Source organism: Dasypus novemcinctus, chromosome 2 (assembly GCF_030445035.2).
Source record: "Dasypus novemcinctus isolate mDasNov1 chromosome 2, mDasNov1.1.hap2, whole genome shotgun sequence".
Lineage (NCBI taxonomy): Eukaryota > Metazoa > Chordata > Mammalia > Cingulata > Dasypodidae > Dasypus > Dasypus novemcinctus.
The window spans coordinates 41,652,588-41,940,945 of NC_080674.1; the positions used below are offsets into that span (position 1 = coordinate 41,652,588).

General features: G+C 40.8%; 1 protein-coding gene, 3 long non-coding RNA genes and 1 other non-coding gene across 14 annotated transcripts; 1 reads left to right on the forward strand and 4 right to left on the reverse strand.

Annotated features, from left to right (window-relative positions):
- Positions 1 to 5,565: 5,565 nt before the first annotated feature.
- LIFR (LIF receptor subunit alpha) lies at positions 5,566 to 126,069 on the reverse strand. 9 transcript variants are annotated; one of them, XM_058308053.2, is made up of 23 exons: positions 125,775 to 126,068; positions 100,757 to 100,883; positions 100,414 to 100,548; positions 91,724 to 91,790; positions 60,978 to 61,138; positions 58,650 to 58,764; positions 54,199 to 54,338; positions 47,666 to 47,829; positions 43,914 to 44,088; positions 41,844 to 42,098; positions 38,336 to 38,465; positions 37,731 to 37,900; positions 34,392 to 34,537; positions 33,054 to 33,216; positions 31,077 to 31,147; positions 26,497 to 26,710; positions 23,863 to 24,042; positions 19,847 to 19,948; positions 19,059 to 19,226; positions 16,233 to 16,394; positions 15,316 to 15,409; positions 13,376 to 13,454; positions 5,566 to 12,548 (listed from the first exon to the last, which is right to left on the reverse strand). In XM_058308053.2, exons 4-23 carry the CDS (start codon positions 91,729 to 91,731, stop codon positions 11,925 to 11,927), a joined length of 3,321 nt encoding a protein of 1,106 aa, XP_058164036.1. In that variant the 5' UTR covers positions 91,732 to 91,790; positions 100,414 to 100,548; positions 100,757 to 100,883; positions 125,775 to 126,068; the 3' UTR covers positions 5,566 to 11,924. The 9 variants fall into 9 exon arrangements, with proteins under 9 accessions (XP_058164036.1, XP_058164039.1, XP_058164034.1 ...); XM_058308056.2 differs by lacking the exon at positions 100,414 to 100,548 and having other exon boundaries at positions 33,054 to 33,213; positions 125,775 to 126,069; XM_058308051.2 differs by lacking the exon at positions 100,414 to 100,548.
- A 7,217-nt stretch (positions 126,070 to 133,286) lies between these two features.
- Positions 133,287 to 138,785, reverse strand: LOC101412394 (uncharacterized). The gene is made up of 3 exons (XR_187869.3): positions 138,526 to 138,785; positions 137,336 to 137,550; positions 133,287 to 137,152 (listed from the first exon to the last, which is right to left on the reverse strand). It is a non-coding gene; the product is annotated as an uncharacterized lncRNA (long non-coding RNA).
- A 32,453-nt stretch (positions 138,786 to 171,238) lies between these two features.
- LOC111761403 (uncharacterized) lies at positions 171,239 to 197,421 on the forward strand. Of its 2 annotated transcripts, XR_009188224.2 has the most exons (5): positions 171,239 to 171,638; positions 176,888 to 176,981; positions 190,576 to 190,649; positions 193,807 to 194,015; positions 196,380 to 197,421. It is a non-coding gene; the product is annotated as an uncharacterized lncRNA (long non-coding RNA). The 2 variants fall into 2 exon arrangements; XR_002794780.3 differs by having other exon boundaries at positions 193,807 to 197,421.
- LOC111761424 (small nucleolar RNA SNORA32) lies at positions 189,399 to 189,520 on the reverse strand. The gene has a single exon (XR_002794793.1). It is a non-coding gene; the product is annotated as a small nucleolar RNA SNORA32 (small nucleolar RNA).
- Positions 197,422 to 234,351: 36,930 nt separating the features above from the next.
- On the reverse strand, positions 234,352 to 272,950 carry LOC111761412 (uncharacterized). Its single transcript, XR_002794786.3, has 3 exons — positions 272,682 to 272,950; positions 242,421 to 242,616; positions 234,352 to 234,481 (listed from the first exon to the last, which is right to left on the reverse strand). It is a non-coding gene; the product is annotated as an uncharacterized lncRNA (long non-coding RNA).
- Positions 272,951 to 288,358: the final 15,408 nt, after the last annotated feature.

Below are 288,358 nucleotides of genomic sequence, written 5' to 3' on the forward strand. Positions count from 1 at the left end.
ACACACATCTACATTTATATAGGAGAAATGTCCTAAAGGACAAAAAGTAAAGTGTTAAAACTAATTAACACTACACAATAAGATTGTGTGATTTTTTTTTCTTTTTATCTACTTTCCAATTTTTCTCCCATTAACCTGTTTTGAATATGTATTGTTTTGTCTACTCATATCACCCCTCTTCTTTTAGGGGCCTGGGCCTCTTCCAACTCTAAATACGTGGCTCTTATGAAAGTGGCCATTGAATCAAACTTTTGCCCTGGTTACCTGATTGGGTCAGGGATGGGCATATGATACAAGCCAGGCCAATTACAGCCCTCACTAGTTGCTGGCAAGAAAGGGCTTCCCCTCCTCTCTAATAATAAGGCTAGAAGCTTAGAGGAACCTAGTCCCATGATCCCACTACTTGGGGACAACTGGGGTGAGAGAAGAAAGTTTTGTATTTAGAGAAGAGGGTGTGTGTGTGTGTGTGTGTGTGTGTGTTTAAGGGAGAAAGAGAAAGCAAAAAACTGGGGTTTAAGTCCTTGGATCCAGTTGTCCTGAGGCCAATTCCATCCTTGCCCTGGCTATGGTTAGATTACATGAGTCAACAAATGTCCCTTTTCACTTTAGTTAATGTAAATTGAGTACCTATCATTTGCAACTAAAAGTGCCAGTGGTTATAGTTAGTTCCCACTCTGCCCTGTTCTTTAGTTTCCAGTTATGCTTCATTAGAGAAATATATGGAAGAAAGGCAGCCTACTGGGGTGGTAAAAGTCTGGGCTAGGAGTCACACACTGATGGGCTGTGTGACAAGGCACTTAACCATACCTACTTTAATTTCCTTATATAATAAAGAGGAGTTGGATCATCCTATGATTCTGGCAATGCATCAGGGAGTCCATTATACAGCAATGGGCAATGTACAGGTATGATTCTATGAATGTACTGGGAAACCAATATCTGTGCTTTTGGGGAATAGATGGTGGGGTGGAGCATTAGAGGAGGAAGAGCCCTAAAATTGGAATCCAGAAAGTTGCCTTCGAACCCGTTTTATCACTTATGAATTGAATGACCTGGGAACAGTCTTTGAGCCTCAGTCTCCCCATCCATTCAATGGGCAGAATCTTACTTGCCTTTCCTACCTCCTCCATCTGCTATGAGTGACTTATGTACTGCGAAGCTCCGTACAAACCAAAGCACTTTTTCTTTCTCTTTCTGGATGAGACAGTGCCCACGGTTGGAAGACAGCAGAAGAGTACTGAGGGGGAACGGTTCACTGGGGTGCCGGTTGCTCTGATTCAGTGAGCTCTAGCACTGGGCATCACCTGGTAGAATCAAGACAGGAAGAGGAAACAAAGAAAGGGAGGGTAGGGTAGAGAGGAACTTCAGGATTTCTTTAGCCTGGAAGAACATAATCATCATACTTCCTCAACCACAGTTATACCTCTACATCAAGCCAACCAAGTGTGCAGAAATAGCAATTATGAAATACCTGTTAAAACATGAAGTTACCAGAGGATCCCTATGATCAAGTGGGAATGCACAGTTATAAAAAAAGCAGGTCTTCTTCCTTTCTACCATTAAGAGGAAGCTTCCAAATATTACCCTCAGGTCAGCTGGAAGAAGAATCTGTCTCAGAACTCTTTCAAGTTTTCTTTCAGTGGATTAGCAAATATTCCTATGGGTTGATGACCAACAATGATTGAGTATGTGATTTCAAAAATACGTGTCCTAACCTAACAATATACTCTTTTGAGGGAATCCATTTAACTGATCTTGCAGGATCATAAAAAAGAGTAACTCTGAGGGCCCAATCCCTGGAACATTCCACCTATCGCTGACCACTGCCTGGCCAGTTTCCTCCTCAGGAAATAAGTCTGGCCCCAGAAGCAACATTGATAAGATTGCCCCTGCTCTTTTAACTTCCCTCCCACTAAATGACCAACATCATATTCAGGCTCTCAGTCTTGGGTCAGTTAATAAACCACCATGTTGTACTTCTGATCTAAAGAAAACCATGACAGTGTCTGCCAAATCAGGATACTTTTCCTCCATCGCAAAGGGCTTCTGTGAACGATGAAGACAAACAGGGCTGCTCTTCTATGTCTTAGCAACATTCTCATCTACAATAATCAGACACCAAATAGCATTTACATTTTGATTTATTATGAGAAGCAATCTTAGAGATTCTAGGGTTGGGAAAAGGCTACTCTTCCCTGACATTCATCTGGTCATTACATATTTATCGAACACTTACTAAGCACCATTAGGCACTGGTAACAGAGTCCAGTTGAGGAGACGGTCAGAGGCAAGTGCCCCCACAGACTGCTTGGTGCTGATGGGGTAAGTATAGGGTGCTTTGGGTGGCCAGAAGAGGGGCTATGTGACCTGGCTTGGTGGGTGGGTGGTGGGGGTCATGGAAGGAAGTGATGGCTGGTATGAGTTACGAGGGAGAAATAGGAATATCCCTAAGTCAACTCCTGTGTGTTGGGGGTGTGTGAAGCAACTCTTGAAGCAACACATGCAGGGGACCATGGATAGGAGAGAGCATAGTGATTTCTAGTAAGAGATGAGACCTCTTAGAGAAGTGGGAAGCAGATGACTGCAAGGGGCAAGGCTTTGTGGTATGTTGGAAATCACAATCACATATTTTAATAACTCTCTAGGCTCAGCTACAATTCTTTGGGAAATCATGGGGGTTTTCCGAGAGACCAAATATCCACGTGAGCCACACCTGAGATTCATGGAAGTGACATCACCGCCATTGGCATAATGCTCATATTTCTTCAAAGGGGCTGCCAATTGGGTTGACAGTCTCATGGCCAGATGTCTGAAGGACAGTAGAAACCTGGGAGAAAGAAAGGAGGGAGGGACAAGGGAGAGAGACAGAGAGTGGCAGGAGATGCCAGCAGGACTGAGAAACAGGGGGTGAGACAAGGACACAAAGAGCCTGGAAGGAGAGAGGAGAGACTTTTAGAATACAACGTTTGTCTCACCAAGTAATATCAAAGGTTAAATTTTTTTTGTCTCATACACAAGAGTGTTATTAGTAAATCCGTGACTTACATTAAGGCTAAGCAGGGGAGAAATATATACAGAGGTGATTTTGGACAACATCCAGGTTTCAGCTGCTCCAAGTCTGGTGCTGTGGCCAGCAGTGGAGTATTAATAAAACCTCAGAGTAGCTATCCGAAAACCTTTGATCTCAGTGACTGTAATAAACTCACCAAAAATGAGAAGAGAAAAGCAGGATTAAAGACCAATAGACTTAGCTTTATAAGGGAAGGGGCTTAGGGAAAAAATTGAGACTGGTATCCACAAGCTACAGGAGAACCTATTGTTACTTATGTTCATGAGTCTTGTGGTGGACTGGTCTCCTTCCTGGTGGAGGAGGAGACTACCAGGGCTTAGGGACCTACAAAATCGGTGCCTGAGAGAGGGGGGCAAGGCTTGTCTCCTAGAGAAGCAGCTCTGTAATCTGGGAAAGGGAGCGGGGCCAGGAAGACATCAGTTGGTCATACAAGCTGTCATTTGAAAGGATACAGAAAATCTAACCCAGAAAGCATGAAAATAAATTTTAATGTGTAGAGGAGGTGGGGGTAGGAGTAGACATGGATAGGAGAAGGTTCTTACCTGGCTACTGTCACTTGAGTTAAAGACCATTTATTCCCTCTCTGCTGTGGTCAAAGAGATGAGAGGGTGAAGGCAAATTTCCTTCTAGGGAAAACAAAGGGCAACTGCATTCAACAAATACAAGAACGGAGCATGGTGGGAAGGAGCCACGTTAAGCCAGCATAGGAAACACGGAAGTTTGAGGATTCCCATCTTTCCATAGGTGGAGACTATTCCACAGGGGGATCATCTTTCTGTAAAAATAACATATTTCTAATATTCAAGAAAGCAGAGTAAGCCACTGGTTTTTTAAAAGGCATAACTACTTAAAGAATATCTATCAAGCACCTACGACGTGGCAGGAATGGCTCCTGCTGTCTCTGCATCAAAAGGTGCTTGCTCACATTCCTCTCATGTCACCCTAGAGGTGATGTGAGTGTCAGTCTTGATGAACCCGGCTGTTGAGAACAGGTGGACCCTTCCTAATCCCAAATTGCCCGACTACCAGTGCAGGCAGCTCCCAACCTTCACAACTGAACCTAGGGTTGAATTTTCTCAATGACCATTTGTCACTTCTTTTCCACGTCGGCTGACGTGCGCTTTCACACTTCTTCCTCAGGCAAGTTGCTGCCTTGCATGGAGCTGCAGAGCCCTGGTTCCAATCCCAGAGTCACCCCTTACTATCTGGGTGACCTTGGAGAAGTTACTCACCCGTAGGAGTGATGAAGTTGGCTGGGGGTAAGAGACTAACATATGAGCTGAAACTTTAAATTCTCTCTCACCTTTCAAACTTGTAGATAATTATGAGCGCCTTGATGCACTGCAGTTCAACTCATTTTCACATTATTTCCACTTGTCTTTTTTTTAATAAAAATCTTCCTCAAAAATGTTCCTGTCTTTTTAATCTGAGACTAATCATTTTGGAATAAAATCATATCCAATTTAATATCAAATCAGTTCAAGACATCTCATTACTTCAACGTACCTAATGCAGCATAATGCAACGTAAAAAAATACTTTCAATTCAACCTTCACTCCAGAAGGGAAATGAATCTATGAGCCATTCACAACAAAGCCATCTATAGCTCTTTTGTAAACACCTTGAGCTTGTAAGCTAACATTTTAGTGTGATGTTGAATACTACACATTTGTAAAAAAAAAAAATTATTCATACATCTCTATTTTTCTTTCCCCTAATAACTACATCATTCCTTTTTTTCTCCTTCTTGTTTGACCTTTTGAAAGTTCTTGGGCTTTATGGTTACTAGGGATGTTGGCTCAAGAATTCACCATCTGGGAAACAAGTTATGTATTGAGAACTCCCCAATGCACAGAAAGTACATATGAGATTTCTAGCACTTAAATACTAACATGTGTTTCACAATTAATTTTAAATTGTCCTACAGTTCCTTCGTGTTAAATTCAGTTCCATTCATGTTCTGGTCGTCACTCCGGGTAAGCCTAGGGTACATGTGACTAAAGACTAATTTCTTCTTTTACAAGTTTCTATTTAAGATCATTCTGTACTTTAAAAATACTGAGGCTTTGCTGAAGCGATGACTGTATTTCCAAATTCAGTAACTTGAAGGATAATTTTGATATATTTCAGAATTTACAGAAAGTGTAGGCTATTTTCAGAGGAAATTAAAAACCTTATTTTAATGGCCAGTATTCATTTATTTAGCATTTATATTTTAAAGCAGGATTCTCACTATTTGATTACTTTTATACTAACTTCTGTGGTAAGTAGACTACAGATTTAATTGAGCAGATAAAAAAAAATACCAATGACATAGCAATATATTCAAACACTAAAATTTTAGCTACTGCCCTACATGGCAGCTTCGTAACCCTTGTAATTCTTATAATAAAATCCCCCAAACTAACCACAACAAAGAAACAGGAGACACTTTTCCTAAGTGCTTAAAACAGAAGGAAAAAACCCACAAACAATAATGCCCAAATCTGTCAGTGTAAGATGTAAGAAAATATATTTATTTTTCATGACAATACTATGGTAAAATTGTTAAATACATGCATGTTTTAAAAACAGACATAAGTAACATGGTTAGCGTTAACAGCCAAGCATACTAGTTTTACATCTATGGTGTCTTATACAGGTTACTTATAGTCTATATTCTTGCTATAGCCATGTTTTCCAAAAGATATGGAAACTAAAGTATGCAATTATACGATGACAAAAAATGTCCAAATTTTCCATTCTAACTGCAAAAAAATCTCCAAACTTTCACAAGGTAGAAAATACCTCCATTGTCATCTCTGTAAGTAAAGTTGTTTTATTCTGTATTAAACTTGGATTTCTGTGGATCAGACTGAATCACACAAATATACTTCACTATTTACTTACAAATATTTAAGAATTTCTTTATAAGATTTTTAGGAATATGGTTTTAGGAACAGCACATCATAGACATTCTGGTTAGAAAAAAATTCTGTAGTGGTAACATTTCAAGAAATTTTAAAAGGAGGTTTTGGATTTGTAATTTTCCCTATTTTCTTTCAGTTACATTTATACACAATTGACCCAACAAAAATTAGTTAACAGTTGCAAGTAACGACAAAAAACTGAAAAAAAATTTTAAACATAGAACAACCCCTTTAAAAAAAAAACATTCTACAAACAACCTTATAAAAGACAAAACTTATATCTGTTCACAGTATGTGTATTTTGTAAACAGTAATTCACTATAACATAATTTCTCAAAGTGAAAAACGGGAATTTCCTAGTGTTATCAGGACCTCTGACTTACGGCAAGCTAATGGGAAAGAAGAAAAGAGACATTCTTACTAGGAAAGTTAATTTAATTTTGTACATGGTATATACCTTTAAAAATGTACTACTGCAAATTAGGATGTCTTTCTAGCCAGGCCTATCATGTTCAAGCAATTCTTAATTGAAATGTATGTAAGAAAAAAAGCCCTGTTACTTTTTGAGAAAAAGCAAACAGGATAACACAATACCTACCTCTCCACAAAAATGAACTATACGTATAGAGTTTCTTTTTGTGTGTTGCCTTCAACGAAATAGTTCTCAATGATACATTTGTTCCTAAACATTATGCTAGAATGAAAACATTAAATAGGAGAACCCACTATATTATGATGCATTAAAAATAATCATTATACTTTGGAAATAAGGAGGCAAGGTATTTAGAATCAAACTGGGAAAATAATATTTGAAAAAATAACTTTATAAAAACCACCAATGTTCTTTTCTATGATCAATTGCAAAAATACTAACATTAAACCTCACAGTTAACTTGTCCATGTTTTAATGGAAATTTTAACACCATCCAGAAATCTTGATCTTTTATAATCAAAAGATACTAAAGAATAATACTAAGTTCAGAAATTGAAAGCTACTCATTTAAAAAGAAATAATTCTAAAGGGAAGTGCATTTTTAATAAAGAAATCCAATAAATTTCAGTGAATACTCCATCCAGGTGTACAAAGTATTTTAAAAGGCTTAGGAAGCAGCATGAGGTCTGTGTTGTTAATTTTTTTTTTTTTTTTAAAGTTATGACTGGTTATGGTAACGGCAATCTTAAAAGATAAGTAAATGTAATAAATATCAGTTTCCTTATCAATTCAACATTAATTTTTTCCCTTCAGTCACATGTCTTAGTTTTAGGCAAATGAGTTAAAATAAAAAGTAAAGAAAATTACTACTGCTTTATATTTGAGACCAAATCAAACTCTCTGAAACTTTAACATATATAGTAAATATATATCAATTGAGTGCTGTTCTTAGCCCTCTACACCCGCATCTAAAATAGTTTGTACTATAATTAGCATGAATATGATCAAGACAAAGGCACTAATGGAAAGGGAGTCAAAATCTAACCACCCTACTGAATAAGAAGTTTATTAACAGTCCTAATATATAATCCATGGAGGTATAAAGAAACCAAATTCAAACCAAGCAATCCTTAATGATACTCTAAGGCTATGCCTAAAAGATGTATTTCTGGTAAGTTTGCCACAAATAATTTTCTTCTGTCAAGAAATTTCCTTCTGGACATAAAAGATAAGACAGGCATGAGATCATGAAACTTTGTCAGAACAAGAAATACGAGTTTAAAATAAATGCTTTAAGGAAATATTTTATCAAGAGAACAAGTTCTTCTGTTAATCAATTTAACCCAAACATCCAATGTATTGTTTGCTTGCCAAAACACAAGCTGGTTGTTACAAACATGTCCCAAGTTGTTTCCCCATCAAATAAAAAGAAACTGGGGACACTTAAAATGAGAGAATATTAAGGTATCTAGTGATGTTTATGAATGAGTCTTTCCTAAGTTTTTATTGAAAGTTTGGAACCACTTCAATAGATCTGAATCTTTGAACCAGGTGTCTCAGGCTTACACAAGCTAGATCTTGATATATACCACCCTTCAGGAAAACCCTGTTGAACCTGCACCCTCAGAGATGGGACTCTGTCAATAAAAAATAATTAACTGAACTTCCATAATGTGCACAGTCTTTGGAACTAAGATCATACATTTGCCCTTGAGTGATGCTCAATTTTACACTTTCAACGTTTCATCAGATTATGTGCCTGAGTGGTACATGAACTTGAGATAACATTTTCTGAATATTTACAACATGTTTTAATTTCAAAATATCATAAAATTGATTTCAAAAATTTTTGGAAGAAAATGTTCCCTAGTTTCCTTTGCTAACACATCTAATTATTCAAATCCAGAGAGGACTATAATGTTCTTTAAATATGGATAGTATGAAAAACATTAAAAAATTACAGGACTAATGTCCAAGAAGAATACAAAAAGAATAAAGCACGCAGTTTCAAGAATGTGACTTCTTGCCAAAGTTTCTGAAAGTGCAATAATACTAGCTATTCTAAATGCAATCCTTCAGATCCATGAACCATGAAAGTAATGCTGGTACGGCAAATGAGGCTGATATTTCCTCCCTTAAAATTTTCAATGAATGGCTGCTTCTGTTTCTAAGCTGCAGGAACAAAGCACCTCTATCACTTAAGCACATAAACATACGAGTTAACAATCCAGATATTCTGGGCTACCCACTCAATTCAGGATTCTATACAAATTCAATAAATGGAGATGATTGAATTTGTATGTGGGCACAAATCCATGCAATACATAATGTACACAGTCATTTAATGTCAAAAACCTAGGTAAGTCTTCTCAGAATATTGTTATACTAAATATTGATGGCCACTCACAAAAGAAATGCAGTTGCAATGACCACCAGAATATCCATTCCTCACAAAGGAAGCTTGGTTTGAAATTTGGCTGAAATACGTCCGAGATGTGAAAGTGTGTCCTACGTATCCATTCAACAGACATTGTGGAAACATGATTCTAATTTAGACCTTTAGAGTCTTCTAACCAATGTCCGGCTTTAGTTGAGCAAAGCGGGGCCTTTTCAATTATTTTCCCAGTGAGGGAGGGCTGGAGAGAACACTGGTAGCCTCCATGTGCCCTTCCTCAGGGGAGGAGTAGCTGATGTGATTGGACGTAGCATGGCCAGTACTAGCCCACCTTCCCCAGGCAGCAGGGCCCGTGCCCGGAGGAGCAGCACACACGGCCAGTGTCACCAGTGCCACAAACCACCAGATAGGAGAGAAAAGGTTTTCCTCCCGCCCTCCTCTCTGGGTGGAGGGCACAGGTGGGGTGGGGTGGGTAAGTAATAATCCTGGATGTGCAAGGTGGGCCTGGCTGTGTTCAATTCTCTGGGGAAAGAGGAAGAAACCTGCTTTGCCCAATGGCCTAAGCCTTATTCTTCCAAACACAGGGAGTTCTAAGAAGCTTGCCCAGATGAGCAGGGCATGACTGCTCCTCATTAGTGATCCTTGTGTGTGTGTTGGAACCCTAGAGGCAGGGGAGCGGTGGGTGGCTCGGAACCTTTTTCATCCAGGAAAAGGAGTGAAGCCCTTGAGAGCCCCCGGAGGTTTCCGCCATTTGCCAAAAAAACAAGTATTATACCTTTAGGTTAGAGGGGGCACTGGGTTCAGTCGGCCCCAGCTAAAATGTACATATACGGATGAGGAAGACGAACTATCCCTTCTGGCCTTCTCCCATCATCTCAGTTTAGTTTGGATCAGGGGTTCTTAACAAGGGGCCAATAAGCTTGATTTTAAATAAAACAACAACAACATATTATTCTTGTGGGGAAGTGTTAGTGCGGGTGTGATATATTTATCTGATAATATACAGTATAGTGTGGACTTAGTAAGGGGTCCGTGGTTTTCACCTGACTGGCAAAGGGGTCCATGGAACCAAAAAGGTTAAGAACCCCCTGGTTTAGATTGAGTAAACTTTTATCTTGACACTCTTTTTCTGGAGAGATGAAGCATGGGATTGGTAAGTTTCTATGGGGGACTGGAGGCTTGAGTTGAGGGCCAGGAGGAATAGGTAATGACAAAATTTGACAGGAGAGAAAGGATCCTCAGATACCGCAGGGAAGGCAGCCCCAGGTCTAGGTGTTTGGAATGAGCACTAAGGGAAGGAGGCAAAGAGGGTACAAGGAAGACAAGAGAAAAACTGTTTAGGGATGGCTCTCATTTGATATATTTCATTGGTGAAAACTTCTAAGAGCTGTTTTGTAGTTTTAAATGTATTATGTTTACATAATTAATTGTATTTCATTCCACATATCCATAAATCATGAAACCCAGGAATTCTGCTAAATCCTAGCACTTAAAATCAGGATTCATAAATAGAGTACCCAAATAGATTTTGTCACTTTGTCATTATGTGGCTGCTTTTCTACATGGTTTTTTAAAGATACATCATGAGCTAGAAAGAAAATAACTGAACCATCACTTGCAAATACACTACCAAACATTACATTAGATGATACAAAAAAGAACACACATCTTATTCAGATATCTGAAATCTTCAAGTACTCTTGCCTTAAGTATCAAAAGAGGAAACACATAGGCAACCTGAGGGCAGGGGAACTGCATGACACTTTCTAGGTTTTCATTATGCTTTTCCAAGAAACACATTACTTATACTAGACATTACTTCTGAAAAACAAGGATGGGGAGAGGCTGCTGTGCGGAGAGCACACAACTCTGTAGAGTTGATAAAGCAACAGCTGTGCCTGGGATGCAGGGATGCCCGTGAATTCAAATCGGCTTTATGACATTTAATATAAAAGAGCCCTTGAATAATTATTTCCCTAAGAAGCATTATAGCTGAGAACTTGATCAGCTGGCACTCACGATCATTAAGACGGGACGAACTGCTAAGACACACAATCAGGAGGGACACATGCCACCAAGTTTCAAAGGGCCGCACTGCCTGGGTGACTGAGGCCCAAAGGCTCAGTCTTCTCTTGAGGGACTGAAACCAATCAGAAATACATGGATCGCTAATGCCGCTAGATATTGCTTAGTAGTCTCAAACGGTAATTGGCGGAATCAGAGGCTCCTGAATGATATTGAAGAGTGTATACACTTTGCTCATATAGTTGTAAAACTGACACTGTCACAAAATAAAATGGACTTTTGTTTTTTTCAAACTTAAATCTACAGTCTTAGAAATTTAAATTTTAAATATCAGGGGAAACCAACTGCAAGAAGAGAGGCCACAGCATAAAAGCTAAAAAATAATGGCAAGGTTTAAAAAACCTACCAAAGCAGGATTTAGAGCTAGGCTGTCAGTGCCACACTTGTTTTCCAAGTTTGTACCCCTGAGTCAACTCTTTGATAACCATATACAGTAGGCACAGAAATCAGCATACTTTCTCAAACAAAACACTAAATAGTTGTTGTTACATTAAAACTTAAATTGATTTTTGCAAATGCTGTGGATAGAGAAGTATGATCCTAAATGTTTTAAAATCTGTGCTTAATTTTCATCTAGAACGGAGGAAAAGGCTGGCAAACAAACATTAGCTGTCAATCTGATGTTTTTCTCCCTGGCCTGCAAATCTGAGCAGAATTCAACAAAGTATACATGTGAGAAAACCATTAGACACAGAAGAGAAAACAGTCGCTGTGGGAATTGCTTTGCCTGAACTAGACAGTATTAGTCCTGAAATGCTTCTTCTTATAGGTAGAGTGCGTGAGGATTCTTTGGCTCAAATCACAAATCACTCCAAATCTTGAGTCTTGTGGACTAAATTTCTGCATTTCCCTCCTCTGGCTTTTCGACCAGATTAAAACCACAGTAACACTTTTATTGTAACTTGCATGTCCTGAAGTTCACCTCACCAACGGTACTTCACAGGATCCCTCCAAAGATGCCCAGTGCTGACCCAGAAACACTAGCAAGAAGAGCTCATTGAGATGGCAGGTGGGCACGCCGGGGCGACAGTGCTAATCGTTGGGTTTGTTCTGAAAAAGGTTTGTAAAGGACCACCCTCCTCCAGTAGATTTAGGAGAGTCTTCGTCTTTAGGAGGAATCAAAAATTGCCGGGAATTAATGGAGCATGGACTTCCAAAAGAGACAATTTCACTGTTGCTGTCTGTGGATCTAGGAGAGTCTGGAGATACTAAATTCCAAGTATTTACGTTTGCCTGAGGTCTGTAACCTGCAGTTTTATCGAAGTCATCTTCTGCAGTGATATCTTCTACAGTAGGAGGAATAGAGAGGTGCATTTGTGGCTTATAGCCTGCCCCCCCGACAGAGTCATTTTCCTGGTCGTCCTCTGGTTTTGCTTGAGGCTGATACATTGACTGAATATCAATATAAATGACTTGAGAAGTTCCTCCAGCTTCATCCACTACTGGATTGGTTATTTCTTCCTCAATGATTGGTGGGCAATAGGACACAACCACATGGTTTTCCGGCTCAGCATCGGAGCTCTCTTCTGGACACTCTGCTACTGGGGAGATTATCTCTGTATCTTCTATTTTAGGAACTGCTGATTGAGTTTCCAGAACCTCAACACTGTTTGGGGTGCAAGGATTCATTTCCAGTGTTTTAAGAGTTCTGTTTCCCTAGAAATAAATTAAAAGGCACTGATTAAGGATGGCATTAACAGCTGTTGCAGTGTTCCCTCTACAAAAAGGGACGTTATCTTCTTTCACACCTCTACTATTCTGTAGTGCATATTAACACAGTCATTTTTTTTCCCATAACAATATTTCCCCTCCTATTAACAGTACTGGAGGCGGCGGACTTGGCCCAGTGGTTAGGGCATCCATCTACCACATGGGAGGTCTGCGGTTCAAACCCCGGGCCTCCTTGACCCGTGTGGAGCTGGCCCATGCGCAGTGCTGATGCGCGCAAGGAGTGCCGTGCCACGCAGGGGTGTCCCCCGCGTAGGGGAGCCCCACGTGCAAGGAGTGCGCCCCATAAGGAGAGCCGCCCAGCGCGCAAGAAAGTGCAGCCTGCCCAGGAATGGTGTCGCACACACGGAGAGCTGACACAACAAGATGACACAACGAAAAGAAACACAGATTCCGGTGCTGCTGACAACAATAGAAGTGGACAAAGAAGAAGACTCAGCAAAAAGACACAGAGAACAGACAACCAGGGTGGGGGGGGGGGAAGGGGAGAGAAATAATAAATAAATAAATAAATAAATAAATAAATAAATAAATAAATAAATCTTTAAAAAAAAAAAACAGTACTGGAAAAAAGGGAGCATGGTATAAACAATTTAGAATGAATAGTTTAATAAATTCAGCAGAGGTAAAAGCACTGTTATCTTCTCAATATATTTTACTTAGGATGGCATTTACACACTAAAAACTTTTCCCAAAAGACTAGAAAACACAAAGCCAGTACTTCAAAGATAAGTGTTAAGAAAATAAAGGATTACCTCACAGACACTCTTCTGAAACTGTAATGCTTTACAATTTTCTGGATTTGGAATATCAGGGTAGAAGGTTTCTTTAATCCTTTAAATAAAGAATGTTTAAGTTCAATAATTATAAGATTATCAATTAGATAATAAATAACAAGAAATCAACAGGCTTATTTTGATTTTTCATGTGAATATTTTAGGTAACAAACATCTGAGATAAAAATGGAAGATCTTCAGTGTATGATCATTCAGTAGAGATTTCTATATAATGAACTGGGAGAATTCAATTTGAAAACTATAAACAGTACCTCTATTTCTAAAACTGTAATATCCTATGAATCTCATTGACTATGGAAAGCAATGAGTTGAATGTTGGATTTAAATGACAATTGTGCTATCAAGTCAAAAGTAAAATAAAGGTATTGCTCTTACAACCAAAATTTTCATCCTGCCAGCTGTATTAAGCGTGACTGATTGTTTAATTAGGGAACATAGTTGCACTATGCCGTTCTCTACAGCATATGATAGGACCGAGACTATTAGCAAGGAGTCACTGTGGTGTTACATGACTGCTTCACCCACAGGATTAAAGAAAATGAGTAATAAAGGCGATAACCACCTGTCACAAGTACTACACAAAGTACTATAAAGAAAGCCTATTAATCTTGAGCACAAACTAAATGCAATAAAGAACGAGGTTTTCTCAGTGTCATATTTTTGTATTTATAGCTTTCTCCAGGAGATCAAGCTTTTTCCAATATCAGGGCCTTCACAGAAGCTACTATTATCTGAAATTTCTACAGGAAAAATAACTTTGTTCGTGCGAGTCTGAAAGGCTCTAACTCCTAAACTCCTTCCCTTTTTTGTCTGTTTCTGGTACTGAAATCGATGTTTTGAAGACTATGATTTTGGTACTAAGAAGATGGTTATCAAAATAGTCCATTTTACATGTCCAAAACTTATTACTATCTTGGTTTATAAACCAGGATTGCTAGAATACATTCTCTTTTTATAATGAATGATGGTTTTTTTTTTTTAACTAGACAAGATATATGTTAACACAATAATCATGCATTAAATACGGGATTCCCATATACCACCCACCACCAACACTTTGCACTGGTGTTGGAACATCTGTTACAACTGATAAGACCAGCGCCTGCTGGTTGACCAGCTGACCACAGCCCTCTCTAGCTGGCATGGTCACACTCAGAATGGAGCCCCTGCTGACCTCAACTCACCTACTCACTTTCTTGCTTCATCCAGCCACATAGTCCTTTTTCACTTTCTCCAGGAGATCAAGCTTTTTCCAATATCATGCCTTCACAGAACCTATTCCCTCTGCTTGGAACATTTTTTTCCCCGTCTTCCCACCTTCAAGACTCTACTCTAATGTTACTCTTATGCCACAGTCACGGATACTGGTCCCCTCTGCCCTGCTCAGGGTGCCCAGTCCCCTTCCTCCCTGGCTCACCCACACTTTGCAGGCATATGCTTACTGGGTGATTATGGCCTCAATGACTTTATAAGGACCAGGCTCATTTTATTCACCATGATTTCCCCATTCACTCATATCTGCTGAATAAATGAGTAAATGACCAGATTTTCTAAGCAGGTCACTAGGACAAATGAGATCCTAATCATTAAATAAGATTTAATCTCACAAACAGCTAATGCTGTATTAATGCCTGTAAATATTTTTTTCTGTAGAAATGGTATTACTTTAAATTATCACTAAAAATACTAGGGGAAAATTTTACTCTATTCATTTTTAAACCTTTATATATTTTGTCATGTCTTTTGCCTAACATTAAATTCAACGTTAGGTATGAGTAGGACAAATATTTTTTAATTAACCAGTTACAACCAAAAGGATACATGTATTTGTCAACACACAAACTCAATAATCATGACCTTAAGAACAAAGTAGCAAGAAAAAATGCAGGTACCATTACCATTCTCGTTTCCGATAGCAAAGGATACTAGTCACCACTCCAACAATGACAGCCACGGCCACTGGGATGAGAATGGCAATGATTAATCCCACCGCTGAAAAGAGAAAGGTGCAAGTATTAAAACCATCATTTTTAGTAAGAAGCATAGAATCATAATGCTTATTATTAGAAGATATTTAGGTCGGTAGGTTAAATATATAAAAATAAGGCTTCTAACTGCTCCAGGGACACTAAAAAACATTAAAATGAAATCTTAAAGTACTGTAATAATCTTCATACTAACACATCCTCGAGAGCAGGGTTTCTCAATCTGGGCGCTACTGACATTTTAGGCCAGATAATTCTCATTGTGGAGCACTGCCCTGGGCCTTGCAGGATGTTTAACAGCATCTCCAGCTTCTCCTCCAGACATTGCCAAAATCATGCCCAGATGAGAACCACTGCTTTGGAGAACCAGATCCTCCTGCTCTTTAAGAGCAGTGCCTGAACTCTAGCTCGGGGGCACAGGAAAAGGCTGTAATCAAATTTAAGTTCTTTGCTGTTGAAAGACAGTCAGAGCCACCACTCTTCTTGCCTCAACTTTCTGTCTCATGTATCACAGAAGACTTGAGACAAAAAATTTAAAACTGGTTAGCCGTTATATAAATTCAGCAATCTAGAGCCTAAGACTTCAGAGGTATCCTTGAAAAATGAATTTGTCAGGTACTGATTAGGAAATATGAAGAAATATTTCAAATAAGTGACAAGAATAAACACGAAGTATTCTCATGGCTTTTTTAACACTGCTCCCAGCACGATAAAATGCAACAAAACCTGAAATTTAAATAAAAACACCACCGGGTTCCTATATAGACCCAAGTGGTGAGAAACGCTGCGTTTAAGTATGGAAAGCGACTCCACAGGAGAATTTAACTCACAGTTTTCCTTTGTCACCACGAACATGCTCTTCTCTGGGCCCACCCCGCCATCCGTGTAGGCCCGCAGCACCAGATGGTAGCTGGTTTTACCCTGAAGATCAGCGATTCTCAGGGTCTTCTGCGATAAGTCAGTGATATTCTTGACCTTGATGTCGGAGCGACCTATTTTTCAAGTGAAGAGGACGATGATTACTGATCTCTAGGACGCTTTAAACACATACCTCCTCACACCTGCCAGACCCACAGCCCCTCTGAGGTGAGCCTGGCTGCCGGCCACCCCCGGCGCCAAGGACTCTGCAGCCAGCCAGGGACGAGGCCAAACTCTGCCTCTGCCAGTTCCTAGCTAAGTGACCGGGACCCATTGTTTAAACAGCTGTGAACTTCAGCTCCTTTAACCAGGAACCAGAACCGTACCACCTTCCTCACAGGACTGCGCGAGGACTCGGTACGCATTTTCTAGAACGACAGCTGGTATACGGTGGGCTAGCGATAAAAGTCACTTCTCTCTCCTTTCCTAAGGGCATGAGACCCACGACCACTGAAGCCCTGGGGGCAGGGGACACTGTCACTCAGGCTGATCCCGCCTGTGAGTCAGAACAAGAGACTTCAGGGAGCAAGAGCACAAATCCACAGAGATGACTTCCAACCACGTAAGAAAATACTCAGGGCCAGGTGAGCTCTCGCCTGACAGACTGGTGAGGCAGCTTTCGGGTTACTTCAAAAGGAAATGTGAAGAGTTTTAAAAACTAGTCTTTTTAAAAACGATAACCAAAATAATGCAAGATGAGAGTTTAAAAAATTAAGTACTACTGAATGGCTATTAACAAAAAGTAGCCACCTTCCAGGCCCTGGGGAACCCCTCTGAAACCCTTTTATCAGTTTCTTTGGGTATTTGCCTCTGTATTTCAAAATAACAAGCTTTAGTTGTTAGTTCTTGCTTTTTCCATTGTAGACATTATCTACTCAGGTCTATTAGGGTGGATGAAGATGGAGAGCTCTTACACTATCACTCTCCTCTCCCCCACATCACTCAAATAGGAAAACCAAAACACTCGCTTAAATGGACATTCAGTGTTTACCTGAATGTGGTCATAGAAATATGAATCACTGCAAAGACCAACTGTTTGGAATGATGTTTCCTTTCTTGAATAAAGCTGTTTTCCCTGGGGTTAGTGATTGCCTTTTTTTCCCCTTTCATTTGCTTGATTTTCTATATAATCTCAATTCTTACCACATCCTCCAGTGAATATTCAACACATCTTCCCACATGGTTGAACACAACAAAATCCCAGGGCGGTGCTGCCCATAACCTCACTCCCGCTGCCCGCCAGCACACTTCCCCTCACAGGCTTCCCCCCTCCGCCCACCTTCGAGGCTGCTGCCACCAGAACGCCCACCCCACTCTCGTGCGCAGCTCCTCGGCCTGGCCTCACTGCTTTCCTCATTTTGACGCACTCCTCCAGAAGCTTCCTGAGCGAGGATGTCTGGGGGAAGTAAATGTTTACAAGCCTACTTCTCTAGAACGTCTTCATTCTCCCCTCAAATTGGCTGAGTGACTGGCAGAGCACAGAATTTTAGATTAAAAATAATTTCTACTCGGTATCATAAAGCCATTGCTCCGATATTGTCTAGTATCCAGTGTGTTGCTGAGAAGTCTGCTGCCATTTTCATTCCCGAGACCCCCTTGTACATGCCCTTTCTTTTCTGAAAGATTTTTAGGGGTTTTCCTATATACATTAGGAGCTCTGGAACTTCCTGGTGGCATACCTGGGTGTGGATCAATTTTCTATTCAGTTTACTGTGTGTTTTCATTCTACACACTGAAGTCCTTTAGTTCTGGGAAATTTTCTTATGCAATTTCTGTGATAATTTCCTTCCCTCCAACATACTCTGTTCTCTCCTTATAGAATTTGATATTCAGGGTTTCCCTCATCTACAGGAAACTCTGAAGATTCACAAAACGCAGAAATGAGTGATTTGGGTGAGGCACATAAATTTAATGACACTGATTTGGGGGAGTGACTTTACTAATGCCCACATAGCATCTTGATGCAACTTTGCCGCTTTCCATTTAGCAGACAGGCATTAAATAATTAAAACTATTTCTTTATGAAGAAAGGTTATCAAGGGAAAGGAATCTTTCAAGTTGATAATATGATAAGCTTGTGTCATGCATCTATGAACAACAAACATAGGACTCCTGACAGAAATAGAATTTGGGGAAAAGTCAGAAGTCTGCACAAACATTTCTGTATTTGTAAATTTGAGAGTTCTTTAAGGTATGTGGACATACATTTACCAACTGTCAGGGGCTGACTACACTTTTTAAACTCTAATAGATATGCATATTCCCAATTAAGTCAGTTTGTTACAGCTAATAAAACAATATCATAATTATGCTCTTAACTGTAATTCAGTTTACATCAGTTCACTGTTTGTGTTGCACATGAAGTCATTCTTTTGATTCCTGAGTTTTTCTCCTCCACTACTGTAAGCACAAGATTTTTTTAAGTAACCTTCATATGATGCTATTTATGGATAAAGATGCAAACCTGGTAAGTGATGGTCTCTGTTCAGTGGGACTAATAATGAAAGGCTTTCTGAAATTTTCAGAAAGATCACACATGCCATTTATCTCATGATAAAATTTTAAAACTCTTACATTCATGAGACGACTGTATTCTCATTTTCCCATTTCTCAGAGAGTTTTGGAAACCAGTATTAAATTACTCAGCAGTACTTCCTTTCCTTTTTTTCTTTCTTATCCTCGTTCAGTTAATGAGGAACTTCAAAGTAAGATTATTCTAGTATTAATCATTTACTTACCTGATTCCAAATCTCTCATCTTAGATGTGCCTCTCTCTCCTTTTTCAAAGTAAAACAAATATCCTCTTAGAAAGCCCCTAAGCTCTTCTACAGGAATATCTTGCCATTTTACTAATATTGAATCTGCAGAAGTATCTTCAACAGTAAAATTTGGTGCAACAATTGGAGCTGTAAAAGAAAAAGTCAATTGTTAAAAGGTATTTTAATGATACAGAGTAAGATATTAATGCTTAAGGAGATTTCTAACCTCAAAAAAATTGCTAAGCTTTGAATTAAAACTTTATTATATACTTAATCATAAACTTTGAGATATTATCACAAACACTTTTGCAGTGAAACAACTAATAACCACAGGCAAAAAAAACTTCATAAAAACTAAAGCAGAATTTACAATATACCTTTTAGATAAAACACTTCTCTAGGGAAGCAACCTATGTGATATCTTTAAGTGGCTATTAAAACAGAGTTCACTTGCATTTCCCCTTTATTGACAGTACTGAATAAGTTAATAGTTTAGAAATTTATAAAACTGCAAATTAAATATTTTTGATGCTGAAGTCAAGACTTGATTTTACTAATAACAGTAAAATTGTTGAATATAAGAATTAAATACAATAATCAAATAATTTTAAATTTACCACATAAATTATTTTTCTTCCTTGCACTAAACATCTCAACTTAATCTAGTTTTAGAACCAAATCTTACTACTTTCCTTGATTTGTAATTTCTCATGTTACCCTGAAATCTAAAAAAACAAAAAAACAAAAAACTTACCAATTTTACTTACCCAGTTCTTCTATATATCCAATTATGGAACGTAATAATTGATATCCCTGATTTCTGCACCCATATAGGAAAAAATGATATCTTACACCAGGTTGAAACTGATCTACGGGATGAACACAATCAGAAAACTTTTGTAAACTCATATTGCCATGAAAATCTATTTTAGAAATATCAAAGTTACAATGGCTTACTCTGAAATTTTCAAAGCTAATTTTAAACATATGCTATAGAATTATAAAAATAAATTACAACTATATTTTCAAAATTGGTAAATATTCAGAGTGAAAACTGACTAAAAAACTAAAAAGTTCAAACAAATTATCTTCTATTGTGGTGAAAAAGTTTAGTATTATAAAATGACATCACCTTGATGGGGAAAAAAAGAGGTCAGTCCTTAACATTTTGTTGCTTAAAATCAAAGATGACTTCTTTGCAGATCTGACGCAGAGTCAATTTACTAACCCATCACAGGTCAGGCCTTGGTGAACCCTGCACCTAAGGAGTGTTATTTCTGGTTGGAAGGAAACCAGTGCTGCCTCCCTTGCTCCGAGGAGCGGAACACTATGAAAAGCATTGCCCCATGGGTCTCTTTAGCCCTCAAAGGAACCAATATCTGGGGGTTGTATCTGCTTTATCTGTCTCTCTGACTCTGCTCAGTTGTGCATGAGGGCAATCCTTCTGCCAGCCTCCAGACTCTTTTTTAGAAACTCGTAGCCATATAAACTCATTTCTCCTTTCCATTTCCCCCTTACTTTAGGTCAAACAGCATTTTAAAGTCATGGTATTTTATGTAGACATGGATATTCTGCTGATCCGCATTGAACCTTCCGTATAAGGTCATTTTCCAGTTGCATCATCAGTTGGTAGTTGATAGTGGTCCCTCGTTGCCAGGGAGGCTCATCCCCGGGTGTCATGTCCCACGCTGGGGGGAAGGCATTGCATTAACTACCAGGGCAGATGGCCCCTCTTTGGAAATGGTGTTTATGTGTGATGAATCTGGACTCAGATGGGATCTCCCTTCATAAGACTTTCATGCTAATGTGCTGGAGGTGCAGTTAATGTTGGGGTTTAAGATATATTTAGGGGATTTGAATCTCTGGACTGACAATGTGATAGCCAGATCCTGAGCCTCAACAGACTCCAGCACCTACAATCTGATTTATTGGACTTACCACACTCAGCTAAGATGGACGTGAAGAAGGACAACCACCACACCATGGAGCCTAGAGTGATTACAACTGAAAATGGGAGGATTGCATCCAGCATCCAGGTGGAATCTGAGCCTCCTCTTGACATAAAGGTGCAATGGACACAACCAATCCAATGTCCACATAGAAGAGGTGGCATTGGATTGGGAAAAGTGGACATAATGGACAAAGGGTATGGGGAAAGGCAGGAAGAGATGAGAGGTGGAGGCGTCTTCGGGACATGGAGCTGCCCTGGATGGTGCTTCAGAGGTAATCACCGGACATTGTAAATCCTCACAGGGCCTACATGATGGAATAGAGGAGAGTATGGGCCATGATGTGAACCAATGTATATGAGGTGCAGAGGTGCCCAAAGATGTACTTACCAAATCCAATGGATGTGTCATGATGATGGGAACGAGTGTTGTTGGGGGGGGGGAGAGGGGGGTGGGGGGGTGGGGTTGAATGGGACCTCACATATATATTTTTAATGTAATATTATTACAAAGTCAATAAAAAATAAAAAAATTAAAAAAAAAAAAAAAAAAAAAAAGAAAAGCATTGCCATTTAGTGCCCTTGGGGGGTGTTAGCCAGCAAGACATGCATGGTAAGTATGTGAATTTCAATTAAAAAAAGTCCCTTCTAAATGCCTCCTCAATGCAACGCGATACAATGTGGCACATTGGGAGCACAGAGACGAGCACTCAAGGTCTCTGGTATGGAGAAGTTAAGTTGGCAGAGTGGTGGGGAAGGCAGATACTCAAGAGGAGCCATCACATGGGGCTACAGGCATCACATGCTGTGGAACCTTGGATGAGGGACCAAATGAGTTAAGAAAATCAGGAAAAAGCCACCATGACGGGACATCTACACAGGACAATGAAGAGCAATTAGGACCTCACAAGTGGCATTCTAGGAAAAAAGAGAACGCTCTAAACTCATACCAGAGAAAAACGAACTGGATAGACTCTTCTCAATTTTAACTTTTTTCCTTGTAGTATTTTTCTTATATGTTTGCTCTCTGCTAGCAAGCGCTAAGTAAATACTAACGGAAAAAACCTCAGCCAGTGGTGTGTAGCTTTGTAATGTTTTCTTTGGAGACAGGTGTGTTTGTGGTTCTGAGTTTATGCTGTGTGTCTATCAGTAAACCTGTACCAGGTTTTGTATTAAAATTACATGTATAGGGTTCTACCACCTTAAAACAACAAAAGCAAGAGCCTGATGGGTTAGAGCATCGGAATGTGTGCTGAGGTCATAAAAGGGAAGACAACTGAATGAAGAGATGGCTGGATGACAGAGGAGTAAGACAAGTACCTACTGTCCTCCATGTGCTCTTCGAAAACCTCAGCAACCAACAACAGGCAAAAACCCAGCCCCTTGAAGCTTTGACTAGCTTTGCTTCTGGAATCTGTTGCTCTCACAGACTAGTCTGTGACCTTGGGCAAGTTACCCTGAGCCTTTGTTTGCTCAACCACTGTCAGGCCTTTGCTTGATCTGCCTCCGCATGGAAGGTTCTTCCCCCTCAATTGCACAGGGCTAGCTTCTCACCCTGCAGGTGTCAGCCTGAATTTATCAGAGCCCTTGATAATCTAAGGAAACCACTCTCCACCTCCACTCTACCCTATTTCAGCCCATCCCGTTATTCTCCAAGCCCAGGTGAGAAAGGACAGAAAAAGGGACTGGCATTTACACAGTGCACAAGAGGTAGGTAAGGCTCAGCTACATGGGAAAGCAGTGGGTGGTAGGTCACAGGTGGCACTCTGGGAAGTGAGTATCCTGGAAGGAGAGTGCCAAGGGAACAGTTCAATAAGACTATCATGGCTCTGACCCATCCTACATGCAGAGTTTGGCTGTATTCCAAGCAAAACTGGAAAACAATCTGAACCCATGTGTGATAATCTAATGAACAGTACTCATCCTCACCATTTGACAGTGGAAAAAGTAAATGAGTCGGGCTTGTTTCCCATGCAAGGAGCAATCTGCAGGCTGCTCCCAACCCTGCACTTCACTCACACAAGAGGAGAACCATATGGAGAATGATGTCAAGAAGCATCAGGTTCCAGAAACCCAGGAGTTGGAGGCACGATGCACTCACTTCTATTCAGAAGGAATGATGACACTGGAAAGAGGGCTATGATTCCAAAGGAGGGTGCTGATTGAGTCTGTGGATTACCAAGCACTTCTTGGGGGCTAAATTTTTGCAGATTGCATCCTATCAAGGACAGCTCATCTTTCAAGGTTCAAAGGCCCATGAGCAGCCAGCTACCCAGAACACAAGGTCCCCCACCCATACTGACGCCTCCTTGTCCTCCAGCAGGGCAAGTGGTACACGTGCAAGTCCTTCATGAAAAGTCTCTCCCTCACCTCAGCAAGCTGGTTCCTGGGATTATCAAAGGCAAAAGAAGGACGAGTGAGACTTGTGCTGTTTAGAGTTTTGAAGTCTTCTATTTCATTAGCATTTTCCCTTGTTTTTCATGATTTTTTGATGAAGTTTTTCTTGCTACCTAACTTTCTGCTTAGTAAATGTTCCATTTGTACCCATTTCACGATTTGGTATTTGAATTGTTTTCAAGTTTTCATATTTACAAATAATGTTTGTGATGACCATTCTTACATGTGAATCTGAGTTGCCCTCCAATTATTTCTTAGAATAAATGCCTAGACATGGAATTTCTAGATACCCTTCACGTACACACTGCAGCAAACCGACCTTAAGAGAGCTGAACAGGTCCACATGTGCACCAGGGAAGGAGAATCATTTCATTCACCCCTGCTCTTTTTCAAAACAGTTTTTAAGAACTTTAATCGAGAGACATTAATTCATCTTACCGGACTCTATTAAAGCTTCAGTGCTGTTTGAAGGAACCTTTTTCCAGTCCATAAGGCATGGTTCTGACCGAGATGAGTTACACCATTTAATAACATAGTCACAAGTCATGTTGGGATCGTAATTCCAAGTGAGAAAAATCCCATTTCTGATCCCAACAGTCTGCTCTATTTTGAGGTCATCTTCAACAAGAAAGAAAGATATTTTACTGGCATTAAAAACAGTAATATAAGGCAAACCTCATTAAAATACGCAAGGTTTATAAAAATTACTTCACTGTACAGAAAAGAGATAAACATTTAGCAAAGAGTAAAAACGTTCCTCTGTTCTTTCTGTTTAACTAGCAATCACCTATACACATAAATAACACATCTTTTTTTTTTTTTTACTCAAAGGTCACTTTTCCAGCAGCTGAAAAAAAGTCATGGAAAAAACACCCACAATCAGGGAGTGACGAATGGGGCCAGGTTAGGGAGATTAAGAGAAGGACAGAGCTGAGGGGACTGGAGGGGACGGTGCCTGGTGATGGAGAGTGGGGGGGGGGCAGGAAGCTGGTGAAGGGTACGCGGCCCTTCCCTCCCTACACACTGTGCTGTGTGTGCAAGAGCAGGCGGGGGCTTCTGCCTGTGACCCTGCGCTGGCCCAGGCACGCAATGGAGGCACGTGATGAAGGAGCTGAACAAAGAGGGAAACTGCTACCCTAGAGGGGGTCCAGGTGGGGAGGGGGAAGACCTGTGCAAAAGCAGCAAAACACCAGGAAGGGAAGGATGGTGTGGCCATAGCGTCTTCTGCCTAAAAGACTGGGTGCAATTCAAAAGGCGGCGAGCAGGGGGGAGGGGAGAGGGGAGAGGGGGCTGTGCGGGGGGGTTGGTTTTCCATCCTGCGGGCTCCCAGCTCTTGGCCTAGGTGAGGAGTGAGGCCCGAGGTCGGCGGTAAGGCACTGCGGTGGGGTTCTGGCTGTGCGGCCAACAGAGTGGGAAATTCCCCACAGGAGCAGGGTAGAAGTAATTTCTAGAGCCGACTTTTATTTAAAGGTTCAGGAAATTAGGGGTTACCACAGAAGTGTTCTGAGAAAATTTCACATTCATAAAGCAAACACTACTGAGCACAGGACAGCAACTTGGCTTAGAGTGCAGAAGACTTTGGACATGACAGCTTTTTGGCTCCGTGTGATCAGAAGCGCACACTGTGAACCTGTACTGAGCTGTAGGACTCCCACTCGGGAAATCCTCAAGAACAATGGTTTGTTCTGAAAGCGGATGACTAGGCCATTGTTGGTTCTGTGAATGACTACCTTCTGAAAGATACACGGAAAAGGCAGGATTATAGTTCTTGAATTAAAAGATGGCATAGCTATTGCCAATCATTGTGAAAGCAGTGAAAGGGAATCTAAATCAGGAGGTAATCTTCTTATGCATGTCCACACAGTTGATGCTTTTTTTGGCCAGGCCCAAATAAATAGGGATTCGCCTGCTTTGTTCTAACCCCCTCCCTGCCTCTGAGCACTGCTGCCCTGGGACCTCTCCTGGTAGTGGCTGCCATTGGTGCTCCTTGTCTGTCTCTCTGAAAAGTACCAGGTTTTTCCAATTTCTTCCTCCTCATTCCCCTACAGCCAACTGAGACAGAAGACCCTCTAAGTAACAAACCATAAGAAACTGCTTCAAGCAAGGGTTGGAAAGACAGATACTCAGAGGACACTAACGAGGCGAATGTTTCTTCCTCTATGAGTGGGTGGTGATAGAAATATGCTCCTGTCTTGGGGCAGGAAGGCAAAGCAGGGACACCAGGGAATGACCTGGAGGAAGAGAAGAGGTCATTTAAAACTCACAACCCGAAAGGCGCTAAGCAGAGGCTAAGGGGAGATGTCCGTACTGGTGTTCTCCAAACTTCAAGGAAGGCATTAAATCATTTTATAATGTACACCAGAATCTTTGTAAGTTTCTACTGAAGATTTCATTTAGACTGTAGGAAGAGTTTCTTATCAATAAAGGATTGCTAATAATAAAGAATTTCTTATCAAGAAAGCTGATCAAAAAAAGTCTTTTATTTTTGAGCAGATGTGGCTCAAGCAGTTGAGTGCCCACCTCCCACATGGGAGGTCCTGGGTTCGGTTCCCAGTGCCTCCCACAAAAAAACCAACAAACAAATGAAAAAAACCAACTCAGGGGAGTTGATATGGCTCAGTGGTTAAGTGCTATCTTCCCACAAACAAGGTCTGGGGTTTAATCCTGGCCCTGGAAGCTCAAAAAAAAAGTCTTTTTTCCTGGCTGATAGTATTGCAAAAGCAGCTAATGGACTTAGCAGCAACTCTAAAGCTCTTGCAGCAATATGTGAACTTGACATTTGAATAAACTGCTAAAATGTTTCCTCCTAGGAGCAATATCTACCACCCTAACTCATCAGGCAATAGTGTAACTGGCACAGTAGTGATCCAACCCTCAGCGCAGATGTTTTGAGTCAATGCTAATGACTGCTGTCTCTGAATGGTATTAGACCGGGATCTGCTTATTGCTCCTTACATATCAGCAGCAGCAGAGGACAGAAGAATACTGGCGTTAGATGAGAGCAACCACACCCTTCAAAACTGTTCGCTTTAATTTGTTCTTCATATGTCCTAGATTATCTTCAGTACTCACCATTTGGAATTTCCATACTAGCTATTTTTGAAGGTGGAGATAAGCCAACAGAATTTTTTGCCACCACACTGATGATGTAATCATTTTTACTGAGTTGTATTTCTGCCTTGTGTTGAGGATCAGGGATCTCAGAAAGGGACTGTGTTTCCTCATCTGATGAACATGAGATATTATAGGAAAGTATTTTTCCATTAGCTTCATTAATGGGTAAAGGCTATGAAAAAAGAAAAAGCAAATTCTCTCATAAAAAGCTGTAGGAAGCGACTGTAAATCAGCAAGACTAGGAAGTCCAATCTGGACATGACAGTAACATAACAAGTTAACATTAGGCAAGATGAAGCTATTAATAGACATAGGTTTAAAATCTGCTGTGACCTAGATAAACCAGGTAACTGGTGCTGAACAAGCTGCCTTTGCTCAAAGTAAGAACACACAGGAATAAAAAAATTAAAAGAATTATAACAGAAAAATTACCTTCCCACTTCTCAGAAGCTGAAAAATAATAGGTGATCAGAATTGTTCTACTCAAAAACAAACAAAGCAAATGTAATGGCAATATTACAGTTATTGTTTTCTCATTTTAAAGTGGTATATGCCCATTAAAGAAAATTTGGAAAATATGCAAAAATTCAAAGAAAACAAGTAAAAATCTCGCATAGTTCCATCTTTTAAATATGGCATGGCAGTTTGATATTATTTATGAATTCCAAAGAGAGATTATGTTTGTAAACCAGGCTGCTGCTTGATTGTATTAGATTCAGCTGAGATGTTGGATTAATTTATGTTAAGATTAGGGTTCTGACTCAACCACCTCATTAGAGGGCAACTCGTTTTGAGTCCCCGTACCCCCTTTATGAGCTATATATAAGGTCACTCACTCAGGGAGAAGAAGGAAGTAGATACACAGAAAAAGATACAGCAGAGGAGAGAACTTGGTTTTGATGCTAGAATCCCAGGGAGAGTTGAGCCAGTCGCTTGATAGTTTACAGCTGACCTTGTGAAGGGAAGAGAGCAGCTGAGCCCAGAAAGAAACAAGCGCTGGGAATAGAGATGAACCTTACGACAGCCTACAGCTGAGACTGGAAGAAACTGGACCCATGAACCCTGTAGAGGGAAGAGGAAGGCTGAACCCTCACAGATGTAGCCCGCCATCTTGTGTCAACACATGGGCGAGAAAGTACCTCTTATGGTACCTTGAGTTGGATTCTTTAAGGCCTTGTGACTGTAAGCTTCTACCCCAAATAAATACACCTTATAAAAGCCAGCAGAGTTCTAGTATTTGGCCCCCTTTGGCTGATTAATACATATAATTACTCTTACATCTTAATACTCCCTTCAAGTTGCCTTTCTAGGTTTTAATTAAAACACTTTTAAGCTTTTGACACAATTTTATATTTTTTCCCTTTTTTGTATTACCCACTTGTCCTTGTTAATACACTTATAAGCATTTTAATGTCTATAATTCATGTCACTTTTACCAGTTTATTTAAATGTTCCTTAAATAAAGGAAACTTAAGTTGTTTCCAATTTTTCACAATACTAAAATAATATTCTGATGAACCTTTGGGTGTCATTTTTTTTTTCTTTTTCATAGTTAAGATGATTTTTAATATAGATTTCCAAAAGCGGACTTAAAGGAGTGGCCCACCATACAGCCGATGTAATTAACAGCACTGGATTATATGTCTGAGTGTGGCTAAATGAGGAAATACTAGGTTGTATATAAGTTACAAGAATAACATTTTTAAAAAACCACTGTAGGCACAGCACAGTGAACCTTAAACTACAGACTATAGTTAATAGTACAATTATAATAATATTGTTTCATCAGTTGTAACAAAGGCACCACACTAATGCTGAGTGTTAATACCAGGGAAAACTGCATGGGTGAGGGGATATATGGGAACTCTATATTTTTTGTATGCTATTTCTATAAATCTTTAACTCCTCAAACATTATTTAAAAAAGAACACCCTCATTTATATGGCAACATATGGGACCCTCTGATCTAGACCGACTTTAATATTAACACTCTTCTGAAAACACTGCTTGTGGAGATTAAGTTCATGTGTCAACTTGCAGGTGATGGTGTCCAGCTGATTGGTCAAGCAAGCACTGGGCTGTTACTGTGAGGACATTTCCTGGATTTAAATTATCAGCAAGCTGATTGCATCAACGGCTGATTATATCTACAATCAGCTAAGGAGACTGCCTTCCACAATGACAGGAATCTCATCAATCAGTTGAAGGCCTTGAAAGGGGAAGTGATTATTTCAGCAGTCAGAAGGAAAAATTGCCCATTTCTACTTCAGCCAGCCAGCTTCTCCTGAGGAATTCACTGAAAACCTTTTCCTGAGGAATTCACTGAAAACCAGCCTGCAGCCTACCCACAGTCACTTTTCATTTTAAAAATCTCATAATATTTACTTTATATACTTATATACATATTTACATTACACACACACACATCTGTTAATTCTGTTTCCCTAATACACCGCTCCAGCAAAGGTCTCTGACAACTCCTGGCCTAGTCCAGTGGGCATGTTTTATTGCTAAGACACTGGACTGTGTTTGATTCATGGGACCACTCACTCCTTAAATGTCCCCCTCCCTTGGTTTCTGCAATATTATTTTATTCTAGTCTTCCTGCTCCACTGACGGTCTCAATCGTCTCTACTAGATCTGCTTCCTTAGCTAGTCCTTTACATGCTGCTACTCACCTAGGAGCCCAGCCTTGGCACTCTTCACCCTACATGTTAACGCACAGTGATCCCATTCACATGCTACTCAAAGCCATGTCTTTAAGCTCTGACTCTCCCTGAGGTCCAGAGCCTTACAGCCAACCATTTACTGGACTAAGGATATCCCAGTGGCACCTGTGTAAAAATCTCAACACAGGCACATTGATGTTTACAACTGCCAAGGTGGAAGGAACCCAAGTGTCCATCAACCGATGAATGGATAAACAAAATGTGGTATGTACATGTAATAGAATAATATTCAGCTGCAAAAAGGAACGAAGTTCTGATGCATGTGACAACATGGATGAAGCTTGGAGACATCATCTTGAGTGAATAAGCCAGATACAAAAGAACAAATATTCTATGACCTCACTAATATGAAATAGAATATGCAAATTCATAAGAGTCAGAATTAGAATACAGGTTACCTGGGGCTGGGGTTGATGTGAGGAATGGGGTGTGAATACCTAATTGACACAGTTTCTGTTTGAGGTGGTGCAAAAGTTTTGGTAATGGATGGCTGCGACCAGAGCACATTATGAATGTAATTAACACCACTGATTTGCATCCTTGAAAGTGATTAAAATGGGAAATTCAGGGCTCTATATATGTTACCTGAATAAAAATTACAAAAACAACAACCAGAGAAGTGTAAAACAAAGAGTAAACTCTAATATTATGGACTATAGTTAATAGTATAATTAGGGTAATATTGTTCAATTATAAAGACACCATACTAATGTAAAATGTTAATAGGGAAAACTATGTGTGTGGGGGAGAGAATATATGGGAAGTCTGTACTTTCTGTACTATTTTTCTGTTAACCTTCAACTACTCTAATTAAAAAACAAAAACACCTCAATGTGTCCAATACAACACAGTTTTTCACCTAATCATGCTCTTTCTTGGTGAATGGTGAATGGCATCATCATAAACCTAGTCACTGAAGTTAGAATGTGAACCACTTCATTAACCAAGGGTTAAACATTCATTTCGTTGGAACAGCATTCCAAACTTCCACTACACTGAAGTGATTTATACAATCATTGCCATATAGCCAGTAAATTTTCTAATCATGAGTAAAAGAGGATGTGACAGTCATATATAACCAAAGCGAAAACATTTATAACTGAACTTACACATACACTTCCCTTTACTCAGTTGTACTGAAATCATTTTTTTGTAAAAATAAATTCTTTTACTTTCAATAATAAAATTCACTATTTAAAAGAATCCAATTACAACTGTCCCTACAGAATCTGATATAAAAAACAACTGTTCATGTGTTTTTGGTGTTCATAAAACAGATACTTAAAAGTAAAGTTTTAAAAGTTTACTTTAGAAGAGAAAAACTGATAAAGTGTAATGCAATTCATATTTTATTTTAAATATTTTACCAAACCACATAACTTTCTAACTGGCATAGCATAATGCAATCTATTCAAAGGAAACAAATCACATATGAAATACATAAAAAAGTAGTTTCCTAATTATAGAAGAAAAGATGTTAACAAAAACATTTAGGATTCTAACTTGTAGTTTCTGGTTGTGTTTCTGACTAAAGTGAAGGAGATGTAATTCATCCCATCTTCAGGTCCCTTCAGACCCTGTAAAATCAAACTAATGACTGCTCGGATCTAAGACAGACAATCCTAAGTTACAACACCTGGTGAATCAGGACGGGTTTGGGGGATTTTAGGAGCCAGGTTAGATTCTCAGCAATACTTTGAATTAAGCCAATGTGGAAAATCCTGGCTCCTCCATCACCAAAGTACCACATGTAAATCAGGTAGTTTAGCATAATAGCTATTGCATTTGGGGAAAGCATCAGATAGTTACCTTCCAATAGATTATCAAATTCTTTCCATCAGAACTCCACTCTCTCCAAGTATCTGGTCCCTTTGATGGAACTACGAAGGAGATTTTAAAGTTAGTATTTGAAGATGCTTACCATGTGGTAGTTAATAAAATCAACAATTGGTGGTGCTTGAAAGTTTTCTCTAGGGTTTCTGGAATTCGCAATACAAATGTGAAGCTGTTCCATTGCTTCCACTTAGAAAATGGAGCCAAGGGAAGAGCTGAGCTCTCTCACCTTCTGGAAACCCCAAGGCCCTGAGAAAGGGTTAAAATCACCCTCCAAGGCCCTACGGGATCTGGCCCTCGTCCTTCTCTCAAACCTCCGACCCTCTCCTGGCTTCAGGCCAGTGCCCCGCACTGGCTTCCTGGCTGGTCCTCAGGAGCCAAGGACACCGCCTTGGGCTCTCTGCATTATCTGTGCCCCTGCCTAGGATGCTCTTCCCCCAGACAAACCCTGAGGCTTGCTTTCCTGGCTCCCTTTCTATGCTTTATTTTTCGTTCTGTGGCACTCATCACCACCTGACATACAATTAATTACATATTTCAATTTATTTTAAATTTTCTAAATTCCGTGGGCAGAGGTCTCTTTTGGCTGCTATATCCCCCCAAGACTAGAACTATTCCTGCCACCTAATGGGTGCTCAATAAGTATTTGTTAAGTGAATTAATGCTGCCTTATCCTCTTGGCAACAATAGCTCATCAGCCGAAGGCAAAAGCTCCTGTGGCTGCCAGTCTCCGAAGGGCCCGGGATCCCTGCCCCTCCCACAGTCCCAGGGTCGGCCTGCCTGACCAGCAGGGTACGGCAGGCGTGAGGGCGTCACTCCTGAAGCCAGGTCTACATAAAAGACATGGCGGCCTTTGCCTTCATCTCTCTCTGCACACGTGCTCTGGGAGGGGCCGGCTGCCAGGTGAGAAGCAGCTCAGGCAGTCCTGAGGCCCCCAAGGTGAGAACTGAGGCCACGTAAGGAAACCCCTTTGAGGACGGTTCCTCTTGCCTGCATTCACCTCCTCACTGCAACCCCACAAGAGGCGGAGAGCCAGAGCCTCCACGCTGCCTCTCCAATTTCGGCCTCAGAGAAACTATGAGATAATAAGTGTTAGCTGGTTTCAGTCACTCAGTTTTAGGGTAATTTGTTCTGTAGTAACATATAATTAATAAACTCCTTCTCTGGTCTCATGCATAGGATTCATTTTTGAAGATCCAGATAATTCTTACACGTAGAGCAAAGCTCCCCTCATACCTCTATCCTTCATGTGGAAAGGATTAACAGTTATCATTTTTTGTTTGTTATGTTGCTTGCTAACTTATTTTGCAAGTTCTTTTTTGTCCTGGATTATGTAAAGCTTTGGCTATTTTATAGGATGATTCCTGAAAACTATCCCTGTATCTAAGTTTTGTGTGTGTGTCTTTTTTTTTTTAAAGCTGAAATCTGTTTATTCTAGGATAGATTTGAATCCCATTCTGTCTTTGGAAATTATCATACTTGGAAAACCAGTTACCTGGTTTTATACCTGTTTTAACCTAGATGTACTATGGAAAGTGAAGTTCAAGATTTTTTTTCAGCCTCATCCATTTCTCAGTCTAAGTTCCAAATTAGAATTTTAATAAATTTTATTGATAATTGTTTTCAATTAAAAGGCAATCTTATTGAATTATTAAAATTCCAGGAAACTGAGAAAATATTGGGAGAAAAATCACCCTATCACCTTAAGTTTGGTTTCCTATGCATCTTTTAGTATAGCCACAATCTTTTAGTAGCCTAGTACTTTCACAGAACATGTGCTAAGCATTCCCAAATCTTTAAAAACCATCATTTAAGATGCATAATATTTTATTAGCAGATGTTACACAATTTACCCAAGCATTCCTCTGCTCTTAGACCCTTTCAAGATACTTTCTTAAAAAAAAAGTTGTAAAACTTCAGAATGTATAGCCATAAATCACTTAGTTAACTTACTGGCTTCTGTGGTTAAATGCTGTTTTCCATTGCTCCATTTGCTCCATTTCCAGAAAGTTTCAGTAGAACAACGAACGCGAAAAATATATGTAGTGTATGGACTTAACTTGCCCACAGTGACGAGATAAACCGAATTTTCTACTCCTTTGATTGTGACATTCTGCTATTAAAAAACAAATAAATGCATATTGATATGTACATTTTTGTACATATGCATACACACACACATTTTAAAATAAGACTGCTCCCAAATTTGTGTTAATATAAATCGACTGAATGCCCATGAATTCAAATATAAGAATAGTTCATATGCTATATTTTAATTCTTATATAAATTTCAAGTCAGTGAAATTATGCCCTGTAATAGCGATAAACAAAATTGGGATGTCTTTTTTAATCCAAAATTGGATCTGAGTAATAACGGTCAAATTATGCAACGGGGATCAAATAATTTTGATAATCACTCAATGGCCAATGGTGATGCAATAAACCTTAAAATAACTTAGTAATATGAGATGCTCGTGAGAATTACATACATTATTAAGATGATATTTGGAAGCTTCTTGGAGGCAGGTATCATCTTTTAAGCATCTTTTTTTATATGTTACTTAGAACACTTAAAATGGTGTGAAACATCAAGTAAATATTTAACAAATACTTATTTAATTAATTGGACGAAGTTAAAATGAAGCAATGCTAAGAAATTTTGAGGGCTTGCATGTCTCGGGAAAGGCTCTGAATGCCCCATTATTTATTACAAAGAAGCTTTTCGGGTTATATTTCACGGGTTTTGATTGATTTCCTAGAAATCATCTGTAAATTTCCAAATGAATATTCAAATACAGTATCATTTATTTTGGAGTTAGCACAAATTTCCAAATGGTGCAGTATAAGAGTCAACTTAAATATTTAAAGTGTATTAAAAAGCCATGTTTTGACTTATAATTACCAATTATAATTACAACTTGCTACCAGTGCTGCACTCAGGGGCTTTAAAAATCACTTCAACTCTCTGGTACTGCTTGGTTCATTAACTGCTGTTAAAGGTTACAGCAAAAGCTACTCATTTATTCACAAATTTATTGAGTACCAGTTACATGCCAGGTATTATACTAGATCTGGGAATATTCTGAGTATGAAAAGTGAAACTTATGTTCTATATTATCCAGTATTATTATAACTTTTTGTAAATGCTAAGTACAATGCCGTTACTACAGTGACATATAATGCCTTGGTTCTTTATAAATCACTATGATAAAGAGTTTGATTTACTTGATTCTTGTTGAAAATTATTTTACCCAAAATAACCTCAAAGGAAGTTTCCAGAATAATACTCACCAATTCTTCCATTGAATTAGTTTTAGTAATTTCAATTTGACACAAAAGATTAATTTTTGCAAAGTTGCCTGGTAAATGCCAAGAAAGTGTAACAGCTGTTGAATTAGTATCCTTCACTTTGAATGAAGTAGGAGTACGAGGATAAACTGTAAGTATAATTATTAATAATGAGTTATTTAAAAGATGTATTTCAAGGTGAAAAACTATTTTATAATATGACAAAACAGAATAAAAGAAAACACAGAACAAAAGAAGTATCATATTATCAATATTCTACCCAGTATTTGTGAACACTTCAATTTACTGCCCACATCATAATGATACTTTTAAAGAACCCACCATGCTCAAAGTTCTTCAGTTGGTGCTAGGAATACTACCAGGTATCAAGATCAGTTTCTGCCTTGAAGGAACTTCCAATTTATGTGGGGAATGACAAACAAAAAGAAAGAAAATTAAAGAGAGTGTATATGCTACATACAATGTAAATGAGTAGAACAGATATCACTGGTACAGAAATTCAAATGTAAAAGTGGTGGAGAAAGGTTTATGGTGAAATCAAGACTTAGATGAGCTTTGAAAGAAGGCTCAGACAAAAGACAAAAGAAAGCTCAAAAACTGGCAAAACAGAGGCAGAAGAGCACTTCAGGCTAGGGTCTTGGGAAAAACAAAAGGTACAGTGAAGCAAACTGCACATTTCAGGTGACAATCTGTGCCAACCTGAGTGTGAGAAATAATCGTGTGGGGAGGTAAGGTTGAAATGGCAGAGAGCAGACAAGTACATACAAACACTACAGCTCGAGTATAAGATGTAGCCATGTTGACCTTGGGAAAAACCAGGAAATGACAGAGATGACAGGAAGGATTGATAAATGTGACATTTATGAGTAAGGCAATAAGATCATCTACTATTTCCTTGCAGGCTGTACTGTAGAGTGCCTGGTTTAAGGCCCCTGGTATCAGTGCCACAGCGCCCGGCACAGAGTTAGTCTTCATGGGATGACCATAAGCATGAATGCCAAAGAGATGGAGTACATCTTATTTCTACTGAGTTATATCTTAACAGACTTGGTAAAAATTTGTAAATCAGCAATAAAAAGAATAAACTATTGATACATGTTTGAATGGAGCTCAAGGACAATAGCCATACTGAAAAATGCCAGCCTCAAAAGGTTACATACTGTATGATTCCATTTATAAAACATTCTTGAATGACCACTTTACAGAAATAAAGAAGAGATGAGTGGTTGCCCAGGGATAAAGACACCAGGGCAGGGGGGGAGCTGGAAGGAGGGTGCTAAAAGGATAGCATGGGGAAGTTCCTTTGTGGTGATGGAATAGTCTATATTATGACTGTGGCAACAGTTAAGCAAATTTATACCCAGGATCAAACTTAGTAGAACTACAAATACACATTGTGGTGGACTGAACTGTGTGCCCCAGTTTGGACATGTATTTGGTCTTGGTCCATAATATAGAGAGTGTGTCCATTCTAAATAGGATCTCTTGAAAATGTTACTTCAGTTAAGGTGTGGACCCACTGAATCAGGTTAGGTTTTAATCTTGATTACTGGAGTCCTTTAAAAGCAGAATGAAATTCAGACAGAGAGAGAAGAGAGAATGCCACAGGAAGAAGCCAGAAATCAACAAAACCCAGAGGAGAAAAGAGAAGACACTGCCATGTGCCCTGGCAGGTGACAGAAAAGCCAAGAACCAAGGGTTTCCAACAGCAAGCCCCAAACACCTGAGTCTTTGGGGAGAAAGCATCATCTTGCTGATACTTTGCTTTTAGAATTCTCCTAGCCTCAAAACCATGAGCCAACAAATTCTTGTTATTTACGCCAACCCACAGTATGGTATTTATTTTAGCAATTGGCAAATTAAGACACACACATACACACCACACACTCACAAATACAAATGAATGCACTAAGTAGGTTGGTTAGGCTTATGTTAACTTGGTCAAGTAATGGTGCCCAGCTGTTTGGTCAAGCAAATGCTGGCATAATTGTACTGTGAGGACATTTCACGGACTTAAATCATCAGTAAGTTGTTGCATCAATAGCTGATTACATTTGTAATCAGCCGAGGAGATTGCCTTCAACAATGAGAGAAGTCACATCCAATCAGTGGAGGGCCTTGAAAGAGGAAGTGATTACTTCAGCAGTTAGAAGACAGAATCTCCATCTCTACTTCAGCCAACCAGCTTCTCCTGGTAATTCATCAGAAACTTTCATGGCAGTTCCCAGTTTGCAGTCTGCCCTACAGAATTTGGACTTGCACATTCCGACAGCTGTCATATGACAATTTTATAAAATCTCATACTGTTTACAGATATCTCCTGTCAGTTCTGTTTCCCTAGAGAACCCTAACACAGCTTTGGTACCAAGAGTAAATCTGTTTTAGTCTGTTAAAAGCTGCCGAAAGCAATATACCAGAAATGGTTTGGCTTTTACAGCGGGTTTACTGGCTTGCATGCTTACAGTTCCCAGGCTGAGTAAAGTGTCTAATTCAAGACATCATCAGGGGGTTGTGCTCTCCCTGAAGATGGCTGTGGGCAATGCTGGACTCCTCTGCACATGGTGGCGTCTGCCAGTCTCTCTCTGACTTCTCCTCCAGGCTCTGCTGCTTTCACCTTCTGGCTGCTTCATCTGTGGCTTTCTCTCTCAGCTTCTGTGGGTTCCTCTCTGAGTTCCAGGCTCTTTTCTCTTTGTTTCTCTGAATTCATCCCATTTATAAGCAACTCCAGTAAGAGGATCAAGATCTAACCTGGGTCATGCCTTACCAATGTAATCTAAATCGAAGACCCTTAACTGAACTAAACTAATCAAAGGGCCCCTCCTATAATGGGGTTCACACTCACAGTAATGGATCAGCTCAAAGTTCAAGATCTTTTATTTGGGCCCAAAAAATCCTCTACCCACCACATTGAGTAAGGTAGCAGTCTAACAGCATTGCAACAGTGTCAAATTTCTGGTTTGGATACTATGCTAACAAAAGAAAAAAATGTTATCTCTGGGGAAAGCTGGGTCAAGGATTCCTGGGACTGTAATGTACTATTTTTTGCTATCTGTGAGCTTAAAATTATTTCAAAATAAAAATTTAAAAATTTCAGAAATTAAAAACTATTAGGCAAAGATACTTCCAGGTTCTATGTAAATGACTAATTTAAATTTTTAATTTTCAATAAAATGGCAAAATTTGAAATTATATATTTTAATGATTTCAATACAATGTACACAATTAATATTAATATCTATAAAGAAAATAATCAGTGAAATTAATCCATAAAGGCACTTTTCATTAATCTCAAGATGGACAATGGTTTATGTAGAAGCTTACCTTTTTTGGTTATGTTAACTAAAATTGTTGATTCTGATCGACCAATGGGATTATAAGCATTCAAAGTAAAATTATATATTTCTTGATCTGGAATCATATGAAAGAATAACTGGTAGCTTTCATTTATTGAATCTTCAACTCTTTTAAATTTAACATTTTTTCCTGAAAAACTGAATGAAAAGAGCAATAAAGAATATGTAAAAATTTTTAAAATGGAAAGAGCTAAATATTGCAGGAAAAAAATGTATGAGTAAATTTCTAATAATTTTTTTAAAAGTATATAATTCTAATTACAGACGTATTTCATGCTCATGAAAGAAATTGCATGAGATAGAAAATAAGTAAAAGAAAATAAAAATTACCCATAAGCCCACTAGCCAGAAACAGTCTGTTTTTATTTTAAAGTTCTTCCTTCAAAAGGAGCCAGGAAGTCAAGACTGCATGTGCTTGAACTGCAGTATTTACAATATATATAGTTTTATTCAGCATACTTGGTTTTATAGCTTGCTCATGATATAAATGAAACTAGAGCATTTCCCTATGTAATTTAACACCCTTCCAATGTACGCCTCAGGAAATTTTACATCCTTTCCTGATTACACTACCTTTCATATAGAGAGTAATCTGTACTGCGTGGGCCCACCAATTCTGTTGATCTTCCTGGATCCCATGTGCATATAATCTCTTTTAAGTCACGTGTTTCACAATTCAGGTTTTGAGGAATATCAGGTGGATCTAACAGGAAAAAAGAAAAAAAAATGTAGTTACTTATGATTACATTATTTTCACTGAAAATGTGATGTTTTAAAAAGGTAATGAACATTTTGCACAATTTCCTGAAAAAGTGAAATAATTTACAGTTTACATTTTATTTTGGAACACTGAAATTATCTCTCTTTTAATGACATTTTTGTTAGAGTTCACTTTATATTAGAAATGATTAATTAAAACATACATATTAGTTCATCTGGAAACTTCTCCTACTCAAAGAAACCTGTGTCCAATAAGTGAATTCAAAAAAAGCTACTGGTTAAAAATATTATCAGCTATCATCTACATACTATGATTTGAAAACTAGTACTAAATCATACTAGAAGTCAATATAAGTCATGTTAAAAGTCTCAGAGATTTTTTAAAAGTTGAGGATTATTATTCACAAAGTAATTCTTGATAAAATTTTACATTTCTATATATGCAAACCAACTAATGCTTTTTTGTTACTTTTGCTCTTCATTGAAATTGTTCACCCTGGCTCTCTGCTACCATCTGATACTACTTATTACAGAAATTAAAATTTTGCAATCATTTTTAAACAAACATATACAGAAACTGGTAATTCCCTGTACTCATACTTACTCAAACTATTTTTCACTGAAAAGTTTAAGTTTTTAAACAACTGTTTTGAACAATTTAGTAAAATAATTTCAGTTTAAAAAAAAAATAAAATTTTTAAACAGACTTTAGTGTATCAACCACGACATAAGAGAATTTCACATACCTTCCCCAGAAATAGAAATAAAACCTTTCAATGATATTTCAGATAGTTAAGAGTAGTGGGTCTGTATATGAAAGTTCAACAATTTGACAAGTAAATTTAAACTGACAAATTTATTCTGGAAAATATTTTAAATCTAAGGCCAAACTATTCGTCACTTTATTAAAATCACATACCAAAATTTTTGAGTGCATTTAAAATGATTAAGATTTGGCATAAATATTAAGGTGAAACATTTAAAATCCAAATAAAAGTGCAAACTAGAGAGAAGTGGGAAGAAAGACAGAAGGGGAAAAAAAGACAGCACTTGAAATGTAATGGACTTCCTTTTCAAAGATATTAACTTACACAAGAATCAACTGAAGCTAGGTATAAGTTAGGTATAAATCAATTATATTTTACATATCAGTAAATAGGAAATGAAATTTAAAAATCAAAGCTGTTTCCAATCACAGCAGATACATTAAACACCTAGGAATAAATTTACCAAAGAGATGTAAGGCTCCACGCCTCTGAGAGAAATTAAAGAAAGCCTAAATAAATGGAGGCATATACCATGTTCATGGTGGAACACTCAGCGTTGTAAAAATGAAAATTCTCTCAAACTGATCTACAGATATAATGTAATCCCAACCAAATATCCCAGCAGGCAGTGACAGTGTGTGTGCGCAAGTGTATGTGCGTGTGTGCAGGGTAAAACTGACAAGCTGATTTTCACCAAATGGTAGGTTAACAGGACAGCCATATGGGAAAGAAAATGAATCCTGATCTCTACCTCACTTCATAACCTGCTCTTTTAAGCCTAAGGAGCTAAGACCTTCTGAAGGGAAATGCTGCTGCTGCTCCGAGGTGATAAATACTGAACAATATTTCAACCTCCAAATGCTAAAAATGAAGGTTAAATGATGAATTCAGTAGGTTTTAGTGCCATGATAAAAGATAAGGTCATGGTTGGAAAGAACAGAAATAGAAACAGTGCATATTCTCATCTTTCTAGTTTTAATTTTGTCTTTCATACATTTCAGTGGATACTTCCTCTCTGGCTATTGCTTACCAAGCAACAACACCATGTATACCAATGGCTCTCAGCTTCGCTTCTGTGGTCATTGTGAGAAATGCTACAAGTGTTTCCCTAAAATTCTATTAAGAAAGAGAATTTTGTTTTCTAAAATGTAAATGCACACATAACCTCACTCTGACTTGCATTCCAAAATGCATTACTGAGCAGGCAAAAAGAGAGCCGAGCTACAGCTGTCAAGCTGAGGACGGCACCTAATCCTGGTATCCCGTTGGGAGTGTGTCCGCTTTGGAGGGTAATTCATCATGCGTTACCACAGATGGAAAGAAGGGTTGAGAGCCGCTGACCTAGGCCACAGCTGAGAATCGTGAGAAAGCAAAAGAAAAATCACTAAGCAATCCAAAGAAACATCATGCACTTTATTCATGAAACCCGAAGACCAAACTCGAAGCCTCTTAATTCAGAATGCAGGGAAGAAGAGACACTCTCCTGGAGGCAAAGGAGCTGGTGACACCACACCAGGAGACAGGAAAACTATACAATTTAGACCTGAAATTGCTGAGAACATAATAACTTTTAGACATTCAACACAAGCCATGAGGTAGGGTAGTCCACCACAACAATCTTTGGAAATAACATGGAATTTCAGAACTGCAGAAGTGACCGTGTTCATAAAGGTGCCCCTGAATAATGGAAAATCGCTATACACAGAACACAGTGAGAGAGTGAGTCTTCCTCTTCTCCTGTCCTCCAGCCTCCCTGTTCTCCTCAAACATATTATCCTAAAAGCCAGGGAACGGGAGTGGGTGTAGCTTGGTGGTTGAGCACCTGCTTCCCGTGTATGAGGTCCTGGGTTCAATCTCTGGTACCTCCCAAAAAGATTTTTAAAATTTAAAAAAATTTAAAAAATCAAACTCCAGAAATGTATATATGTTGTATCACTGAAAGATTTTGTATAAAACTGTCATAACTTGTTTAATTCATGTACTTTAAAAAAAAAAAAAAAGGTATACTTTAGCTAGCTGGGAAATTAATTCATATGAGATAATTCCTAGTTTAACAATGTAGGATTAAGAAATATGATTATATTTCAACTATCCTTGAGTCAACTAAGCTGTTTACTAAGAATTTCCCAACTAAAAAATAGCAGCTGAATGCCAACTCTTATTACGAAACCCAACCAGTTATGTAGGAAACAAGCTAAGGACTCATCTTAAGCCAAGCAAAAATTCTGATGCCTTTCAATTTCATTTATATTAAGCAACAAAGAAATAAGGAAGATACAGAATCACCCCTCATAAAAAGAATTAAGGCTTTCATGTAGGACCAAAATGAATCAGGTTAACAGTAACTCTCTCTTTAACATCATATACTCATGTGTCAGAGGGATTGAGAGGTGACAGCTAAGAGGTGTGGAGTTTTTCTGTTTGGAGCAATGAAATTATTCTAAAATTGTTCTTGGAAATAATTGCATAACGATGTGATTATTCCAAAACCCACTGGTATGGACTGTATGCTTTATTAATATATATCAATAAAACTGATTTAAGAAATGTATTAATAAAAATTATTTTTCCTTAAAAAAATATTATATACTCACATCCTGCGAAAATAACTGCTCCAACAATGTCTGTTTCTGTTGTGAATATCACATTGGTTCCACTACTTGCAGAAGCTGAGATATTATGGATACTTATTGCAACATTTTTTCCATCAAGATGGATAAGGGGACACATTTTATTGCCAATCTGTGCTGATACCACTTGTTCTTGAGTTACACAACAAAATGTTATATTTGAACCTACAAGTATCACTTTGTCTTGAGGAAAAACCTTAGTACGAGAACCAGGAGACCCTAGAAAGAAATACAAGAATTAGAAATACTTTATAAGTATTTTATCATAAAATAGTCTCCATAATGGACTTTTTTTTCTTACGATGCTTCTGTATAATAGCCCACTAGCTACAAAACATTTTGTTAGGGGCATTGGAAGGATGGTGGCCCAAACATGAGGTATGTTTCCCAGAAGTTCCCCAGAGCCAGACACATACAAGAAATAAAAGTGTATGTGGTTTTATTTACTTATCACTGGGTGGTGATAGTGGGTCAGAAAGGAGAGAAATCATAGGTCAGTGGCTAAGGCCATAGGTTAACGTCTAAGAAGTCTGGAGGTTCATATTAAATGAGTTTATATACACAAACAAAAAAACCCATACCAAATAAGCAAAAAAAGACAAAACACCATTCATTAAATGATTCCATTCCCTTGAAATCATTCTAAGTATTTAGGGCTGACTTCTTCCTTTCCATCTGCCTAAATATATTTCAAATCCTCCACATAGTAAGAAGCACTTTTCTTCTGTCCCATTGCTCTACAGGTTAAAGCCATACTATTTCATTTTTTCTCAACAGTCGATCCTTTAAATTACCTCAATTCTCCTTTCTAACCCATTCTCTCTTTAACCTACTTCAGTCTGGCTTCTACCGCCCAGCATTCTGCTAAAACGGCTCACCATCTAGTGGTCGCTTCTCAGCAATTGCTCTCCTTGACCTCTACAGCATCTGGTGAGCTGCCCAAAGCCTTCCTTCGTCCTCCCTGGGGTTCCATGTCACTGCCCTTTCCTGGGCTGCTCTAACCTAACCTGGGCTACTCTTGTCTTTGCTGGCCTCTCACCCTTAGCCATACACGCTTCGCAGGCTGTGTCGCTGGTTCCCATTTGCCTTTCCCTGAATTGTGTTAACCTCCAGGAGTCCAAAACTATCACACCACATGTACGTTGATGAAACACCTATCTTCAGCCCCAAATACTCACCTGGATGCCAAACTGCCTAGGAGACACTGCCACCCAGATGATTCATAGGCATCACAAACTTAACATACAATAAGTGAAGTACTGCTTTCCCACCTAACTTGTTCATAGATCTTCCGTCTCAGTGAAGGCATCACCAGCTACCCAGCTGCCCACCTGTTACTTTTGTCTCTGTTTCTCTCTCACCAAATGCAGCCAGTCACCAATACTAATTCTGTCTCTTCAGTGTCTTCATACCTTTCCTCCTATTCCATTTCTAAAAACCAAGCATCCTAGTTAACCCCTCCTGTCTTTTGCTCAGCTGGAACAAGATTCTCCTTGTGTATCTACCTGCTTCTAGTGCCTCCTTCGTCCAATCCACCTCTCTATATTGACCTCAGAGCAATCCCTCTACAATAATGACCAGCCTTTTTCCGTAAGGACTTCATTTTATTGTCAAAATGTCCCAGGCTCGCTCCCACCCTGCCAACGTCCCACCGGCACGAGTTTTATTCAAGCGACAGATGACCTGTGGGACGCTTGCCGACAGCCCTATTCCTGCAACAGCTCAGCAGCCACTAGGGGTCTGCGCTGTGGTCCAGAAATCAGGGATCGTTTTAGAAAAAACTGCTCTTATTACCACCTACATACACTTGCACATTTTTCCTCAGTGCTTACTATAGCACTTTTCAAACCTGGTTTCAAAACCCAGATTTCAAACTTCTTGACTCCACTCTCCAGGGAAGGAGGCCTGGAAGCCCCCTCCAGGTGACTGCCATGCAGCCAACCGGGATTCCGAGGATGCAAAGCTTAAACTAACCCTGCCTCCTGAGAAAGACTAATCCATCTGAAACAAAAAGTCTTTAAATCAAAAGCTCACAGGACATGTTCTTCACCGGGCTCCAATCACTCCACTCTTTGCGACCAGAGAAATGAAGATCATCGATGTAGCACCTAATTCTCACATAGTGAGGGGCACACTCCAAGGGCATGTCCGAGGTCCAGCTCCAGTGATGAACTGTATCTTCACCATTCAGAGTTGTGTTGTGGGTCACCTAAAAATGTACACAACCATGAAATTCTATTTCTAAGTACTGACACATTCTCTTTTCCTTTCAGATTAAAAAAACAGACAATACACAATCATCAAACAAGTGAGTTAAAGGTTGACAACTGATTTAAATCTTAAAAATAAAATACATCCCTCTATATATAGCAATCCAGCTGCTACAGACAGTAGAGTAGCTACAAAAGCAAGTTGCTACTAGAAGATCCGTTTCCACCAAAATGAGGCGATAGGAGGAAGACAGGGGATTCAGGAAAAGAGGATCCGTCACAAGAAAGGGATCCTCTGGATGATGATGGAGACCCCTTGAACCACGGCTTCCTAAGAGAAGTGCTAAAAGCACGGAGGCTTGTCTTGAATGGGTATCAATCCCTCTCCCTTAGGGGTGGCAGGGAGGAGTGGAGGCTGTGGAGACCCCATGACCTCGGCCCCCAAGCAGCCTCACTGATGTGCCGTGATTTGTGCTAGACAAATACTGCCAGTATTTATGTGGGTCTTTATGTGAAAAAGGCCGGGAAGCAAGTCAGAAGGCCCACATAGAGATTTAATTCATGGAGATAAAACTGAAAACTGAACATTCTGAGAGGACAGTTACAAAAACTGAAAAGAATTTAGAATTGAATTAATGCCACAGACAAAACTCAAAAAACAAGACAATACTAGTTGCTGGACCAAAATAAGGAAAAGTAATCGTAGCACATACTACTTGTGAACAGTGTTTCCATACTGGCCTCTCAAAGTTTATAACCTAATTCTATTCCCACACTGGGAACGTAAGAGAGCGCGGGAGTGTGTGCAGGCTGGGGTGGGTGGAGTGAAAGGTGGCTAAACAGTGCGCATCTTCCATTGTGGGACGTTAATAAGGGTACTGCTCAAAACTGAAAAAGAAAATCAAGAAATAGCAACGTGAGCATGTTATTTGGAGAAATGGAGGTAAATAAAAGAAATCCATTACAGGAGTTCAAAATGGTTGTTGCAGTGGACAGGAAAGTGGGAGTATGGAGCAGAGAGACACAGAAAGAGGGTTCCAACACAGCTTGGCTTTGGGGCCCGCATGTGCCAGGCTGTGCGCAGTGCACGGCGGAGCAGGCGAGTGCCTGAGAAACAAAGCACTCATGCGGTGTGTTCCTGATCTTCAAATGACGATGAAATGATTGAGTCCTATGATACACAGCAATGACTTAAAATACTGATATTGATAATACATGATTATAAATAAAAATGTCAAATTTTACTACGGACCTGAATCGTTTTCCCTTTTTTATTTCACGTTTTAAAATTAATTTGTTCTTTCTCTATTTTCCTTGCCTTTCGCTATACTTTCCCTTCAATGACTATACTTCCCTTAAGTAGGAAATCACTACCCAGCCCTCGCTGATTTGTCAGTTGTCTGGTGGCAAGGAGTTCTGTGATCTTAGAGTACTATTTCACTTCATTTCAATTCACTTATTTCACTTCACTCACTTTCAAGGAATACCTCTCTTATTTCAGAATCCTGAAGACAGTTTGTTTTTAAAGCCACCTATTCCCCAAAGTAGTAGTAATAATCAATATTTGTTTAGCAGTGTCATAGATATCGTATCATTTACTTTTCAGACCCTAGAGCAAGTATTATCACCATTTTACAAAGGAGGAAAAGGATATTTTGAAAAGTCACCCTGAGCCAGGAAGCGGTGGCCCAGAATACAAAATGTTACGCAGTAAAAAAAGTTAAGCAATACAATTTTAAACAATTGTTTTAATACAACAATGATACCGCTACATTAAAGCTACTGAAGAATTAGATTCACAGCTAAGAACTGCCACTAAAATTCAAGAAGAGAGAGAGCTTTTAGGCTTTTTACCAAAAGGGGTAGGATTCAACCTGGGTTTTAAAGTGTGGGTTCAATGTGCACAGGTGAAGAGGCAGGGGAAGGGTATGTTAGATGAAAACATATACACTTATAAATTATAATGGTTAAGAGAGCAGGGTCTCTGGAACCAAACTGCCCAGGTACAAATCTTGGTTCTGTCACTAAATGTCTCTGTGAATTTATAAAATGGGGATGATACATCACCCTCACAGGACTGTTGTGAGGAAAAGGATTAACATATATAAAGCATTGAGAACATTCTCAGGGTCACGGAAAGCATTAGATATGTGCTAACTTCAATTACGACTATTGTTGTTTCAGGAATATACAGATAGCCAAAAAAGAAAATTAAGGATCTGCAAAATACAGAGTAACCCTACTTATGATTTAACTATCTCACATATGCATTTAGGTGGATAAACTGTCAAATTGTGAGATAGCATTCTAATTCTTAAATCTATAAATATTTCAAATCCATTAAGGAAAAAGAGAGTAAAAGGCTAAAGGCAGAATTAGTATGACCAGCTGTGAAAATTTATCATTACTATCTCTAATTACCCTCTTAGATTAAGAGCGAACTAAAAGTGGGTCATAAGGAAACTATTTTGAAGCAGGATAAAAAACAACAGGAAAAAAATTTATGTATTAAATATTAGAATGGTATTTAAGATCCTGATAAATTCACGCCTGCAGATTAAAAATTTCTCAATTGTTATGTGGCTACATATGTTTCAAAACATTTACTTTTAAGTTTATAATATTAGATTAAAAACAGAAGACTAAATTATATACTTTTCTACATTTATGTAAAAACATGCATATAAAAAAGGAATAACAAACTATGTTCAACTGGTAGAATCACAGGCTAATCCTCCCTGAATTTTCTAAACTTCCTATAATGGTTATACATTATTTTAATAATTACCAAACAATTTTTTAATCATAACATGGTTTTTAATGAACCCTGAAAGAACTTATGATCTACTTTGTAATAATCTAAAAGTTCACTCAAACAAACTTTCAAATCTTTTTTAAAACTTCTTCAAGCCACACACAAAAGGACAAATACTATATGACTACACTGCTACGAATTAATTATACTGTGCAAATTCGTGGGGTTGATCAAGGTCACCAGAAAACAGAATCAGGAAAGCTGAGGGTTAATCTGTGAGGTAAAAAATTTGTTCGTAAATCTTTGTAAATGAATAGAAATGGTGAAAGTACGTCATGCTGTTTGTGACTAGCAGAGCTATTATATGCGATATGACAGGAGAAAGGCTAAGATCATGTATATTACTAGAAGGAAAGCTAAAAAACCTAACATGGGACTGTGTAACATAGTGAAACTTCATGTAAAATATGAATATGGGTGATATTGCATATATAAGTTAGTTTTTACAAAATATAAATACAAGTAAACTAGAGAGATGGAAACAGAATAGCAGCTATGTACAGCAGGGGAAGCATAGAGAGACTGAGGGGTGATGAGTTTTTGTTGTCTTTTTTAAAAATTATTATTACTGGAATAATGAAAATTCTCTAAAAATGACTAAAGTGATGAATGTACAACTATGTGATTATACTGAATACCAGTGACTATATACTTTGTATGGACTTAAGCTTTATTAATATATATCAATAAAACTGATTTGTTTTTCCAAAAATTGCTTCTTTAATGTCCTAGAAAAAAATAATATTTTAGTTCAAACTTACTAATTTTACAAGTTCCATACTCTTTTTACGTAGAATTTTAATTTCCCAGATGACATTTGAGTGATGTGGAAAACGAGATCCCTTGTCATTCCACTTTAGGTGTAATGTAGATGTTGGAAAATCAGCAGACAAATTCAAGATCTCTGGAGTGTCTGGAATTAAGGCTTTAAAAAAGGAAACAAAAGATAGAACTTGGTAAAAGTAAGGAATAGTTTTCCTAATGTAAATCCATTAATCAACTATTTAGACTCTATTCTTTCTTGATCAAAAATAAATAATCAATGGGAAGCAGATGTGGCTCAAGCGGGTGGGTATCTGCCCACCACATGGGAGGTCCTGGATTGGGTTCTTGGTGCCTCCTAAAGAGGATGGGCAAGACAGTGGGCTGACACATCAGACTGGCATGGAGAGGCAATGCAACAAGAAAACATATCTCTGCTGGGTGGTGTCTAGCCATTGCCTGGGGTCCTGAACCCTAGAAGTTTCTTTCCAGGTCATTTCTGCCTGTCCACTAGCTATTTTTCTGGAAGAGAAGAGAGACCTCTGTCTTGCTAGTCTGCCATCTTCCCAGAAGAAACACTGTAAAGTAATCAAAGCCATTTGAGTTCACATGATTTCAATAAAAACAATAATAATGAAAAAAACAACAACAAGAAAACACAATGAGGACAATGAAAGACAAGCAGGGAATGGATGTGACTCAAACAACTGGGTACCTCCCTCCCACATGAGAGGTCCTGGGCTCAGTTCCCCATGCCTCCTAAAAAGACAATGAGCAGACATAAGTGCAAACAACGGAGGGAGTGGGGTGAGAAATAAACAAATCTTTTTAAAAATTTATTTGTACCATTACCTTCTTAAAAAAAATAATCATATTAATAAATAATCCAGAATTAAAAGCCAAATTTAAATTGGTCAATTACTAAAAAAAGAACAGATGTATTTATTTGCAAAGGCAGCTCCCAATGATTAATGAGTCAAACTGGAAAAACCATCAGTTGGCTGTTTCAGATTCATAATACATCTTTTAAAACAAATGGCAACTGGGTTCCTTAGAAAATTTTAGTATTGTCTGGTGTGAACTCCAGGATCTATAAGTAGGAAATATCAAAGTAAAAGAGCTTTCTTTTGGATGGCTGTCAGGTCAGGACCCCCAAAATGACAAAATGTGGAAAGCTCGCTTTGGAAATGCTTTCCATTGGCCCCTTCTGCAGTCTTCTCCCTCTTCTCCCAGTGGAGGAGCCCTTCATGCTGGAGGATGTCACTCACAAGGACTCCTACGAGCTATTACTGGAAAGAGATGTCATGAATCAGCAGCAGCACTTCGGGCGTGGCTAAGGTGCTGAGTTGGAAAGCCAATGGGTTACTGTGCATCAGTGGCAAGATACAAGAAGCATTTCAGAGGTGCCTTTAGCAGTGGTGTGCAGCACAGTTTGCAGGGGACTGAGCTGAGACAAAGCGCTCAATTAGGGGGCCACTGGAGAAATCCTGGCCAGAGTCACAAGGATTTGGACTGTGATGGCATAACTGGAAAAGAAAGGACAAAGTCCAATGGCTGCTTCAAAGAAATGATTGGATTTTCAAATGGATTCGTTATAAAGATAAAGGAAAATGTCCAAGACTTCTCTCAAGTTTCCAGCCCAGAAAGCAGCAAGAAAAGCAGAAGGACTTAGGAACCACTGGGAAGAGACGCAGAAGACGAGCTGAGCTGTGGCTGAGCAAGTGTCAGGGGCAGAAGAGATGATATCACGGAGGGTTCTGCAGTCGGCTGAGGAATGGTAGGAGGTTAGAGCTGCGCATAAGGACTCAAGAGGAACTCGCTGAGTGTAGCTGAAAAAATGAACACGACCGCACAGAGATGAAAAAGCAAAAGGCTCTTCTGGAGGCTGCCAACAGTTACACCTTCAAGGAAACAGAGACACCAGCCAAGAATCCTGCAAGGGAATAAGATAAAAGCAGAAGGAAAACCAGAGAAAATCCAGAATCACTGAGACCAAAATAAATGGGTTGGTATCTGGGCCAAATAAAACAAAGGAAGACAGAGAAAAGACCAGGTACTATCAATATTTGAGAAGGCCGTTTGGGAAAACAGTGGGCTCGGGAGCTGAATTACAAAATGGAAAGAAAAAACTATGCTCAAGGATCTGGAAATCTAATAGGATGAAACTGGTAAACTAAAAATGGGTAGCAGAAAGAAGTAAAGGTATTCCTGAAAATCTTCAAGTTGCCCCATCGATAAGTGATGGGTAGATTGGTAAAAAGTGTGGATCAATGGAAAATGAAGATGAACTTGTTCAGTTTTATGAAACATGGGCTTTCTGGCATGAGGGGCACAGAACCTTGAGACTTTCTTGTATATCGCTTCCACAATTAGAGTAGGGTGAAGGCAAGTCAAAAGTTAATCCAAAGACATAGCCTCTCTGACCTCATTTCTTTCCTGGTCCTTCTCCAAGAAGTTCAAGGACCAATTAAATAAGCCATGGCAACACAAAAATACAGGGTGTACAGAGATATGGCAGTCAAATTTGCAAATAACAAAAACTAATATATATTAGTTAGTCTTGGAACTTACAAATAAATGCGTTTACTAGATTAACTAAAATTTGCTGACCACAGTGCCCTACATTGGATTTATACAAACATGATTAGGGTTGTAAAGGAAAGAGAACGTGTGGATTTAAAGTCTAAACTATATAACAAAGTCAACAATCACACAAGGACAAACATTGTCCTATATAAGGACAGTGGAGGATACTTGATAGGAGATTTTAGGTGGGAAACTGCTTTTCAAAAAGGAAAAGTACAGACCAATAAGGAGCAAGAAGTTTAAAAAGTTTAACCAGGAGAGAGAAAGTTCAAGGTGCCAGTGTGACTAAACAGAGTAAGAGGCTTCTAAGAACATGGTTCTTCTTTAGAATGTTTCAAGATGTCACGGTGATGTAATAACTTAAAGATTATGAAATACGGGAGTACTTTACTAAGGCAACACTCATCTATTAAAATCCTTCCCTCCCTGAAAAGTTCACATAATTTAAATTTTATCTAAACAGCAGTGGGCTACTGTTCAAAATGCAAGGCAAACCTAATATTTCAAGCCAAGGATAGTAATAGCTACAATTACAAATGGAAGAATTAAAAAAACACTTTTTCAGGAAGCGGATTTGGCTCAACTGATAGGGCGTCTGCCTACCACATGGGAGGTCCAGGGTTCAAACCCAGAGCCTACTGACCAATGTGATGAGCTGGCCCACGCACAGTGCTGATAGGCACAAGGAGTGCCGTGCCACACAGGGGTGTCCCCCACATAGGGGAGCCCCATGTGCAAGGAGTGCACCCCATAAGGAGAGCTGCCCTGTGCAAAAAAAGTGCAGCCTGCCCAGGAGTAGTGCCACACACATGGAGAACTGATGCAGCAAGATGACACAACTAAAAGAGACAGATTCCTGGTGCCGCTGACAAGAATACAAGTAGACACAGAAGAACACACAGCTAATGGACACAGAGAGGAGACAACTGGGGGCAGGGGAGGATGGGGAAATAAATAAAAATTAAAAATTAAATTTTTTTTTTTAACATTTTGCTTTTTTTTTTTTTTTTAAATTTAATTCCCCTCCCCTCCCCCGGTTGTCTGTTTTCTGTGTCTTTTTGCTGCGTCTTGTTTCTTTGTCCACTTCTGTTTGTCATCAGTGGCACGAAAGTGTGGGCGGCGCCATTCCTGGGCAGGCTGCACTTTCTTTTGCGCTGGGCGGCTCTCCTTACGGGTGCACTCCTTGCACGTGGGGCTCCCCTACACGGGGGACACCCCTGTGTGGCAGGGCACTCCTTTTGCACATCAGCACTGTGCATGGGCCAGCTCCACATGGGTCAAGGAGGCCCGGGGTCTGAACCGCGGACCTCCCATGTGGTAGACGGACGCCCTAACCACTGGGCCAAAGTTTGTTTCCCGAAAAGAAATTTAAAAAAAAAGACTTTTTCCCCTTCCTTTTTTTCATAATATAAATGGGACATTTTCCCTAAGCATCCAAGCCTTGTCATCTGCATTTCTTTCCAGCAAACATAGACACTTGACAAGACAATGTTTAACTTGCTTCCTAGAAACTCAGAACTGTTCAGCTAGGGGGGAAAAATTTACCCAAGTTTTGCTCATTCATTTTTTAAAGCCAGAAAATCTTTACTCATAACCTTTATGCCCTTTCTTCCCGAGAACATAAGAAGATCAGGATCTTTCCCAGTCTTTTATAGGGTCCACATTAGGTATTCTGCCTCAGAGAGATCCAAATTTTCAGTTTATTTTAAGAAACTTAGACATTAAAAGTCTCACATAAGACTTACATGTGTATTTGCCCTTGCTAGGTAGAAACTTACTATATATGTATGTTAAATATCTTGATGCTTTATATGTATATTTTTGAAAGCATCTTCAACTCTGGGGAAAAAACTTAATTTCTCATACTTTTATTTAGTAGCAAACTGCCAAATGGCCCAAGTCTTCTAATCCACAGTGATATCACCATTTAAAATTATCTCTTGTGCCGAGTAGGCGCTCAGCACTGAGGCAACTACCTCTCTTATATTTACCTAATTTGTTTTCAATTTTCTTACACCAATACTGTTATTCTAATCGTGATCAAGCCCATTATTATTTTTAAATAGTACTAATTATTCAGATGATATACAGAAACAACGAACAGTTTACTGACTGAGTCACTGAGAGTCTGTCTCAATTTGCCTTTTTAATTCTATTTGACACTATCATCTTAAAGTAGTCATCTCCCCAGACAAGAACTTTGGATACCCCCGAAACAATCAGCACAAACTGTTCTTCAAAGAATCCTGGGGATTTTTAAAATCTGGAATAAAATTAAAGTTAGAGTCTTCATACCTTGCTACAAAATAACTCCAGATGGATTAGAGATTCAAATCAAGCATGATAGCAAAACCAAAAACTCATAAAGAAAAATGCCAAGAAATTTTATTATATAAAAATGAAACTTTTGGTATGAAAAATGCCACAAAGTTAAAAAAAATTATAAACGCAGAAAAGTATTTGTAGCAAATATGACAGAGCTGGCAACCATAATAGAGAGTTCTCTTGTGAATTAATGAGGAAAAGATGAGTAACACAAAAGAAAAATTACAAGAGGCACAAATAGCTCAAAACACAATACAAATGAATTTTTTAAAAATAGTAACAGAAGAACAATAACACAATGATATAATCTGGGGGCTACTGGATTGGAAAAGTAAAAATGAAAGATGGGTAAAGCCCAACACTGGCAAGGATACGGCAAAGCAAGTACTCTAATACGCTGTTTGTGGAAATGCAAATGGGTACAAAGTTCTGGAGAACAATTTGGCAAAAGTCTTTAAAAACAGGGAATGCCTTTAATGCAGCAATATGAGTGAAAATCTAAATGTCAATAATAGCTGGCTTAGAGCAACCATGGTACCGCCATTCAACAAAATACTATACAACCATGAAAATTAATGTAGATTTATATAGATACAACTTGAAACTATTCCTATGATATGTCTTCTGTTGGGCAACACAAACTATTATGAACCCTATTTATATGTATATGCATAGAAAACATATTTGTGTTAAAAGTATTTCTCTACAGGTGCTAGGATCATAGCTGATCTACTTTCTTTGTAATTCTTATTTGACCATTTTGCAGCGAACGTACAACTTTTACTGGCAAAAAGAAAATTTCTCAAAATCAAAGGTGATGATTTAAATAAAATTCATATGTGCCCAATTAATGTATCCTAAATTTCTCAAAGTTTGCCATAAATTGGGCTGATCATAATCCCCTAAATCATTATAAATAAAATATTCTGACACGGATCAAGAGTACTAGAGTTTTTAAGGTCTTGCTGTTTAGCAAAATCTTCACCTCTACTAGCCTGGATTTACTTGGTGCTTTCAATCTATTTGTAGCATTTGTCCCAGGCATCCAATCAAGAAATCTGTAATCAGTGCTTGCGACATGCACAACACCGCGCGAGGTGCTAGGAATGGAAGACAGAGTCCCTGCCCTCTTGGAACCTATATTCTTGGGGAGGAGACAGAGGGTAAACACCAGTTACACAGTAAATGATTAATACTGTTGTGATGTAAGTTTTTACAAGGGAGAAGTACAGGCTGCCTAGGGATATGGTATGCTAAAAAAGGAAGGGGATCCCCACTGGAGGGGGTTCAAAGAATACCCAAGAGCAGGGGTATCTGAGAAACTCCAACAGGTACCCAGGAATCAAAGAGGCAAAGGGAGTGAAGGGAAGAGAATCAAACGGAGGGGAGAACTTGAACTCTGTGATATCTGGATGCATCACCCAGAAGACACGCCTGCTGCTTCCTGATCTTGGCAATGTGCGACAATTCATGGGAAGGTTGCTCGGTAAAGGAAAGTATTAGTATAACAACTCAAAGTCCAAGAAGGGTGACTTTCTGCCAATTACAAAGCACCAGCATACTAGCAAGAGCACTGTCCTGAGCTATTTTAAACTCAATTTTCTCTGAAGCAAATACTTACAAATGTTTTTTTCATTTAGTATAAATTTACTCATAGAACTTCGAGGATCATGTAGACGACGTACTGTTATTTCATGATCACCGGGTGAAAGAGCAAGGATTTTAGTATTTGTTTCTTCCAATTGATTACAAGAACGGGACCTGCAGTAAAAGAAAGAGCATTTTAATATAGCAGATAAAATTAACAGAACAGTTTTCATAAAAACTTAATAATAAAGATACCGGAAATACTTCATGTGCTTTTTAACACAAAAAACATGTTACTCTGAATTGCATTTTAAGGCTGAATCCAATCCGACGTTTCAAAATATATTTATGCAGGGAAGCAGACTTGGCCGTAGTGGTTAGGGTGTCCGTCTACCACATGGGAGGTCCGCGGTTCAAACCCCGGGCCTCCTTGACCCGTGTGGAGCTGGCCCATGTACAGCGCTGATGCGCGCAAGGAGTGCCATGCCACGCAAGTGTGTCCCCTGCGTAGGGGAGCCCCACGTACAAGGAGTGCGCCCCGTCAGGAGAGCCGCCCAGTGCAAAAGAAAGTGCAGCCTGCCTAAGAATGGTGGCACCCACACGGAGAGCTGACACAACAAGATGACACAACAAAAAGAAACACAGATTCCCGTGCCACTGGCAACAGAAGTGGACAAAGAAACAAGACGCAGCAAATAGACACAGAAAACAGACAACGGGGGGGGGGGAATAAATAAATAAATCTTTAAAAAATATATAAATAAAATAAAAACAAAATATATTTATGCAATTTATTAGAATGAAATGTTATCTGTTCTTATGAGGCAAATGCAAGTTTTCCTTTATGAGGCAGCACATGAGCAAGGCCTTATCTAAATGATGTGTAGCACAGGTTCTACTGTGGTTATTCAATAAACACGCAGCTCACCAACTCTCCCCCTAAATTTTGCAGGCACTGTTCTGAAGGGTAGCATCAATCACAACATTTCATCATCACAGAAATCCGAAACCAGTAGTGATATCATTAACAAACTCAAAGCACATTTGAGTAACTATTTACTGAGCAGTTAATGAACACACTTATAAAAGGAGACTATTAACATATGGATTCCAGTCATCCTGGAAGTGCACTGAATATACATCTTTAGCATCCTGCTGCTCCTAAGTGTGGTCCAAGGATCAGCAATGGTAACGCTACCGGGAGCTTGTGAGAAATGTAGACTCTCAGCCACTGACATCTCCACACCCCACTAAGACCCCCTGAATAAGAATCTGCCTTTTACCAGGTGCTGGGTGAGCCCACTGCTGGCGAAGCAGAGCCGCAGGCGTCACAAATGAGGACAACAGGGCCAGAGCAGTTCCCTTCCTCTTGAGGAGAGGAACAGTACTTCTTAATCTCGCTCTCTTTTGTTCTTTTTAAACAATAAATAGGGAAGTCACGATTATTTCAACTGTACTGGGAGCTTAAAAAAACCCTTCTCCCAATTAAAATATGAATGTGTAATAGAATACGGGCCCAGCAAGGAGGAGAAACTTGAGGGTGGGGCTGATGGGCAGGAGAGGCTTCTCCCAAGAAGCAACATCAGAGCAGGGTCTGCAGTGACAGCCCCCAAGGTTCCTGACAGGTGCATGCTGGGAACCTTATCAGAGCTCACAAAAACCATTGAGGTCTGTATGACCCCCATTTTACAGCTGGGGAAAGAGACGTACAGACCTTGGGAGGTTATGCAACCTGCACACACAAAAACGAAATGCATGGGTAAGTCGTAGGAGAGGCCCCTGAACCCGGTCCATCCAACCAACCAAAGGCACGTGCTCCTGTGACAGGCCAGCCAAGGGCAAAGAAAGGTATTTCAGGAAGGGGCACATGAGATGTGAGAGCAGCACACAGAGCACAGGATGGCAGGGGCCGTGTGCACAGCAGAGCCAGCAGAAGGTCTTTCTTTCCTCCCGCTGACACACCCACTGCTGCGACACAGCCAACGGAAGTGCCCTCGGAGCAGGGGACCGTCCAAGCCCCAGTGGGCTGTGGATGGCTAACTGTGCAACTCATGCACATTTTGCATTCTGTTACCTAGCACCTTCTGCTGGCGTATGTGCTAAGAGCAGGACTTCGGGACAGAGCTCAGAGCTGGGTCACAAGCTGGGAAGAACAAGCATTGAGGACACAGAAGGCTCAGGACGGCTGTACGGCATGAGAAGCATAGGCGGACTGAGGCCGGAACCCTGGGAAGCAGCAGGATTTAAGATATTTAGGATGAGGAAGAGAAGCCACGGAAAAAGACTGAGATGGAGCTATAGGAGAGGCTGAAAAACTCACATCCCAGAAACAAACAAACAAAAGAGATGGGCGGCATCGTGAGACTGAAAGCAGAGAGGTTCACAGTTAAGTTTCAGCAACACAGCGGAGGGAAAAAGAACCAGGCTGTACTACAAGGCAGTGTAAGTAAACACAGACGATTCAAGAAACTTGGGGTTTTAGCAAATTTATCAAAATCCCACCCCGACCTCCCTTCTAAGCGTTGCCGCCGGCTCTGCCCTTCCCACTCGGCGCACTTCCAGGGTGGGCCATGCTGCGGTTCCTTACTCAATGGTGGCGCTCAGTGGGTGCTGACGGGAGAAATGAAACTGGCGACTTGTGGCTCCTTCAGTTGTGCCCTCGACTCTTCCGCTTCTCTGCCCGGGCTCAAGCTTTACTCTGCAAACTTCCCCATCAGCTCTGCTTTCAAAATGCTTCCAGTTCCCCACGATCTCTTAACGACAGTGGTATTCTTCCTCTGCGGTTTCATGGCCCTTTGTATCTCTGCTGAGCACTTTTCATGCTCCTTTAATTATTTATTCACATAGACTTTTAACTTCCCTTGAACATTTTAATTCCAGCAAAGGGACGTTCCGTGCCCCCTGCGCACCAGCACACCCCTTTTCCTGCACAACTGCACCTCTCTGGACCTCCACACCGTCTACGCTTCCTGCTCCCTCAGCCCTTCACAGATCATTTCTGTCACCACTGAACACGCAGTAGTGTTAAAAATTTTCTGTCGCGAATTCATTGGGAGTCAGAACTAACTTCCTCTCTTTGTGGCCTGTGGTAGTCATTAGTGCTATTTGCCAAATTTCCCAGGTTGTCCCACTCTGGACTCATGCAAGGCCTCACATCCCTGCCACTCTGAGGCAAGGCCCGGCAATGTGAATGTATTTGTACAGAAAAATCTGAGTGAAAGTCACTCCCGTGCACTCGTAATAGCCAGTGCACCCTGTAATACCCTGGAGAGTAGCTCAGGCCCTAAGGGAGAAACAGGGCGGAGATCTCAGGTAACCCACGATAGACACAGAACACAAGCAGGAAATGAGCCACCAAGACTGGAGGGTTGTTCGTTTCTGCAACACAACTACACTCAGCCTGACTGACAAATGATCCTAATGCTCAGAATAATGTTCAATAAATACATAATACACGGAATGGGATGTTCTCAAAAAGAAAAGTATCTACTTGTATCTAAATAAACATGTATGTTGGTTAATGTCAGGACCACAGATCAGCAAACTGGGACTCGGAGCAGTCATGCTGCACAGCGACACCAACGTTGCTGAGCAACTTGGTGCCCTCCTGGGATTAGCGAGAAGCAATGGGAATTGTGCTGGCATACAGGTATCCCAAAGGCATCAACTCTAGGCTTGGGAACCTCTAGCTCATGCCAAGATTACTTGAGAGGGTGAGGTCATGTCACAGTCTGTCACCAGCTCCCATTCTCCATTTCCCTCTTTTCTGTAACAATATGAAGTCAGCGTTTACCTAGGTGCATTGTTACCCCCCTGGGAGAACACTCTTCCCAGGCTCTCGTGCTACCAGGTTTAGCCATGTGCCTAAATTGTGGCCAATGAGCTGTAAGCAGAGGTGTTGAGGTAAACTTCTTGGGAATCTCCTTAAAGAAAATTACCCTTCTTTATCCTTCTTGCTTTCTGGAATGCAGACATGATGGCCGTACCTCAAGCAGTCATCTTGGAACATGAACTCACGGGCTAAGGATGGCAGAGCAGCATCTGAAAAGGAACCCATGTCCCTGGGGGCCACAGAGAGCCAACCCAGCTCTGCACTACCTCGCTCCGGACTTTTTATGTCACAGTAAATGCCTGTCTGTTAAGCAGCTATTACTGGCACTTTCCATTATGCACAAACTCCCATTATGCACAAACTTAACCAGGTAGACACTGCTTCGGGACAGACCTATAAAACTTCCCCATAGCAGAGCAGGCCCCACAGCACATTAGTGGTGTGTTCCATACTTGCTATTCCTATAACAAAAAGATTCAAAGTTTTGGCTGGGAGAAGGTGGGTGTTTTTTTCTTGTCTTCACCTTAACTGATGTAAGATTCAAAAAAATTTAGGAAATTTCATAAAATAAATGTCCAGAATAAATTTTATATTCTAACATTAAAGATAAAGAACCTCTGATTGCAGTTGTGACAATCAAATATTTCTATTACCTGTTTTTAATGCAAACTTCATAAACAGCGTCATGACCTGCTCCTGAGGGTGGTTTCCAGGAACAGTCCCACACTTTTAAGTTGTTAGTTGTACATTTCAAATCATGAGGAGTCCCTGGAGGAGAAAGGACACACGGACAACACAGGGCACACTTAATAATTTAACTGCATTGTAAAAGGGCAAGGTGAACCATTTTCAGTTCAAGTTCAAGCGTATGTATCTGCAAGGGTTCGTGTCCTTTGTGCAGAGACGAACCTGCAGTCACGGGAGGAATGGAGGATTGGTTTTATATATTTTTGCAGTTTTGGTTAAAAGTGGATGATAAATGGATAAAAGTGGGGCAAATTGCTAGACCACTTGGGGTCTAGGCTTCTTCCACCAAAAATTTCACTTCTGGGCAACTAAAAGAAATATAAAAACAGGGGAAGTGATTGAATGTGCAATGATGGGGACCAAGAGAGGAGGATCCGGGGGGATTTTTAATACCCTTTAATCTCCAAGAGTCCCATTTGGAAAAAAAAAAAAACAACTACATGCCTTTCACACCCACAAATAAAGCTTCTGAAAACCTTTAGCCACCACTGCATTTCTGCCTACTGCCAGACCGCTCCCTACACAGAAATCCCATAATCCATCTTTAGATTTTCATGAAGCATATTAAATTTGAACAGTAATGAACTTACTTAAGTTTAAATTTATATATAGTATGTGTATGTGCCTAAACAACTGAAAAATAACAATTCAGAATATTATAATCCTAATAACACTTATTTGCATCTAAAAATGACATCATATCACAGAATACATAGGTACTAGACAATTAAAAATGTCACCTTAAGAGGAGGGTTTGGAAGAACTATGGATGCTTAATGTATGTAAAAGTTTTAATTAACTTGACTGTAAAAGTGTGGAGATGGATAGAGTTGATAGTAAGAAATTACATAGTGAGTGCAAATGTTTTACAAATGGGATTGTGGCTGAAAAAGGTAGTCTGGGGAAGTAAATGTCAATAGAAAGAAAGATAAAGAATAATCTACGGACTGAATAACACAGTGAACCCCCTAGGCAGTTGGTTAAATGCAAGAGAGTCCTTCTGTGAGCTAGAGCAGATGTCCATCACTATTGCAGGGTGATGGGAATATGGAGAAGCATGGGAAAACTACAATTGGTGTGACCTATAGACTGTGGTTAACAGCAATACTATATTCTTGCATCAATGCCAAAGCTGTACTGTGTTGATAATGAGGTATATGGAAAAAGTCTGCCAAATGTGTGCTATGGACCATGATTGGTGGTAATAGTCTGAATATTGTCTCATAATCTGTAACAAATATTCCACCAGGATGTGGAGTTCTATGGGAAATCTGCAACAATCTGTATGATTATTTTGCAAGTTCACAATATCTGTAACAAAAATATATTTTAAAAAAATAGTACGGGTTGGGGAAAAAATACACCAAATGTAAGATAAGGACTATAGTTGGTAGTAATATTTTGATGATGCTCTTGCATAATTTGTAACAAATGTTTTATAACAATGCAAAGAGTTGGTGGAGGGGTGATATATGAGACCCCTGTGTGCTGTTTTGTATGTTTATTTTTAAAGTTCACAATCTTTACTATACACTTATTGTTTATGTGTGTTCATGTATGAATGACATACTTCAATTAAAAAAAAATTTTTTAATGTCACCTTAAAAAGAAAATGAAAATAAAGAAATAAGGAGGTATGAGAGAACAGGAGGGAGGAGGCCAGAGAGAGGGAGAGGGAAAAAAAAGGAACTGTAGGGTAAAGAAGGTGTTTTGCCTCAGACTCTGAATATCTCTATGTAAAGTTCTCTGAAAAAGGTTTATTTTCCTTTAAATTTTATGTATGGTTACAGTTTTAGTTACTTGAAGTAATAAATTATAAACCTATATAAGGAAGAAAATAGAAACATTAAACTAGAAAGCAGTAGTAGTAATAATAAAGTTTTCAGACTTGGGGGAAAGAGAAGATCTGATTATAAAAAATAAAGGGATAGGAGGACTATCATGTTCTTTATGGACATAAGCTAGGTAGCATCTACACAAATATTCTTATAATATAATTAGGATAACTAACATATAATGAAGAAGATTTTAGATTTATGTGGGGAAGAACATATAGATCTATCTTGAAGGGCCTTTTTATAAGAAACCAACGGGACATAGAAAAAGGATTACAAAGAAATGGATCTTCACCACCAAACACCTGAAGGGCTCAATAAAGAGAACAAGATTACTTCATAATCAAAATGACGATAAACCCGCCAACAATTCACTCTCAGTGATTCTGCTGCACTTACCCTTCTTCTGGCTATTTACTTGATGCATTAGATACAGAAGAGTAAATGACAATAATAGCCACTGGAAACTTGAACTAGTCCTCATTCTTCTACAGCCCACTGGCTGGGGCGGTCGTCTCCAACGTGAGTAAACATCCATGGTCAGGGCAGTGCAGTCAGTCCTAGACAGAGAGAGGAATTTCATGATATTCAAACTGCTCCAGAGAAATGCTGTTATACTGTGCAAAGAAACACTGGAAACAAAGAGTGATAGATACTGAAATATGCAATAATAAACACAGCTTTTCCTTCAGGTATCCATTATAGGGTCATTTTTCAAATTTATTTATCAAATGTATCAGCTCTCCACTCCAATACTACTAAATTATAATAACACAGTATATATCACTGGGGTTTTGGCAGACAATCTGAAGTGGACTGACTAGTGTGGACTGACATTTTAAAATTTTATTTGGCATATAGATGAATTTTCACAATCACTTTCTATTTACAATAAGTAATACTGGTTTTCTTGTCATTTACCTTGTGATATAAAGTTTCTATTTAATACAAATTGGAAAGTAAACTGTTTATATAATGGTTATTAATAGTATAAGGGGTGAGCGGATGTGGCTCAAGTGGTTGAGTGCCGGCTTCCCACATAGGAGGCCCCAGGTTCGGTCCCCGGTGCCTCCTAAAAACAAACAAACAAAAAAAACCAATCAAACAAACAAACAAAAAAAACCCAGGGGAGCCGATGTGGCTCAGTGGTTGAGTGCCCATATCCCACAGACGAGGTCCAGAGTTCAATCCCCAGCCCCTAAAAAAAAAATAATATAAGGGGTTTGCAGATATGACAAAAATATGGACAATGCCAGACAAACAGCTGAAGTTTAACAAACACTAGAAGTTAGGGGTGGGAAAAGGACCACTGAGAGGAAGACTTCAACACAGTTCTACTGAAAACCAAAACCAAATACAAGAGCAATGAGTGAATCTGGTGGGTGGTCGGGAGCAGCTGCAACAGAGAAAAGCACTGTTTTGCTGAATGGATCCCGGGAGACACTTGTCAGCAAATATTTAGAGACCGCCTGCTGAGTACCAAGTCCTCATCCAGTCACTGGAGGCACAGCTCTGAGCAAGACCAGGTCCCCGCCCTCAAGATGCTCAGGTTCTAGTTCAGAGAGACAAGGACATCAATGAATAAGGCAGTTTCCGATGCCTGTAGGCACTGGAACACTAGAAGTCAAGGAGCCTGAGAGCAGCGTCTGGGTTAAAGTCGGTCAGGAGGTGTTGGCCATGATAAGATCTGGGGAGAGGGCTTTCCAAACAGCAGCTCCAGCACATACAAAGGCCCCAAGACGGGGACAAGTTTACCAAGCTCAAAGGGCAGCAAGACAGTGTGGCTAGAGGACAGTAAATGCAGAAAATGCGACAGAGAGGTGGGCTGGTGAGATGACGCCTGGGGCCTCGTGGCCGTGCCAAGGATGTGGAATTGAATGTGGCTTATATGAGTCACCACTGGAGTGTTTTCATTTTTATTTTTATTTTAAAGATTTATTTTTATTTTTTTCTCTCCTCCCCCCCCCACCAGTTGTCTGTTCTCTGTGTCTATTTGCTACGTGTTCTTTGTCTGCTTCTGTCGTCAGCGGCACGGGAATCTGTGTCTCTTTTTGTTGAGTCATCTTGCTGTGTCACCTTTCCATGTGGGCGGTGCCATTCTTGGGCAGGCTGCACTTACTTTCACACTGGGCGGCTCTCCTTACGGGACACACTCCTTACGCGTGGAGCTCCCCTATGCAGGGGACACCCCTGTGTGGCAGGGCACTCCTTGCGCGAGTCAGCACTGCGCATGGGCCAGCTCCACACGGGTCAAGGAAGCCTGGGGTTTGAACCACCGACCTCCCATGTGGTAGACGGAGTCCCTATCCACTGGGCCAAGTCCGCTTTCCACCACTGGAGTGTTTTAATCAGGGGTCAGATGCATCGTCTGATGTGCATTGCAGGAAGATTTCTCTGGCTGCTGCATGAAGGTGGGGAGGCCTAGGGTTCTAAGAGTGGAGGCGGGGAGCCCTACTCAGATGCAGGACCTGTTTTGGAGATCGACAGGCAGTACTACACGGCAGTTAAGAATACAGACTAGGTTTGAATCCTAGCTTTGCCATTCACTGTGTGACCCCGGACACACACTATCACATATCGTGGGACCTTAACCTCTCTGTGCCTCAATTTACTCATGTGGAAAGCGAGGACAATAACTGTATTTTAGACAAGAAAATGCAAGTAAAGCACTTGGGATAGTGCCAAGTGCTGTAGGTGTGTTTTGTGTGTACTGCAAGGAACAGAGAGAAGAGAGCAACAAGGATGACTACTAGATTTGGCGGCTGAAGAGTGATGGTTAGATGGATGGTGGTTCCATTAAATCCTCTGTGGGTGCATGGAGAAGCAGGAAGTGAGATACAAGGGATGACATTAAAGTATTTCAAGATCCGTTCACAGAAGTCAACCTTGACATGATCCCACTCCCCAATCCAAACAGTATTCTCCTTGCAGAAGTTGAAAGAATTACCTGAGGAGAATCAGGGCAGCTAACATAAACACAGGTGCCAAAGAGGAAAGCCTTCGACATTCTGACATCCAGGGGTTCCCCAGAGTAATAATATTTCCACCCACTCTTCTCAGAGTGAAGCTTAACAGATGACGAGTCCTTCCAATGCCCTGAAAATTCCTGTCAGAATTCTATTATCTCAGGCTTATGTTGGAACAGATAGCAAGGATCACAAAACATTTGAAGAAAGCCTAAATATTAAAGAGAAGTCAAGGATAAACAGGACAACTAAGAGGAAAATAAATATTATACAATCAGAAGAAAGAGCTAATTAGGAAACAGGAAAAAAAGTTATCTAAGCAGTAACCTTGGCGAGAGCAAGCATGGCACAGATGTGAAATAACAGGAGGATATGCTGAAAAAGGAATAATGAGAAACAGCTCTTAGAAATTAAACACATTGACTGATATTTTAAAAGTCCTAAAGAATGAGGGATAAAACTGAACAGTCTTTCAGAAAAAAGAACAAAAGACAAAACTGGAAAATGTGAGAAAAGATATGAGAAATAAAGACTTGATAAACTAACAGAAATCCAACCTCTAAATAACAAGAGCCCAACATGGGAATTAAAAAACAAAAGCAAAAAACCATTCTTTTTAGTGAAATCTAATGGCAAAATCTCTTCTTGGCTATTATGAGCACTGTCAAAAACCCAGGAACTGAATCCAAAGAAGCTTAAATAATTATAACCAAAACAGACAGAAGGTACAAGCACACATTTCAAGTGTGTTCAATTATTTTCTGGATGAATGAGTAACTTTCTAGTCAATTCCAGTGATATCCAACCTTCTTATTAGAACGAAAGTTTATTCACAAAATGTCTAAAATGCTAGTTGCTAAAATTATAGAACCAAATAGCTTAGATCGTAACAAGTGAATAAAGGAGACCAAGCATGACCTCAAAAACCCAAGTACTTTACCAAATGCAATGGATGTGTCATGATGATGGGAGTGAGTGTTGCTGGGGGGGGGCGGAGGGGTGCGGTAGGGGTGGTGGGGTCGAATGGGACCTCATATTTTTTTAATGTAATATTTTTACAAAATCAATAAAAAAAAATCATAAAAAATCATAAAAAAATAAAAAAAAAAAGAGTAGTTCCTGATAGGAGCAAGGACCCATAAATAATTGTTAAATAAATGACAGGAATCAGTTAAAAAAAAAATTAAAAGATAATCTACATAATGACAGAAAATATATGAAAGCATGTAAAAAAAAAAAAAAACCCAAGTACTGACTAAAAGAATCACAAACCCTAATCACTGAGTGGTTAAACATTATCTTGAAATGAAACCTTCTCTCACTACAAGTTTACAGTTATTCTAGAAAAGAGATGGGTGCCCTACTGCCACGACAGGGAAAAGTGGCAAGAGGGGGACGAAGGCAGCCAAGCAAGTGCCCGGACCAGGTGTCTGCTGGGAGACTAGACTCTAATTCTGGCTCCACTACTAATTAGCGGAGTGATTGAGGGCACATCGCGTAATCCCTCCCAGCTTCAGCCTCAAGCGCTGCAGCACAGAGGCAAGTTCGGGTTCCCTGTAAGAAACTTCCCAAAGTGAGGCTGTCCTGTTCCATTCCTGCCGGCAGGCAGCAAGAGTGCTTACAGCAGCTCCCCGCGCCCAGTGAGGCTGGGGGCACCCGCGGCAGCCGCTGGTCAAGGACTCCACTCGGGCGGTCAGTGGGCAGTGGCCTGGACGCTTAGGGATGAAAGAACCAAAGGCGGTAGTCACCAAAGCCTGCTTAACTGGACACGAGCAGGATAATAAAGGAGACTTTCTTTTGTCATAACATCAAAAAGTTTTGAGCAAGTCGTTTAAGCAATAGTATGTTAAGCTGATAATAAATCCAACTTCGCTACCAAGCAAAAACTTTCGGATGGATTTATCTAAAGGCCAGAACAATACGCAGAGCCTTCCGTTGTATTTTCAGGAAGAAAAACACGCTGGTGAAATTTTTCTCCACTCCCTTCTGACAGAAACATTTCAGAATTTACTGTGTTTTCACCAAGGCCTGATTCCTTAGAAGAGAACGAATTCTCAAGAGGCTTTCAGAAGCTAATTTTCAAAATCAGGGTAGCTGTCTCTTGGCACAGCAGCACATGCAAATGCAAATACCTAGCAGTGGGAGGGGGTCGTGGGGTGGTGGGCAGGTAACAAATGCAGAAATCAGGCAGGCAAAAGAACAGGGCCATGGCAGGCAGGAGCCCACTTGCTACTCTACAGCGGGCAGCAACTGGCCCAGTTTTGCCAAATTTTCTTATTTTCCAAAATATGCGAGAAATCTGGCGTTTGATGTCAAATACCCATATGTGCAAATGTAACCAAACAATTCTTATTTCTTAAACACTCTCAAGGCCAAAGAAAATATACTACACACTGTATCTTGCCTGACAGGCACCAGTTTAATCCTACATAATATAAATATTTTAAAAGATTCAAAAATGAAAATGTCAATAAACTCTAGAAGAAAACTCATTATGCAGAATCAATTTATGACACTGGTGAATGCAAAGGAAAAAAGCTATCTTTTGTTTGCTTCTGCTTCTTTACATATCCCCTGCCTTCAATCTTCAGACATTATCAAGTCCAGGCAGTGCCAAGACTGGGGCATGACATGGCCCAGCTCCCAACAACAGAAGCACAGGGATGTTTCCTCAGCTTTAAATTACTCTTATGAAAATGGAGTGTGACAGTTTGAAGTTTCATATGACTTCCAGAAAAGATCGCGTTCTTAAACCAATCCATTCCTGTGGGTGTAGGACTCTTTGATTGCATCAGATCAGCTAAAGGACCTTGATTAGATCACTTTTGATTAGATCACCTTAGGGGCCTTTGCTTGGACAACATCAGCGAGGTGTGACCTATGCTGGGTCTCTACCCTCTTGCCGGGCCTTATGTAAATTGAGAACTGAAAGCAGAAACACACAGAGAAAGACAGCTGCCATTTTCACCCTGCCATGTGATAGAGGACTCCAGGATCCACTACAGCTGAGGGAATCGCCAAAAGGAATACTGAGTGGCTGAAAGAGAGGCCAGAAGGCAGAATCAGTGGAGCACAGAGGCACGGAAAGAATTTCTGACCACAACATTGAGAAGAGGGCAAGGATTAGAAAGTGCAACACAAAAAAGAAACAACAAAACCCAGGCACCTAACTGCACTGGCTAAGACATGGACCTGTTCTGCTTTTGAGTAAAAGTTTCTTTATTCCCTTCAGACAACAACTCTCGGGTTTAGGCCCTCATCTACCTCAACTATCTCACCAGACCATTGCCACAGGCCTGTCATCAAGACCCTACCGCCCACACTCCCCTCCATCCTTTATGTGGCCACAGTTAACTTCCTGAGACCATGTCTCATCAGGCCACTCCTCTGCTTAACGCCCCATTGGTGCCCCAGGCCGCCACTCCAAACCTTCAGCTTTAGCTGGGCTTCAGTCCTTCCAACTCCGATCACAATCTTCCCCTCTGGCCTTACATCGAGTCCCTGTGCCCACCCGACCACAATCCAGGTCACACTAGAATTGATAGTTTTTTCATGACTTCTTATATTTGCACATATTTTTCCTTATGTCTGGAATTCTCTCTGCACCTCTTTGGCCAACCCCTCCCCACTCCCCACCCCCCTACCACATTCATCTGGGAAACTCCTAGGAGGAGGTACAAGATGCTTATCACCACCTCTGGATAACTTCTGAGAGCTAGATGTTCCCCTTCTTTTGCTCTCACATTTTCATTACATCTCTAATGCAAGGGTTGCATAAACTACAGCGTGGGGGCCCACTGCCCAACTTTGTAAGTAAAGTTTTATTAGAACACAGCCACACCCAATTATTTACACATTGTCTATGGCTGCTTTTGCACTATGTTAGAGCTGAGTAATTGCAAACAGAGACTGCATGGTTTGCAAGCCTGAAATATTTACTGCCTGGCCCTTTAAAGAAATATTTTGCTGATCCTGCTTGCTTTAATCATCTGCCAACTTTTTAATTCCTCCAACAAACTGACATCCTTGATAGCAAAATCCTGTAATTCCAGTGTCTAAGCAGGGGGTTTGGTGATTGCTGGGTTAGAACAAAAGTACTGCCCCAAAATCAATGAAATGAAGTAGCAGTATCCAATCAAGGCTTGAGAGGCTACATAGTACCTAACAAATAGCACACATCCCATTAGTAACTGTGACTTGTAAAGAATGAAATTTTTTTTCCTTTAAATTTGTATGTATTATTTTTTCAAACTGCTATTAAAGTATTAGATCAAAAATACTTGGTAATCGTTTGGATCTAACTATTTCATTTAAAAAAATGTTAGGGGCATTGTGAAAAACATTAATAAAACATTACAGACACGTGAAACGAGAAAGTTTGGGACCCCGCATTAGGGGACAGCTGAACTGCTTAGGGATTCCAGTCACCATATCATACTTTAATCTGCATTCTGCATCCAAAACATTATTGAAATGTAACTTTTACTGTAAGAACATATCTCTATTGCAGAATATGAATTCTCCCTATCCCTCCCCCCCCACCCCCCCCAAAAAAAACCACCGCAGTTATTTTTTGGTCTGTGATTCAGATAGAATATTCTTGTCAAGTATTTCATTTCTTTGCATTTCCTGGGATTTTTTTTAATACACTATCTTCCAGATTTTTCATGTTTCAGGCCTCTTATATTCCTCTTTGTCAGTTATAGTCATCTTCATTGCACTACGGACTTCCCTGTTAATTTCAAAAGCCTGTTCATCATCAACTTCACCAGGCCAAAACAAATTTGAATACTTTGAAATCCTTCCAAGGGCCCCTACACTGCTTCAACATAAAGTTCCAGTTAGGTCTGGCAGACAAAGTGTTTCAAGACTGCCACCAATCATCCTACCCTCCACTACAGCAGAACCAACTACTTGCAGTTCCTCAAACACCACATGCTTCCACTGGTCTCAGGGCCACCCCACAAACCACAGCCTCTGTGGACGCCCCTTGCAGTGTCCCCACACTGCCAATTCTTCCCATCCTCAGGGCTCCGTTCTAAGAAGCCTGCCTTCTCTGACGGTCCATGCTGGTCCTCACTGCCATCCCTCCAGCCCCCACTATCTGTCCTCACCATGGGTTTAGTGAGGGTAGCATCTGGTTACTCATTTCTCACCCCAACTAGAAGGTAAGAGTGCCTGGCACTTACCAGCCTTCAATAAATATTAAGTGTCTATTGAAAAAATGAACCCGTCTCTGCCTTCTATTACAAGGGTAAAACACTCTACTATTCTAGTAAAGAAATAACCCAAAGAACACTTTTCCTTGGTCAAAACATGCCAAGAGACCTTTAATATGCAGGAGAGCATGCCACAAGGTTACCTCCAAGAAGACTCAGGAATATCTCTGTTTCTGATACCCGCTTCCCTGTACAATCACCAACACAAAGAACAATCTTTGTTTAAAAAGAATCACTTCCAATTGCTGGGCTAAAATGGCATTTTCTTGATTATGCAGTTAAAATATCCTTTTGTGTGTTTATTGGTAATTTGCCATGCTTTATTTATAAACTGCTTGTTCGATCTTTTGACCATTTTTTTCTAAACAGGATTCATCTTTTCCTTACTACTGGATAAGAAGGAAATTTTACAACATGAATGCTAGGTCTATTATATATATATACATATTTCAAATTTATTTCCCAGTTTGTTCTCTGTTCTTTTAGTTTCCAGTGAAGTTTTTGTTTGACTTTCACAGAGTCAGATAGCTTGATTTTGTCGTTTATGGTTTCTGACTTTTATAACACATGAAAAATGGTTTTCTCCATGCCCGGATTTTACCAAGTGCACACCAGGTTTACTTTCAAGTACATTCAGGGCTTTTAACATTGTAAGCTTTAATTCATACAGAATTAATTTTGACGCACAACATGAGTCAGGGACCCAGCTTTTTTCCTCCCACTAAATAGTTAACACTTTTTCCAACATCATTTATTAAAGAATCCATTCCCTCCCTCACTGCCTGCAGATGCCATTAAGACACCATTTCTTCTCAGCCTCCTCGGTGGGCCTCCCTTTGCCCATTGCCCTCTCACCCTACATTCCCTCACTAAGCAATACTATTGATTCTCGTGGTTTTAACCATCACTTATATGCTAATGACTTCCAAATCTGTATTCCCAGTATCAGCCTCTTTCCAGTTACAGATTAACCATCTCCTGGACAAGCTGTCTAAAAAACTTCATTCAAAATGAGGCCATTTCAGGAATTGCAAAATATATATATATATTTTAAAGATTTATTTTTATTTATTTCTCTCCCCTTCCTCCCCCCCTCCAGTTGTCTGCTCTCTGTGTCCATTTGCTGTGTGTTCTTCTGTGTCCGCTTGCATTCTTGTCAGTGGCACCGGAAAACTGTGTCTCTTTGTTGTGTCATCTTGCTGCATCAGCTCTCTGTGTGTGTAGCGCCACTCCTGGGCAGGTTGCACTTTTCTCGCATAGGGCGGCTCTCCTTACAGGGCGCACTCCTTGCGCGTGGGGCTCCCCTACGTGGGGGACACCCCTGCGTGGCATGGCACTCCTTGCGCGCATCAGCACTGCGCGTGGGCCAGCTCATCACACAGGTCAGGAGGCCCTGGGTTTGAACCCTGGACTCCTATGTGGTAGGCGGACGCTCTATCAATTGAGCCAAATCCGCTTCCCAAAATATTTTGATGCTACATATCTACCTGGATATGTCACAGATTCCTCAAAAACTCCACAAGTACAAAATCAAGCTCATTCCTCCCCTCTAAAGCCGATTTCTTGGGCCCAGCAGTAGTGGCCATGGCATCGCTTTCCGGGTCACCCACAGCAGCTACCTTTGACTCCTTCTTCAACCCTCCACCTATTTGCCAGTTCTACCTCCAAAACAAGGCTTGAACTTTTCCCTTCTCCTCTATTTCCATTTCTTCTGCTCTGGCTCAGGCCCTTATCACCTCCTGCACCAGTTATTAAATCACTACCGAATCAGCCTTCAGGCCTCCACGGGGCCCTTGCCTAATCCATCTTCCACATTGAGTAAAACCTAAATCTCTAACCCTCATCTTCTTTCAAGCTCCTGGCCAGTCGTCACAAGACATTCCCACCAACAGTTCAAAGGTTCCATGCCCAAAATCAGATTCAAATACCTCTTTTCATAAATCCTCTTCCTCCTCCACTTCCCTGCCTAGGGCTTCTTGGCCTCATGGCTTGGCTTCACACAGGTCATCACATCACATCCAAGCAGAGGTGGCTGCTCTCCTGATGCTCCCAGTGCACTTTACTTTCCACTTGGGGCATTTATCATATCACACCAGGCATTATGGAGATCACTCTCTTCTTTCCCCCCACCTTCTTTTCCCATTAATCCTAAGCTCCCTGGCAGCATATATTTATCTCTGTAACACTCTTCTATCTAAGAGGTCTTTTTATACCACTGTATATTCAAATTTTCATGAACCAAACAAGTCCACCCAAAGAGAGTCTTTTCAGGCCATCCAGTTGTTCCTTTAAATTCTGAAGAGAAAGTTGACACATGCCAGCAGTATGCTTTTGGATGTACCTATCTGCTATAGAAGAATTATGAATAAAAAGACAATATTGGCTCAATTGCTAGAGTTTTTTTTAAACATATGGAATAAAATGGCCTCTAAAGCTCTTTCTAGTATGGCCAGATGGGAAGTTACTGATGTGCACTGCCTTTGAAAAACTGGGCCTTAATTTATACATAAAAAACAAAGCTGTGTCCGTATCTCTCTTCTACCTAAAGTCATCTTTATTAATCTATATTATATTAAAATTTAGTTCATAAGTATTACCTTTATAATAATTACCTTTATATTATTTGTCCATTTTTTTAAAATTTAATTATTTGTCTTTTTTTTAAAAAGACACATAGATCACAGGAAATGTTACATTAAAAAATATAAGAGATTCCCATATACCCCACACCCCATACCCCCCTATTCCTCCCACATCAATATCCTCTTTCATCATTGTGGCACATTCACTGCATCTGGTGAATGTATTTTGGAGCACTGTTACACAGCATGGATTATAGTTTACATTGTAGTTTATACTCTCTCCCAGTCCATTCAGTGGGTTATGGCAAGGTATATAAAGTCCTGCATCTGCCCCTGCAATATCATTTAGGCCAATTCCAAGTTCTGAAAATGCCCCCATATCACACCTCTTTTACCCTCTCCCTGCCCTCAGCAACTCCCGTGGACACATCAATGATACAATTTCTTCCACTGCTGGAGTCACAATAAATCTGTAGTAGAATACCAGTAAATCCACTCTAATCCATATTTTATTCTTCCATCCTGTGGACCATGGGATGGTGATGTACACTCCCTCTAAATTGAGAGGGGGTTTAGATTCCACATGGCTGATGAATGCAATTCTCCTGTTTGCAGTTGTAGACTCTTGGTTCCCTGGTGTGGTGGTTGACCATCTTCACCTCCCTGTTAGCTGACCTGGGTGAGTCCAACAAACTGAACAGTAGGAGTTGCAACTCTGCTGAGGCTCAGGGCCCAACTGGCACATAGCCAGTCCAGAGATTCATGTCTCCTGGGTATACAGCAATCCCAGCTCAACCACAGGTTCAGAAAAAGTGTTATGTCCATTTTTAAAAGTTACATGTTTATAACTATTTGCTACAATATTTTGAAGTTTGGTATAAAGGCCATGAACTGTATGAAAAAGACAAAACAATCACTATCTATTCAGTATTGTTGCTTTTACATTTCCAGAATAAGCTGTTGGTGCCAGGATGGTAACTGCTTGAAAGCTGCAGGAGCTCTATTCCAATGCATTTCATATATTTTTAGAAGCCAAATAAATGCAGGTCTTTATTTAGTATACTAATTATATTCAACCAGCAGATATACAAAGGCAATAAAGTATATACAAAGTTTGCAGTCACACATGGTGTTAGCCCTAAATGTATTTCTCAATCTGTCTTTATCAACCTTAGGAGGATTTGAATTCCTGTAGCTTTTAACAGAAAATCACTAAGGACAAATAAATATGCTTTTAGTATTGCTTTGCTCATGTACAAAATTTTTTTTAAAGCTGTAATTTGTATTATACATAATTATTCAAGTTTTTTGGCTTCCACTTAAAAATGTATATTTTTTGATTATCATGAGCTATAAAACAAAGGATCAATATCTGATACTCTCCCAAATAATAACATTTCAGAATTCATTGGGGCAAAAATAAATAAATAAAAAATAAAGCCCTTTCTAAATTCTAAGCAGGGGGAAATATTTAATTATGTAAGAGTTTTGTATGCTTAAAATGCTGCATTTTAGCTAATTCTACCATGATGATATAGAATTCATAGATACTACTTTCGGATATCAAGAAGCATTTATGTATTGTTTATTAGGCAGCAGGCACTGTGCGAAGCTCGTTACACGCAATACTGTATTAATCCCCATAACAACACTCTGATGGTCAGTATCGTTATGTCCATTTTAAGAAACTAGGAAACTGAAGTATAGGGAAGTTTTTTAAACTTGCTTGAGGTCATACAGTTACTAAGCAGCAGAACTGGGATTTCCATCCAGGTCTCACGACAAACCTCAGCTCTAGACCATTACACTGAACTATAAAATGTGGAACAGGACACTCACTGGACCAGGCGTCAGGAGTCCGGACTCTAGTCCTTATTCCACCATCAAAGTGATAGCAGGTACACGCCCACGGGCAAATCACCTAAATCTCATGTCTCAGCTCTACAATGACACAACTGTGACCCCGCTATGACCCTGAGCCTACTTTTTCTACTTTAAATGTCATAAGAGTTTTATAGTTCTTTCCTTTGTTAGGACACCTTGCTGGTCTCCTCTATGAACCAGCAGATCAGAGAATGTGATGAGGAATGCAGCTCTCCCCACACCCTGCCCAGTATAACATTGTTATCAGGGGTGGGAAACTCTACCTGCTTTACTAAGTACTTCTAAAAGCTTTACTAAGTACTTCCAATAATCACGTCATGACAAAGATCAGTCTATGTTCAGGGAACAAAACAGAAAATATCTTGTTATTCTTGTTCTTCCAACTGTATTTATTTTTATTTTTTTATTTTTTTTAATTTCACTCCCCTTCCATCCCCAACCCCACCCCCCCCCACCCCCCATTGTCTGCTCTCTGTATCCATTCACTGTATATTCTTCTGTGACTGCTTCTATCTTTATCAGAGGCACGGGGAATCTGTGTTTCTTTTTGTTGCATCATCTTGCTGTGTCAGCTCTCCGTGTGGGCGGCGCCATTCCTGGGCAGGCTGCACTTTCTTTCACACTGGGCGGCTCTCCTTATGGGGTGCACTCCTTGTGCGTGGGGCTCCCCTATGCGGGGGACACCCCTGTGTGGCACGGCACTCCTTGCACGCATCAGCACTGCACATGGGCCAGCTCCACACGGGTCAAGGAGGCCCGGGGTTTGAACCGTGGACCTCTCATGTGGTAGGCAGACACCCTATCCATTGGGCCAAGTCCGCTTCCCATAAGTACTTTCTACTGGTTAGTTCTTAACTCAGCAGGTGCAAACTCGCCTACTATAAGAGCCAGCCAGTGGAGCTGTCACGTGATAAATAAGGAGGGGGCACCAAGGTAAGAAGCCTCTAGTGAGCTCCTTATGTCTAGGTTGTGACCACACTGAAATACAGGTTCACTGTAGTCACAGATATTCTATTAGGTTGGTGCAAAAGGAATTGCAGTTTCAGACAGTGAATTTTAAATCATTATAACTAGGCTCAAGCACATCTTTATTAATCAAAATAGGAACCTTTACAATCAATACATTTTTGCCAATGAGAAATAAGTTTGCTTATCCCGGTAAGGAAAAAAATCAGTGCTATGGGATTCAACGAACTCTTGGACTGCATTTTCTACATCCTGCTGGTCATGGAAGCGATTTCCCTGCAAAGAGTTGCTGAGATGCTTGAAGTAGTCAGTTGGCAAGCGGTCAGGTGAATATATGATGGATGAGCCAAAACTTCATAGCCCAATTTGTTCAACTTTTGAACTGTTGGTTGTGTGATGTGCGGTCGGGTGTTGTCGTGGAGATCTGGGCCCTTTCTGTTGACCAATACTGGCTGTAGGCATTGCAGTTCTCAGTGCATCTCATCGTTTGTTGAGCATATTTCTCAGGTATAATGGTTTCACTGGGATTCAGAAAGCTGTAGTGGATCAGACCAGCAGCTGACCACCAAACAGTGACCATGACCTTTTTGGGGTGCAAGTCTGGCTTTGGGAAGTGCTTTGGAGCTTCTTGGTTCAACCATTGAGCTGGTTGTCGCCAGTCATTGCATAAAATCTACTTTTCATCACACGTCATCACACATCACAATCCAATCTAGAAACGGTTCGTTGTTGTTATAGAATAAGATGACACTCCAAAATGACGATTCTTTTGATTTTCGGTCAGCTCATGAGACACCCACTTATCAAGCTTTTTCACCTTTCCAATTTGCTTCAAATGCCAAAAGTCCATAGAAGGGTCAATAGAATGGTCGATGTTGAGTTCTTTGGCAACTTCTTGTGTAGTTTAAGAGGATCAGCTGTGATGACTGCTCTCAATTGGTCATTGTCAACTTCCAATAACCGGTACTATGCTCTTCATCTTCAAGGCTCTCGTCTCCTTGAAAAACTTCCTGAACCACCACTGCACTATACGTTCCTTAGCAGTTCCTGGCCAAATGCATTGTTGATGTTGCAAGTTCTCTCTGCTGCTTTACAACCCATTTTGAACTCAAATAAAATCACTTGAAGTTGTTATTTGTTTAACATCATTTCCACAGTCTAAAATAAATACAAAATAAACAGCAAGTAATAAGTCATTGGCAAAAAAACATAAAGCAAGAAATACACATTAAAATGATGCATAACATAACCACATTTAAGAACGTATGCCAATATCAAACAGCAAATTTCAACAATGCAAGAACTGCAATTACTTTTGCACCAACCTAACAGTTTTTCAGAAAGGGCCGGAAACCCAGGGTTTTTGTTTTTCTTTTTTAATGTGACATCTTATTTTTAAATGCTGGCAACTATTTCCAAACTATGTGGGCTAAACAAAACACATGCACAGGCCAATACAGTTCTTAGGGCGCCAGTTAACAACATGTCTCAAAACGTATCGGCATTAAAAAATTCTTGTCTTCCTATTCAAATAACCTTAAAATATGAACTGTTTTAAGACTTAAAATTTTCAAAGTGCAGAGTATTGAGCAAAAATCAAAAAAGCTATCCTTCTCTAAAATAATTTAAATGGCTTTTTGATTCTTTATGGCCTTACTTAATTCCAGAGCTCAAAATCCTAAGCATGGGAAGCGGACTTGGCCCATTGGTTAAGGCGTCCATCTACCACATGGGAGGTCCAAGGTTCAAACCCCGGGCCTCCCTGACCTGTGTGGAGCAGGCCCATGCGCAGTGCTGATGCGCGTAAGGAGTGCCGTGCCACACAGCGGTGTCCCCCACGTAGGGGAGCCCCACATGCAAGGAGAGCGCCCCGGAAGGAGAGTCACCCAGCACGGAACAAAGTTCAGCCTGCCCAAGAATGGTGCCGCACACACGGAGAGCTGACGCAACAAGATGATGCAACAAAAAGAAACACAGATTCCCATGCCGCTGACAACAACAGAAGCGGACAAAAAGTACACACAGCAAATGGACACAGAGAAAAGACAACTGGGGGAGTGAGGAGAAGGGGAGAGAAATAAATTAAAAAAAAATCCTAAGCATCTCTTAGAATAGAAATGATGTTAAAAAAAAAAAAAAAAAAGAAGAACTAAAATAAAATCTTTAGCTTCAGACCACAATCTCCAGTGTCTTCCAAAGATATGAAACTTCCGTATTTTACCTTAGGTTCTATCTAGGAGTAAACAGAATATAGAATGAAAAACATAAAAGAACCTGAGATAATCAATATTTGACAAAACCATTTCAGAAAGTCAGGAAAGCAGATTCAAAAACCAGAGATGTGTGGATTTGACACTGACCCTGGAAAAGATGATAGAATGTGTTTTAGGAAGGGGATCCTAGCAAAGCACCATAGTCCAATCCATGTCAGCCTCACTTCACACCCTCCCCTGACAAGGAAAACTGGGAAAACGTGTCAGAAATAGACACAATGTGTACTGGTTTAAACAGGATCTTTCCAAATACCTGAAAGAAGTATAATGGCAAAATGAAGAAATAAAGCTTGTACAGAAAAGAAAGTGAGGGGTTCTTTAACCCTGTGACCAGCACAGGATGGTAATTAATGTGCCATGTCAATCTGGACAAAGGTTACAGGCAGATGTGACAGAGTTCTACTGCTGCTGACATTCTCATTAATGACTTAGACCAAGATATAGGAATTAACATTCCTCAAATCTGTAGAAGAAAAAAAGCTGGCAGAAGAGAAAATATACAGGATGCAATTAAGAAGAGTCTAAAAGTGATGAACATATGAAACAAGTTAAGAGCGCAATATAAGAAATAAATTCAAAATATTAATCCAGTAAGAAATTTAGCATGGATAACTGCAGGATTCAAAATGAAATGATGACAATGATACAACAAACAGTAAATGAACAAACTTGGGTTAGAGGAGATATGATTTAAGAAGAACATGCAAGAAAAACAAAGAATAGTTAGCAAAGTGGGTCAACAATGTAATGGCAGGGTGGGGGATGATATTGCTAGAGTACTAGTAGTAACAGCCTCTTAAGAGGTTTTTCCTGCCCTCTGTAGCTGACAGAATACACCTGGTATACTATACTTAGTTCTAAGCGGAACCATTTGAAGGCTATAAATAAACCTGAACTTGTTCAGGAATGTGACAAGGATCATCTAGAAAGTCAAAACCACATCATGTGAGGAACAAGTAAGATAAATGAGGAGGCTGGAATCATGAGAAAAGATGGGGGTCTGTGGATAAATAGCCACTCCAAATATTTAAAATAAGGAGGACGAAGCAGACATAGTTCCATAAGTACCTTTTACATTTTGTTTTACAATTTAGGGAACCATTTCACATACATTATTCCAAGAAACTGTAATAGGACCAGCACACAAAAGCTAAAGTTCAGTGTAGGGAAGACTCTTCAAAAAATTTAATATGAAATTAAGCTGCTTCAGAAAGTGAACAGACGAGAGATGTGACCTCTAGAGTAGAGGGGACAAGATGATCCAGTGTGGCAAGGAAAGACAACGGCAGACTTTGTTATTTCATCTTTTAAAAATTCTATTTGCATATGCAACATATAAGGGAATTTTTTTTAATGGAAGGGAAAAGGTGGAAGAACATTCAGTAGATCAATAAGTTATTTTCCTATGAATTCGTAAGATCTAAAGTCATTCCTCACAAACGAGCATCGTTGGTGGTTTCTTACGCCTCCTCCCTTTGAAGAAGGGCTCTGATTCCAGGTTTCAGTACAAACTCCCAGAAAACTCCAGGAACCTTCAGGAACAGATCTTCAGGATCACCTGATACAATCTACTTTAGAGATCAGGAACCTGAGGCCCCACATGAGTCAACTCATTTCCTTCTCACTTTATCAGACACCCAATATCTAAATTCCTGGCTGCAATTAAAAGTGGTGGATTAATTTTTGGTCTGAAATATAAGTAAATAATCCAACATTAAGGTATGGTTAATAAGAAACATAAGCCATTATTGTTGGTTTTACTTGCTACCCAAATTATTAAAAAGTTTTACTTCAGTATAAATCTTATTCTAACTATTCTTATCCCACTCCCCATAGGTGCAAGCTACTCCCTATTTTATAATGCCACCAAACTAAGCTCAGAGAAGGCAGGTATCTCACTCATCCCTGTATCTCCTGGATCCCAGCACAAGCCTGACACCTATTAAACATTAAAAAAATATTGGCTGAAAAGATTTTTTCTATGAGGAAAAAAAAAGTGCAATACACTTAGTATAGAGTACAGACAAAGAGATAAAAGAGCCTAGATTGTGATGAATACCTCCAGAAGAAATAAAAGTATTCAACTCACACATTAAGAAATGGACCATAAACATGCAAGGGATGTGAACACAATTCAACTACAAATTAGGAAACGTTAGTAAGAATGATACTAGGTACTACTGAAGACAATGTGGAGAAACTGGAACACAACCTGTGGCTGTACACAGCAAGTAGAGGGCAGCTGGCAACAATGCTAACCTTTACGGAGCACTTGCTCTGTGCCACAGAGGCTCTGAGCATCCTATGTGCATTTTCACAACCCTCTGAGGCCTATTACTGTTAACATGTTACACAGAGACACAAAATGATCTGCCCAAAGTCACATAGCTCATAAGGAGCAAAGCCAGGATTTGACCCAGGCTTGCAATTGCGATTGTTATTATTTCTTTCAAATCAAAAGCCTCTGAATCAAAGACAAGGATGATGATGAACCAAGGTTGCAAACACTGATCAAGAGCTTACTGTGTGTGAGGTACAATGCCTAGCGCTTCACATGCAAATAATGCCAATTCTGTGAGATTTTCCTAAAATGCCATTCACTGAATGCAATCTGTCCTTTAGAGGAAAAGAAATAATGTCTGTCAATTTTGGAATGATTAAGTTGCTACTTCCACCTATGTTCTAGCCCACTTCTCCCTCCCTCTCAATCTTATTCATTTAAATAAACTCTATAGACTAGAAATTCTTAAATTTATTCTACTGACTCTGACTTCTCCCCAGACATATATCCAACTTTCTGCTTGACTTGTCCCCAGATGTGTGTACAACTTTTCACTGCAAGTCTAATAGGCATCTCAAACTTAACACACCCCAAAGAGATCTGTGATTCACAACCACTCTAAACCTGTTCCGTCCCCTAGTTCTTCACTCTCTCAAAAAATGGCACCCTATTTGCTCAAGCTAAAAATCGAACAGCCATCCCTTTTTTTCCCCATCGCCTCTGCCCTCTCCTCAAGCCCTATCAGCCAACCTTCAACTACATTCTGAGACCAAACACTGTTCCTCATCCCCACTTCCATCCCCCAAATCAAGCGTACTGGCCTCTCTAAATGGTACGGTTATTCCATACTCGCTCCCAAATCTGCATAAAGCAGCCAGAGTAACCTTTCAAAAACAGTCATCAGGTCATATCGCTTCCCACCTGAAAACTGTCCAATAGATTTTTGCTATAAACAAACTCTCCACTCCTTATCATGACCTACAAGGTTCTACATAGTAAGGTACTATGTACCCCTTCCACACCTATCATATATACGTCTCTCTTTCATTCCCTGGGTTCCAGGCACTGTAGGCTTTTTCTATTCCTCAGACACACCAAACTTGGTTCCACCTCAGGCCCTTTGAACTTGTGATCCCTACAGCATGGTACCTTCTCCCCTAACTCTTCAGATGGTTGGGTCCTGCTCATCATTCAAGTCTGAGCTCAACCCTCACCTCACTTCCACAGAAAGCTCTCTCCTCATAACCTGTACAGAGCGACAGGCCTCTGCCGCCCTATCCCCAAAACCCCAATCCTGCAACACAACCCACATCTCACTCACTCTTCATCACAGTGTCCTATTTTATTTCCTTCATAGTACTCATCAATATCTGGAGTTATCTTCTTATCACATAATTCCTTGTTTATTGTCTATATTTCCCCAGTTGGAAGGTAAGTTCTTTGCACTCATGGAACTTCTCTCTTTTGTTCACCACTATATCCCTGACCTAGAAAAACTACCTGGCACACAAGCATGCAGTAAATGTTTGTTGAATAAATAGAATGCATGGACGAACTAATAAGCTGAATATAATGCACCACAGAAGATTATTAAAGCTAAATTTTTAAAATCATGGTATAATAAAGTATTACAGTCCAATCCAAAAATGGTTTAACATATATGAAGCTGCAGTCATAAATACATGTATACATGTTCATAGAACTTAATCTAGAAAGATGTACAAAAGAATGTTATTAGCAGTGCTCTCTGAGTGGTGAAATTCAACAAAAATTTGTCTTATCCTTTTTAGTCTCTGAATTTTCTTAAGTTTTGTAAAATAAGCACTCATAATTTTTAAAAAGTTATTTCCATTAAAAAAAATAAGCCAATATAAAAATAAAGATTTTCACAAAGAAATTACAGCAGCTAAAAAAATGATATTTTATTGCCTAGTACTCAAATAAATGCAGAAAGAATCATATAAAATGTATCAAAAGTCTTACAAACATTGAGTTGTTTAGACTCAGTAAACCAATGCTATGGAAAAAATCTGAAACTTCTTGGAAAGGAAAAAAACAGCTTTCTGTCCCAAAATATTTACCACATCTTTAATTATGAATTAGAAAAAGTTGAAAGAAATGCCAATGTCCAAAATTCGGGTGCAGCTATAGAATGGAGTATTACACAACCATCAATAGAATCTTTATTAATAGGAGGAAGTAGTTCTTATAATGTCAAAGAAAAATAAGGAACAAACCTGCACATCCAGTTTGAGCTTATCTAAGCAAAAAGAAAACTGAGGGGAAAGACTGGCAGGAAATGTTATATATCACGGTTTAAAAACTGGTAACTTGCAGGTTGTGCCTTTCGGTGTGTTTTATATGCGTAAAAAAACGACAACAACATGTGAATTATCTGCTAATATTCCAAAACAGAGCATTTAAAATAAAAATTGAGAAGCCATGGAACACCCCTTCCATGTTCTTTGGGGCAACAAGCAGCTGCAGGTAAGAGCAGTCACCCCTTTAGACAGCTCATGCCCTCGAGAGCTTTCCAGAGTTCCCACTTTTCCTGACTGCTCCCCTAAACTGACAAATTTTACTTACCGTTAACCTTCCAGCTTGTCACTGTTGTTTATCTTGCAGTACAGTTAGGAAGAAAGTGAAATATTTCCCATATCCACGTCGCAAGCAAGCTCTGTGACCTGCACTGTCTCCACAGCATTTGAGTGTTCGATTACAGCTGGACAGCACTTGGAATGCGTGAGTATAGCACACCCAGCACTGACTATTTGAAAGGGAGCTGAAAAGTTCCAAACCTGAGTCGGTTGTAATTTTATTGAAGCTGGCATTTGGGAAAGGGTGAGTTGGCTAAGTTCTAAGTTCAGCCAACAGCTCAAGGTCTGCAAGGCAATCACCACGGTTTGGTTACTCTTTACTTGCTCTTGCAGACTCAGTACATCTCCTTAGAGAGATAAAGAGTGTTTCTTTGTGAAACATGACTCTCTATTTCCCATGAAACAAGACAGTTAACTGCTGCTCCTGGTGGGGGGAGGAGGAGTAAAGTAGGAAAAATCGTGGGATAAAAAATAAAATGTTGACTTGACAGTGGCTCCAACCTGTAACATGACTTAATATTCTACACATGAACCCAAAAAAAGTGACTTGTGAAATAGTCACCTTTTATTAGGCTGTATGAGGGAAATAAAATGGAAGATTAGTGTTTGTCATGAAGGTTCCAGAACATATCTTTCATGACTATTGAGAGTCGACTTTCTATCAGAATACGTGCAACTGTCGTCAACCTAAAAGTTTTTCCCTACATAAGGGATGAATTAGAAAATCAATGTGGTTTTACATATTGTCAAATGGAAACATTGTGGTTTTAAATTGCACAATTTATTGTTCTTGCCCCTGGGTAGGATCATGTGCTATAATTTCTCAAGTGGAGTATACACAAATTCCACACATCCTAAATTTATCAGCAGGAATCCATCCTCAATAATTTTACAAAAGATAATTACAAAAAGCTGTGGAGTCTGACTTAAGGTAATGGAAGATTTTCCATCTCAGAAGCTGTATCGTAGTAATTTGGAGACTATTAGCATAGGGAATTTTTACATATACATAACACAAATCATCTCTAAATCGTCAGTGAAGGTCAACAAGGTGAAATTACCTAGTCTGTTCCGCAGTTTGTTGAATAAGGAGGAGGGAATGTTTATGCTCATTGAAAAATAACATTGCAATAAAGTTTCCTTCAAAGCTGCAGGAGAGGAAGTGTTACCTGTGCTAAGAGTTTACTGAGTGGACCTCCTGGCAGAGGCCCTGCACTGGCCTCTTTTCTTATGTCCTTCCAGGGCTGGAATTTGTCTAGCCCAGACACCACTGCACACCTGATGCCAACACCATGCTTGGGAAAGAAAAGGCGCTTCATGGTGACTGAATGGACAAACTACATTCATTCGAACGACAAGGAAAAAGGGGATGCGACCTGGCCTTTGAGAACCTACCATACAGTACTAGTCAAGACAACAACAGAAGGAAAAAAATGCCTTAGATTCAAAATAAAATGAACTGGCAACAGAAAGCATTTCAGTTTTAAAGTAAATGAAACCACAACAAAATATTTCCCCGTGATCAGAAGCAATGAAACATTTTGTCAGAAGGCCCTGAAATGCTTTTCACAAGCTTAATACAGTTTGTAAAACAAAAATTATTTGGCTTAGAAATCCTGTATTGATAGGAAAGAATACTGATTGGCCTTAATCATCATTTCAAATCAGTGAAGTCCACATTTATCAAAAACTTACCACCTGTAGGCACTATGAGCTGGATTACATTATTATTCCCATTTTACATATAAGGAAACAGACACAGGCCTTGCCCAAGTTCACACGACAAGTAAATGGAAAATGGGATCTGAGCCCACTCCCTTTACTACATGACATGCTATATGTAGGAAACTCAGGAAAGTTCAAAGAATAACAGTCACCTGGAATTTCACCACACAAAGATAAATCTTACCACCCATTTGGCATATGATCTTCCAGGCATTTTTCTAAACAATATATAGAAAATTTGAAGCATATATCAATACACACACATGCGCAATCACCCTCTTTAAAAAAACAAAGTAAAACAAAACTCTATGGTCCATTTACACGTAATGTTTTGCAGTCTGCTTTTTCAGTTCATATATTCTTAGTATCTTCCAATAAATATCCCCTACATCACTGCTAATAAACAAAGGATATTACTTGAGATGGAGATACCACAATCTGACTACTGTCCCTATTACTGAACAATTAAGTTGTTTCTAGCTTATAACTATTATAAACAACACTGCAAAAATCATTCTTGCAAACTGGAGAGTTTATTTTGCATGTATGTTTTTTGTGGAGGTCACCAGAATCTAGAGATTGAGGGTCTTTTTCCCCCCAAACCTCAGAGAGCCCTGACTACTCCTGATTTTGATTCATCCCACTAAGTGGACTTCCCACTGAGTGCAGAATCTCTGTGTGCGGGGAGACCTATTACCGACAGAAGTATGGTGTGCACATGGCACTGCGGAGGCGAGAACCTCTGTTCTGTTTTTTTTTTCTCCCCTAAGTTTAAATTAATTCCTAGTGGTGGAAATGCCTGACTAAGGGACATGGCACATTTTTGAGGCTTTCAATGAGTAATACAAAATTGCCCTCCTGGAAAGTTGTTACAATTCAAACAGCCATCAGCAGCATTTGAAAGTGACAATCCCCCAAACCCTCGCTTTTAAACATTTAAATTCCTTTATGTCCCCAAAATGTTCTAAAAATGGTGGAACTATGTGATAAAAACACATCAAGAAACACAGCCAACAATTCTGGACTTTAAAGTATATATGCTTTCAAATATAAAACTAATGACCTCAGATACCAGCAGAGCGAACTGACCAGAATGACAGCCAGAAGAATCGCATGAAACCAGGTTCCAAAAGGTGCCAATCTAGCAAGTGAAACACTGCCCATTCACTTGTCTCTCTGGCTACTAGAAGGCTTAGTATTTGGGTTTTAAGAGCAACACACTTTTTTTGTTTTAAACTCATTAAATTTTATTAATACTATCTTATAGCTAATATGGTAATCCGAAGTTCTCAAATTATTTTAGATATTCATTTATTCACAAATATCTGAGCGCCGACTATGGGCTGGGCACTGTCCTAATGCTGGGGACACAGCAGTTAACCCCACGAAGTCCCTGCCCTCAAGGAGATGCCATTCTAGAGAGGTGCTCAGAATGCTGTACTTAAGGTTCAGTAAATCATGGGGACAGTATCAGCTCTGGAACTACTGGACCGTTAAACTCTAACACCTCTGGGTCTCAGTTTCTTTATCTGTAAACTTAAGAAGTTGGCAATTCTATCCTTCCTTTGGTTTTGTTTGAATGCTTAAGCAGACTCATGAAAGCTTTGCATTTTAAGCTCTATATAACAAACTAATTTGCTAGTTCTTCCATGAAATCAGAACCAGGCTCTCCCAGAAAACCAATTTTACATCTACAGTAAAACTTTGGCAATCCAAGTGCCTTCAAGGAATAAAGGGAGGACAATGTTCCAGTTAGATGAGGATTTATGCTCCCAACTTGGTTTCTTTTTGAAGAGGTTTCGAAAACGTTTTGTCTCTAACTTAGTCCTGCGCTATAAATACTCAAGCATGAAACATGAACTCGTTGGTATGGCCATGGGTCTCCAAGCCTGCTGTTGGGGAATAGCTGATGTTCGGGCTTTAACAGGGCACCCTCGTGCCATGTGGGCCTGCAGCAATGAAGTCCTAGTGATGGATGCTCACCTCTCTCCAGTTTACCCCTAGGCCCAATTCATCACGCACACTCAATTTGCTTGTCTACATAAAATCTTTAACTCGAGGTCTCATTAACATTTCTAATATGAAAAATGGGAACCATTGCTTCTGTTACCACTTGTTATTTTCTACCAGATGTTCCTGCCACAACCACTTCAGTTGTTCTTGGATCCAGGGTATTCTTGGAGAAGCCTGATTTTTGTAATATATAAATCATCGTAAGGGGCCTCAATATTCAAAGGCACCTTCTATGGAAGAGCCATGCAAACACTTTCAAGAAGTACTATCATCTACTTGTGGGCTTTCAGGACACTTAATAAAACAGATGCATATTGTCAACTACAGGCATATATTGTGATTCCTCTGTGCCTGCCTTATAAACCAGATGAATGAGTAATGGCCAAGATTTTCTCACCTCTGTGCAAAAGTATATGAATAATTCACCTACCAGTTTTCACTCGATTTCCAACATAGAACTAAAACAGTATCTGATGAACACAATCTTTGGTCATGAGCAATTTCAGCAGCAGCATACTACTTACTACTAAGGATGTAGATATTGCAACTCTAGACAATGTAGGGCAAATCTGGGATCCTTCCATTTCCATAGTTCACAAAAGAAAATGTAAAGGAATTGGTAAAAGGGCTTTAACTCAAGCATCTAACCCTCTAAATTTATCACAACCAGTTGCATACTCTTGCTTTTTTGCCTAAAGGGCTTCCAGAAACTGCAAGTATCAGGCCAAAGGAACAAAGGCACTTGACTTAAGATTTAGGAATCATAGAGTCCATCCTTGATCTATTTTTTTGCACCAGAACTTACAAAAGAAAGTTGGAAGGCAAAACTATCTCACACAGAGACAACTTATTACATTCAGGTATCAACCAATTAGGGAAATTTTTTAAAATTTTATATTCATTTTGTAATAAGAGCCTAAAAGTCACAGCCAAGGAAAAGATAACAGATTCTTATTAGATGTCATTACAATTGCTTGGTACAAAAGCCATTTCCCAAACTTTCAATTAACATAAAGAAACTCATATTTAAAAAACAGATTAGAAGTTAGGAAGAGGAAATACCACAAACTTCTGATATTCCCTAAAATAGAACATGCATGCATTCTTTACGTGAGAATAAAATACCTTGATAAAGCACATATATTTTATTTGTTCATTAGTCTGTCATCTGCTCAAAAGGATTTAAATATTCAATATGCACAAGAGGCATCTTGAAAACTTTACACTTACACAAATGGCTAATCCACTGGAATCAAAGATGAAACTGCAGGCTAAATTTCTCAGAAATCACTGTAATTCACTGAACCAGGCAGCTTTTTAAGGTTTCATATGTTAATTTCAGGGGACAACAATCAAACACAAATGAGTCAAAGCAATGATTTGAGAGACTGTGTTAACAGTACAACATATTCGTTCATGTCAAGGACCAGAACTAAGGTGAAAAGCTCAAATAAAAGACTCCTGAATCTATTCTACTCAAATCAGGCAAGGTTGTTTCTTAAAAACTGTAATTATTCATTTACTCACTAAACACGCACTGCCCACTCTGTGACCTAGGCTGTACCTGGTCTCAGGGATGGAATGGAGAACAAGCAGACCTGTTTCCGCCCATGGGTGCCTCCAGCCAGTGGGGGAGTCTCAGCGATCAAGGCCTCTTCTTTTCCACTTAGGTGTAAATGCTGCTTGACGTATGCAAACAGCCAGGGCTCCCACCACCATGCTCGCTTTCTCCTGCCGCTCTCGGGGTCCCTTTGTCATAAATTCCAAGCGTATCAGCATCCCTCAGCAACTCAGGCATGCCAGGCTCCACCCCATTTCAGGGACTTTGCACTGGCTACTCCCTCTGCCTAAGAGGCTCTTCCTCCAGATCTCTGAAACACCGGCATCTGTCACTCAACTCTCAGCTCCCACCTCTGCAACTGAGGGAAACGTCCCTAGTCACTCTATCTAAAGCAGGGGTCCCCACCCCGTCTCTCTCTACCATTGCAACATTATTTTACTACTGGTCCAATATTTATCACTACCTGATGTCGTCGCTGATTTTTGTCCATCTCCCTCACTAAAAAGTGAACTCCACTTTTTTTGGTCCATCTCCCCCCCTTAATGAGACAGCACAGTCTCCCTGCCTTGGGGGCTGCTATATTATGATTCCCCAGAAAGCTGCCTGGCATATAACAGATACTCAATAGATAAATAAGAACAAATATTGAGAACATTGGTAGTTTTGAACCACAGTGAAAAGTACCAAATAAAAGTAAAAGAGAACATCTTAAATGCTAAAAGTTTGATCAGTTTTAAAAATATGAATGGATTTTTAAAAAAATCATAACTTAAAGTAGTCTAAAATCACCCTCAAAAGTAAGCACAATGCAAAAACAAAGCTAATAAATCTCAATATTGGCTAAAGCTCAAACATTATGATGTATTAATCTCAATTTCTAGCATTAACATCACTTCTACAATTTACTGTTTCAAAGCACTCTAAGAGGCTCCAATTTTTAATGGGAAAAAAAAAGCAAAGGCCAAATATTTTTTTCAAGCTCTCCCTAAAGATTTATGAGTAACCCTCTCCCACACTGCAAAAATTGTAACCATATTATAGCAATATTAAAATATATGATCCTGGTGATAATGTGTGGAAGGCAGAGATTTTAGTGACTCATGACTAAAGAGTGTTTTGAAACCCAAACTGTTCTCACCTTCTGTTTAATCAAAGATATGACACTTCTCTCCATGTACAAAAATACTTAAACTCTTAAGAATGTTTCTTGCATATTATTCTTGAAAATTTCTATCTGCTCCTTTACTTCTTTTGTTGCAACAAAGAGCTCAGCTGTTAATCAGGAAACATAACTTTAGCTACTGATCATCAAGGCTTAAGCTTTCAGCAAAAACACTAAAGATCCTAATGGATCACGATGAAGTTATATAAAGGCAAAAGGTGTACCCTGGAACGCAGGGACATTTGTTTCCTGGACTGTAAAGTCTAGAAGTGAGTTACTACTGCCTCTGGGCCTTTGGGAATAACTCAAATCCACTTAAAAACCTCAAAAGCTAATGTTTTACAATTGTTTTAAAGCAAAATATTAGAAACAACTACATACATATCAATGGAGAAGATGTTAAATTATGGTCCATCCTTAATGGACTACTCAACAGCTGTTAAAGAATGAGAAAGCTCTCTTATGTACTGATACAGTTTAGTATTCTGTGGGGGGAAAAGCATGGAGCAGAACAGGGTATACAACATGTTCTCACTGGTGGAAAAAACAACACAAAAGAACATATACAAAATATTTAGATGAGTAGAGGCAGGAACTGGAAGGATGCGTACCAGGAGCTAGTAACCCTGGTTCCTGGGAAGGGGAACCACGTGCTGTGCAACATGGTGAGAGAGAGTATACTTTCCACCTGACACCTTTTTCTAGCTACTGAATCTTCTACAGTGTGCAAGTATTGCCTACCCCACACATTAATACTATAAATTTTAACACAAGAATTTATACTATAACCAACCTATTATTCAAGGACAACGGAAAAGAAGCAAAAATCTCAAAATTCACAAAAGTTTTGTTCTCTTCAAGAGCTACAATTCCTGATTCTCATTTCCCAGCAGAAAATCCAAGACCCGACTAAAAAGAGAGGTGTGCTTGTGATCTCACCTATTACAAAAGCCAATAATCCTCAATTCAATTCTAGGAAGGGAAATTGCTGCTGGGCTCACCTTAAAAACATACCTCATATTTGAACTGAGCTTGTAACTACCTACTGAAACCTCCAGATCAACAGTTTCTGGCTATAAAACAGAGTCAATGTAAGAAATGTGAGAGGGCAGTCTCATGTACTTAGGTTCCTTTCCACTCCAAGGCTTAGACAAGGAACCCTCTGATATTAGTGAAATATGATTTCAGGTTTGTGGCAAAATAATCATTTAAGGACAGGGGCAAGCATCATTTGCACTGAATAAATGCCTTATTTTTTCATTTATGTGTATGGGGGAGGTGGGTGCTTTAAATTCAATTTAGCCACCATTTTTAGATCCCTGGCTAAATGATACTAAGTCACAATAATTTTACTCCAAGCAAATGTTTTTGTCTGTTTCGTTTTTTTTATTAGACAACCCTTAATCTGAAGAGGAACAAATCAGAAGGCAAACTTTAAACTGAAATCTTTCTGTTAAAGTGTCTCTTAACACATTAAAAGAAATGCAAAATCTTCCAGACAAACGCCATTCAATAACAGTACACAAGTTACATCACTATTTGACTGTATTAAACACACACAGAAACACAAAGACACCCAACTGCAAATAAAAGAGCTCATAAAGTTTTGGTAGCTGAAGCTGGGGACCAAAATCACGTTATTCAAGCCTGCACGTTAGTTTCCAACACTTGTGCAGTTTTCTGTCGGTCAGGATTCATGATTATAGTTTTGTGCTTTTATACAACACATCCTGGGCCATCTTAAATGAAGCCTAACCTTGATCGCCAACAATTTAACTTTGACTTTAGCCAGTACAGCGCCCTCAGATATAGGCACATAAAAACACAGGGAAGTCAAGGGTACTATAAATACAGAAGGTACTTAAAGTTAATTTAGTGACGATTTGGAGCACAGGGACGCCAAATCACTTGGATGATCACTCCGCCACGGGGAAAGAAGGAAAAGTAAAGCTTCTTCGCATTGCCCAGGTAACCTCTAGCCTCAGAACTTACACCCTGCGTGGTGCAGAAGTTCGCTGCGGGGGCGTCGGCGCCGACCAGGACCAGAGGGTGGCCAAGGGCGCGCAGCGAGACGCGACAAGAAGCCGCCCTCGGGGTCGCCCACGTCGGGCGCTGCCCCCCACGCCACCCCCACCCGCGCCGCCGGGCGCTCGCGGCGACGCGCCCCCGGGACCAGGCTCCAGGGCTCCGCGGCTCCCGATTCCCGCGCCGCGCGCCCACCCGCTAGCCCGGGCTACTCACGGGCCGCTCCCGCGCCGCTATCTCGCCATCCCCGGCCGTGGGTTCCGCCGCCTCGGCCGCGGCCCGGGGGCTGCCCCGAGTCCGCAGCCGCTCCGGAGCTGGAGGCGAGGGGGAGCCGGACAGGGCACGACCCGCCGCCGCCGCCGTCTCGCCTCGCGGGTCCCAGCCCTGAGCTGCTCGAGGCGGCCACGGGCGAAAGGCGCGTCGCTCCTCTCTGCGAGCCCGGAGCCGCCGCCACTCGCCCGGAGGCAACGGTAACCGCCAGGGCCACGGCCACGGCAACTGGAGAGCGGCTCCTAAAGGGACTGCGGCGCGCGGGGGCGGTGCCTGCACGCCACTCAGCTGGGGGCGCCGCGGCCCCGGATCCGCCCCTAGCCCCGCCCCTCCCCGCCCCAAGGCCTGCGCCCCGCGCGCCCCCGCCGGAAGCCGCACGCGCGCCCCCGCCGCCTCCCCACTGCTCGGCGGCGCGCGCTCTGGACTCGCCCGCGGGGCCGCTCCGGGCTGTCGGAGGAGCTCGGGCGCGCGCGGGACCCGGGCGCAGTGGGTGGTGCTTCCGCAGAGACTCGCGTCCAGAGGCCAATCTCGCAAGGTCACGGAAGAACCCGGGAGCGCGAAGCTGCCAAGCTCGTGCAAACCCTCGCGAAAGGCCTGCTCGGCGGCCCTGCGGGGAGGCGAGCGGCGTCCAAAAAGCTGTCCGTGCGCATCGCAAACAATGCATAGAGAAGGGCATAACCGGGAGCCGTGTTTCGCCGCTTTATAAACAATACGTCAAAAGCAGCTTCTGCACCTTGGGCTGCTGCGGGGGTGTGGGGGAGGCGATGGCTTGGATTTTATGAGTTACCTAAAATGTCCCTAGGGTCCCGGGCGCTGAAGCTCAGACCACCTTCCTCGTCCAAGGCACAGCGTTCCTTCAAACGGAGAGGACCCGCGGAGCATTCTGAGAATATCCTGGAGCCATCTGGTCTTGCCTCCCAGGGGTAGTGGGTTTATTTGTGCGGAGAAGAAAAGGATCCCTTAATGGGGTGAGATTTTTCCTCAGTGCATTGTTCCCATTTCCGCAGTTTCACTTGGCCTCGGTGTTCTTCCAGAGTAATGCACTAAATGAAATTAGCTGGAGAGCGTCTGATGGCGCAGAATCATGGTTTGAAGATGTTTACGCTCTATTCCGGACGCGATTGATAATGTTCTATTCGACACAATTAATTTTGCAAAGTTCACAAATATGCCAGATAGAGCCCCGGCACGCAGAGCCGCAGGACGCTGCAGACACACCTTGGAACGGAAACCGGCTTGTTTTATCTGGGATTTATATGATGCGTGAAAAACAAGGCCAACATGTTTATTTTAGAGACCTTTTGATAAATTCCAAAGGAATTTCTAAATTGGCGAAATGAGGCTCATTTCCTGAAATTATTTTCCCTTATTAGTAAAAACACCTTATGTGTATTAATTGAAAGGTGGTTTTCCTAGGCGAAAATATGTTTCACCACAAGAGCATATTTTGAACACAAAACTGAATGCTTCTTATTCCTAAAACCTTCATGGAAAACATGCTTTATTATGTATGCCTGAAACCCGGTTTAGGTTGTACAACGCAGCTTTTTGTTCTCCCCACTCTTGAATCCTAGATGATTTGAGAAATTCATTATCCATTTTGGAGAATCTTGTCACTTACTTTTCCATTAGGTACAGTGTCCAGCACCCATAATACTCTTAGGGGCCCACGAAGATGCTCTAATTTCCTTTAAATTCAAAAGGGAAAAAATGAACATATAGTCTAGGAGAATATTTTAACGTGTGATACTACTATATAATACCAATAATACTTGTCGTTATATATATATATATATATATATATATATATATATATATATATATGTATATATATATTTCATTTTTGGGAGGGGTCCAATGAAGCAAACTGCCTAGGGCCAAAGAAAAACATATTGCTAGTCTGTTGCCTGAGGTTGAAAAATTCCCTTTCCATGACAAAAGTTTAAATTGTAAACATACTACATGACACGCTAACGTGTGTATCTGTAATACACTGTACATATAGAGAAATACTTGGGATAATACTAATGGTGAACATCTATTGGATGGCTGCCATTTGTCTGGTACTGTGCATGACCTCATGTAATCTTCACCTACCTGTGAAATTGGTACTATTTTTATACCCAGGGGCTGAAGCTAATTTTGTGGGCCTTGAAATGTATACAATTTGGGTGGTCCTCTTTAAGAAAAAGAAAATGAAACAAATGCAACATGCCCAGGCTGTTCCAGTAAATGGGAGGGCAAGTCTCAGCTATCTTTTTTTCTATGTAAAAAAACACATGGCCATGTGAACATATTGCTAGGGTTCCTGCCCAGGGCTTTGACTGGGTCCTGGAAAACGGCTTTGAAATTTTTGCTTTATTAGCTTCACAAAAAACCTGCTTCCAATGTATATTCACTTTACAGCAGGGGTCCTTAACCCTTTTTTCCCACGGACCCCTTTGCCAGTCAGGTGAAAACCTTGGACCCCTTCTTAGAATGTAGCAGGAGATAGTTTTATGACACTCAACATTAGCATGTCTTTAATTTAAATTTTAGGATTATTCAGAAGTAGGTTTTACAACTTTCCGTAGTTTCAATACCTGATAACCTAACACAGTGCAACATCTGTTCAAACAGTCATTTTCAGCAAACAGAAATTCGAGTTTTCCCATGGCATCATAAAACCATCCTTACCAACTTTTTTTCAGGCACTTACCCACTGCACTCAGAAATACAGCAAAATAAAAATTACACTAGGTATATACTATACTGTGTATCATTTAATCAGTATATAACACCCACACCAACATGTCCCCACAAGAATAATGTTTTTTTGAATTTTCAGTTCAAGCTCACAGACACCCTGAAATCTTTCCATGGACCCCCTGGACCCTGTTAAGAATGCTGGCTTTACAGTTAAGGCTTAAATTCTACGTCGCGTCATATAGCTCACGCTGTACTAACGGTATGGTTTGAAGAATTGTGGAATTTGAAGAATTTGAAGAATTTATCATGAGAAATAAGGGATTTCCTATTTCTGTAACAAAGCAAGAGCCTTAACAATACATTAGAAATATTCTGATTATGACCAGGCCATAAGTCAGTTTGGGCACTTGACATGGTCTTGCTGTTTATGCTGATAAGAGTAAATTTTTATTATCTACTGTATAAAAATATGAATTAGTCACTATGGCTTCTTAAAGAAATTTTGGCTTAATTTCAATGCCATGGGTTGACACTATATTTATTTCCCCTGACATAGGCCAGGCCATGTTAAATATTATTTTATGTAATTTACTTTTTTTTTTGCTATTTCATGAGATGTTGCAAAATAAATATAAGAATAAGAATTTGTTTTGTTCGATGCTTATATTGTATACTACAAGAGCCTGAAATATAGATCTCAATAAATATTTGTCGAACAAAAAGATGGAAAAGAAAAGATCACATAATTAGAAGTAGAAGTGTAGATTATGTGTGTAACAAGGTAGAATCAAATGGGAATGAAGCAGCAAAATGTTGAATGCTTGCTAGATAAGCAGAATTGGCTTCTTAGCTAATTATTTTGTATTCAAAATTTGTGCTCTTCTTTCCAGCTATTGGCTATATTTCCTGCTTTTGTTTTGTAAGAGAGATTTCATTTGAAATGCTTAAATATAAGCATTACATTATTAGCATTTCAAATTTAAAAAGTCAAACATTGTGAATGTAATTAGCAGCCCTGAATTATATATTGGAATGCAGTTAAAAGGGAAAATTTAGGCATATAGATTACTAGAATAAAAATTAAAAAAAAAAACAACAACTGTACAACATAAGCTGTAAACTCTATTATTAATGATGGGCTATGTGGTTAATAGTACACTTATAAAAATGTACATTCATAAATTGTAACAAACGTAGTACACTAATGCAAGGTGTTAAAAATAGGGGGTTATATGGGAACTGCATTTTATGGATGAGTTTTCTGCAAACCTACAACTTCTGTAATAAAATTTTTTTTAATTAAACAAAAATCATAATCATACTTATAATGAAAGTTCTGGAAATGAAAGGCTTTGTTCTTTGACAGGACCAATCTCTCATAAAAACAGCAACCTTGAGATAATGGGGGTTTGTTATTAAATTACCTATGTCTTGGCCCTTAAACAGGCTTCTCATGAAGTGTGGGTTTATATGTACAGTGTTTATCAATCAGTAGGACAAGCTATGGCTTCATTCCTGGAAGAAATTTTGGAACCCAATAAAAATCTGCAAATTAAGCATAGTTATTAGCCAGTGAAAGGTTGAAATGAGTGAAACTGTTCTTCATTTCAAGCCTAATTGAAATGAGTGAAACTGTTCTTCATTTCAAGCCTAACTGATAAATGTAGATTTAAATTGGTTTATTTTAGAGCACAGTTTTGGACAAGATTCAACACTTTAATTAAATCACTGTAATAAGAAGACGTATGAGAGTAATCAGCGAATTTTCTCTAGATGATATGTTCTTTACCCAATTATGGTTTGAAATACTATTTGAAGGGCATGAAAAAATGTGATAAACAGCATAAAAATAGGGTGGCAGGTTGAGACTATTTTTGTGAATTCCAAAAAAGAGAAGAATTATGTTTGTAAACTACTCTGTTCTCTGGGTAAGATGCCCTTTGATTGTGTTAGATTCGGTGAGGTGCTTCTGGTTATGTTTACCTGATAAAATCAATTTAGGACTTCTGATTGGGCTACATCAGTAAGATGTAGCTTGGGTTGAGTCCCCACCCCTTTGGTGGGCATGTGTAAACAGACACACACATGGAAGAGGAGAGAACTTGGTCATTTTGTCCTGCCATGTGGCAGAAAGGAGAAGGCTCAAGTGCTTAAGCCCCAGGAAGAGAGATGAGCCATTTGCCTGATAGTTTGCAGCTGAAGAGAACAGAGCAGCTGAGCAGCTGAGAAACCAGCCCTGTGCCAGCCTACAGCTGAGATTGGAAGAAGCTGGGCCTGGGCCCTCGGAGCCTCAAAAGGAAGAAAGAAGTAGAGACCAGGCAGAGACTGCCCATCACCTTGCTTCAATACGTGGCAACAGACTTTGGGTGAGAAAGTCTTACGGTATCTTGAATTGGAATCTTTAGGGATATTTTTACCCCCAAAAAATACCCTTTATAAAAGCCAACAGATTTCTGATACTTTGCATCAGCACACCTTTGGCTGACTAATATAGATGGTATCTGCCTAGGATTCTGTTTAGAGTATTCTCTTTCAGATAAGATGCCTGCAGAGGTGTAAGGTAAAATAGTTTTTATACAAATCAATTTTATTAATATATATTAATAAAGCGTACAATCGGTGGTATTTGGTATAATCACATAGTTGTGCATTTATCACTTCAATCATTATTGGAGCATTTTTCATTATTTTAATAATAATATTAATAAACAAAAAACAGACAAAAAAACAAGAAAATTCTTCATCTCTCAATCTCTCTGTTTCCCCTGCCATGTATAGTTGCTATTTCTGATTATTCTTACATATTTATTTTTAAGCAGTTTTATTGAGATATATTCACATACCATACAATCTATTCAAAGTGTATGATCAGTGGCTTTTAGGTATAATCACAATGTTGTGCATTCATCACCATGAAATAATTTAGGACAATTTCGTTACTCCAAAAAGAAAAGCCCCACCCTTTAGCAGTTACCTCTCAATCATTCTATCCTTTCCTAGCCTTACATAATCACAAATCTAATTTCATCTTTATAAATTGGTTTATATTTACATTTTATAGAAATGGAATCATACAATATGTAGTACTTTGTGTCTGGTTTCTTTCACTTAGCATAATGAATGGTTTTTTTTGGTCTGATATTAACATCCTGTAGTATTAACCTATATTAGTTCTGTTTCAAAGAAAAACAGTCATATCTATGCAATTTTGCCTGTATTCATATTTCACATGAGGTATTACTATGCTATACATTTCCATGTTATTTTTTAGCTTTCCTTTTAGTAATATGCATAGCATTAGACTTTCCATTTAAACTACTGTCATACCCATATAGTAATACTGCTGGTTACAAACATTATGTTGTGCTTTTACCTTTTCTATTCATTTCCAAAAATTAACACATATCAGTTTTACCAATTCTGCACAAGTTAACCCTCAGCTTTCCATTTTCTACCCTCATTCTATTTTCTGGTGACCCATATTTATGTTATTAATTCCATGAGATTACACAGTATGTTTAGTTCATATTAGTGCAATCATACAGAATTTTTTCTTTTGTGTCTGGCTTGCTTCACTCCACATAATGTCCTCCAGGTTCATCCATGTTTTCATATGCTTTGTGACTTCATTTCTTCTTACAGCTGTATAATATTCTATCATGTGTATATACCACAATTTGTTTATCCATTCATCAGTTGATGGACACCTTGATTGTTCCCATCTTTTGGCAATCATGAATAACACTGCAAATGAACATCAGTGTGCAGATGTCTGTTCGTGTCACTGCTCAGTTCTTCTGGGTGTATACTTAATAATGGTTTTGCCCGGTCACATGGGAGTTCTATAATCAACTTCTTTAGGAACTGCCAAACAATCCTCCACAGTGGCTGTGCTACTTACATTCCCATCAACAGTGAATAAGCGTTCCTATCTCTCCACATACTCTCCAACACTTTAAATTAGAGTTCTCTGTCTTTTTAACAGTGGCTATTCTAATAGGTTTGAAATGATGTATCATTGTAGTTTTTATTTGCATTTTCCTAATCACTAGTGATATTGAACACTTTTTCATGTTGTTGTTTTTTTGCCATTTATACTTCTTCTTTGGACACATGTCTATTCAAGTCTTGCCCATTTTTAAATCAGGTTGTCTTTTTTATTGTTCGGTTATAGTATCTATTTATATATCATGGATATTCAGCCTTTAGCATATATGTGATATCCAAATATTTTTTTCCCATTGAGTCAACTGCCCTTTCACCCTTTTGATAAAGTCCTCTGAGGTATAAAAGTATATAATTTTGAGGAGGCCCCATTTATCTATCTTTTTCTTTGGTTGCTTGTGCCTTGGGTGTAAGGTCCAAGAAAACATCACCTACCACAAAGTCTTTAAGATATTTCCCTACATTTTTTTTCTAGTAGGTTTATGCTCCTGGCTTTTATATTTAGGTCTGTGATCCATTTTGAGTTAATTATTGTACAGGAATGAAACAGAGGTCTTCTTTCATTCTTTTGGTTATGGATATCTAGTTCTCCCAGAACTGTTTGTTGAAAAGACTGTTTTTGTCCTGTTAACATGGCTTTGGTAGGTTTGTGAAAAACCAGTTGGCCATAGAGGTGAGGGTTTATTTCTGGACTCTCAATTCTCTACCACTGACTGATGTGTCTATCTTTATGCCAATACCATGATGTTTTGACCACTGTACTTTGTATATATTTCAGTGTCAGGCAGTGAAATTCTTCCCATATTGCTCTTCTGTTTTAGAATGCTTTTATCTATTCAGGTGCACCTTCCCTTCCAATTAATTTGGTAACTGCCTTTTTTATTTTTGTAAAGAAGGCTGTTGAAATTTTGATTGGTATTGAATTGAATCTGTAAATCAGTTTTGGTAGTATTAACATCTTCACGATATTTAGTCTTCCAATCTATGAACACAGAATGTCTTTCTGTTTGTTTAGGTCTTCACTGATTTCTTTTAGCAATTTTTTAAAAAGTACCAGAGATTGAACCCAGGATCTCATACATGGGGAACATGGGAAGCAGGTGTTCTACCACTGAGCTATACCACTCCCCTAGCATTGTTTGTTGTTTTCTGCATATAGGTCCTATACTTCTTTGGTTAGATTAATTCCTAGGTATTTGAGTCTTTTTGTTGCTTTTGTAAATAGAATTTCCCCCTGGTTTTTTCCTCAGGTTGTTCATTACTAGTGTTCAGAAACATTACTGATTTTTGTGTGCTGATTTGTATCCTGCCACTTTGCTGAACTAGTTTATTAGCTCAATGAGTTTTGTCATAGACATTGCAGAATTTTCTAAACATAGAATCATGTCATCGGTGAATAGTGAGAGTTTTACTTCCTCTTCCTATTTGGATGCCTTTTATTATTTTGTTGTTATTGTTTCTTGTCTAATTCCTCTAGCTAGAACTTCTAGCACAATGTAGAATAACAATGGTAACAGTGGGTGTCCTTGTCTTGTTCCTGATCTTAGAGGGAAAGCTTTCAGTCGTTTCCTAGTGAGTATATACTGAGTTTGGGTGCAACGTTCTGTATATGTCTGTTAGGTCTAGCCTGTTTATCATATTGTTCAACTTCTTTGTTTCCTTTTTGATCTTCTGTCTAGTTTTATGTAATGATGTGAGTGGTGTGTTGAAGTCTCCAACTATTATTGTAGAGCTGTCTATTTCTCCCTTCAGTTTTGCCAGAGTTTGCCTCATGTATTTGGCGCACCCTAGTTAGGTACATAGATATTGATGACTGTTATTTCTTCCTGTTGGATTGTCCATTTTGTTACTATATAATGGCATTCTGTATGTCTTCTAACTTGCTTGTATTTAAATTCTGTTTTGTCTGATATTAGCATAGCTACTCATGCTTTTTTTCAGTTACTGTTTGCATGAAGTATCTTTTTCAACTTTTACTTTCAGCTGGTTTGTATCCCTGGACCTAAAGTGAGTCTCTTGTAGGCAGCACATGAATGGCTCATGTATTTTTATCCATTCTCTCAGTTTATATAATTTGATTGGGGAACTTAATCCATTCACATTGAATGATATTACTGTAAATGCAATATTTGCTTCCACCGTTCTATTCTTTTCATATGTCATAGCTTATTTTCATCTGTCTTTTTACTCTTTTGGTTATCCTTTCTGCTATTCTTGTCTACTATACTCTCCTCCAAGCCTCTCTCTTCTGTCTTCTTCTTTCAGGCTGTAAGTCTCCCTTTAATATTTCCTGCAAAGGTATTTTTTTTAAATGAACTCTCTAAGTTTCTGTTCATTTGTGAATATTTTAAACTCACCTTCATATTTGAAGGACAGTTTTGCTGGATAAAAATTCTCGACTGGAATTTTTTTTTTTTTTCCAGTATCCTAATTGTATCATACCACTTTCTTCTTGCCTCCATAGTTTCTGAAGAGAAATCTGTGCTAAGTCTTACTGGGCGTCCCTGATATGTGATGATTTGCCTCTCCCTTGCTGCTCTTAGAATTTTCTCTTTATCTTTGATGTCTGACATTCTGACTAGTATGTATCTTGGAGTAGGTCTATTCACATTTATTCTGATTAGGCTATGCTGTGCTTCTTGGACATGTAAGTTCATTTCTTTCATGAGAGTTGGGAAATTTTCAACTATTATTTCCCAAAATAGTCTGTCTGCCCTTTTTTCTTTCTCTTCTCCTTCCCGAACTCCCATGACATGTATGTTGTTGCACTTCATGTTGTCATTCAACTCCCCAAGCCCCTGCTCAATTTTCTTCATTATTTTCTCCCTCTATTCTCTCTTCAGTTTCAGCTGTTCTGTCCTCTGTATCACTTGTTCTTTTGTCTTTCATTTCGAATCTGCTGTTGCATGTCTCTAAAGTGTTTTTTATCTCACCTGTTGTGTCTTTTCTTCTCACGAGCTCTGTTTACTTTTCTATGCAGGTTTTTAAATTCTTCTTTGTGTTTGCTCAGTGTCTTCTTGATGTCCTTTATCTCTTTAGCCATATTATCTTTCAATTCATTAATTTGATTTTGGAATTTGTGTGCATCTCGGTGATTGGTTATCTTAAATCCTGTGTCACTTCTGGGGCTTTGATATATTCCTTTTCTTGGGCCATTTCTTCCATTTTATTAGTATGGCTTGTAATTTTTGGCTGATGTATAGGTATTTGTTTAGGATGGTGAGTTTACTCAGATGCTCAATTTCTCTCTCTTTTATAGAGATTTAGTGGCATGAGGCTGCATGTTACTGCTGCTCTTTGAGTCTTGGTTCAGCCTGTTGTGGGTCTTTAAGATTATCCCTGTTGTTCTCAAATCTGGGCCCTGGGTTGTAGACCCAGGGTTGTAGACCTGCTTCCAAGGACCTTGGGGAGGGTGGCTCTACAGGCCGGAACAAGACTCTTTCTTATTTAGTTTTAATTTCCTCACATGCACTTCCTTGGTCTGCCAGAAGATAGCGCTCTTCAGCAACCCTCCCAGTTCAAAGCCTGGTCTGAGTGTGTTGCAATGGGAACAGGATCAGTGAGATAGAGGATCCTGCCCGGAGGCTGAGCCTAGCAATTCAAAGTGTCTCAGAGGCAGTTCTCTAACCTTTACTGGCAGCCCCCTCCCTTTCCAAGGTAGGGAATAATTGCACTCACCTCTGGTCCTCAGCAACCAGTTCACGTCAGTAGAAAGGGCATTTAAGAGGGTCAGCTCTTCAGTCCCTTTGCAGTTCCCAAAGGTAATCAATGGTGCGCCCTCCACTTCCTTCCCCCACCCCAGGCTTGGGAGGGCTTGTGGGAAACAGGAGACCAAATTTGTGGGTCAAAAGCTGCGTCTGCCTTGGACTGTGTCCCTCTCCCTCCCCTTCCCTGGGGAGGTGGATCCCTAGGGGCCCCCTTTGTAGCCACTGGCCCCAAGGCCTGAGAATTCAAAAGCATCTATAAAGCATCTATAGGGTGGAGAGGGTGCCGGCAGCTGCAGCTGCAGTTTTTAACTCACAGTTTTGCTGTCACGGTTCTTTTTCTTCGCCCCTCTCTCTTCTGGGTGGTGTCCAGACTTCCCCTGGTGTCCTAAACCCTAGAAGATTATTTTCCAGGCCGTTTCTGTGTGTCCTCTAGCTATTTTTCTGGGAGAAAAGAGAGTCCTGTGTCATTCTAGTCCGCCATCTTCCCGGAAGTCATGGAGATAAAGTATTTTGGTAAATTGTATATCCCTAACATGGCCTCAACAGGATTAAGTCTTGTTTGTATTTTGTTTATTTATAATGTACCTTCTCCCAAAATGGACTTAAGGTGGTTTCCAATGAAAGACAAATTGGGGAGGGGAGGGAAGAGGAGGGGAGGTTCAAATGTCTTAAGTTAGGAAGGACGCTACTCAGCAGTAGTTTGGGCCACATTTCGGGGCAAGCAGAGCCAATATATTTTCTCTGGTGAACAGCTTTGAAATTACTTAAGTTATAAGTAAGTAGCAGGGTTCTCACACAGTTATTTTTTAATACTGGCCTTGAGTGTAAGCCAAGGACATAGTATCAAATCTTAGTTTTCACAGTTTCCTTCTCTATAAAAAGGGGTTATTAACAGTACCTACGTCACAGGGTTGTGGGGAGGACAAAATGAGTTAATTTCTATAAAATCACTGTATATCACTGTAATCACTATAAAATTAGCTCCTAGTGCTAAATCTGCTATTGTTTTCCTCAGTCAGAGCATGTATATGTATTTTTTCCTCCCCTGGTATATTTTTTCCTCCCCTGTCTCTTATTATTAACCACTTCAAATCTCACTTGGAAGAATGCATGGTATATATATTTGGCACAAAGTAAGCTTTCAGTAAATATTAATTGTCATTATTACCATGCTTGCTATTTCTACTACCCCTTTCCCCCCAAAAAATCTCTCAAAAGCAAATATATGGGCCTACGTTGGAGGTTGGGTGGTAATAGGTAGTTACAACACTGCTGTACTTAGAGGTAAAGTTTAGAGGATTATGAGGCATAAGTAGGCATCCCTGAGATCCCACAAAATAATCTTTGTTCCCTTTTATTCTCTTTTATTGTCTGCCTGTCATCTCCTGTCCTCTATGACTTCACTTAATTACTTGCTCTGATTTGAGGAACACTGAGGAAAGCCCTGTGCCCCAGTTAGACTAACACTTAGTTATCTCCCTGGTCTTGGAGACTTGTAACTGTCAAGAATCTCCAGTCTTCAAGAATCTTATATTTGTTCTACTCTCCTCACTCCATTAAAGCTAACACCCAGAGCCAGTAAGCTAAGGCTGGGGGCGTGGAGTAGCAGGAGTGCGGAGAGAGAGGCTGAAAGAAGGGATGGGCACCCTGCAGCCATCCAGGATGGAGGAATAAAATATGGATTAGAGTGGACTTATTGATATTCTACTATAGAACTGTTGTGACTAGTAATGGAAGAAACTGTGGCATTGATCTGGAGAAAGTAGCCAAGGTAGTTGCTGAGGGCAGGGAGAGGAAAGAAGAGATGTGATGTGGAGGCATTTTCGGGGCTTGGTAGTTGCCCTAAATGATATTGCAGGGACAGATGCTGGACATTATATATCCTGCCATAGCCCACAGAATGTACTGGGGGAGAGTGTTAACTGCAATGTAAACTATAAGCCATGTGGTACAGCAGAGCTCCAAAATGCACTCACCAAATGCAATGGATGTGCCACACTGACGAAAGAAGTTGTTGATGTGGGAGGAGTGGGGGTGTGTGTGGTGTGGCATACGTGGGAACCTCTTACGTTTTTTGATGTAACATTTTTCAGGATCTATTTATCTTCAAATAAATACAATTTTAAAAAGGGGGAGCAGGGATGGGACACCACTGGCACATCCTTTCTTTCTGGAGGGAGCCCACCCTGCTCCCTCGCCGGCCCCCCCATTTGATCCCAATGAACTCTCCTCTGAATGCAGCCTGCACAGCAAGTCCCTGCTCGTCCTCTCACGCAGTTATCTTTTTGTCTCTCCCCTGCCTCTCCCATTCTCTTCTGCAGATGTCTCCACCCACACCTCACTTCTGTCACCTGGTCTGCATCTCTATATCTTTTACTTCCTCCTTTTGCCCTACCGACCACTCTCTCCTGTAACCTGCTTTTCTCTTTCTTCTCCCTGTATTCTTTATCTGATGTCCAGAGTCATATATGGATGAAGCAAGACATTAAAATTGATGTTGCCTTATTTCTTACGGTCCAGCATAGACCCAGAATCCTGTGCTAATATTCTCAGTTGAGCTAATGGGTCCCACAAAAGAGCAATTTTCTCCATTCTCAGTGGTGATATTAAGTCCGTTATTTAATTTATTCCTACAGCTACTGCACTCAGTGTGTTGCCAGCGGCATCTTGTGCAGATGGAGGAAGAAGCCAAAAGATTAAGGGATTGAGCTGAGGTCAAGTGAGAGGTAGCAGAGCAGTTGGAAATAGGACCTAAATTCCTTAAACCCTTGAAAATAGTATTCTAACTAATGAACTTAATCCACAGCCCTCAGGATTCTATGCAAGACCCAAAATCTAAAACGATAAGAGAGTGAATTTTTGTTTCCAGCTTCTGATTGTTAAGAATTTTCAGCGGTTACACATTTGCCAACAGGTTTAATTTAAGATCTCCAAGACATTGGGTAGCTGAAAATACCAGGTCAGTTTAATAATTAATTTAAATAACAGAAATGTCTCGAGGGTTTCCAGGTACCTGATCTGTTGCACTGCCTGGGTCTCATATTGGGGAAAAAAGTGGCTACCGCTATGGCAGCTTTGGCTGACCGGGAAGCTTCTGTTGACAGTTTCCCCGCTGGAACTTAATGTAATACTACCCTCAGGGGACAGCTTGCAGCTCTGAAATTCTATGACTTGTCCAAGACGTCTTGGTTTTCTGGCGATTTTGTGTAATTACGGAAGCCACCTAGATAGCGATAACAGTGAGATTCAAACCAGACAGTCTGGCTCCACGGCTATGTACTGTGCTGTACTGTGTTCCACTGTCGGTGCTGGCTGCTGAAACTTTCCTTCCACTTCCAGTTTCAAGAGCTTCCCGGGGATCTTGTATACAACCTGCTATTGTAGGAGAGGCTTTGACAACGTTTGACTTTAACAGAGCACTGTGCCAAGGTTCTTCCCAACCCCCGGGACATGCTCTAAATAAATCTCTCTCATTCCTTAGTCTAATTTTCTCCTCCCCCCATCTTTACTGGGTAGAATCTAATCTTTATCTCCTACATTCCTGTTTCAGATTTTATTGCTCATTGAAATAGATGGCTTGCTGTTCCTTTGGGGGATAGGGGTTCTGCTTTATGATATTAGGATATGTCTCTGTAGGACTTGACTGGCCCCACCTTCCCAGCTTGGTCTACCCTGAGACCCCGTGATCAAATATTCATGCCACCATTGCCTCTGTGGGGTCACTGGTTCCTCCAAAGCCCCCGATAGCCAGGAGCATCCCCCTTAGAGAGTGTTCTTTTTGCTTATGACTTACAACGTCTTTAGCTTTCAAACAGATTAGTAAGAAGTTTGTTAAAATGATGTTCAGTCGTCGAACCCTGGATTTTAAATGCATTCGTCTATCTTTAGGAAATTTTTCTCTAGAGCAAAAGCATATCATTATTCCATTAATATAGTTTTCAACTGGACAGTTCCCAGTGAAGATTCCTTTCCTGCAGTGGCATCCAAACTAGGTTAGGCAAAAAGGGAGGAGTCAAGATCAGGGAAAAGCACAGTGGCTCCTCCCGGGCTATGTAGATTTGTGACGGGGCCAAGGTGAGCTGGGCAGGCAATACCTTCACATTTCTCAAAAGAGATGAGATGAGATGATGCGTATGAGGAAGCATGAGGTGAAATAAAAACGTACTTCAGGGGAGAGTGGGGGGTGGGGGGGGGTGGGGTTGAATGGGACCTCATATTTTTTGAATGTAATATTTTTTAAAAAAATGTATTAAATAAAAAAAATGAAAAAAAAACAACGTACTTCAGTCATTATTATGAAGTTTGTTAATTCAAAACGTACTTCAGTCATTATTATGAACTTTGTTAATTCAATAATCAAGAAATGTTTATTGAGCACCTTTTACATTGCAAGTGCCAAGGATACAGCAGTAATCCAGACCAACAAACCCTTAAGCTTGCAAAGCTTAAAGCCCTTTCAAAACATGGTCAGAATTTACTTTACCAGTTTGTGTTGAAAAAAAACTTTCAAATTCTTGTTTTCTCTTGTTCTGTTTTCCTTTCCTTTTTTTTTTTTTGTTGTTCCTATCCCAGCACTAGATGAAACTACATGAAGTTTTAGACCTAAATGCTTAAAACCTTGACATTTAATTTTTCAGAGACCCATAGTTAATTACAAGTCATACAAATTAAAAATGAATGTATAATATTCAGCCTAAAAGATGTAGGAAATATTTTCTCTTTGACTTTAAACTCCTTTCAGTGACTAAAAGTCCAAACAAAAGAGGCAGACATATCAATTGATTTAAAATAGTTTCTTCATTTTGGGTATTGTCTAATTGTTCTTCAAGGGAGAGGGAACCATGAAGAATTTTCTTTCCCCAGCCACTGCCACAGCAGTAAGTCTGCATAGTTTGTTTGCTCTTAGATTTTGTTTGTCTTGCCTCGAGGTTGATGGCTGTGGACTGATCAGGGTGGTGGCTGCTAAAGGGTGGCTGTGGCAATTTCTTAAAATAAGACGACGAAGAAGTTAGCCTCTTTAGTGGACTCTTGCTTTCACTTGAACCCTTAGAGGCCCCTGTAAGGTTATTAACTGGCCTAATTTCCATATTGTGTGTCGAGGAAGAGGGAGGCCTGAGGAGAAGGAGAGACGGGATCGGCCAGTCCATGGAGCAGTCAGAACACACCGCTATTTATCCATTAAGTTTACCTCCTTCTATGGGTGCGGTTCCTGGAGCCCCAAAACAGTTACAATAGCAACATCAAAGGCCACAGATCACTATAGCAGATACAGTAATAATGAAAAAGTTTGAAGTATTGCGAGAATTACCAAGATGCAACACAGAGACACGAGACGAGCACACGGTGTTGGAAAAATGGCTCTGATAGACTTAACTCCACTCAAGGTTGCCACAAACTTTGTAAACAATGCATTATCCACATAGCGCAATAAAGCAAAGCACAGTAAAACAAGGTCTGCCTGTGTATCCTATCCTATCACAGCATGTAATTAACATAATATATACAGTGTAGAGGACACTGCCGAACATTCACTCTCCCTCCTCTTAGTAACAATATCCTGATGGTCCTTTGGAGAGCCGCTCCCCTCCCCCTTCCTCAGCTCCTGAATTCTGGTGGGCCTGTCCCCTTCCCCTTGGTTTTAGAAATGTGCATATGACTAGTGGTGTGCTTATAAGTGTTTAAACAAGCAACTTTTCAGAGTAAAATAGCCTTGATTTGTAGTTTTTGTCCATTTCCATGGTGTAAATACTCCCACCACGACCAATTCCAAGCTATGGATGTGAAGTTACTGCACGCAGAATTAAGGAAGGATGTACACAGTCAGCTCCCGGGAGCCTCCGGCACACCCTTTCAGATAGAGATACGACCCCACCTGGGCCAATTCATCTGTTTATCCCTCTGTGCATATGGCAAGCCTGACCCGTTCCTTAGGCCTGATTCCTTAACTTTTGGGAGAACATAGTGGAAGAGATACTGCCTTTCTGCTGGCTTTGCTAGTGGGAAAGAACCTGAAACAAGTTCTGGTGAAGGTGTTTGCCACGTGGTCTATCTGGAAAGAGCCAGGCAAAAGGAGAACTACCGCAGGGGAGAGCAGAGTGGAGAGGTAGAGAGAGACCAAGTCCTGGTATCATCGTTTGCATCCCTGGATGCAGTCCAGCCTCAACCTCTGGTCTTTGCAATAACATGAGCCAATAAATCCCTTTTCCTTTGTTTGATTGTTGATTGTTCTTTTAGTAAACCTGTTTTGGGTTTTGTTCTACTGGAAGAATATGACCATGCTATTTTTCCCAAATAGTCCCTCATTGGACTAATATTCTCCAGTGTAACTTGTTAACTGCTGTTCTAGCTCATTCTCCACCATACACTCTGCAGGGTACTGACTAATCTGAGGGACTTCCACCTCTTGGTCTTTACATCATTTCAAAACCTGAATTGATAATTCTCTGCTAAACGTCTGATATGACTATTCTAAATGCTCTTCAGACTCAACATATCCAAAATTGACATTATGGTTTCTGCTGAGAATCCCCTTCTCTTATGTCCCTGATTTCCATTAACTCGTGCACTTGTTATGTACCAGACCAGGAATACAACAGCGAAGAAGACAAGTTCTTGACTTCATGGAGCACTCATTCGAGAGGGGGAAACTGACAATGAACACATAAACAAATGATATCATTCATACATGAACATACATAAACAGTAAGTGTATAGTAGAAGTTGTGACCTTACAAAACAAATATGCATATCATCATACAGGACTCCCACACATCTCCCCATCACCCATACCTTGCATTGTTGTGAAACATGTTATAAACTATGAAAGAGCATCATCAAAATAATACTAACTATAGTGCCTATCTTACATTTGGTGTATTTTTCCCCAATCCACCAGATGATTAACACCCTATATTATTATTAAATATTTGTTATAGTTCATTAGAGAACATTCTCATGTTTGTTCTGTTAACCAGTCCGTCTTCCACCACAGGTATCTCTATATTATACAGTCCCATGCTTTGCACAGTCCATTCAAAGTGTACACTCAGTGACTCTCATTTTCATCACAGAGTTGTGCTGTCATCCCCTCAGTCAATTTTAGAATAATTTCGTTACTCCAAAAGGAAATACCCCATACCCCTTTATATCCCTGTATTGTTGTCTCTTAGAATTGAAGTATCTTCTTTGCCATTGCTGCAAAAATTCTACAATATTACTGTTAACTATCGTCCATAAGTTATATTAGTTGTAATTTTCCTGTGTATCAGCATTTTCTTAACATTTTTTAAAATAAGAGAATTCTTATATTTATACTGTTAATCACAATCTTCATCCACTGAAATCATTGTTATACATTCCCTAAGTTACTCTCTAGCTTCCTTTTAATTGACATTTATATCCACAGATTCCCCTTTCAGATAAGAGGGTTTGTGCAGGGATCTCTCTGACCTGTGATGAAAGTACATATGAGGGTCAAGAAGAGAAGCAGGGAGACCATGGAGAGTTCTATTACTATGGCCCAACAGGCTTGGACCACCATCCATCTAGGTACCCTGGGTGAGCATCATCTCTGACTTTTCCTTCTTCACTTGCTGCATTTCTGCATTGATGCCAAACTGTGGGTTTTGTTTCTACAATGCATCTTTCAACCATTGGAAGCCGGTTGAGTTTCCCAGGATACAATCTCTAAGACAGAAAATAGTGTGGAGGATGTTTATTTGGGAGTGCTTGTGGCATAACCACTTTTGGAAGGGAAGGAAGGGAAACAGGATTGGGTTGAGAAAGAAATTCAACAGCAATGCCAGGAATTCTAAAACTCAGATGACCCTTCAGAGCTGTCCTAACCTGCAGTAAGAGGTAGAGGGCATTATCCCTCCCACAGTGATGAGTCATGGGATGTTAGCCACCCCAAGGAGAGAGCATGGCCTTGGGTGAAGAGGGTTGACAGCCAGGGACTCTCTGTGGCAGCAGCCCTAGCAACGTGGATAATAGGCCTTTATTCCTGCGGGCGGTAGGGTGGGGGCATCTGGGCACTGTATCATAGCATCCACCACCATTCCTGTTTTCATTCATCATAAAACTGCCCTGATTTAACTTCTCATTCCTCCTGCCTAGACTACAGCCCACTGTGCTATCTCCAGAATTAAATTCCAAAGTAAAAGTCAAGCCATTCCATATCGCCTACAGAATAACATCCAGTCTCCTTAGCTTAACATTCAGAATCTTCTAAGAGCCAAACATCCTTTCCCTACTGCAGGTCTTGCAATCCGGGCAGACCAGACTATTTGGCATACCCTAAAAACCCACCATTGCCTGATCCTGAAAGGCAATCCTCCCACATCTGTGTCTATCAAAATCCCACTCTACAAGGCTAGCTCAGATTCTCTGAATGTCCACAGAAACTCTAGCACAGTATTTGTTTCATCGTGCCTACAGTGAGTTGCTTCTTTGTAATCTTGGTCAGAGCAGCAGTGAGGTCCTCATCGTTTTATCCCCCTCAGTCCCCAACAACATTTAGCATGCTGAGCTCCCAATAAACATTGGTCAACATGGTCTGTTTCAGCTTTATCCGATGGCTAGATGATATCCTGAGATGGCATAGAGGAGAGTGGTTAAGAGAAGGCACTCTGGATCCATATTACCTTGGTATAAATTTGGCTCCACCATTTACTAGGTCCATAGCCCTGGGCAAATTAGTTAAATTTTTTATGCCTCAATTTACCCATCTGTAATGTGAGGCTAGTAATAGCTTCTACTTCATAGGGTTGTTATCAAGATTAAATGAATTAATATAAGTAGCACTCAGAACAGTGCCTGGCAATTAATAACACATAAGTGTTGGCTCATCATGACCACTGTAGAAGAGACTGCTGCTTGCACTAATATTCATAATCTTTTGTAGGAAAATCTATTCATAGAGCTCTTGTTTTCCTCTTATGAGTATTCCTTTAATGAGTGAGGAAGTTCATTCTTGCAAAACATTCCGGAATTCTGTGTTTTCCTGGGGCCCTTTCAATCTGGACTCAGACCTAGTTTTTTAATGAAATTATGTTCTGCTCCAATGTTGGAAGGAAAAAAAACAAGCACAAAGCATCACATTTGTAAGTCAATGAATTTACAGACACTTTTGAACAGAAAGGGACCTTGGAGATCATCTAGTCCAGAAGACAAGAAAACAAGGAGATTAAATGACTCTCCTAAATCACACAAACTTGTCCAGTTTATTAAAGGACAAAATTACGCCATATCATTACCCAAGCATTGCATAAAGATGCTATTTGTTTTCAGTATTCAGACAAAAGTAGATCTAACTTGCTAGATCTTGACCAAGCAAAATAAATTATTTCTAAGACTTATTGTTTCATTTAAAATTTCTTCTAAATTTGGCACAATTACTACTGGTCTCCTGAGGACAAACAGTTACCATAATTATTTAATAAGTTATCTATCCATTCATTTATTCAAAAGATATTTATGGAGTGTCTGTTATGTACTGAACTAAAACTTGGGAATTTTAAGTATGAATACGCTCTAGTGCTTTCTGACTGGCCCTCATCTGTGGCATCCGTATCCCTGCCGGGTAGTCCAATCTAAAGCAACTTCAGAACATGCTTTCAGGCTAGGAATTGATCTTCATCAGCCAAAGGCAAAATACTGTTAGTCAACAAGTCAGTGATCAGATTTAGAGCAAAGTTGCCATGCAATATCAGTGGCCATTCTCTGAGAGTATTTCTCTAAACTCAAACAAATAATATGTCCTGGTCTATTCTTTTTCTCTCTTTTCCCACTGATCAAGCTTCCATAAAAGCTAGAGTCAAAAACGATGGTATTACAGGTTCTAGTTCATAGCATCACACAGATGTTATTATGTTACTATGGAGGGTTACTAATTATTAGGGGGGAAAAATCCCTTAGTCAAATAAACTTAGGAAATTCTGGGTTAACATTAAGAAGGCTTATTTTAGTGTACCTCCTTTTCTGAAACTTTAATATGCTAATATGCATCATAAATCTCTGTGGGGTATAAAGTATTTGACCTAAGTCATACTAACTTGACTGCAGAATCCTTTGTTTACAGTGCATTGCCCTTGAATATTTCGAAACCCAAAGTTATTCAGTAAGTTTCCATAGCTCACCATCCATCAAATAGTGCTTTTTAATAACAATTTTTAAAAATTCTCCCTGCTATAATTTAGCCCAACTAAATGGTCTTATGGAAAAAAAATGACTTCAACCCTTCTGCATAAGGATCTTGTCTTTACCTGAAAATGACTGTTAAACCATGCCTCAGCATGTGTGGTACCATATACTTGTTCAGAGCTCGTGACTGACAACTCTAACTAAAGGCACCCTTTCCATGTGGGTCTAAAAGAGCTTCAGAATCCTTCTCTGCACCATGGTTTTCGGAAGCAGTTTCTAATGCATGAAATTTGGCCTGGCAGATTGAAATGAATTTGCCATGATTGTTGACCCTTTTCAAGGCACGTACCATGTGCTAGTCATTTTGCAAGGGCTTTTATTTAGCATGTTATTTCATCTCCATTTTAATTGCCATCACACTGGCCTAAGTCACCCGCATTTCTCACCTAGCCTATCTTGATCACCTCTAACCAACCCTATCCCTTCCCTCTGCATTAAGAAAACAATCCCAAATACTTATATCGTCCACAAGGCCCTGCCCACCTCTCTGACCTCTGCTCTTACCATTCTCCTGTGCTCTGGCCACACTGATCCACTGCCCAGTTTGCAGTTTTGGAAGCTCAGCCTTAGTTTCCTGGATAGGAATGAAACCCTAGAGAATCGGGTCATACTAATCAACTTGCAAGAGGTTTATGTACAATGCTGACTTATTTTCTTAAAATGAGAAATGGAGTAATCAACTCAACCAGATGTTGCCGTTGGTTTGGTTGTGATCTCTTTATGGAGACTACAGAGAGTGGTCATTGAGAGCTGGTGGGCTTGGAATCAGACTGCTTGAGTGTTAATCCTGTCTCTGTGCTTAATAACTGGGTGTTCTCAGGCAAGTATATCCATGTGCCTTTCGGGGTCTATTTCCCCGCCAGTAAAATGGAGATAATAATAAAACCTACCTGGTCAGGGTGTTGCAATGAGGATTAAATGACAGAATGCACCTGTTACATTCTGCTTAGAATAGAAGTTGATGCATAGGAAGCAGTCAACAAATATTAGCTAATGTTCCTAGAATGGAACTCTACTTATGGACTTAAGTGACTATCAGAGCAAAGGGAATTAAATGATCCTAAACAGAATTTTATTTTGTAAGTTGCATTAACCTGGTAAGTTGCTATTTATGTATTCATCCCCTTAATAGTTATTCACACTGAAATAATTTAAAACATTACCATGTTCACCTGTTAGCCCCTCATATAATGTAAATGAATTCATGGGTGTTATTGAAATGCAAATTCACACATCAAGCTATATGTTTGCACTTGCCTGATTTTGTCACCACCCTCACTCCATTCCCCAGCACTCTCCTCACCTCCAGTTTAAAATGCTTAAAAGGGGAAGCGGACTTGGCCCAATGGATAGGGCGTTCACCTACCACATGGGAGGTCCAAGGTTCAAACCTCCTTGACCCATGTGGAGCTGGCCCATGCACAGTGCTGATGCACACAAGGAGTGCCGTGCCACGCTGGGGTGTCCCCTGCTTAGGGGAGCCCCACACACAAGGAGTGCACCCCAGAAGGAGAGCCGCCCAGCGCGAAAGAAAAGTGCAGCCTGCCCAAGAATGGCGCTGCACACACTGAGAGCTGACACAAGATGATGCAACAAAAAGAAACACAGATTCCCAGTGCTGCTGATAAGGATAGAAACGATCACAGAAGAACACATAGCAAATGGACACAGAGAGCAGACAACTGGGGGGGTGGGGGGGGAAGGGGAGAGAAATAAATTAAAAAAATAAATCTTAAATAAAATAAAATAAAATGCTTAAAAGTCAACTAAGTCCCATATGAGTTGCTGAAGGCAGGGAGAGGGAAAAAGAGGTGTGATGTGGGGGCATTTTTGGGACTTGGCGTTGTCCTGAATGATATTGCAGGGACAGATGCAGGACATTATATATCCTGTCATAACCTACCAAATGGACTGAACCGAATGGACTGAATGGACAGAGTATAAACTACAACATAAACTATAATCCATGCTGTGTAGCAGTGCTCCAAAATGTACTCATGAAATGCAATGAATGTACCACACTAATGAAAGAAGTTGTAGATGTGGGAAGAGTGGGGGTTGTGGTGAGTGTGGCATATGGGAGCCTCTTATATTTTTTAATGTAACATTTTGTGTGATCTATGTATCTTAAAAAAAAAAGTCAATTAAGGTGAAGTCCATCATTTAGAGACCCTGGCTGGGCCTCCCATCTCTCCCCTTTGCACTCTCTGTTTCAACTGCACTAACTGCTTTCTTTTCCTCATTGCACAGGCCAAGATTTTTCTCTCCTTGGGCTTCTCTTGTGCTCCTCCACCTGCCTGGAATTTGTCACTTTCAGCTCTTGGCGTGGCTCACATCTCCTCTGAGGAGCCTCTCCTGACTCCTTGGATTAGGTTAGAGTCCCTGAAAACACTTCTGTGCAGTACTTACCACACTATAATTAAATTATTTACTGTGTTCCTTCCTGGGGAGATGTCTGAGGACAAGGAGCCTTCTTTTTGTTTCACCACTGAACCCCCAGAACACTGCAACAGTTAGGTATTCCACCAATATTTGTTAAATGAGTGAATTGTTTTCTGCAATGCAGAACCAAGATTTTGCGCTGTCAAGAGACTCATCCAGGTCACGCAGTCACATTGGGCAATGCAGGATTCAAAATTCAGGTCTTTCTGACTTCTAACCATGCACTTTGCTACATGCTCTGCTGCCCCCTGATTTCTATGAGCTGTTTGCCTGTCTATGCACTGAGTCCTCCTTGACACGAACTGTGCTGCACTCTACTTAGCTTCCTCATGGTCCTTCATGCTTTTATCCTGAGCTCCGGACTTTTTCTCTCATCCTTGAGCCTATCCAAACCTTCCCTATTGTAAGTATCTGAATAGTTTTAGTGCTAGTTTCAGTTTACCAGGCTGTTATGACAAATATCACACAATGGGTTGGCTTAAACATCAGGAATTTGTTGGCTCATGGTTCTGAGGCTGCAGGAAGTCCAAAATCAAGATATCGGCAAGGCTTGCTTTCCCCAGGCTAGAATTCTAGTGCTGGACACTAGTACTAGCTTCTTCCAGCAGGGAAGCTGGAATCCCTGCTTCCTGACACTTGGCGAGGGGCTCTCCTTTTTCTTCGAGGTTCCCACTGACTTGGCTTCTAGCTCCTCCCTGTGGCTTTCTCTCACTCTGGCTTCTGGTTTCTTTCTCTTTATTACGCCTCCAGTAACCTAAATTAAGACCCAACCTCATTCAGTTGGGCCACACCCTAATTAAAAATAACATCTTCAAGGGATCCAATTTACAATGGATTCACACCCACAGGAATGTAGATTAAAAGTAAAATCATGTCTAAATTAGGGTACATAATTTAATCCACCACATGCACTAGCTATAGTATACTACATTTCATCTTATTAAAATTTCAGGAAGTGGGTGTGGCTCAAGCAGTTGAGTGCCTGCTTCCTACTTGGGAGGTCCCAGGTTAGGTTCCCGGTGACTTCCGGAAAAAAACAACAACAAGTAAAGCAAACATAAAAACAACAACTCAGGGAAGCCAGTGTGGCTCAGGGGTTGAGTGTCGGCTTCACACATACAAGGTCCCAGATTCAATCCCCAGCTCCTGGTACCTCAAAAAAACAAAACAAAAAAACAAAAGCAACTTCATTTCTCTCCTATGACCCAGCAGCTCTGCTCCTATTTACATACCCATCAGAAATGTGTACCTGCACTCACCAAAAGGCATGCACTAAAATTTTCATAACAGCACTGTTTATAATAACCCAAAACTGGAAACTACGCAAATGCACATACAAGTAGAATGAATAAATGGCCTCATATTCACATAATGGCATATTGTATAACATTGAGAATAGTCTACAACTTGATACAGTATGGATGAATCTCACGTACATAATATTAAAGGAAATAAGTCAAGTGGTGCTGTATGATTCCATTTGTAAAAAGTTCAAAAACTGGCAAAACTGATTTATGGTGTTAAAAGTTGAGATTGTATCTGTTCTTGGGAAATTAGTAAATGGAAGGGGAAGATAGGGGCTTTCAGTTTCTCAGTAATAATGTTTGGTTCCTTGATTTGGGTGGTAGTTACATAAAAGTGTTAGTGAGAATCCATCAATATGTACATTAAGGATATATACACTTTTCTTTACGTATATTATACTTTAATAAAAAGTTTTAAAATAATAAATTTTGACAACTTCAATTTACAGAGACAGGCTTAAAATTGAATCCCACTGTCTGGTGTGCTGGTCCCCTTATTTGCCAAGATGGGAGCTTTCTAGGCATGGAAAGAGCCCATTCTGAATGGTGTGAAGTCTCTATTGCGATGAATATAAGGAACACAGAACTGCCTGTCATAGATCGTCAGGGGGAAATCGATCTACTAGTAGCTGTGCTCAGCAAATGAAGTTTTAAATGTGGTGTGGTCTTGGACGTAAACATATTCACATAGTCTATTGATCCAGATAACACGCCGGATTCTCTGTCTCTTGCATCTCATCTCCTCTTTCAGCAGGACCTAGTGAGCCCCACCCATGGGGCTTAAAGCCTCAACCTTGCTCCAGGTTCTGGAATCCTGTCCTCTCCCTGGTATGTTCTTCCTCAAGATATATACATGTGGCTCACTCTCTCACCTTCTTCAAAGATTTGCCCAAATATCACTTTCTTATTGAGGTTTGCTCTGGCCACCCTATTTAAAAGTTTATTTCTCAATACTTCCTACCTCTTGATCTTGATTTTTTCTCTGGAGCACATATTAACCTCAAAAGTACTATAATATCTGTTTGTTTGTTGTCTGTCTCCCATATGAAAACGGGGACAAGGATTTTATTTTCTTCATGGCTCTGTCCCCAGTGCCCAATGGTATGGTAGGTGCTGAATAAAAATATGTCGAATGAATGAATAAATGATCTCTACAGCCCAGTCCAGTGTCCAACATGTATGTAGGAGGCAATCAAAGAGTATCAGTTTCCTTTCCCCACTCTTCTGTGACTAAGCCAATTGCTTCAGGATTTAATCACTGTGCTTCTTCTGTCTCACTGCATGCCTTTTAGCCCCCACTTCCAAAGAATTAGGGCTCCATCCCTTTACCCCAAGTGGTACCATGACTTTGGTTGACCATCACTCTTGATTCTGACAACCTCACTCCTTCCCACTATTCCATGGTCATTCTTGGCCTACCTGCCAGGGCATTCACTTGCCCATGCCTTACCTAACCTTCCTAGTGCAGATCGCCTGTCTGGACTGCCACCTCTGATACTCCAGGTGCTGTGACCCTCTGTCACCACTCCGCCCTTCCCCCACTGGACTTGCATATGACCCTCATTCCTCCCCTCCTGACAATGACATCCCCACTCCACCACTTTCCCAGAAGCAGAGATGGGTCTGATCTCATGTTTTAACATGACTTACTTACCCACATCCCCAACTACACAACTTCTGTCAAAACCTTGGAAAAGTCAAGTGCAATCACATCTCCCTTTTCTCTGTTCATCTACAAAGAAACCTGAAGTTGGGGCAGGACTACCTTCCCATGAAAGGCTTGCCTGAATTTTCTTGCTTCCACTTGACTGTAATGTGAGCCAGCACTTGGAGTCATAGAAACACAACACCGTTCAATAAGCAAACAACTGGAAATGCCAAGAGTCAACATGCGGCGAGAGCCTCCAATGAAAGAAGGCTTGGAGTCTGGGTTGGTCATCATTATTACTGCGATAAAGTGGTATTAGACAGTTTCTCTGGCAGGCATCACAATAGTATCATCAGAGACTTATCTGGATACAGTAGTTAGTTGCCTGTGATAAGAAAGGATCAAATAACCAAACGTACAAACTTTCTACCTCAGATTTGTTTATATGCTGGAATGGGGAGGTGCTCTGGGCAAAATCCAGTTACACACCAAGCACACACTTGTAAAAATTGGTTATGCAACCCTCTGGCATCTAAATTTTTTAACCAGAAATAGGTCTCTGGGTACAATCCAAACTGCTCGCATAAACAAAAACAATTGATTGAACCCTAATGCATTTGTCTGAGATAAAATGGAGGCTCATCTATCAAACTGTCAGTGGAATCCATGATTTAAACTGCCACCGAAGACACTGATATTTGAAGTTAAAAGAATTCATGGACAATTCAAGGTATTCAAAGATACCAGCTGAAAAGACTATTATGAGTTGGTTTCTGGACATCTAGCCAACTCATTCTCATGCTGGCTCTTTCCATTTTGACCTCTAACAGTTATTCTACAAGTTACCAAGGGAAGGGTCTGGCGCAGATAAGCCGTCCTTGCCCTTGACCTTTTCTGTTGCTGAGTGCTATGAGGGATGGCAGCCATTTATCACCCTCACAATGGCCATTAGACTGGGATTGGTTTGGGGCAAGGGGTTGGGGTCAAAAGAATATAGCTTTCTAGTTGGTCCTATAATGTATTCCACAATGGTCTGAAAATCATAAATATACTTGTTACCATATCAGCCCTGCCTAGGAGCAAATGTCAAGTGAGAGAAGGCAGAAATTGCTCAATCTGTATGATCATACAAGCCGTAAATGTGTTAAATGTAGGTGGGCTAAACATTGGAGCTGTTTCTCTGCATAATCAGATGTTGAAATTTTGAGTGTCAAAAGTATCGACAACAGCTGGAGAGTTTAATCATCCTCCTAAATAAATTTCATTTTATTAGTTGGGCTCCACTCCACATTTTGAACATGAGCAAATAAAAGTAGCTGTCATGTTTTGAGAAAAATTTAAAAAGAAGTCATGTTCTAAAATAATCCCATCTTTGGAATTTCCCAAGTTTCTAGTAAAATACCCAAATATCTAGATCTTGGCAAAATTTCACGCTGTGTCAGGGATGACTCTGCAGTGCTTCAGTGAATGGTGGCATAATGCAAAACATGTTTATCCTGTACTGCACAATATTAATGAACATCAGACACTTGCTGTGTATAAGGCAGCATGCTAATGCAACATACAAAAAGTAGTAGATAGGGAGTCTTTATGCCAGAGGGAGCAAACAGGGCAAGCTGCTTATCTCTGTGATATTTTGAGAATTCTTTGTAGCAATTGGCTTTGATTCTGGCCTTTAATAATTGGCTTAAAGAAATAAGAGGTTGCCAGAAGTTTTCTCCTTATCCTTTACACATCTACAGAAAGCCTGGCTTCCACACGCTCTAAATAACTATGAATTCAAATCAAGGTTGATAAGCATGTAGGTTCAGCCCACCTGGTGTAAAGATTTTGTTAGGAGACAAACTTGAAGTTGAAAACACAGGTTTCCTATGTCATCAATTAGACATAACTGAAATCCTCTCTGACAGTTTCCCAAAAACGAATAGACATCTTTTGAGAGTTCCAAAGATTCTGGAATAACATTACTTGCTTTACTCATTTTAGAGAAAATCCCCTTTGGAAAAATTAAATCCAGCATGTGAGCTCCCTTCCCAGTTAGAGTGTAGATACAAAGTAAAAAAATCCTTATCACATTGAATTTTCCCTCTCCAGGCCCCATTACCCTCTTTCTGTTGGGAACAGTGCCCTAATTTTTCTTTGGAGAATATTTGTGATTCAGGTGGCTCTAACCTCCTCCTTGTCTCCAGAGACGGGAACGTGGCCCACCTTGGCCAAACAGAGCATCTCTGGCCACAGTGATTAGGTGCAAGAGTGGGTGTGACCCAAGCCAGACCAAAATGAAATCCAGATTGGGAACTTTTACAGAAATTGCTGGGAAAGACGCACTCTATCCAGTGAGGTCACTAAATTGATGATGGCTGTTTCCTTCCTCCATGACACTAGCATGGGGGAAAGCAGAGCTGAAAGATGGAAAGAAATCAGTTTTTGAAGCCATCTTTTAAGCATTTAAATTCAGCTCTAAGTGAAGCCCTGATTTCAGTGGGTACCCTGCACTATGCCTACCCTATGGTCATCCTCTACCCACCTGCCAGGACATCCACCTGCTTGCACCTTGCCAAGCATCCCTGGTACAAATCATCTGCCTAGACAGGCCCTTTTCCTGACCTCAGACTCTCCAAATAGACCTTGCCTGCCTGGTCTTCCTCGCATTCCATTCCGCACAGCAACCTTGTCCCGCCCCTCTTTCCCACAGTATACCCACTCCCCAGTACCTTTTCATAGGTACGTCTGGTCTCCAGTTCTAACGTGCCCTGCCTACTCCACCAGTTCCTACACTTCATTTTCTTAATACCATGGGCATGTTAGTTCTATGATCAATTTTGGTTTATATTAGGCCATTTGAGTTAGGTTTCTGTCACTTGCAACCGAAATAGCCCTTGGTCTTCATCGGTATAATCTTTAGAGCAGATTGAATTTTTCAAAGAGCCAAGAATCACACAGAGCCAGTTTTATTATTATTTTTTAAATAGTACAGGCATCCAAGCAACAAAACACCATTTAATGCTTAAAATGAGGAGTGACTAAAACGTAATGTAACTGGTTTCATAAATGCCTCTAGCAATTCAAAAGAGGAGCTGCCCATGATGTCTCCTTAAATTGAAATGATATTTATTTAAATGCATGTTATCACGTAACTGTTAATAATCCAGTTAGCACCCTTTCCGAGGGTGAGACTGACAGACCACCTGCATTAGTAAGACCTGGGCAGGCTCGTTTAAAATTCAGATTTCTTGGACCCATCTCACGTCCCTTGAATCAGACTCTGGGATTTGGACCCTGTAATGTTCAGTTTTGATAACTTGTGATTTCTAGGCACATTAGAGTTTGGACACCATTGTTTTGTCCCCTTTCATACATTTTTTTTTTTCAGTTCACCCTCAAGTGTTACTGTTCTAAATTAAGTAATAATTTTAAGAACATTTTACTATTCATAAGATCGAGACTAAATGAGTGCACCTGTAAAGAGCAATAAAGGTTCAAGAATTTTTAGGATGTATTAGTCAGCTTAGGCTAACTTAGCTGTGGTGACAAGTGACCCAAAATATTAATGAATTACAACTTCAAAGATATATTTCTTATGCATTTACATGTCCATCAGAGGACACTCCAGGACTCCAGGCCTTTGGAGCTATCTCTGCCTGGGACATTACTAGTCTGGTAGCAGAGGGTGTGAAAAGAATAGGTGGACCACATGCTAGCTCTTAAACTGTGTGCTTAGAAGTCACACTATTACTTGGAGACACATTTCAAAGTAGGTTACATGACCACTCCTGTGTTTGGTGGAGAGAAGAAGAATAGTCCTTTTATAGAAAAAGGATATCACAGGGAGGGGCAGGCACCTCAGAGAGGGGCAGCAAACATTTTCAACAGAAATGTAATCTACGACATAGGACATTTGATAAAGTAGGTCAAGTGTCCTTGAAAAATAAGGGGGGACTCAATGGTTAGATAAGTTTGGGAACTGCTACATACTATGTGGATATCTGGAGCTAAACAATGTAAGCCAGCATATTAGAGGGTCTAAGAAGTCCTGTGATAGAAATAAAAGTAACATAGTTAACCCCATGTTTCCCAAGTTTTGTTTCCATGGAACTTTAAAAAACAAACAAACCACGTGATTGTATCTCCACAATTTGAGATGCATTGGCCAAGGAAGTCATTCATCATATAGGTAAAGTAATATTTTCTTCTATTACAAAGCATGCATATAGGACATTCCAACTAGAATATTTTGCACAATAAATTATGTGTGATTTCAAGCCATTACATATGTAAAAACAAGTTCTGTTATTCTACTACGTTATCAAAAAACCTGGGGAAGTCTATGCAAATATCTTTGATACTACTCTAAGTAATTATAGGCTGTTGAAATTTAATAGTGTTACTGGAGAGCACCTAAGAAGTGGATCTAATAAGCCGGTTGTTCCAGGTATGGGAGTGTTCCAGAAGAGATTTAACTTTTAATTCTTTCTCATTACCATGTCTGGAATTACCCAATTCCTGTAAATTGAAGCAATGCATACTTTTTTTCCTACCATTTATGGGAACCAGCTATTTTTAAAAGTTCAAAAGCAGTTTTGTAATCATAAATAAGCATAAAAGTTCTCTACTCTATGAAAGTCATGATTGGGAAAGCTAGTTTTTTTAACTTTTTTCCCTACCTCTACCCAACTCTTCCCTTGCCCCTCAACTGTGGTATTTTGATGTACAATTTTCAAACCGCTATTTAAGTAGAGCTGCTCTCTATGAGGATCTTTCTTGTTTCCCAAAGTCATTGTGGCTGGAATGTGTCACACACAGAGCAAGGTCACCCCCTGATTCTTCCAGTTCTAAGTCAACCTACCCAGATCTGTCTCTACCCCACATTGCTCCTGAATTCAGTTTTATATTCTAATTGCTAACAGGTTATTTCCACATCTGCCTCAGAATTAACGTATCCCCAGCAAAACTCTTCATTCTCCTCCCCAAACCTGTTCTTCTTGTATTCCTGTTTCTGTTCATTGTTTCACCACCTGTGGCAGTTTGTTATAGTTATGAATTCCAAAAATAGATATTGGATTATGTTTGTAATTTGGTCTGTACCTGGGCGTGATTAAGTTATGACTAAGGCTTTGATTGGGCACGTCATAAGGGTGGATCATCACCCTTAGTGGGTGGGGACTCACCATAAAAGGCATGGCAAAGGACACAGTCGAGGGTTTTTGATGTTGGAGTTTTGATGTTGGAGTTTGATGCTGAAGCCTTAAGCTGGAGACCCAGGAAGTAAGCACACAGAAGAAGTAGAAGCAAGGCCCAGGAAGGAAGGAGCCCAGGAAGCCTGAACCCTTGAAGACGTCAGCAGCCATCTTGCTCCAATACATGAAAATAGACTTTGGTGAGGGAAGTAACTTACACTTTATGGCCTGGTATCTGTAAGCTCCTACCCCAAATAAACACCCTTTATAAAAACGAACCAATTTCTGTCTGACTAATATACCACCTATGAAACCAACTAAGCCCAAAACAAAAACAAAAACAAAAACAGAGCATTATCTTTCGTTCCTCCGTTTCTTTTACCCATAATCCCCAACCCATGACTATATTCAGCCCATGCAACTTCAGAAATATAGACTTGAGAACATCTTCTCTATCTCCATGCATGACCTTAGTTCAAATGTTGATGATCATTTCCAGGCTTCTGAAAGTGTGGTGTTGTGGTAAAGAGTATGGACTCTGGCACCAGACTGATGCTACCACTTTCTATAGAGTGATCTATCCAGTTTATTTACCCTCTCTGTGCCTCAGTTTCATCATCTGTAGCATAAGGATTATTACAGTACCTTTGGTGGTTTGAAACTATACGTACCCCAGAAAATCATGTTCTTAAAACTAATCTATTTCTGTTGGTGTAGACCCATTGTAAGTAGGATCTTTGATTGTGAAGGTCGTCCTGGCCCACAGGACACTAACGGGGGCTCGAGTACCAGTCAGGGAGGAATGTTATGGGACAAGAGACACGAAGGACGACAGCCAGACAGAGTTCAGATCAAGCTGCAAGCTGCAAAATTTTATTGAAGGGGCTGAGCATATATACTCTAGGGAAGGGGGGGTGGCGGGTAAGGATAGGTGGCGATCTGGGATTGGCAGCTGCTGTTGCTGGGGGAAGTGGCAGAGGTAAGGTGATTGGTTCTGGCTGTTGCTGGGGGAAATGGCAGAAGTAAGGTTAGGAGGCAATTACTGATTGATGGTCACACTGACTGCCTGAGGCGTTGGCTGGGCGGTAACTGCGAGAAAGGGCGAGAACCTTCTTCCGTGAAGAAGGCTGAGTGTACTGTAGACCGTCACTGTATCAGCTCTGGCAGCCATTATGTGCTCTCTGATATTGCTGAAGGCAAGTGCTGTCTTAAGCGTCCCCAACATCTCCTCCCTTTTTCTTTAAAAGGGTTTGGAGGAAGAGTGCTCGTTGAGCATTCTTTTGGCTTTAACCTGCCGGGGGAAGTAGAGGCCTCGTTCCCCATGCCGTTTGTGGCTCTGTTTTTCTGGGGAGGGGATTTTGGACTAGGACTCGCACTGAGTGAATCTTGCTTTTGCGCAGAGCGAACCCCTATGCTAATGAGGCATGCTTCTCAAGGAGCTGGAAAATGGCCTTTTGTTTTGGCCCTCCTTTGCAGTGCTTTGCCTCGCACCCAGTGGTACCAACCTCAGCTCAGGCCTTGTTCTTGCCCGGCGAGGAGCATATTTTCCAGTTTTATGCTGCTCCCGCAGGAGGGGGCTGGACAGTGTCCAGATATTTTGAGGATATGCCTTGGTCAGCAAGATGGAGTCGATGGTAATGCACTTGAATAGGCTTGCCCAGAGTGGAGTCAATTTGGTCTTTTACTAGTTGTATAATTCTTTTTATGGCCCAAGGTACAAAGGATATTATCAGGAGTATGGTTACTAAGGGGCCTAGTATGGGGAGAATGTAAGGAAGGATTCCATTAAATCCCCAGGAGAGGTTTCCTTGGGCCTCCTTTTCTCTTTGCACTTTGCTAGTCCCTCTCTAAGCTGGGCCATATTGTCTCTGATAAGGCCGGAATGATTGGCATAAAAACAGCATTCATCTCCTAATGGGGCACAAATCCCTCCCTCCTTAAGGAAAAGGAGGTCTAGACCTCTGCGGTTTTGGAGGACAACTTCGGACAATGAATTTAGAGATTTCTCTAGATGGGAGATGGAGGTTTCGATGTGGGCTATATCTTCATCCACGGCTCGCCTAATAGAGGAGAGAGATGTCTGTTGCCCGGTGAGGGCTGCAATTCCGGTGCCGGCTCCAGAGAGACCTAGAAGTGAAGTGACTGTGATGGCAGTGATGACTTCTTGTTTTTGTACATAGACTGGTAGAAGGTGACGCTGCCAGGAGTTAAAGAATTGGTCCTTTTCATGAAAGAGAATATGGGGGAATATGATAGCAAGCACACAGGTTTCACGGGTGGCGTTAAGGGTTTGGACGCTAAGACAGGGGGTGAGTCCGGTGGAGGAACACAGCCATTTTGTATTATTGGGGGGTATTAGAAACGTTGCGTTTGGCTGAGGATTGGCAGTAATATTGCAAAGGGTGTGCATGTATGGGGCAATAGAGCCTCCGATCTTAGTGACACAAAGCCCGCTCTGGGAGACGAGCTGGACTGTCAGTCCAATTTTCGTTTGGTTCCAATTACAGGAGGCGGGATTGCTGTCTATAGAGGTGTTGTAAGAGGCATTGGTGGCTATAGCTTTGTAGTAGGGAGATGTAGAGGAGAAGCACAGCCAGCAGTGTTGGGTACGGTTGGGGTTAGAGGAGTTTAAAGAGAGAAACGTGGCGTTAAGGAGGGCTAACAGTGGGTTATGCAGGAGAAGTGCGTTGGTTATGAGGAGGGAGGCGGTTTTATTGGGGCAGTGTTTAGCAAAATGACCAGGTTGCTTACAGGTAAAGCACACAGGGGGACTATCTAGACTCTTTTTTAGATCTTGAAAGGCTGCGCCGATGGCCAGCCCAAGGGTTTGGGTAGGTCCAATATTGGCACAAAGTTTTATGTAATTGCTGAGGTCTGTATTGCGGAAAGGACGAATGGCAGCCTGACACGCAGCATTAGCGTTTTCAAAGGCTAGGTGTTTAATAAAATCACTTTCGCTTTCACTATCTCCAAACAGGCGCTCTGCAGTGCTTTGTAAGCAGCTAAGGAACTCAGTGCATGGCTCCTCGGCACTCTGCCGCACTTTGGCAAGTGAGGAAGTAGTAGCGCCTTTTTGAGGAAGTTTTTTCCAGGCTTTAAGCGTGGCCGTTTGTACTTGGGCAAGGAGGCCAGAACTAAATTGAGCCTGCTTCTGATTAGTTTGGTAGGGTTTTTGACCTAAAAACCTTTTTAGTGTCCAATCTTTAGAGTCAGCCTTACGGGTATTACGGGCGGCGAAATTTTTACTATTCTCTTCATATTCAGATTTCCATAACAGAAAATCGCCACCAGTTAAGGCTGCTCTGGCTAGCTGAAACCAGTCATTAGGCACAAGCTCTTGATCGCTCAAGCTTTCGAGAAGAGCAGGTGTGAAAGGGGCAGTAGCGCCATAGGAATGTACTGCTTTCTTTAGTTTTTCTAAATATTTCAGACTAAGGAGTTTGTATTTAGCGGCGGACCTGGAGGGGGGTACTTTCAGGGGCATCTTCGCCCTCTGATCCAGAGCCAGAATGGGAATTGGCCTCACTGCCATTTTCGTCATGATCGCCACTTTGGGATTCATGGTCTGCTGGCGCGTTGCTATTCTGCAGGTTCGAATCAGGTTGTTCTTGGTCGCCATCCTGGGCACCAGAGCATTGGCGGGCTCCGTTAGAGGAGGCGGGCGGTTGTCGGGCCTGGCTTCTGGTGACCGGGAAGGTGAGTGTTGCAGTTTTGGGAAATGTAAGAGATAGAATGCTTTGGGTGGCTAACTGAACACCGGCGAGCAGTTCAGTGGCTTGCTCAAGTTGCCGGGTGAGGGAGTCTTTAAAAAGGTGGCAACGGCTTCGTGCAAGGGCAGCGGAGATTTAATTGCTGCTGGGTAGAGGAGGGGCGGGTGTAAATTCCAGGGCGGGTGTAAAGTTGGCTGCAGGGTGACTGCATAAGTGGGGGGGGTGGAAGGCTGGGAGGTGACGCGGCTCACCCTTTTTGATAGGAGACACCGCCGTTTTTAGAATCCGCGTCTTCTAAGGCATTATGGGAAGTTTCTGGGGTGCTCAAGGAGTGAGTGGGGGGGGCGGGAGGGCTAATTGGTGGCTCTTCGGGCATGTCGATGGTAATGGAGCTACAGACTGAGGCGGGACGGGAATGTAGTTTTAAGATATTTTCTCCTTCTTTGATAATGTTTTTAATATCTGGGGCACTGCAAACTGAAGCGGGGCGGGAATGTAGTTTTAAGGTATTTTCTCCTTCTTTGATAATGTTTTTAATATCTGGGGCAAGAGGGGTGACTTTCAAAATATCATAAATCAACTGCCAATAGTTAAAGGCTGTTACCGGGATCTTTTCTGGACCAAATGTTCTATAATAGTCATTTAAACAGTCTCCTACCCTCTCCCAGCACCTTTGATCGATAGTACCCTCCTGGGGAAACCAAGGGCAGGTTCTGAGTATGAAACCAAAGAAACGAATAAGATCTTTTTTCTTGACTTTAACTCCTCGTGTCTTGAGGGCTTCCTTTACTTGACTAATAAACAACAGGTGAGTGGAGGATCCTTGTCCCGTAATGAGGGTGGGGGCTTACCTGTTCCGAAGTTTTCTTGTGAAGTTTTTTTTTTGTTGATCTCCTTTTCCGCTGCTGAAGAGTGGCCTTTTCCTCGGCCGAGATGTGGAGAGCGCTCTCCCTCGCTGATGAAGCGGCGTTCCTGTCCTGGCGTGGCCGTCGAGCCCCACGTTGGGCGCCAGCTGTGAAGGTCGTCCCGGCCCACGGGACACTAACGGGGGCTCGAGTACCAGTCAGGGAGGAATGTTATGGGACAAGAGACACGAAGGACGACAGCCAGACAGAGTTCAGATCAAGCTGCAAGCTGCAAAATTTTATTGAAGGGGCTGAGCATATATACTCTAGGGAGGAGGGGGCGTGGCGGGTAAGGATAGGTGGCGATCTGGGATTGGCAGCTGCTGTTGCTGGGGGGAGTGGCAGAGGTAAGGTGATTGGTTCTGGCTGTTGCTGGGGGAAATGGCAGAAGTAAGGTTAGGAGGCAATTACTGATTGATGGTCGCACTGACTGCCTGAGGCGTTGGCTGGGCGGTAACTGCGAGAAAGGGCGAGAACCTTCTTCCGTGAAGAAGGCTGAGTGTACTGTAGACCATTGCTGAATCAGCTCTGGCAGCCATTATGTGCTCTCTGATATTGCTGAAGGCAAGTGCTGTCTTAAGTGTCCCCAACATTTGATGAGGCTACTTCATTTACCATGTGACCCACCTCATTCAGCACAGGTCTTAATCCTTTTATTGGAGTCCTTTATAAAAGGAAAGAATACAGAGAGAGAGAGAGTCACAGAAGCAAGAAGCTGAAATCACTGAAACCTGGAAGAGAAGGGAGAGGCCAGCAGATGCCATCATATGTCTGAACACATGGTGGAGGAGCACAGGATTGCTGGCAGCCTGTCTTTGGAAAGAAAGCATTGCTTTGATGATTCCACATTGCACTATAATGCTCTGTTACATGTTTATTTACTCTTTGAGAGCAGGTACTGTGGTGTCTGATTCATCTCTCTATTCAGAGAAGGGTAACTTACACATTCGAAAGGTGCTCAAATGATGTTATATTGAGCTACTGTTGGAGTGAAGGAAAAACTTGATTTTGATTTACAAATTTTGTGGTATGTAAAATGGTACAATTTAAAACGCTTTTTGATCTGGTGTTTTAGGGTATGTTAATACATTTTCATGATTCAAAGGAAATATAGCATTTCTAGTATGAACCAATATGTTTTGTGCTGTTTAATGTGAATTTTAACTTTAATATTGAAGCTCCATGCATCACTTTTAGGAAATAAACTGAATCTCATGAAAATTTATTAGTATATTAAGAAGAAAAACCTTCAAAAAGCATATTCCTCATAGGATATTTTATGGCTAAAGAAAATTTAGACAATATCATGCATCTCTGTATTTTTTGCTACAGGGAAAAAAGAACATTTCTCTCAGACACAAAAACTAAAGAAAATGGGAAGCAGATGTGGCTCAAGCGATTGGGCTCCTGTCTACCATGTAGGAGGTCTAGGGTTCGATTCCCAGGGCCTCCTAGTGAAGGCAAGCTGGCCTGTGCAGAGTGCTGACCTGTTTAGCATGCTGGCCCACGCAGGAGTGCTGGCCCACATGGAGTGCTGGCCCACATGGAAAGCTGGTGCAGCAAGATGACACAACAAAAAGAGACACATAGGAGAGACAATAAGAGACATAGCAGACCAGGTTGCAGAGGTGGTACAAGAGATTGAGTGTCTCTCCCCTACTCCAGAAGGTCGCAGGAATGGTTCCCAGTGCTGCTTAAAGAGAAGACAAGCAGACACAGCAGAACACATGGCAAATGGACACAGAAAACAGACAGTGACTGCAAAACAATGAGGGGGTGGGAGAGAAATTTTTTTAAAATCTAAAGAAATAAATAGTATTTAAATTATATATGACAAAGAAATGGAACAACATGCTAACTTGATCAGATCTTCTAGAAGAAAAGAAGTCAAGTGCAAATGACAGCCATTTAATTAGCTAAAGAACAAAATTTTCAGATTTGGTAACTCTGATATATGTTATGTAAAAGATCATGAGTGAGAGAGGGAGGGAAAGAGAAAGGGCAAAAGAGGTTGTAATTAAAGTAAATCTTCCCAGAACCCTGGATTGCACCAGGAACATGTCCAGAATAAGCAAGGCTATTGACTTTTGCCAGGGTCATGTTTGTAGGTTACTTTATCATAACCCTTGCTTGCAAAACATAATTTGAGAATAGAAGGGCTCCCAACGTTCAATGATCTCCATGTGCTTCCCATTAGGGTCAGAAGAAGAAATGCTGTGGTGGCTTCTGTAAATGGAATGGAATGGAGATTTTCAGATCGCTTTCCAGCTTGGCTAAAAGGCTGTATGCCAGTCTGGACATCAGGAAGGCACAGATATTTTTGTGGGCACAGGGATACACAGTCACTGAAAAGATTAATGTATGAACCATTGTGACTAATTACTTACTTGCTCATCTTCTTCTTTCAGGTAGGAGGACATCTAGCCCAGCTCAGAATGCCTATCATCTACGAATTCTAATGACAAAATGATAATATCATCCTGGGAAGATTTTTAAAATAAAATTTAATAGTAAAATATTCTCCATGAGTTCCCTTGCTGGCTGAGTGAATACAGATTAGGAATACCTGAAATGGCCTGTCAAATCTTCATTTACTCACCCACCAAGAGACTATGACTGTTTTAACAGTCTTATTTCAGAAAGCACTATTGGACAGAAGAGTTGAAAGCAGTTGATAATCTCCTAATCCTTAGTAAGTCTGAAAGGCTGGCATAGTTTTCACTTTTAAATGAGTCCAGTTAATATCAAATGTGAATTTGGGACTGTTAGGCGGCATTATATATTTTTTTATTTGGCACCATTGATAAGGCTTTCTTTATAAGCATGCTGGTTCTTCTAGCTGAAAGCACTGTACATCATATTGTCTCTTCTGTTCTAAAAAGCATACTTTGATTATTTCTATAGAGATGGAGGAAAAGGTCTAATACTACTTTACCTTAAGGGTTTCTGTCATTGTTCAAATGTATTTTCTGTAGGAGAAATATATTTGGAATGTTTTTCTTTTTCCCTTATAAATTTGTAATTCCTGGCATGTTGCTGCTTTAAAGAGCCTCAAGATCAGATTATATGATGTAACAACTGAATATTGTAAGTACACTTGTCGTACTTCTCAATAAAGGGAACTTTTTTGTTGAGAGAGAGAGAATATGACTGATCGCCTAAATCAGTCAATACACTTCCCTTCTTCCCATCTGCAACCAGGAGAGTATGAAGCAACCAAACCAAGTGTAGAATGCTTACCCAATATCCACTTCACCCCTTTTCCTCACTAAATACTTGTCCGGCTGAGCACTGAGAAGCAAGCCATCATTTGCCTGGGGGTTCTGATAAAGCTTGTGATATCTTGTTAAGACAGAGCACCTCTTTCTTCCTGCTTTCAAAGCAGATGCGATGTCTAAACTGCATCTTGCAACTTGAGGCATGAAGGATGGTAAAGCAGAGTGATAGAATGACTTGGGATCCTTTGGCACCATGACTGCGAGCAATGCCAACAACTATCTAACTCAGAATTCTGTTATGTGTGAAAAATAATCCCATATTTGTTGAAGCCCTTATTTTGAGTTTTCTTTTACTTGCAGCCAAACACATCCCTAACTGATATATCAAGCTTCCTGAAAAGTTCAGTCAAGGATGCCTAGGGGAAAGCTAGAGACTCAGAGTAGAGGAATAATAATTTGGAGGAAATAGAAGGTGGTCATATTTCTTTCCCTTGTCCATGTGCCCTTTCCCATGCAATTTTGAGTTACCTTAGAAAATGGAATTAAAACTCCCAATAAAAAAACATCAGGCCTGCTGAACAACATATCAGCATTATGACTTCATTCTTTTGAATCATGAAGGTTTTTCCAACACTAAGAATCATTAGCATCTAACCTGTCATGTTAGATTTTCAGCAAAGTTTGTTTCTTAAGAAACCTGGTCTGAAAAAAATAAAAAGAATCCTGGTCTGTTGGAGATGAAAGAAGTCTCATATTTATAATATTTTAATAAAAGAGGATACAATTCTATTATACCAAGCTTTACATGGCCTGGTCTCCATTATGAAGATTTTTTCTTAGAGTTCCAGCTATCAATACTTTTTATTGCTCAGGTAGAAGACCCAGGTAGAAGACTTCCATGTATATTCTATAATTATCTTTGGCAAATTGTATATTATATGATATTCACTGTAGTAATTTTCCAAGTGCTAACATGTAGGTTCTCATATACATAAATCACATTTCTGTTGAAACAAAAAGAACAAAACCCAAAAAACTAGCCTCCAAACTGATAATATCTGGCTATGGATGTTTGCACCTGGAGGATAGCTAGACACGTGCAAATATATAATTACACTAGATTCATCACATTAAAGCCATTTTCTGTCCTGGCTCCAGTTTTGGGCTTGGGGATTTGTTTCATCTCATTCTCCTTTAAAACTCTTAAATAGTATTCAGAAGAATGGGTATAAAATGACAACTTGCTTATGTTCCTTTAACTCTCCCATTTGGAAAAGTACCCAGGAAATGAAACAAATACATCCCTTAAATATTTATTCCTAATCATAGATGCCATTGATAGAGACACTTATTAAGTGGCAAGCATTGTGACAAGCATTATACATATAACTTCTACAGGCTTGTGAGGTTGATATTAGTCTCCTGATGTCAAGTTCTTCACTTACCCATTTGGGGAGTATTATGAGCTGCTACTGGGCTAGACTCATGCAGCAGTGAAAAAAGGAGACATGACGCTTCCCTTCCTTCCCCTCACACAAATACACAGATACCTCATGGAGTCTAATGGGGGAAAAGGGACATCATAATGCTGGGAGAATAGAGAGAGAGGCAAGCTAGTGTGCATATAACAGAGGCCCTAACCACATGGGGATAGGTGGGGAAATCTCACCGGGAACCTGATGTTGAAGCCTGGCCATGAAGGATGAATAAGGTGTTCCAGGTAAAGGGGGAGGCAGGGCTGGTGCTGGGGGTGAAAATCATTCCAGGCAGCTAAGACAAGATGTTATCAGACAGTATGGGGGCAAGAACGAGCCAGGCAGCAGTTTTGAGGAACTGAGAAGCATCTAGTATTGCTGGAACTAAAAGAATTATGGATAGAATGCAAGAGAGAAGAATGCAGAGGTAGGCAGAGACAAGATCTCATGGGCTAGGTTTGGAAATGTATCCTAAAGGCAATGGGAAGCCATTAAAGGGTGGCTGTTATTGTTATTTTGAGTGTGTATGTGTGTGTGTGTGTGTAGGGCAGGAGGATGGATAGGGAGAAGAATGATCAGCTTTCAACCTGGATTCAGAGAAATTAAGCACTTTTAATCAAATTCACCCAAAACTGCTGTGCTTGACACAAGTCGATTGCTCTTAACCCATTCTTCTCTACCATCTTCCAGTTTTCTCAGCTTCATTTTAGTCAAGGCAGCTTATCACTATGGAATCCATCGAGAAACCATTTAAAAACATCTCTCTAGTGCTTGCTCCGTACCCGGGCCCACATAAGGTACAGGACTTCAAGCACTGCCTGCGGGAGCACCCAGCCTTCTCCTTTGTGGCTGCAACTTCAGTTCATATTCTGACCCCATCCATTTATACATGTTCCTAGGCCGGCCTTAGCAACATGATAGCAGAGTGAAAGTTAACTGCCGTTGGGGGTTGTGAGGGAAACCAATTGTCTGCTAGCAAAAGTCACATTATCTGATTTAATTCTCTCAACAGCCTTGTGAAGTTGGCACCGGGTTGCAGCTGAGCAGGCTGAAGTTGAGAGGATTAAGCCCCCAGCCCAAGGCCACACAGGTGGGAAATGCCGGGACTGGGAATTCAGAGCCTATCTTCTGGAAAATCAAGCCGTCAAGCCAGTACCACCAGGCAGGTGCTTTCTCTCCACCTACTGCTCCTCCTTAAAGCAACAGGTAGGGGAAGTGGTGGAAGAGGGAAGGAGAAAGAGCTCAAGGGAAGACGATTTAAATACGAACACTCTTTGCGGCATTATGTGAGGCTGTCTCAAAGGGAGATCATTCCTCATGGCTTGAAAAAAAATTTCTGACTAAGTTCATTGTTGGTAAGCCCACAAGATCAATGCTACATAGGAAAGAAATGAGTGTCCAATTCTAACTAAACCCCAAAGCGTATTTTTCTTTTCTATCCATTTTTTTAAAGGTTAAATGCTGTATCTAGGTAGAATTGTCTGTAGGATGCCAGATTTTGCTTAGACAAATAAGTAAGGGAGAACATATTTACAGAATTCTGAACCTAGGTTTTCTTAATTCTTTGAGTATTTTAAAAAATGTCTTTAGATCCCTAAGGATGAATCAAGCATCTCCCAGAACTGTCCTTTTAGTGCTCACCAAGGAACGGCTCCTAACAGGATATAAGCTCTGAATTTAGTAATTTGCTGAAAAATTTTCTTTAGAACTAGGTTTGTGCTAATAGCTTAATGAAATGTCCTAAGCTTTTCATTTTATTCTCCAAATCACCTATCCATAGGTTAGCAATGCATTTGTAATTTCTACCCATAAGAATAAAATGAATCAAATTATGCCTTTATTTCTTAATATTTATTGCACTTTTATACTAAGGAAATCTATGATACTGATCTCATTTTTTTAAAAAATTGTGTTCTTTGGGGTTAGGCCTTCTTTTAGCATAGTGCTAACCTCTTCTCCACCTCTCCATCCCTCCCTTTTTTTGTTTTTCTGTCTTTTTACAAGTTAACCATTGATCTTGTTAGAGCATATTTAAATAAGAAATAGTAATGCATAATATTATGCTTCAAACACTTATAAATATTAGAGTGTTCCTTAATTGCAAAAAAGAGAATACAATAAATCTAAGTAATTTTGCTTATTAAAAATATTCAACTTTACAACAGTCAGTTCTCAAATATAACCTGTTTCTGAAAATTCCATGAATTTCAAATAGAGTGTGATTAAATCCAGAAAATTGGGGAATAAGGATAAGATTTCAGAACCTTATGCCCTTAAAGAACATTTATATGGAAAATACTGAAATGGAATTATAGCATTGTAAAACTTTTATTCATAAATTAGAGAAGGGCTATCAAGGGGTCAGAAGGCCAAGAAAAGAAAGTGTGTGTGTGTGTATGTCTTTCCTCTTTCTCTTTTGTTCTCAGACAGGAAGAAACTCCTTCATTTATAAAGGGGGTCCCCAGAGAAAGGAAAACATCCTTAGTTAAATCTTCCAGATCAGTTTGAAAACCTGGAATGGCTAGATGAATTGGGAGGGTGGGAGTGGCAAAAATCCTTACTTTTCACAGTTTAGAAACTCTCTTACCTCAATTGAGAGTTAGGTCCTTTACACATTTGTCTCATTTAAATTTCACAAGCCCAGAGGTAGATAGCATCTTGAATATTCTCACCTAACTAATAACTATTCTTAGGCACAATTATTTAAGTAATTACCCAGATGTGACTCAGCTAGTAAATGCAGGATCTAGAATTAACCTCCAGTCTTTTCTCTTAAAACGATCTTTATTTTAAATTTTTTTTTTTTGTTAGAGAAGTTGTGAGCTTACATGCATAATGTGAATTTCCATATGTCACTCCTCCACCAACACAATACATTGTTATGGAACGTTTGTTATAGATTATGAAAGAACACGATCAGACTATTACCACTATTATTCATAGGATACATTTGGCATATTTTTTCCATACACGCCCTATTATTAGTAGTATGTATTAGTATTGTACATTTGTTATAGTTCATGAGAGAACACTCTCATATTTATACCATTAACCACAGTCCATCTTCCACCACGTGGTTCACTGTGTTCTATGGTCCCATACTTGGTACATTCTGCCCAAAGTGTACCCTCAGTGGCTCTCACTTTCATCACAGAGTTGTGCAGTCATTGCCCCAGTAAACCTTTGAATGTTTTTCCTTAGTCCAAAAGAAAAAATTTCATTACCCCCTATTATTGACCCTTAGCATTGACACAATACCTTCTTTGACTTAGATGCAAGAATATTGCAATATTGTTGTTAACTATAGGCCATAAGTTACATTAACTGTATTTTCCCCATGCGTCACTGTATTCTTGCCACCTTGCAATAGTGACGTACATTTGTTCTAGTTCATAGAAGAACATTCTCGTGTTTGTATTAATAACCACAATCCTCATCCGCCTACAGGTTCACTATGTTATTCAGTCACTAGATTGTTCTCCAGCTTTATTTCAGTTGACATTTACATCCCCAGACTACCCCTTTCAGCCACAGTCCCATTTATACTCTGATTTCTCTTCATATTGTAAAAACTTTTGCCTTTTAAAACCATCTTTTGACCATAATGGGTAGAGACAGATGCTGTGGCCGATTTGCAAGCTGAAGTCTTTCAGGGAACACTGACATATGAACCATAGGACCACACAGGGATGAGTGGAGGGTACCAGGAGTTAAGAGGGAGATGAAATTAGGGAGGTGGGAAAGCAGTTGGTAATTTTTCCTTGGTCGTGGAGACCCAAGTCCCACTGTGAACATCATTTCAGTGCCTTCTTTGACACCTGCTTTTGCTTGTAGTCTCTGCCTGGCTTAGCATATAAAGATACAACCGTGGTCTTGTGTTATATGTACCTGAGGGCCTCTGTGTAACTGATTCTTCGAAGGACACATATTCCTTCAGTAATGAGAATAAATAACCTTAAGAGCAGCTATTGTGTCTGAAGTGCTTACTACATAACCACCATCATCGTCGTCAAAATTCATTAACAATTTTCATGTGCTCAGTATGTAGCAGACAGTGGTCTAAGCTCTTTGTACGTGTGATCCCACTTAATTCTCACAACTATTCAGTCAGGTAGATACCGTTATTGTCCTTCCTACACAGAAGAGGAAACAAAGGCATTGGGTAAAAAAATCTCTTGTCTGAGCACACAGCAATCAAACCCAGGGTGTCTGGCTCCAGTGACAGCAAATGTGTTAAATGTTTCATTCAAAAGGTTTTTATTGAATACCTGCTACATGCCAGGCTCTGATATATAGGAGGCAGTGATACAAGACTGATGAAAGTTGACGTAATCCCTGCCCTCAAGGAATTTACAGTCTAACAAGAGAAGCAGTAGTCAAACGATGAGATAAACAAATGCCTCATTGCTATGTTGCCCTCGACGCTGACGGAAGGATTTTCAGTGCTATGACAGTATCTACCCAGGGAACTGCCCTAATTCATTTAGTCTTTACAACAACTCTATTCCTGTGTTACAGGTGTGATAGCAGAAGCAAGGTTAGGGAGAGAAAAGAAAATTATTTAGGCACTCGGTTGAAGACAATCTACTCAGAACCTTTCAAGTTATGAATCAATTATTTCACTCGGGGCATGTCACATTTTAGTTGCCATTAGCACATCATTTAGTTTGGAAGACTAAGTGGTAATTATGGGCACATTAATAGTTCCAGAGCACCAGATTTTACTTTAGCACAACCCATCCTTTTTTATATGCAGAGATTTCCTTCTGCTTATATAACAGACTGGGCGGTTTACTGACTGCTCACATGGGATGGGCATGCTGGAAAGAGATATTAAGCCAGGGAATCCATGCTTACACTTTAGCTTTTCATTTGTTTCATGGAATGTAGAATCTAGCTTAAGGGTTGTGTTTATTTCTGTTCAAAGCACTGGAAATAAAAGGTTTGCACAAATGTTTTGAGGACGCCCTATAGACTATTCACAAACTTTTGTGGTTACTTTAGCCACTATAGTCAGGGCCAATGACTCACTCTAAACTGGCTTTTGTTTGTTCTTAAAATACTTGTTTTGGTCTTCAACAGTTGGTGTGTTCATCACAAGCATTACTAGTTGGGGATGGGGATAGGATTCTGTGAACTCTTCTGAGTGATGAAAGTTTGTTTCAACCGTCTTAGCTATTCCTTGACTACTTTTGTCCCCAGGAGTACTTAAACCTTGAAAACACCTTAAATTAGAATGTCTGGCCAAAGGCCTGCATTCTATGAAGGCAAAAGGCAAGGTCCTGAAAGAGTAAGTGCCATGGCGATGTCATGGCTTATTGGTGGCGATGTGCTTAGAGCTCCAGTGTCTTGAGGCCAACAACCCACAGCCTCTGCCTCACCCCATGCTGACTCTTTTACTTAAACTCTTCATTTCTTTGGATGTTATTGTTTCTTCTCTTCTCCCCTTTTCATACTTTAAATGTGGTAACTGCAAACATAAAAAGATGGCATGGGTTAACCCATTAACTATGGTCTTGTATTTATTGCCAAGTATTGTTATATAACTCTTCTCTTTTCTAGGAGCATAATGTTTTCAACAGAAAACCTTCAACAAAGGAAGGCATCAAAGTATATAGACATTGAAGAGCTTCATAAATTAAAGACATTTTTCAAGACCCTTTAACTTTATGAGTAAAAGAAAAGATACATGCATATTTTATGGTGATAAATGCAATAGACTCAGAAGCAGTGTATTTCAGTGGGAAGAATTCTCTGGCTCTTTTCCAATTAGTCAGGGGATGCCGCAAGGGCTTGAGACAGTATCCCACATGAAGGTGGTGGGAGAGCTCAAGAGTTCTACTGCTATGGATTTGACATAGGTTAAAACTTCAACTCATACTGTCCAATGCAATAGCCACTCGCCACACGCACTACATAAAAAATTAAAATTAAAATAGAATTAATAATTCAGTTCCTCTGTCACAGTAGCCACATTTCAAGCATGCAAAGGACATACACGGCTAGTGGCTAATGTATTGGACAGCACAGATGTAAAACAGCTCCATCATCGCAGAAAGTTCCACTGTACAGCACTGACTTAGAAGGTATACCAGAGAAGGGGAGGGGAGGATTGGATGAATGGGAGGGAGGGGAGCATAAGGTAATGTTTATCAAGAGAAGAATGTATGAGATAAGGGAAAAACAAGAGATATGGGATAAACTGAGGTGATGGAGGAAAAGATTCTGAATTGGGGTAGATCTTAGACTCAAGCCATTAGCTAGTCTATAGACTCTTTGTGAAAAAGATTTAAAAGTATGATGCTTCTCTGGGCAGAAGCATGCCTGTGGTTTGGGCTGGGAGATGTTCCTCTGTGCAAAGAAAAAGCACATTTTCTTCCAGGTGTTCAGAGAACAGTGTCAGAAAGGCACTCATCCTGGTGAGCAGAGCACAAGCTGGATTTCATCTTCACTTGTCCCCTTTATCAAGTGTCTTTCTGTAGTACACAAACTGCACAACTGTACACAGTGATTCTGCTGGAATCCTATCCATTACTGCTGTGGGGCTCCAAATCAGGGCTGGTGTGGTTATAATGACTGGAGACACAGGAAGACCATCTCTGTAGGGTACCAAGGTCTGACTGTAGAAAGTCTAGTTGAGAACAGATTACAATAAACCACATGAGAAATACTGCACTGTAGGAGAAAAAGTGGAGAGCCAAGTTCTGAGCACCCAGAGGTCCTGAGAACCAGGATGTGAGTGGTGTGGAAAGAAGTGTAAAAGAATACGGAGATAAGGCCAGGAAGGAAGGAGCAAATCACAGTGGTACTTAACCTGGAAGCCAGTGTCTGAGGGGGTTTCCAAGAGAAGCAAGATGAAACCTCTTCCTCTGTCAACTGGGATTTGGAGTTGCTCGTGATCTTGGCAAGGGCAGTTCTACAGAGTGGAGGGCCTGGAACCTGGCTGGAGAGAGGTTCTAGGAGAGGGTCAGTGCTTGAGGAAGTTTCCAACCTGCAGGTTGTATACACACATATAGCATATTTCAGGACCTGGAGGGAAAGAAGAGAAGGGAAATGTGTCTCAACAATGCCTGGAATGTATCCGCGGTGCAAATCAAAACTCCTGGGAAAACAAAGCTGGGCTGTGAATCGTGGTTCAAGGAATTAGTAATGGGATATAAAAGTTTTCGCCTCCAGGCCAGTGGTGTGAGTCCAACCCAGGTTAGGAGTTAACAAAATGCTTCAAATATCAGTGTGAAAGGAATTGACAGTACCAGTTCCAACCTTCTGGTGAGTAATCCTGAAAAGAAACACCTTCCACAACAGGTAATTTTAGTAGCCAGCTTTATGGAATGAATGAGCATGGAAGGTGAACTGGGATTCCTGCCTTTCTTAGCTGTGCAGGGAACTTCTTCAGAATCAGGCTAAAGCAATGTGGAAATTTTCTACTGCCCTCTGTATGTAGGTCAGTGCTTCCCCAAGCTTGGTTCTTGGACCACCTGCATCCAAATCATCTGGGGATGCTCATTAACAGCGCAGACTTTCCAGGGTCCATCCTGGACCAAGTGGATCTGTTTCTTTAGGGATGATGGGGCCGGGGGATCTGCATTTTAATCAGTGTCCAGAGTAATTGTTGTGCACACTGAAGTTTGAGGACTGTTGATGCAAAACGGTGGTTTTTGAAATCTAGCAGGATTCACACTCCCCTTCAGCCCATGTTAAAAACACAGAATTGCTGATGCAGTAAATCTAGGGCAAGGTCTGAGAATCTGTATTTTTAACCAGTTCCCAGGTGATGCTGCTCCACCAGGGACCACAATTTGCAAATCTATTGCTATAGATGGAGAATTTCTCTTCACCTGGCAAGTTCTTAAAAGCTAAAAGAATGGAACCTTTGCCTTGTTCGTCTGCATAACTGAACTAATTCTATCACCCTGTGATACAGATGACTAACACCCATGACCTCTTTTTCACCTTGTTAGATAACTTGTAGTTTTAAATTGACAATACAAAAACAGATCTCACCTGGCCAGCCCTAATCTTGCCTGTTGGGCTTCTTCCAAATGTTTGTAGTATCATCAGTCTTGTGCTTGTCTCCTGTTTGACGGTGACCCGCTGAACTGTTCAGCTTCTTTACCTCGAGCTTTAAGAATATTAAAATGAGTCCTTCCTTTGCTTGACAGAAAGGGATTCCCCGTGAAAATTACTTGTCCCCAAACCAGTTCAAAACAACAAAATCAAAAGTTAGAGAGCGAAGCCTGAAGTTGTTCTGAAATTCAGAAAGTGTTATTTTGGGGACTCTCTGTGCAACAGGATGTCACCATCATCAGCCAAAGGAAGCCCCGCCAGAGGCGCTTCTGATAAACACTATTTTGTGTGGCTCAGATCAAAGGGAGCCATTTACTGAAGGAAGGGATGGAAGTATTTGATGAGGCCCTTCTGCAGACTCCTGGTAAACAGGATAAGCCCAATCCATGAAAATTTATATGTGGCCAGGCAGCAGTGCAGAGGAACAATGGGGCAACAAGAACACTGGGTGGCAAGGAAAGAACCTCCGTTCTGACAAGATTCTGCTGCCAAGATTTTGGCCATAAACAGGACTAGCTGTAACAAGATGGTCAACTCAGGTCTCAGCTGGAGAGGACTGTGTGCATGAAGAAAAGACATGGAGGTGGCTGGTAGGGTGAGAGAATTTACAAAGCAAGGGGCAAGGGCTCTCCTTCCTGGCATGCTTCTGGCCCTGGGGTGCCATCTCTCCTGGGGTGAATAGTTAGTCATCATAATCCCAGGAGCAGAAGGACTAGTAGCTAAAGCACTAGAGCAGAGGTTCTCAAAGAGCGACTATTTTATCCTCCCTCAGGAGACATTTGGCAATGTCTAGTGGCATCGGGAGGGGGTGCTATGGCAGCTAGTGGGCACAGGCCAGGGACGCTGTTCAACGCCCTGCAATGCATAGGACAGCCCTCCACAGCAAAGACTTCTTCATCCCCAAAGTCCATAGTTCTGAGGTTGAGAACCCCCACACTGGGGTGATTAAGAGGGAATCCAGATAGATGCCTAGCTGGAGAGTGGGCATGGGCTTGGGGGAGAGGGGGGGAATGGGCAAGCCTTTACTGGACCTGAGTCTAGAGGGACGTTACCATGGAATCACCCCCCAGGTAAGGAAAACTGGTTCTTGGGGGATGAAAAAAATCTTAATTTAATGTATAAACCACAGGTATATGTAGAGTACAGAAACAGAGTATCTCAGTGGCATTTAAGTTTCATGGGGAGGTGGGCGATTAGGGAAAAATGATTGAGTCATCCACTTTCTCCAGTTACATCCAGGATTCACACAGTGGCATCTTCTAGGAGACAAGTCTCTTGTAGTGACTCTGGGGCCTAAGACAATTAAATGGATTCGTATTGCCTGAAGGATACAATATAAATTGCTTGCATTTCAGTGAACACTCTAACTCTGGCCCCTACCGCCCTCTGCCCAGCGTTCCAAATGCCTGCTATAGTGAACCACTTATACACTGCCGCCACCCCAGTGCCCTTTCCTCTCCAGGTGCAGAATGCCCGGGCCTGCCCCTTCCCCTGTCATCCCTCCCTCGGCTAACTGCTACTCCTCAGCAACTACACAAAATCTGCCTGAACTCCCTCCCACGGGACCGGGTTGTTTGCCCCTTCTCTGGTCTTCCTTGGAAGACCTTACCCCTGTTGCAGCATTGTTCTCACTTTGTTGGAATAATTCACTTACTTGTCAATAAAGGACTTGAGGGCAGACATTGATGAATTTCTTTGCTCAGCCCAATGCCAGGCGCATAGCAAACACTGATAAATATTTGTGAAAAACATTAGAGAATTTGCATGTACTTTCTAGTTTAATCCTCAGAACCCACTTTGAAATATTTAGCATCATCCCTCTGTATGACATAGAGGAGCATGTGGCTTTCATGAATGATGAATGGATATGACCATCTTTTACCCACTCCTCATCTCTGGGTCCTAAACCTCACCTAGCTCTATGGCCAGAAAAGAGAGAATGGACAAACTTCCCCCATTGGGAAGTCTGTGATTCTAGAGAAAGAGTATAACTTAGAAATGGGTCACAGAGAAAATATAGACAAAAAACAGAAAGTGAGTCATAAGGGTTTTCCAAATACAAGGCTTTTCCAATTCTGCTTTTAAGCAGATACCAGAGGGAGTGCCTAGGGCTCCAGGAAGCACAGTTTGAAAACCTTTGCCTTAATGCTGAGATAGCCATTTTTGATAAAAGGTCCCAAATTTGATTTTAAGTATCCTGGCACCAATACTAAAAGGGCCATCAGTTGGTAACACCAGCTCAGTTACCAAATTCATGGGGTCTAATAAGAGCTGAGCTGGAGGTCCTCAGGGTGAAGGTAGATCCAGGGCTCTGGAGGTTAGAGGCAAGGGCTGGCCTCAGAACGCAGCTTAAGAATCATTAGGGCCGGATGTCACAGCTCATCACTGAAGTTGTGGTTGTGGATGAAGGCACAGAGGGATAAAAGTGTAAAGTGAAAACAGGGCTGGGTATGGAAAACACTAAACAATCTCAGGTCTTGTGTTTTTCAGCTGACTTTTTATGTGTAGACTGCAGATTCCTTGGTTTTAGGGGCAGCTTCTGACACTTTTTTTTCCTTAAGTTTTGTTCCTCTTCAGTGTTTTGGGCAAAGTTGGTGCTTAAGAAATAGTTATCAACCTTTTTTCTTCCACCATGAAACTCCAAGGAAGAGTCTTCTCTTCATTTCTACTTCTTCCACATTTACTTGTTAGGTTCTTTCCCTACCACTCAACTCTAATATCTCTCTAGTAAGTTATTTATGACTTCTGCCTTGCCAAATCCATTGGCCTATTCTCAAGACACCTTCTGCAACCTCTCTGCAGCATTCAGAACTCCCAATATCTCTCCTTACCCTAATGTAAACTATGGACTATAATTAATAATGCAATTATAATTGTATTCTCTAATAAGTTGTAACAAAGATATTAATACTACACTAATGCAAAATATAAAAAATTGGGCAGGTATATGGGAATTCTGTATTTTCTGCATGATCTTTCTGTGAACCTACAACGTCTCTAACATGCGTTCCTTCTTCATTTAACAGTCACTGCCCATGGTTTCTGGATCTCTAGTTTTTCTTTTTTTTTTTCAATCTTCTTGAATATTAGTTTCAGGTTCCCTTGCTGGCTCTCTTCCTCTTGGTCTTTGGAAAATAGATATTGTCCAAACTTTTATCATTGTCTTTCTTCTCTCCTTTTTCAAACTCTACCTCGACAATCTCATTCATGGTCTTAGCCATGGCTTCTTTGAGGATGACTTCCAAATCTAAGACTCAAGCCCGGATGTCATTCTTAATCATTTTTTGCCTGGTCCTTCTGGAATTGAGGATTGGGGAAAGAAGCAGAGTGCCAGGCTGGCCTCTAACAGAGCATCCTGCAAGCCAGGGTTGAAGTTGGAAGAGTCTGGGTATTAGAAAAGGACAGAGGTAGAACAGAGAACAAATTGGGAAGGTTGATGTCTAGGGGGTCAGTTAACCAGGACAAACCTGAGGAACTGGAGCCGAGACAGGAGGGAGAGAAGGCAAGGCACAGGAAGTCTGATGTCAACCTAGGATTTCTATCCTGGACAATGAGTTCTGAACATGTCATGACTTTTTCATTTTACATGGGTTAATACACTCCTTATAGGGTCAGAAACAACATATAGATACTGATTTCCAGATCTTATTTCCATGAAACTCTTCCAGGTTCCTTTAGTGGGATCTACTGGCTTCTTCCCCCATGCTCAATTGACACTTGTTCTCTAAGGTTCTGCATTTGGTTCACTTCTTCTCACTTCCTTTTTCACTTTCTTGAGTGATCTTATCTAGTTAAATGGCTTAAAATACTATTTGTATGTTCACACCCTCCTAATCTATATTACCAGTTGAAAATGCCAGACCTATAGGTATACCTGTAGATTCCATAGGGGCTTAAAAATTAACATGCCTCAAACTGAAGTCTCTGTCTTCTTGACTCTGCTCTCTCCCTATGTAATGATCCCAACATCCGTCCAGTCTTTCAAAGCAGACATTGGGGACATCATCTTGCACTCATCCATCTTCCTCAATTCTTAAGTCAAATTTGCCTTTTCATCATCTGTTAATTTGGTCACACTTTTCCTCCTCCAGTGTTAATTTCTCAGTTTATCCCTCATCATCTCTCAAGCAGATGTTCCAGTAGTTTCCTAACCTGAGCTCATTTTATAACCTCCCAATCTGTTCTTTTCTATAATTATCTTCTTAAAGTGAGAGGTTGATGATAGTACTCCATGGTTCAATGACTTCTCATTGCCTACCACTAAATAAAATTAAAATACAATGTTTGGCACATGATCTCCTTCCTGACTTGCCTTCCTCCTGCTCTAGATTTATGTCTAGTCATTTTCCCAGTATTGTCTCATGTTTAAACTTCAACTAGTGGGAATCTCCTTAGTGCATCAGCCTTTGTAGACAGAATGTCCTTCCCCTTTATGCTAGTGGACATCTACTCATCCATCAAAGCTCAGTTCTTGTTTCATCTTCCCTCTCAAGCCTTCTCTAACCTTTTCTTTTTCTCAATGCCTCTGCTCTATCACATCCTTTGTACTTATCCCTGTTCTAGCACTTAGCAAGCTGAATTACAGTTCCTTGTTGAGGAACTTGTTTTATCTTCCCCACTAAATTCTGAGCTCCTCAAGGGTAAGGCCTTGTCTCATTATTTTATTCTGCAGCCAGCACAACACTTCTAAAACTGCTTCCTCAGAATATTAGTCTTATGAGTTATTAAAAGGAATCCTTCAAAAGAATCCAAGGGGAGTGGATGTGGCTTAAGCAGTTGAGTGCCTGTGTCCCCCTTGGGAGGTCCCGGGTTCAGTCCCCGGTGCCTTCTAAAAACAAACAAACAAACAAAAAACCAACAACAAGCAAACAAACGAAATAATCGATTCAGGGGAGGCGATGTGCTCAGTGGTTGAGCACCAGCTTCCCACATATGAGGTCACTTCCCACATATAAGGTCCTGGGTTCAATCTCTGGACCCAGTACCTAAAAAAAAAAATCTGTAGTCAAATATACTTGAGAAAACCTGCATATTTACATACACACGAGCATTTTAAAAGCTCAGGGAAGTCTTTCAGAAGAAACCCATTTGATATGATTTAGCTACCCTCAAGCAGAGCCTCTTTGTATGATATGCAATGGGCAAAGGTGGAGAAGAGCAAGGAGGGGGTGGGGGAACAGAGAAGAGCCAGAAAGCCTAACCCAGGCTTGAGTGCATCTGAGAAGGATTTCTGGAGGAAGTCATTTCCATCACTCTCAATTGCCTATTTAATCCCCAGAACAGAAACTCCTAGGTAAGTCCTATATCTTAATACCTCTAGGGACTGAGCATCAGGCTTGGACATGTATCTCAAAATAAAAATTTAAAAATAAAAAAATATTTTTATTATGGAAAGAAAGACAAGTTTTCCAGGATGTCCCCTTCTTATATTCATTCCTGTGGTCAGGTAGTTTTGAACTAGCCAGCCCCAGTGCTGAATCCCATCTCTAAACTCAACTCATTCAACTGGCCTCCATCTCCTAGTCTATTGTCATTTATATTTTCCTGTGGATGTTGTAATTTGTCTCCAATCAGCTTCCTGAGGGCAGACATCTGTCATTTACACTGTTCTTCCATTGAATCCAAATGCCCTGAGCACATAGGAGGCATCCACCAAATGTTTATTGGGTGGAGTAAACGCAAGTATACTTTAATACTTCCTATTTGGATTAAGGCAGCAGAGATGCAAATGCGATAAGCCTGAGCCTGGGTTGGGTACTTGGAGACACTGCAGGACAATTTCTGTAGCTGGTGAAGGATGTAGACGCTTCCTTCACTGCTTCTATCCAGAAGAAAGTGAATTAACTCCCCACTGCCTGGCTGGTGGAAAGGGAAGAAGCAGCATCTCTGACTTAGATAGTCAGCATATTCCCACAAAGAGAGCTGCTTGTTTAAACACACTGGGTTTTGTTTACCACAGTTTTACACAGAGGCAGTGCCATGTGTGAATTAAGGGCACGTACTCTGTTCAGTGTTTAGACTGGAATCCTGTCTCCACCACTTGTCTTTGAGACCCTGGGCAAGTTACTTGACCTCTCCGTTTCTCAGTTTTTATTATTTGTAAAATGGGAATGATAATAATAGTACTTCCCTCTTAGGATTCTTGTGAGGATTAAATGAGTTACGGTTTATGTAGAATTTTAAAGAGTGCCTGGCATGGAGCAAATACTATATTAGTATTTGTGAAATCAATCCATCAATATTAGTTTCTGTGTTGGGACAAATCCAGGGTAAGACAAGGGATACTGGCCAGATAGTGTAAATTACTGCCAGCACCTTCTGTATAATAATAATACTAATAAAAACTACCACTTACCGAGTACCTTCTGTTATCTGATTGCTTCCTCAAAAGAACCCTACAAAGTGGGTATTTTTATTCCCATTTATATAGAAAAACTGGGCTCAGAGGTTAAATGCTCGATGTTGCACTGCTTGGAAGTGATGAACCAGGCTTCAATGTCATGTCTGTCCTACCTCCAAGCCCATCTCCTTTCCATCAAGTGACACTTCCTCTCATGGGTAGAGGCAGCCTAGTACGTCCCCAAGACATATTGGTTGGGAAGGTCCTGGCCTCATAAACCACTTCTTGGCCTTAAATCACACAACTCATACTTTCCAGCCCATATGTTCAAAAGTAACTAGTGTTTTTATTAGAAAAGTTAAACTTGCATGACACTTTTTTTTCTTCCACGCAATACAGTAAAAAGCAAGTCGTCTTCTTTCACCTTCTTCATCCCTACTAATCCCATTTCCCAAAGTTATCACTGGTAACAATTCCTTGGGTGGTATGTCAAAATGATCTGTGCATTTGTAAACATCTTGTATATACATAGATATAGATACATAAATATATATAAGGAAAAAGAGAAATGAGATCATAGTTGATATATTGTTTGGTGGCCTCTTTTGATTAACATTTATCCAAACTTTAAAATCAAAATATCCTTTGTCTTAGAATCTTCCTGCACTTGTTGTTGGAATATTCTTTGGCTGAAGCCTATGCCCTGCTCTTATGACTCAGGGTCCCAACCTGCATAAGCCAAGTCCATGATCTGAGGGGTCTCAGTAAGTTCTTTGTGCACCCAGCACCTCAACACATCAGAGCAGGGGCCTATGGCTGGAGATCTTTTTTGTTTTTCCTTTTCACCCATTAGGGCTTTCTCTTGAAAACAGGGGCCCCAGCATTCAACATAGCTTTCTCAACATGTTCACCAATCCCCTTTGTTTCTCTGTCTCACACTCACACCCTACCTCACTCATGACCTTTCCTTTCTCCCAACCCTGTGGAAAATTCCTGTGTGGTCTTAATTATAGCTGCACAGAGACTCTTACAGGAGGGTGAGTGGATCAGTGGGTCAACACGCTTAACCACAGAATGTTAGACCCGGAGGGCCCCAGAGATGACCTACTTCTCCCTCTTCATTTGACCAATGAGGAAAGCAATGCACAAAGAAGTTGATTTTCCCTAAATCCCTCTCCAAGCCAGTGGCAGAAACAGGGTTGTCTGAAGACAGGCAAAGTGAGGAGCATGAGGTTATACATGGCAGTGTAGATGATAGGTGTCATGCACTGGGAATTAACTTAGAGGTGATTATGACGATGCCAGCAGTATTTCCACCCACCAATTCAGAATGTGGGCCTGTACGTTATTTGTACCTCTGTCCCTTGAGAGGTTGTTTCTTTCAGAAATGAACTCTGCATTTATAAGCATCTTTTAAAGATATACAAATGAAACGACAGTTTCATGCTGACATATGTTTCATTGCTTATATCCCCGATAGATATGAGGAAAAGGAGGCAGAGGGAGAGCAAGTGACTCAGCAGCTCACCCTAAGAATCCCCTGGACGTCTGCCTGAGCTTCTGTCAGATCCACTCTGTGGCATTTCTATTCAGTGTTATTTCTGAGGTCTTATTGTTAAGAACATGTTCTTTAGGTTTCCTGCTTATCTCTAAGCTGAAAAAAAAAGTGTGTGTTTTTTTTTCTGTCTGCTTTTTCAACCTTCAGCTTCCATGACCTTAAAAAGAAAAAAGAAAAAAAAAATGAGTAAATGAAAGCTAGGCTGGTCTAAAAGCAGCCTGTTTGCAATTTGATATCAGACCTGGAGCTCAACCAGCAGAACCTTGGTGTAGAGTTCTCTAAACACATTTCAACCATTTTTTCAAGTGGCAATTGGTTTATTTCCACTGAAACACTGAAGAGGCTAAATTAACAGTACATTTCCTAGACTTTTGAAAGGGCAATGGTAAAAAAAGAGTCATATATGTCAGAAGAGGAAATACAGAGCTTATGGAATTTTTTCACTTTAAAGGTTAAGCGCCATGAGTAACATTCCTTGTGTTTGGCCAGCCGTGTTTCTAAGGGTAGAATTGGTTAATGTAGGATAGAATTGAGAGCTCAGAATCAACCCTCACATGTATAGCCAATTGATTTTTGACAAGGTGACAAAGATCCTCAATTGGGAAAGAATAGTCTTTATCTGAAAAAAAAAAAGGATCCTTACCACACCATATACAAAAATCAATTCAAAATGGATCAAAGACCTAAACATAAGACCTAGAACTATCAAACTCCTAGAAGAAAGCATAGGGAAGCATCTTCAGGACCTTGTTTTGGGCATGGTTTCTTAGAATTTACACCTAAAACACAAGCAACAAGAGAAAAAAATAGATACATGAGACCTCATGAAAATTAAAAACTTATGTTCCTCAGAGGATTTTATCGTGAAAGTAAAAAGACAGCCTACACAATGGGAAAAAGCATTTGGAAAACACATATCAAATAAAGGATTAATATCCAGGATATATTAAGAAATCTTTCAACTAAACAACAAAAAACCCAATTTAAAAATGGGCAAAAGGCTTGAATAGACATCTCTCTGAAGAAGATAAACAAACGGTCAGAAAGCACACACAAAAAAACACTCAACATCATTAGCCATCAGGGAAACACAAATCAAAACCACAATGAGATAATATTTCATACCCATTAGAATGGCTGCTATTAAAAAATGGAAAATAACACGTGTTGGAGAGGATGTGGAGAAATAGGAATACTCATTCATTGCTGGTGGCAAGGTAAAATGGTGCAGTCTCTGTGGAAGACAGTTTTGCAGTTCCTCAGAAAGCTAAGTATAGAACTACCATATGACTCAGCAATCCCACTGCTAGGTATACACTCAAAGAACTAAAAACAGGGACCTAAACAGATATTTGCACACCAATGTTGATAGCAGCATCCCTGACAATTGCCAAAAGATGGAAGCAACTCAAGTGTCCATCAAACAATGAAAGAATAAATAAAATGTAGTATATGCATACAATGGAATATTATTCAGGCATAAAAAGGAATGAAGTCCTGATCCATGGGACAACATGGATGAACCTTGAAGACAACATGTTGAGTGAAATAAGCCAGACATGAAAGGACAAATAATGTTTGATCTCACTGATTTGAAACAATTAGAATAAGCAAACTCATAGAGTCAGAATCTAGAATATAGGTTACCAGAGGATGAAATGGGGATAGAGAATGAGAAGTTAAGGATTAAAATATACAGGGCTCCTATTTGGAATGACAGAAATGTTTTGGTAAAAGAGGGTAGTGAAGGTAGCACACTTTGTGAACATAATTAAGAGCACTAAAATATATTTCTAAATATCATTAAAAGGGGGAAATGTTAGATTGTGCATAAGGTAACACAGAATAAAAGTTTTTAAAAAATCCATGGGACTATACTACACACTGAACCCTGTTAAACCATGCCCTTTAACTAATATTGCAATTATAAAAATGTGCTTAGTTGATTTTAACAATTATTCCACACCAATGCAAGATGTTGGTCGTGGGGTGGTAAATGGGAATCCTGTATTTTATGCAAGATTATTTTGTAAACCCTCAACTTCTCTAATAAAGAAAAAAAGTTTCTAGTACATGCAACAATTAGTTAGTATGGAGCTCTCATTGTCCATAGTTTTTTGTGTTTTTTTAATTAAGATTAATTTTGGATGGGCCAGATAACCTCTACCATGATTTTTTATGATTTTTTATAAAAGGAAAAGCCATTCATTCCTTAAACCTAGAAAATCTTGTGAATTATCTGAACCAACTCTGGAAATTATTTCAGCACTGTTTTTATTTATTTCGAAGAATCCACTGTAGAAACATAAAAATCATTGTATTATCCATTGTTTTACCAAAAGCCATAACTTGCTTTGTCAATGTACACATCATGCATGACCTTTCTGTATGAGAATGTCTTGGGAAAGAAGGGATGAAATGATGATCCCTTCCAAGCCTGAAAGGCAGAATTGTGTGATTTAAATTGTGGAGTCAGGACTGATCTCATAGGCTTTTAAAATTGTTCTCACTCATCCCCTTTAACCTCTCTTTCCTCTTTCATGTAAGGAAGGGAGAGTGAGGTAGGTAAATATGACTAGATTTATGAGTGGAAGGAAATGCAGAACTTTTAAGGTCCTGCTTTAATACCTGTGACTAATGAAACATCAATTATAGTGTTAAGTAAACCTTGAGGTGATTTCAAAGCCTGCTCTTTCTGTTGCATTAACTTAACATCCAGGATAGTTTCTTCTCATTGTCCATCCTTGCTGGTCCAATCCATATATGACGTTTTAGTTCATCAAAGGTGGTTTTCAAGTCCCCCCACCCCTTCTGTATTGCTCGTATGTTTTCCTCCATCAGCCATAGTCAAATGAACTATGTTTCATAGTCAAAGTTCACCCAACATTTTCCCTCTTTTTTTAAGTCTCTGCAACTCAACCTCCTGGCTACCTAGCATTGCTCTTTTAATTCATAGCCTTGGTATGACAAGCCTCCTCCTTTTTGGGCCATAGTCACGGTCACTATTATTACCTTTAGAGTTTTTCTTGCTGCTTTGGCCCAAATCATCATCTCTGCCAATGTCTTCCCCAAAACGGCCATCATTGTCCTTCTTTGCCAATGCTCACAAAAGCTACGCCTTTGTGGTCATCACCTAACTTTTCACCTGTGCTTTTGCAGCTACTCTAGGACAGTGGTTCTCAATCAGGGGCTGTTGGCCCCCAGGGAACATTTGAAAAGGTCTGGAGGCAATTTTTGGTTGTCACAACTGGGCGTGTGTGCTACTTGCAGACAATGGATCGAGGCTACGGATGCTGCTGAACATCCTACAGTGCACAGGACAGCCCCCCAGAACAGACAACTATCCAGCCTAAAATGTGGATAGTACCAGGATGAAAACCCTACTCTCCGAGATAACAGAGTCCTTGATTCTCTTTCTGTGCTTTTGGCAGAAAGATAAAAACAAACAAAACAAAACAAAACACAACCTGTCCCCAGGGCACTCACCTGGAACCCTCTGTCTTTTCCCACTTTGGAGCTCAGGAATGGAAAACACGGGAGGGATCTTGTAGCACCATCCTTTCCATTCCCTGTGTGGGGCCTTCTCTCACCCAAGCAGGAACTAGGGCAGAGAAGCTCCATCTATGCGGAAGGCTCAGTCCAGGCGGTACTCCTCAACTCTGGCCACACAGTCACATTGTATTAATTAAAAGTATTTCAAACATTTAAAATATTTAGAATACAATTACTCAGAGTTCAAATTTAATTGGTCTGGGGTGAGGCTTGGATGAAGATATATTTTGAAAACTCCCTAGATAATGCTAATATACAGCCAGAGCTAATAACCCCCTGTATTGGCAGTCTGCTCATTGTGGGGAGAACAGACTTCCCAGAGACCTATGGGGAATTGTTATTTTGGAACTCTTTTAACTGTAAAGGATGTCCAACCTTCCAACAGGAGAGAAGCTTCTTAACCATCAGCCTGGCTTATCAGGGCAAATATAGATTATTTGAGATGCTTTGATCAGGGTCTTCCTAAATCTTGAACTAAGGCTTACACTAATTTTTAATATTTATCAAAATCAAGAAAAAGAGGGTAAATCAAAGGTTAAAAGCCATCCTCATAATTAAACATTCTAGGCTGGCTATTTCTTTGTCTTAAAAAAGTTTTTTTTCCCCTCTTCTAGAAAGATAAAATAATCCTAAATTATTTTTGAGATGAATTATGGTTTATGAAAAATAATGGGATTACATCATAAATCATAAACATTGTCTCTATGAAATATGAGTACTCTAATTTTGTAGATTTCCTCTGTTTCAATACAATGGAGTTTTTATAAGGCAAATTAATCTAGCATTAACCTTGGAATCATTACTGTGCTTTTACTAATAAAACTGATAATAATAAAAATACTTTTCAATGTTTAAGAATCTCACTAAATAATCTGTAACCTCAGGAAATCATGTCTAATTTTGTTTCCTTCTTTTCCTATTCTTCTGAAGCCACACATGCAGCATTCTATAGTATAGTGGTCACTAGACCTCAAGTTGAGAATCCTGAATTCTAGTCCATGCCATGGGAACACTTTAGCAAGTCTCTGAACTTCTCCAGGCTCTTTCCTCATCAACAAAGTCAAGGGGTCATGGGATGACCTGTAAAATCCCCTCCAGATTTCAGAATTGGTCAGAAAGCAGATTACCCATTTGACAGTAATCCATAAAAATGGATCTGGTTTTCTGCCCTGCCATAGAGTGAGAGAGCATGGTATATGTCAACCAACAAATATTTATTTGGCACCTTCTTTGATAAAGAAATGAGGCAATGAAATGAGAAATATGGCAGAATTCATAGGAACTCTCACTCCAAGGTTTTACTATCAATGAGATTATAATTTTGTTGGGAAAATAGTTAGGTCAGATAAGAAAAATCAGAAGTGTCAGTGTGTATTTAATTAAATCAATAGGCATTTATTGGAAACCTATTGAATGGTTAGCTCCTGACCTAATGAATATCACAGAAAATATTGCTGGTATATTATAGTTAGGGTAACATTGTGACTTTCTCTTCCTTTGTATAAATGATAGTAACTCACTGCATTAAAACTTCAGATAGTGTTGGTTAGCTGCTGTCTCAGATATCTAACCTACTACTGTGGAGCTAATATGCTGTCCTAACCTGGCCAATTCTGAGACTTCCCTCCCTATCATTTGCTTCTCCAACTGGGTTTAGTGTTCCATCGACTGTTTCTAAGTGGAGAGCTGGGGGTCCATCTGTAAAATGCAGAGGTAGAACCCTCCTCCATGCCTGGGGAGGGGAAATAGCTACATGTAAAGTCTCTGAGGCAAGAAAGAGCTTGGTGGATCATTGCAGCTGAGGAGGAGACAGGAGGGGATAAGGCTGGAGATAGATTATGTAGGGTTTTGTGGACCACAATGAGTTTTATTTAAAGCCCAACAAGAAGCTATTAGAGGATATTAAATAGGGAAGGGCTTTGGTTCTATTTTGGTTTTAGAATATTACTCCTACTGCTAAACAAAGACTGGATTAGAGTGAGCTGTTTGTGGAAATAGATCCACGTGGAGGCAATTGGAGGAGGAGGCCAGGTGATGGTGGTTTGGACTGGGATGGCAGCAGTGGGGAGAGACAGCTTTGAGGTTTTAGAGAGAGAAGCAATAGAACTTGTGGAATTGGATGTAGGGGAGAGTGAGGGAAAGAGAAGAGCTGGGTGGAGATGTCATAGAGACCATTGCATATATATACACCTGGAGATGAGCAAGGCACTGACAATCAGGTAGCATGAACAGATAGGAATATATCAGATCACTCACAGACGTCAACAGAGAAGCAGGGCCTGGACTTGAAGATTTCTGGAATTCATAAGTGCTAAATAATATGCTATGTTCAAGGCCCTTTAAATGGTATAGTATCACTGGTGTATAAAAAGCAACATGGTATGAATAAACTGGTGAGCATATAGCCCTGATCCTTTCCAGTTTTGATAATCAGAAGGAGTAGAAAGTAAAAACTCCTTGATATAGGGGAAGGGTGAATGCTGTAGGGAAGAAGGGGGGTGCAAAGTCATTGGGAATTGCAGGAAGCACAAGCTTCAGACCCCCTTACCAACAAAGGCCCTTTACAAACGCCTGGATGTAATTTTGTATTGAAGATTTTATACTCCTTTTTGCTAAAGAGGGCCCCCAAATTATATAAGCCCAGGCCTTACAAAACCTGGTTTTGCCCCTGGTGGGGCGAATAAGGGAACATAAAATGGAGGCAAGACTCACCCTTGCCCTGACTGCCCTGAGTTTACAATTTGGCTGTTGATAGGGACTATTTATTTATTTATTTATTTTCATTTTTCATTTTTTAGGTTTTTTTTCTCCCCTAATAGGGACTCTTGATACTATCTCTGTGCTCAGCCAACCAGAAGTTGTAGACAAACATATTCTCTTAAGAAAGAGACCTTCCTTTTTTTTAAGCTTTATTTATTTATCTCTCCTGTCCCCCCTCACCCTATTGTCTGCTCTCTGTGTCCATTCACTGTGTGTTCTTCTGTGTCTGCTTGTATTCTTGTTAGTGGCACCCAGAATCTGTATCTCTTTTTGTTGCATCATCTTGTTGCGTCAGCTCTCTGTGTATGCGGTGCCACTCCTGGGCAGGCTGCGCTTTTCACGCTGGGCAGCTCTCCTTGTGGGGGCACGGCACTCCTTGCGCACATCAGCACTGTGCGTGGACCAGCTTACCACATGGGTCAGGAGGCCGAGGGAGGAGGCCCTGGGTTTGAACCCTGGGCCTCCCATATGGTAGGCGGACGCTCTATCAGTTGAGCAAAATCTGCTTCCCAGAAAGAGACCTTCTTGACCTCCTCAAGGGCACTGTAACCAGAAGTGAGATGGCGGCTTTGTGCAGGAGCTGGGTAAGGCCTAGGTCAAGACTGGGAAAGTAGAGCTCGGTCACAGGTACCTCTCTGGCCACCAGAAGACCTCATGGACAATTGATGGATGGACTGACTCAGGTAACAGGAGAACATCTGGTTGACCCAAACATCTGGAAAAGGAGAGAAAGGGCAAAAAGGGATAGGGAAGTATTCACTACATAATTTGCTGGGTACAGGACAAAATGAAAATATAGTCCCTTTGTTCAAAAAGCATTAAGAATTTCAGGATGGAGGCAGCCAAAGCATTAAACAAAAAGCAGGACCCTGCTAAGTGCAGAGCCCTGTCCGAATTCACACAGGTTATGAAGTCAGACCTGGGGATAAGAGAAAACTAAGGGAAAAGGCATTCATATTTATTGGGCATCTACTATATTCCAGGGACAGTGCATGATATGTCACAATTCATTTTCTCTTCATAACCACGCTTGTGAGGGAGATATCAACATTTTACAGGTGAGAAAAACCTCAGAAATGTTAGGCTATTTGTGCAAAGACACACTGGTAGCATGTTTGCATGCACTGAAGTGGAGGAGGAAGGAGAGGAAGAGAAGGAAGACACAAAGTCATTGCCCAAGTATTGGTCAGAACCAGGAACATTTGGGCTCCTTCATTAAGCTCATTGAACAAAACCAAGGCATCAAAATGGTTTGATTACTAGTGTTGTGAGCCACGCTGAGGGAGTGTTTAGGAAACTGAAAACACCATTGTCCTTTACCATTTCCTTGAACCATTTAGCTCTGTGCTACTGCAGGGAGGTTGTCATTCCAACAAAAGCAAAGATATTTGGAAGCCTCTAGATTTTCAGGTTTTGTATTTAGCTACTCTGGTTGGCACAGGGTTAAATGACTACTGCTTTATTTGTAATTTATTTCTATTAAAAGTGAAATGTCAAGTTCACACAGGATGACATAAAGAACTCTTTATAAACATGCAAACAAATGCAAGTGTTCACTGCCAAAAATATCCAAACAAACCAAACCAGAGGCAAGAGATATCTCCTTAGTTCAAAATGTGCAGTTCTTCCACATGGCCTCTTCAGCAGATGAAAGGAAATCCTGAAACTCAAGACCAAACTCAATCAAATATTAATTTAATGTTGTTCCCTAGTTGGCAGTTAAGGGAGATTTGCCACTTAACTGGCTAATTTGAGCACTGCGGACACATACATTACATGTGGAGGGGGCAAGAAGTCTCAAGGTATTGGAACTTTTGGGTCCTTGTCCAACTGTCTTCAGAATTACTTGAACATCTTTACTCTTGTTTTCCTGTTTACATGCATTTACAAAGCATAATTAAGAATCATTTTATATAAAAGTAAATTATTTACTTGCATATAAACATATCTACACACTTAAACACATGAACTTCAAATGCATAGGTATCCTTAGCCTTACATGTTCTACTTAGGACCATAGCAGGAGGGCCTGCACAGCCCTGAATCCTAAAGATGACAGATGTGTGATTTTTAAAGTTCCTGCAAGTCTGACTTTATTGATTGTCACCAAGGAGACTCGGCCTCATATCAAGACAAGGAACTGGAGTTAAGTGCATGACGTGCCTGTGCCAGCTCAGTGGCCCTTGAAACTGGTGAAACGGGTTTGGTACCTACTTTGATCTACGCACATGAAACTCAGGGCACCCACTGAAAGGAGAGTTTATAGGACCATGGTTCTAGGATCTTTTCTGAGAAGGAAGGAGATGGAAGCTGGCATGTTTTATTTTACTCATTCAACCTGACATAAAACTTGCAGTCAAGCCTGCAAATTAGATTGCTGTATGTTAGGAAACAGTCCCCGATCAGTATGGAAACAGCTTGTGGGGCATGTCTGGTGAACACAAAGGCCTGGTCCTAAACAAGGAATTTAGGTTATAATCACAGCTTTGTCAGTTCCTGTGATATGCCTCGGCCTATTCCACGAATAAGATAACAGCTGAAATCATGCTACTAGTTCCAGAGGTAGGAAGAATTCTGCATTTCTTAAGCAAGTAGCAAAACATGGAAACAAAGTCCAAAACTTATTCCAGTAAATCTTGAAATTATTTATTAAGATACATATATATCTGTAGTGTGAAGATAAGATGACTCCATGCTGGAAGGAAATCACTGGAAGGTCATCTTTTCTTGATGTTGCAAAAGAGAAGGCCAGAATATCCTTCTCACATCTGTTTGTGTGGAATGTCACTCTAATGATACTTACACACGGGGCATAATGCTCAGAGCAGCTGCATGCTGTGGTGACAAAGTGTCAGAGGCCGGAGCCAGGGGCTGACCTCCATCAGTTTCTAATTGTGCTAACCTCTCTGAGCATCAGTTTCCTCATTGGTATTGAGACCATCCTTTGAGGGCACTGCCAATTTCCTACTCCATGTCTATGCTCCCCTTCTTCTGACCAATAGAACCATATTTTGTTCAGTTCAAGGATATTTCCTGTTAGAAAGACTCATCTCCGCAGACCTCAAAATTGAGCTGGGGTGGCCATGTGGGCCAGTTCCGGCAAATACCCTGTGAGCAGATATTGGGTGGGGCTGTCAGAAGAGCTGCTGTCTCCCCGGTGGAGACAGATTCAGCGGGCACCTGCCTTTGCTCTCTGCGGTCCCCCTCTTGTCCACAGATGTAGTACCCAGAGATGGAGCAGCACTAAGGAATGAAGGAGGGACAAGGAGGGTGAAGAAGCAGCGCTCCTTGAGCAGCTACATAACCCCTAGACTGCCCATCCCAGACTGCCGGTTATAAGCAAAAAGGAAAAAAGGAGGAGGAAGAGGAGGAGGAGGAGGAAAAGGAGGAGGAGGTAGAACCTGTTAAGTCAAGCCATGTGCAGTCAAATGCAACCCTAATATACCACCTACCAGGGTTAGTGTGAAGAATTTATAAGATGCCAAGCACTTAGCACAGAACCTGGCACAAAGCATTAGGCAATATTTATACTGACCTACCTATGGGCAGGAACTGTTAGTGACATTATTATATTGGTGGTCATCCCCAGCCTTAAGGAAGTTATTCACTGCTGAACGCTCTGAACCAGGCTGACCTAGCGCTTTGGTTCTTCTCCTGGTTCAGCATTTCCCCTTCCAGGATTTAAAAAAAAATTTGCTGTGGTAACATATATAAAACTTAAGACTTGCCATTTGTACAACTCAGTGGTATTAATTACAATTACAAAGTGCTACCGTCACCACCATCGACTAGCAAAACTTTTTTTCATCAGCCCAAACAGAAATTGTTCCAGTTAAGCTTAAGTCCATATTTCCCACTTCCGCTTGCACCTGGGACCCTCTGATCTACTTCCATTCCCTATGGATTTGCTTATTCTGGACATTTCATATAAATGGACTCATACAATATTTGTCTGTTTGTGTCTGGCTTATTTCACTTAGAATACTGTTTTCAAGGGTCATCCATGTTGTCCCTAGTAGGATTTTGAATCTGATTAAAATTTTTGTCTATTTTGTTTTCATTGCTCTTCATGGGGAATACTAATGCAACTCCTAAAAGAACTGAATGTGGTACCTGGCACTGGCTCATGGCTCAGGAATTGGTTGAAAACAATTGAATATAATGACTAATGTTCCTTCTAATAATTCCCATACCCAAAGAGTCGAGGGTGGTTATGTTCCTAGGAATGCACGGGGTCTTCTAACACTAGGGGCACCGATTTTGTGATGTTGGCACTGCACAGGCTCTGCAAATGTAATGTGAGTGATGAACGTGATGGGACCCCCCGCCCTGCCTTTCCAAGTTTCACGATGAAGTAAGCATTTACATGTTGAAGTCAACTTGCAGTGCCGTTCAGACATAACATTAATTTTGTTCACAATATTAGTTCATTTTTTTAGTCTTTGCTATATCTGAGTTTGGTCTCTATTTTATTAACCACTCTACTGAGGTATAATCGACACGCAATAAACACAGGCTTAAGTTATGCAATTTTATAAGTTGTGACATATGTATAGACTGTAAAACCATCCCTACAATCAAGATAATGAACAGATAGCCATCACACAAGTTTTCTTGTGCCACCTTGGTAATTTTCCTTCTGCCCCTTCCCATTGTCCCTGATCCTACCCCAGGCATACACTGATCTACTTTCTACCACAACAGAGTAGTTTGCATTTTCTATAATTTTAAGTAAGTCAAATCATATATTATGTACTCATTTTTGTCTGGCTTTTTTCATTCAGTATAATTATTTTGAGATTCATCCATTATTGCTTGGATTAATAGTTCACTCCTTTTAAAAAATGTTATTTTTAAAGAGGTTTTAGATGACAGAAAAGTTACCTGGAAACTATGAGGGATTCCTATATACCTCACCCCCTCCTCCTCCCACATCTTCCCAGATAAGTAACATCTTACAATTGTGTGGTATGTTTGTTACAATTGGTGAATAAATATTGAAGCGTAGCTACTAACCAAGGTCTATAGTTCACCTTGTGTTTTATACTTAATTCCAATTACCTAAAAATGCCCTGTGTTCCACCTGTTATTCCCTCCCCCTCCCCTCAGAACCTCTGGTAACCACTACCTTTACAGCAATGTTACATGTTCTACCATTTACTATAATTATTAATAGGTTCACTTTGCCCATGGTTGCATTCCCTCCTTTATGTTTATTCCTTCCTCAACCTTGAGGATTTTGGGATGGTGATGCTCACTCTGCCTCAGAGTGACAGGGAACTTAGATCTTATGGGGCAGATGGAAGGAACCATTTTGCTTACAATTATAGATACTCTGTTTTTTTACAGTGCGAGTTGTCCATTATCATCGTTTTGTTAGTTGGCCTGTTCATTCCTTTTTATTGCTGAGAGGTATTCCATTATACGGATATACCATTGTTTATCCACCCATCTGTTGATGGACATTTGAATTGCATCTAGATTTTGCCTATTAAAGATAAAGCTCCTAAGGACATTTGCATACAAGTCTTTTTGTATGGACATATGCTTTCATTTCTGCTGAGTAAATATCTAGGTGTGGAATGGCTTGTTTATATGATAGGTGTATGTTTAACTTTTAAAGAAACTGCTAGATTGTTTTCCAATGTGGTTGTAACATTTGACATTCCAGGAACAGTGTATGGGAGTTCCAGTTTCTCCATATCCTTGTCAAAACTTGTTATGGTCAGTCTTTTGAATTTTAGCCCTTCTAATAGGTATGCTGTTTTCTTGGTTTCCTAGTGACTAAACTGCTACACAATGGTTTGGCAGATGGTTTAGCAACTAAAATTGATCGGCTTATGGTTTCAGAGGCTGGATGGCAATCTCTGCTTTTCTGTCTTTGCTTTTCTGTCACTTGGTAATGCTATGGTACCATCTTATCTTTTCTCGGGTCCCCTTGACTTCCATCTCCTGGCTGCTCCCCATGGCTTTTCCTTCTGTGTTTAATTTCTTTTGCTTATAAGGACTTCAGTCATATTGGATTAAGGCTCACCTTCATTCAGTTTGGGCACAAACTTTTATTTATAATGAGTTCACACCCAAGGAATGGATTAAGATTAGGAATAAGAAAATGGCCCCCTTCCTGGGGGAGATGTGATCTATCACAGTTGTACTGTTTCATTATGGATTTAATTGGCATTTCACTAATAACCAATGATATTGAGCATTTTTTCATGTGCTTATGTGCCATGCATATATCTTCTTTGATGATTGTTTAAATCTTTTGCTTACTTTTAAAAATTGGGTTGTTTTCTTATTATTGATATTTAAGAGTTTTTTATGTATTCTGGATACAAGTCCTTTATCAGATATATGCTTTGCTAATTTTTTTGTCTTTATTTATTTTTTAATGTTACATTCAAAATATATGAGGTCCCCATTTATCCCCCCACCCCCTCACCCCACTCCTCCCACAACAACAACCTCCTCCAACATCATGGGACACTCACTGTACTTGGTGAACACATCTCTGAGCACTGCTGCACCACATGGTCAATGGTCCACATTTAAGTTTACACTTTCCCCCAGTCCACCCAGTGGGCCATGGGAGGACACACAATGTCCAGTAACTGTCCCCGCAGTACCACCCTGGACAACTCCAAGTCCTGAAAATGCCCCCACATCACATCTCTTCTTCCCACTCCCCGCCCCCAGCAGCCATCATGGCCACTTTCTCCACCTCAACGCCACATTTACTTCCATCACTAATCACAACAATTCCAGAATAGAGCATCAGCAAGTCCACTCCAAATCCATACTCCACTCCTCCATTCTGTGGACCCTAGGATAGCTATGTCCACTCCACCTCTGTATCAAGAGGGTGCTTAGATTCCACTTGGATGATGGATGCAGTTCTCTTGTTTGCAGTTGTTGGCACTCTTGGCTCCCTAGTGTGGAGGTTGACCTTCTTCACCTCCCTGTTAGCTGACTGGGGTAAGTCCAATAAACCAGAAGATAGGAGTTGCAAGTCTGTTGATGCTCAGGACCTGGCTATCACATGGAGAGTTCAGAGATTCAGGTCCCCTGAGTATACACTAAACCCAGCGCCAACCAAGGATCTGGTAAAAGTGACAGAGAGGCTTGTGAACAAAGATCACATCTGAGTCCAACTCCATCACACTCAGGAACACAAACTCCAAAGTAGGGCCAACTGACATGGCACTGAACTCCATCTGCCATGACCATAGAACCTGTGGGTCTCTGTAGCCGTCACAAGAACCAATACCTGGGGTTGAATCTACTTGCCAATGATTTTTTTCCAATCTAAGACCTGTCTTTTTATTCTCTTAATAGTAACTTTCTAAGAGGGGAAATTCTAAATTTTGATGAAGTCCAATTCATCAGTCTTTTCTTTTATGGATGATGTTTCTGGTATTGAATATAAGAAATCTTTGCCTAACCCAAGGTCACAAAGAATTTTGCCTATGTTTTCTTTTGTAAGTTTTGTAGTTTTATATTTTCATTTAGGTTGTGATACATTTTGAGATAATTTTGGCATTTGGTAAGAGGTGTGGATTATATATTTCAATTTTTTGCACATGTATATCCAATTGTTCCAGCACCATTTATTGAGAAGACTATCTTTTATCAACTGAATTGCTTTTGCACCTTTGTTGAAATTAGTTGTTCCATATATCTGCAGGTCTATTTTAGACTCTCTAGTCTGTTCTGTTGTCTCTCTTTAACCAACACCAAACTATCTTGATTTTACAGTAAGTCTTGAAATCAGGTAGTGTTAGTCCTCAGCTTCATGTTTTTTCAAAGTTGTTTTGGCTTTGGATTTAGTTTGCTCTTATTTTTCTAATTTCTCAAGGTGGTAGTTGAGATCATTGATTTCAGACCACCTTTCTTCTTTTCTAATACATGTATTTTTGTGCTATAAAATTTCTCTTAAGTAGTGCCTTAGTGGCATCCTGCACATGTTGATAGCTGTTTTTATGTTTTCATTTGGTTCAAAACACTTGCTAATACTTTCTAATGCTTTTGATTTTTCCTTGACCCATGGATTATTTAGATATGTTTTATATAGTTTCAAAATATTTGGGAATTTACATATAGACTATATTACTTACTAAGACTTGTTTGGTGGTTTATCTTGGGTAAATGTTCCATGTACACTTGAAAAAAAATGTTTATTCTGTTATGAGGTGGCGAGTTCTATAAAGTCAACTAGGTCAAGTTGGTTGATAGTGTTGTTTTCTTCTTGAAGTATTCTGCCTACTTGTTGTATTAAATATAGAGAGAAGGATACTGAAATCTCTGGCTAATTGTGGATTTGTCTATTTGTCCTTGCAGTTCTATATTTTGAAGCTGTCTTAATAGACACAAAAATTTTAGAATTTTTATGTTGTCTTGGTAAATTGACTACTTTATCATCATGGAAAGACCCTCTTTGTTCTAGGTAATCTTTTTTGCTCTTAAACAAATCTTTCTTATATTAACATAGCAATTCCAGCTTCCTTTTGATTAGTATTAGCATGGTATATCTTTTTGCATTCTTTCACTTTTAATCAGTTTATACATTTATGTTTAAAGTGGGTTTCTTGTAGGCAGCATGTAACTGAGCTTTACTTTTTAAAAATCTAATCTGGCAATATTTGCCTTTTACCTGAGGCGTTTAAACCATTTACTGTTTATATGGTTACTGATATGGTTAGGTTTAAATCTATCATCTTACTATTTTGTTTTCTATTTGTCTTGTCTGTTCTTGTTTCCCACCCAGCCTCTTTTTCTGTCTTCTTTTGGAGTATTTTTTTTAAGATAACATTTTATCTCCTTTATTGGTCTATTAGCTAAAACTCTTTGTTTTGTTATTTTAGTGATTGTGTTAGGATTTATGGTATGCATCTCTAACTTACTGCAGTCAACCTTGAAGATGTTATACCACTTCATGAATAGTATGAGATCCATTCTTTCCCTTGCATCGTTTGTGGTATTGTTGTCATACATTTTACATATGGTATAAATCCCATACTATATTGTTAATATTTTTGTTTAAACAACCTATTTAAACATTAAAATCATCTCACATATTAAACTGTTAGTTACAATTTCTAGTTCTCTTCATTCCATTGCATAGATACCTGTTGATATCCATCCAGTATTTTCCTTCTGCCTGAAGGACTTCTGTTACTACACCTCCTAGTGATGGTCTTGCCTGCTGGTAAGGCAGTCTTTCAACTTCTGTATGTCTGGAGAGTCTTCATTCCACATTCAATTTTGAAAATACGAATGCTATTGGCAACTTTTATCTTTAAGAAGTTTCAAGTGTTGCCCCACTGTCTTCTTGCTTACATTTTTTAAAAACAAGATATCGGCTGTCATCCTTATCTTTGTTTCTCTGTAGTTAGTTTGTCTTTATTTTCACTGGCTGCATTTAAGATCTCCCACTATCACTGGTTTTGAGTAAATTGACTATATTGTATCTCGATGTAGTTATCTTCATTTTTCTTGTTCAGTGAATTTCTTGGATCTGTAGGTTTATAGTTGTCATAAAATGTGAGAACTTCTTGGCTTCTTTTTTCTGTCCCTTTGTATTAGTCACCTATTGCTGTGCAAAAAATTACTCCAAAATTTAGCAGCTGAACACTATACACATTTATTATCTTATAACTTCATTGGGTCAGGAATTGGGGCACTGCTTAACAAGGTATCTCTGATTGGGTTTCTCATGAGGCTGCTATCAAGTTGCAGTCATCTCAAGGCTTGATTAGAAAAGAATCCACTTCAAGTTCCCTCAGTTGGTTATTGGCAGACCCCAGTTCTATGCCAAGTGGTGCTCTTTAGGACTGATTTATGGCATGGCAGCTTACTTCTTCCAGAGTAAAGAGATTCAAAAAGGAGTGAGAAACAGAGAGCACCCCAGAAGGAAACCAGAGTCTTCTTGTAATTTAACATTGGAAGTTATATTCCATTATATCTGCCATATTTTCTTTATTAAAAGTAAGTCAGGGTTAGCAGATGTAGTGCAAATGGTTGAACTCCCACCTCCCCATTGGGAGGTCCTGGTTTCAGTTCCCAGTGCATCCTAAAAAAATGAAAACAAACAACAAGCAAAACAAATTTAAAAACCTACTCAGAAAAGCTGATGTGGCTAAGTGGTTGAGTGCCTACTTAGCACATACAAGGTCCCGGGTTCAATCCCCAGTATCTGTGCCCTCCCCCCCCCCCCCCCCCAAATAAGTCAGTAGGGAGCAGATGTAGCTCAAGTGGTTGAGCACCTGCTTCCCATGTATGAGGTCCTGGGTTCAATCTACAATACCTCTTAAAAACAAACATGAAAAAAACAACTCTCATTGGGGAGTGTATATAGCTCAGTGGTTGAGTGCTTGCTTCCTTTGTACAAGTCCTGGGTTCAATCTCTGATACCTCCTAAAAAAGAATACAGCCCACTCAAAAGGTGGGAATTATAGAAGGGTATGAAAATCAGGAGGCAGCGATCATTGGGATCCAACATTGAGGCTTCCTACTATCCCCATTCCTCCTTTGGGAACTGCAATCACTCATAGGCGACTTGAAGATGTCATAGCTCACTGATGCTCTGATCTTTCTCTTTTTTTCCCCTCTCTTTTCACTCTGTTCCATTTGGAATTATTTCTATTGCTAGGAAACTCAAGCTACCTTTGTCTCACCCAACTGTCAATTCCATTGTCTCAACTCAGAGCTTCCCTTGAATTTCCCTTCCCTGTGATGTGGAGTGATGTGAAGTTCTCTCAAAGCAGTAAGCTGGGGCAATTATAGAACTTACCTTGTTTTTTCTCGTCTCTCAGAGATCACTGCCTTTTGTTGCCTGATGTTCAGGGTCTTGAAAGCCATTTTTCATATATTTGTCCGTTTTTAGTTATCTCAGGAGTGAGGATAAATCTGTGTTTTGTTACTACATCTTGGCTGCAAGGAGAAGTCTGGTCTTTGGGCAAAACATTTTGAGTGAACATCAGTAACCTTACTGAAGTGGTGTGACAAATGGTTATTCCTTCCATTTTTTGTAATGAAGTGAAAGGGAAACCCTGCTGCGTATAGAGACAGGATAGGGAAGAAGTAGGAGGAGAATTGGTTTTTTCTCTAAGTTTAGATGCTACTGCTGTTTTTTGTTTTGTTTTGTTTTTTTATAGGTACCTGGGGCTGTTTATTGAACCCAGAACTTCGTGTATGGGAAGCCAGTCCTCAACCACTGAACCACATTGGCATCCCTGAGTTGGTTTTTTTATTTGTTTTGCTTGTTGTTTGTTTTTGTTTTTCAGGAGGCACCGGGAACCAAACCTGGGACCTCCCATGTAGGAAGCAGGTGCTACATCTCTTGAGCCACTTCTGCTCCATAGTTGCTGCTTTTCACAACCCCACCCATATATTATTTTTCTAAAAATTGTGTTGCGTACTATCATTGAATTTATATCATAGGTTATCCACACACGGCTATGAGAATTACATCACTGATGTGCAGACAGTGGCCATGGGACTCGCTGAAGGCAGGGAGAGGGAAAAAGAGGTGTGGTATGGGGGCATTTTTGGGACTTGGAATTGTCCCCAATGATATTGCAGGGACAGATGCAGAACATTATATATCCTGCCATAACCCACTGAATGGACTGGGAGAGAATGTAAATTACAACATAAACTATAATCCATGCTGTGTAGCAATGCTCCAAAATTTACTCATCAAATACAATGAATGTACGACACTAATGAAAGAAGTTGTTGATGTGGGAGGAATGGGGGTGTGGGAATGGGGTATATGAGAACCTCTTATATTTTTTAATGTAACGTTTTTAAAAAAAAAGATAATAAAGAAAAAAAGTTAAAGCCAGACTCTAGCTACAAGTGTCTTAGAAAATAATCTCTCTTGGTCCATGCCTATGAAGTTAAATCAAGAGGCTGATTAATTTCTAGTGGTTTAACCAAACCATTTGCTACTGTTCACCAATGGTTATTTTTTTTGTTTGTTTCTGATTTTTAAAAAAAAATATTACATTAAAAAAATAAGAGGTCCCATTCAACCCCACCACCCCCACCCCCCACTCCCCCCACAGCAACATCTCTCCCACCATCACGACACATCCACTGTACCTGGCAAGCACATCTCTGAGCATCACTGCACCCCATAGTCAACGGTCCACATCATAGCCCACACTCTCCCATGTTCCATCCAGTGGGCCCTGGGGGGATCCAATGGTTATTAATATGTCAGTGGCATCTTCCACATCCTATCTTCTGGCTGTGAAAAGAATACTGATTAGTTTGACCGTACTGGGATCCAATTAGCTTTCCTTCTCATTTTATTATTTTTTAATGTAATCTTGTTAATGTGTGCTTTGGTAATGATTTATGGTAACAGCTTTCCTTTACCTTTTCATGCAACTAGGGAGCTTCTTTTTGAGGTCAAAGTGCAACAAGAGCTGTCTTGCCCGTAATTCTCATTCTTTTCCATTTCCTGTTGTAACAGTTTCATAATATTTTTAATCTTCTAACTTTTAATCGTATTTAACTGAACCCCATTCTCAGGCTGACTTAGTGCTCTCTTTAATGTCAGATTTCACAAAGCACATGTTTCCTGGAAAGGCCGTTCTTCATTAGCTGGGAAGGACAGGAAGTGTCCATATCAGTGCTCTGAGAATCCCTCATCTCCTGCTGCCAGAGAAAGAGAGTTCACACCAAGTTAAGTAACCCCGAGGTTTCACCAACTGCTTGGGTCACAGCAGGAGGGCAGTATCACTTAAGAGCAGCTAGGACATTTCTGAAGGGGGGAAAGAGCCTTGATAAGCATATCGGACTAAATATTTTTTCCTGTACTGGAATTTGTCATGAATCCTGACATTTGTCCTTAGTAATACACTGACTTCCACAATTCACATAGATAAGTACCAAATAACTACTAGGAAAAAAAAATGCTGCAGTGTGGGAAATGGCACTGTCTCATTCTGAAGGATCTGATGTGCATTCCTCAACCTCTACCAGAGAATTACTAAAGCACTTGGGAGAGGCAGATGCCACAGCCTTAAGGCAAAAGGAAGCTGTTTTGAGATTTAGGAAATTGACCTAAGAGCACAAATTCCAGGCCTGGATTCAAGCTTCAACCTGCTACTTTTTAGCAGTGTGAACTTGGGCAAACTACCCACTTTCTCTGTCCCTCAATTTTGCCTTCTATAAAATGGGAGAAATAACAGTAACCACCTCACGGGATTGTTGTCTTGTGTTAATAACTCCAATAACGTAAGTTATTTTACGGATGTAGTTCGATCAGTGCCTGCCATATACCAGTGTTAGCTGCTCTTGTTATTGTTGATTTAAGCTGGATCTGTGCTGGCCCATATGGTACCACTAGGCACATGTAGCTACTGAGCATTTTAAGTGTGACTAATTACAGAATCACTGACTTTTAAATTGTATTTAATTTTAATTAAAAAAACCAACTACTTCAGTTATTGGAATACTTCTGAGTATGCTTGGAACAAGTTAGGTGTGCGAATCTACTTTTTTAACTGTAAATTTTATAAAATCTAAGTAAAGACAGAGCAAGTATTTCAGATAAAAAGTTAGCGCCCAGATTTTGAGGACTGAGTATTCAAAGAAAGAGTGCAAAATCTATCATCAATTTTTAAAAAAATCAATTGCAGGTTAAAATGATAATATTTGGGATATATTGGGTTAAATAAAATTTATTAAAATGAATCGCCCTTGTTTCATTTAACATTTTTATGGTGGCCACTAGAAAATCTAGAATTACACAGGCAGCTGACATCATAATGGATGGCACCAAGCTAGATAGTGAGGGACTTTGTTTGCTGTGCTAAAATGTTTGGTTTTTATCCGAGGAACATGGGTACGGGTTCCCGTAGAGATGAAACAGGATCAAATTTACATATTAGAAAATTTACTCTGGCTACCATGAGGGAAATGGATTTGAAGAGAGCAAGATCAGAGATGGGGAGGTCAATTAGTTGCAGAAATGTCGGCTGAGGCCAGCTGGTGGTCTGAATTGTGGCAGGGCGGTGTGGATGGAGGAAGGACACACTGAAGGACTAGACTCCCTCCTAAGACAGATAAGGGACTTCCAAATTGACTTCCAGACATATGGCTTGGGGAACTGGGGAGATTCTCTGAGACAAAGTGTGGGGGATGAGGAGCAGAATATAATTTGTCAAATTTTATCCCTTTACCCAAACCACCCCTGAACCTTCAGCTCTATTAATCAGACTGCAGAGGGTCCCACAGCCAAAATACTATGTTTAGGAGCTACCTAATGTTCTATTCTTTTCTGAATTTGTTCCTTAATTAAAAAACACTAAATTAAGTTCAGAAACTCTCTCCTCTTTAAACAACAGCAACAACAACAAACTAGCTCTACCCCAGGGCTTTTCTTAGGTTCCCGCTATCATTTGGTGAACACAGCTAACAGTGCTCACTTTGGGCTCAAAAGGCTTCCAGAATTCAAAGGCATCGTTTGAAAAATGGGGATGAAAGAAAAGGTTGGAGGCATTCCTCCCTTAGGGAAGCATTGCAGGCCCGTGGAAAGAAGTCTTTGAATCCACACACACCTACTCCTGCTTCTTAGCTCTGCCACTTTCCAGTTCCAAGTCTTGGAACATGAAAAACTCATAACCAGTATTTGCTGAACAGTTGATGTTTACTAACTTTTCAGAGCCTCAGTCTCCTGGACTGTATAAATGGGGTAATTATTCTTACTGTGAAAAGTTGTTACGAGGAGATAATCTTGTCCATAAAGCATGTGGCACTCATTAAATCATAGTATTTATTGATACACTTTGAAATAAAATGAAAAAAAGAAGGGAAACTATAGGTGGCACATTTCAAATACTAGACATGGCCCATTTTGCCTTCAGACTACCATATTGTACGTTGTCAGGAAAATGAGAGCATGGCTGGCCCATATCTCCTAAATCTTACGGTAATCCTAAACCCCAAGTCTTTGTGGTGAGCCTCAACCTTTAGCTTTTTCTCTGCAAGTCTCCAGGCAGGGCTGAGTGACCCCTGACAGCATTGCCTTTGTTGCCCACTGTCTCCTTTTCCCCGTCCTTCTTCCCCAATCTCAGTGTCATCCTCTGGAGAGAAATCTTAGGAACTCAGAATGCTAAGAGGAAAGCATGGGAGGGATGGGGGTCAGGGACAGTCTTGAATTACCCACATACTGATTAAATACAACTGGCTCTTTTTGAAATGGCAGCTGACTCTATTGTGTGTTAGCTGAAAAGACTGAGTCTAGAACAGCAGTGACCAAGTTTGGCTTATTATGACAGTGGAAACGAATATTTATATATAAAGTACTAAAAGAAGGCCATTTGCTTTTTCTCTGTCTTCTGATAGCAATGAAACTCTTCTCAAATATTTTGTACTTAACAAACTCGCAGAGAAAACTGAAGAGCCGCTAGGCGTGTGAGGTGGACTGTGCAGCAGTGCTGAGAGATGGTCAAGAAATTGACAGCGTGCCCAGGCAAGGATACTTGGCACGCTCATGTCCCCCATAGAAACAAGGCCCCAAGCTGTTATTCATTCAAGATCTTCAACCTCACACAGTATTTCACTCAGTCCTCTGTTGGCTTTCTCTCCTCTAGCAGACTCTCTCTCACAAGTCTTTCACTCACTTTACATGTCCTCCTTTCTTTTATCTTGTAACCACTGCCCTTGCTAATGGAAAGCTCAGAATCGTTTCTAAAATTTCACATGTAGAATTCTTAACTTCCAAACAGGAGCAGAAGAGCCTCAGGTGCTGCCAGCATCAGGCTGCAGGCGTGATCGGTAAATATTGACCCAGTGGCTGAAATTGGATTTATTTCAATTGCAAGTCTCTCAGGGGACCCAAGAGTTTCATGATGACCATTCTGGCATTTTAAAAAGAGGTGGTTGGCTAAACTGTTGGTAGCAACCTCAGAGGAAAGTTAGGGGGAATCTAAAACTCTGAAATTGCAAGGTCCACTTAATTAATATTGAAAAGATGCACTTTGGGTTGGTGTCTCACTCTATCTTCCTCTCTCCTTCCCTCCCTCTTTTCCTGCCTCCCTCCCTTCCTCTTCCTAGCTCTCTTTCTTTTCCACAAAAGGGATCATTCACAAAACGAAAGCCAAGCTGTCAATACCTTTAGGAAACAGAGGCCTTTGGAAGCGTTAGCCTGGATCAAGGTGCATGCACCCCAGTCCCTAGATTACTCCCTATGATTTGTTCAGTTTGATTCCACCTTCGATCCTGGAGGTTGGTACACACAGCCCTTCCTGGGTTGTAAGGGGAAGGCATCTTTCCTGTCCTTCCTCTCAGAGGCTCTGAGGGGCTGGCCCTCTGCTTGGCTGTGCCAGAAAGTTGCATGACCACAAGGGCTACTGTGGTCAGCACAGGAAGAAAATCTCGGGTATTCACAGCTAAACTGCAGTTTGAGAAATGCTGGCAACTGAGGTTGGCTGGGTGAAGGGATAAGAATAGCAGCAGAAATGCACTCTTTGACCCTCCCTTTCCCCAGAGCAGGCCCTAGAAGAACCACGGAAAGGACCACAATGTTCAAGGGGGAGCTTGACATGGTCTTAGGCCTATCGGGAGGGCCTGCCAGGGGTTTCCTCTGGGGTCCTTCTGAAGGTGACTTCCGAGTAGAGATTTTCAAGGCCCCTCCTACTTCTACATAGCTACAATACCAACAGCATTCCTTTGGTCTTGAGAAAGAACCCTCTGGAGCCCAGGACTCTCCAGGCTAGCTCAAAATTCCAGATGCCTCTTCCATTGGGGACTGTGGGAATAATGGGGACAGTCCCCATTATTTCAGAGCTCCAAACCTATCAGCATGTGCTGGTAGGTTCCCAGGCACTGCATCACTAGGTTGAGCAAGGAATGGACCCATGTTAGATTTTTTTCTTTCCCTTGCTTATGTTTCATAGTAGAACAGAAGTCAGACAGGCTCTGTCGCTGTTCAGATGCCTGGCCTATGGCAAACTAAACCAATTTCTTCCATCTTCACTCACTGCCTTACTCAGGCCCCAGAGATCAAGGAAGCCGAGATATGAGGGTCCCTCCTTCTGTTTGACCTTTTCTTTAAAACAGATAAGTCTGGACATGGGCAAATATTGGAGCAGATTGAACACAGGAATCAGGGTCATGTGCTCTGTGCTCCTTAGTTATTTTCTTTCACTTAAGAGAATCCGAAAAAGCACAGGAGGCCCTCAGGACATGAAAATTAAATGTGGCAGCTGAAATTGGCATCTCCAGGAGCAGCTCAAGCAGGCTGGCACCCACTAGGCAAAGCATTTAAAAAGAGTTGAGGCTGCTCTAACCAAACTGAAGGAAACCTGGGAAGGGAAGGTTTAAAGAAAAACAAACAAGTTCTCTCTTCTTAGGACCAAGCTTCCATTCTGTCTTCCAGTTAAAGAGAATAGAAGGGGGGGCTTGTTTGTTTAAAGGGTGTTCAGTGTCAATGACTAGTTTTTCCTCCATAAAGACTGACGTGTGTAGCTTTTTTAAAAGAAAATCCTTTGACCAATTGCAATCTTGTTTGTACCAGAGCAATAGAAATCTTGGTTATAAATATGCAAAGCCTAATGAAAAGATTATGCCTCAGTGGCTGGGGTGCCAATTGGTCTGTGTGGTCTACTGCATGAGGAGTGCCTTCCCACCGTCCTTCCCTCCTGGGTGCAGTCCCACACAGGGAAGAATTCATGAGGACAAATGCCTTTCCATGTCCCATTTCCGTGCTTCGGGAAGGTTGCCCAGGTGTGAACCTGGCCCTGTGGAGGTAAGGATCCACACCTGAGCAGGAAGGGCAGAGTGGGGAGAGGGTAGTGGAGGAAATGGGCTCCCTGACCCAGGAACCCTGGTGGGGGCTTAATCTGGTTTTGCATAGTTCTGGCCTCAAAGAGAATGAATTGGTATTCGACTAACTGTAAATCTGGGTTTGCTACCCTGAGAGATAAGAGGATGTAATGCCGAGCCCTTCCGGCGTCCACTTTGGCCTGGATGTGCTTCCCCAGGGCCAGATGGTCAAGTAGAGGGTGATCAAAGAGTGACTAAGCCCAGGCTTGAAATCCTGGCTCTGTCATTCACCGGCACTGAGCCGTCCTCCGGCAAGTTGCTCAGCCTGTTTCTTGATGTCAGCCTTCTCTGTGCCGCTGTGGTTGCTGTGAAGTTGAGAGCAGTGAATGAGCCAATGCACATGAAACGTCATGCCTCGGACAGGGAAGGGGCTTAGTATATGGAACGGGGGTGGGGAAGTGGGGGGGAGTTGCAGACTTTGACGAAGCCCCTGGGCAGCAGAGAAGGGTGGGAATGGATGTTCTGGGCACTGTCTGTTCCCTGGTTTCCTAAGAGCTCGAAGTAACAACTTTGCTGGCTTTGCCCTGCTGAAGCCTCTGGAGTTCAGTCTCCCCTTCAGCCTGGGCCTGCTGCTACCTGCTGCGATTCCGATGCCAAGGTTTTACGTTCACTGCGCTCCCTTCACAGACAGCTCAGGAGTCTTAATCCCTTCCTCCCCACGTCTACTGCCTTGTCACATTCCCCAGGAAAGCACAGTACACTACAGCACTGAAAGGAGCTGGGACAGCCTCCTTATCCGTTCCATGCAAAGTTATGTTTTAGATCTGCAAATGCCAGATGCCGGGGATTTCCTAGCCTGTCCTGGCGAAGCGATCTGCACATGGATGCCCGACCATTTCTGTAAGAACCAGGTCTAAGCGCTTAGTTTCCTAATCATGAAAGAAACAGAAGGGAAGACCACCCTATCAAGAGTCCCAGCAGTCACGAGGTGGCGCCTCCGGTTGGACAATGGGAGGACTCGATGAAGGGACAATCAACAAGGCTGTGGGCCAGGACAAGGTAAGCCACAAGGAACAGACAGTACCCCAGAGCAGGTAACAGCCGCGGAGACACCATGCCAGGCCTGGGGCTGCTCCCAGAGCTGGGTTCTGAGGGCTGGCAGAAGGGGCTGCCTGACAGGTGCTGCGACCTTCAGCTGCACGATGCGTCCTGCCTGTGGCAACCTTGCAAGAAGGGAATTAGGAAACGAAACCCTCCAGCTTCATTCTCCTCCCTCCCTCAGATTGCCTGTCTGTGCTCCCCGTTGGCTGACACTGACCTGAAACTGGTAGTCCATCCCTGGTGATCTTCCTTCCTGGGGCAGAGAACAGGGTGAAGGAGGGTGAAGAGTGAATCAGGTGACCAGAAGACACATGGTTTGGGGAAAAAGTCAATAACCTTTATGGGTTGAATCATGTCCCCCTCAGCAGATGTTGAGGTCCTAACTCCCCGCACCTCAGAATGGGACCTTGCTTGGCAATAGGGTTGCCGGAGGAATTAGTTAAAATACTGGGGTAGGTGGGCCCTTACTCCAATATGATTGGTGTCCTTATAAGAAGGGAAGAAGGGACCCGGATAGACACAGGGAAATGAAGGCCATGTGACAACAGGGGTGAGATTGGAGTGCTGCAGCCACAAGCCAAGGAGCACCAAGGTTGGTGGGAGCCACCCAAAGCTAGGAAGAGGCAAGGAAAGAGTCTCCCCTACAGTTTCAAAGGAGCATGGCCCTACCCACACCTTGATTTCGGACTTCTTGCCTCCAGAACTGTGAGACAATAAATTTCTGTTGTGTTCGAACACCTAGGCTATGGTCATTTGTTACAGCAGCCCTAGGAAATGAAGATGGTAATACATAAAAGATGGAGCTGACCCTGGTAAGTGTAAATTCTGGATACCCACTTCAGGGAACTCTTACCCGCTGAACCTAGGACTGACTAATTTCTACTAATTTTTCTCTCTCATCTCTCCCTCTCTCTCAATATCAAGTTTCCATTGCTCTATTTTTAAGTGGCTATTAGTTGCTTATAAATATATTTTGAAATCTTGCAAATAATAATTAAACTAGAGTAATCACAACAGAAAAACCCACTAGATGGTCACAATATAAATAAAGGTTGCAAAAAATGAAATGCGTAAGTCACTTTGTAGGCAGAAAGCCTTATTCTGATGTCCTTCCATATCCCTCATCTGGTTAGGAAAGCTGAGGTGTATAAAGTCTTCTTACCCCAACACCCCATTCTTTTGAATGCCTCATCCATGAAGGAAGTAGACATGGTACACCCAGCAATTTAATGCTTTCATGACATCCTCAGTTTCTCTTTGCATTCTCCATCAAGTCAATTAGACTCATTGAGGCCAACATTTCTCTCCATTTTCTCCTCTTTGCCTTCATCAAAACTTATTTGTGCTGTGCCCTATTCCTTTGGACATCTTCTTCAAGGAAACTACTAAACTAATTTGGATGCAATGTTATAAGGATGAATAGTGCTTTCTGTAGTAGCTTCTTTATTCAAACTTTTTCCTATCTTCCTACCTCAAAGCTTACAATTTTTAATTTTCATATCTATTGAATTAGCAATGAAGAACATGGACTTTTCTCTGACCTCATTGCTTTGCTGTTTTGACTGAAGATTAAAATCCCATATGGAAACTTTTCTTAAGTTGGGTTTCTTGGGAGCATACTCTGAGACAGATGTTTGCACGGTGAAGGTTTACTGGGGGAGTGTCTTGAGAAATACACCTGTCAGGACATGAGGAAGACAGGAGTGTGCAGAGGAAGTAACTGACCCACAATGCACCTGCAACAGAGACCTCAGCCTTTCCTTTGGGAAGTGCTGGGAGCTGGGATGACCCTTCTAAGATACCCTAATTGAGGCAAGTGGGCTGGCCTTTGCATCCTCATCAGTCAGTCATGGGCCCCTGTGAGAGAGTGTCATCTAAGGTGCAGCAGTTCCCTAGCCAAGGACAGGTCCCCATAAGAGATGTAACTATGAACTCTCAGCAGCTGGTAGTAACAGCATCTGGAGCATGAGTACATTGTTCCTTAAAAGGAGACCTAGATGGGGCACCATAAATCTACTACAGTTAACCAGTCATGCCACTTAGATTCTGTTGCTTCTCTTGGTAATTTAACCCACCCAGGAAGAGCTTCTTCAGGATTAGTCTTGCTTTGGTTAGTGTTGCTTCCCCTAAAAACGTAGAAGAGCTATTGTGATAAACTACAGCCCTGATGTTTGTCTCACATTCATAACTGATGCTTTTTGTATTTTACCACTCGTCCTAGGTTTCCCTCACCCTCAGCCAGTACTTTTGATGGTCTAGGTGGCTAGTTTGGTGTGTGTGATCCAGACCCTCATCCCTGAGGGGTCTAAACTCCTGGTTACTTCTCAGGCTGTGGCTTCTATACATATCCCTATACCCCTATTCTGAGCATGGGAGCAACAAAAGATACCCCAGCCAAGGTCATTCAGGTGGGAAAGGCAAAGCCAATACCTAGAATGTGTGTCCATCCTAGTTAAGATGAATCATTGCCACTTCTAGATTGAAGAGATTCAAATAAATTTACTTGCCCGTAAATGACAATTGGTCTCCTCAAGTGATGTGCCATATTGGGGACCCGACATTACTCTTTGTTGCTGGCAGGTTGGATAGACACTCAGAAGCAGCAGTAATTAGATCAGTCTTTGTGAATGTGCTGTAAGGCCCATACATAAATTTTCATCTCTGCCATCATGGCTGCTCTTTTCATGAGCCCATTGTACAGGCACTGGGGTAAAAGAGAACAGAGATATCTCCTAGCCAGTACACTTGGCCTTTAAAACTGCTTCTGCAGTGGATGCTATCTGGTGAACATTTACGAAAATCTTCTCAATTTTTGTCCACTCCCCCTGCCATAGCCAATCCATGTGCCTCCTTCCCAGACATCTCTGTCTCCAGTCTTTGAACTGTTTTCTTCCCAGGCCCTGGCAAACCAACCAGGTCATTTTTTTTCTCCCACTGCACGAGTCTATGTATACTCTAACATTAAGTTAGATCTCTTTCCACATTAAGTGGATGACAATTGGAATACCTGAAGCTCTTCTTAAAGAAAGGACTTCCTCTTACCAATGTTTTCAGAGCCACGTTTGAGTAGGGCTGTAATGCAGCAACCATCTATTTTCAGCTCACACTAACATACTGAATCAACCCATCTATGAACTAAGCACAGCACACTACAATGTTGGAATCTGTTTGCAAGGGCCACTTCACGAACCAACTCTTTTAGATTGGTTTCCCTGGAAAAGAGACTCTGAAATAGAGTTGCATGCAGAAGGTTTATTTTAGAGTACACTTAGGAGATAGATCTGTAAGGAAATGAGAGAAGCAGGACTGGGGGAAGAGTCAAATTGAAGCAAGGAGGATGGACCCTTTTATCTCCACATTAGTTAGTCATGGCCACAGACCGCCCTGGAAGGGACTCATAACCTTGAATAAGACAGACATTCAGCTGAAGGAACTATCTAGTGAGGGATATAACTATAAGTTGTCAAGCGGTAAATATTTCCAGCAGCTGGGGCTTGAGTATTTCAGCCCTGAAGAGGTGATCTAGGCTGTGTGCCACAGTATCCACTACAGTGTTTTACCACCAATTTAGTCTATTTCAGGTTCAAGTTCATTTCTCTAAAAGGTTCGGTATAGTGGTTCAAATTCTGAGCTTTGGAGACCGAGAAGTGTAGGTTTGAATTCTTTCTGTGCCACACGTTTTAGTGACCCAGAATAGCAAGTTAATCTTTCTGATTCTCAGTTTGTAAAAGTGGAATAATAATACCTATCATATAGGGTTGACATACAGATTAAAAGGCATTACATATGTAAAGTACATACATATGCAGGGCATGGCTAAACTCAGCAACTATTGCTTGTTAATATAGCAGGTGATCCACATGGATACTTATTTTGAATACCAGGACAATTTCTGTGGACTAGCTATATAACTGGCATGACTGAAACACACAGACTTGCTCTTGAAATGAACTGAAATGACCCCACTGCATTGGCAGCACTTATATGTGTTAGGTGGAGAAATGTCTTTCTTATAGAGATGGCATTTAACAAGTTTGAAAGAAGTTTTTGGTGGAGGAGAGGTTAACAGTATGGTGCAGAGAAAATAATAGGGTTTTTGAGCCAATCAGACCTGACTTTTAATCTTTCTTGCATCTATTATTTAACCTCGCTACCTCTGTTTTCTTATTTGTCAGTTGGGGACATGAAATAAAGAAATTAAACCTCATATGTATATTCAATGTTTATTCAAATGTTTATTTCAAAATTCAATGACGTAACATTCATTTCCCCCTCCCCGCTTCCCCTATTATTCAGAGCTCTAGAGATAATCCTTTCTCTGTCACCAGCTACTAAGAAAGAGTATATTAGTTACCTATTGCTGTTTAACAAAGTACCCGAAACTCAGTGGCTTAAAACAAGAGTAAATATTTATTAGCTCACAGTTTCTGTGGATAAGGAATTTGGGAGCTTAACTGGTTGGCTCTCTCAGTGTCTCTTGCAAGGCTGCAGTCAAGATGTTGGTTGGGCCTGTTGTCTTCTGAAGGCTCGACTGGGGCTGGAGAGTCCTCTTCCAAGATGGTTCACTTATATTGCTGGCAAGTTGGTGGTGGTTGTTGGCAGGAAGCCTGTTATTGGTAATGTGGTACTTTCCATTGGGCAACTTGTACATCCTCATGAAAGATTAGCTGTTCCCTCTGAATGAGTGATCTAAGAGAGAGCAAGGCAGAAGCTATGTCTTTTATGATCCAACTTCTAAAGTGGCACTATCATCTCTGCAATGCCTGATTGGTTGTGCAGGTTATCCCTTTTCACTGTGGGAAGGGACTACACAGGGCACGGAGACCGTCTTGGAGATTAGCTAATTCAAAGTCTTAAAAGTCTTGAACCAAAGGTCCTACTATTACATGCTCATGCCATTTTAATATTGAACTCAGTGTCTAAGGGAGGTTAAGGGACAATAAACAGCCAGAATTTAAAGGTGACTGGAATTCAGCTACTGAGACCCATTACTTCTCTCCTTGCAACATTGTTTAATAAAGCCCATATGTCTCCAAAAAGCCATTCATCACTTGCAATAATCTTCTATTGCAGCAGATTATGCCATAATTTTTTAAAAATCTCATTTCTTGCCCTAGAAATAGGTTGGGAAGTCACATCACTGTGCCCATAGAACTTGTGCCCTGAAATTTCATTTCTTCTAATTGGGGTCTTCTCATATTTTCTAGGATTCCATAGAGAAGACTACTTGTCACCATCCTGGGGATTGAAGATTTAAAAACCATGGTTTTATGATGATTTTACACTTTTATTCAAGAAAAGGTATTGTACTAGTTAGCCAAAGGGGTGCTGATGCAAAATATCAGAAATTTGTTGATTTTATAAAGGGTATTTATTTGGGGTAGGAGCTTACAGATACCAGGCTATAAAGCATAAGTTACTTCCCTCACCAAAGTCTATTTTCACATGTTGGAGCAAGACGGCTGCTGACATCTGCCAGTGTTCAGGCTTCCTGGGTTCCTCTGGGCTCAGCTCCTCTTTTCTCCACAAGGTCAGTTATAGACCATCAGGCGAACGGCACTGTCTCTCTCCCTGGGGCTCCAGCTTCAGCATCAAACTCCAACATCAAACTCTAACATTAAAAGCTCCCAACTCTGTCCTTTTCCATGCCTTTTATCTGTGAGTCCCCACATACCAAGGGCTGGGGACTCAATGCCCTAATGATATGGCCCAATCAAAGCCTGAATCATAAGTTAATCATGCCAGGTACAGTCCAGATTACAAACACAATCCATAATTTTTTTCTGGAATTCATGACCATATCAAACTGCTACAGGTATCTAAGTTTTTGACTGGTAATTATATTAAAAAACAATTATTTAGTTCTGTTAGCCATCACTCTCAGGATAGACAGCTAAACTTGGCCTGAGGGACCTTACAGAGAAAGAAAAAATGCATGGATACTGCTCTTGAGGATATTGATACCTTGTGAGGGAAACAGTTCAAACTCTTAATGAACCCAAAAGAACTATACAGATGTAGCAACAAAACCAGAATGCTTTCATGGGCTCAATATCTCCACAAAGTTCTGTCTGGCTTCCATCTCTCAGCAAATGCTATTCTACTATAGGAACAACTTGATTTGAGGATTCAAGAGCAAATCCCTTTCTTTAGCCTCATGTCAGTGTTGGACTAGAAGAGCAGAGAATAGGGGCCAGTGTGACTGCCCATCTCCTTAGTGGCCTTGAGAAGTTAAGACCAGTTATAAATAGAAGGTAGCCTCTGAGACACTCCCTCTACCCACCGAATCACACCACATCCCCTTGACTGAGGGATGCCCTTTTGTCCAAGGCTGTAATTAATTTCCATGACTACCAGGAAGTTCAGAACAAATATATTTCTCCCAACAGGAGCTATATTATTTTGACAATAGAAAATCAATTACCTTTATTTGTGGAGATAAGTGCAATGGGTTCAGAAGCATTGTACTTGGGTCTGACAGAGAAAATCTATGCTATATGAACTTGGTTTGCATGTTGGGATGGGAATCCAGAAGAATGGGATCTTTTATTTGTTCATTCCTTCAACAAATAAATTTATTACTCATTCACTATAGAGCAGGTACTATATTAAGGAAAGAGGATACTCAGAGTTTAAAACAAAAAATAAGTAAAACAGAGTCCCTGTCATTAAGGAACTCAAGTTCCAATGAGAAAAACAGACAGGTAAACAAAGTAATAAGATGCAAATTGATAAAACCTGTGATAGATATATTTATGGAGCTTTGGGAGCAAATCTTAAAATTTGTTAGCTGAAGATAGGGGAGAAAGTATGTTCTAAACAAAAGGAACAATGTTTTTTTTTCTAAGACACTGAAACCAGAAGAACATGATATGTGCAGTTAATTGCTAAGCTGGAGTTGAGAGAAGTGGTACGGAAGGGGTAAGAAGTGAAGCTAGGCGTGAGTCAGATCAGGAAGGTTTGGTAAGCCTTGCCTAGGAGTTGGGATTTATTATGAGGGATGTTAACAAAGAGTTGAATGATAGATCTGCATAAAAGATCGCCCTGAAAATAGCAAGGAAGAAAATCAAGAATGGATGAGAGCGGATCCCCAAGGAACTCCCACATTTATGGGGGAGGCAGAGCCAAGAAGACTGAGTAACCAGAAAATTAAGAGGAAATCCAAGAGAGCACAGTTTTATGGACAGAAGGAGAGTGTTTTAAATGCGGAGAGACAAGAGTGTCTAAAATCATAGAGAGGTCAAGAAAGGTGAGGACTGGAAAATATCCATTGGATTAGCAGCTTGGTAGGAATTAGTTCCCATAGAGAGAGATGAGCGGGTATAGTGGGAGAGAGAAACCAGATGGCAGGGCCTGGGAGTGAGGAAGAGGAGATCGTGAGTGCCACCTTTTCTAAAAGTCTGGCTTTGAAGGAATGAAGGTCCCTTGTTAGAGGAACAAAGAAGGATTTTATTTTACCTTTTTTACTTTTTTTTTTTTTTTTAATTTATTTATTTATTTAATTTTCCCCCCTCCCCTGGTTGTCTGTTCTTGGTGTCTATTTGCTGCGTCTTGTTTCTTTGTCCGCTTCTGTTGTCGTCAGCGGCATGGGAAGTGTGGGTGGCGCCATTTCTGGGCAGGCTGCTCTTTCTTTTTCACGCTGGGCGGCTCTCCTCACGGGCGCACTCCTTGCGCGTGGGGGCCACGCGGGGGACACCCTTGCGTGACACGGCACTCCTTGCGCGCATCAGCGCTGCGCCTGGCCAGCTCCACACGGGTCAAGGAGGCCCGGGGTTTGAACCGCGGACCTCCCATATGGTAGACGGACGCCCTAACCACTGGGCCAAAGTCCGTTTCCCACCTTTTTTACTTTTTTTAGAAGATGGAAGAGATTTGAGCATATTCGTATATGAGAGGGGAGCAAGAAGTAGAAGACAGAAAAGACTGTGAGTGATTAAAGGAGCAGATTCCTGAAGATGGGAGAAGGAATAGAGCTGGAGCATGGGTTAGAAGGTATTTCCTGAGAATGGAAGAAGGATGCCTCTTCCATTGCCTAATGGGAGCTAAGGAGAAAAGACGGGTGCAGAGGGAAATAAGGGTGTAGGTTGTGTGGTACTGAAATCGAGGGGTTCACCCTTTCATTCCTTGAGAATTGTGAAGAAAGGGGTGAAGTCTTAGGCTGGCAGTGTAGGGAACGGTCTTGGTGGGTTACATGGAGACAGGTAGGAGAGTTTAAAGTAGGCACTGTAGGGAATGGTTACGGAAACTTGGGAGAATTCTTGTGTTGCAAGGATGGCTCTCTTCTTCTGACATTCTAAGGAAGAAGGGAAGTCCAATTCTGCTAGATTCTGTGATACTGGGCAAGGCAAGTAACTTCCCAGGCTTTCTTTTTCCTTTTTTGAATGGCCTCGAGGTTCCTGCAGTTTTAGCTCTCAATTCTGTTTCTTTTCTTACTTCCTTTTTAAAAAGATGTAACTGTACATCAGTTAACTGGTAAAAGCAGTGTGTCATAACTGATGGGACATGACACTTCCTTTCTAGGTGCCTGAAAAAACAAAGTGACTCATCTTCTGGTTCATTAGAGTCCAGTTTACTTCCATGGAAATAGAGTCTATTGTAAAATCTTTATATAGTTAAACCTTTAGTGACAGAAACTCTTGGAATGCTTCCAGAGCAAAGTGCTGGCAAAGCCCTTGATTCACTACAACACTTGTTTTCTAAACACATCACATAGTTTCATTCAATTCAATAAGGATGAAGCACCATCTGTGTACCTACAACTATCTTGTAAATTCTCTATACAAAGCTCCAATTTTGTTTAGGGCACCAAGAACAACTCTATGCCATTTGGTACTTCATTTGTGGAATATGTTGTGACCACAGTTACGGTACAATTTTAAAGAGGTTATTTTTAACTCTTCTTCCTTCCAAGATTCTTCCATGATTAAAAACAAAACAAACAAACAAACAATCCCATACCTCAAAACCCCTCCTCTGGTACTTTTCACTCTGATCCTCCCAGTAATAAAGGAGGTGAGAAAGACTTGAAGAGGAAATCAGTGCAAGAAAATGAGAAGAAAATAGTAAATTCAAATTCCAAACCAATTGTTTCTCAGAAACAAAACCAGAGTCTCTTGTTTTACTTTTATTTCAAAGACATGTATCCTTAGACAGAAACAGTGCTTCCTTTGGCTTGATACAAGGTCCCTACCCGCTGAGAACTCTTATTCTCACATTTGAGGAGTCTGACTTCCCAGTTTAGCACAAAGTAGATGCAATCACTTGGGTTATTCAACCAGCACGTATTCATTTTGTTTATAGTAAGAGGGAAAATCAGTGGGCCAGGGTGAACCTATGGTTCTCCTAGCAGTTACTCAACAAGAGGAACTGATTTATAGGATTTTAAAGATGAGAGGTCCTTGGGAAGAAGAGTAATTTTAATGGTGAGAATGAGTCATTGAACCAGTCTTTCCTCTTTGGCGATCAGGCGTGATTTCTCATAAATTATCCCAAGTTGGAAAGACAAGGCCTCGACAAATGCCATGAACCTATCCCAACACCCAACAAACTCCTCGCCATTCACACCTTCTTTCCACATGAATCGCACATGCCTCATGGGAAGACTTAAAAACACCTGCCACCATAATTCACCTTTGTTCTTTCCTGAGCTAAATAATTCCAAGACCTTTGTATCAGCTTCCTTCTTATTTTCCAATCTGTAATCAACCTTGGTCTCCTTTGTATCTTTTTGCAGCTTCTCTGTGGGATACCCACATACCCTCCTATAACAAGGATCAGGTTGGCTATTTCTACTATACTGTAGCTGTGAAAATTGTCTTGCAAAGAGAGCACAACACCCAATATTCAGCCTCTATATTACAGATAGGTATTCAACCATGCCCGTTTTTTTAAGATCTTAAAACACATCAAGTCCACTGTTAAGCCTCTAGCTTGTAATCTGTCAGACAGCTGCTTATTCTTAAATAATATTTTAGTACCTACCTATCACAAAGACCTCCAGCTTAGCTATGTAAACATTAGATATAAATAAATTTTCTGATTTTGTGACTGTAGAGCACTCCTTTCACAGTTGTTTTGGTGTGAAGAAAGCAGCTAGCAGGCACTTGAATGCCACAAACAATGTTGAAAATGTGGGAATTATTTTGTGCTGGGAGTATCAGTGCCCAGAAGGCACACTTGGCAAGAATAACAAGCTGTTTGAATGCATGCATTGTGCAGGGCTTGATTCTGGCTTGGCCAATCCAGGCTGACAGAGATTCCAAGACTGACAGAGCCTGAAGGGCCCCTTGAGATCAACACATCCAACCTCCTAGCCTTATAGATGAAAGGACTAGACACCAGCTTCTTCCTGTCAACACAGGTCTTTGTTAAGATGGAACAGTGTGTCTCCAAATGTCATTTTTGGTTTTAGTAAAGTCTGTGCCTCTTTCATCTGACATGAGTCTTTCCAACCAGCAAGAACCAGTCCTTCCCTTCCAGATAATTTTCAATGTAGTGGTTTCAACAAGGCACTAAGGAAAAAATGTGTTTACAGCTCTTAAAACCAAAGTCTTCTTCTAGGCAGATGAAGCACACCAGATTTTTATTCAAGCTTAAACAAGCAGCTAAAGATTGAGACTTACCTCCTTTTACAAAGTAGATGGATTCCAGCAAGGTTTGGGGGGAGGTAAACTATGTTAAGAGGAACAGGAGAGTTTGTTATTTGAATGGTCTTGCAGAAATCTTTTTGTAAAGGAAAGAATTTCTCCTCCTACTTTTATCCCACCCCCTTTCCTTTCTTTCTTTGTTTTTTTTTGTGATCATTTTTAAATTTTGTAAATTATATTGACAGATATGGGAGTTGTGCAAAGAGAAGAATATTGTTTCTAAATCTGTAGTTTATATTCAAAAATAATTTGTGTTATGCCAAAGGATGTGAAGTTGTTTCTTTTTTCAGCACAATCCCTTTTCCTGGAGAGGTTTATCTTTTTCCCTGCCCACCATTACTCCCACACTTTTTTGAAAGGAAGGTTGGCTTTTCTCAGATGGCAAATGATTATTCCAAAATCAGTACAATAATAATGTTTCTCGTGTGCCTTCACTCCCACTCTTAGCTTTTGTGGACAGATCTCTGAAAACTGGCTTTACTTGGTCAATCACAAAAACTGAAAGTATGTTTTAGTCCTTCCATTGGCAAATAGATTCTTGCTGACAACAGAAATAACCCCAGATGTTAGAAATAGAAACATAGAAGTAGAAATCATGTGGTGTCCCTTTGAGTTTTAAATAGGGCCAAGAAAGAACAGGCTTAATATTTGAAGGGAATATATTACCTCTAGGAACCCAAAACCTCCACCAAAAACATAGTATTCATCTGGAAATTAACTAGCAATTACAAGTAAGATCCAGCAAATGATGGTGGCACTTCATTTTCTATTCTTAATAGAAAATTAAGACAGACCTAGTCCAGGAAGTCTCCCCAGCTTCTTTCCTTCTCCCTCCCTCCCTCCCTCACTTCCATCCTTCCTCCCTCCCTCCTTCCCTCCCTCCCACCCTTCTTCCTCCCTCCCTCCCTTCCTTCCTTCCTTCCTTCTCTCTCTCTTTCTCTCTCCCTCCCTCCCTCCTACCCTCCATCCCTCCCTCTCTCCCTCTTTCCCTTCCTTTCCTTTCATTCTTGCTTCTTTTTTTTTTTTTTTTTAAGAGAATATTGTGGAGATGGCAGGGAATAGAAAGGACCAACTGTCCCTGGAAAATCTAGTGATGTGGCAACATGAGAATTTGTCAAATTCTGTTGAAGCCAGCCAATGCCAAAGTTATTGATTGAATCCTTTTGTTTTCTCTAGAATAAAAGTACTTAAAAAACAGAGAACAGGTCCCTTTTATATAAGATGCAATATTTAGCAGATTGTGGCTTGTTGATAAAGTTAGTTAAAGTTTTATATCATTTGTTGGTTGCTTCCCAATGTCCCATCTACCACTTTCACCTCACCAGTTTCTGTTTGGGGATTCATGTAGTTTCAAGGAAGTTAGGCTAAACTAATCAGTGTATCCATACTCCTTTCTACAGGAATATATTAGGAGTGAACAAGTAACTGAAGCCAGTCCAGTCAGAGTGATTTGTAGGACTTGCTGATGCACTCTTACCTCTGGAGATGAGCAAGGATTCCCCTATTATCCCAGGGTAATGCTATCTGTTGGTAGCAGCCATCTTGCCATCTTGAGACCAAAAGGTTCATAGGATAAAGTCAATCTCATGGAAAGTAAAGTAGAGAGACAGAAAGAAATAAGATCCTTTTTGACATCCTTGAGCCACTGCATTGAGCTCCACTTGAAGCTAGACCTACACATAGATCTTTTGGTCATATTGAGCCAAGAAATTCCTTTTTCATTCAAGATAACTTGAATTGGAATTTCTGTTATGTACAACCCAAAGATTGTTAACTTAGATAAGCCACTTTTTTGACTAGTGGACCCAATGAGGGGAGGGAGCTGCCTACACACAGAGAAAGAGCACTTGATCTGTACACAGTAACTCCCTCTAGAGGATACATGGTGTGGCAGATATACCCTTAATTTGGTAGTCTAACTATAAAGTAAAATCAATGCATATGAAACAATAGGAAAATAATAAGCAGATGGCTTTCAGGGGTACAGAATGTAGTGTTTTCAGAGAGGGAGAAGATCAAAGAAGGAGGATGAAGGGTTTCGTGGAGGAGGTTAGAATTAGGCAGAAACATGTAGGAGGAGGGTGGATGAAGGAGAGATAAGCAAGGGAAGCAACCAAGGGCCCTGGTCACTAAGGCATCTTTACAGCATGTGATCTTCAGAGCCACACCCCAGCTGATTTGACTTTATAGGATATTTAGTATAGCTTTTGGTGATGTGATAACAGTAACTTGAAACTGACGGGTCCTTCCTAAGAAAACCAGTACCCACTCTCTGGGTGTTCTCCATCACTTTCCCATATGCAAACGTCTGGGGTGAAATTCAGCTGTCTAGTCTCTTCCTTTTCAGTTCCCTGCATAATTTCTGCCTTTGAGTTACAGGAAATTTCTTTCTGAAAAGCCATTTGGAGACAGATTGTAATATAATGCTCTTGAACATTTCACTCTAGCAATCGATAAAGGCAGCACTCACTGCTGAAATAATCAAACACAGGATGGAATCTAATATGCACAGACCTGATACTTTAACTAGACTCAAGAAGCTCACTGATTCTTTGCTCAAAGCTGTGGTCTGGCTAGTTTTCCTGCCTTTGTCTTATATTTTTATATACTTTTAGAGTCAAGCTTTTCAAAGTCGCTTATAGTTATTTCATTCTATTTTAGTTGTTCAAGGTTGCAACCGAGGTCAGATTGACATGGAAATAAGCATGCTGGCAACTAGCAAAGAATATGTTATTCCAGGAAGAAATAAAATGGCAGTTATGACCCCAGTTCCCCTGCCACACCCTCCTCATACTCTCCTTTTGACTCCTTAAGGAAGAAGGCTGAATGCCCATTGACAGTATGTGCTAAGCAAATCAGAACTGCTTTCTTGGGAAAAGAAGGTGTTTTTAGTAAAAAAGACATCCTGTACCATACAAATCCCCATGGAGTGGGGGATGGAAGATATGCCGGGACATCATTTTTCATTCTACAGTTTAGATTTTCATTCTATAATATAACAGTTTCTCATTCTTTCTCTTCCTACCATGATTATGTTTACCTTCCCTTTCTGGAACTGCTCTCTGTGGCTATGACAAATAATTGTTAGATCAACATTCCTAGCTTGTGGTTAAAAACCACCTTTGGAGGTTGTCTTAATGTGTCTTAAATAATAATAATGTCATAAGCAGCAGCAACATCCTTTGCATAAGATTTAAAGTAAATCATTCTAATTTTCATAATTGTTTTAATCTTAGAAAAATGCGAAGGAATTTATATTATAGTAGCTAAAAGGTTAGGATCCTTTAAAAACTCCATAGCTCAAAGCAGCATTCCTAAGATCGGTGGTAATAGAATTTTGGTGTTGCCTTTAAGAGCAAATTGGTGCCACTATGATTTGTTAAATGAATGTTGCTCTTCCCTCAACCCCAACCATGCCTACCACCACCACTACAGTTCACATACTCATATAATTGTAGGATTGGAAGAGAACAGTGTATTCAGTTCCCTGTATATCTGAACTGGGGTCAGGGAAGTTCAAAAGAGTATAACGAGTTGGCAAGGATTTATTGCCTTGAGAGTGGGCTGAGGGAGGAAATGGTGTTTGCCCAGGGCTGTTGATAGGCCAGTATCTCCAGTCAGAAGTATTGAAGGTATTAATGGCCCAAGAATGTCCCAATACAGGAACTCTTAAATCTCTCTCATGATTAATCAGGATTAGAATACAACAGATTACTATTCAGCAATAAAAAGGAATGGACTTTCTACAACACTGATGAATCTCAAAATAATTATGCTAAATGAAAAAAGGCAGACTAGAGTCCATACTGTTTTATTCCATTTATTTAAATTTCTGGAAAACGCAAACTAATCTAGAGTGACAGAAAGCAGATCAGTGGTTGCCTGGGGGAAGGGTCTGCAGGGAGAGATTACAAAGAAGTTCAAGGAAACTTCTGGGGTTGAATCATACCTTCATTATATTAATTGTGATGAGGGTTTCATGGGGGAGGAGAACGCAGTATTCATATATCAAAACATACCAAATTGCATGGTTTAAACCTGTGTACTTTATTGTATGTCAATTGTACCTCAATAAAGCTGTTTTTAAAAAATAGGAATAGAAGATACAGAGACAACAGGGTATGGAAGAATGGACCAGGACAGAAAAATAGGCTGCTAATCTACTACTTCTCCTAGTGTCAACCTGGACTCTTGTTATCTGTGTATACCCCTTTTTAGTTTCAACCCAGTGTCTTAAACATGAGTTTTTTTTTGTTGTTGTTGTTCTGCCACTTTAATTGTATCTCTAGAAAAGAACCACCCCCAAACCCCAAAAGGTGGTTTATATTTCTTAGTAAATTATTTCAAAATTTGAGGAAATTCTTATATCTTCTGTTTACCATCACCATCTATCCATCATCTATACACTAAAATATTTTCTTCCTTGATAATTACTGCTTTTTATTGGTTGCCAGGAGAATTTTGGGGAGAGAACTTTTCCAACTCTCAGTCCTCAAATAATACATAGAACTATGGGAAAAGGAATGAACATCAGGACAATGGATTTGTTTTCTCCAATAAGTTAGTGGTAAGGAAGAAAAAAATTTAAGCACGTGGAAGAGACATATGCAAATGCAATGAGAGGAACTTGTTGGGATCCTGGTTCCATCAAATCAACTAGAAATAAATTTCTTTGGGTTGGGTGGGGATATTTAGATATAGGTATGTGGTGGATGATATTAAGGAATTTCATAAGTGGGAAAATGGTTTTATGGTTATGTATGAAATTATCTACGCTGTTTAGAATACTGAAATATGACACAAGAAATGACTGAGGTCTGGGATTTACTTTAAAATACTTCAGCTGAGGTAAGAAGGAATAGATGTGGCATTTGTGGTGTGGCATAAAATCTTGATAATTGTTGACTTTGTGTGATGCACACATGAGGTTCAGTATATTATTCTTCTGACTTTTGCTATATATTGGGGGTTTTTTGATAACAAAAAACTTAAAAAAGTACTTAGCACATTTTAAATGGAAGGAAGGAGCATAAATCACATTTGGGTCACCAGAGAGGAAGGAAAGTACAAGCCCACAAATTGAAAGGTGGGGTGGGTTATGGAGATGCCTCAGATCTACTTCCAGAATTGACTTACCATGATCTACTGACCTTGGAGAAAGTCCCTTACTCAAGTAACACTGGCCAGGTACCTGGCCTCCCAGGTGTGCTGTGAGGATTAATTGCTGTTCACCCCCAGTGGATGAAGAGAGGTATTAAAGGTTCTCTTATTCTCCTAAGAGTCTTCAGGAACCGTAATGGCTCTATCTACCCGAGCTGCTGCTGGATGACAGGCAGCCATTCCCCGTGTTCTGCGCCTGCCCCAGTGAGCCTTACTTCCCAGGAGACACTGGATCTCAGAAACACTAACGCTTTTGAAGATGGAAATCTAGCTCTTTGTGTTCTTATGCTCTCCCTCCGTGTAGCACCGCAGACAAGAACCAGGCAATGAGAAGAAGTGAGATGGCACCAACTAAGTTCACCCTCTATATTTACAGGGCAAACCAGGACTTTTCTCAAGGCCCACAAATTATAGGGATGCAAAGCATGGAAAAATCCGGAAGGGGGAAAAAAACCAACCCAAAACCATACCACCCATAAAAACATCCAAAATGGAAGGAGAAGATGCCTATAATTTTACTGGCTTTCAAATGTATTTATTTAGTTCAGTCCTTTAAGAAACAAAACCCAGAAATTGCAGGCATCTGTCCTAAGCAAAAGAACCACTAACGTTTGCTTCCGGTCAGCATGTAAAACTTATTCAAAACCCCAAAGTTAGACATAGGTCGATAATGAAGGTCTCTTACAGGGCAGAGCTCAGAGATAGTGAGCCTGCCACAGGTTTCTTATCTAGCTGTCAAACCAATTACAACCCCCAGTTAACCAGAACTGGAAAAATGTTAGGGAGATTCCTTTCCTCCAGAAGAGTCACATAAAAAGAGGTAAAAATAATTATTCAAACCGTGGCACCACTAAGATTTTCTAACTGACCTGAGCCCCCAAAGAAATCCTGCTTTGGACTATCTGGATTTCACAATGTTATCAGTTGTCAACAGACTTTGCCTTCCTTGAAAGTCCTTCCAATTGTTTCAGTGGCTGAAGTGACTTAAATCAACACTGGATATAGCAAAGAAAACAAACCACTTATAAACTTTCCCATACCTGCCAAAACTGGAAAGCTATAAATAGGGGGTAGCAAACATGACTCAAAAATATTTCTCAGGGAGAAAACAGGCGGAAAAGAGTGAATAATTTTCAAAGTAAGGATTTTTTTTTTAAGTTAGTTCAATTTTGGAATTTCTGTGGCCATAAAGGAAGTGAGGGAAACACAATTTGACCATGATAACATGATTCCTACATGCATAAGAATGCTAAAATGTTGTCAGAGAGCTTGATTTAAGCAATTTATGTTGCTCTTAATATTGATATAGTGTTTCATTCTTCTTTGTTATTCCTCCTATTGCTTCTGTGAGAGGCAACATTTGTTTTTTTAAACTGTGTATTTTTATTATGCATAGCATATAAGTTAATAAATTTTTATTTACAGAATTCAACATAGTACTTGGTAATTATTAATTATTTAATGATTCAATAGTGTGATAATTCACCCTATTGAATTATCAAAGTCAAGTTAGTTCCTCTGAAGCTTCAAACAAGACTTATCTTCAAGATAGCCCTTTTAAAAAGAATCCACAACTGTTTTCAGTCAGCCCTACACAATAACAAGAATATAAAGGTTGTTTCCAGGAATGAGTTCTGGAGCCAGCTTCCTTCTGTTAGCTCTACCTACATAGTATATGTGGTGAATAGCAACCCAGATGGATTATTATTTGGATTATCCAGGTAAAGCACATTTGCAAACAGCCTAGACCTATACTGTCCAATAGCCATTACCACACTTCAAAGATATATAGCATGAAAAAAAAGTAAAATCTCATTTATTACAGATGATATTAGAAAATAACATGTATTTTGCATTATTTCTATTTATCAATACTGATAAAAGGAATGTATTGAAATAAAACAAGAAGAAAGAATGTTCCCAATAGGCTGAATGCTAGCAAGATAGCAACAAGAAAGCTTAGTAGGGAGGGGTTTTTTATGGTCAACTCTACAGCAAACCAGAAACTGCATTCTAAAGCCTTTGTAAGAACCAGGCAATGTTTGTTTAATATCATTACCCCTTGTGTACCTTCAAGAATATGGATTTGTCAAGGTTAATTAACACTTGGGCCAGAGCTCAGATAGGATCCATGTCATGTCTGATATTAAAGATGCCTTAATCTATGTCTTTAATCATGCAGTTTATTTCTGCTAATTGTTTTTTCATTTAACTCTGTTGTAAGTGCTCATTCGTGTTGTTCTAAGAACAGAAGTCTTTGGAGTTGAATAATCTTGCATTTGAATATTGCTTCTGCCATTACTAGCTGTGTGACCCAGGACAAATTCTTAAATTGTACCTGCCTTGGTTTCCTCTTTTGTAAACTGAGGCTTTAATGAAATAGTATATGCAAAGTGTTTAACGTGATATCTGACATAGCAAGTGTTCAGTAAATGTTGTAGTTACATTTAATAATAAAAAACACTTTCTGATTAGAATTACAGATCAACTATTTCCCAGAGTAAATGGGCTTCATTTATATGCACATACATGTGTATAAAATGACAATAACTGCCATATATAAATGTAAACGACACCATCCCTCCCACTGACAGTTTGATCCAAAAACATTGGTGGAGCCACGAACCGTGCAATGCCCGTACTTCTTCCTTTTCTACAGCATGGTCTTGGCATCACGACTCTAAAATGGATGCTTTGTTCATTCCCTTAGCTAGATTCCTCCCTTCTGTTGGAAATATGAAGCATTCCATTTTGGTTTCTAACCCCTTGAAGGAGAAGACCCACAGGCCTAGAGTGTTCAGAGCCTGCAATTAAATGCTGATGTGGTCCTGGCTCTGGATATACAGAACCTTGACCTTGCTGAGGTCACTGAAGGACTCCTCAGGCAAGAAGGAATTCATCAGGACTAAGAACTAGTTAACTCCAGCATGTTATTGATTTGTTTCATTTCTCTTGAAGGGCGTTTTCAGAAACAGGGCATTGGCTAAATTTACTTAAGAAATGCATATTGTATTTGTGGTCCAACCCAAAGTAAATGCACTATGTATGTGTGGGTTTTAATGCTGTACTTCTTTCTTTTTTATCTTAAGGTTTATAGGTCCTAGAAAAGTATAGTCTGAAGGTCTTGGTGTTACTGAAAGTTCTACTTTTCCAGAGGAGATGGGTAAGATGTATTATGCTGGGTTCTGAGAAGCAGATGCTAAAGTGGGATTAAACATGCAAGGATTTTAAAGGGAGCTGATGTGGCTGGGAGAGTTTACAGACTGCAATGCCAAGTCAGACGCTGAATAAAGAAAAGAGGGAAAGAAGATTGGGTGGAAGCATCCTAGATTGTCATGCACACTGGCACACATGTGCACACACACACTGTGCATGCACATGCACACTTGCGCACACATGCCACATGCATGTATGCATACACATACAAGGGAGACCTGTAGGGAGATTCTGAAGGCCCATCAAGACCATTAAGGAGTATTTAAGTGAAAATCAGCTGTCAAAGGAGTCTAGGTCACTCAGGACCAGGCCCAGAGAGTCGTTTCTCGGAAACAGACTATAGCAAGTGTGACCTTAGTGCAAAAGCAGAGATGGATTTCAGATTGCAGCAGCTGGGGCCGTGGGATCAATTTTGCTCCCTGTAGTTGAAGGCTGATGAGGTGCATTCTCTTGGCCAGTACAGGAGATGGTGGATAACTGTGCCAGGGTCTTGCAGTAGAGACCTTAGGCAGCTGGAGAAGAGAGAGAGATTGCCTGTGGAAAATAGAGGCTGACCCCCCACTCAGTTCCTCTCCATACTACACATACAAGTGCACAGGCCCATGCACACATGCACACATATGCCACAAACACACATAAATGCACGTGCGCAAGCATGCTGGTGCACACATGCAAGGGGAGACCTATATATTCCTAAGGGCCCAGGTAGATAACTTTCTACAAAACAGTGTACATTGGAGAAAGTTCCCCCAGCTCTGTAGGTTTGTGTTGGCATGGGGCCACATGGTCATGTTGACCTGGTTATTCATAGCCAGCGCCTAAGCAGAAGGTTTGTTTGGATTTCCCTTAGACAGGATATATATCTTAGCTGTGGGGTCAGTTGAGGAGTTATGGGAGAGAAAGAAGTAAAGGAAAAGGAGAGAAGGACAGAGATAGAGAGGAAGATAAAGCCAGGAGTTCCCGATCCAATCTCAGGCCAGACCTAGAATTATAACATGAAAACCTCAGTTCTGCTCAGTTCCTGAAGCAGAGGCAGGGCCAGGAGACCCCTATTAGCACAGTCAGATTCCCTAGGCAGGAGGCTATATTAACACTTCAGAGGACAGAAAATTTCCTAAAGTAGTTGAAGTTGATGAAATGGCTTGGGAGAGATTGTTGGGATCTGAGTGATGGATTCTTTGTGCACTGGAGCTAACCCTAGAGCTCTCACTCCAGGGAAGAGCAGAATAGAAGAGAAGGACAGGATTTCCATAGGGATGGGAATAAACTGAGGAGTCAGGCTGAGCCAGAGAAGAACAGCCCCTAGTGCAGGAACAATCCAGTGGAGATGCTGCCCAGTGGATGCATGAGCAGGCCCTTGTAATTCATTCACCAAATATTTACAAAGAACCTACTAATTGTTTATGCCAGTTGCTGTGAATACAATTAATTGGAAGCAAAAACAGAGGTGGTCCTTAGAGATATGCTCTTGTTAAGGAGATAGATATTAATAAGATAACCCACAAGTTAATGTCAAATTATAACTGCTGTAAGTTCTCTGAAAATGGGGGGAGTGTACCAAGGAGCCAAGGAAACATTTACCAGGGAGGTTTGATCTATTCTAGAAAGTCAGGAAGGGTTTGCCTGAGGAAGTGACTGCTGAGCTGAGATCTGAAGTATCAGACGGCCTTAAACTAGAAAGAGGTGGGGAGAGTGTACCAAGCAGAGAAATCACACATGTATGGACCTATGGGTGGGAGGAGAAATGGTGCGTTTGAAGGGGCAAAAGGAGGGCTGGGAGACTGAAATACAGAGGGACGCTGAGGGGATCACAGCTGGGCAAGAGGCTGGAGATGCAAGAAGGGCCAGGTTAGGGTCCACTAGGCCATTTCAGGGTCTTCATTTTCATCTCAGGGACAATAGGAAGTTATTGAGGGGTTTTAAATGGAGAAGTGAATTGATGAGATTTTCATTCTGAAAAAAAAAAATCATTGTAGGTGGACTGGAGCTGAATTGGAGGCAGGGCAAGAGATGGAAGTGGGCAGAATATTTAGGATAAGAGACAAAGGTGGCACTACCCTGGGTGGTGGGAAGGGGATGGTGGAAGAGGATGGGCTCATGAAGCAGTCAGAGACGAAGGTGAAATGGCTTGGTAATGACTTGGAAATGGATTGAGATCCCAGAAATGATTTCTAGGTTTCTGGCTTGCATATCTGGCTGAGGTGGTGGGGTGCTTCCCCTGAGACGGGAACGTGGCACAAGTCCCAGATTTGGGATGGAGGTAGAAATATCCAGGAGGAGATAGCAAGTAGGTGGTTGGATATATGGTTCTGGTTTCTAGTTTCTCGATAGTCTATGTTGCCTTGTACTGCACTATCCGTAAGATGGGCTCGGGGGGTGGGGAGGGGGAGACACTGGAGAAGAGGGTCTTTGGGGCCTGGGCATGAGGGTGTTTGCCAACTCCTGGCTCCTCTATCCAGAGTGGCTAGAGTAGCTTTATATTGCAGGTACCTGAGCTAGGCTGCTCAAGAAGTTCTGACACAATAAAAAAAGGCTTGGAAGAACCCAGTTAGCAAAAAATCAGAGATGACCTTGGAGGGAACTCATGAAACCCTGAAAAAAGGAAGTCCTGGGCCTAAAATTAGTCCCTCATACTCCAAATTTGACTTAAACCCAGAATAATAATACTATTAACCTTCCCTGTGATTTGGTTTCCTGGGAATCTAAGAAAGCACAGTGTGTGCCTCTGCATGAACACATTGTTATCTTTGATTTGTCCTGAGCCACAAGAGTCTAGATGGTTCTTCTGCCATCTGGAGGACAGAGGGGAGAGGATACTGGTCCTCCCTGCTTGTCTCCCTCATGTTGTGGGGTACAGAGGATCCACAGGGAGAAATACAAGGAACCAGTTACCCACAAGGAGTTATACAAACCAGTGTCAATAGGTTCAATAGGGGTTTCAGGGAAGTAAAATATGGACACTGAGATATTCCTTGAGAGCCTGGGAGACTACCTGCTCCCATAGAATGCCCCTGCAGGCTACTATCAGAAAGGGAATAATTGATGGAATGAACCACAGGTATGTCTGATTTGTATTTTTATCCTTCCTTATATATTATTGGCAGGTAATCTACTCTTCCCACCAGCGGATGAGGACAAAGTTATCTGGTGAATTTGGGAGAAGGAATGGGGGAGGATGCCTCAGCTCCCTCCTCTCCCCTTTTGGGGTCTGCCCACCTGCATGAAGCATGCATTTTCACCTGCTCAAGAGCTTAGCAGTAAAGGCCCTACCACTGGACAAAGCCTGCAGTTTTCCTGTTTTGCTTATGACTCGGTGGGTAAGCTTTATTCTGCAGCACGGTCTTAGTAAACCCATTTGGTCCTCCCACTAATCCTTGCTTTCTAATATCAGCTTTATCAGTAATAACAGTGATTAGTTTTTATCTCCATCTGTACAACTTTTACGTCTGTGTTGAGTGGGGTCTACGAGTGTTACTTATTGGGTCCCCTTAACCCCAATCAATAGGTAGCGCAATGACCCTTGGAGATCTTTCTATGACTTAAAAGTGTGAAACATCCTCCCATTTGTGAGAATTCAGCTCTTTGAACAAATTCATCTTACTCTTCCAATGGTCATATCTAATATTGTGCCTTACAAGTATGTAGTAGATGCTTTTTTCCCATCAGTAAGAGTGAATTAGTCATATGGTCATCACAAAGCAGGACAAATTGAGGCAAAGAAAACATTTTTGCATTTTCCCTTGGGTTCACAAGACTGACTGTGCAGGGTTGTTGTTTTGTTTGTTTTTTTCCCATTTGCACCTCTGAATCTAGTTCCACCTTTCTTTGACCTGCTTCACATCCAGGAGGCTGGCTTCCTTGTTTTCTGCCTTCTATTGAGTTTGGTTAATGGGAGGCACTGGTAGGAGGTCAGAAGATAGGGGAGAGAGGACTCAGGGCCTTTTTGGGCCTCCTGTCTGCTGTGCTGTGGAGTCCTCTTCCTCTATGGATGATCAAACACCTGTCAGACAGCCGCTCTCCTGCAATCAGCTCTACCAGATTCTGTAACTCTACTTCCCCCCCCAGCCCTGCCCCTTTAAGCCTAGGGGTGGTAATGGCTACCCACTGTGCTTAGTCCCTTGGTGCCTCACCACCTCTTAGGATTCCACTCCCTCTTCCATACCTCTGCAAACAGTCCCTTTTTGAGCACTCTTCCATTACTACCTTGAATGCACTCTCTGCTTTGTGTTGATACCCGAGTATGGCACTACCAATAGTCCATTAAAGGACGCTGGAATTTCAGTCCAGATGCTTGGTTGTGTTCACATATTTCCTGCTGCGAATGGCAACCAGTTACCTTGCAGAGAGTACCTCTTTGGGACACCTGCACTTCTTATACGTATGTATCTCCTTACATGGATACAATTCACAAGCTCTCACTGGTCAGTCAGTAGTTAAGGAAGGCCTTTCAGCTAGCTGAAGATCTGTGCATTAGAAGTGCCTGCAGTTTCACATTACTTATAACTTTTGGCAATAAAGCATCAATTCCCTCATTAAATGTAGAGATAAAAAGTTATGTGATTATAAATTTATGATTATAAACTTGCCATGTCTTTTGCATTACCCTCAATATTAGTTAAAATACAAAATAACATTATGATTATTAGCCCATGTGTACTTGAAAATAAGGGTATTTTATTATTCCATACTCCCTCATACAAGAAATTGGATTGAGGAAGAGTTATGTGACTTTTAAAATATAACCACGTTATGAACATTTCTTTAGCAAGAAATAAGAGAAGACAAAAACATTTAATGTCTTTACACCCTCCTGGACTTGGCACTATACGCTATAGAGCTAAACATAAAGGCCCTTATCTGATTAGAATCTTTTCTTACTCTTTGCTGGGTGCAAGGGTAAATGAATTTTTGGTCTCAGGTTTTACTAGCCTTAATCTACGAGGCACTCTGATTTGCATTCATAGTGTTTGTTGAGTATATTAGAGTTAGGCAAGAGTGACAACTAAAGAATGATTGTCTCTATTGGACATTTTCCTGCTGGTCCCCAAAGTGGAGGAGTTTGGCCTCACTGATTCTGGAAAACTGAGAAAAATGTGTTTTATCATTTATCCAGCACAGATTATGAGGTAGATGCCGAGCTAGTCACTTTACATATGTAACCTCTCAATCTACACAACAATTGTATGAAAGGCTATTATCATTCCCATTTTACAAATGAAGAAACCAAGGCTGAGAGAGGTCAAGTGATTTCCCCAAGTAGATAAGAGCTAGTAAATATAGGTCAGGCTGGACTCAGGTGAAAAACTTCTAAACCTCTAAAACACTTCTCCGTCTGCCATTTTGTTTCCTTGTTTCTGGGCAAAGATATGGTTTGGATTTGTCACTAACTAGCTATGGGATGTTGGACAAGTCTTTTTGCCCCTCTGGACTTGGTTTCCTCATCTGTAAAATGGAGTGTCAGGGCTAAAAGAATTTTAAGTTCCTGCCTCGCTGTAAAATTCTTTGATCTTAATGGTTTTATGAAAATATTATCTTAAAATGGATTGTATCCATCAGAATTCAGAAGTGACTCTAGTTACTTATGCAGAAATAAGTTTAGTACTAAGACTTCATGTTACTCAAATGTGGCCAGTCTCGAAGCCAAACTCAGCATGTAAATGCAATGCCTTCCCCCCAGCGTGGGACATGAACCCGGGGATGAGCCTCCCTGGCAACGAGGGACCACTATCAACTACCAACTGATGATGCAACTGGAAAATGACCTTATACGGAAGGTTCAATGCGGATCATCAGAATATCCATGTCTACATAAAATAACATGACTTTAAAATGCTGTTTGACCTAAAGTAAGGGGGAAATGGAAAGGAGAAATGAGTTTATATGGCTACGAGTTTCTAAAAAAGAGTCTGGAGGCTGGCAGAAGGATTGCCCTCATGCACAACTGAGCAGAGTCAGAGAGACAGGTAAAGCAGATACAACCCCCAGATATTGGTTCCTTTGAGGGCTAAAGAGACCCATGGGAGTTATGGTCATGGCCGATGGGGTTAACTACCAGGGCAGATGGCCCCTCTTTGGAAATGGTGTTTATGTGTGATGAATCTGGACTCAGATAGGATCTCCCTTCATAAGACTTTCATGCTAATGTGCTGGAGGTGCAGTTAATGTTGGGGTTTAAGATATATTTAGGGGATTTGAATCTCTGGACTGACAATGTGATAGCCAGGTCCTGAGCCTCAACAGACTCCAGCACCTACAATCTGATCTATTGGACTTACCACACTCAGCTAAGATGGAGTTGAAGAAGGACAACCACCACACCATGGAGCCTAGAGTGAATACAACTGAAAATGGGAGGATTGCATCCAGCATCCATGTGGAATCTGAGCCTCCTCTTGACATAGAGGTACAATGGACACAACCAATCCAATGTCCACATAGAAGAGGTGGCATTGGATTGGGAAAAGTGGACATGGTGGACGATGGGTATGGGGAAAGGCAGGAAGAGATGAGAGGTGGAGGCGTCTTTGGGACATGGAGCTGCCCTGGATGGTGCTTCAGAGGTAATCACCGGACATTGTAAATCCTCACAGGGCCCACTGGATGGAACGGAGGAGAGTATGGCCCATGATGTGGACCATTGTCTATGAGGTGCAGAGGTGCCCAAAGATGTACTTACCAAATCCAATGGATGTGTCATGATGATGGGAACGAGTGTTGTTGGGGGGGGGAGAGGGGGGGTGGGGGGGTGGGGTTGAATGGGACCTCACATATATATTTTTAATGTAATATTATTACAAAGTCAATAAAAAAAAAAAAAAGATTTGGGTGTTTACAAAGTCGGTGAGAAGGGCTGGAGGAGCTGGCACTTGGCTGGGCCACCAGGACTGACTCCAGAGCAGCACTGCTGGTGAGCAGGCTGGGGTGTGGACCCACAGCCTAGAGACAGAATGTTGAAGCAGATGTTTATAGTTTGAAGTCAAATGGACCTTGGTAAAAAGACTCCAGCTGCCCCATTTAAGAGCTGGGCAACCTATATGATTTCTTCAGCAGTAAAATCCTATAGTGTGAGAATAACCTAGAATAGTGCATGGTGCATAGTAGATAATCAGTTAAGTTTTTCTTCCCACTTCCCTACCCTACCCTATCCCAGAGATAGAAATATACTTATTTAAGAATGGAAGAAAAAAAAGGTATAGACTGAAGCAATGGGAAATAATGATAAAGAGGGAAGATGGGGTCAGAGAATAAAGGATTTTCCTATTAAAAAAAAGGGGGGGGGGAAGGGGTAGGAGCAGGGGGACTGTTGCTAAACAAGCTTGAACTCCACAGGCAATAGGGGCTGATGGCAGCTTTTGGGGAAGGGAGTGACTTGATAAATTTGGTGCTTTGGCAAGTTAAATATGGAAGCCATGTTCAAGAAAGGAGTTGTTTTCACAATGAATGGTTAATAAGAAATCAATGCTTTTTCAAGCATCTTTAAAAGAATGCTCCCTCCAATTACATGGAAAATGCCCCCCAGGAATCCACAGAGGTAGACTGTAGTTACTTAGTGGGAAGTATTTAATTGAAACAATGCCTCTCACTGTTTTAAACTTAGTAGTAGATTGTATCTTCCCAATGGTTGCAGCTCTGTGGCCCTGGGATGTATCCCCCAATAGGCACAGGCAGAAGGACTGAGAAAGCTAGAGTGGTCATGGGTAGACAGAGGTGACCTAACTCCAATGAGATTGTATGCCCCAAAAGTACATACCTTGGAAGGCAGCCAGGGAACAGGGAGGTGCATTGTCTAAGTAGGCTCAGAGTACAGCTTATCCCATAACTATGTGGTAATTGCAGAGATGAAGAAGCAGCAGAGATCTTCCATTCAGCCCAGAATAAGTTTGGAGCAGCAAAATCATGCAACCTCTTAGTAAAGTGGTATCTTTAGAATCACTAAGGATCTCCAATGCTTATAAATCAAGTGTCCTTGAACAGAAGAAAAAGTTTGACACTTTTCAAAATCAAGACATTTTAGAATTAAAAACAACCTGGAGTACATCTAGTAGTTAGTTGCTTCAAGAAGATGCTCAATATATTTTGAGTGCATGAATCATTTATCCAAAAGCCCTGTTTTTTTCTGAAGTTTAGAGGGTTAAATAATTGGTCCAAGGTCATCAACTAGATATGGCAGAGTGGCAGAGCCAGGACTAGGATTCAGGCCTCCTGACTTTCACTTTGGTGTTTTATCCATCACTTCATGTTGCCTTTGGCTCCTGTTTCTGATGAAAATAGATGCATGTGAATCATGGTATCGCATATTGAGTAGTGTTTATCCAATCTCTACATTTTGGGATCAAAAGCAAGCCATCAAAGTCATCTTTTTTGGTCTCTTTGAGATTCATATGATCCAGAGGTCTCTAAGATTATATTCTAGAGGAGAAATATCTTAAAGGAAATTTACAATACACCCAACAGAGCTATGTAAAAAACATGGCTCTCACAGTCAAACCAAAGGCCAAGCTCTAGGGCAGGGGCTGCTTCAGTATGCATGGATTTCTTCTAAACCTTGAACTGTAGCTGAAAGCATTAAGCATTTCCTCTGGCGTCCTTTAGTGTCAAAACACAAACTTCATAGAGGCAAAGAAGGGTCAGGAAATGATACTGACAAATCTAATCCATATACAGAGGAGGAAGGGAGGGAAGGAGGAAGGAAAAAAGATGATAAGACACAAAAGAAGGGCAAGAGGAGGGAGAGAGTAAATAGATGTATATGCCAAAGACGCCCTCTCTTCCTGGGCCACACCTCTCTGGGGATCTGAAAGCTGGGCTCTAATTCAGGAGCTCTGAAGAAGTTTTGAGTTTCCTTCCATAGTTTTTAGCCTTTTGATCCTCCACTGAGGATTCCCATGGGGAAATTGTTATTTTCTCAATACAGCAAGGACTATTTACAAAGACCAAATCTCTATATTCTTCCCTGTAGGTAAAGAGTGACTCATGCAAGGCTGAGGGAGAAAGTCCAACATCTCTAAGCGTTCAGATACCTGCCTCCCCAACCTAAGATTCTGTCCTAGCAGCCTCTCCTGTCAGTGACAGTGCCTTGCCACAGTTCCCTCAGCAACAACGGCCGCTCCACAGAGGCGGTCCTTGGTTGTCGTATTCAGGAGCGACTCCTCTCAGCCAGTAGAGCCTCCTCCATGAACCATGGGGCACTGTCAGTACATCTATGTCAGTGTCTTTCTTTGGTCCCAGGGCCCCTCAGCTCTTCCAGTAGCTTCTGTGCTGTTTGGCAGAAGGAGGACTGCATATGACCCTCTCAGTACCACCTCTGGAGGCCAGCTCCCAGCGAATTCCTGGAACCCGGACCAGCCAAACCACATTTTCATATAACCCTAGAGAAAAATATCACACGTGTTCTCAGAGACAAGACAGCCCTGTTCATTGTTGCACTGTTTGTAATGGGGAAAAATTTGGAAACAACTTGAATGTCCAGCCATAGGAGGTGAGATAAATAAATATTGCTATATCCACACAGCAGATAAAATGGATGAAGCCGAGCTAAATGTAGCAACTTTGATGAATTTCAAAAATGTAATAATGAAGAAGAAAAGCCACAGGCAACAGGTTATCATTTCTGTAATGTCTGAAAGCATGCGACATAATGCTATTTATTCTACATCGAGGAAGGGAGTAGGGGCCTGAATAAAGTGAGAAATGTAAGCCATAGACCTATTTGGGAGAAGAAGGTCAAGACAAGGAAACAGCAAGGATCTCCGGACTGAGGTGAAAGCATGTCTGAGTGTCTGGGTACCAGAAAGCAGGGTGTGGGACCGGAGTAGAGTATTTGAGGGAAAGAGGATTATCAGAAATGAGGCCAGAGAGGCTGCCAGTCATCAGACCCTGAAGAGCTTTGCAGTTGCCATTAGGAAGCTTGGACCAGGCGAGTCACATGATCTGAAGTATGCTTTAAATTGGTGCCAACTACTATGGAAATGAACTAACCCGAGATAAAAATGAACACAAGAAGAACAGTTACGAGGTTGCAACAGTCATCCAGGCATGATGGTGGCTTAGATGAGGTTGGAAGTTGGGGTGGGGAGTTATGGTTGGATTTGAGATGTATTTTGAAGGCAAATCCAAGAGGATTTGCTCAGAAATAGAGGGTGGATGTAAAAGAAAGAGGAGTCAAGGCTTCTGGCCTGATAACTAACCAGTTACTCATGTGGAAAGAAGTAGGGGAGAGGCTGTTTTCCACTGAATTTCCCTGTCTTACGCAAACTGTTGCACAAATCAGAAGAAAAGGCAGAGTCCATCGAATTTTGTAAGAATGGTATGCTTCCAATACAAAATTCAGTACAAGGAAACACAATAGTTTACAGACCAGTTTCGCTAATAATCATAGATGTGAAGATCCTAATTAAAATATTAGCTATCAAAATCCAATAATGAATTTAAAACATAAAATTGGGTCCACCCAAGGAAGGAAAGGATTGTTTAAAAAAACATAAAGCTATCAAAATAATTCATCATATTCAGAGACTAAAGGAGCAAAGGCACATGATTATCTCAACAAATGCAGAAAAGCTTTGGATAAAATTCAATGCCTGTGTTTTAAAAATAAATTCTTAGGAAAAAAAAATAGAGGGAAACTTGTTTAACCTGATAAAGGCTTTCTATCCAAAACCTTCTGCAATCTCATATTTAATTTTTAAAATTTTAGTTGCAGTGCCTTTAAAGTTAGGAGCAAGAAATGCATGCCTTGGTGTCACTGCCTCTCTTCAGCATAGTGCAGGAAGTCATGGTCAAGGCATCAAGATGTTAAGGAAGGGAGGAAACCAAGTCGTTGTTATGTACAATTACAAAACCATGGTCACATGCATGGGAACTCTAAGAGAATCAGCAAATGATTAAAATTAACAAGAGTTCAGCAAGTTTGTTAGATAAAAACACAGCAAGCAAATCTCAATAGTGGCCCTCTAAACAAGCAATATCCAAATAGAAAATACAGTAAAATATAAGATACCAGTCATCATTGTTAAAAGAACTCTAAAGACACAGGAATTAACCTAACAAAGAAAGCTTCTTCACAGAAAAAAAAAAAAAATTAAAACCTTTAAAGCATGTAACAGAAAACCTGAATAAAACAGAACATTAAATACCATATAGATTAACGACTTGATTGAACTACATATGATGTTAAATTTTTTTACCTTATCTCTAAATTCAGAGCAATTGCTATCAAAATCCTACAAGTATTTTTTTAACATGAAAAACCGACTCTAAAATTTACTTGGAAAAGTAAGTATTTTTACTTTTAAGCATGCTTTATTTTTTATTCTTAAAAATATAAGGCAAAACCAAAAACATATGTATATATATCTCAGATATTAGTATGTACTACAAATGAAGGACACTTTCATTGGTAAGCCTAACAGAAGTGGCAGAATGGGAAAAGATATCAACATCTAAAACCAAAAATAATCAAAATTTTAAAAATATAAGGAAACTTCTATAATTCAGTTAAGCCAATACTGTAGTCAAAGCAGGAATGTGGAAAAGAATAACCCACTCTATCTGGTAATAAGACAAATTGCTAAGGCATAATTATAAAATAGCAAAGAAAAGTTAGGAAACATAATATTAAAAACAGGGAACGGTATGAATAAGCAAATCACAGGAAGGAAACCAAAATGCCTAATAATTATATGAAGAATGTTCACCTTGCTAGTGATCAAATGAATACAAATTAAAACAAAAATGTTCCATGACTTGCCCTTATTTGAGTCTTTTGTGGACCCCAGAAACTTATGTTCTTAAGCTAATCAATTCCTGTGCATGTAAACCTATTAATGTGTGACCTTTTGGTTAGATTCAGTTATGAGATCTTTTGATTAGATCACTTTTGATTATATTATTCCCACTGGGGACCTTTGATTGGACTACTTCAGTAAGGCATGACCCAGGTCTTGCTTTACTGAAGTAAGGGTCTTAGCCCTCTTGCTAGAGTCTTATATAAACAAGGAGACCCAGAGAAAGAGAAATGTAAGCTCTTATGGTACCATGTGAAAGAGAACTCCAGGATTGCCTACAGCCACAGAAAGACAGAGGAACCTTGAGAGGCTGAGAGAGAAGCTGGTTGCTGGAGTCTCTGGGAGAGTCATGCCATAATGCCTGATCACCTACAGCTGAGTTTGGGGGAAAAGCGAGGCTAGAAAAGAGAAAGAGAAATTGGCTGGCATTTTGCCAGATCTGCCAGCAGCCAAATTATTGGTGAGACAGCATCTCTGATGATACCGTTATTTGGATATTTTCACAACCTTGGAACTGTAAGATTTTACCCTAATAAATTCCAATTATAGGGAAGTGGATGTGGCTCAAGTGATAGAACTTCTGCCTACCATATGGGAGGACCTGGGTTCGATCCCTGTGGCCTCCTGGTGAAAAAAAAGAAGAGAAAGCATGCCCATGCGGCAAACCAGTGCCTGTGTGAGTGCCTGCGTGGTGAGCCAGTGCCCCACGCAAGTGTGTCATGCAGCAAGATGATGACACATCAAAAGAGAGACAAGGAGAGAGTTAAGATGAAGCGCAGCAGAAGCCAGGAACTGAGGTGGCACAGTTGACAGGGAACCTCTCTCCACACCACAGGTCTCCAGGATCAAATCCCAGTGAATCCTAGAGGAGAGAAAATGAGAAGAGAAGACAACACAGACAGCAAAAACAGCAGGGCGGGAAGGGGAAGGGGAAGGGGGAAAATAAATAAATAAATCTTTTTTAAAAACTTGCAAATCTTTTTTTAAAGATTTATTTATTTATTTCTCTCCCCTTCGCCCCTCACCCTGGTTGTCTGTTCTCTGTGTCTATTTGCTGTGTCTTCTTTGTCCACTTCTGTTGTTGTCCATGGCATGGGAATCTGTGTTTCTTTTTGTTGCTTCATCTTGTTGTGTCAGCTCTCTGTGTGGGTGGTGCCATTCCTGGGCAGGCTGCACTTTCTTCGTGCTGGGCAGCTCTCCTTATGGGGTGCACTCCTTGCGCGTGGGGCTCCCCTACGCGGGGGACACCCCTGTGTGGCATGGCACTCCTTGCGCGCATCAGCACTGTGTGTGGGCCAGCTCCACACAGGTCAAGAAGGCCCAGGGTTTGAACCATGGACCTCCCATGTGGTAGACCGACACCCTAACCACTGGGCCAAGTCCGCCGCCAAAACCTGCAATTTTAAAAGCCAACGTGTTTCTAGTGTTTTTGCATTGGCAGCCTTTAACAAACAAAATACTACTCAGCAGGTGCAGGATTGTTTGGGGCCTCCTGGTGAAAAAGAAGAAGAGAAAGTGTGCCCGTACAGTGAGCCTGTGCCTGCATGGTGAGCCAAGTGCTTGTGCAGTGAGCCAAGTGCCCGCATGGCAAGTCAAGTGCCCATGTGAGTGCCTGCATTGTGAGCCAATACCCACATGGCAAGCAGAGTGCCTGTGTGGTGAGCTGAGTGCCTGCATGAGTGCCCACCTGGTGAGCCAGGACCTGCATGGCGAACCAAGTATCCATGCGGTGAGCCAGTACCTGCACAAGTGAAGTCACGCAGCAAGATGATGATGCAACAAAAGAGAGATGAAGGGGAGAGTCAAGGTGAAGTGCAACAGAGACCAGAAACTGAGGTAGTGCAATTGATAGGGAACCTCTTTCCACATGAGAGTTCCCCAGGATCGAATCCCAGTGAATTCTAGAGAAGAAAGATGAGAAGAGAAGACAAAAAGAGAAATAGATACATTAGATCACACAGTGAATGGACACAGGCAGCAAAAACAGCAGGGAAGGGTAGAAAAAAAAAGAATGAGATTTAAAGCGTGACACTTATTCATGGATATTAAAAACATAAGAACACGAAACTATTTTCAAGGATACACATATCTAAGAAACACAGGGAAGATGGTTTGCAGAGATGTATTAAGTACTTGATAGTTGGTTTGGGAAGAAGGGAGGTGGTATAGGGGATGAAGGGAAAATATATAAAAGTATTAAGAGCAGACTTACATGGACTAATGTCCATGGACAGTCATGAAAAAAGGAGTTTTAGTAACTGAACTCTGTGCATCTGAGACCTAAGAAGGGCAAAGTGAAGAAAAGAAAAGAAACAGGTGTGTTGAAAAGCCCTTCTCACTAATCTCTGAGTCTTGGTTTTCTGACACCTCTGTCCCATTTCTTTAGAAAAGAATCAACTCATTAGTTAAGAGCCAGGCAAAGTGTCTTCCCTAGGTATCTGTCAATAATAGCCTCCAGCTTCTGGGGCTGACCGGTGGATTAAAGGAGCTAGGCCATGTACAGTCCCCACACAGTATTGAGTTCATATTAACTGCTCAGTACTACCCCACAACCAAAGGTAAAGGAGTCAACTCTTTGTTTCCTGGACATGGGACTGGAAGAGCTGAGAATTTAGGAGAGTTACCCAAAGTCACAACGACACACAAATGCAAAATGGAAACGGGACTGCAGCTCTCTTCATGCCTCCTCAGTTTTGTCCATGATCCCTCATTGCCTTCTAGGCCTGTCCCAAGATATATACAAAATCATTTTTTTTATGGGACTAAGAGGGAGTTTTATTTCTGACATGTTTAAACCCCTGTGGCTGTCAATATTTTTGGCCAGTGGCACCCTGTGGAAGGCATAAAAACTTCATAGACTAGAAAAGGCTATCGATCCACATCAGATCTTTTTAAAGGCGATAATGCTGGTTCCAAGTCATGCTGATGCTTTCTTAGAATTCAGAAGAAGCACCAGGAAGAAATAATCATTAAGCAGATGATCATGCATCAGGGTGTAGGAAGCCAGGCCAGCAGGCTATGGACAGTTTCTTGAAGGCCATCGTTTTGAGATCCTGCAAAATAGAAAAGGAAGAGAATTGCAGCACCACAGCTCTCCTCCACCCTCCAGAAGAATGCCCTTATTTCTTTGTCTACACAATCAAACGTAGAGGCTGGCATGCTGTTGCCGACAGGGGAGGCCCACCTCTTTGATGGAGTGCTGCTGTCTCTGAAGAAGTGAACACCACCAACCACTATGAACTCAGGAGAACAGACACCCAGACCACATGACACCTGGAAGCTCAGCTAGAGTTGGGACATTAGCGCCAGTCACAACTTTAAATCTAGCATGACTTTATATGGGAGCTTGCATTAAAACAGGATGGTTCAGGAGCAGATGTGGCTTAAGTGGCTGAGCACCCACCTCCTACATGGGAGGTCCTGGGTTCAGTTCCCAGTGCCTCCTGAAAAAAAACAAAAACACAAACAACAAGCAAAGCAAACGAAAAAAATATATAATTCAGGGAAGCCGATGTGGCTCAGTGGTTGAGCGCTAGCTTCCCTCATAGGAGGTCCTGGGTTCAATCTCCAGCCTCAGTACCTCAAAAGGAAAAAACAAACAAACAAAAAAACAAGCAAACAAAAAAACCCACAAAAAACCAACAGGATGGTCCATAAGAAATCAATGCTTTAAAGCCCTATGCCAAAATCTTGATGATGGCCTGGTATATGTGGCATTATTATTTACTAAACAGACTCCTACCCTTCTTTTTTTTTTCTTCTTTCATTTTTTTCTTTATTTTCTATTAAATATTATATTAAAAAAATATGAGGTCCCCATATAACTCCCACACCACCCCACCCACACCACCCCTCCCACATCAACAAACTCTTCCATCGTTGTGGCACATCCACTGCACCCGGTGAATACATTCTGGAGAACCGCTGCAGCACATGGACAGTGGTCCACATTGTAGTCCACACTCTCCCCCAGTCCAGCCAGTGGGCCATGACAGGACACATAATGTCCAGCATCTGTTGCAGCACCACCTAGGACAACTCCAAATCCTGAAAATGCCCCCCACACCATATCTCTTCTTTCCTCTCCCGACCATCAGCAGCCACCATGGCCACCCTCTCCACATCACTACTACAATTTCTTCCCTTACTAATCACATTTCCCCAGCAGAACACGAGTAAGTCCACTCTAATCCACACTCTATTCCTCCATCTTGTGGACCTGGGATGGCTATGTCTAGTCCCCCTCTACATCAAGAGGGGGTTTAGATTCCACATGGATGATGGATGCAATTCTCCTGCTTGCAGCTGCAGGCACTCTTGGCTCCCTGGTGTGGTGGTTGACCCTCTTCACCTCCCTGTCAGCTGGCCAGGGTAAGTCCAAGAAATCAGAGGGTAGGAGCTGCAAGTCTGCTGAGGCCCAGGGCCTGGCCATCACATGGACAGTTCAGAGATTCAGGTCTCCTGAGTATACACCAACCCAAACGCCAACCACAGGTCCAGTAAAAGAAACAGAAGAGGCATGTGTAGAAAGGTTTATCTGAGTCCAACTCCATCACACTCAGGAACACAAACTCCAAAGTTGGGCCAACTGACATGGCCCTGAACTCCAGTGCCATCTGCCTTGACCATAGAGCCTGTGGGTCACTGCAGCCCTCAGGAGAACCAGCACCTGGGTTTCCATCTACCTTGGCTGTCTCTGGTACCCTGCTGAGGCATGCATAAGCATCACCCCCTGATGACCTCCCGGCTCTTTTTTGGAGACTCATGGCCATATAAACACATTTGTCCTTTCCATTTCCCCCTTTTATCAAAGGTCAAAATGCAGTTTTTAACACCTGATATTACATGTAGGCTAAGATATTCAGCTGGTCTGAGTTGACCTCTTTGTTCATGGTTTTTTTGTAGTTACATCATCAGCTGGTGCTTGGTAGTAATCCCTCAGTGCCAGGGAGGCTCATCCCCAGGAGTCATGTCCCATGCTGGGGCAATACATCTACATGCTGAGTTTGGCTTAGAGAGTGGCCACATTTGAGCAACATGGAGGCTCTCAGGAGGTAACTCTTAGGCACCCCACAGCTATAGGCCTAGTTCATATTTCAGGCACACAGGCTCATAATCGGAACCATCAGTATCAAGGGCTCATCGTTAGAGCATCTATCTTTATTGGTCTTTGCCATTGCACTTGGGCCTACCCTTCTGATACTTTTCTCTTCCCTCTCTCCTTCAACTATTTTCTGTTATTTTATTCACACATGAAATTGAAGAGCTCTTTGGTACCTGTTCGTAATCTAGTGCGTACATTCCCATCTCTCCAGACAAACAATTGTCCCAAGGTTTGCTTTTCCCCTATAAAAGAAAATAAGGCATATTCCGTCCTCTGTCCATTCCTCTGTCTTTCTATCAAATTTCTTCCTACAAACCCTGACTTCTGCTGGTAATCCATTTTCACCCTTTCAACAGAAGTGAGAATGCAGAGAGTAGTCCAGTCTTTGTGGGGTAACATAGAGAAATAACATTAACTCAGTGTATGCTCAAATGCCAGGCAAGGCATTGCCCAAAATCACTTCTCAGAGAAAGAGAGAACCATTTTATATTCAGAGTCTCCTACGACAGAAAGCTCTTTTCATAATTTTAGTTTGAATAACAAAGTTCTTTGCAGAGAAGACACATTAGTTTGAAACAAACTTAATCAATGAGATTGTGATCCTCATAAGTGGAATGGTGAAACTTAACACAGATTTAATTATTATTTCACTAGGGTGAATGGCCTCACATTTGCAAAGTTGATATGAGCAAGCCCTTTAGCTATGGCTTTTAAAAGTATTACCATAAGTGGTTGCATCTCATAGTAGACATTGAGACTGTGTACCTGCAGGAAGAATGAAAGAAAACAACCTTCCTATTGCTATGTTGTCATTGGGGATAAAACTGAAATATGATGTAGGAAAGATTCATCTATATTAATATAACAATGGAGGGATAAAAAGTATAAAATAATAAAGGCATATAAAATAATACTAATATATCAATTTTGTAAGTATATCTAATATGATTTAAAATCTGTATAAGTAAACTAATAAATTAAATATTTATAAGTTGATGATTGATGATTTTCAGCTATTTCTTCTAAGAGAGAGGAACAACTAACACATTATAATTCTTTGCTTTCCTTAGTATTATCTAGACAGTATGTTTAAACAGTCTTTATCTTGATTCCAGATCCTTAGGAAATCATGGCTCTTCAAGCATGACCAAGCTAGTTTTTAAACAAGCACTCTAAATCTTATAAAAGAAAATGAGTGTTTGGAGAGCGACTTCAAAAGTAGCCACTTTAGGAGACTACATACATTTATTCTCAGGATGCCAGTCACAGGCCAAAGCTGCTTGGGAACACCTCTTTGAGAACTGCCTTCAAAGCGCCAGTGCAGGCCAAAAAAACAGGGCTAGGCTCAGCATTTTATAGACAGATATATTTTTTAACCCCAAATGGTTATACTCACACCATTTACAAGACTGGCCTTTGGATGACTTTTCTGCTCTTTCCAGAAATCATTAAATCTACTCCCTACTACTGCGTTGACTTCCCCTCCCCCACCTCACCCCAAGAATGAAGACTTGGCACAGATTGGGATGCTCAGAAAAATGCTCTGCAGGCCCTGAAGACAATTCCACAAGAGGAGTTCCAAATGCTTAGAAGAAAAACAACACAATTAGAACAAGTATATGACCTCCCAATGAGAGTACTGAAAAAGACAGCATTTCTTTGGGTTTCTAAGTTCTGGGAGATTTATTTTTAAAATTGTTTTACTATTCCTACCTCATAGTCGAAATTTACAAGCCTTGTATTTCATTTCATACCAGGTAGCCAGTTTAGCAAATGCTTTCATGTTCTTGCTATTTTAATGAAGGTAGAAAGCCTCAAGCTTTTTTCTTTCTTGCTTTGAGACTATGTCTATAAAACAGAAGTACATTTTACAAGCCTGCAATGCATATTAGCAAGAATCAATGAAACCAAATGAATATACAATCTTGAATTCTTTAGCAAAATAGTGATGCCATAACCCCAAGTAACAATGCTAAACATCAAAACACAGGCAAGCATGAAACACAAGAATAACGAATCATTATTTTTGTTCCTTTGCTTAGTGTCTGAAAGCTAAAGTTATATAGACTTATCTCGTTTGCAGACCTGGTTAATACATCTTTCTTTTTACATTTTGCCTCCAGCACATTGCATTCTCTCCATAGATCATATTCTGTTGTTGTTTTTTTTTTCTTTCCTGGACAGTTATTTTGTTGTGAATTCATTACTCTCCATGTTTCGACATAGTCTCCCAGCAGATAAACTATTCCCTGGTTGGATATTAGGCTGTTTTAGAAACTTGTCTTAACTCTTTCAAGCCATGAGAATATCATAACTAAGTTCACTTAGGCAGTGATTTCCTAAGTAGAGTAGCTGGCCCTTTGAACACTGTCAAGGAGCCAACTTGCAAGTTTATAGGCAGAATCCAGTAAATGCAGGCACAGTGCAACTAAAAAACAGTTAAGAAATAAGTTACTTTAGAGATTTAAAAAGAGAAAATTAATTCAGGGAAATTTGCTAATCCTTTTGGACAAGAACTTAAAAAATTAGGGAATGAGGGAAAACAATTTAGTCTTTATATATTTGGATTTCAGAAAAGCATTTGATTCAGAGAAGTAATTTTATGTTTAGATTAAATCAAGTGGGGTCAACCATTTGAAACTATAATGCATGATACTAATATGATAATTTACTTGTTAGATTCCCATTTCCCATGTTCTCTAGAGAATATACCACCCAATGCAGACATTTAGGATAAGTCCTTTCACCAGGCAAAAGTTTTAGGAAACATTTTCCAGAAATCAATCCCAGGGTAAAGTCCAACAGAAAGAAAAATAATTTACATTTTTCCACTCTAGTGTATTGCTCTGGATTCTTCCAGGCATTTCTTAGTTATTCTCAAATCAATTCCTCATTCCTGCTTCTAGCCTCTCTCTGTTTTCATAACAGTAACATACATTTATAGCATTTACATTTTTCAAATGATCTCTTTATACATCATCATGTCATCTGCATAATATTTTGTGGGCCTATATATGCTTCTCTTATAAAACCTGCAAGAGGGAGGGATATTGTCTATCTAGCCAACTGCTATATCCTCAGAACCTAGAAAAATGTGTACATGGAGGCCCTCAGTAGCCATCTGTTGAATTCTGTAGACGAGAAAACTCAGGGGACTGCAGAGGAGTAATAATAATACTTTTTAAAAACTCCTTTAAATCTTTAGACAACTCTCCTATTTATTCTGTTATTGCAAAATCCCATATTTTATGTGGACACTACCTTCCTTTTTTGCTATCATTATACACACACACACACAATGCACTGTTCTACTGTTGTTGTTTTTTGTTTTTTACTTAAGCCTCTTCCTGAGAAATTATGTCTATGAAATTATGAGTTTGGTGTGCTAGTTGTATTATGATATTTTTCTAGTGCACATAAAAATAAATACAGTGTTTTAAATAAAAAAGTAAATAAAAACTCTGGCCAAGTCTTCCCCAAATCATCTCCTCTTGTTCCAGTAGCTAAGCCTGCCACATTTGAGCTATCACTGTAATCTTGGGTCCTTAGAATAACCCTGTAGAAAAGGCCGCACTAACTAAGCAAAGTAAACATCTTTTGCTCCAGTTTACCAGTGAATTCACAGAAGTGAATGGGCACATGATCACACAACTAATCAGTGGTAGGTTTAGGGCCACGACCACCCCTCCCCCAAGTCTCCTCACTACCATTTCAATAGGCCTTCCATCTCTTCCACCCCCTTCTCTATCCCCTTTGCTGCCACCAGCAGTCCTGTGGAAATCAACAGGCTGGTATTTGCTTTCTCTTAAGATGCCTGCTTATAATAAGGGTCTAGCTTAGAGCTGTTTGGAAACAATCTTAAAAGGATGAAGTGGACAAATGGAGGTCACTTTAGGTGAACCTTCATTTATAATTGTGTCCAAGGGAGGAAGCACATGCTAAAAAACTTAGAGAAAACTATGTCTAATTGGTAATAATGAGCATAGGATGGAAAAGGGTAGAGAGTTGGATGGAAAGGGAAAAACATAGAAATTAGTTTAGAAAAGCATACTTCCTGGAAACTTATTTCATGTACTATACAACCACAGAAGGCTTATTTTGCACAATGATACTAACAATTGTTAAAGTAGATGAGCATACCTGTGTTATCTCATGTATTTCTTATGGCAGGTAGGCTTCTTGCTCAGAGTAACCTGCTCGGCATCAGCCACCTGAGAGGGGATAGAACTGGGTCTTTCTACCTTCGAGAGTGCACACTCTTTCTTCTTCCTCTCCATGGTCCTACAGGTTGTTAAATCAATGGTGATGAAAGACTCATTGATCTTCAATATATGCCTACATTTTGGTCCAATGATGAGCCCAGATAATGCTGTACATTACTAAGTAAAGTCTGCAAATGCCAAAGGGCCTGTTGCAATGGGTAGCTTTGAGATGTGGTCCGTATTAATCTGAAATCTAGCTTATCCTTGGATACTATGGGACAACTATAGAAGCTGTGTTTCATACCATTCTACCTTTAGTGGATCTGGTGGATTCATACTGAACTTTGTAGTAAAATTCTACTGGAGTTGCCTGATGTTCCCACGAAATCTTTGGGACTGGTCTGGACAAAGATGGCTGAAGTCCAAAGTAAAGACTTCCAGGCTGTCATAATCTTGGCCCGTGATTTTAGAAGTGACTTGGAATGATCTTGCTCTTGCCGCTGGGATCAAGAAAGGAAGACAAGGAAAACTACAATAAGTTGTCCCCCCAGCTATTATTCCGCTGACCGATGGTAACTTGTGCTTGACACAGCTCTAAACTCTCCCATACCACTTAGCTTTGTATTCTGATAGATTGTAGAAGTAGAAGAATAGGTGGTCTAGGGAGCAAGAGAGAGATGTTTTCCTAATCCACCCCCTGTCTTTAATCTTTAAGCAGGCTATATATGAGAAGACTTTATAAATCTATATATTTTTTAACCATCTGATACTTTAAATCAATGGGGACAACAAAAGCTGTTTGACAATACACCTCAGTTCACATACCTCAGGGTAAGGAAGTCTTGACAAAAGTCTAAACAAAAGCTCTTCTGCCATTCCTATCCATTGCTTTATCTCCAGTATAAACTAAAGAGAAAGCTCTCCCGATGGGAAATGATCTCATATTTTGAAGGGGGAAGGGAAGTCCCAACTGATCACTTGTGGAAGAGGTGGAGGAGAGTTAGGACTTCTAGGACTCACAAAGGGCTGGTGGCTTTGTATGGCCAGGAAGAAACCTCACAAAATAGTTTGATGCACAAAGCTGGGAGATAAACAAGTTCTGTATGGAGAGAGGAAAGGAGACAGTGTATATGGAAGGGATGGAGGTGCTGCCTGGGTCTCTTCAGACAGCATGTCTATAGAAAAGCTAAACCTTTAATTAGGTGCTTATTTCTTACATTCTCTTGCAATTGTATAAAACTTCATAGTATTCTTTAGTGGTTATTTAGCTATACTTAAAATTTTCCTTTCTCTAGTCTTGACTATTTTATTGAATAAGAAGGAAGATAACTGTTCCAATGAGAAGTCTAGTCATTATGATTCAAAGGCAATGAGTCGAAAATATCACTGTTCTCCTGATATCAGCTTATCCATTCTGAAGACAAATTACCTAGAAGGAACTATGAACCTCGACCTTCTAACTTCTGCTATAACACGGTATCCAATATCATACTTTTGTATCAAAGAATTAGCACCAAATGTACCTGTTGCACCATAGATCACCCAGCCCAAAGAAGGAAATTCAAGAAGGGGTCCCATTCAATATCAGCAGCTCTCCTTGTTGGATCTCCCACTAGGGGGCTCTAAGAACCAGGCTCCCCTAAGTCTCTCCCTTCCCTTGGCAGGAATACCAACGTGGTTCTTGAAATTCTTTTTGGTGGTTATTAAGTCCTCTGTTGTAAGCCATCTTTGTGGATCCCCACACCACTTCCTGGTGGCCTTAGTTGCCACAGCTGCTATTCTACTTGATGCTGAAGTCAGACCCTGTGCCATTTCTGTGTCAACATCATTCCTCCCATTTATGTGTGGTCTTTTCCCTCCTCTCTCTCACCATGATTCAGTATGCCATGACTCCTTCTTTGCCATAACTGCTGCTGTTTCACTGAGAAGGAGGAAGAGGGAAGGAAATGGGAGGAGGCATGGGTTTTTTACCCATCAGTGGTACAATTCTTGATTGGCTCCTCAAAAGGATGGCTTTACTCTCTCAATTTCTTCCTCTGTTCATAATGGGCCACTGCTCTCTCCATTCTTTTATAAACCATGGTCATCTTGGGGGATTTGGAAAAACATCTCTTGGACATTTAGAACTTCCAACACACAGTCATACTCCTCACAATCCGTTTGATGGCTTGCCATCCTTCCTCTCTTTTATTACGGGATGTGTTATTGCTCCCTTTGGGTGTTTGCCGAGAGGTAGGTATGTACCTTCTCTACCAACCCTAGTGTATTAGACTATTAGGCCAAGGATACAGCCAACCCTTCTTAGTTGTCTGTAAATCTCCATTGCTGATTCTCTTGAGGATTTGTAAGACTGTCAGGCAATAGGACATTCAGAAGTCTTCTGTGGCTCACAAAAATTTCAAAACAGGTGTGTGCAACTATCCTTCGCTTCATCCCAGGATCCTTACACGATAATAGCAAGAATATTATATTCAAGAGCCAAAGCTTCCAACCTGCACATTGTATATGCAGGATGAAAGGCACTATATGAAGCATGCCACCTACCATGACTAACAGCTTCCTTCACCAGGCAAGCCTACCCTCCTTCCAGTCATCAGCTCTATGTGGGAACCCCAGCAGGAGGAAGGTTTGAAGGCAACCAACCAGTCTCCGTTCTTGAGTTGTTGATGACAGGCCTATTACACCACTTGTGTCCTCTTTCCTTGGACTCTTCTGCTGGGTCTATCTCTGAAGCTGGGTCTATCCTCTTGACCTTTCTTTCTGAAATCATATTCCTTTTGACATTTTCTGAGCTTCCAGCTGGTGAATCCAATCTGCTTCCATAGAAGCCATTTCTCAAGAAACTCTCCAATTCTCAATTTAATTCAGCAGTCTGTGGTCACTCTTTAGAATGGCAGGTTTCTTGGTGGAGACCCTGTGAAAATGCAGACTGCAAAAACCTAAATTTCCAAAGCATTGATCTGACCTCTATTCCTGGCTTTTCCTGTACTGTTCCTTTCTTCTGCCACCTAGACATCTGGGTGCTCACAAACTGGAAAAAAAGCAATGCCAAAATTTACCACATCAAAGCACGCTCCTCTGATAAACCCAAAATAAGAACAAGGCCTAGAGCAACTTTGTGCCTGGGAATTTCCTTCTGTCAGCCTTCATGTTACTCAAATGTGGCCAGTCTCGAAGCCAAACTCAGCATGTAAATGCAATGCCTTCCCCCCAGCGCGGGACATGACACCCGGGGATGAGCCTCCCTGGCAACGAGGGACCACTATCAACTACCAACTGATGATGCAACTGGAAAATGACCTTATACGGAAGGTTCAATGCGGATCAGCAGAATATCCATGTCTACATAAAATACCATGACTTTAAAATGCTGTTTGACCTAAAGTAAGGGGGAAATGGAAAGGAGAAATGAGTTTATATGGCTACGAGTTTCTAAAAAAGAGTCTGGAGGCTGGCAGAAGGTTTGCCCTCATGCACAACTGAGCAGAGTCAGAGAGACAGATAAAGCAGATACAATCCCCAGATATTGGTTCCTTTGAGGGCTAAAGAGACCCATGGGAGTTATGGTCATGGCCGATGGGGTTAACTACCAGGGCAGATGGCCCCTCTTTGGAAATGGTGTTTATGTGTGATGAATCTGGACTCAGATGGGATCTCCCTTCATAAGACTTTCATGCTAATGTGCTGGAGGTGCAGTTAATGTTGGGGTTTAAGATATATTTAGGGGATTTGAATCTCTGGACTGACAATGTGATAGCCAGATCCTGAGCCTCAACAGACTCCAGCACCTACAATCTGATTTATTGGACTTACCACACTCAGCTAAGATGGAGTTGAAGAAGGACAACCACCACACCATGGAGCCTAGAGTGATTACAACTGAAAATGGGAGGATTGCATCCAGCATCCAGGTGGAATCTGACCCTCCTCTTGACATAGAGGTGCAATGGACACAACCAATCCAATGTCCACATAGAAGAGGTGGCATTGGATTGGGAAAAGTGGACATAAAGGACAAAGGGTGTGGGGAAAGGCAGGAAGAGATGAGAGGTGGAGGCGTCTTCGGGACGTGGAGCTGCCCTGGATGGTGCTTCAGAGGTAATCACCGGATGTTGTAAATCCTCACAGGGCCCACTTGATGGAATAGAGGAGAGTATGGGCCATGATGTGAACCAATGTATGAGGTGCAGAGGTGCCCAGAGATGTACTTACCGAGTCCAGTGGATGTGTCATGATGATGGGAACGAGTGTTGTTGGGGGGGGGGAGAGGGGGGGTGGGGTGGTGGGGTTGAATGGGACCTCACATATATATTTTTAATGTAATATTATTACAAAGTCAATAAAAAATAAAAAAATTATAAAAAAAAAAAAAAAAAAAGCACGCTCCTGTCAGCACACACAAACACACACACACTTCATTGTGTGACAGTGGGAAGCAGCAAGCTTTAACTTTTAAGAATTGGTGGAAGCTCTTTAATTAGGAATATTTAAAACCAGAAGAGGTTCAACATCAAAAGGAAATAACAACAATTTTGAAATAATGATACCTTAAATTTACATGAGTCCTTTCTTTTACAGTTCTGAAAAGACTCCATGGATGTGTTCACATTTATTATTTGATTTTTAACATTTTAGTTACAGCAATTTTCAAATATATTCTAAATAGAGAGAATAGTATACTGAATCCTTATGAACCCAATATCCAGTTTCAACAATTATTAACTCATGGGTAATCCTGTTAATCTACAACACACACACACACACATTTCTATCCTACCCTCTGATTGGATTATTATGAAGCAAATCCCAGCTAGTATATGATTTTATCCGTAAGTATTTCCAGATATGTTCCAAATGGTGAGGATCCTAAACACATATACACACCCCTAAAATGTGAAATTGTTCCTCAATGTTATAAATTATCCAGTTAATGTTCACATTTCCCCCAATTGTTTTATAAAATTCTTTCGATAGTTGGTTTGTTGAAATCAGGATCCAGAAAGTTCTACCCATTGCTTTTGGCGATGTGTCTCAAGTCTTAATCTGCAGCCCCCCTCCCTCTTTTGTTTTGTTTTTGCCATTTATTTGTTGATGACACCAAGTTTTATCCCGCAGAGTTTCCCAGTGTATGAATTTCATTTCCATGCTGTTGTGTAAGGTGTTCCTCTGCCCCCTGACTTCCTATAAACTGACTTTCGAATCTAGAGTTGTGAACTGATTCAGGTTCAATTTTTGTTTTTGTTGTAAGTACTTATAGATGCTGTTGTGTGCTTCCATCACATGGCACTTCACTGTTGTCTTTCTTTTTGCGATGTTAATAGCCATTATTTATTCTTAAAGAACACTACCAATTTTTTCTGAGGTGGCATTATACATATATTTAAATATTCATCAAAAAACACTTTCAAGTTTCATTGTGGAACTAGCCCATTTTCATTTCCATTAGTTATGCAATATTCTTTCTTTTAAGCATTGGTTTCTAAAACCCCCATCAATTATGCTACTTTTCTTCTGCAGTTAGATGGTTACTCTTGCCCCATTCTACCTTCCTCCACCTCTTGCCCACCTCTCCTTTCCCTTAAAAAGGAATGCAAATATTTCGATGGTGCATTTGGTATCTTACAGCAATTCTTTTAGGGTATTGTCTTGTTTTTACAGCATTTTCCTCTGCCTGTCTCATAATACCTTAGTACGTAGGCCACTGAACTTGCCTTCCTTTTCTTTCTCCTTTTCATTTTTGCCTAACCATAGTATTCACACTATGTGAGCATTTTATTTCTTAGCTGGTAATATCTTCTGCCCCAGAAGTTGAAGTTCTTGGTCCAGCCTACTCTTTTGTTTCTCTCCAGCTTTCTATTTAAGCCCAGTCATATTGACCATTCCCTTCTTAGGTACCACTCTCTCCTGGTTTACCTTATACCGTTCAAGTCATTCCTTCTTGGTGTCCTTTGCACTTGCCTCTTCTTCTGCCCATTCCTGAAATGTGATAGTTGTCCAAGTCTTTATCTATGGCCCCTTCCTCCTTTCACCTGGTTCAGAGTGACCTCATTGACCCTTTTGGCTTCAACCACCGACATAAGAGAATGACTCCCAATTCCAGACCTTGACCGAAGGCTTCTCTTCTTAGCTCCAGGACTGGGCATCCACCTGTTTACTGGGCACCAGTTCCAGACAATTCCTTTTCAATATGTACAAAACAGAACCCCTCAACTCTTCTTTCCAACCTTTCATTCCCCAAACCTGTCTTAGTTCCTTTATTCTCTACTCTGTGAAGTACACTCCCATCAAACACAGTTATCAAATCAGAAATCTGGGCTCTTCCTGGTTCCTTCCTCTTCTAGCAAGTCTGATCAATCATCGTTCTTGCTGACTGCCTACTCTTCATACTTTCTCCCCTTTGCCTTTCCCATTGCCTCATTTTTGCCTAACATGTTTTCCGGCTTCCTGAATTGTGTCCTTCTACCCATCCTTCACACTGCTGCTAGAATAATCTTTCTAAAACACAAACCTAAGTCATATCACTATCCATTTGAAGTATGCAGTGGGTTAATTAGTGTCCCTTCATAGTTCATGTCTACTCAGAACCTCAGAATGCAATCTTATTTGGAAATAGGGTCTTTGCAGAGGTAAATCATTAAGAATCTTGGAGTGAAATCATCCTAGACTTAGGGTGGTCTTAAATCCAATGATTGATGCCATAAAAAGAGGATTGGATACACAGAGGCACACTCAGGGAAGAAGGCTATGCAAAGATGGAGGCAGAGCTTGGAGTTTTGCTGCCATAAGGCAAGAAACACCTGGAACCACTAGAAGCTGGAATAGGTGAGTAAGGATTCTCCCCTAGAGCTTTCAGAGGGAGCATGGCCCTGCCTACACATTAATTTCAAACTTCTGGCCTCCACTACTGTGAAAGAATAAATTTCTGTTTTAAGCTGCAGAGTTTGTGTCGCTTTGTTACAGCAGCTATGAAAAGCTAATCTGAACTCCAGACTCCTTGATATGGCAGTCCATCCAATGCTGGCTACTGTCTATCTCTCTTTCTAGCCCACACCACACACATCCCAAGGAAACTATGTTGAGTTACTAACACAGTGCCTGGCTCAATATATAGGGACTAAATTTTTGGCCCCAGTATTTTCTCTTTTTCTTGCTTCACATGCCATTTCATGCTGTTGTGCCTTTGCCCATGCTTTCCAATTCTTTCCACTCTCTCCTCGTCACTTCTTCCATATTTCCACAAGATAATGCCTATTTATTTATTTGTTTTTTTATTTATTCATTTACTTATTTATTGTCTTTATTTTTTTAGTATTACATTAAAAAAAATATGAGGTCCCCATATACCCCCACACCCCTCACCCCACTCCTCCCCCCATAACAACAATCTCCTCCATCATCATGAGTCATTCATTGCATTTGGTGAATACATCTTTGAGCACCGCTGCACCTCATGGACAATGGTCCACATCATAGCCCACACTCTCCCACATTCCACCCAGTGGGCCATGGGAGGACATACAATGTCCGGTAATTGTCCCTACAGCACCACCCAGGACAACCCCAAGTCCCAGAAAATGTCATCTCATCTCATCTCTTCCTCCCACTCCTTATCCCCAGCAGCCACCATGGCCACTTTGTCCACACCAATGCCAAATTTTCTTCGATTACTAATCACAATAGTTCATGAATAGAATATCAGTAAGTCCACTCTAATCCATACTCTATTCCTCCATCCTGTGGACCTTGGAATGGTTGTGTCTACTCCACATCTATATCAAGAGAGGGCTTAGATTCCACATGGATGCTGGATGCAATCCTCTTGCTTTCAGTTGTAGGCACTCTTGGCTCCCTGGTGTGGTGGTTGACCTTCTTCAACTCCATGTTAGCTGAGTGGGGTAAGTCCAATAAACTAGAGTATAGGAGCTGAAGTCTGTTGAGGCTCAGGGCCTGGCTATCACATGTTCCCTATTTATTTTTAAGGCTCAGCTCGAGTCTCCTTCTTTCAGGGAGCCTTTTATGAAATCAAATAGAAGGAAACACCTCTGTGCTTTTATGTGCACCTCTGTGGCCTATGAAATGACCTCTATACTGTGGGGCAAGTGTTGGCTTACCTGCCTTCCAGACTGTGAGAAATGTGTGGGTACGTCTTATGGTTTAGGTTGACACAGTGCCTGGCCATGGCAGATGTTCAATAGAGGCAAAAAGGAGTGAAGTCCAATCAATTCTACCTCTACACATTCATGATGAGTTCAGGTTCACATCATCTCTATCGACACAACCATAATTCTTCCAAGCTGAGTTCCTGACTTGAGGCTCCATCTGCGTCAATTCAGCTCCCAGCTCTGATGCTGTCATTTTCCTCTTAAAATATATACCCCTCAATGATTCCAGTATGACCCCTAAAGTGCCTGTTGAAAGACAGGAGCATTGTATTATACCTCTAAATGATGAGCGGGCAGGAAATTGGTTGAGAAACACTAGCCTGTGAAACAAATCCCACACTCCTCAGCATGGCTTCTAAAATGCCACCATTTGGTTTCTCTTCTGCCCTCCAAATGGCCTTGACTCCTGCCATTCCAAACTGTACACTCTCACTTGAACCAAACTGCCCAGGCCTCTCTTGCCTTAGTGCCTTTGCTACAGTTCTTAACGAAGCTCTGTTTCCTTCTTCATCCACGCAATTCTCATCTGTCAAATTCCATTTAAATGCCATCTCCTCTGAGAAACGCTCCTTGACTCTTCCATTGTTCCCCACCATGTTATGAATTGCATCATTCCTCCACTTAAAGCCCTAACCTCTAATTTAGTGACTACATTTTATGTTTATGCCACTCTGCATTAGATAATAGAATGAGGTTTTGATCTCTCTCTCTCTCTGTCTCTCTCTCTGTCATTAGGTTTTAGAATCTGTAAGGAGGAAGAAGATACTTATCTTATTTATCTTTGTAGCATCCTCCCTGATTGCCTGATCCTCTAGGTCCAAACACCCAGCATAGTCTTTGGTTGTCAATATTTGTGGATCCAATTTGAATTTTTTCTCAGTAAAAGCGGCTTTTCTACTCTAGCCCACTGTTACTAGATTCACCATTTACTCCTTCTGTGAATGCTAATTTCTGTGGTGGTTTGGAGCTGTAAGTACCCTAGAAAAACATGTACTTAAACTTAATCCATTCCTGTGGCTATGAACCCATTGTAAGTAGGGCCTTTTGATGAGGTTACTTCAGTTAAGGGGTGGCCCACCTCAATCAGGATGGGGCTTAATCCTATCACTGGACTCCTTTATAAACAGAATGAAATTAAGATACAGAGAGAAAAAGCCATAGGAAGCAAGAAACTGAAGGTCAGAGGAACCAGAAGAAAAGGCCAGGAGAGGCCACCATGTATATTGCCAGGTGACAGAGGCACCCAGGACCAAGGATCACCAGTATCCAGCCTCAGAACCCCATACACTTCAGGAAGAAACCATCACCTTGATGCCGCCTTGATTTAGACTTCTCCTAACCTCAAAACAAGGAGCCATTAAATTCCCACTGTTTAAGATGATCTATTGCATAATATTTGCTTGAGCAACCAAGGAAAACGAAAGATTTTGGTACTGAGAGTGGGGACCTGCTATTGCAAGTACCAAAAACGTGAAACTGGCTTTGGACTTGGGTAATAGGTAGAGACTGGAAGACTTGTGAGGTACTTGATAGAAAAAAAACTAAATTGTTTTTACTAGACTGTTGGTAGAAATATGGATGCTAAAGGTATTTCCAATGAGGCCTTAGAAAGAAATGACTAACATGTTATTGGAAACTGGAGGAAAGGTGATCCTAATTTTAAAGTGATGGAGAATTTAGTGAAATTGAATTCTGATGTCAGATGGAAATCAAAACTTGAAAATGATGACCTTGAAAATGTAGCTGAGGAGATTGTCAACCTAAGTGTGAAAGGGACAGCCTGGTTTCTCCTTGCAGCTTTTATGAAATGAAAGAGGAAAGGGATAAGGTGAAACATGAACTCTTAAGCACAAAGAACATAGGGTCAGATACAGTTATATCAGTGACCTCCCTAAGTTTCTGGAAAGCAAGTCCCCAGAGAATAGGGCTCCGTGTGAGGTTTTAACAGAACATGAAACCAGTCAGTCATTTCAGTCAGGACTGGAAATGCAATTACTCAGGAAGGATCTATGGAAAGTCTTTCCATCTGATGGCTTGGATCCTTGTGAACTACATGCAAAGTTTTTTTGTGACAAGTTTTTTTGTGAAATTTGTGTGAGCAGAACCTCTGTCAACCTGAACTGAAAGGGTCAGAAAAGTGATAACATGAAGGAAGAATGACTTCAAGGCAAAACTGTGAAGCTGAGGCCTGGACTGAAGATATATCTTCTTGGGTGAAGAAAGTGGACCATCCATATATGTAGAAAAGATGGATCAGCTCCTGCCCTTGGAGGGACCAGGTGCTTGGAGGGGTAGGCCTTCCACCTCATTGCTCAGGAAGAGAACTGTTACCCCAATGCTCAGAGATGGTAGGGCCTGTGCCCCAGAGCTCACAGAGAGCCAGGGTGCCACCCCAAGGCTTGGAGAGGGTGGGGCCTGTGCCAGGGTTTGTGGGGAGACTGGCCACCTTCCCAACACTCCAGTGTTTGGGGAGAGCATGGTCATTGTGCAAGCACTTGAAAGGGGTGGGCCTGCTGCTCTATCAGCCTCTATAGATGACTCTCAGACTGTGAAATCTAATGGACTTTTCCTGCTGGATTTCAGAATTTCTTAGGACCTATGACTCCTGTTTTCTTGCTGTTTCTCCTTTCTGGAATGGGAATGTCTACCCTGTATCTATCCCTCCATTGTGTATTAGAAACAGATCATTTGTTCCCCAGGTCCTATAAGTCCACAGACAGACGGGAATAGTATCTAAGGGTGAACCACACTTATAGCTGATTTTGGTGAGACTGTACTTAGCATTGTTTCTGAAATGACTTAAGGTTTTTGGGATGTTGTGATAGAATGAATGTATTTTTCATGTGGCAAGAACATGTCTTTTTGGGGGTTGGGAAGGCAGAGTATAGTGGTTCGGAGCTATGTTTCACAGAAAAACATGTTCTTAAACTTAATCCATTTCTGTGGGTATGAACCCATTGTAAGGAGGACATTTGGTTGAGGCTACTTCAGTTAGAGGGTGGCCCCACCCAATGTGGATGGGTCCTAATGCTGTTACTGGAGTCCTTTATAAGCAGAATGAAATTCAGACACACAGAGGAAACACATGGGAAGCAAGAAGCTGTAAGTCAGTGGAACCCAGAAGAGAAGGGAGAGGCAAAGAGAGACCACCATGTGCATTGCCATGTGACAGAGGAGCCCAGGACCAAGGATCACTGGCAGCCAACCCCAGAATGCAACAGTCTTCATGAAGAAAGCATTGCCTTGATGATGCCTTTACTTCTAACTTCAAAACCACGAGCTATGAAATTAACATTTGTTAGACAAACCTATTGCACGGTATTTGCTTGGGTAGGTAAGGAGAACTAAAGCAATTCCTAAAGTCTCCCATTTCTCCTTTTCTTCCCACATTGGACTCTTGGTCTTATCTTTCCTTCAATCCCCATATTGTTCACATTTCCTTCCACCAGAACTTTCCTCTGCTGGGAAACATTCCATGTCTAATCTCTTTTGGAAGTATCATCATCTTAGCATGCTCAAGATTTCTTTCACCTCATTCCTCTGTTACTTCAGATACCACATCTGTTTCCTTTAGGAGGTCACCATACTCTGAAGACCCTGCTTTTGTATTCTGAGCTGTTACGCGCTCCATTTCTGCCTCCTAACCCCTCGCAAACACCATCATAATCTCTTTTTCAGATCTCTACTCTTTAGAAATTCTTATTCTCCTTCCATTTTTGGTTTGTCCTCCCAACACAAGAATGGGAAACAGATTCTTATTCCTTGATTTTAAAAAGTCTTGCTCTAAGCTTTTTTTCTGCCTTCAGCATTCCAGCCTCTTTTACCAGGATGCAAGTGTCACTGCTGCTTTTTAATCACATTTGTTTTATCGCCTCCATAAAGCAATAAAATGCTTCAGTCCACACTCTATGCAAACAGTTGGCTGAAGCTAGCTATAACTTAGGAAGATAAAACTGATTCCAGAGCTTTTGAAGAGGCAGGTTTGGGTTATAAGAGGACATTTCTCCTGTGGTTTTCTTTTTCTCTCACCTTCTTTCAGCTTCTCTTTCAATTTGCTTTTGTGCCTGTTTCCTCTCCATTCAGATTCTAATGGGCCTTTCACTCCCTTTAAATTTGCTTCCACCTTGGGCATCTCAGTCTGCATTATTGTGAATTGTCTCAGGCCTCTTTTCTGCATGTTCATGGTAGGTTTGGCATGGTCCATTTTCTGCCGTAGTGTCTATGGAGAGAGTATGCATGGGGGTCAAGCATCCTGGGTCTGGAGTTAGCCTGCATTTGAATACTCCACTACTTTCTAGTTGCTTAATTGTGGGCAAGTGATTTAACATCTCAGAGCCCTGGTTTCTGCACCTGTGAATCAGGGATAATAAGAATATTTAGCTCATAAGAAAATAATAATGTAAATTGTCATTATTATTGACTCTTTGGGTTCCAAGTGAAATTATGGAACATTGGTCATTCCCCTCCCTGCCAGGATTTGCATAAGTGCATAGGTACTGATCTCCCCCCTACCTCCCACACCACCCCCCCCTTTTTTTAAAGATTTATTTTATTTACTTATTTCTCCCCACCTCCTCATTTTTTGTACTTGCTGTGTTTTCTGCCTTCTTTGTTTCTTTAGGAGGCACCAGGAACCTCCAATGTGGGAGGGAGGTGCCTATTCACTTGAGCCACCTCTGCTTCTTGCTTTGTTGTGTCTCATTGTTTTTCTTCTTGTGTCTCTTGTTGTGTCATCTTATTGTGGCAGCTCACCACAATTTGCTTCCAAAAATACTATCACCTCAAGCGTGACCCCTGCTTATTGGAAACAAGGTGGGCTGCTTGTCTTCATGTTATCACATGTTACATTGCAACCCTCTAATCAGTACTTGCTAGAACCACTGTGTACCACACACATACAAACACATACACCCTCACCCCCAGCAGCTGACCAAACTCCGCTTAGAAGAAAAATTTTCTATTTATGTAAGCAACACATAAATAACATGTACAATATGCCAAGCACTGTTCTATTAATAAGATCATACAAATATCAACTCAATGTTTATAACCATATGAATTGAGTATTTTTACAGATGAGAAACTGAGGCATAGAGGGGCTACACAACTGGCCCAGGTCCCACAGCCAATCAGTACTCAAGCCAGAAATCCTGTTCTTCTGCCTACACTGAGCTGTTCCTGGTCAACTTCAGGCACATGGGAGCAGCAGGCATTGCTGGGCACTCAACTCATGCTCTTATCATTCGTCCCAACTTTGCTGTCTTCGGTTCCTAAGGGCTCTTCACAGAAAAAATGATTCTCTTAACAGGTCCCTGGGCTTGAACCTTTAGGTGGCTGCCTTTTGCTGGTTCTGTGATTCCAGGTGCCCATCTCCTGCCTCCATTAACTCATTTTAAAATGATGCTATCACTTCTAGCTCAGCTCCAGAGTGAAAATCAAATGAGACCATAGGTGGCACAATATCTTGAAAATTATGAAGTGAACTACAAGTTGAGGGATTATTGTCAATATGTAGCACCTTACATATTGTAGTCATTCACTCCATTTCACTTCTCTTTCTTAAAGAGAAGAACATCGAAACTGGGAGGGCACTACATGTCTACATGTTGCATAGGCTGTGGTAACCTTAGATAGGCTAGCAGCTTGAAGAAACTAAAAGCCATGTATTCCTAAACCTGTGTACCTGCTAATACAGAGACCTTTAAAAATGATCTGCTTGAAAAGGCACATTTTCCTCAAAAAAGCTTCGAAGCCTGAAACTCTGGAACCCACTCATGAATCATACAGAGTCAGGTGATGAGTTTGCCCAGCCCACAGGCCCAGGCTCTGGGAATGGCTAGGGTGGGAGAAGGCGCTGCTGTGTGTAGTTGAGATGGGAGGCCTGTGTCTACTGAAGGCAGTAATTAATTCCATCAAGCTCTACTGTGAGCCTGATGACAAGGACAAAAATCAATGCCAGCCAGAGACAAGTTTTAGCTGAATCTGAATTAAAGACTTAAAATACTTCCTCTTTAAAGCCCTGTTTTAGTTTGCTAGGCTGCCAAAATACAATATATCAGAAACAGGCTGACTTTTACAATGGGGATTTATTAGCTTGAAATTTATACTTCTTTGACAGTAAAAATGTCCAAATCAAGGCATAATCAAGTGACACTTTCTCCCCAAAGACCAGCTACTGGCAATCCTAGACTCCTCTATCGCATGACAAGGCACATGGCAGAGCACATGGTGGTGTGTGCTGGTCTCTCCCTTCTCTTCAGAGTTTCCTTGCTTTCAGCTCCTGGCTTCAGGGACTTTCCTTCTGCTTCTGTCTCTGTCTTTATCTTGTTTATAAAGGACTCCAGTAAGAGGATTAAAACCCACCCAGGGCTACACCTTATTGAAGTAACCTAATCAAAAGATCCCACTTACAATAGGTACACATGCACAGGAATGGATTAGCTTTAAGAACATGATTTTCTGGAGTACATACGGTCTCAAACTACCACAAACCCTGAGACTAGACACTTGAAATAAGCCACCCCTAATCCCACTGCATGTCTGAGGGTAGGGACAGTCCAGGTTGTCCCTTCTGAGCATACCAGGTACTAGCTCCATCTCCAGCTGGTTACCGCTGGAGCACGCGGCTTTGCCGTTGCTCGGTTCCAGCACCATTTAATACTCTATTGACTTAAAAGAATTAGCAAACCTCTGAATGTGAGCAGTATCTTCTTTTCACTGAAAAAAAAAAAAAAAAAAAAACAGAAGAAAAATAAATAGGTCCTGCTGGCTTAGAGGAATCCCTATGAGCTTCCAGGAACCAACATTCCCCAGCCCTAGCTCATTTTCAGGGGGGAAGCCTGGTCAGCGTGAAATAGTGGTGGCTTGTTTGGACACCATCTGGTTTGTGTAACGTTAGCAGAAGCGGGCCCACTGGGTCAGCAAGGGCTACTGAGAAACCGTCTGTGGCTGATGAGGGGAAAAATACCACCTCACATACACAAGGAAGAGAAAGTGTGGGCTTGAGATCAAAAGAAATGCAGAGTCAGTACAATTGAATCCCCCAAATATTTTTATAGTGTGGGGGGTTAAAAGCAAAAAATTTACCAAAAACTCCCCACAGGCCCAAACAAAGCCACAGTGTGTTCCCATTTACCGCCAGCCTGATAATCATCCTTTCCCATCTTCTAGAGTTAGGCTGTGAACTAATGGGTGGAAAGGCACTTCCTATAAACAAAAGCTAGCAGAGATTGCATTACCTTCCTCCTGCTTCTCAGCCTCCTCCCCTTCCCCCCTCTGTAGAAGTAGGGGGTCAAACAACTGCTTAACCTTTTGTGTTAATTAACGTTTTGGCTGCCTTTTGCAAACTAAGAGCCAGAGGTCAAAGATAGATGAATTTGTCATTGGAACTCATGAAGGACTTCCAAGCAGGCTGAAGGCTGCCCTGTGTCATATCTACCCACACCCAAAACTGAATCCTTGTAAACTGAGGCAGGGCTGATACCACCTCCAAGGCTGCAAGGCTTGGCTCTCAGTAGAGCACAGCATTGCACTGCTACCCAAGCCCAAAACAAGGGCTTTATAGTTTTGAATGACAGCGTTCAGGGTGTAAGATGACAGAAGCTCAGAATTCTATCCCACCATGAAAGAGAATTTCATGCTCATTCAGGGGCCCTTGACTCCTTCCCTAACTTTTAGTCCTGGAGTTGAAATCCTCTTACTCCATTCTCCTTTATGTACCTTCCTCCCATCCCTCAGTGTTTAGCTCAGTTCCCCCTCCACTCTCCCTCCTTCTCACCACCCCAGTGAGCATCGTGTTCTTACTCTCCTCTAAACTTGAAAGATTGACTGATGTGGCTCTTGTTTGAATCATATACATAATCCAGTGGCATCTCTGGTTGTCTCATTTATTATGTACATTTTACTGTGAGAGAAAAAGATTTGTTTCATAAAATTTGCCTAACCTCACCTCCACAACTAGTGTGAAAGGTTGGTGAAGACAGCTATATATCAGAATGTCTTATTAATATATCTGCCACAACCTGTAAGATATTGAACTTTTTTTAAAGGTTGAGTGAGTTCCTCCTCACTAAAATGTTGACTAACTATGTTCCCTCCATCTCTGAAGGCCTAGTTTGGGTTCTGTTGCATCCATGAATTTCCCTTCCACCCAACCAGCACCATCTCTTACTTCCTGTCTACCATATTCTTTTCCTCCTTGGTGCACCAAATCTCATAAATTCTAAGAGGTGTAAGGGCCCTGAGAGTTCTTTTTTTTTTGCCACTTGAAAAAGCCAGGGTTCCGTGGAGCTGGTCATCCATTTGCTGCTTTACTATTTCTGATTTTCTAAAGCATGGAATTTTGTTATACTCTTTCCAAAGACTGCATGACAGTTGTTGTCAAGCTACAGTATGCAAATAACCTGGAAACTCATCACAACATATATTCTTGCCATCACTTACAGAGATTTTAAGATCATTGGTCTGGGGTCAGGCCTAGGAAACTGGGCTGGAGGACTGTACTTTTGAGAAAGTCCACTCTCAAGCTACTCTGGGTAGATCACATCTTAATCTGCTTCTGTGTGGTCCATAGTGTAAGAGAGAGCTGAGCTTAAGGAAGGTGGCTATTCCACAACGAATTATTAAAGTAGGGATGGGTTTCCCTTCTAAGTGGGCCCTTTGGGCCAACCTTTCTTCCACTATAGTGTTAAAAATTTTTACCTGGGCTCAAAGTATTAAATGACCTCCAGGAAAACCCCCCAAATTCTGAGCTAATTGACGAAGATTCCAGGGATCGTTAGTAAATACTTTTCCTTTCTCTACTGAGAAACAGTAAAAACAATAGCTTGGCTCATAGCCCACCCAGCAAATATCATCCCACCAGGGTTTTCAGCTTCTTAGGACAGCAACTCAGAGAATAGAGTTTTTCTAGAATAAAATTCCAATCCAAAAAAAGAAAATTTTATGACCTTTGGAGACAGACCATTTAGTTGTTTTAGGTTCATTTGCCTTGATTGAAAGAATTTTCACACTTTCCAAAATTCCAAGTTCATTTTGACCTCCAAAGGGGTGAAATATAGCTCTTTTTGAAGAACTCTAATGAATTTAGCATGAGGACCAGCTCCCAAAATCATTGTGATTTTTTTTAAAAAGTTCAGTGTGAACTAATAAGTTTCAGAACCATGCCATGCTAGAATTCAAACAATCCTAGACATTACCTAGTCTGGGTCCTAACCTTTACCGTTGAGGAAACTAAAGCTTTTGCTTATACTCCTAAGTAACAAAACAATAAAAGTGATAGTTGCCAAAGGCTACTTTATTCCAAGAATGAGGTTTGAACAAAATACAAATGAAGGGCACATGGGACAATATAACCAGAAGAACTTTCAGTGGACAAGATGTTCTATGAATGCAAGGTGTTCTTAGAGAGTATGGTAGGGCAGAAAGAATGCTAGGTTGGGAAATAGAAGACATAGATTCATTGTCCGGTATTAGCCATGTGGATCCCACAAGACTTGAGACAGTCACGGCTCTGAGTTTTAGAGCCTTTGTTAGTTTCCTGTGGCTTCTATAACAAATCACCACAAACTTATTGGCTTAAAATAATGGAAATTTATTGTCTTACAGTTCTGGAGGCCAGAAGTCTGAAATCAAGGTGTTGGCAGTGCCATGGTCCCCCTGAAGGCTGTAAGGGAGAATCCTTTCTTGCCTCTTCCAGCTTTTGGTGGCCTCAGGCATTCTTTGGCTTCTAGATGAATAATTTCAATCTCCCTCCATCTTCACATGGCCTTCTCCTCTTCTCTTCTTGTGTCATCTCGTCTTCTGTCTGTTATATGGACACTTGGCATTAGATTTAGAGCCCACCAGGCAATTCCAGGATAGTCTATATCACAAGATCTTTAACTTCATTACATCTGCAAAGATCCTTTGTCTAAATCAGACAACATTCAGACAGTCCAAATTTGGGGATGTGGATATATCTTTTGGTGGACCACCATTCAACCTAATACAGTGTCCTCATCTGTAACATTGAGGTGACAACATGTACTCATGGTTTTTTTAAAGGATAAAGTGAAGCAATGTGTGCAAAAGCACTTTATAAACTCTCAAGTTGTATTATTTATGCGATACTACATGTGTGAAGATTGCATCCAGATGATCTGCTTACCAGTTAATTCTTCATCTTCTTTTACTTTAGCTCTTGCTGCATAACCACCAAGGTCTAAGCCCAATTTTTTTTCCTGGTTCTTGGTGCCATTTCTGACTTTCGGTCCTAGGAAACAGTGCCCTTTTGCCCACTAATGCCCATTTCCCGTCTGGATTCAGAAGAGCTGAACAAGCTATTTCTTCCAGTTCTGTCTTCCCAGCATCTACACAGTTCCCTGAATGACAATAATTCCTCAAGGTTTATCAAATTTTACTGAAGGAAATTGAATAGAATGGAATGAAATTGAATTGAATTCATGAAAAGTGAATTCAAATCCCCTCTTTCAAACTCTACATAAATGGGAAGACCAACAAAAACGGTCTTATCTGATGAGATACAGATATAGCAGGTGAGTTCTACCTATTGGGAAGAAAGTGGGAAAGTTTGAAAAAATTTTGTTAAACTGAACTCTTCTCATGTATCTATCATCTACTTTTTCCAGTGGGAAAATTTTCCTCGTTCTTATGGGAGGAGAGTACAGGTCTACAACGTGGCAGGATGGCAGTGATTCTCCACAAGATTTGATTTGCAAATTCCCATTATGGATCAAATTATTATTTTATTTTTTCCCTTTAGTGGTTTTTAGATCTTCCTGAGAATGATGATGAGGAGACTTTTAGAAAAGGAAGACAGTAACTCAGAGTACTTATTTTCCTGGTTTGTTTTTATTGTTCAATCTGGAAACTATTCTGCGTGAGTCTCTACCAAAGCTCTTGCCACATTCCTATCTGAGGGTCTGAATTAACTCTCTTCAAAGGAACGTTGTCTTTTAAACAGCACCATGATACAAACGCAGTTCAGCATAACCTCCAACAGCAAGTACAAAAACACTGAACCTGTGTAAGTCAAAGAGGGTAGAAAATGTATAAATGCACAAAGGTTTTACCAAGGCTTATCAGTCGGGTTTCCCACAGCAAGGGCCAGGTGTAAGGGTATGTTTTTTCATTGAAATCTCAAATCTCAGCCTGTAGGGTAACCTCTCTATCTTTTGGAATAAGCGGAATATAAGGAAAGACTCCTTAGTTGTGAGTGTCTGTGGAATTCCCTGCAAACTGGAAATCCTTCTGGCCTCCTTGGGATGAAAATCCTCCTTCTGTTCCCTAAGAGGAGTCTCAACACTTTCACCTAGGTCTCCCACTTTCTTCACCCTCAAGAGAATGAGGTCTCATTGGGAAAGGGAGAATAAGCTGCTACCTGAAAACACATTAGCACTCATTTCTATTTTACCCGAGCAACAACTGGGAACCACTGGAAGAGATGAGAGTGACATTCAAAAAAGATGGTCACCTGTGTCAAGCTGGCCCATGCGCAGTGCTGATGCACGCAAGGAGTGCCGTACGACGCTGGGGTGTCCCCCGCTTAGGGGAGCCCCACGTTCAAGGAGTGCGCCCCATAAGGAGAGCCACCCAGTGCAAAAGAAAGAGCAGCCTGCCCAGGAATGGTGCCGCCTACACAGAGAGCTGACACAGCAAGCTGACAAAACAAAAAGAAACACAGATTCCTGTGCCGCTGACAACAACAGAAGTGGACAAAGAAGGAGACACAGCAAACAGATACAGAGAACAGACAACCGGGGCGGGGAGGGGGGGGGGGAGGAGAGAAATAAATAAATCTTAAAAAAAGATGGCTACTGTGTGTAATGACTGCAGTGGTATGTCTTTATAGTAACAACAGATATTTGCACAGACTGTTAGAGTTTATGAGATACTTTTCATAGGCATTATCTCACTTGATCCTTGTATGTTAGGAGGCAGGGCATGGCTGCCCTATTTTAGAGATGAGGACATTGAAGCTCAATGTGTGTCTTCATATCCAGTGCTCTTAATCTCTGCTAGAATCAATCCTCCAGCAATTATTGGGTAGTCCTGATGAATATGGGCTAGCTGATTGGCCCTCTCTTGGCAAAACTGTAAAGCAGGGATTCTTGACCTTTTTTGCTCCATGGACCTCTTTGCCAGTCAGGTGAAAACCACGGACCCTTTACACACTCACACACTCCACTCTGTGTTATGTAATAAATATATCACACCTGCACCAACATGTCCCCACAAGAATAGTGTTTGTTTGAATTTCAATTCAAGCTCATGGATCCCTTGTTAAGAACCCCTTTTGTGAAGGAAGAATGCAAAACCCAAGCCCCTCTGTGTCAAGCAGGGGAGAAAGAGTTCATGTATATTTTCTCATTGAATTCTCTCAACTCACTTCTTGGGTTCAAATCCCAGCTCCAACACTTACTAGCAAGTGGGATCATTTATGTAAGTTATTTGCTCAGTCTACACCTATTTCCTCACATGCAAAATGGGGGTGATATTATGCCCTCCCCACTGGATTATTACGAGCCTTATACAAAATACTCCTTTAAAATACAAAGCCCTGTGCTAAGAAGAATTTGTTGCATGTTACCTATAAAATGAAGAAAAATTGTTATTTTCCCTCATTTTACACATGAGGGAAAATTCTTCCTGAAGATTAAGTGGAAATGTTGAGTCTGGAACCTAAGTTTGACACCGAAGATCTTACCTTTTTGCTGCCTTCAGGTCCCCTTTCACTTCCTTACTCTTTGTTCTTTTTCCTGCTCCTGGGCCCTTCCTCCTTCGGCAAGGAGCCCTTTGCCCCTTGCAGTGTTTCTGACCCTCCACTGCCTGCATTAGAAATATCTGACGCTTACTCCATGCTGACCACTCAGAATTTCTGGAGCAGGGGCAAGGCATCTGCAGGATCACAAGTGCCCAGTTGATTCTTTTGCATCCTGACAGAGGTGGAGAGCCTCTGCAGTAGCTTTCTTTGCCCAAGGCTGCCCAGATCTCCCTGCCTCCCCCTTCTCCCAGGAAGTGCCCCAAATCTATCCTTCTGCATACCATCCCTCCCGTGCACATCCCCGCATCAGGCTAATTCAGGATTAGATGTACCAGACTGATTAGACGTACCAGACTGATTAGACGTACCAGACGGAGGCCAGCTCACGGGGTGGCTCCTCCTCATTGCAATCCACTTTGCATCATGGCTTAAGTGAAGCCATGATTCCACCCTGAGTCGAGTGGAAGGCAGACTCTGAAAAGAGCAGGAAGAGGAGGAGAAAGAGAGCAGTGGGCTGGGCAACATTCAGTCCATACCTCAACCCCCTTTCCTAACCTACTACAGGCAAAACAGTCCATCCCAAAAAACCTCAAACTGAGCCAGGGTCAAGCCTATGAAAAATAAAATAACACTGATCCAGCAGGCACAAATGAGGAAAAAGTCAACCAGTATCTGTATTAGAATTTGACGTCATCTCATAAGCACAGGAGATCTGCTCCAGAGAGGAGGCCTGGTGTCAGGGTTTACTATCACTTAATCCTGCTTTGCATATTATACTCAAACGCCCGCACACCCCAGTGTGTGAGTCCATCAAGAAATGTTTACCAGATGCTCCCCTGAGACTGTTAAGAAGGAACCTCAGAATGTAACCCCCAGGCAAACATTTCTGGTTTTCTCATCAGGATTTTTTTTTTGCTGGTGGCCCAAAGTTCTTCTTAAACTGGACTTAATCTCTGGTTATGTAAGCAGCTGAAGATATTCTAATTCCTGAGAGGCTATCATAGATCTGTATTTAAGTGGGGGAAGGACTTAAGGGAGTAAGTGAGGAAGAAGGAAAGGAAAACAAGCATTAATTATTAAACGCCAAGAAGATTTTTAAATATCACATACCATTTAGCACTTTTCCTTTCCAAAGTGCTCCTTGGTCATTAAAGGCAAGGAAAGCCAGTCGCCTTACCATGGCAAATTTGCTTAATTTTGTTCTCTCTCTCCTAAAGAGAGAAGGGTTTCAATGGACAGGTTTAAAAACGTGCTTCCTCTGGGTTGCCACCCTCACTCTGAAGAAATACAGTTGCCCTGTCTGATGCATTGATTTTATGTAATCGCTTATTTTCCAACTGAACTTGGAACCACTTAATGGAAGGCAGCATGTATGCAAATACATTTGGCCAATATGCTAATCAGCTATGCAGCCGAGAAGCCCAGGAATAGTTTTACAGCAGGACAGAAACACAGCTCGCAGCTGTTTTTTGCTGGCTGGAGTTGAGGGAGGATGTTGGGGTGAGGGTGGCCAGTTTCTGATGGGTCCCACCGTCCACAAGAGAGTAGGCTCGGTTGTGCTCACTACAGTTTTTATATCATAGAATTTCTGCAACAGCTTTAATATTAATATTACAATTTAGTTACCCAGTGCTGCGAATGACGAGTGTTCTCATTTGGGGCTTGGGCCTCCAGTCACCTCAGCCGTAGGTGGTGTCCTCCCAGTACACAGATTCTAGGTGGGGATAGACCACGTGATTCATACCACACAGTCCTCCTGTACCTGTGGAGACACCCAGTGTCAAAGGTGGAAACATTCTCAAATACCACCTAGCCCAACTCCCTCATTTTACAGATGGACCACCTGAGACACAAATGATTCAGCATCACCTTTCTCTAGTGAGTTTGTGGCACAAGAACTTGAACCCTGTAAATCTTGGTCCAGGAGGTACCATGTTGCTCCTTAAGAGTTTATGAAGAATAGGAAGGATCTGATCCACATTTTCTCAAGTCTTCATGATCTTAGAGAGGAGAGTCCGAAGGGATAAAGGTAAAGAAGGAAGCTACTTCTATGTATGCGGGCCTGTGTGGGTTGAGTTTGAGCTCTAAAATGAGACAGAACTTGGATTTGTCCCTTAGTTGCTGGTTGAACTTAGGAATTTACTTAACCTTGCTGAACCTTAGCCCTCATTGCTACAGGGAAATGATAATAGTGCCCCCTTCATGGGGTTGTGTAAGGATTAAAGGAGATAATGCACAGATTCTGGCTCACAGGAAACGCTTAACAAATGTTGGCTATGATTATAACCCCAGTGCAGACATCCAAGGTCTTGTAGAGATTGCCAAGAAATCAGTCCTGAGGGGGCCTGTCCTTGAGCCAAACCTCTTCCCTGCCAGCTCCTTTCTTCCTTCCAGGGCCTCTGTGCTGCCCAAACCTCCCCTCCACCCATCCAAATAAAAGACAACTCGTTATATTGTTAGTATCTATGTAGCGCCACAGATTGTTCCAGAGGCATAGCAGGACATTGACTAGAAATGAAATTGCAAAAGGACATAGGATAAAAGTTATTGGTAAGGAAATGCGGGTGGGGAGGGAAGGAGTTCTATTCACAGGATTCCTTTCATTCGTTATCACAATGCTGAATTAAGTAATGAAGGCTTTTGTAAGTATAGAGTGAAATAGGGTCAACAGCACACTGCTCCTCCACAGACGTTATACTGGTAGCAAAATGAAAGACCATCACTTTTCTCTTACCTTGCATAAGTCGTTAGAAACCCTGAGTTGGTGCACAAGTTTCTACACTCCCCCAAGGCCATTAAAATCGTTTCCAGTAAAAGCTGGTTTAAGTGGCATTCTAATCCCAGACTCTGCTCTGTTACTCTACCATGATAAAGAATGTTTATGAAATGGCCATGACTCAACAAAGAAAGATCAAATAACATTCGCTATAGCTTCCACAAGAAGTGCATTTTATGGTATTCTGAATCTCTGTAGCTGGCCACACATCTTTGGTGCACGTTCGCCAGGACACCCTATTTTCTGGCTATATCAAAAAATATAATTTGCTCTCTTTCTTAACTCCACTCTGCAGTTCTCCTTTGGAGTCTCCATTTATTTTCTTGCGAAATATGTGCCCAAAAGAACAACAGGATAACATTTTCTCAAGACAATATTTGCTTTGCAGAGTGTATTCCTGATATTGGACACCACCCAGCTGCTGTAGACCCTGGATGCTGAGAATCTGAGGTTCTGAAATCGCCATTCAAACCCCAAAGCACAGTGGATCTTCATCTTGGTTGCAGAGTAGTCATTATCCTCATTTTTTTTTTCTTTCTGGATATTGTAGTCATCCTTCACCCCCACGCCCCCAGAGATAAGAACAAACAGAATGTGTTCTCTGTCTTTCCAAAGACTGCTCCATCAGCATATATTTTCCACTTAAAGCTTTTAAGTATTTGACTTATACATTTGTGAACACCCCCAGTGGACTGTTAGGGTTTGGTTTAATCCCCAAGAAAACTGGCATTAAAATAGACCTTTTCCCAGCAATAATCATCCCATTTACAATAAATTATTCTATTCTCAGTACCTTTGAGACACATGAGAGCTTTTATGTAATAAAGAAGCCATTTATTTCCGAATATTTTAATGCATGTTTCCATATTTTTCTCATTTTTAATGCAAGGGCCATTGACAGTATTGTAAGAGAATGTCTTTTAAAAGGAAATTTATGGCAAATGTTCCAGGGAAATGGACGGCAGCACGCACCATTTCAGAGCTATACTGCTGAAAGGAGCAAGGCAGAGATGTTCTAATTCTCATTTATGTGCATAAAAGAGTAACCTCTACAGGGAAAGACAATGTTACCGGGTAAATTGATAGGCTGTGGGAGACCTGGATTCGATCTGGGCTCCATCCTTCGATTTGCTTTATGTATTTAGTTATCACTCTGTCTCAAATGTCACATCTGAAATATAGGTGGAAAAGGAACAGATGTTGGAGAAGACATTGGTGACTAGTGGAGAAAACGAAGCAACCTAGAGCCTTTATGTATCAACTGGAAAGAATGGCTATTTTGAAAGGGTAGGGGATCAAGGAACAGATAGATAGACTGGCTTTTGCCAGAAGTTTGACTACTTAGATTTCTAAACTTTCATTTGGACGCCTTCTATCTGAAAAGCCGCAGCAGTGGTGGTTCTTGACTGGGAAGGTGGTGGCAGCATCTGGGAAGGGGTGGGGGGCAGGGTCATAATCAAAATATGCATACAACTGGTTCTGTGATTTTAATTTATGCTAAATTCTTGGGCAAGAAAAACATTTCGAGAATCGTCTGAGATAATTCTGGTATGCTTCCTGTTGAAGAACGATAACATTAAATAAGCATTGAGTTCAACCTCAGTCATATGTACTTCTAAGAAACATCTTGCTGTGAGCAGTACAGCACTCTTGAGAGAAGCCGGGGTCATGGATGTCTTACAGACGTTCAAATGACCACATTTGGGTGAATGGGCAAGAACTTTTGATAAAATGCTTTGTAGACTTTGTGCTCATTAATACTCTCCATTAATATGATTAAGCCATCATCCATGCTTCTAACTGGTATAAAGTCACTCTCCTTTAAATCACAAAAGGTCTGGGTTTAGAGTTTACATGGCAGGGCTTTAATTTTAATTCTGGACAGATGAACTATTTTGGCCTCCAGGATGTTACCTAGCTCTACTACCACCATCTCCTCCAGGTCTCTCAGCTTCTTTCTAGAGTCTGGGGAAGGGAGAACAAACATAAGATAAAAGGGAAATTAGAAGTCAGTATGAGGAGGATTTAAAGCTGAAAAAGAGAAAAACAACATACATTGTCTTCCTACTTTGTGCCAGGCATTGTGTTATATAACTAAACTGTTGGAATGATAACATCTGCTAGATGTCTGGCAATGTTGGGATCATGGGAATGAATGGCTCAGATCTGCACTGTCCAATCTTTTAACTATTAGTCATGTATAGCTACTAAGCATTTAAAATGTGGCTATTCCAAATTGAGATGTCCTGTAAAAGGAAACCACACAGTGGATTTTCAACAACGGAGTACAAATAAAAAGACTGGAAATTATCTCATTAATAAGTTTTATATGGATTACACATCTATCTGATTATATTTCAAATGCATTGGGTTAAATAAAATACATTTTTAAAATTAATGACACCACTTTTTACCTTTTTAAAATGCGTGGCTACTAGAGAATTTGAAATTACATATTTGTGACTCACATTATATATCTTCAGGTAGCACTGGTTCAGATTGTTAGTAAAACAGAGAGCTGTGGTCGAGTAGGGCAAACAAAGACCTTTGCCTTAAAGTGACGACCCATTGTAACTCAGGGCGTGGCAAGGGGTCTGAGCTCGACATATGAAGGGTGACTCCGTGTGGCTGAATTTAAGTGGACGCACTTGAAGGACTCCACTTAAGATACACCAATGGCATGGAATTGACCAAGGGCTGCAATGAAGCACTCAGGCTCATCTCCAAATGCACAAAAGAGCTGAGTGTCTGTGGAAAAAAGAAAAGTGAGAGAGAAGTGTGAGTGCTCAAAAGATCATGTGAAATAGAGGTACTGGTGGAGGGTGCTGATGGAGAGAAGCAGAAATCAAGACAGAATCCATTTCTGCATTTTAAGAAGTAGAGGATTTTAAAAAAATAAGCCAGGATTTTGTGAATAACCAAAGCTTAATATTCCATACACCCTTACAGAGCACCCATTATGGTACTAAGTGCTTTACATGCATCAGCTCACTGATGCTGTGAAAAACCTATCTGGCAGTCATTGCTATTATCCTGTGGCACAGATGTAGAAAGTGAACCTTAGAGATTTTTAATAACTTGCTTATGTTTTCACATCTGGTAAGTGGTGGAGCTGGGGCTTGAAGCTGAAAAGTCTAGGTCCACCCATGTAAGTGCTCTCTATACTACTCCACAGCTCAAAACACCCCAAGGGATCCTATCTCAGAGAGTTTCTGGAAGCCTTGTGATAGAAGACAAGTACTGGGGATTGGGCCTTCTCAAATTCCCTGGGGTCCTTTGCCTGACAGTCCTGGGAGATAGGACCACAAAGAAAGTAGATTAAGGGAGGTAGCTGGGAGGCAAAAGTCCACATTTGGGTGAATGGGCAAGAACTCTAGTATAGCACAGCTACAGAGAACATGGGTTTTGGAAGCCAACAGCTTGGATTTAAATCCCATCACCACCACTTCCTAACTGCTTATCTGAGGACACAGTTTCTCCTCCTAAGAAGTGGTAGTTACCTCAAAGAGCTGTGAGAATGAAATGAGATAAATGGAAAGTGCTTAGTAATTATCCATAATAAGTCCAGATGATGAGTTTTAGGATAAAGCTGCAGAGTCCAGCCCCCACCAGCCACATCCTTGCCTGCTACCCCATAGGAAAAGTAGAAGTACTCACGAGCAAGAGAGAGAGATGAGGTGGGAAAGGAAATGAGAAAAAGGAAGTAAGAAGAAAAGGAGGTGAAAAGACCTTGAGAGATATTTCAGGACATTTCCAGGATGCTTGTCAGTGCAAAAGGACAGGGTTGGTTTTCCCACCTTTTGCCCACTGGGAAAGGAAGAGCCCCTTGTCCTGAGTATGTGAAGCACCTTCTCAGAGAGGGGGACTCTCTGGGGACACCACACTGGGAACAGCAGTATACCCAGTAGCTGCCTGTCCCAGATGGCAGCACCAAAGATAGATGCAGGAAAATGAGACTCCCAGCTCAGGGTAGGTAAGAGGTGGCACAGCTTGACCAGAGCCACAGCCATGGCACGTCACAAAGAGGAACATGAGGCGGCAGACTTGGCCCAGTGTTTAGGGCATCTGTCTACCACATCCTTGACCCGTGTGGAGCTGGCCCATGCACAGTGCTGATGCGCGCAAGGAGTGCCCTGCTATGCAGGGGTGTCCCCCGCGTAGGGGAGCCCCACGCACAAGGAGTGCGCCCCGTAAGGAGAGCCACCCAGCGCGAAAGAAAGTGTAGCCTGCTTAAGAATGGCACCGCCCACACGGAGAAATGACACAAGATGACGTAGCAAAAAGAAAACACAGATTCCCATGCCGCTGACAACAATAGAAGCGGACAAAGAAGATGCAGCAAATAGACACAGAGAACAGACAACTGGGTTTGGGGGGAAGGGGAGAGAAATAAATAAATAAATCTTAAAACACACACACACACACAAAACAAAGAGGAGCATGAGAAGCTTCTTGGGACTTTTTGAGCAGAAATTTCTTCTTTTCATAATCCATCCAAACCCCTGCCCCATCCTTGGAGGGGATGTTCAGAAGCCAGAGATAACCTGAGGGTGATTTTTCTAGACTTTGTTCATCTCCTGGAAGGGGTTCCTGGAAAGGTCAGGCCAAGATGATCACTGGGAAGGGAATTTTAATAGTAGCTATGGGAGCCAAGGGAGTATATTGGATGAGTGCGTGGAGCTGTTTCATTGTATTATGGAGGAGCCAGGTGGTGGTTCACCTTGGTTTGGTATGAAGGAGAAGGGCATTTGGGGCTAGATCTTGGAACGTGGTTTCCCCTTTTCTCCTGTTTATCAAAGATTACATGTTAGAACAGCCCAGACTCAGAGTAGAGACTCTGAGTGGAGACTATCAGGCCTCTGGATCTTTCTGGCAAGAATTATAACATCTCATAGAGGAAGGGATTCTGTATCACAACAGGGAGTCTCTGACTAGTCAAAGACTTGGAATGGTTTCCTGATAAATAAAACATAATCAATTAGGTTGACTTATTTCTGGGGCTTTGTATGTCTTATTCCTTTCTCTTTGTTTACTTTGGATTGCCACAGAGGTCAAGTGCAAAGTTGTTGATCTCACACCAATGGCCAGAATACATGAGCACATCTGTGGCCCACAGCACTCAAATGGCCAGATGTAAAATGTGGTGCTAAGTGAACCAAACAGCTAAGGAGACACAATCCGGCTATCATCTTTGGCCATTAGAAAGTGATATATATATACTTTTAAGTGACATTTTTAAAAAGGATATGACAACATGAAATGTTGAAGCAATTAGAAGTTTCATACATTGCTGGTGGGAATGTAATTAAATACAACACTTTACAAAACTGTTTGGCAATATCTCCTAAGATTGAATCCCTTGTGTTCCAGCAATTCCATTCTTAGGAATGTTTGCAACAGAAATATATGCATATGTGCACCAGAAGGTGTGTACAAGATTGCTCATAGCAGCATTATCCATAAAAACCAATCTATGGACACGTCTTTCGCACAACTTCAAAATCCTCTTGGTTCCACATTGCTATGGAAACCACTTTCATGCAGGCTCTAGCTTCTTGCTGGTACAATCAGTAAAAATGTCTTGCCTAAGGCCTGTGCCAGATATATCTTACTTCCTATTCTGGAACTTCTCTGATTTGGGATTTCCTAGGAAACCTCATGCTCAGACAGCCTGGAAATATGGAAGAAGTTTTGCTGGTGGGATTGTCCTTGACCAGGAGACAGGAGCCAATGGACAATGACTAAATGTTGCCTCCTTCTGTTTCCCTGAAATGCATTTCATTAGGCTCTATAGCAGTTTGATATAATTGATGAATTCCAAAAAGAAATATTGGATTATGCTTGTAATCTAATCTGTACCTGATCTGCACCAAGGGATGGGACTCACAGATAAAAGGCATGGTGAAGAACAAAGTTGAGGGCTTTTAATGTTGGAGTTTTGATTTTGGAGTTTGATACTGAAGACTTAAACTGGAGCCCTGGGAAGTCAGCACAGAGAGGAAAGAGAAGCCAGCCCAAGGAAGGAAGGAACTTTGAAGCCAGAGTAAAGCAAGCCCCAGGAACATAGGAACCCAGGAAGCCTGAACCCTCACAGACGTCATCAGCCATCTTGCTCCAAATAGACTTTGGTGAGGGTAGTAACTTATACCTTTGGCCTGGTATCTGTAAGCTCCTACCCCAAATAAATACCCTTTATAAAAACCAACCAATTTCTGGTATTTTGCATCAGCACCCCTTTGGCTGACTAATACAGGTTCCTCAGAAGATCCTGAGAGGACAGAGCAACAATTGACTGTAGTAGAGGTTAACTTCATAACACAGCCTTGACTGGTTTTCCTTCTTTCCCCAGTCACTCTCCCTGTCCTGCACTCCTGCTCCCTGGGAAACCAGTCCCAGCAGAACTTCTGGCAGACAAATCTTTTGGGGGAAAACCAGACTAAGATAGCTCAAATCTGTAAAGCAAACACACAAAACAAAACAAAACAAAAAACAACCTTAGTTGTAGAATGGATAAATAATTATGCAATATTCATAGAAAGAAATATTGAACTCATTTGCTCAAAAAATGCATCATAATGTTGAATTAAAGAAGCTAGACACAAAAGAATATATACTCTATATTATATTTATACACAAATCAAAAACACGGCAAAACTAAATCATAGTATTAGAAGTCAGAAAAGTGGTTACTTTGTGAAGGAGGAAGGGAGTAGTAATTGGAGAGACAAAGGGGGGTGGGTGCTTCTGAGGATACTGCTAATATTCTATTTTCTTGAACTGGGTGTTGTTAACTGGTGCATTTATGCTAATTCCCTGAGTTGGGCTTTTAGGTTTTACAAATTTGTGTTATACGTGAACAGCAAAAAAAAATGCTTTAAGAGAGATTAAAATCAAAAGAGTTGGATGACTGACCCTTTTCCCTTACCGAACAACAATTTGCCAGCATAAGGAAGACTACCATTTATATCCACGGTCTACTGAAGGAGCTGCAAAATCCAGGTCTTTCTCTCCAAGGCAGGTAGGTAATATAATGAGAGAAGGTGTTCCAGCAGGTCTATATTTTCTAAAGAAGGTGGTTCTCAGCTACAGTCAGACAGTGGTGTGCTGGAAAACTGACACCCCTGAAAAAAAGAAAGAAAAACCCCTGATTTGTAGTGTTTGTCAATATCCATTGTGTAAGTATTTCCACTATGGCTAATCTCAGTCTGCTGTTTGAACAATAACCAACCCAAACCATTTTTGAGCAATTTATAATTGAGGTCTCATGAACTAGTATGAGCTGGCTCCAACACACCACTGGCGCTAGCTGATAATTACCATGTGTGAAAATGGCTCCAGTGTGTCCGATCTTGCATTTTTTCTAAAGAAGTCAGAAATCTGGATTTACATGTGAAAGTTCCTGATAGCTAAAGAATATTAGCTAGTATAAATGTTTCAAATGCACTTTATGCATATTTGCAGGCTAAAATTGGCCCATAAGATGCTGGTTTTTTACCTTTAGTTTGCTGACTAAACATTTTAAGGAGAGTCCATTTTACTGATGTAGCATAGTTTTCTGGATATCTAGAGTGGAGAATTTACTCTGAATGGATGTGTGGTGTAGTAGATGGAGTCCTACCCTGGGCCTCAGTTTCCCTATCTGTATTTGGATGCTTTCTGAAGAAGTTCTTTTTACATCAAAAGTTCTAGGATTATGTGATGAGCATAAAAGTGTGTGAGGCTATTCTTTAGGACCAAACATTGTTACAACATGGTGGGGATAATTCAGCAGTGTTGGGTCATTGGATAGAGATTCTAGGTTTTGAAGCTCATTGCTTTCTCTTCTTCCACTCCTTTTGCTCATCAAAGAGAAGAGGAGGCTTCCCCAAGTGTCATCAGTCTGACAATGGTCAATTGCCTGCTGGGGAAATCCAGTCCTGGTGCTTTGTAGTCCTCAATCTTCTTGATTTGTAGGGGAGAACAGGTCCACTTCTTTGAAAGAAAATCATAGTCTAGCAGAAAGTCTTTAGTCTCGGAGTTTATTAGGCCTGGACTTACTCTGTGGCTCTGCCACTTGTTATATAGGAACTTTAATCTCACATTTTTTGTATTAATTCTTACTTCACAGGACTTGTAACAAGTCGCATCAACTGTTTAAAGTGTCTAACAAAATCTCTGACACATAGTACCAAATAAATATCAATTACCATTATCATCATTAGGATTTATGAAGGTATCATTTAGAGATGCTGGAGGACCAAGAGTCCAGGTATTCATTAAAATTTGATCTCATGTCTTCTTGTGTTTAACTTCGTCCCCTTATCTCTGTTTTATAGAGATTCAGCCAGAGCTGGTATTTCTACAAGATCCAGACATGTATTCTGATATAATCCAAAGTACAGGCTGAGGAATGCTCACAGAGAGATGCTGCTATGCATTCTGCTGGAGAAAACTCATGTATCAGGAAGAAAAAGATTCATATTTTGAATATCTGAGGAGGCAGTGGCTTCATCTATATTGTTAGTTAATTTCTTTCAATATAAGATGCATCTGATTCCTAAAGACAAAGTCAGTAACTATTAATATATTGGAGCCTGAGGCAAAAGAAAAAATTAGTGACACAGACCTTATTTTTATTTAAAATGTTGATATTTTCTTCATTATGAATTTTGCATCAATTTTTATTTTAAAAAATATTACATGAAAATATTATTTATCTTGCTTACCGGAGTCTTTTTGGTGCCCTTTTAAATTTTGCCCTTGAGGTCAGTGTTCCCCACTGCCTCACCCTAGTCTAATCCCTTGCTCATATACATGTGAGTGCCCAACAGTAACAAGGGAAAGTTTTTGGTTTTTTTTTGAATTTTTAAACTTAAAAAAAAATGTGTTTGATCATTTCTAGTTGAATTCAATCAAGAATATGTCCTGTGGTTTTTTTTTTAAGATTTATTTTATTTATTTCTCCCCACCCCCTTGTTGTTTGCACTTGCTGTTTCTGTTCATCTTCCTTGTTTCTTTAGGAGGCACCAGGAACCGAACCCAGAATCTCCAATATAGGAGGGAGGCACCCAACTGTCTGAGCCACCTCCATTCCTGGCCTTGTTGTGTGTCTCATTATGTTTTCTTCTTGTGTCTCTTGTTGTGTCATCTTGTTGCATCAGCTTGCTGTCTTGCTCTTCCTCTTCAGGAGGCACTGGGAAGCTCCACTCTGCTTTGTTGTGTGTCTCATTATGTTTTTCTTCTTGTGTCTTTTGTTGCATCAGCTTGCTGTGCCTTCCTGTTGCGCCAGTTCGCTATCTTCTTTAGGAGGCACCAGGAACTGAACCAGGGACCTCCCGTGTGGGAGGCGGGAGCTCAATTGCTGAGCCCCATCTACTTCCCTATGACCTGTTTCATGACCTGACCTGGATGGTGGTGATGGTAGCAGGACATTGTGAAGGCAATTAACAGCACAGAAACATACATCTGAATGTGGTTAAAAGGGGAGATGTTAAGTTGTACTTATGGCAACAGAATAAAAATTTTTAAAAAATCCATGGACCGGTACAACACAAACTGTAATCCTGAAGTTAAACAGACTACAGTTAATAGTGCGATTATAAAAATGCAATTTCATCAATTATAACAAATGTACCACACCAATGCAAGGGTGTTAATAATATGATGGCATATGGGAATGCTGTATTTTCCTGTATACTCACAACTTTTCTAAAAAGAAAAAAAAAAAGAATATGACCTGCTATCAAACTCAACTCTCTTTACATAGTGAGGCAGATGTTTGTGATAGAGAAAGCACTGAGCTAGCTGTTGGAGAACTTGATCTAGTCCTTATCTGGGTTTACTAACTAGCATGAGAACATTACTAGACATCTCTGAGCTTCAGTCTCCTTGACTTTAAAATAAAGATGAGCACATTTATATTTTGGGGGGAGCATCAAATGCCTAAATACTTTTGAAAATATATTAAAATGTATTTTCAAAACATATCTTATCTATTTTGAGATTTTGAGATTTTTGGCCACTCTTGTATGTGCAAGGAGTATTAGAGTTCTTGGTGGCAAACAACAGATTTTGTTTTTACTACCTTGGTTGCATTCACTGGACAATATTGGTTATTACAAAGAATAACTGGGAGGGCTAGGTAATTCAGCTTGGAGATTAGGAAGCTAGGGGCGATGCTCTAGTTATTGCACGGGGGGGGGGGGGGGGGGGGAGACTCGACTGTTACAGTGCTGTCAGGGGTCTGCCACCAGGAACGCCACAGCCTCTGCCTCTGCAACTAAATGTCTCGTCATTCTCCTCAGAATTCTTCCCACCAAGCACTCCTTATCTGAGAACACTCTCCTCAAACCAAACTCTTGCCTGGATGGTTGCATCTGAGGAGCCTGGGCTCAGTGTAGCATCCAGCTGCAAAAGCGTTTGAGAGAGTTTCCGGCTCCTTCCTAACAGAAGTGAAACGCATAAATCTAGAAATCTTCAAATTGAGGCAGGGTGGTGGGAAGGGGCGGAGCGGGGGAGCCACCTGGCAGGAGAGCTGTTGACTACCAAGGGGTGGTGCCTGCAGCCTCAGGCAGCATTCATGTGTGTGGGCGCAAACACCCACGGAAGGGACAAAACGTGCACCTGGAGAATCATCTCCCTCTTCCCCTGAAGTCACCCCTTTCCCCTGCCCCTCCTGGGAGATGGGTTGGAAGCAATATTCTTTGAGAGAACTCAGGCTGCGGTATCCACTCCTCTTATCCCCATCATCACTTAAACCCTTCGATTCCCCCATTTCCTTCCCGTCATCTGTAACAACGTGATTGTCCTGCCCCACGGGATGTTCTCTGGACTCATTAGGTCTGGAAACTGCTTGGGAAGCGCATCTGCTAAGACCGACGGCCAACTGACACGTTATGTCCGCTTGCAGACATTCTCCCAGGCCGCGAAATATTTTCAAGTTCTACAATGTGGGCCCTTGCCCTTCCCAGTATTTCGATCTTACCTAGTCTGACTGGTTTCTCTGTGCGGAAGGAATGAAGAGGAACGCCCAGTCTGTCTCCGTCTTACAGGTCACCAAGGGCCCAGGGCACCAGCACAAGGAGGTGCGCGTGAGGTGACACGAAACAATGAGTTCCTGGGAGCGTGTCCTGCTCGGAACTGATGGAGATTTAGCTGTCTCAAGCTTTTCTCTTCCTTCGGTTTCTGAGAATGGAGTGCTGGACTGAGTAGCCAGGACTTTCCGCTGGCATTGCTATCAATATTAATTAATGTGGATTTCTTGAGTCCTCCTCTGGTGTGAAATTTTTAAATACAGCTGCCACATTGCGCCTGTGTGCATGTGTGCGCATGCGCGTGTGTTTGGGCGCTCCATTCCGTCCTTTTTACTGTGAATTGATTGATACTGGGGACCAGGACTCCTCTTCCTCCCCACAATAATGCCTCAAAAAAGGGTGGGCGTGGGCAGTTAATGAATGTTGTTATAAGTAACTTTTATTTTTATTCAATAACCTTCTTTTAATTCTCCCTCTCTCCCTCCTTCTCTTCCTCCCTCCCTGCTTTCTCTCTCTCTCTGTCTTGTCTGTTTCTTTCTCTCCAGCTGCCTCTTTCCCACCCCTTTCTTTCTCTCCTAACTCCATGGTCTTGTTAATTTTCCTGCCCTTTCATCCTCATTTCTTTTTTGTATATAATTTGAATCCAGGTCACTAGAATGAGTATGTCCTTTTTTTCTGTGTGGTTTATACAGGTTGGTGGTTTTGTAGATTCAGGCATTTTGTAGGGCATCACATGAATCAAATTTTTATGGGCAACTTAGCAGAGCCACACATGCAGTTGGGCAAGTTGGATCCTGAACATAGTTCCCTCAGCCAAGGAGGTAAATGGGGACAGAGATCTATCCCATGTTCCATCCCCCAAACCATATGCCCTGGCTCCTACATCCATGGAAGGAAAAGGCACCCGTTAGTAATTTGATGACTAATGGTGGCTCAGTCCTAGCACTCAATTAAGCACACACAAATAGGCATTGCATAATTGTTTACCCCACACACACACCACATTACCTCAAGTCATCTGAATTTACATATTTTCAAAAGGCAGTCCTCAATATTGTACGTTCCAAAATTCCTTTTGAAGTCAGGTTTGGTGGTCTAAAATCATGCTCTCATGAACCCATCCCATCCCATTTCATCCAGAATAGGTTGGTTTTTCCAAAGAAACAATGTAATAAACAGTGGTTATATCCCTATAATTGCCTATTCAATCAATAATACTGTTGTAAATTTTTTTATCACAAATAAAAAAATTAAGAAAACCCTATTTTCCACACTACTACTTAAACAAAATATAAAAACAACAGTCCTAAGTAAGAAATCACTTTGGAAAGATTATTTATCTTGAAGGCTGGTACTCAAAGAATAGCAGGTTTAATTAGGGGAGAAGAAGGAGGCAATGGAATATCTATGAGGATGTTTAAAGGATTCCACAGATCTGCCAAGACTTCAGAAGATGCCAACTTGGTTCTTTGTTTAATCTAATTTAATTATAAGCCCTAGCATAGTTAAATCCCTAGTGCTACTCTCTGATTTATTAGATTACTTGCTTGTATTTTGGCTAAAAAAATTGGACCAAGAAAGGAGAAGGACGAAGCATATTTTTCTGATGAGGTAAATGGGAAACATTGGAAGAAAGTGGGAAGAAGGGCAAAGTACATGTTTCACTATGTGTGGGAAAGAAATTACCTGGTGTGGAATTAACTGAAGTAGAAGAGATGAGAGTCTGTGCTCCTTCCAAGTTCTGTCTGGATAAGACAATTAACTTTCCACACTAGTCACCATCCATCTATCTATCCATCCATCTATCCACATATTTATTCAACTGATATTGCTTGAGTCCCTACTCTTCTATGCCTTTGAGAATGTAACATGAATAAAACAATGTCCTGTCCAAGCTTTTAAGGAGATTAAATTCTAGAAGACAGACTAAACAAATAAATACAATCTATAAGATACCATGGGATAATTGCTACAGAGAAAGATAAAGCAGGGTAAGGGGATGGGGAGCACCCATGGGGCAAGGGGGTTCAAGTCTATATGAGGTGGCAAGACAGGTTTTCCTTGATAGGATGATGTTTCAGTAGAAGTCTAAGGGAAGTGAGAGAGTGAGCCATGTAGTTGTCTGAGGGAAGAAATTCCAAGTGGGTAGAATGCACGTAGAAAGGCCTGAGGTAGAAATGGGCAATCTGTGTTTAAGAAGTGGCCTGGTTGCCAGATAGCTGGAGTGAGGCAGAGTACAGTGGTAGACAAAATCAAAAAGATAGCAGGGGGTTGGATTGTGTAAAGTCTTGAAGGACATGGTGAAATGGGTACCTCCTGGAAGGTTTTGAGCATAGGTGTGACATACTGTGACGTGTTCTTTAGGGAATCAGACTGACTACCATGTAGATAAACTTTTGTCCAGGATCAAGAATGAAAGTTGAGCAATGGACCTGAGTGCTGGGAGATGAGATGACGAGAAGTGGTCAGATATATTTTGAATGTAGAACCATCAAGATTAGCTGATATTTGGTGGCACCTTCAGCTCATTGGATTGGTTAACTACAGAAAGGTAGATGGTAAAGTAAGGAGGAAGCTCCTTTTGGGTGTAGGATAAATGTAGTAGCTGGGAGTTCTTGACTCAGGATCTTGTCCTATTTGAGTCTTAGCAATGTAGCTACCGCAGGAGGACAGACAGGGAAAATCTGGCCTCTGTACTTTGACGCATCCACCACTAGTACAATGGGGGAGTGTGCTCATTTCTTTAACCTTTTATTCAACAAGTACTTATGAGATCCTAGTGTATACCAGGCACAAGGCCAAATCCTGGAAAGAGAGACAAGTTGGTGAACAAGGTTCCTGACCTCATGGAGCTTACATTCTAATGACTAGATTGCATTATGGATGTGAGTATAATTTCCCAGCATGCCTTGCACTTTCTCACTTCTGTTCAATTTTTCACATGCCATTTCCTATTTTATTAAATGTTTTCCTTTCACTGAGGTATATTTTCACCTATCAAAGTCCTCTCAGGGTCAGCTCCCATGTAACCTCCTCCACAAAGCCTCCTTGTAGAGGTCAGGGAAAAGATCTTTTTCTACTTTCACTTTTCACAGACCTTTGTTGATGTTTTTCTGTAGCACTCATTAAACTAGAATATGCTTGACCTACCTCTACTACTTAACTGTAAAGTCCTGTACATGAATCTTTCAATTCATCTTACATTGGCCATAGCACTTAGTTCATGATTGATAATCAAATGTATTTTCTTAGCATGGTAAAAAATGATAATAGTACATGGGAAGCCAAAGTCCAGGCAACTTGGCTATTATCTCTTCTAAGGGAGGTATCTGATTTGCTGGGGGTATAAGTTCAGTTCCAGCTCTAACACATTTTTATAAAACTGGGTGGTTTTTATATTCTGAAGTTTTGATTATATTGACAGGCATTCTTTTCTTTGATTTCATATGTGACGGTTTTCTAAATGGTGAGAAAAGCAAAGAGACAGGTTGTTGAAGACCAGATTTCGTAACCAGGACCATTGCACAGCTGCTCTTACAAGGGATGCAGCATGGGGTTTTGTGTGCTTAAAGTGCCTCAAATGTATTTTCTGAGCATGGCAAAATATGATAATAGTATACTGGAAGCCAAAGTCCAGGCAAGTTGATTATTAGCTCTTTGGATGGGGGTATCTGATTTGCAAGGGCTGTAAGTTCAGTTCCACCTGGAATGGGATCTGCTGTGTTTCAGGACGCTTGATATCTACTCTTCTGAATAATAGTATACAGATCTAGATCAATGGTGAATCTATGGGGAAGGGCTGCATTAGAAAGAGTGTTTTGTCCCTAGGGAAGAAACAAGGGACTCCCTCTCCCAGCCAGGTCTGTGGGATACCCCAGCCAGCCAACCCATTTTCCTACCTCTTCCCTTCCTCTTGGCAAGATCCCCCTCATTTGTCATCAGTACAATGCAATTGCCAGAGAGAGAGAGTCAGTTAGTCTCTGCATTCATTCTTCTTTCTGCTTCAGTTCTGTAGTTCCTTCAGGCCTCTCTATAGTGGCAGCCTTCCCCTTGGCTAAAAAGTGGTTTGGTCCCATTCCCTCCTGCCTCAGTCACATGGGGTTAGTGCCAGGGGAAGCTGCATGGCCCACAAGACAGAGAGTGGGTCCTTTCTTTGAGAACCCAGTCCCATAGCAACCCATCAGCATGTCCCTGTCCCGAGCTGGTCTTGTCTTACAAAGCTCACCACTGCCTTGAATTATTCATCAGCTCTTACAGAGAAACAAAAGGCAGAGTCATTCTGGCTCCTCCAGAACTGACTGTCCTACTCTCTGACCTCAGGGAAACTTAAAATTCACCGTGAGCTCCTGGCCTCTCCAGTATACTTTGTGAAGGGACAGGAGCATGTCCCATCTTCTCTTTCGAGAATACTTGAGTCCTGCTTAGTGAGTGTGTCTGACCAGTTGGTCCTTCAGGTTGCACTTTTGTTTCTCTTCTTTCCATTCATTAGAAGGACAGCAAGTATCCCAGGCTTCCCATTGTATGAAACTTGATATCTTGATGGATACGAGGGGTCAGGATAAATTCTCTGTATTGGTCCTTGGGATGTCCTGGTCATGCTCACCCTCCAAGGCTTCCTTTCCTTCAGAGTAACTCCACACCTCTGGTTCTCGGCAGCCCTGCTTCACATAATAACATAGTGGAAGGAAAAAAAAAAAAGACATTCTCCCAGTCACCACTGAATTTAAACCTTCTACCATTTCTAACTCCCCACTACTCCAACTTTCACTTTCAACCCAAGTCCTTAATTCCTACTTCACTAAGGAAGTACAATCCACACAGCAGAAACTGTTTTTCTCCCTCCACTTCTAAGTTTATTTTGATAGTTAATTTCATGTGTCAGTTTGGCTCGGTTGCGGTGTAAAATTGTTTGGTTAAGCAAGCCCTGGTCTGATGGTAGCTGTTTGAGGGTATTTCATAGTTAAATTTGCATTTATAATCAGTTGATTGCATTGACAGATGATTGCATCTACATTCAACAAAAGAGATTACCAAAAGCAATGTCGGGAGTCTCCTAATGCAATCAGTTGGAGGTCTTAGAAGCCAAAACTGAGGATTTTAGAAATCACAAACTTCTGCCTTAAGTTCTGCCCACCAGCATCCCCTGGGGAAGTTGGACTGAACTTCAGTATCAACTTTATCAGAGTTTTCAGCTTGTGGCCTGCTCTGTGGAAATTGGACTTGCCAGCCCCCAAGATTTCATGAGTAAATCCCTTGTAATATGTATATTATAAGTGTGTGTGTGTGTGTGTGTGTGTGTGTATTTACTGTCTTTTCTCTTTTTCTGGAGAACTCTGACTATTACACTTACTTAAAGTGGTGCCTACCATCTCCATCACCACCACCTTCTCCCTCCCTGACTTAAAGCAGTCTTCTCTTCCTGTAATGATACTCTCATTAGCTATGCCCAGGATCTTCTCTCTTCGCCTAAAAACCCTGCTCCTTCCTTAATACCCCATGTGTTAATTTTCTAGATCTGCCATAACAAATTTCCATAAACTGCATAAACTTTAGTCTCTCATGGTGGTGGAGGCTAGAAATCCAAAATCAAGTGTCCACAGAGCCCTGCTTCCTCCAAAGTCCCAAGGGGAGAATCCTTCCTTACCTCTTCCAGCTTTTTGTGGCTCCTGGTGTTTCTTGGCTTGTGGCAGCAGAACTCCATTCTCTGCTTCTGTATTCTCAGGGTCTTCTTTCCTATGTCTCTGTGGCCTTTCTCTTATAAGGAAATGGGATGTAGGCCCACCCTTAATCCAGAGTGATATCATGTTGGGATTCTTAGTTACATCACCAAGGACCCTCTTTCCAAACAAGTTCACATTTACAGGTACTGAGGCTTAGAACTTGGGCATACCTTTGTGGGCGATATATTTCAGCCCACTACAGTCCATCCTCTGGCCCCCATTCATATCTGTCCCCCATGCAAAATACATTCCCCTTTCACACACAGAAATCTCACCCTATTATATCAACTCCTAGTCCTAAATCTTATTTAAATATCATCAGCTCTAAAGTCCCAGTCTCATCATGTAAAGCTCTTAACCAGGTGTAGGTGACTTTAGGTGTGATACATCCTGAGGCAAAACTTCTCTCCATCTGTGAACTTGTGAAACAAGAAAACAAGAAAACAAGAAATAGGATACTCTTATTCCAAAAGGCAGAAATTGGGAGGAATAAAAGGGTCAGTGGTCCCAAGAAAGTTCAAAATATAGCAGGAAAATTTCACGAGCTTTCAAGGCCTAAGAAGAATCCTCACTGACTTGATCCTTTGCCGTCTGGGCCCTATGGCTCTCTGCTCTGGGCCATAGCAGGTTCCTTCAACCAGCTTACTTGTGTTTCACCTCCTCTTACAAAAAGGAAGTGTGGCACATTAATTGGGAGCTGGAGGCAAGGAATTAAGTGCTGGCACTATGACCTTGGACAGCTGTAGGCTGTCCGCAGAAATGTGGTGGTTAGGCAATTATCAGACTTCTGGTAGAGTTAGTAACCTCTGATGATCAAAGGTAATGTGGTCCCCAACAGATGCATGTTATGATGCAAACAAGCTTTAAATCAGCTTCTGCTACAAACATTATTGACAAGTAGGCACAAAAACAGTCACCCCAAATCTGTTCTGGTAAGCGTGGTCTCTCCCTGCTCTGTCCTCAGGCACTCCAGCAAGTATCTTGCATAAAAATATCATTCCGAGATAGAAAGGCTATGGTACTTTGAGTCTTTTGTTGACCCCAGAAAATTATATTCTTAAATTAATCCATTCCTGTGGGTGTGAATTTATTGTAGTTGGGAACCTTTGATTAGATTACTTCAGTAAGCATAGTCCAGGATGGGTCTTAATCTCTTACTGGAGTCCTTTATAAACTTGATGAAGATACAGAGAAAAAAGACTGCAGAGACAGAGAGAAAATCACAGGGGCAGAGAGAACACCATGTATTAGTCAGCCAAAGGGGTACTGATGAAAAATCCCAGAAATTGGTTGCTTTTTTAAAGGGCTTTTATTTGGGGTAGACGCTTACAGTTATCAGGCCACAAAGCATAAGTTACTTCCCTCATCAAAGTCTGTTGCCATGTGTTGGAGCAAGATGGCTGCTGATGTCTGTCAGGGTTCAGACTTCCTGAGTTCCTCTCTCCCCAGGGCTCAGTTCTCTCTGGGCTCTGCTGCTCTGCTCCTCTATGTGCTCACTTCCCAGGCTCCAACTCAAACTCTCAACTTTGTCCTTTGCCATATCTTTTATCTGTGAGTCCCAACCCCTTGGTGGCCCTACTGATGTGGCCAATCAAAGTCCTAATCATAATGTAATCAATTAAAGGTGATACCTCTGACAGACCAGTTTACAAACATAATTCAATAACTATTTTTGGAATTCATAACAATGCCAAACGCTACTCACCATAAGAGCAAGAAGCTGAAATCAATAGAACCCAGGAGAGAAGCTAGAAACTGAAGCAATGAGACCCAGAAGAGAAGGGAGACACCACCAAATGCCAGATTTCATCTGATGCCTTGATTTGAACATTTTTCTTGGCCTCAAAACTGTAAGCTTTTAAATTAATAAATCCACATTGTAAAAACCAACCCATTTCTGGTATACTGCCTTGCGACGGTTTGCTCGGTTGGTAGAGGTGGGGTCTGGCTGCGGACGAGGGGTCGGTCCAGCTCTGGACGAGGGGTCGGTCCCACCTGGGACGAGGGGTCGGTCCGGCAGCAGACGAGGGATCGGTCTCACAAGGGTTTGCGCGGTTTGGCTGACGGGGTCGCCCGGCGAAGCCGGCGACGAAGGGGTCGCCCGGAGAAGCAGGCGACAAACTGGGGACAAGGGAGGCCAGGCCCTTGTCGGGGGCTCTCAGGACTGGAGGGCGCACGGCAGAAGAACTACCGCGGAGACAAGGTAAACACGCAAGTCCACTTTACTGAGGGAGAGGCAACAGTTTTATAGGGGCTGGGGAAGGCTGATTGGTCGAAGCCACGCCCTGTTCTGATTGGTTGCCGGCGAAAGGTCAGTGGGCGGTACTGGACGGGGGAGGGGTGGTGGTTAGGGATTGGCTGTCGCTGTTGCTGGGGGAAGGGGCAGGGTTTAGGGATTGGTGGCTGCTGTTGCTGGGGTGGAGGGCAGACTTGAGTTTCCCGCCCACGCCTGGCTGTTGCTGCTGTTGGGGGAGGGGAAAAGGGCGGGCTGGATTTTTCCACCCACGCCTGGCTGTTGCTGCTGTCGGGGGAGGGGAAAAGGGCGGGCTGGATTTTTCCGCCCACACCTGGCTGTTGCTGCTGTCGGGGGAGGGGAAAAGGGCAGACTGGAATTTTCCGCCCTGCGCCTGCGCAGGGAGAAAGAAGAAGAAGGGTGCTGCCCCACAGGCATCAGGTGGCGCCATCCGGGAGGAGGGGCGGCCGCGGAAGCATGGCTGCCGAGAAGGGGAGACCCGAGGGCACTCTGCGCCCATGCCGAGCTTCCTTCAGGGGTGGCAGTGAGTCCGACCAGCCACCCTATTATGGGGGCAGCGGCTTGGCCTGCGGCGGCTGCTCCCCCGCCAGGCCAGCAAACCACACTTCAGCCCGAGGGGTGACCGCACTGCCTTGTCAGCCTTTAGCAAACTAAAACACAGGACAATACTCTGTCACCAGGACCAGCCAGGCAAGACTGGGGAGAAAGTACAGGGGACAAGAACACCTGTGGACTGTGGATTACTGATTAGTAGCCTTCAAATGCTAACTACCTAGCCCTAGGGTTAAAGTTATATTACACATACAAAATCACACTGATGTACATGCTGAAATATTTTTAAATAAATTAGCACACAAACAGTATAATATTAAGTGAGTTAACCATTCTGTACCTCAGTTTCCTCATTCTGGAAAATGGAAATAATAACAGTATCTACCTCATAGAGATGTTGTGAAGATTATATGAATTAATCAATGTACACAGCACATTTGTCTGTTATCTTTTTTTCCTTATGTGCCCTCATAATTGTATTTTTTAAATATACTTTTATTCGAGAAGTTGTGAACTTACAAAATATCATGCATATGTAAGGAATTTCCATACAACACCCCTCCTCCAATACACCACACCATTGTGGAAAATTTGTTACAGATTATGAGATAGTATCACCAGACTATTACCACTAACTATGGTCCACAGCATACATTTGGCATATTTCTTCCATACCCTACTATTATTAACCCAGTATATCTTTAGCATTGATACAAAAATATTACAGTATTGCTGTTGACTATAGTCCATAGGTTACATTAATGGTATTTTTCCCATGCGTCTCCTCATTCCTAACATCCTGCAATAGTGACATATATCTGTTCTAGTTCACAGAAGGACATTATTGCATTTGTACTATTAACCATAATTCTCATCTACCTCTGGGTTTACTATGTTATTGAGTCCCTAGATTATCTCTAGTTTTCTTTCAAATGATATTTACATCTCTAGACTGCCCTTTTCAGCCACAATCCCATTTATAAACTAGCTGCATTACTTCTATTTAGTATTATGTGCTACCATCAATTCTATCCATTTCCACCCTTTCACAGTTAATTAAAACTTCTACATACATTAAGCATCAGTACTCCTTCTTAGCACTCCTCTTTGCTCCTAAAACCAACCCTCTAGGTTTTAACTTCATGCACTTATTCTTGGTATTTAGTTCATATTAGTGAGAACATGCAATATTGTCATTTTGTGTCTTTCTTATTTCACATAGCATAATGTCTCTAAGATTCATGCCTGTTATCATATCACATCCTGTGATGGCTATTGTGTCAACTCAACCGGATAATTGTGCGCAGTTGTTTGGTCAAGCAAGCACTGGGCTAACTGTAATACAAGGGCATTTATGGACTTAAGTCACCATTGACTTTACTGCAGTGGTAAATCAAAAATAGCTGGTTATAATTATATCAGTCAGGGAGATTGCCTTCAGCAGTGAGTGATGCTTAACTCAATCAGCTGAATCCCTTAAAAGGGGAAGTGATTCCAGCATTGAGAATTTCCCAGCTCGTCTTTGGACAGCCAACATCTCCCAGAACTTGTCAAGAATCTTCACTGGACTTTCATCAGAGCTCCTGGTTGCAGCCTGCCTGTGGAACTTGGACTTGTGCATCCCCATGGCTGTGTGAGAGACTGATAAATCTCTTACTATCAACAGATACCCCTTGTTGACTGTTTCCCTAGTGAACCCTGACTAAAATACAACCCAACTTCATTTCTTCTTATGGTAACATAGTATTCCATTGTATGTATGTTCCACATTTTGTTTATCCATTCATTGGATGATGGACACTTGGGTTGTTTCCATCTTTTGACAATTGTGAATAATGCCACTATGAGCATCAGTGTGCTGATATCTGTTTGCACCACAGTTTACAATTCTTCTGGATGTACTACTAGTGGGGGAATTTCTGGATTATATGGTGTTTCTACATACAGCTTCCTGAGGAACAGCTAAACCATCTTCCACAAAGGCTGCACCATTTTACATTCCAACCAACAGTGAAGGAGTGTTCTTATTTCTCCACATCCTCTCCAGCACTAATTGTTTCTGGTTTTTGGAGTCATGGTCATTTTGTGTGGTGTGAGATGATATCTCATTGCATTTGATTTCCATAGCTAGTGGTATTGAACATTTTTCATGTGCTTTTTGGCCATTTGTATTTCCTCTTTGGAGAAATGTCTACGTCTTTTGCCCATTTTTTTTATTGTATTGCTTGTTCTTTTATTGTTGAGTTGTTATGATCTCCTTACATAGAAGGGAAATGAAACCATTATTGGACATGTGGTTTCCAAATATTTTCTCCATTGAGTGGGCTGCAGTTTCACCTTCTTGACAAAGTCCTTTTAATCACAAGTGTCTGTTTGAGGAGGTCTCATTCATCCATGTTTTCTTTTGTTGCTTGTGCTTTTGGTGTAAGGTTTAAGAATCTACCATCTACCAGCAGGTCTTGAAGATGTTTCCCTACATTTTCTTCTAGGAGGTTTATGGTTCTAGTTTTTATATTTAGTTCTTTGATCCATTTTGAGTTAATTTTTGTTAAGTGTGAGAAAGTCCTCTTTCTTTTGGATACAGATATTCAGCACCATTTGTTGAACAGACTATTCTGCCCCATCTGGGTTTGAAAAATCACTTGACTGTAGATGTGAGGGACTGTTTCTCAACCATCATTTCTGTTTCATTGATCTATGTATCTATATTTATGCCAGTAACAACCTGTTTTTACCACTGTAGCTAGGTAATATGATTAAAAGTCCAGAAGGGAGAGTCCTCCAACTTCACTCTTACTTTTTAAGATGTTTCTGGCTATCTGGGACCCCTACTCTTCCAAATAAATTTGATGGTTGTGTTTTCCATTTCTTTAAAAAACGATGGTGGAATTTTTATCAGGATTGCAGTGAATATGTGTATCAATTTGGGTAGAATTGACACCTTTTTCTTTTTTTTTTCTTTTCTTTTTTGAATTGACACCTTAATGATATTTAGTCTACCAATCCATGAGCACTGATTGTTCTTTCATCCATTCAGGTCTTTTTAAAAATTTCTTTTAGCAATACATTGTAGTTTTCTGAATACAAGTGCTTTATATCCTTGGTTAAGTTTATTCCTAAAGATTTGATTTTTTTAAATTTAATGGAATTTTTTCCCTAACTTCCTCCTCAGATTGTGCATTAGTACTATGTGGAAGCACTAGTGATTTTTGTATCTTAATCTTGTATCCTGCCACGTGATGAAATTGTTTATTAGTTCTAACAGCTTTGTTGCAGATTTTTTGGACTTTCTAAGTATAGGATCATAATATCCTTGAATAGCTAAAGTTTTACTTCTTCTTTTCCAATTTAGATGCCTTTTATTGCTTTTTCTTGCCTGATTGCTCTAGCTAAACCATCTAGCATTATATTGAACAACAGTGGTGACAGTGGGCATGCTTGTCTTGTCCCCAATCTCAATGGGAAAGCTTTCAGTCTTATCTGTGAGTTTTTCATATATGGCCTATATCATGTTGAAAAAGTTTCCTTCAATTCTTATCTTTTGTAGTATTGTTATCAAGAAAGGATGCTGTATTTTGTCAGATGCCTTTTCTTTTTTTTTTTAAAGATTTATTTATTTACTCATTTCTCTCCCCTTCCCTGCCCCCCACCCCAGTTTTCTGTTCTCTGTATCTATTCACTGCATCTTCTTCTTTGTCCGCTTCTGTTGTCAGCGGCACGGGAATCTGTGTTTCTTTTTTTATTGTTGTTGTGTCATCTTGTTGTGTCAGCTCTCCATGTGTGCGGCACCATTCCTGGGCAGGCTGCACTTTCTTTTGCACTGGGCAGCTCTCCTTACGGGGTGCACTCCTTGTGCGTGGGGCTCCCCTACGTGGGGGACGCCCCTTTGTGGCACGGCACTCCTTGCTCACATCAGCACTGCACATGGGCCAGCTCCACATGGTTCAAGGAGGTCCAGGGTTTGAACCTCGGACCTCCCATCTGGTAGATGGACACCCTAACCACTGGGCCAAGTCTGCCGCCTCAGATGCCTTTTCTGCATCAATCGATAGGATCATGTGATTTTTTTCTTCTTTGATATATTAATGTGGTGTATTATGCTTATAGATTTTGTTGTGTTGAACCACCCTTTCATGCCTCATATAAAACACACTTGATCAGGATGAATAATACTTTTAATGTGTTGTTGGATTTGATTAGTAACTATTTCGTTGAGGAGTTTTGCATTCATGTTCATTAGGGAAATGGGTCTGTAATTTTCTTTTTTTCATAATATCTTTTTTCCTTCTTTTTTATAAAATGTTACATTAAAAAAATATGAGGTCCCCATAAACTCCCCATCCCCCTCACCCCACTCCTCCCACATCAATAACCTCTTTCATCATCATGGCACATTCATTGCATTTGGTGAATATATTTTGGAGCACTGCTGCACCACATGGATAGTGGTTTACATTGTAGTTCACAGTCTGCCCCCAGTCCACCCAGTGGGCCATGGCAGGGCATACAATGTCCAGCATCTGTCCCTGCAGTACCACCCAAGACAACTCCAAGTCCTGAAAATGCCCCCATATCATATCTCTTCTTCCCTCTCCCTACCCTCAGCAGCTACCATGGCCACTTTCTCCACATCAATGATACAATTTTTTCCACTACTAATAACAATAGTTCCATGGTAGAATATCAGTAAGTCCACTCTAATCCGTACTCTATTCCTCTACCTGTGGACCCTGGGATGGTTATATCAACTCCCCCTCTATATCAAAACGGGGCTTAGATTCCACATGGATGATGGATCCAATTCTCCTGCTTGCAGTTGTAGGCACTCTTGACTCCCTGGGGTGGTGGTTGACCTTCTTCACCTCCCTGTTAGCTGGCCAGGGTAAATCCAATAAACCAGAGGGTAGGAGTTGCAAGTTTGCTGAGGTTCAGGGCCTGACTGTCACATGGACAGTCCAGAGATTCAGGTCTCCTGAGTATACACCAACCCGATATCTTTGACTTTGATATTAGGGTGATAGTGACTTCACAGAATGAGTTTGGTTGCATTCCTTCTTGTTCAATTTTTTGGAAGAGTTTGAGTAAGATTAGTATTAAATTGTCTTTGAATGCTTAATAGAGCTCACCTGTGAAAACATCTGGTCTTGGGCTTTACATTTTGGGGAATTGTTTGATGATTGTTTCAATCATTTTACTTCTGATTTGTTTTTTGAGGTCTTCTATTTCTTCTAGAGTCAGTGTAGGATATTTGTACATATTTAGGAATTTTTGCATTTCATCTACATTGTCTAATTTGTTGGCATACAGTTGTTATAGTAGCCTCTTATCTCTTTTATTTCTATGGGGTCAGTAGCAATGTCCATTTTCATTTTATTTATTTGCATCTTCTCTCTTTTTTGTCAATCTGGCTAAAGGTTTTGCTAATCTTCTTGAAGAACCAACTTTCGTTTTTTTTAAAATTCTCTCTATTGGTTTTTGTTCTCCATTTCATTTATTTCTGCTTTGTTCTGTTATTTTATTCCTTCTACCTGCTTTGGATCTTTCTAGTTCCTCCAGCTGTGTAGTTAGGTTATTAATTTTAGCTCTTCTTTTTAATGTAAACATTGAGAGCTATAAATTTTCATCTTAACACTGCCTTTACTGTGTCTCATAGGTTCTGATATGCTGTGTTCTCATGTTCATTTGTCTTGAGATATTTATTGATTTTTATTGCGATTTCTTCTTTGACCCACTGATTATTTAAGTGTGTGTTGTTAAATCTCCATATATTTGTGTATTTTCCCTTTTTTGGCCTGTTATTGATTTCCAACTTTATTTCATTATGATCTGAGAAGTGCTTTGTATAATTTTGGTCTTGTTGAATTTATTGAGATCTGCTTTGTGGCCCAACATTTGGTGTAGCCTAAAAAAGATCCATGAGCACTTATAAGAATGTACATTTTGCTGTTTTGGGGTGCAATGTTCCATATATGCCTATTAGGTTTAGTCCATTTATCATATTATTCAAGCTCTCCATTTCTTTATCGACCCTCTGCCCACATGTTTTGTCCAATGCTGAGAGTGGTATATTGAAGTCTCCAACTATTATTGTAGAGACATCTATTTCTCCCTTCAGTTTTGCCAGTGTTTGCCTCATGTAATTTGGGGCATCCTGGTTAGGTGCATATACATTTATGCTTGCTATTTCTTCCTGGTGAAGTTCTCTTTTTATTAATATATAATGCTTTTCCTTGTCTCTAATAATAGTTTTACTTTTAAAGCCTATTTCATCTGATATAAGTATAGCTACTCCAGATTTTTTTTTCCCTTTTGGTTATTGCATGCATGGAATATCTTTTCGAGCTTTTCACTTTCAATCTATTTGTATAGGTGAGTCAGTTGTAAATAGCACATAGATAGCTTGTACTTTTTTGTCCGTTCCTCAATCTGTGACTTTTAATTGGGCAGTTTAATCCATTAATATTCAAGTTATTACTCTAAAGTCAATTCCTACTCCACCCATTTTGACCTTTGGGTTTTTTCTGTCATATTTTATTTTCACCACAATTCTTCATTTTAGTTACTTTTACAAACATAATCTTCATTTTTAGACTCTTTTCCAAGCCTCTCTCTCTTGTCTTTTCTTTTCAGACTGTAGCACCCCCTTTAGAATTTCCTGCAATGCTGGTCTCTTGGTTACAAACTCTCAGTTTCTGTTTGTCTGTGAATATTCTAAATTCACCCTTATTTTTTAAAGACAATCTTGCTGTATATAAGAATCTTGGCTGGCAGTTTTTCTCTTGCAGTATCTTAAATCAGTCATACCATTGCCTTCTTGCTTTCATGGTTTCTGATGCAAAATCAACTGTTAATCTTATTGAGTATCCCTTGTATATGATGCATCACTTTTCTCTTGCTGCTCTCTTTGTCTTTGGAATTTAACATTCTGATTAGTATGTGTCTTGGAGTAGATCTATATGGATTTATTCAGATGAGAGTACATTGTGCTACTTGGACATGGATATCTATGCCCTTCAATAGAGTTGGGAAATTTTCTACTATTATTTCTTCAAATACTCCTTCTCTTTTTCCCTTCTCTTCTCTTGTGACACCCATGACATGTATGTTTGCACATCTCTTGCCATCATTTAGGTACCTGGGTTTCTGTTCAATTTTTTTTCATTCTTTACTTTATCTGCTCTTTTGTATGTTTGCATTCATAGGCCATATCATCAAGCTTACAAATCCTTTCTTCTGCCTCCTCAAATTTGCTGTTACATGCCTCCAGTGTATTTTTATTTCATTTATTGCATCTTTAATTCCCATAATATCTGTTATTTTTCTTTGTATGCTTTCACTTTTTTCTCTGTGCTCATGCAGTGTCTTCCTAATATACTTAATCTCTTTTGTCATCTCATTGAATTCACTAAGGAGATTTGTTTGAACATCTGTGATTCATTGTCTTAACTCTTTTATGTCATCTGAAGGCTGATCTTGTTCATTTGACTGGGCCATATCTTCCTGTTTCTTGGTATGAATTGTAATTTTTTGTTGGTGTCTTGGCATCTGGTTTACTAGATGTATTTATTCTGGGCACTGTTTCCCTCTTCGTTTAGGGCTTTCTTGCTATTTCTACCTTGCTGGTTGTGTAGTAGGAGTGAAGGATATAGTTGGTACTGTAAGTCGTGGAAGCTGAAGCTGCCTGCATTGCCCCAGGAACTGATGAAACTTCTCCCCCTTTCTCCTCTGCCAGGGGTCAGATAGAGCTGGTCATGTATAGTAATCCAAGCCATACAGGTCAAGACCACCTGTCGTTGCCTGGATAGACTGATGAAGTTTTATGCCCCTTCTTCTCCCTGCCTTGGGCAAGGATGGAGATGCAGGTGTGGGCATAAATCTAAGCCATGTGAGTCCAAACTGGTCACAGTTGCCCAGGTAGGCTGACTTAGCATTGGTCTCCTTCCTCCCCTGCCAGGGGTGGGGATGGGCCCTCTGGAATGCCCAAAAATCTAATCTGTGTGGGCTCAAAGCCCCTGCAGTTGCCCTGAGATGTTGAGGTTGTATCGTCCTTTCTGCCCTTTAAGGGGTGGGGATGGAACCACAATGCCCAACAGTCCAGTCCATGGAGGCTGAAAGTGCCTGCCATTTTCCAGAGAAGCTGAAGAAACACCAGGCCCCTCCTATCCTATGGGGGGCAGGGGTGGAGTCCCAGGTGGGGATGGAGCCACAGATGTCCAACTATTCAGTCTGTGTGGATCTAAAGCACCTGCAATTACCCAGAGAAGCTGGGGAAACACCACTCTCCTTCTAGTCCTATTCGGGGTGGGGGTAGAGCCACAGGCTCCAAAATTTCAGTTTGTGCAGGCCCCATGCACCTGTAGTTGCCCAGAGAGAAAACACAGTTCCCCTCCTATCTTATTAGGGGGCAGGGATGGAGCTACAGGTGTCCAAGTATCCAGTCTGTGTGGGCTGAAAGCACCTGCAGTTGCCCAGAGAGGCTGAAGAAACAACAGCCCCCTCCTACCCTATGGTGGTGGTGGTGGTGGTGGTGGGGACAGGGAGAGAGGCAGAGCTAGAATCAAAGGTACCCAAAAACCAGGCTGTACAGGCCAAAAGTGCCTGCAGTTGCCCAGAAGCTGAGGAAGCACAGTTCTCCTCCTATCCTATAGGGGCAGGGATGGAGCCTCAGGTGTCTGACTATCCAGTCTGTACTGGCTGAAAGTACCTACAGTTGCCTGGAGAGGTCATTGCAATTCTCTCTCCAGGTTCCTCCCTGCTGGAGGTTAGGCTGGGGCTGCAATCCAATCTGAGTGGAAGGAAGCCAGTCCCTGCCATCACCATGATTTACCATCAGCCCTGTTTCCGCTAATGCTGGGGGTGAGGTTAAAATGGCAGCTACTAGCCTCTTTCTGACTTGGACAGGTTCAAACTTTAGCTGTTCTTAGGATTATACTTTAGCCAGCTAAATTTACTAATCAGCAGCTGAAGTCAGTGCCTGACTGTCTCTTCTAACCCTGTTTTTGGGAAATGGAGCTTCCCAATTCAACCACAGAAGAGCTCCTAAGGTAGCTTGAGCTATCAGAGGAGGATGGGCACCAGCCTCTGTGGCATAGAATGCTCTACTCACTGAATTTTCACTGCAGATGAGCAGTGTCTTCCTTCCATGCTTTCAAATATGGTTGCAGGATGCTCCTCTGGTCTCCTGGATCCCCCAAACAGATGTATTAGATAGCTCTGGATGCTTACTAACTGTCCTGTAGGATGAGCTGACTTTTGGAACTCCTTACTCTGCTGCCATCTTGCCCCTATCTCCTATTATCTTTTTATAAATTTGCTCATTCCCATCAACCTACAGAATTATTCCTTAGGCATTACCTTCCCATCAATTCACACTCTCTTTACTGCTAAGCTTCTCCAAGACTAACCTTCACTCTATGTCTGTCCTCAATCAACTTCATACCAATTTTCAACTTTATTCTATGATTTCATCATATTTCCTTACTCTGTAGAATGAAGTGTTTCAATTCAGAGTACATCTGCTTCATATTCTCCTGGAAAGCCAGAAGAGACACCCTGACAGTACAATGCAAAGACAAGTCAGAGATACATGGGGCACAACTCTGAGCCCAGGAAAATTGCACAGTGAGCTGGCACCTCCTCCCCCACCCTTTTTCTTTCTACATTATCTGCCACCTTCTAGTGTAGAAATCTACAAAGTTCTTTTTCTGGGACTTCCTAATATTTTTGAAAAAAAAGATAAAATGATATATCCCCTCACACATTTTTAATTTGACATATAAAACTTTCATCACAAGTTTCAATAATTGCAAAGGATATAATTTCCAGTACACTGATTTTAAAATTGTTAAATCACTCAGTATTGGATATCCAGCTTGCATTTAAAAGCCACATGGACAAACTCTTTAACAGACAGAAATTTTCCATCATTTATTTTTTCCCTTGTATTCCTATTTTCATCCTGTGTCACTCACTGAATTTTATCCTAATATGATATACTTTTAAGTTTGAGTCTTTTATTTATCACCATATCAAAATTTTCTGCAGCAAAATATGTACATGTTATTTTATATATTGTACTTTTTCTAGATTGAGTATATATTATGATTATTAATACTCATCATAAAACTTAAAATTTCTTGTCACCGTAGAATGCTACATGTTAAGAAAAATTCTGGGTTTATTTATTAGTACAATTTATTTTAATACCCAAAATTGAGTAAAGTAGAATAATTTGAATATAAAAACTTAAAAGAATCATTAAACATAAAAAAGTAAATCAGCCTTCTTTATATTAGTTTATGATTTGTGGATGGATATAATGCTGCTTATTACTAAAATAAACAATATTTTGTGGAAATTATGGGCAAAAGGAGAAGCTATTTGGCCAGTAAATTAGCAGGAAAGTTGAAGCACGAAGGAGACTTATATTCAAATTTTTAAAAAAAAGACTATAGATTTACAATATCCAAAAACCTTTTGGGAAAAGCTAAAGAAAGTGGTTACCCCATGATTTTGAGTAAATGTTTAAGAAAATACCCCAAACAGGTTACTTTACTTTGAAGATGTAATCTTAATCTTTTCTCCTCCTCCTCCTTGAAATCAATGCAAAATATGTACTTGAGACACAGATATCAATATTTCAAATTGACCCTTTATTTGGTGCCCTGTAGGACTGTCTCAGGGCAGCAGTGCCTTGTAATAATATGTTGCTTGCATGATAGATAGGTCTTCCTTTCTATGAAAGAGGAGATAAGGAATGAGCACTAATGAGACACTGAAGATGTAACTTCAGGGAAATCAGTTTTAGGAAGGAGAATATATGGAAACTAGGATATGGAAATTGATTCTCTAAAAAATACCCACACCCATATACTCCATGAAAAGTTTTTGTATGCCCTCAGCAGTAGGCATGCCCCAGTTTACAGGTTGTTCTGGGGTACCCTGAGTCTACATTCAGTCCCTTGCCTGTGCCTGCCCCCAATAACCATTTTCCTCAAGCCAAAGGTCAAAAGCCCCATATCTGCACAGGCCAACTAAAGTGGTCTTCCTCCAAGTTCTAGGCACTCATTTCTTCTTTCTTTCTCTCCAATCTTCCAAGCACAACCTCCATTCCCAGGAATCTCAGGTCTCGGTGTCTGATGTCATACCGTATAATGTGCACACTGATGAACTGAGACCTTCCAGGTATATCATTAGCAAGTCAAAGGTAGATAATTTCTGAAGGCCTTATCTCTTATCTCCTGCATCCTTTCTGCATTCCCACCTTCCCAATTCTTCACTACCCCAGAGTGATAAGCTGCAAATGCCCAAGGTGCCAACCAGAAATGCCTTCTGAATATAACTTCAGTTTGCTGGGTAGAGTTATCCTTGACCCTACAGCTCAGGAGACTCTCCAAAGTCCCATTTTGGAGGGAGACAGAGGAAGAAGGAGGGGTGATGGAGTGTCAAGTGTGGTCATGAAACAATGTAGAATTGGAGGGGCACTAGATGTCTTAACAGATTAGAAGCTTCAATATTAGAACCAAGTAACCTGACTGGTGTTCACCCCAACCCCTTACTCTTGCCTTCACTTGTTTCTGCCATTAGAAGATTATCAAACCAGAGCAGAGGAACTAGATTTGAACAGGGGCAAAAGAAAGTGGTGACTCCTTCATCTTGAACTCTGCTTTCCAAGGGTAATAGAGGAGGTGGGGAACAGGTCTCAGAGTATATTGCTAAGCAAAACAAGATTTCCTTGGTAACATTTCACTTTCTTTTCCAAATTCTCCCCAAGCCCTCCCTTTACATTTTTTTCCCCTTAGGCACTCAGTAGAGGTATTTTTAGGCTGAGGGTCACCCCAGCTGGCAGCAGAAGAGAAACACCCAAGCACCTGGATCCTTTGCAGTTATCTTAACTCAGGAATCCAAGGGTTTCTCCTACTTCAAGCCCCAGCCTGACAATCAAGAAGTTTCAAGAACTTTCTGGAGATGGAGGCACATGAACCACTGGATCTGGATGAGTGATCTGCTGAATAATTCTGTACTATAAACTAATTTATTCATTTGTAATTTTATCAAGTTGTAGTTTATAACATGCTTATTGAGACTTTTGACCATATTATATCAAGTTATGCTTAACAAAATGTTTAATGACTTCTGTGGACTAACAAGACAATATGCCTTGAGTGTGATGTAAGTATTATCGTCCTCATTTTGCACATGAGAAATGAGTAGTTTGCCCAAACTCACAAGTCACTGTCTGATATAGAGGAAATGTGAACTTGGGTGTTTCTTTTATCTGATTCCAAAACCACATTTGTCCATGACTATGTGGACAACTTCTTAGCCTGGCATTCAAGTCTTTAATAATCTGGCCCCTTCCTACATTTCAGACCTCCTTCTCCTTAAATTTCTTCCTATATATACTTGCTATGAGAACCAAAATACATAATAGTCAGTGTGGCAGGCACAAACCAATCACCAGACACTGCTATAAAGGACTGAACTGCAGAACTGCATATGCCCTGTGCTAATTCAACTCTCCACCCTGAGGCTGCCTACCATCTTCCCTGGATTCATAACGTCTCCTTAGCCTTGACATTCACTCCTATGTCACTCCCCAAGCACTTTCTCTGCACTTCTCTTATGACCTTCATTACTTTCCCCTGTGGAAGGACAGGATTCTCCCCTACCAAATCCTGTCTCTTAGAGCACCATTTCATATCATGGTAGAATATAAAAGGGAATAATTTAGTTGATTCTTGGTAAAGTAAGAGAAAAGGAAGAATCCCATTAGCAAAATAACTCACTGGGGTGGTGCTATCAGTCTGTCAAGATCAAGGTTAAGATTTGATAGGTTTATAAGATTTTTAAGATTTTTCTTATCAGACAGAATCTTCATGCAAAACTAGTACTTGATTTTCTTTCCTTTGCAATGACAAAGTATCCTTGGATTATTGGTCTACTCTTTTTTTTTTTTTTTTAAAGATTTATTTGTTTATTTATTTCTCTCCCCTTCCCTCCCCCCACCCCAGTGTCTGCTCTCTGTGTCTATTTGCTGCGTCTTCTTCTTTGTCTGCTTCTGTTGTTGTCAGCAGCACAGGAATCTGTGTTTCTTTTTGTTGTGTCATCTTGTTGTGTCAGCTCTCCATGTGTGAGGCACCATTCCTGGGCAGGCTGCACTTTCTTTCGCGCTGTGCGGCTCTTCTTACGGGGCGCACTCCTTGCGCGTGAGGCTCCCCTAAGCGGGGACACCCCTGCATGGCACGGCACTCCTTGCACGCATCAGCACTGCGCATGGGCCAACTCCACAGGGGTGAAGGAGGCCCGGGGTTTGAACCACGGACCTCCCATGTGGTAGACGGATGCCCAAACCACTGGGCCAAGTCCGTTGCCTATTGGTCTACTCTTAATAAGAATTAATAAAAGGTTTTTCTAAAACATCTGAGTAACCTGCTTAGAGAAAAAGATTCTACATCTTATCAGAAAAATCTCTTGTGCTTTATAGACTTTATATAAACATCATTTCATTGTTTTACAGAATGTCTTCTCACTTTTGAAATAAATTGTTATTTTACCATCAAAAAAAAAAAAGAACAAATTGGTTTTTTGTTTTTGTTTTTGTTTTTAAATTTGGTCAAATGTTTGTTGAATGAATTAGTGATTCACTCTGAAGCTAGACCAGGAAAGACTTTTTCCATCTTTACCTCACCTCACAAGCAGGAAGAAGGCAGAGAGTCAAAAGACAATGAAGACACCGGGGATTACTACACTGAGATAAGAAGATATGAGAAGCTAGATAGGTAGGGACTACGTTGCCCACTGAAAAATGGGCATGTACTATGATTGCTTTCAAATTTATAATTTCAGTTCTATAATCTTAGAAATTTAAAATTTCATAAACTTAAAATCTCATAAATTAAATATTTCAAATTCATAATCACTATGGATCTAACACATACAAATGGTAATTAGCAAGACCCATGTTAGTATCAACATTCAAATGAATAGTAAGTGTTGGGCTGGTCATAGAAGCTTTGAGATCTGAGCTGGGCCTTGAAAAATGTTTAGAATTTGGGACTGGGGAGTGGAGGTGTATGGAGATGGAAGGTATGTCAGACATGGCTAAGGATTAAACATCTGGAAAGAGTCCAGCTTCAGGAAGCATCTGATTTTGCACAGGAGATACTTTCCCACCATCATGCACCTATCTCGTTGTGTCAACCTGAGTCTTGCCTTTCTTCACGTTTACTTCCTCTGCTATACTGCACCATCTTTTTCTCGTACTGCTTATAGTCTCTCGTTCCTAGTGGAAGATGGAGATGAGCTACTGGTTAACATGATATGTCTTCCCTTTCTTTCTTGGAAATAAAACTAAGTGCTGGCCAATGGGATATAAACACAAATGGTGTGCACTTTGTGAAAAATGTCCATAAAGGGAAGTAGCTTATCCCACCCCTACCCCTGTCTCCTTCTTGCTGAATGGAATGAGGATCATGAGATATGAAATCAATAAGATTTAAAGAGTCTGGGTCTGTGACAACAAGAAATTTCTTGCCAGTGCTGCATTGTCCTCAGACTTCTTTTATGTGAAAAAGAAATACCTAATGCTAATATTTTCATTTCTTGGAGTTGTGTAAACTGCAGCTGAGTGTAATGCTAATTTTATACTCTATGGAACAGACTTCACATAAGAAGAATTCATTTGGTAAATTAAGAAAAGGAAAAAATATCACCCTACTTAGATATTGAAGAAATGCCAATAGAAACCTTGTGTATTAGTCAGCCAAAGGGATGCTGATGCAAAATACCAGAAATTGGTTGGGTTGTATAAAGGGTATTTATTTGGAGTAGGAGCTTACAGATATCAGGCCATAAAGCACAAGTTACTTCCCTCACCAAAGTCTATTTTCATGTGTTGGAGCATGATGGCTGCTGACATCTGCAAGGGTTCCGGCTTCCTGGGTTCCTCCCTTCCAGGGTCTTGCTTCTCTCTGGGTTCAGGGTTCCTTTCTTCCCAGGGCTTACATCTGTTTCTTCTGTGAGTTTACTACCTGGGTAAACATCTGTTCTTCTGTGCTTCTTCCTGGGGCTTACATCTGTTTCTTCTGTGAGTTTACTACCTGGGGCTCCAGCTTAAGGTTTCAGCATCAAACTCCAACAACATCAAAACTCCAACATCAAAAACCCTCAACTCTGTCCTTTGCAATGCCTTTTATCTGTGAGTCCCCAGCCACTAAGTGGTGGGGACTCAACTCCCTAATGACATGGCCCAATCAAAGCCCTAATCATAACTCAATCACGCCCAGGTACAGCCCAGATTACAAACATAATCCAATATCTACTTTTGGAATTCATAACCATATGAAACTACTACATCTTGGGAAACGGACTTTGGCCCAGTGGTTAGGGCGTCCGTCTACCATATGGGAGGTCCGCGGTTCAAACCCCGGGCCTCCTTGACCCATGTGGAGCTGGCCATGAGCAGTGCTGATGCGCGCAAGGAGTGCCGTGCCACGCAAGGGTGTCCCCCGCGTGGCGGAGCCCCACGCGCAAGGAGTGCGCCCGTGAGGAGAGCCGCCCAGCGTGAAAAGAAAGAGCAGCCTGCCCAGGAATGGCGCCGCCACACTTCCCCGTGCCGCTGACGACAACAGAAGCGGACAAAGAAACAAGACACAGCAATAGACACCAAGAACAGACAACCAGGGGAGGGGGGGATATTAAATAAATAAATCTTTAAAAAAAAAAAAAAAAAAACGACTACATCTTGAAATACCATGTGTCTGCAAAACTATAAAAAAGGAAAGAAAGAAAAATGATAAACCTCAATGATGGTAAGGCTTCAGGGAAATAGTGAAATATTATAAATTGGCACAACTCTCCTGGAAAACACTCACCCCTTAGATCATTTGCCTTAAATATGCTTATACACTATTATCTAGTGATCTAATTCTTGAAAGTTTGGAAAATGTATCACAAGGAATGAATTCAAAAGTAAAAATTCATAAAAACAATCATGACAGAGTTATTTTAAAAGCAGAGGGGAACAGACTTGGCCCAGTGGTTAGGGCGTCCGTCTACCACATGGAAGGTCCAAGGTTCAAACCCCGGGCCTCCTTGACCCGTGTGCAGCTGGCCATGCGCAGTGCTGATGCGTGCAAGGAGTGCCCTGCCATGCAGGGTGTCCCCCCTACGAGTCCCATGCGCAAGGAGGGCGCCCCGTGAGGAGAGCCACCCAGCGCAAAGGAAAGTGCAGCCTGCCTAAGAATGGCACCACCCACATGGAGAGCTGACACAAGATGACAGAACAAAAAGAGACACAGATTCCCGTGCCACTGACAACAACAGAAGCGGACAAAGAAACAAGACGCAGCAAATAGACACAGAGAACAGACAGCGGGGGGGGGGAGGGAAGAGAAATAAATAAATAAATCTTTAAAAAATTAAATAAAAGCAGAAAATTGAAATTGCCTAAAATTAAATATGTACAACAGAGGAATGGGAAATGATGACATATCAAGGTAATTGAAAACCATCCAGTCATTCTAATAATACTATAAATACCATGAACTAAGTTGGAAACATAAGATAGTTAAGGAAAAAATTACTTCCGGAAACTGTATTTATAATAGTCAAGTTCTGACTGCTCAGCCTTGTGCCTTTAATCCATTTTAAGTTTATAATTCAGTGGCATTAACTATATTTATAGTGTTGCACTTCACCACTATCCATTACCAAATTTTTTATCACCCCAAACAATCTCTGTAACTATTAAGCCATAACTCCTGATTGTTCCTTTCCCCAGCCTTTGGTAACCCGTAATGTCTATGAATTTGCTTATCCTAAATATTTCACAGAAGTGGAATCATATTATATTTGTTTCTTGTGCCCAGTTTATTTCATTTATCATAATACTTTCAAAATTCATCCATGTTGTAGCACAAATCAGAACTTCTATTCTTCTGTGACTGAATAGTATTCCATTATATATATATACTACAATTTGCTTATTTATTCATCTGTCAGGATGCTTGGGTCATGTCTACCTTTTGGTAGACACAATGAAAATTGGTTTCTGTTTGTGTTGCTTCCTTCAGTTCTTTGGGGTATATAACTAGAAGTAGAATTGCCAGGTCATATGGAAATTCAATGTTTAACTTTTTGAGGAACTTTCAAACTCTTTTCCACAGCAGTTACACCATTTTACACTCCTACCAGCAATGTGCCAGTGTTCCATTTTCTCTACATCCTTTTCAAAACTTGTTATTTTCCATTTTTAAAATAATAGCCATCCTAGCAGATGTGAAGTGGTAGCTCATTGTGATTTGAGCATCTATTCAGGTGTTTATTAGTTTTCTTTGGAGAAATATCTATTTAAGAGCTTTGTCCATTTTAAAATTGGATTGTTTTTCTTTTTATTGTTGAATTGTAGGAGTTCTTTCTATGTTGTGGATATTATTAAACCCTTATCAGATTTCCAAATATTTTCTCTCTTTCTGTAGGTTGTATTTTCACTTTTTTAATGTCTGTATTAGTCACCCAAATGGGTGCTGATGCAAAATACCAGAAATCGGTTGGTTTTTATAAAGGGTATTTATTTGGGGTAGAAGCTTACAGTCACAAGGCCCTAAAGAGTCCAACTCAATGTACCATAAAAAATACTTTCTCACCTAGAGTCTGTTGCCACGTGTTGACGCAAGATGGCAGGCAATGTCTGCGAGGGTTCAGTCTTCCTCCTCCTCTCAAGGCTCTATGCTCCCAGCTTCTTCCAAAATCAGCTGTAGCCTGGAATAAGTCTCATCTCTCTCCTGAGGCTTGTTTCTTTCCGGGCTCTGCTGCTTCTGCTCATTCCACAAGGCCAGCTGTAGAGTATCAGGCTAATGACTCATCTCTCTTCCTGGGGCCTCTGCCATGTCTAATGGAGCCTTCACTCCTCCTTCCTCACATATCTGCTTTTCTGTGTGTTTACTTTCCTGGGCTCCAATATCAAAACTCCAAACTCCTCCTCTACCACGTCATTTTCTCTGTGAGCCCCCACCCACCAAGGGGGAGGGAACTCAATGTCCTACTGATGTGGCCCAATCAAGCCTTAATCATTAATTTAATCAAGTATAACTGAAACCTCTGAATCCAATCCAATATAATATGCCCAGAGGACAAGACCAGTGCACAAACATAATCCAATATCTAATTTTGGAATTCATGAACACTATCAAACTGCAACAATGTCTTCCCCCCTTCCCCCCCTCCCCCCTGCTGTTTTGTCTTGTTATCTTCTGTCAGTGGGTACTGGGTTCACCATGCAGGCACTCAGCTCACCACGTGGGCACTCACATGGGCACTTGGCTCACTGTGCAGGCACTGGGCTTGCCAGGCAGGCAGTGGCTCACCGCGCAGGCACACTTTCTCTTTTTCACCCAGAGTTCCCAGGGACCAAACCCAGATCCTCCCATATGATAGGCAGAGGCCTTATCACTTGAGCCACATCTGTTTCCCTACAATGTCTTTTTTATTTTTTTGATTTTTTTATTATCTTTTTTATTAAAGATACATAGATCACACAAAATGTTACAATAAAAAATATAAGAGGTTCCCATATACCCAACTCTCCACAACCCCCACTCCTCCCACATTGACAACTTCTTTCATTAGTGTGGTACGTTCATTGCAATTGAATACATTTTGGAGCACTGCTACACAGCATGGATTATAGTTTATGATGTAGTTTACACTCTCTCCCAATATATTCAGTGGGTTATTGCAGGATATATAATGTCCTGCATCTGTCCCTGACTGCAATGTCTTTTGATGCACGAAAGTTTTTAATTTTGATGAAGTCCAATATATTTTCTCTTGTTCATGTTTGTGGTATTCTATTTAAGAATCCATTGCCAAATACATAAGCCTGAGGATTTTTCCCTAGATTTTCTTCTGAGTTTTATGGTTTTAGCTCTTATATTTAGTTCACTGATCCATTTTTAACTAATTTTTGTATATTGTGTGAAATAAGGGTCCAATTTCATTCTTTTGCACATAGGTATTCCTAGTACCATTTGCTGAAGAGATTATTTTATTTCCCCATTCAGTGTACTTGGCATCCATGTTGAAAAGCTATTGGCCAAAGACATGTGGGTTTATTCCTGAACCCTCAATTCTATTCCATTGGTCTGTATGTGACTTCTGAGAATCTTAAGGATTTCATTCCATAACAGCTAGATGTGCCTGAAGTACAGAGCGGTCAGTCTCTAAAGTAATTATGGATGTGGCTATGGGTCATGTGAGAGATGTAAGTGAAAATTATAGAACACCTACAACATTTTAAAGAGAGATGTGCTGAAAAAAACACTGGAGTTAAAGGGTCTGAGATTTTGCAAATTGCAAAATGGTCTCTGGGTTCTCAACTTTCTATGAGCAAGAAGCAGGCTGAGAAAGCTACTCAGCTTCAAACACAAGCCATTTCTCATAGAAAAGGAAGGTTGTCTCAAAAGGCAAAGCCAAGATCCCAGAGGGAGGAGCCAAGGCCCAGAGGGAACAATGGATTAGAGAGGTACTGCCAGGGAGCAGAACTGGGCCCTGCTCTCAGAGTAGGAGGACCTGGCAACATGTGTCTGCTTAGATTCCAGAATTCTTTGCATTACTGACGGTTAAGTGCCTTCCATTCATTCACTTTTCAAATGGAAGTATTTGCTATGATTGTCCTGTCCATGTGTCCCCATTGTTTGCTGAGTATGTGGAAGAGCATATAACTTGCTTTTTTTAGTTTACAGTTCTCTGAATTCAGAGGAGCCATGTCCAAGGAAATGCACCTGAAGAACCTCATTCTCAATTGGACCTGACTGAAATCACAAGATCCTGGACTTTGAGACAAATACTATAATTGGATGAGACTTCTGGGGGTTCTTGGGAGGCAGGGAGTATATTTTGAAGGTGAAAGGGCCATGGGTTATTGGGATTAGAGGGAGTACTATGCTCTTATTTTTTAAATAACAGATTCTAGTGTTTCAGGCCCTTGAGCTCCTTCCCCCATTGACTCTGGACTTGGCTGATTTACTCACCTTGGCCAATGGATATTACCAAATATGATGCAAGAAGAGGCTTGAAGAAACACTTGCTCATTAGGAGTTGCCCTCTCATGCTGCATGAAACCTTTCCATCTCCACATTAACAAGCCCCAGCTGACCTTTTGCAAGATGAGAGATTATGTGGATAGCTACTCCAGGTAAAGTCTCAAAGTTGTGAGTGAGTCCCACCCCAACTGAGATGGCCTCAGGTCAGAAGAAACATTCAGTTATTCTATATTTTATCACTACCCTCACCCTGTACCCTGGTAACTTATATTCTAGATTCTAACTCTACGACTTTTCTTATTCTAATTATTTCATATCAGTGGGATCATATAATATTTGTCCTTTTGTGTCTTACTTATTTCACTCAACATGATAGCTTTAAGGATCAACCATTTTGTCACATGTATCCGAATTTCATTCCTTTTTATAGCTGAATAATATTCCACTCTGTGTGTGTATACCACCTTTTGTCTATCCATTCATTGGCTGATGGACACTTGGGATGCTTCCATCTTTTGACAATTGTGAATAATGTTGCTAGGAATAGCAGCATGCAAATATCTGTTCAAATCCCTGCTTTCAATTCTTTTGGGTGTATACCTTGAAGCGGGATTGCTGGGTCATATGGTAATTCTATACTTCCAGAGGAACTGCCAAACTGTCTGCCACAGTAGCTACACCATTTCATATTCCCACCAGGAATGTAATAATAAGTAGGTATTCCTATTTCTCCACATCCTCTCCAACACTTGTAATTTTCTGTTTTTTTCTTTAATAGTAGCTATTCTAGTGGGTGTGAAATGGTATCTCATTGTGGTTTTGAAAAGCCGTTATGTTTTAAGGTGGTTTATTGTGCAATAAATGCTAACCAATACAGGGAAACTTAAACAAGGGTAATTCCAGCAGATGGAAGCTGGGAGGAGGCACTAAGGAAGAACAATCTCTGGAAGGAGCGAACCCACGTGTAGGGCAGTTTCCCAAGACAAACTAGGGCAGATTCTCAGGGAGAGACCACATTGTAATCAGTGGGGAGCCAGGAAGAAGAAAGTGCCAAAAGTTAAATTCAATAGAAAAGTTGAAGATGGAATCTGGAGCATGAGTGGTAAATTTGGATTTTGTGGGACTAAGAAGAGGGAAAGTGGTGAGAGGAATAAACGGTCAAGACAAGTGATTCAGAAACACAGCTCTGAACAAGAGAAAGGCCTAGGTCCTCCTTTTATGAAATGGCTAACAGGTAATTAGTGTGGAGTGTAATAGAAATACTGATAAGAATCTATGAGGGTGTGACCCTGGAATCTGTGTTGTTAACAAGCTTCCCAAAAATTTCAATGCATACCTTCATTTCACTGACCAACCCTACATATTAAGGGGCATTGCAAAGTGTAAACTTTGTCAAATCACCAAGTTCCTATAACACAATGGGGTGGATTGAATTGCATACCCAGGTTTGGACATGTTCTGGTTTTGGTTCATATTCTCTAGTGTGACAATTTTAAATTCTTTTATGAATCCTAAAATGGGAAGGATTGTTTTTGGACTGATCTTTTCCTGTGGGTTTGAGACTGTTTTGATTGAGCTACATCAGTAAGGTGGGACTCAGGCTGAGTCTCCATCCTCTTGCTGAGTCTTATATAAACAGAGACACAGAGAGAGACAGACACACGGAGAACAAGGAAGCTGCCTTATTTAGATCCTTCCATGTGTAAGAGAGGACTCCAGGTTCTCTCAGCTGCAGAGAGGCAAAGAAGCCACAAAAGAGAGAGAGAAAGAGACAAGCCCGAGGCCTGGTTGCCCATATCTGAGCTTTGGGAGGTGGTAGATTCTGGAGGAGAAGGGAAAGACGTTGGCAGAGATTGGCAGCCATCTTGCTTCATTCACGTGGCAAGGCCTTGAGAAAGCATCTCTGCTTATGCCTTGATTTGAAAATTTCACATTGCCCCAGAACTGTAAGTGTTTACCCCCAAATAAATCCCCTTCATAAAAGAAATCCATTTCTGGTAATTTACAGTGGCAGCCCTTTGGCAAACTAAAACATGATGGATGTGGTCCCCCTATAAATAAGATCTCTTCAAGGTTTTACTTCAGTTAAGGTGTGGCCCGACTGAATCAGGTTGAGCTTTAATCTTGATTACTGGAGCCTTTTTTAAATGGAGTGAAAACCAGGTGGAAAGAGAAGTTAGGAGGAGCAACCAGAAGCTGACAGTCACAGAAACTAGAAGAGAAAGGAGAATATGCCACTACATGCATTGTCATATAACAGAAAAGCCAAGGATCAAGGTATACCAGCAGCCAGCCCTAGAATGCCACAGTCCTGTGGGAAAGAGCATTGCCCTTGCTGATGTCTCCAGTTTGGACTTGTAGCCTCAGAACTGTAAGCCAATAAATTCCTATGGTTGAAGTCAACTTGTTGCTTGGTATTTACTTTAGCAGCCAGGAAAGTAATATACACACTTTCCCCAGAGCAATGGGTGATCCCTTACTTCAAACATAACCAAAATCAGTGGTTCTCTAACCTAGGTGCATATTATAATAGAATCACCTGGGAAACTTAAAAAATATAAAACTTAGACCCTGTACATTAATTAAATCTGAATCTCTAGAAGTGGAATCTAGACATCAGTATTTTAAAAGCTTCTCAGGTGATTAGATTATGGCATGAGGGAAGACTTTGGGAGAGATAATGTAATTCCTAAACCAAGAGCCCAATAGGTTTCTGAGAAATGAGTAATAAATGCAGAGTGTCTCAGAACCTCCTCATTTTCATATTTTTTGTGATTGATCTAAACTGCTATTAACTTCAAAGTTCAGTCTTAGGCATTTTGTGACTAATGGCTATTTATGACTCAAAAATGAAATAGCATTTATTTTCATGATGTAATAAACATCAAGGGAACGTTATCTCAGACCCCATGAATCAACAGACATGGTCATTTGAACTGAAACTGAATGAAGTTATCCATGAAAACATACTTTGCTTAAGTTGTTCAATAAGTTTTCAAGATTTTGGTAGAAATGCTTAAACTACTAAGATAATAGAGGAAAGCTACCCTGGTGTCCAAGGCAATAAAGAGATGTGATAAACTAGAAAGTAAACGTCCCATCTAAAGGCATCCTGATGAGGGTTGAGGGGACTTTTATGTCAGTCAAGCAAAGCAGGATTGAAAGGTAATTTAGCCCACCAGCTCCTGGTTTGCAGCCCAAGTCATAAACAAAGCATTGGAATATAGCAGTAAACATAAGAACAGCTTTAGAATACATAAGGGATGAAGAAAAGTTTCTGTTGGAGAGAAACTGCACTCACTGGGACATGGAGACTGATATGACCACATGTAGAAATTTATTGAGAAGTTCTCCCAACAGAAGGAGTCTGAAGAACAGACTTCAGTCCACTTCTGGAAGGGATGGACATGAATTTATACAGAACTTTCCTGGGTAGGGAAATGATAGTTAGTGGGAGGGGGTTTGAGGGTCGAAGTAAGGTGCAGGGACCAATAGGGAGCCCTAGGGGTGAAAGTTTTCCCTGGTAATGACTAGAAAATAGTGGGTTCAGGAGTTATGGTTTCTTGGAATGCTGCAGGAGCAGATGTTTCTTTCATCTGTAGGGGTTAAAGAGTTTCTCTATCTCCCTTTGATAGTAAATAGTGAAGATTTCCGTCTCCCTCTGATATGCAGGTAGAGATAGTAAAGATTTTCATCTTCCTCTGATAGGCAGATAGTGAAGATCTCTATCTCCCTTTATTCCTGTCTCTACCGGGTTTCTTTGTTTAACCTGTGGGAAAGGGCTGTGCCCTCAGTCATGGAGGAGCGGGTTTGCCTTTTTCCCAATGCATATCAGGGGAAACTGAGCTGCAACTTGTTAATTATTGCAAACCTCTAACAGTTTCAAAGAAGTGGTAACCATGGAAACATTTTAAAGGCTGAGGATTTTTAAAATGTTTTTAAATACTAATTTGGAATTTTTTATTTCATTTTAAAATAATTTCATTTACAAACATGTTACAAAAGTGATATAAAGATTTAAAGATTTTACTTCAGTTAAGGTGTGGCCCAACTGACTGAGGTTGGGCTGTAATCTGGATTATTGGAGCTTTTTATAAACAGAATGAAAGTCAGATGGAAAGAAAAACTAGGGAGAGCAAACAAAAGATGGCAGTCAACAGAACCCAGAAAAGAAAGGAGAATATGTCATGTACTCTTTCCCCAAATTCCCAAATGTTAACATCTAACATAACTTCAGTACGATGATACTATTTTCTAATCTAGAGGCTTTATTCAAATATCACCAATTTTACCACTACTGTCCATTTTCTGGTTCAAGGCCTAATCCAGGTCACACTTTGCATTTTAGTTGTCATGTCTTCTTTGTTTCCTTAATCTGGACCAGTATTTCTTCATCTTTCTCTGTCTTTCATGAACTTGATATTTTTGAAGATTATTGGTCTATTATTTTGTAGAATGACATTCCGTTTGGATTTGTCTGATGTCTGCTCATGATTAAATTCAGATTATACATTTTTTGGAACAAATATAATAGAAGTGATGCTATATCATAACTGGGGGCATCTGATGACAATTTGGACCATTACTGTGAAGTAAACTTTAATCACTAATTCAGGTAGTGCCTGCCAGGTTTCTTTGTTGTAATGTTACAGTTTTTCCCTTTGTAATTGCAATGTTTAAGTTCATGTGTCAACTTGGCTAGGTTATGGTGTCCAGTTGTTCCGTCACACAAACACTGGACTGATTGTTACTGTAAGGATAGTACAAAAATTTAAATCACTAGTTAGTTGATTGCATCTATAGCTAATTACATCTAAGATCAACAAAGGAAATTACCTTCAGCAATGAGAGAAGTCTCATCCAGTCAGTTGAAGGTCTTAAGGGGAGACCTGATAATTTTAGCAGTCACAAAAAAGAATAGATTAAACACATACACTCACCAATACATATTTTATATTAATACATAGCAGGCATAATTTCCCTGGGATGGGGGTGTGATTTAAGGATGGGAATATGGCTTAAGCAGTCTAATCTGGGTGGATATCAGTACTCTGGCTTGGAAATGCCAGTTCTGAGGATTTTCTTCCTCAGTGTCAACTTGATAATGCTCTGACAGTGGAGGAATCTCTTAGTCAATCAATCTGGAAGTTTCTGGTTTTCTTCTCTGGTAGATTCTTCTGCATCCATATCTCCACGGCCATATCTTGAGAAGTATCCCTTTACAGGGACTGCGTAATTGCTGTGTGTGTGAATGAAAAGAGCCTGAGGTTGCTATAGAGGTCATATACTGTTGAGTCACACATACAGGTCATATACTGTTGAGTCACATATAGAAGTCATAGACTGTTGTTCACCAGGACTGGGATGCCCTTCGCACAGAGCCATTACAAATTTAGTGATTGCAAGTGTATTTGACTGTCTAGGAGCCATAGGCAGAGTCTGTCTCTGATCAGTGTATTTAAGTTAAGAATTTCTGTTGTCTAACTACAGTCCTCTGCTATTTTATCATCTCCTAAGGCTGCTATTTTTATAATATCTTGACTGTTGCTTCTGGACAGTATCTGACCGTAATTTGATCCCAGCCCTCAGATTATAACCCAGCTCTACTCCTCAGTTTTACCAAGTGGAGATCGTTTAGTAGGAAGCATTTGGGAGTGGCCTGAGGAGCTAGGCTTGTCTTTTGCACCAATCTTACCTCCTGTCTCCACTTATAAGAACCTTAATTCAGAGTAGAGTGCTTGGCCTTTGCAACACAAGAACCTTAATTCAGAGTAGAGTGCTTGGCCTTTGCAACACAGCTAGATTCTGGTTTCTTGGACTTTCATCATTTTGAACTGCAGTTCATATCCAGAGAGAACGTTTGTAAGCAAGACCATATTTTCTTCCTGCTCTGCTTTCAGATGTGTTACTTCATCTTACAATATCTTTTTTACTGTAGGACCTTACTGTAATGCAAAATCCTGGATTTTTCCTATCATCTTCCCTGATGCTTCAGCTTTGTAGTGACTCAACAGGCCACTGCTTTCTTATCGCTCCTGCTCAGGCAAGTCCACATTTTAGGATTTGTATTTTACTGCACCCCACTCATGGAATCAAATTCTGTACTGATTGTGAAGTCTCTAGCTGCAAGAAACACAAGACTTGATTCAAATTTGCTTGAACATGGAAGACATTTATTATCTCTTACAACCCCAAGTTCAGAGAGAAGTTTACTTCTGGGTATGATTCACTCAGCAGCATCCTCCTCTTCCTGTCAGTTTTATCCTTAAAGCTTCTTCTGTCTTGGTGGCAACATGGCTTCAATGATTTCTTCCTTCACATCCTTATATCCTGATTCTGAGAGGAAAAAAATAAAGCCTCTTTTCATACCAGCATGACATATCAGAGTCCCAAGATTTACTATGATTGGATTGGTTAGGTTGCAAGCCCACATTAAACCTATGGAGAGTTGAAGATGGTTGGCTTAAGCTAGCCAGTATCTATTCCATGGGTGGTATGTGGGAACAGTAGACATCTAATTGAAAAGAGGGTGCCATTATAAAGGGAGAAGTGAATGCTGGGTAAGCAACTAACAATACCTACTACCTCTTGTTGCCAGACCTTTAAAAGTTCTTATTATCTTAAAAAAAAAATAACGTTAATCTGCATCTGAAATTATCTCATTTATCTTTCTCTCTTTGAAGAATCTAAAGCTCATGAGATCAGGGGCCTTATCTATCTTGCTAACTGCATTTATAGTGCAATGCATGGCATCCCACAAATATTTGCTTAAGAGATAAATGAATAAACACATGCATTGTGTTTATACTGTATCTGTGAGACCTTCCAGCATACCCCCAGGGCTTGCATACTTCACTTGAGATGTCTGGCTTAAGGCTTTCCAGCTGGTAAGTAGATAGCCAAAACCTGAACTCAGGCTTGCTGATTGCACATACTATGCATTTCCAACTTTTCCAAGCTGCTCTAATGTGCTAAAATGAGTCCTTAGAGTTTTAGCACAGCTGTGTTCAGAATACATGTAGGAAATACATAAAACATGCTGACAGCTAGTATCCAAATAGTAAATTGGAAGAATAACAGAAGTCTAAAACTGGCATGAACTGATATTTACTTTTCTGATCTGGAGCTATCAAAATGCTCTAAGTCGAAACCATATCCTGCCCAATAGAACATGAAAGAAGTGGATTGATAGCAGGCTAGTTTTAGTTTCTTATTTTTCTATAGAAATAGCATAAGGCATATTGTAATTTTGCTTCTTGTGTGGTGTTTCTCTTGAAGATAACCCCCTTTCGATCTTATACTGTAGTAGAGAGGCCTGATTAACAGAGAAGGGAATTAACATTAGCTGACTGTTTACCATAAGCCAGGCACTTCATTCATTTGCATATTTTCATATGTATTCATTTATGGAAAAATTTTTATTGAGCAATATGTTGGGGACTAAGGAATACATTTAGTACAGGTGAGAGAGACACTATAGTATATGATTAGGGAAACGGACTCCAGACTCAGAAAGATCTGAGTTCAAACCCTAGCTTTGCTGAATCATGTGAGGTATCTGTTCTGTGTCTTAGTTTCTTCAAGTGATGGAATGGTTCTTCATCTCACATAGCGTTGTTTTGTGGGGCTGAAGTGAGATAATATATGCATTGCATTTTCTGTGACTAATACAGTGCCTGGCACATGGTAGTTAATTAAATATGTTTTTTTTTGTTGTTGTTTGTGTGTTTTTTTAAGGAGGTATCAGGAATTGAACTTAGGACCTCATACCTGGGAAGCAAATGCTAAACAACTAAGCTACATCTGCTCCCCAATGAGAGTTGGTTTTCTTGTTTGTTTTGTTTTGCTTGTTTTTAGGAGGTACCTGGGACCTTGTATGTGGGAAGAAGGCATTCAACTACTTGGGCTACACCCACGCTCCTAAATGTTATTTTAATTATGTGGTGGTCCCTGCCCTCAAGTTGCTTTGAGTAAAGCAGAGGAAAGAGACACAAATCTTTAACTTAAATTTTCCCAAAAATGCCAAGGAAATTGAGAATTGCAATAGTTTGTTCAAGGCTTTAGTCAGTGAGTTAAATGAGCCAGAATTCAAAATCTGAACGTCTGACTCCAAGACCATGTGCTTTCTAATCATCTGGAGGTAAACTGGTGAGGCAGAGGTTCTAGCCCTGATTCTAGACTAGGCGTCCTCAACTCTGGAGAGTTTTTATAAAATATCAGATGCCAGGCCCTGTACCAATCCTATCAAATCAGAATACCAGGATAGCAGCCTAGGTTCTGGGTATTTTCAATATCTCCCCAGGAGGTTCTAATGGGCAGCCAGAGATAAGAACCATTGCTCAAGACTCTTCTAGTCTTAACAGCCTTAACAGCCTTCTAGTCTTAATAGCAGCAATTGTCAGAATGAGACAAGCATTGGTAGAAGCAGGGATGATTCAGGACTTTTCACCACTGGGGCTCCATGGTCGTCACTGTATTTTAGGCCAGTGCAGGTAGTGCTCCCTTTGTTCGAGGTTATTGCCATGGGATTGTAACACACACACAAGAGTCCATACCCTGCAGGTTCCTGAAAACTTGTAAATAAGGGTGATGGGACTCCCCTCTCTCTTCACTGTTGGGTTGACAGATCAACAACGGCTTCTCACATGGATAGAGAAGAAGGCTGGGAAATATCCCAAACAAATGCAGCTGTTCTCTGTTTCTAGAAAGAATGCCAGTAACATTTTGTTCCTTGGGGTTCTCAGGAATGAAAATGTGTGCATAGCTGAAAAAAAAAACAACAAACAAACCCATAGAAATAATTATCATATTAAGCCATTGCGTAATTAATTAATTAATTAATTACGTTATAGCATATTCCAACTTTCATTCTCTATTTTGGACTTCATATTGAGACATTCAGCAAAGGAAAGAAGAATCGCTCATCAGTCAATGAAAGCCTTCTGGAATATTTCAATCACTCAGATGTAAAAGCTTCTGTAGCTTCTACTAGGTTCAACTCAGAAACTTATCCCAGAGTCTGGTACACTTAAATTTAAACTGCCCATTTTCTGATTTGGTCCTCAGAGTAATTCTGTGAGATACACTATCCTCATTTTACAGAGATGGAAACTAAAGCTTAGAGAATCTATGTAACCTCCTCAAGGATCAGAAAATGTATAGTCTATGTTTAAACATACATTTCTGGATTCTAAATTCTCAACTTTTTCAGTTGACTCAGGAGGAAATTATGCTTCTTGGGTGCACCATAGACTAGAAATCAACCAACAAAATGAAAGAGAAAGGTTCCAATAAAAACACAGGCATTAGATCTTGACTGTTACTGATAGGTTATGTCTTAAACTACTTCACTCCCTCTCTGGTGGTCAGCCAGGGAGCATTACTCTCCTCAGGAAGCAGTCTAATTTCAGAAGTGTCCAGCCAGGAGGTCTCCAAAGGACCAACAGAAGAGATGGGTGAAAGAAAAAGGCTAGATTTTCCATATAGAATGTACTAAAGGCATATGCCAATAGTGTTAGCCAAATAAGGCTTTTTTTTTTTTTTTGCCACTTTATCTCTCCTTCCTTTTCTTGTCCTGATCCCTGGGGAATTAGAAGCAGCAAAGTAAATTGAGGAAAGGATGTTACAGGGTAAACAAAGAATTGATTAATACCCTCATTCCCCTTCCCCACTGCAAGTGCTTGAGCCCATGTCAGGCCTGAAATGGGAGAATAGAGAAACTTTGAAATACATGATGGATTGAAGTTCATGGTCAGATAAACTAGACTTTTTTAATACCAGAAAATGAGATGATGTTGATACCTGAGAGTGACTGGGATAGGTAATCAACTACCTGCCAGATGCAAGGAAGAGGGATCCATCAGAGAAGTGCAAGAGGTCAGGATTAAGGGTGGGGAGTTAAATAATTAAGATGTTCTATGATTGGCCTTCCAGGATACATCCCATTCAAGATTTTGGAGATATGCAGCCTTGATACTTGACGTATGAAACCACTCCTTTCATTTCCAAAACTTCCACCTTCCTACTTTTTTTGGCAGACCTCTATCTTTGCTAAACTGAGCTAGTCTCTTTCTGGATTTAAAAGCTTCTCCCTCCCACCTACCCTACCAAGAATTTGTTAAGAGCTGTGTCCAGTTTTTAAGAGAACCCCTAGTTGGATTAAAAGCCTGGTGATTAAGAAATGATAGAGGAAAGCAGATGTGGCTCAAGCAATTTGGCTCCTGTCTACCATATAGGAGGTCCAGGGTTTGATGCCCAGGGCCTCCTGGTGAAGGCAAGCTGGACTGTGGGGTGAGCTGGCCCACTCAGAGTGCTGGCTTGTGCTGAGTGCTGGCCTGCAGAGTACTGCCCCATGTAGGAGAGCTGGCCCATGCAGAGAGCTGGTGCAGCAAGATGACGCAACAAAAAAAGACACAGAGGAGAGACAATAAGAGACACAGCAGATCAGGGAGCTGAGGTGGCACAAGAGAATGAGCGCCTCTCTCCCACTCCCACTCTCCCAGGATCAGTTCCCGGAGCCACCTCATGAGAATACAAGCAGACACAGAAGAACACACAGCAGACAATGGAGGGAGGGGGGAGAAATAAATAAAATAAAGTAAAAATCTTTAAAAAAAAAAAGACACAATAGAGCCTGTTTCCTAATTGTGTGAACATGGGCAAATTATGTAACTGCTCCATGTCTTAATATCCTCCTTTTTAAAATGGGAATAGATAAGAGTTGATGTGAGGAGTAAATGAGTAGATATGTATAAAGTCCTTAGAACAGTGGCTGTTCTCATGGCAAATGCTCAGAGATGTTAATTATTGTTGCAGACACTGAAGGAGCCCAAGTCATTTTTTCTTGGCCTACCCTAGAATTGCCTATGATAATTCCTGTGCACATACATCAGGTCCTGTCTCTTCCTTTTCTTCCTTAGGATGTTCTTTGACAGCAGGAGTGAGCTCAACCCAAGTTTAGGGAAGGATGAAAGTGCCAGGAGCTAATACCCAGAAGAGACCCTTCATTAATAAGGGCTGAGAGCCAGAGCTCCCTTGCCCCTCAGTGAGCTGATTCTGAGATAGATTCCAAGTAATTTTTCAGAGGATCCCCAGTGGGATTGAGCCTTAATTGCCCATAGCAGTAACTCAATCATTCACACATTCTCAATTGGCTTGCCTCCTGTGGAAGACCAAATTAATGTACCCAGTTTTTTGACATGTTCTTAACTTTAATCTGCATTCCTGTGGGTACAGACCCATTGTAAACCAGACCTCTTAAAGATGATCGTTTTAGTTAAGGTGTGGACTAACTGATAGCAGTATGTCTTAATTCGGATTACTGGGGCCTTATAAAGAGAAGGCCACAGGGAGAAGCAAGAAGTGAACGGGAACCCAGAAGAGAAAGGAGAGGATATTGCCCTGTGTCAAGAAGTCAAAATACAAGCCAAGGAAACCCAAGGATTGGAGCAAACCAGCACTGGAATGTTACAGTCTTTCTAGGAGAAAGAAAGTCACGCAATATCCTGATTCTGAATTTCTTCCAGATTCTAAACTATGAGACAGTAAATTTCCATTGTTTAAACCCATTCATTGTGTGGTATTTGTCATAGCGGCCTGGCAAACTAAGATAGCTCCCTTCACTGTCTTGCTTCCCCTCTCCCTTATGTTCCTGAGATTACCTCTCAAATAAACTACTTAAACCAATATTCTTGTCATTATGAAGAACTTTGGGGGAACCAAAAGTAGAATAACTATTTTATATCTAAGTCTGCTAGACTTAAAACTCTTCACACAGAGTTTGTATATCACCCACAACCCAAAGGAGATTTTGAACGCACAGCAGAAGCCTAAATGCATGTTGATTTTTAACTCTATGTCTTTGTCAGTATTCAATATCTCCCCATGCATCCCCACAAACTTCTAATTAGGATTTCAAATGAAAAAAGAGAGATCCTTTTCTTAACTATCACCACTGAGAGGATTCCAGAGCTCCACACTCTGTTTTTGCTCACCCTTGTACTCCTGGAGCCAAACACAGTATCTTACAATAACAGATGCTCAATAAAACTTTCCTACCTTATAGACCAAAACCTTATTCTTTTTGTTAAATCAGGATCTCGTTTGCTGTAAATTAAACCCCAAACAATGAGAACACATCAGCACACTAATTTTATACAGTAAGTACATCAATCTAATGATTTTGCTGAGTAGGTCTAGCCTGTGCTATCCCATATGGTATTGAGTTCGTGTGGCTATTGAGCACTTAAAATGTAACGGTCTTAATTGAGATGTGAAGTGTAAAGTGCACACCAGTTTTGAAAACTTGGTACCAAAAACAAAAAAATTTAAACTATCTCACTAATAATTTTTATATTGAATATATGTTAAAATATTTTGGATATGTTAGGCCAAATAAAACATTAAAATTACTTTCACCTGTTACTTCCTAGTCTTTTCTCCTTGTCTTTTTAATATGGCCACTAGAAAATTTAAAATTATACATGTGGCTCACATTTTATATTTCTATATATTCTACATTTCTATACAGTCTAAAAAATTCTCACACTCATTCCTATTTATAGGTCTTCTTTCTCAACTATCTCTCATGGATGATAATTTTCTTATTCAATCTATAATTGAATGTTGGTGGGCCAGGGGGCCTGGTTCAGAAACTGGAAACATGAAGGCTTAGAATAGTCTGCTTCTTGAGCCTGGGCTGAGGGTAGCCAGGAATGAGGAATCCTGACTCAACCAGACTCTGGGTCCTACCTGAGAGTATTATGCATGGTCTATTTGGATGAAGACAAGGATGCCCACCGTCATTGCTTTTATTTAACATAGTGTTAGAAGAACTTGCTCAAGTACTTAGGCAAGAAAAATAAATAAAAGGCATCCAAATTGGAAAGGAAGAAGTAAAATTTTCACTGTTTGCAGATGACATGCTCCTATACATAGAAAGTTTTGAAAAAATCTACAACAAAGCTTCTAGAACTGATAAATGAGTTCAGTAAAGTGGTAAGATATACGATCAACACTCAAAAAACCTGTAGCATTTCTGTACACTAACAATGAGCAATCTAAGAAGTAAATCAAGAAAAAATTCCATTTACAATAGCAGCTAAAAGAATGAAACATCTAGGAATAAACTTAACCAAAAATGTAAAGGACTTGTACACATAAGACTTTATAACATTGTTAAAGGAAATCAAAGAAGACCTAAATAAATAGAATAATATTCCATGTTCATGGATTGGAAGACTAAACATCAAGATCTCTGTCCTACCCAAATCGATTTACAG

Coding starts and splice junctions, on each gene's coding strand:
- LIFR (XM_058308051.2), bottom strand. Junction 42,099..43,913: donor CCCGGTGAAGAACATGTCCT/GTGAGCTTTTGA, acceptor ATTTCTTTCTAG/GGTCTCCTGGTTCTCGTACT. Junction 38,466..41,843: donor AGCAGTTATTTTCGCAGGAT/GTGAGTATATAA, acceptor TTTTCCTGTTAG/ATCCACCTGATATTCCTCAA.